This window comes from Eubalaena glacialis, chromosome 6 (genome assembly GCF_028564815.1).
Source record: "Eubalaena glacialis isolate mEubGla1 chromosome 6, mEubGla1.1.hap2.+ XY, whole genome shotgun sequence".
Taxonomy (NCBI): domain Eukaryota; kingdom Metazoa; phylum Chordata; class Mammalia; order Artiodactyla; family Balaenidae; genus Eubalaena; species Eubalaena glacialis.
In genome coordinates, this window is record NC_083721.1 from 112,488,726 (window position 1) to 112,777,083 (window position 288,358).

The 288,358-nt window shown below is 36.9% G+C and overlaps 1 protein-coding gene and 1 pseudogene across 1 annotated transcript; one reads left to right on the forward strand and one right to left on the reverse strand.

Moving 5' to 3' along the window:
* The first annotated feature begins 16,544 nt into the window (after positions 1-16,544).
* On the forward strand, positions 16,545-16,889 carry LOC133093591 (large ribosomal subunit protein uL29-like; annotated as a pseudogene).
* Positions 16,890-18,378: 1,489 nt separating this feature from the next.
* LEKR1 (leucine, glutamate and lysine rich 1) lies at positions 18,379-236,776 on the reverse strand. The gene is made up of 11 exons (XM_061192760.1): positions 236,562-236,776; positions 160,526-160,645; positions 151,997-152,172; positions 137,851-138,036; positions 100,515-100,596; positions 85,532-85,609; positions 84,991-85,194; positions 57,386-57,479; positions 38,321-38,482; positions 34,474-34,773; positions 18,379-18,890 (listed from the first exon to the last, which is right to left on the reverse strand). Exons 1-11 carry the CDS (start codon positions 236,774-236,776, stop codon positions 18,477-18,479), a joined length of 2,031 nt encoding a protein of 676 aa, XP_061048743.1. The 3' UTR covers positions 18,379-18,476.
* Positions 236,777-288,358: the final 51,582 nt, after the last annotated feature.

Below are 288,358 nucleotides of genomic sequence, written 5' to 3' on the forward strand. Positions count from 1 at the left end.
CTTTTAAATAATGAATGTGCATTCATGTAAAATCAGAAAAAAAACATTTTAGGCAATAAAGCTTCAGTGCATGAGGTTTATTGAAATCCTATTCATGCTTTAGGGTCCATATGGCAGTTTTAATATTTGATTGCTCCTTCTTAAGAGAGGCGGGGTCTGTGTCCCCTCCCTTTAAGTGGGACTGCTTCAACCAATGGGCATAGTGGCAATGATGCTCTGTGACTTCTGAGGCTGTCATAAAAAGCCATGCAGTTTCTGCCACATTCGCTGAGGGTACTTGATACTGCTGCCCTGAAGTGCAGTGTAAGAGCTCAACCACCCCAAGGCTGCCATTTTGGAGAGGCCATCTAGGGTGCTCTGGTCAGCCTTCCAGCTGAACCTGTCCTTCATTCCAGGTGCCAGGCACATGAGTGAAGAGCCACCTTGGAAGTGGATGCTTCCAGCCCCCTGTTTTTTGAGTCACTGCTAGCCAACTGGGGTCCAGACACTATGGAGCACAGATAGGCTGTCCAAATTGTGTCTCGTCCAAACTCCTGACCCACAGATTTCCTGAGCATGATAAAATGGTGATTGTTTTATGCCACTAAGTTTGAAGTGGTTAGAGAGCAGTAGATACAAAAACAGTTCTCCTTAAACTCCCTCTTTGTGAAGCCTTTCCTGATCCTTCCCATACTTCCATGTCCTAAATTGAAATTAGTCATTCTTGTTTTCTAGAGCCCTTCTCTATACCTATATCAAAGTACTGACTCATCTTGCCTTTGGCTTTCTCCAGATGATGAGTTCCTTAAGGGAAGCAACTGTGTGAGTCACTTTTGCATCCTCAGGGCAGTGTCCAGCACATGGAATCTAATTGATGGTCCTTCTATTCCTTTTTCTATTAGTATAATGCACAAGAGAGACAGGAATTGACAGAGAAGCCAAATTTGGTGTGTGCATCAGGCTTTCATGGAGTTCTGGCTATCTCCATGCTTCTGGGCTGCAACTCAGTGCAGCAATGGGATGCACTGGGATGGCACTATGCCTGTCAACCATCCCAATTCTTAGTTTACTCGGGCTGCCATAACAACGGGGTGGCTTAAACCACAGAAACTTATTTTCTCACAGTTCTGGAGGCTAAAAGTCCAAGAACAAGGCGTTGGCAGGTTTGGTTTCTTCTGAGGCCCCTCTCCTTGGCTTGCACATGGCAAGTCTTCTCACTGTGTCCTCACATGGTCTTTCCTCCATGCATGCACATCCCTGGTGTCTCCTCCTCTTCTTATAAGGATACAGTCCTATTGAATTAGGGTCCCACCCTTATGTCCCCATTTATCTTTACCTCTTTAGAGGCCCTGTCTCCAAATCCTGTTATAATTGAAATTGGGGCTTCAACATATGAATTTAGGGGTGGGGAGAACACAATTCAGTCCATAACACAGTGGATTCTTAGTTATTGTTTACACTCCCTGTAGTTGTAGATGTCAGTGAAAAGAATGAATGAGCTCAGTGATCTACATTCTACCCACAGATACTTTCCTGGCTGTAAGTTCAGGCTCACGCTGTTCTTGCTCCCATATCCCTTTACATGATGGCCTGCCTAGGGGATAGACGTCTGTGATAACTTGCCCTTCTCCACAGCCAATGGCAAGATCTGATCTCAGGTAGCTTTTGTTTGTTTGCTTATTTTCTGTTTAGTGCCCAAGGAAACCTCAGACAAATCTTCAGTATAAGACAGTGCTGACTGCAAAGTGACGCACGACATGTCACTGTGTACAAGTGGGTGCTCTTCTGTTGCAACCTGGTCAGTTTACAATAGCTGAATAAACAACATCTAAAAAGGGGCAGGGGCTTGGGAGGGAAGCTGCCATCAGCAGTCGGAGGATGATTGAAGGACATGCAGGAATGCCAGGAGCTAGGGTGACTGGCAGCTAGTCTTTAGAACTTTTCTTCGCAAATTAATTCCTAGCAATGTCTTTTTTTGTCAATCTCTGTTTTATTGTTTTATATCACATTCCAAAAATGAGAGAGAGAGAGAGAGAGAGAGAACACAATCTTCTACTGAGTTGAATTGGACTTGGAACTATTTTACATCCATATCTGTGAGCTACAGGTGCTGAATAAGGCATGGAGCAAATATTCAAGGTCATACACTTGCCCTTTGCAATTCAGATTAAAGCGCACCTACCTTGCAATTTTTTCCCTTGTTTTCAGCTGGTCTTTGTTATACTACCTCACTGTCAAACCAACCCTCTCCCCACCCCTCCTCCCACCTTACTTTCACCTCTTAAGGAATGAGAAAACGTTTCTTGTTCTGATTCACGCTATCACTAACGCATGCTCCACAAGAATCAATCAGCTTTCATTTTCACATAATGTAGCATGTTTACACAATTACCAACCACCCTGGCTGCATGGAGTGTTCTTTTTTTTTTTTTTTTATTAATTTATTTATGGCTGTGTTGGGTCTTCGCTTCTGTGCGAGGGCTCTCCCCAGTTGCGGTGAGCGGGGGCCACTCTTCATCGCGGTGCGCGGGCCTCTCACTATTGCGGCCTCTCTTGTTGCAGAGCACAGGCTCCAGACGCACAGGCTCAGCAATTGTGGGTCACGGGCCCAGTTGCTCCGCGGCACGTGGGATCCTCCCAGACCAGGGCCCGAACCCGCGTCCCCTGCATTGGCAGGCAGACTCCCAACCACTGCACCACCAGGGAAGCCCCTGGAGTGTTCTAATATTATAAAGTTCTTTATGTGAAAATCAGTTCTGAAATACATTTTTATCTGCCAGTTGAAATTGGTAAGAATTTTGTTCCAGTCTGTAAGAAGGCTTTATCCCTGCTCAGTACTATAAAGCCCTCAAGATTTTATCTTTCTTGAATTATCTAAAGGTAGGAAGAGATTCAATTTGCTAAGAGTCCTTGTTTTTGACACAAAGACAAATATCTGCTCCTGAGCTATACTTCACAAAGCAATGATTCATTTTAAAAACCTCTCAGGATCATGAATTCTCCAGATAGAAAAAATGAACCTAAGTCTTGCTTTCTTCATTAATTTTAGTATGTTCTCTCTCTGCTGCTTCACTTTAGAAAAGAGGTATAATTACTATCTCTATGAGTCAGACTCGTAGCCCAGCACCTGTTAGAAAATTAAAAAATGTTTTCCCCACATCACACTACAAAGTGAGGCCATTGTTCTCATGCAGTTGCTGATGTTCATTCATTTGCCAAAATGACTATATTGGAGGCTTTAAAAGCCATAGTGATAATGAAAAACAATGACTAGAGACTATTCCAAATGCCAATACATAAAGATAGTAACATGAACTTGATAAACTCTGATTTTCATTCTTTTTATATTATTCGTAGATCAATAAGGGAGAGTCTGTTTCTCCCAGGCATGACGTAGCAGCAGATGCAGGCAGTTCAGAGTTGTCTTCTTAAACCATACCCCAGATAGTTACTTAGGCGTTAGGTATGGAATTCAGTCAATGCTAATTACAGAAGGAGACTCAATGTGTGTGAATATGTTATTGACGTAAGAGATTAAGGGATAATTGTAAGTAAGGAAAACTGATGTCATGACATAAAAACTATCCAGCTCAGGAAGGAGCAGAGTATAATAAAAAATCTTTACACAGTCCATTTCTTGCCTAAATGCTGTATAAAGAGATAAAGGTCAAAATACTCTTGTTCTTCGGATAACAAATGTAGTGTTTGATCCCAATGCCAAACAAAGACCACTTAGATCATCACTTCTTTCAACTCTGCCATGCTTTTCATGACTTCAAAGGGTGTTTCTGTACAGACTAACTTGGAATTTACTTTGAATGAGAAATGCATGCTGCACAGTCACAGATTGTTTGGGGTAAGCAGGAGAGCTCTGCTAACACTGTCACCCAGCCCAGCGTACAGGTAGCATGTCCAGGCCTTTGCCATGTGCACTGTGGGGGAAAAGCAAATGAGACGGTGCATGCCCTTGGCCAATGGTGATAGTAAGTGAAACAGAGTTTGGAAATGCCTCCAAAGTGAGGGATGCTGTTACTAATTTTTGTCTTAATCTAGGCTTTTTTGATTAAAAGTATTTTTTTATATTCTTCTTTTCCTAAAGCCATGAATCTATACTGAATGAATTAGTGGAGAATTCATTCAACAGGAAATATGTAACTTATGTTCTTCACCTCTTAAAGAAATCTCTTTTTTGATCCATTTCTTTGTAAATAATTATGAGTTCAACAGTTTATTAATGACACAGTCATTGGAGCTCCTGGGGTTCATTCAAAATGTGTTGGAGAATTGTTTAGAAGCGATTTGAAATCAGGTAACCAATGGTTTGTGGTCAAACACTGACTTGTTATCTGCAGAAAAGCAGGATTTCATCTTCCTCTCTAAAATTTTTTACAGTATTTAATGCAAGAAATTAACTATCTGGTACAGATGTTTCTTAATTTATCACCTCAGCATAATGATTGGCACAAAGAACTTAATAAATGTTTGTTGAATGAATGAATGAAGTACGGATAATTAAAAAGTATGGATAATTTTACTTAAAAATCAGCATTTCTTTTCAGGATTAATTTTAGAGAGCAATGTTCTAATTTGCTATGGACTAAAAATAACCAAAAAATCAAAATAAATAAAATATATCCTGGGTATTTTCCAAACAGAAAAATACATTCTACATTAAACACTGTGTGGATTTGCTTCTCCCAGAAGCAGATGACTGAGGAAATTTCTAGCTTTGACGGCTTATGTTACAAAAAAAGAGAAAGGTGGTCATTGGAATAATGGTAAATGAGGCCACTTTTGTTTCCGTCCTTTGGTCTCCAGACCTCTGTATTCTTCTGACACAGTGCTTTATAGAGGTCTTCAATTCAGCACATATACTGCGGCGGGGGGATGTCCCCCCATCTCCACAGAATATTTACTGCCTTTAGTTTGCTGAACTAGATATGCTAAAAGATTTACCCAGTGAAAACAACCAGAATGCTAGACAAAATAACAAAGAAAACACTTTTTAAAGGCATCAACAGATGGCACAGAAGTAAGGAATCTGCAGAAATCAAAAACAAGACAGAAGTAGCGACTTTGGGAGAGGAGGACCAAAGCCAGCTCTCTCAGTATTTCTGCCAAAACCTGGAAACCTTGAACTTTTTGGAAAATGTTTGATAGTGGAGGGGAGGAGATGAAGCCTTGGGCCCATGCAAAATTGGAAGTTTTATAGGAGACTCTCAGATAAAGCTGGAATCTCAAAGGGCTTTACCTTCAGTTCAAAGGATGAGTAAAAAATAACCTGCTATGCAGGAGACAGCCATGCATCTGATTTGATCTTTATGCTGGAGGAGAGTGGGATGAATTCTCACCTGAGAATCTGTACCTGCAGGCTGGCCCTCACGTGACTTTTTGTATGAATTTATTTCATCTGCATCTGAAAAACTGAAAGAAGAGAATTTTAATATAAGTGCTCCAAGAATGTTTGTACAATCAAGAGCAAATGCAAATCTTTTATGGAAGAATGCAATCTCTACCCAGGTCTCAAAGAATTCCTATAGATAAAGTTCCAAGGAACTTAAGCTCACATAAAAACACACATAGGCATATTCTGCCCTTCCCCCCACAACCCCACACAAGAAAATAAAGCACCATGAGTGAGAACCAGCAGAAACAGGCAGAAAAATCAGATCTGTAAAGATGATCAGACACAATATAAAATAAGCATGTTTGGTATGTTTAAAGAAATGAAAAGTTTGTGAACAAGGAATAAGAGAATTTTAAAAAACAAATCTAGCAGATTGGAGAAAAATTGAATAAAGCTTTTAGAAATGGAAAACTGCTTTATGCAGAAAGATTATGAGGCCAAATGGAGGAAAGTCTGAGATGCAAGAAGAAATGGTGAGCAAAGAAATTGACGAACATTGACTACATATAACAATAATAGTCATGTCTAATTCGTGAGGTTAAACAAACAAGATAGAATTCAGATATGGTCAAAATATAATATAAATTGGAACACTGTGAAAGTTGTAGTTACAATATTCTAAGGTACTTGTATTGTTTGGGTGAAGCATCAAGAGATTAAGTAAGCATGTTAAAATGTCTGGGTAACTCCTGGGACTTCCCTGGTGGTCCAGTGGTAAAGAATCTGCCTTCCAATGCAGGGGACGCATGTTTGATCCCTGGTCGAGGAACTAAGATCCCACATGCCACGGGGGAACTAAGCCTGTGCACCACAACTACTGAGCTCGCACGCCTCAGCAAGACAGCCCGCGTACTGCAAACTGCAGAACCTGAGAGCTCTGGAGCCCGCGCACCACAACTAGAGGGAGAAAACCCGCACGCCACAAGTAGAGAGAAGCCTGCATGACACAATGAAGACCCGACGCAGCCAAAAAGTAAAAAATAAAATAAATAAAATAAAATAAAATATTAAAAAAAAATGTCTGGGTAACTCCTAAAAATAGTTGTAGAGAGAATTACTTCCAAAGGAATAGAAGTAGGGTGTGATGGTGGGAATAAGAAAAAGAAACAAAAAAGAAAGTCTATTCAGAAGATGGCAAGTAGGAAAAAAAGAGAGAGAGAATGGAAAGCACTTAATAAGATGGTAGAAATACATCAAAGGAAGAAGAGCAAAGACAGAGTCTTAAGATACTTTGCTCCAAAACAAAACAATGGGAGTCCATACACACTCTAAAATGTTCATTCACTCTATAATTTCATACTGTTAACAATGAAAAAAGAGCATAAGTGACTTTCGAGAACAAAAGGTTTTAATTTCAAGTATCTCAAGTACAGTAGTAGTTCAGCTTATCAGAGACCAATGTTTCCCATAACAGGGCTTTTAATGGGATATTGGAAGGGGCTGCATCAAGGCCTTCTGTTTTATATTAACTTTATTTAAAGTTAAAAGAAACTTTAACTTTTGAAGATCTGTGTCTCAAAAATGGACTTTTATAGACAATTTTTAGGAGCACTTTTATGATTACTAAATTTAGAACATGTTTTTATTCTTATAAATTTTGACCTTTGTCTTTATCTGGCGAGTTTTATCTTGTGAACAGCTGTATAATTTGTTATTTCTCTCTCCTTCTGTACCAGTATTAATACTCTTTTTCTCCTTTGTCTGTATTTAGAAGAAACTGCTTTTTTAAGGCTATAGCTAGGACACCATATTCTAGAAATAAATCAGGAAGCACAGGACCTAAAGACTTAATATAGAAAATGACATATTTTAAAAAAAGGAATGTGAAGCCTATAATATTTTGCTTCTACAGGATGCTAAATCACTTCCTAGAGGGGCCTCATAAGATTGTGCAGTAGATCTTTTCTTAGGTCTGTTTTGCTATTTCCTATATGCTACTTTCTTCCCTTTGTTCTGTAATGGTTTTTTCATAGCTTCTAAGCTGTTCCTTCCTTCCTTCCTTCTTTCCTTCCTTCCTTCTTTTCTGCCTTCCTTCTTGATTGCCCACTCTCAAATGAAGCTAGATCTTTATTTCAACAGATAGGTTACAGAGACATCTCTCAAGTTTGCTCTGGTATGAGGGTAACATTCCTTCTCAGAGACAAAACTTGGGAGCGGGGGGGAAGGTGATGTACCTGGTCCCTGGTCCAGTTTTCAGCTTACAGTACCTATTTGCCAGTCCAGGCTTTGTCACTTCCTAGCTGTGTGACTTGGGTGAGTTGCTTAACCTCTCTATGCCTCAGTATTATCATCTGTAAAAGGAAGCTAATAAATATGTCAACCTCATAGGGTTTCTGGGAGCATTAAATGAAATACTTTTAAAGCCCTTAGTATTGTACATTGCCCATGATAAACAATAAATATCTGCTATTATCATTTTCTTTATTATTGCTACTGCTACTGCTACTACTACTACTACTAGTACTAAACTGTTGTTGTTACTGCTGCTACTACGACTCCTACAAGTACCATCAGGTGTATTTCTCTACCCGGGCTGCTCAGCCTCTCTTATGCTGCTCCACTGCTATTTGAGAGAATCCCACTTCCTAGGGTATAGTGCATCACTGCCCATCTCTCCCTCCTCACCACCACTCACACAAGATTCCTCTTTTCTTTTAGGAATGGCCATCTCAGAATGTTCCCAGCAAAGTAGCTTGGGTGCCTTGAGGGGCAGCACCCATGTGGCACAGCAACGGGGGGCCAGGCTCTTGCTGTGACTTGGTTGTCTGTGTGCTGTGCGTATGTGACCTTTCCTTTTTCATCACAGGGCTTTTAATGGGATATTGGAAGGGGTTGCGTCAAGGCCTGTTAGATGCCATGCCATTTTACACTGGAAATCTACTTTCTGCTTTTAAACCAGGGACACAAAGTGTGGGCATAAGCCTGATGCCTGTGAAGACCTCCCCTTTCACAAGGCAAGGAGGACTCCATGCTTTTTTATTCATGCCCTTTTGGTAATGAACGAAAACCCCTCAATCTAACCTGCAACGAGACCCTGATCCTAACCTGCGTTAACTAAAGGAGTATAATAACCTCATTTTTACACACATTTAGATAAGTTAGAAGATCTGAGGTAAATTATTCCCTCAGGAGTACTAGGACTAAATCCAAAGGCAGCTAAGGAAAACTGCTGAGACAACATTCTTATCATATTTTCAGGAACGTTCAGAACCTTTACAAGAAGAGCTGTCCTGAAACTCATGATATTACATTTAGAGCAAGGTTTGTATTAAACTTTTAATGACTGAGTTTCAATACTGTATGAATATACAATTTCTTCATTAAAAGTTTAGCTGCTTTTACACTAAGGAAGGTCAGAAGAGGCATAAACAAAAAAAAAATAAATAAATGGACAGTTCATAAAGATGTTGTGGTTGAAATACAGTCAGGATCATATACTCAGTCAGGTCACATGCCCTCAGACCCAGACAGATGCTTACCATTTCTGGTGTCTTTCCAACAGCTGTCCCAATCCTGGAGGGGTTGGGATGGTTGCAGAGACTCTGGGTATCTGGGGGCCATTGATAATTAAAGAGTGCACCTATTAAGTTAGTATTAGAAACATTTGGGAACATCAGTAACTAAAGTAGGAATAGCAATATAGATTCTATATACATATGCTACTGAAATGCATTATTACCAGTTTAAAACATCAAATTACAGATGTTTTGACAAACATTCTCAAGGGCCTTTAATACATAAGCAAAATAAACTCTCATATTGGTTGTATGACTATATTTGATCATAAATAATAAAATCAAAACATGGAAAAATATCTCTTTCCATTAAATAGGGCCATCTTTCCCTACCAATATACTGTATCCAGGGCACAAATGGTAAAAACAAGTATAATCTCTTTTCCCCAAGTTAATGTAATGTAGATATCAAGAATTTGATAACATTAACAATTATTGGCTCAGAGTTACAACCATTCTTTGTAACTACAAAGAATTTAAGCCCTCCCTGACCCCAAACTTGATCTTTGTGTCTCACATTTCTCTTCACTGCTTCTCCTACTGCTGCCAGCTGGTTATTGAAGGAGAACTTTTTCTTCTTGGTGATTGCAGGTCTGCCTTACACTGCATAAAGTGGATGGGCTTGGTCGGTTCTGGGGTCTCTCTGGTTAACAGTATATTAAGAGTTCCACGGGGACATGGTCACAGAGAACCACAAGGACCCCACTGATGCTGCACTCAGAAATTTCCTCTTCTGTGATTTGGGCTCATGACCAGAAGAGGCAGGAGGTGGCTCTCAGGTCCTCTCCTTGACATTGGGAACTTTTGGGTGGAGGCAGGCCCAGGGAGGGGAGCCCAGCCCCTGTCTTGGATTTGAGGTCTGGGAGTCCAACCCTCTGACCTGAGGTACCCTACTAAGTTATGCCCAGAAGGTCTAATGCTTCAATGCAAACAAGATTCTGGTTGACTTGACTTGCTAAGTTAGAACAGTGGCCTTTAACATGGAGTATGTGTACCCCAGGGGTACTTGAAGGGGTTGATGATCTTAAGTTCATAGAGCTTCCTGGATTTCCCTAACTTATAAATATTCCTGTTGAAATAAAGTGTCATGCTAGAAACGATATTTTAGTCCATGCTAGGATTTTCTGAGTTCACATACAAGTAGATTGTAGCCATGGGAATTAGACAATTTTGGACTGATGGGTCTCTTTTTTTTATGCCTTGGCTTTGTCAAAGTGCATTTGGAGGACAGTCTCATGAAAGCAAGGCGAAAATAACACTAGTAAGAAAGGCTGACTGTTAAAAATTCCCCTTCCTGCAATGCATTTAAATATAAGCAGCTCTTTTCAGGTCTTCTTTTTTAAAAAATAAATAAATAAATAAATAATTTATTTATTTTTGGCTGTGTTGGGTCTTCGTTGCTATGCGCGGGCTTTCTCTAGTTGAGGCAACTGGGGGCTACTCTTCGTTGCAGTGCGTGTGCTTCTCATTGTGGTGGCTTCTCTTGCTGCGGAGCACGGTCTTTAGGCATGTGGGCTCAGTAGTTGTGGCTCGAGGGCTCTAGAGCACAGGCTCAGTAGTTGTCTCACACGGGCTTAGTTGCTCCGCGGCATGTGGGATCTTCCCGGGCCAGGGATTGAACCCGTGTTCCCTACATTGGCAGGCAGATTCTTAACCACTGCACCACCAGGGAAGCCTCTCAGGTCTTCTTGATATTTGTCCCCAGGACACTTCCTTATCTGGAAAGAAAAGAAACTTTAAATAGCAAAGCAGTATAGGTTAGTGTCACTAATTATTTTAAATGTAATTAGAACGTTTTCTTAGACTATCAAAATTTTGTAGATATACTAGATAAACTTTCTATGACATCTTTCCACTTGGCACTTATTCTATGAAGTAGTTAAAACAATTTTTTACCAGATACTGTTTCAAATGTTTATTATAATACAGTAAAATCCTCATCTTATCTCATCATAAAATGTTTAATATTTTCTACATCCTACTAATAAAAAGTAAATAAGATCCTATGTACAGATCAATTATTTTTGACTGCATCTAACTTCTTTTTCATTAAATGTAAAGAGAAACATTAGATATTGATTCATGGTATCAAGAAATGCATTGTCAGCAAAACAACTTTTATACTTAATTATTTGTCAAAATTTATAATATATTTATGATATTTTTAATAGTAGTATATTAATAACTGTAGTAACAGATCAATCCAGAAGAACTTTGTAAAGTTATGTACATGCTTTGGTAGTAATTTAATATGATAGGAGAGCAATAAAAGGTTTACAATTATAAAAATATATTAAAGTAACAGTTTTAGTTTTAAATGTCCATATTTATAATATACTGGTTATCATTACAATATCCTTTGCAACTATTTAAATTTATGATGAAATGTTTTAGATGTCAACCTAAAAATGTGCAAGAGGTACATATTTAAAAAAATTTTTTTTTCAGGGTACATTGGCAAAAATATTGACAAACAATTCTGGAGGGAACATGTGTATTAAGTCCTTACCTAATCACTGCTATTAAATAAGGTAGTGGATTCTTTTCTCCCCAACTTCACCTCTTCTCACTAACCTCAGTTCTATACTGAGTACCATGTGCCCCTTGGAAGAATAAAAAGATTCTAACTTTGAGATCCCATGAGATCCCAGCTTAAACCTCAACCATTTAAAAAGTCTAGTAATAGAAAATGGAAACCTGGCTGCCCTGGGTTTTAATAAATTCTGCTTTAAATGAAAGAAGTAGTCACTTGAATCTTGACAGTAACTTTTATTCCCTAGAAATTTAAGGTTCCAGATAGGAAATTACAACTGTAGAACTCATTCACTTTAAGAAGGCAGAAGGCAGAAGGTGTCTCTTTAGATTAATGTGTTAGACCACATCAAGCTCACTTGGGAGAAAGGTGGATGTATCTTTCCATGGTGCCCAATGCAAAGCCAGATGTTCGTATTTTTCAGAAAACAAATATATTTCCAATGTTAAGTCATATGAAAGCCTCTACTTAAAAGTGCTTCAATATTCTAAATTATATGTCTGTCTAATTCTTGGGTTTGAATTATTATTATTTATGAGAATTAATAGTAATAACAAATAACCATACAAGTTAAATAACAGCAGTATGTTAATAAAAAGTATTCAAAACTTTTTAATGGCAAATGAATTCAATCCCTTTCACTATTTTCTGAATTCAAAAAGATTAGAGAATATGGCCACCCTGTGGTATAATGAGATGAGCTGACTTGATGCTCACAGACAAGTGAGCATAGTGCCTTACTGTGTTAAATACAGATTTTGAAATTGAGAATCTGAATCAAATTCTCATTCAGTTCTACCTTTAAAATAAACTGATCTAGGTGTAATACTGCAAGTTACTGTTTTATGTTTAAGTGATTGGGAACTACTTTCAGGGAGAATAATGATACTCTAATATTTCCTTCATAATTCCAACAACTTATCTAAGTATTCTACATTTCACAGGCCTCAAAAGACAACCAGCATTGTCAAATTTTCTTTTGGGAATCAGATATCCAAATATATATCATTATGAGATTAAAATGTAAGGTTATTCAATGACTTGCCAATGGTCAAAATGAAAGTATTTCTATTGGATTTTTTTTTTAAAATAACAAATCTCTAGTTCTTTTCAGGCTCAGAAATTTGGGTGATGATATAAGCTATTTATGAATATTGGCTGAATATTGATTTCTTTTAATTCACTAGTTTTCCTGGAGAGTTACAGATTCACAGTCAATAGGCAAAGACGTAGAATTGAGTGCACTGGAAGCTGAGATGTTGGATGGGTCCACACGATGTGGGTGGCGGTGGTCTCAGATTAGGCATAGGGAACCGAGTATGGCGAGGCAATTTCCATCTAACACTAACGCATAGCTCTTAGAGGTGGAATATGCCAGGGGCAATGGCACCGTGAGCAGTGATTCTCATACTTTAACATGTATACGAACCACCTGAGGGTCTCATTAAAATCTGATTTCATGCAGCAGGTTTGGGTGTGAGGCCTGATATTCTGCATTTCTAACAAGCTCCCAGGAGACACTGATCCTGCTGAAGCACTTTGAGTAGCAAAAATTTAGAGCACTGATACTGTTCTTCCAGTGTAGAAATGAGATGTGTGGCCAAGAGTTGGAGGCCCAGGCTCTCTTGTCAAGTCAGCTGTTAAGCAACTATAAGAATGGAAAATTATTCAACATTTAAGGGACTTATTATCTCCTTCTGTAAAATTACAGGTCTGGACCAGATGATGTGTCAGGTCCCTTCAGAACTATAAAATTTAAGGACTTTAAGATAATCCTTACTTTTATTTTGGCTGCTATCTTCTGTATTTTCCCTCATAAATGGTTAGCAAAAATCGGAAAGAAGTTTATTGCATTGTAACACTCCCAAAGCTCACCACTGAGTTGTGCTTTGCATTCTTTGAGCCAAGATGATAGCTATTTTTAATGTCAATTTCCACATTCTTCTCTCATAATTCTTAGAACACTATTCAGATTTGTAGTTTGCTTTAAGGAGAATTCTTATGAATATTGAATCTGTGGGTTAGTTATCTGTTGCCCAAATGAAAAAGTAGTTCCTATTATTTCACATTTTCAGAGAAGCTGTAATATTCTTAAATAAAGGATGATCCTTTAATTGGAACCAATTTCATACACTGCACCCCTGCTAAGTGGCAATGGCTGGTAATGGTTTCAAAGTGCATTTAACAGGGAACAAATTCTTTCCCTTCTCTGAATAGAATTTGAGTCAGCTGCTTCCTGTTTATTCCCATTATCAGCATTTTTATTCAGAACCTCATTAACTCTTGTTTGGACTACTTTACAAATCTACTGATTGGTGTTCCACCTCCAGCCTTTTCACTCTATAATTATTCCAATACCCCTGCCAGAGCTATGTTCCCAAATTTCAACAAAGTGCATGCCACTTCTAAGTCAAAGTCCTGCTACGGGCTCTTATTCAACACCTCCAAGCTCTGGGGTCAACCTACCTTTTTCAGGTTCCCACTACTTCCCTTCACCAAGTATTTTCTACATATCTATGACTCTGTTTATACATGTCCTCTACCTGGTATACCTTCTTCTATAAAACCCTCCTCCATTCTTCAAGACCTATTGTAAATTCCAATTCTTGCTTAAAGTGGTCCCTGATTCTTCCATCAAAAAGTTGAACTCATATAACACCTTGTTTTTGATTCTCTTCCCAACACCTGCTGCCCTATATTATAATCTCTGCATACACTTCCTCACTGCCCTCTATTATACAATTCTTGGGCATCTGTAGTACATCTTAATTATCGTTGTAACTTTTACAGTGCTTTTTCAATTCTCCATATCTGTTGAAGAAATGAGTGAATATATAATATAGCCTAAATATTAATCTATGGGTCAAGATGCTCAGAAGTTTAAAATTATTCATTAGTCTTATCTAGTGTTTATTTTGGGCAAATTACTTAACCTCTGTGACCTAGTATTCATATATATATATATATATATGAGGGTAAGGGATTTTTAGTACATTTTTTACTCACTTAATGGATATAAAGCATTATACTATATAAATGCTAGAGCAGAGAGAAAACTTTCAATTTTCTGGATCATGGTAAATATTGCCATAGGATAAGTGTGTTTCAGATTCAACTATTGTTAAAATTTTTTATCTGTTAATTCAGAATATACAAAGATGATATAATTTATATTTCACATTCTAAAGATACAACACAATTACACTGGCTTTACAATTTATTATTACACAGGGCTAATATTTTCAAAAGAAAAAGTAGAATTTCTTCCTTAAGATACCACAGACACTGCCTTAGGAATGCTTCCATTATTGTCTATCATGGTTTGGAATCATTAAAGGTGCCCTGCGCAAGTTACAGTATACATTAATTATATTCTTAAAACATGAAAGTAAAAAAATCCATAATTATTATGGGATTTGTGAACTTTGGACACACACCAAATTGATTTCCTGTGCTCAGTAAGAGTCAACATGATGGTTCGGAATTTTCAGCTACAGAGAATTAACCCTTTTAGGATACTAGGTTGATCTATAAGTGCAATATTATAATAATCATAAGAACTTTAAAAGATAAAGCTTGAGAAAACTTGTTGCATAATCAAAAAGAAATTAGCTATAACTAATCTGTAATATTACAAAAACTTTTAGACTAATAGAACATTAAAAGATCTTAGCTAACATAATTTTCAATATTAATTTCTCTTCTAGTCAATTCTATTGCCAGAAAATATAACTTTTAAGTAGTTCTGACTAACTATAGTCATTTAATTCAATAAACTTTTAAAAAATACTGCTTGAGAAATCTATGTTAACTATAGAAAAATTCCCCCATCTTTGTCTACCAATCTAAGTTTAAGAAAAGAAACAAATAGTATTATAATTTCCTAAGGAATATTTTCTATGATATTCTTTTCTTTTGACACCTATAAATTCTTCCATTGAAGTCATGGAAAATGTATGTCTATAGGGAAATTAAAACTATTAGACTTAATATCCATTATATGCATTTGAGAGCCCTATTTTGCCATAATATTCACAGGTTTCTTAACATTCCTGATACTCTTTCATGACAGGAGTTAATCAGTGCAAAAATCAAGGAAAGTTTGAATGTGTTCTTAACCCTCAGGTTACATACTCTAATGCTATTCTCTTTTCTAAGTGTCTTTCTTCAAAAGATATAAGCACACAACCTAGACTGCTTCAGATGGTCTAGGTTGAAATAAATGTAAATATTGTCTCTATGTTTATCCATGGAATTACCTCTCTGACATACGTGTGGAATATAATACAGCCTGACTGCAGATCATGATTCTATTCTCAGAGTGACTATTTACCGAATTACTCATTGTAAAGTAAGAGTGTAACAACAAACTGAGAAACCAGGTTTTGCATGGATGGTCTCTATATCACTTTAGAAAAGCTTATGGGTGACGTTCTTTACAAATTTAAATATGTTCATAATTTAGAAAAAATGTATCCCCATGGTTCCTGGAGAACTGAAATTGCAAGATTGTGGAAAAGCATGTATAATATGATAACAAAGACTGTTGCCCAAAATATTCTCCTGTGCTTTTACTAGAGTTTCCACTAGCTTTTGCCATCCACCTTATGTCATGAGTATTTGTAATCTGAACATGCAAACACCAGATCAAAAACACTGAGGTCTGGTGGAGTAGTCTCCAGAGTGTGGCACGAGTATTGTTGGCATTATACAAGATAATTTTAGGGGGTATATTAACAACATTTTGTATTTTAATAGATACATATTTATCTTAAAGTATATTAAACTCATTACTTTATAGTTATTCCTCCTTGGGTCAAGCTTCCTTTTTATATAAATTTAAGTTTAAAAATGGAGTGCATTTAAAGAAAATATTAGGTAACCACAGTGTAGGTGCTTCTGACAAAAGTCATGATGGAGGTTTGGGACTCCCTGGTAAGCGGAAAAGTGAGGTGGAAAGGTTGGGTTCAGGTAATAGTGGTTCTAGCTCAGTCACTAACTAGCTGTCCCACCTTAGCCAAGTTAGACTTCTTTGAGCATCTGTTCTTTATTTGTAAAGAGACTGTTGCTCTTTCCCTCTAAGAAGCCGGCTGAGGCCGCTGGTACAGCCATGGCCAAGATTAAGCCCCGAGACCTTGGAGGCAAGGAGGAGCTGCTGAAACAACTGGAGGACCTGAAGGTGGCGCTGTCTCAGCAGCGCGTCGCTAAAGTGACAAGAGGCGCGGCTTCTAAACTCTCCAAGGTCCGAGGTGTTAGCAAATCCATCCCCGTGTTCTCACCGTCATCAACCAGACTCGGAAGGAGAACCTCAGGAAACTATATAAGGGCAAGAAGTATAAACCCCTGGATCTGTGCCATGTGAAGCCGGCTGAACAAGCCCGAAGGGAACCTGAAGGCCAAGAGGCAGCTGCGGAAGGAGCCACACCCACAGTGGAAGTGCGGGATCAAGGCCTGAGCATCCAGGCGTCAATAACACACGACTAACTGGCAAAAAAAAAAGAGAGAGATTGTTGGGGATGGCCTCTAAGATCCACTCCAGCACCACCATTAGATGACGTTATGTTCTCTTGTCAAATGCATTATAAGTATGCCAATCTCTGTAAAACAAAAGCAAGCATTGTTAAGACTTTATACACGATGTGCTCACTTAAACTAGTCAGGGAAGTTCGTGGAGCTAATGTGGAATTTTTTGAGGTTAAAACACCCTAGATTAGATCAATTCTTTGAAAGATTGGATATAAACTTGATTTTGCTTAGTAACTTTCCTTTTTTTTCTAATGGGAGGGATTCCAAGTACCTTTGGATTCTCTCATCTATATGGTGGCCAAATAGCAGAGAGTTTTATGTGCCATATTTCACATGTGTTAGTATCATTCTAATCTGGGAGTAAGAAGCCTGGATATCTATGATGCAGTCAGATGAAGGATTTGAGTAAAATCAGTCATGGAAGAAAAATACACTATTATTAGATGGATAAAATGATAAATAAATACTAGAGTAAGGTAAAGAGTTGTGTTTTAAGACACGGGAGGAGCCTGAAGCTTTAAGATTACGTAAAATAGCTGGTCTGGTTTCTGGTTTTAATTTTTCACTCTGAAAATAGAAAACATGTTAACAAGATGCCCATTCTCAGGGGTAATACAATTTGAATCCCAAATTAGCACTACGTGCATCTACTAAACTGTCTTGAATTAGTTCTCTACACAATGGCTCCAGAATACTAGTTAAAACCAAAATCTGACCTGGAATACCAAAAAGCATTCAATGCAGAAAATCTCTACCAAGTAATATTTTCATGGCCAGGCTCCTTGTTATCAAAAATAATCTCTATAGTTTGAGAAATAAACCACCTTTTTCTTGAATTGGAGTTTCTGTCCCTTTTTCTAGAGGGTCCCCAGACTGTCTTCCTGACGATTACCTATCATTACTTCTGACCACACTTAAAAAGAAATTAGATTAACCAATTAGATTGTGAGGTGAAAAAGAGGAACTTTTGATTATGATGAACTTTGTGAATATTTGAATAAGCATTTTGAAAATTATCAAATTATGGATTAAGTCCTTTCATTTTCTATTTGGAATACTAATTACATCTATTTAACCTATTCAGTTCAACAAACAAATGAACAAACACCAACAAAACCAATAAAATCTATTATTATTATTATTATTATTATTTTGTGGAAGTAGATATGCTTGTAATGGTGCAAAAAAAGTAGAAAAGATGCTATGGGTGAAAAATTTTACCTATGATCTCTAAAAGGGCATATTCATAGAGCACATCGAAACACACAATACATAAATATAGAAATTGGCCCTCTGGAATACCAACAACTTCATTATCTGTTGCAGTTTCAAAGGCCTCTAGGAAAATGTGGTCTCACAATTGGTTAGCTTTTCCAACTGTCTTGTTAAAAATATCTGTAAGTATGCATTCTTAATCTGTGGTAATAATTTGATCATTTTCATCCTCGTACAGTGAGTTTCTGGACTCAGGGAAAGACAGGCATGCTGTGTGGAGCTGCTCCTGACTTTGGCTCCATCACTGCTGACTCAGTCTCCTCTGCAGAATGACAGCCAGTCTCTGCCGGGTCTCACTGACTGAAGACGGTCGACCCCGGGGAGGGTGTGGCTGGGGGAATGTGGGCAAACCTGAGCTGCTGACCCTGCTGGGCTGAGTTGAGGCTGGGGAAGCGGTGGGTTTCGACACTCCGTGCAGGCCGGGGAGTTTGATTCTCTTTTCGGAGTTCAGTCTTGCGAGCCTCCTCTCTCCCTGACTGCTGCTAGCTGCAACAGAGGAGGTTAGGCTGCCCTGGCTGAGGGAGCATGGTGACAGGGGTAACCGTCCACCGCGCTTCCTGAGCTCCAGGAGCTGTTCTCTGGCTTGACTCAAAGCCTCCGTCAGTTCAAAGCGTTCTTCACACTCTCTACGCACTGTTTCCTGAAGAAAAGTGTTCTGCAATGAGAAAAAGGAAAGAAAAAGCAGCCCTAGCTTTAAACAGTGTACATATGGATAGCTACTGGCAATGTAAATTGAGAACTGAACTGGAAATCAGAGGTCTATGTTCTTTGACAGGGACAAATAAGTCAAAAATGCAAATGACCTGTGAAGCTGGAAAGAACTTTAAGAGAACATTTGGTTCAACCCTCACAGTTTACAGAAAAGGAACCAAGAGTCAGGGTCACTCAGATGATAGTGGTGGAGTTGGTACTAGAACCCAGAACGTCCAATGCCTACTTCAGTGGGGTTTCAACTCCTCTGTCCCTGAGACAGTCTGTCCTGCACATGTGACGTCTGTAGTTAATATCTATAGTGCAATTAAGTATGTTATTTTATTTATTTATTTATTTTAAATACATTTATTTATTTATTAATTTATTAATTTTTTGGCTGCGTTGGGTCTTCGTTGCTGTGCGCGGGCTTTCTCTAGTTGTGGCAAGCGGGGGCTTGTGGAGCACGGGCTCTAGGCGCACGGGCTTCAGTAGTTGCAGCACACGGGCTCAGTAGTTGTGGTTCGCGGGCTCTAGAGCACAGGCTCAGTAGTTGTGGCACACGGCCTTAGTTGCTCTGCGGCATGTAGGATCTTCCCAGGCCAGGGCTCAAACCCGTGTCTCCTGCATTGGTAGGCGGATTCTTAACCACTGCGCCACCAGGGAAGTCCCAAGTATGTTATTTTATAATGAAGGGAAACTGCAGTACATGACAGATAAAAATTGCTCGAATTATAAAATTGAAAGAATAAAATATATCAGCTCTAGCATTTAGATAATAAAATCAGTAATTTTATGTGATGCTTTCTCAGTAGAACTTAAATATACTGATGATCTGCTCTTTTGTAAGATATATATTGAAATAAAGAACAAAATCTGCTTTGAACTCCACTCAGCAATCATGTATCAAGTTACTAGAAGCTGTAGTGGATACAGTTCCTGCCCTCAAGAAGTTTGCAGCATCATAAGTTTGGGCAGAGCTGCTTTTTATGTCCCCAACATTGGTTGGAGCCAAGGGTGGAAGCTATGAGGGTTAAGAGAAGGAAGTATTTTTTAATAGCCAGAGCTGTCCAAGGATACTCTGAAGGGTTGAATCTCACTTGACTGGGAGGTTTTGGAGCAAACTTAAGCTTCAAGCGTGTGACTAGACTAGAGATCATTACAACTTCTTCAAATGATGAGACTCTACATTTCTAGTTGAAGAATGATAGCCATCTTTCATCTATGGAATTCATCAAAATTACTTCAAGCCCCGTGGTAAGAATTAGGTCTTGGATCTCCCTAATGTCCTGACATTCATGTCTGCAGGATGTCAAAAAAGAGATTGAAAAGTAAACACTTCAAAATGGTATCCAAATAAGTAAACACAATTCAAGTGATCGTGCTGTAGGATTCTTCAGCTGAAAATGACTTTCCATCAGGTTAGCTTGTTTGTAAAAACAGCCAAGGCATTCCCAAGTCTGAGGCTCAGTGGAAAGCATCCTCCTAAGGGCTTACTGACTAATCTGCTGTCAGTGGAACTAAATAACAAAACATCAGGGAAAGTAGCATCTTCCTGTATTTGAGTTTCTTGTGATTACGGTCAGAGCTCCATCCAATTCCAAATTTGGTAATTAAAATTGCAGAGTATGGAGCAATTTCAGATTAACAGTTGTACACTAATATTCTATAAAATCAGTGGCATGTCTGGGTCAAAGCCTCATCATTTACATATATTAGTAATAGACATATATGAGCCACATATTCACATTTTTTTTCAAATCATGGGGATTAATTCCTTACTTCCAGTTATTATTATTATTATTATTATTTTGGAGGAACAGGAGACCAAGGATGGTGTTTGTGGCTTTATCATCTGGTTCTCATTAACTCTTCCTGAAATACTTGTTAAAAAGGCAGGAGAGGGAGGGCTAGAGAAGAGGTTAATAAAGTGCCTTGTTAGGTGTCATCTCATTTCTTGCTCCCAACAATTATATTTGACAAAGAAAGACACTGAAGATCACACTGGTATGTAACTTGCTGAGAGTAACCCAGCTTTGAAATGGTGGGGCCCCTGCCTGCCTCCAGAGCCTGGCTCCAAGCTGCCTAGGCCTAAATTAATTGTCTAATTAATTATATCAAGCATGCAGGGGCCATTTTGTTCCAGAACATTGAAGCAATAAAAAACAGTAAGACATCACATCTGGTTTTGCCCAACTTCTCTAAACTTAAACTAAACTTTCTTTTAAAAGGAAAAAGCATCAATGCATTTTGTTCCCTGTCTACTAGTAGAGTAAGCAGGCAAAATGTATTGAAGTGATTAGATTTACAGGGCTTTAAATAAGTTAGTATAAAAACTCTCTTGATTAAGAAAACCATGGGAAAGAGTTAACGTTATGTGAATATATAAAAGAAAAAAATTATAGAAGTTAACAATGCGGTCAATAAATGGGTGACATGAATAAAAGGTACACAAATATGGAAGGATAAAATGATGGGTGATGTGATGACAACGGCTCTCATTAAAAGAAAAATAAAATTCAATCCATTTACTAAAATTAAATTCAGGGACTTCCCTGGTGGCTCAGTGGTTAAGACTCCGCCTGCCAATGCAGGGGACACGGGTTCGAGCCCTAGTCCAGGAAGATCCCACATGTCACGGAGCAACTAAGCCCGTGTGCCACAACTACTGAGCCTGCGTGCCTAGACCCCGTGCTCCGCGACAAGAGAAGCCACCGCAAGGAGAAGCACGCGCACCGCAACAAAGCGTAGCCCCTGCTCACCGCAACTAGAGAAAGCCCGCGTGCAGCAACGAGGACGCAACGCAGCCAAAAATAAATAAATAAATAAATAAATAATTAACTAATTAAATTCAAGTCTCAAAGGAAAGGAGTAGTGCTCTATGGAAAACATCCATAAAGCAAGTCATTTAAAAGCTATTTCGGGCAAGTGACACTACACTGAAGGAGGAAATGAAAAGGTGGCGCGAACCCAAAGATGTCCCCATAACAAGTACAGTGGGAGCACCCACTCTACCCGTCAACTCCAGATTGAATTTTGGAAGGGCTGCTGACCATCTTGGTCTGGGGCCCACTGCTCTGGAACTCATCCTTCTTCAAGGCTATTAGTTTCCAGAACAAAGGACAAATTCTCTTTCTTCTATTATTCCCCAAACCAGGAGAACCTCTAAACTGAGAACAGGATCCAAAGATAGGACTTCTATTTTTATCTTTGTCATAAACACTATGAAATCTCAGATGAGTCTCACAATATCTGTATATCCTCTGCCACCATTAATTCCTCCTTTAAAATTTGGATTATAACTCAGTTTTGTACAACATGTAGTTCAGATGTTAGAATTTATTCAATCATGGAATAAACAAATGGAAACGGAACACATCCAGTTTAGGGGACTGCTATTTCAGAGGTGGAGTGTGTGTGACAAGGCATGACAAGAGCACACGTGGATGTGGCCAGAGTCAGGGAGACACATTAGTGGAAAATTCCATCATATGTGGAAAAGAATCATTCACTCATGGTTAGATTGCTTTCAGCAATTTAGGCAAAATGTTTGTCTTTTGGGGTTGTTGATCTTTTTGTAAGGTTGTGTTGCTGCAGAATTTTAATATGTGTTTTCACTGAACAACATAGGAAAATGTCTAAGATGGAATATGTTCAGTAAGACTGAAAATCATGGGCAAACATGAGTATAATCAGTGAAGCTATAGCATCTAAATGTTTTAGGTAAAAGTATCTTGGCCATATTTTAGCATGGTAAAATAGTGTTATCACTGGATTGCAACTAGACTGTAAGTCAAAATGGAAAGGGAGGCATGAGTCAGGTGAAGAGGGGCAGTGAGTACAAATTCCTGGCAGTGAGAGAGGGAGAGTCACGTCTCAGAACGACACATGGCTTAGTGTGACTCAAGGGCAGAGTGCAGAATGGGAGGAGAGACCAGGAGAGACCAGGCAGGGAGGAGTAAGCAGGATGAGATCAAGGACGACTTTGACAACCTGCAAACATTAGAGTTTTAACTTAATTCTGAGGGCCATATGGAGTCATTGAAAGGTTTATTTCAAGCAGGGGGCTGGTATTGTCAAATCTGCAATAAAGGAAGATCGCTTTGTCAGCTCAGTAGAAAGTAGCCCTGAGTGGGGCAGGATGGGAGGCAGGGAGGATAGGAGCCCAGTTTTCATGGAGGAGGTCCCTATCCCGAGTGGCCCTTGGTTAGGGCAGTCTAGGAGAGGGGGAGCTAGCATTCCTAGGTCCTTAACCTCTGCCAGTTGGTTGAGAGCATTATCTATAGATATGTCTACAACATTTTCAGATGAAGGCCACTTTGAATGGACTTAAAATATGGCTTAATTGCACTCCCACTGGGAAAGTAAATTTTGAAATGAAAATATAAATTAGCTCACCATCTGTTTGAAATTTCTAATATTAAAAAATGGCCAATTTCCCCCACTCTTTGCAATGTAAGAGTGGTTTATTTTTATGTTTGTTTTCATTTTTATCCTTAGAGACAGCTGGATTGCTTTCAATTCCAAAAACAGTGGAAGAAGCAAGAGAAGGCTTTGCTGGGTAACTTGATCATTCTGAAGGTGAGAATTCCATTTGTGATGGCAATCAGCTGTATTTGGCATAATTTGGGGGGAACATGCCAGGAAAGCAAGTCCTCAGTGAAAAAGAAGCACAGATGGGTGTCTTTGTTCATCCTTTATTATACCCAGTTAGGTCTGAACCAGTCAGGCGTTGATCAGATTACAGTTTCCACCAACCCAAACTAGATCTATCCTAGGCTGGCCAACTGGGTGGGGAGCTGAGGTGAAAGGAGACTGTGGAAAAGGTGTGGAAACCAGAAAGATGAGTAGGAGTTAGCAAAGGACGTGCCCAAACTTCCATTTAAGGCTTCTGTTCAACTAATCTGATCGGCCCCAAACACTGCTGAAAAACAGTGGAAATGGCCCTTTGGAAAGGCATGAAGGAGAATCTGAATAAATTTCCAGGAAAGAAGCAAAACGGATGTCAGGCAGGTTGTTCTTAAAATTGTATTTCTATGCTTGCAAACATAATGGACACTGTGAAATAACTATGGCAGACTTCAAACCAGAAGTAGAAACAGAGGGCAATACTCCCTTGGACTGATAGGCTTCAAGAGCGGATTTTCAGGATGGAGAGGAAGAGCCCATGAAGACACAGTGTTCAGAATTTACTTTCTAAGTCAGGAAGCCAACTTTAATTGAGACTTAATTAGTATTAATTAACTACAACAAAAAACAATTTCTCCGTATTTTTTTCTCATTCTGTCAAATTTCTGTCATCCATACTCTGCATCAGGGCTGACTCTCCAATATGTGAAAGACAGTCTTGCCTGGATCTGCCTCTCCACGACTGGAGATCCTCAATCTGAGCCCCCTACCCCTGCCAACCAACCCTAGGAATAGCCCCTCCGTACCTACACCCCGTCCTCTCCTGTTCCCTGTGGAGCCAGAAGTTAGAGAACCTCCCATTTACCCCTTTACTCTTTGGAAAAGACTCAGATGTTCTCTTTATTCAGGCCCAAATTGAGAGCTACTCATTTTTTAATTTACTAACTTTGGTTTCTCATAAATGGAGTTACCAGAGAAATGTGTAGCATTTTCTCTATATCAAATAAATACAGAAATACAGTAAATGCATATCTTAACACTAGGCAAATCCCTCTTGCAGAAAAGCTATTTATGTTTTCAAATGTATGTATTCCTAAATTTTAATTAGACCCATCCTTACTAGATGTATTAGTAAACTTTCCTAAATAAATAGGTTTTCTGTTTTTAAAATAGGCTTTACATTTGTAAGATATTCAGAACACCAAAAAATTTAAAAGTCATCCATAATCCCCCCAATTTTAAAAAGCTATAAGAAGTGAAACCTCTGCCCATCTCTTCTTATCCCCCCGGTGGTAACCACTGTAAATAGTTTGGGGAAAATTCTTCCTTCACTTTTTCCTGTCATTTCTCCATGTACGTGATCCTATAGAGAAACATATATACTCTCCTTTTTTGTTTTTTAAACACAAACAGATCCAAGATGCCAAGAGATGGTCAGGTGAACCAACAGAAACAACAAAAACAGCTGTTGTAAAGAAAGAAAGCAAATACACATCTACAATGCATTAGCCACAATTCTGACATCCAAAAAGCTCAGTAAAGAAAAATGTGTCTAACTTGTAACATTTGGTAATAAAATCTGACTGGACTGATAATCCTGTTATTTCACTCAGTGGGGTCATTCCTGTGTTTCACTGCAGAAATATTAATGTCACTGCATGGAAGAGGCTATCCTAGATCTCCAGGGGCATATGCATTTTGCTAACTTTCTAAAATTCAAAATTGAATTCCAAAACCTATCTGAAATCAAAGTTCTTGTACAGGAGATTGTGAGCCTAAGTTGCATGCTCCTTTCCTTAGACACTTTCTTTCCTTAGAGTCCTTGCTAGTCTCCTCCAGTTTTCCTCCTACCTCACTAGCCATTCCCTCTCTGTCACCATTGCCGAGTCTCCTCCTCCTCCCAGCCTCTCAGAGTTGGAGCGTTCTCAACCCTCTTCTCTGTTACCTCATGCCCTGGGTGATCTCATTCAGCCCCAAGGCTTAAGTATCAGCTACACATGGACGTCTCCGAAATCAGCATTTCTAGTCAGCCTTCCCCTGAACATACTGCCCATTCAACACCTCCATTTGGATATCTAACAGACATATTAAGGTTAACATGTCCCAAATCAAATTCTTGATATTCCTCCCCAGTTGTATTCCTTGACTAGTGTTTCCCATCTCAGTAAACGGCACTTTCACTCTCAGTTGTTGAGATTCCAAACTCTGGAGTTATCCTTGACCCTTCCTACTCTTTCACATCATCCAACCCATCACCAACTTCTGTTGCCTCCATCTAGGAAATATATACCAAATCTGGCCACTTGTCACCTCCTTTACCACGATGACCATCAATGCTTTTCTAGACCTTTTCAAGGACCTTGTAATAGGTCTTTCTGCTTTCATTTTTGGCCCCCCCCCACCTTGCAACCTATTTTCCACAAAGCAGTCAGAGTTATTCTCTAAAAATAAGTCAGATCATGTCACTCCCTTGTTCAAAATTCCCCGGTAGCTTTTCATCACACTTAGAAAAAAATCCAAAGTCTTTACTGCCTTCAAAGACTCCACATGAATTGGCCCCTCCAACCTTGCTTTCTACCACAACCTCCTTGCTTACTAAGCTCCAGCAATGCTTGCTGACTTCCTTGTGGTTTCTTGAAGGTTCCCAGGATGTTCCTAGCCACAGGGCCTTTACACTTCCTGTTTGCTCTGCCTGGAATGTTCTTTTCCTCACTTCAGGTCTGCTTGAATATTATCTCCTCAGAGAGTCCTCTGACTACCCCATCTAATACAGCACCTCTCCCTCAGAAAGTATGCCTTTACCCAAATTAATATTTCTTCTTAGCATCTATTAAAAAACAACTATTTACATGTTAAATGAGTGCATAAACAACTGCATTAGACCTATAATGAAAAAGGATAAATATGTATATTATGTGTATATACATATATATATATATATATATATATATATATATATATAACTGAATCACTTTGCTGTACACCAGAAACTAACACATTGTAAATCAACTCTACTTCAATAAAAAAATAAGATTAAAAAAAACAAAAACAGCCGCATTAGGCACACAGATGTACACCCAAGCTTGCCTCTGGGATTCTGTGGGTTCATGGAGGAGCTCTCCTTTTGTTCAGACTTGAAGAATAAACAGAAGTGTGTCAGGCACCTGTTACTGAAATTTAAGCTAGAATCTGCTTTGTCTTAATTTTTAAATTTCTCATAATCTTAAAAAATATCTCATTAAGCTTCACATTCTGTTGTTTATTTGCTTTACTTATAACTTTCCTGGTTTTTCTTCTATAACCTTGTCCTTTATCCTTTCCTCTGCTGCCCTGTCTATCAGCTCCTCTTTATAATTTACTCCTTTCCATTATTTTAAATTATTTTTTAAAATTAAGGTAATATATTACGCATAGTTAAGAATTAAAATACTACAAAATTATAATGAAATAAAGTACTCCTTCACACTTACAAGTTCTGCCTCCCAGGAACAACCATTTTCAGGTTTTTAAGCTGTTTCTTATGATATTTATCTCCATAGTCCTAAATAATATCATTATACAGCTATCTCATGGTTTTCAGTTTTGAAGTCGTTATGTACTGATTTCATAGAATGAAAGATGAGGATTTAACTTCCTATTTCAACTCGTAACAGTTGTTTCTCTTCCCCCCATTAGGAGATGTTTCTGCTCCTTTGGGAGAAGCTTCTATCACAATTTTATTGGAAAATCTTCCCAATTTCTATAGTAATTTTCAGTCAAATCTATATTCCACCTTATACGATTATAGTATATAAATATTATGTACATCTTAGCCATGCAGTGTACTATGATTACATTTTCTTTCTTGCAAAGTTTCCTTCTAGAGTTTATTATTATCCCGTTACTTATCTGCTTAATTTTCTAGGTGTTGATAACTAATTTTTCACCAAACCTACTTACAGAAGTGTAAATATCCTCTCAACATGTTTAAGCACTCCATGTAATCTATCAGTTCTCTTTTTTCTCAGAGACATACTTCTAAAAACCCTCCATTCTTCTGCTGAACTCAACCTGGTTATTCTCTAAATCTGTTGCACTGCCGTCATCCTTGGATTTCTTCCCACCATCATCCTGGGGAATCCCTCTACCTCTCTCCTGTGCTGGAACGCTCATTTCCTGATTTCTGTGTCTTCTCCCTTCTTAGTTTACTCCCTCTTTGTGGTGTTGTATATCTTCTAACAGCTTCCTGAGAAAGGCTGCAAGGGAAGTACCATTTTTGAGAACTTTAATGTCTGAAAATATCCTTGACACTTGCATTTAATTGATCATTTAGCAGGATATAGAATCCTAGGTTGGAAAAAATTTTCCTTCAGAATTTGGAAGCCATTGGTTTCTAGTTTCTACTGCTGTTGTAAAGATGCCATTTTGATTTCTAATCCTTTTTAAGTGACCCCTCTTTTTTTCCTGAATGCTTTTAAGTACTTATGTTTGTCCTTAAGGTAATGACATTTCATGATGAAGTGCTTTGGTGTGTTTGCTTTGCCATCCATCATGCTGAGTGGACCCTTTCAATATAGAAATGCCCTTCAGTACTTCGAAAAATTATTGGATTCGTTCCTGGATAGTTTTCTCCCTTCCATTTTCTCTGTTCTCTCTTTCTGGAACTCCTATTAATGAGGTATTAGATATCCTGGCTTGATCTTCTAATTTTCTTTTCTTCTCTCCATCTCTTTGCCTTTTCCTTCTACTTTCTGGGTGATTTCTTCATCTTTATCATCTAAGCCAAATATTAAATTTTTTATTTCAGTTCTTGTACTTTAATACTCATTCCTGTTCTTTTTTTTTTTTTAATAGCCTTCTGTTCATGTTTCATGGATACAATATCTTCTCTTTTCTCTCTAATGATATTAACTGTGCTCTTTTTTGAAGCTCACTTTTGCTTCCCACATTGTTTTGTATCTGTCTCCTATGAGTTCTTTTTTTGCTTATTTGTTTGATCCTGACTTCTGCCTTTCATGTTAGAGGTGCTCCTCAAATGACTGGGGATTCTTGGCTTTTTGGGTTTAAAAATGAGTCTTCAAAATGTTACTGGAAGCTCTGTGTGCCTGCATAAGGGCTTATTTACCAGTATATGTCTCAGTGGGTAGATTGGACATGGATATAACTTTTACTTAAGAATATACAAACAGCTCACGCAGCTCAATATCAGAAAAACAAACAACCCAATCAAAAAATGGGTGGAAGACCTAAATAGACATTTCTCCAAAGAAGACATACAGATGGCCAAGAGGCACATGAAAAGATGCTCAACATCACTAATTATTAGAGAAATGCAAATTAAAACTACAATGAGGTATCACCTCACACTGGTCAGAATGGGCATCATCAAAAAATCTACAAACAATAAATGCTGGAGAGGGTGTGGAGAAAAGGGACCCCTCTTGCACTGTTGGTGGGAATGTAAATTGATACAACCACTATGGAGAACAGTAAGGAGGTTCCTTTAAAAACTAAAAATAGAACTACCATATGACCCAGCAATCCCACTTCTGGGCATATACCCAGAGAAAACCATAATTCAAAAAGACACATGCACCCCAATGTTCATTGCAGCACTATTTACAATAGCCAGGACATAGAAGCAACCTAAATGTCCATCAACAGAGGAATGGATAAGGAAGATGTGGTGTATGTATACAATGGAATATTACTCAGCCATTAAAAGGAATGAAATTGGGTCATTTGTAGAGACGTGGATGGACCTAGAGACTGTCATACAGAGTGAAGTACATCAGAAAGAGAAAAACAAATATTGTATATTAATGCATATTATGTGGGATCTAGAAAAATGGTATAGATGACCTTATTTGCAAAACAGAAATAGAGACACAGACGTAGAGAACAAACGTATGGATGCCAAGGGGGTGGGGTGAACTGGGGATTGACATATATACACTATTGATACTATGTATAAAATAGATAACTAATGAGAACTTACTGTATAGCACAGGGAACTCTACTCAGTGCTCTGTGGTGACCTACTAAATGGGAAGGAAATCCAAAAAAGAGGGAATATATGTATACGTATAGCTGATTCACTTTGCTGTACAGTAGAAACTAACATAACATTGAAAAGCAACTATACTCCAATAAAAAAAAAAAAACCTTTTAATTAAAAGACCCCAGTTGTCAGTATCCAGAGGTCTTTTCTTTTAAGCTAGCTCATTTCGCCACAGAGGGCTCCTCCAATTTCCTGGATGTTGATAGATAAGCCTGGTTGTCTGTTTTGGGAAGTGAGTGGGTTACAGGGACTGGGAGGTCTCACCCTATAATACACAGACCTTCAATCCAGCTCTTGCCTTATCCCATATTCTGCTGCTGTGTATCCTCAAGACCGAAGCCTCTTGCATTCAGTTTTTCTAGAGTGTAAACCTTTGGTATCCTGCCAGGATGGTAGGTGGGGGCCGCTTGGGGGTTAGAGAGGGCATCTAAGCATCTATTTGCTCCTTTTACAATAATTCAAACAGCCCTGTTTTCAGATCCACTCTTCTCTCCCTCTTTCAGAGATATCTGGTGTCCTCAATTTCTGAGCCTTTCCAGTGTCATGTCACGTGATTGGGTTTGCTCCTTTTAGAATTCCGCATACTCCCACACTCTCCACAGGCCTTAGGTTTCAATAGCTAAAGCCTGCTGATTACCTCTCATCCATACCTTACTTTCCATTTTCCAAAATTTAGTCAACGTCTTTTTCATCTAGTGTCACCTCCTTTCTTGTTCTTTTTTCCTTATGGATTTATTCACTTTTTATTAATTTACTGTCATTTTAGTGGTGTTTGGGGATGGAAGCAGAGATAAAACATATGCATTCAATTCTCCATGTTTAACCAAGAGCACTCCCTCCTATTTTTGAATCTTTCATTTTCATCAAATAGCTGCAGGAAGTAGTAGAATTTAAAACTTCTGCCCCTTATGTTTTCCTTATCTATAATTTTAAGACAACAAAAATATTGAACTCTCTGTACTGGCTTTCCTTTGATAGTTGTACATGAACTGTTTTTTCAGATTTACCACATTCTTCCTCTGGATCACAAGGCCCCTAACATCAGGGTCACACTGTCTTGATAGGACTCATACAGAGCTAGTAGGAAGGAAAACTGGCAGCAAGAAGCATGTGATCTATTTTAACCTGACTTTAAATGATAATGTCCTGTTCTCTAACATATTATGTTTCTTTTCTGACTTCCTACTTTTTTTTTTTTTTTAATGTTCCAATTTTTATGTCTGTGTCTTCGCCCTATATAGAATTTCAGGAGCCCCTTTTTCACATTTACATTTCCCATACAGTTTTACTTCCCATTTTCTTTCTTCTTATTGACCTGCACCTTTTGTTGCCTCACCTTCTTGACCCTTGTCTCTGTGGCAGCTCTCCACTAATCCCTGCTCCATGCAGGAATGTCCATTTTGCCCTTTAGAGGCTATGGCTTTCCTCCTATCCTTGAGAACTTTCTTTATACAATTAAAAACAAAGTTCTATCTATTCTCTGGCCTCTTGAATGAGAGCAGGGCTTTCCTCCCCTTAATTAGCTTCCTTATTAGACCATTAATTTATCTTCTTTCTAATGGGAATTTGTTCTCCACTTAAATGAAGCTTTTTTTTTCTCCAGAACCTGAGAAATTTCAAGTGTCTGGAATGCATGGTCACAAAAAAGTAGTGCTTTTCACTTTACCTGTTAACAACCTTGATTCTTTCTGGCTCATAACTCCTATCACTTTTATTAGCTCATTTCCTATTTTTATAAGAATATTCTGGACTTTAGCATTCTTAACCAGAGAAGCAGCCTTAATTATTTACTCTTACAGCTCAGTTGTAATTATTTAACTTCTAATGGAAAGTCTGCCCTCAGGCATGTCCTTAGGTAACTACTTTTGCACTGATCTCTTTCTATTCCCCAATAATGATCCACGATCATTTATATACCAACTCAGTGTCTTGTATCTTTCAAAAGTCTGCATTTAAAAAAATAAAACTTTATCTCTAAGTGGCTTCCTTTTACAACTAACAAGCAGGAAGAACTCCAAATGTAGCTCCTTTTGTGTGAAAAAGATATTTGCTCTCCACTTTTAGCCTAGCTTTTCTTGCCAAAATTACCTCCAGAGGCCCTGAGATTGGCAGCCTCTAAAATGGCTCCCAGTTATCCCTGCCCTCCTGCTATTCACAGCCTTGTGAAATCCCTATGTGTTGAGTGTGGGCTGGACTTGTTGTTTCATCTCTAATGAATAGAATGCAGCAAAAGCAGTGGGATGCCACTTCTGAGATTAGGTTACAAAAAGACTGTGGCTTCTATCTTGGGCACCTTCTCTTGCACGCTGTCATTCTCACTTGCTTGTTTTGAGGGAAGCTAGCTGCCACGTTGTAGGCTCTTCTTTGGAGAGGTTCATGTTGGAAGGAACTGAGTGGGGACCTCTGACCAACAGCCAGCATTGAACTGAGGCTCTCAGCCCAACAGCCATGAGGAAATAAATCCTGCTGACAACTACATAAGTGAGCTTGGAAGCCAACGCTCCCTCAGTTGAGCCTTTAGATGAGACTGCAGCCCCTGACACCCTAACACCAACCTCATGAGAGGCCTTGAGCCAGAGGCATCCAGCTAAGCCCCACATTCAGATCCCTGACACTCAGAAACTATGAGATAATAAATGTTGTTTGAAGTACTGATTTTGATGACAATTTGTTATGCAACAATAGAAAACTAATGCAATTCCTTATGGCCAATTTTTTAGCTTTTAGTCTGTGCTTTTTATATGATAAGTTTCTTTTTAGGCCATTCTTTCCTCTGGATGTCAATTTAACTGCTCACATAATATTTTCTGTAAATTCCTCTTTGAAAGCAGGGAATGGCAGTTGCCAGTCCTGTTCATAATTGCATATTGATGACTAGCACAGTGCCTGGCACTTGAATAGTTGCCTATTATATATTTACTGGATTTGACCCTTCAGTCTTTTTCTACATGTCCTAGTTTATAAGTTACTCATCACTTTCCATATTGCCATTTCTTTTGGGGATTTAAGAGTTAGAAAACCTGCTGGTCTAGTAACTTTGAGTTTTTTTCTCCTTTAATCTGCTGTCCCTCCTCCTCTTGAACTTCAACACTGCTGTCTCATTTGAAGCATCACCTCTCTCCTTCTCCAGCAGAGCTGAATCCATGTGTGCTTGCTCTTGCCACTCCTGCCTGGACTGGTGGAGCAGCTCCGTTTTTCAAGGGAGGCTGTGCTGCTGTGTTCCAACAGGAGACACTCAATCACATAACACCCTAACCATCTGGTGGAGTAAGCACTAGTGTGTTTGTTGTTATTCTAAAAGTGAGAGAGAGAGAGAGAGTGTGTGTGTGTGTGTGTGTGTGTGTGTGTGTCCTCGAGATGCTGAGTGCCAAGCCTGAGGTCACTTTGAAATTTGGAAGCAGAATAACTAGAATTCTGGTATCCTAAAAGAGGAAGCATAGAGATTCATGGAGATGAAGTTTGGAGAGTCAAATCTTGGAGATTCAAATTTGAATCTTCGCTCCACCATGTTGTGTGACCTTACAAATTATTCAAATATCTTGAGTCAGTTCCTCATCTATAACATGGAAATAATTCCTACTCTATAGGGTTTTAGGCATTATTCTTGATCCAGTATTCTGTTAATTCTACATTTTAACTTAAAATTTCTTTGCAATAGGTTCACTTCATAATTATAATGATAGCATAAACTTTTAATTTGGGTTGATAATTTAAATACAGGAAGAAAACATGGTATATTTGTTAACAATCAATACTACTACTAGCACTTTCCTTTTATTCTTTTATTAAGATGCCAATAAAACCAAAAAAATTACTTATCACTAACATTCAGAATCTTCCTCCATTTGCCTTTATTTGCTATACTGTCATAAATGGGATCAAATATTCTAATGTGACAATATTCTAATTCTTGGCTATTGGAAAATTGCCCCACTGTCTTAATAAGTTTGGGCTGCTATAACAAAATGCCAGAGGCTGTGTGGTTCAAACAACAAACATTATTTCTCACAGTTTGGGAGGCTGGGAAGTTCAAGAACAAGGTGCCAGCAGATTTGGTGTCTGGTGAGGGCTTGCTTCCTGATTCAAGATGACCATCCTCTTGCTGTGTCTTCACATGGTGGAAGGGGCGAGGAAGTTTTATTTCATAAGGGCACTAACCCCATTCAGGAAATTAGTTCATCTCTCAAGACATAATCACCTCCCACAGACCCACCTCCACATATTATCACGCTGGGGATTAGGTTTCAACATATGAATTTGGGGGGACACACAAACATTCATTCCATAGCATCCACCATTTCTAAACTGCTCAGCAATTCAGAAATAAGATTTTCTTAGGAAAAAATTTCAAATCAAAATAAGTCTACTCTGGTTTAAATAAAAACACTGCTGAAATAATCATGCATACATAGGAAAGAAGACCAATACATGTAAATTATCTTATAACTTTAGATTGACAGAAAAATAAAACCCTAAAGAACAATTGTTTTTAAAATATATTGTCCAAAATATTAACTTAAGCAGCAAGTACTCTAAAAGTTTCTTTGGCAAAGATTTAATGTCACAACAAATAAGACATAAATATATAAAGATTTCTAATCTTAGAGGTTTTAAATGGTCATTTGCAACACAGTAGAACTGGCTGAGGAAAACTTAGAGATTATGTAGTTAAATGTGTTATTCATTTTACAGAAAAGGAAGCCAGGTCCAGAGAGGTTAAGTGCCTGCCTGGTTAAGGACAGAGCCAGGATATGACCCCAGATCTCTGATTAATAGTCCAGGACTCTTTGCATGACACCAAGCTACCTTTCCTGTTTTGTTTGTTGAAAGAACATGCACTCTTTCACTAATTGCAATGGTACCATCACCTGCTTCTTACCTCTTCCTGGGACTGGTTGAATTGCTGTATCAGTTGTGCTTGTGCCAGCATTACTCTTTCCAGTTCATCTGACTTCTGTTTCATTTCCTTCCTCAAGTCCTCTGAAACTGAATCATTACTGTCAATTTCCTTCTTCAAGCGTGATTCAAATTCTGCAACCAAATTTTTAAGGTTTTCGATTTCTTTCTCCTTTAACTCAGATTCTTCAGTATATTGAATATGGGATTCATGGAGTTTTTCTTCAAGAGCAGCCACTTTCAGCCTTAGATCTTTAGTAGCGCCTTCAATTAAGTCAGATATCTGTAAGATAAATCTTGCATTAGTTTGTGGGTGATAGTCTCTAGGTATCCACAGAATTCTCTTGGTTTTAAGAGGCTTATTCTAAATAACTGGTGTTCTGATCTGATGAAAACAAATCCTGTGACATATATAGGCCTTCAAGATTTTAAAAGTTAGGACTAAAATTTTATTTTTATCAACTAAAATGGAATTGCATTAATCACTTGGGCATACTTGGAAATACATAAATCTCTGTGGCTGAACTGAGCTACCAAGGACAGCTCAAGTCTTGATCAGGTGCCTGTCTGGACTCACTTTAGGGTGGCTTTGGGATCTAGAAATGCCTGATGTTTGGGGATGCATGTAGGAGAGCACCACAGCTATAGTCTACTCAAACCATACCAGTTAAGTTTTCCTTCGATATATTTTTTTTCTTTCTTGAATATGATGACTGGAGGTACCCTAGATACTACACCTTCTATAGCAGCCCTGCCCAACAGAACTTTCTGTGATGATAGAAATATTCTGCGCTGTCCTATATGGTAGCCACTAGCCACATGTGACTATTGATAGGAGTGTGCTGGTAAATGCTTAACAATGGACTCACACATACACACACAAAAGCCAGATTTATATCTAATTTCCATGGTGTGAATACTCTCACCATGGCCAATTCCAAGCTATGAAGGTGATACCACTGATAGCTGAGCTGGGAAGAAATGCACAAATAGGCTCTCGCTTGTTAGTATGGGCTCTTGTGCATTTGAAACGTGGCGAACATGAGTGAGGAACTCAATTTTCAATTTTATTTAATTTTAATTTATTGAAACTTAAGTAGACACATAAGTTACCACATCAGACAGTGCAGTTCTAGAGGATACCAGAACACTTAGAAAATATACTGCTTCTGAAGGTGGTACCTCTAGACAAAGAGAGGAAAGAATAACTTGAGAAACTTCTCCTCAAAGTCATGAAATTCTTTAGAAGGGAAAAGACTACTTATTTTTTTCTCCTTAAAAAGCAAAACAAATAACAGAAAACAGACCAGGAAGAGCAAAGCTCCTTCTGATGAAACATATCCTTATTATTTATGCTATGGATATTGTCACATAAATATTAGTACAAGAAATCAGCCCATGAAGAATCTGGAAAACATTCATAGACAAAAGTTCCAAGGATTTTGTGAACCATTACTTAAGAGTTATGCATCCAAAATTTGTTTCAAATGTTAAATTTACATTAAGAATAACTTTTACAAGAAATCTATTTACCACACTTAGTAATTTTATAAATTAAATTAATATTCCATTTTCTTCAATTAATCCAGGAAGGAAGAGGGCCACTGCTAGGTCTGAACAGTAGTTTCCTTCATCCAGAGGAGAGCTGACACTGAAACAGAGCAGGTTATCCTGAGGAGAGGAGGCTTACATAGCCACAAACATGTTTTGATTTTTTTAAAAGGGAGTCAACATTTAAAAAATCAAGGGACCTCCCTGGGGGCACAGTGGTCAAGAATCCACCTGCCAATGCAGGGGACACCGGTTCGAGCCCTGGTCCAGGAAGATCCCACATGCCACGGAGCAACTAAGCCCATGCGCCGCAACTACTGAGCCTGCGCTCTAGAGCCCATAAGCCACAGCTACTGAGCCTGTGTGCCACAACTACTGAAACCTGCGCACCTAGAGCCCGTGCTCTGCAACAAGAGAAGCCACGGCAATGAGAAGCCTGCACACCGCAATGAAGAGTGGCCCCTGCTCACCGCAACTAGAGAAAGCCCACGCACAGCAATGAAGACCCAATGCAGCCAAAAATAAATAAGTAAATAAAGCTGAATAATATTCCTTTAAAAAAAATAAAAAAATAAAAAATCAAGAGAATTCACTCACAAAATCTGGACTTATGATTTCTCTTGAAAGACTGTAGCCCTGGTAAGTTGGGGCCTGCCTTTCAGCATTCCCCTGCTGATGGTTCTGAGCCACCTGGGGACTGCAACAGCAGTCACAAGGTTAGGGGGAAAGGGGGGTAGGGGGAAGGAGCCAGGAAGCAAGAGGTCTGTCTAGGATAGAATCTGTCCAGAAGGGGAGGGGTCTACGGTGAGCCAGGCTACAAGTTCCCAGCGCATGCTCCATTGTCCCAATAGGACTTCACTTACAAAACACAAATTCAGAGATAAAATTACTTTTTTTAAAATTAAAAAAAAATTTTTTTTTGATGTGGACCACTTTTAAAGTTTTTATTGACTTTGTTACAATATTGCTTCTGTTTTATGTTTTGATTTTTTGGCCCCAAGGCATGTGGGATCTTAGCTCCCTGACCAGGGATCCAACTTACATTGGAAGTTAAACCCCCTGCATTGGAAGGGGGAGTCTTAACCACTGGACCACCAGGGAAGTCCCCCCAGAGGTAAAATTATTAAGAATTTCAAGACAGCATTTGCGGAGTGTTAAACCTGAAAGGGCTTTTTGAGTGTGGGGGCCTGTGGTGCTACACTCATGTGGCTGGCCCTGCCTGTCGTTCCCAGTGAGCTACTGAAAAGGCTGTACCATACCCTCTATACACCAAAGTAGAGGCCAGTAAGTCTCATTTAAGGCTAATTTACATAGACTCTTAATGAGTTTATTCAAAAATATGACTTCACCACTGGGTCTTGGTTAATACACACACACACACACACACACACACACACATTCTACTCTCAGGTCTTATGAAAACAAGGGAACCTTAACGAAACCTTGTATTATGTTTAGGACACATTGTTTAAGAAATTATGGAGACTTCCCTGGTGGTGCAGTGGTTAAGAATTCGCCTGCCAATGCAGGGGACACGGGTTTGATCCCTGGTCTGGGAAGATCCCACATGCCACGGAGCAACTAAGCCCGTGCGCCACAACTACTAAGCCTGCACTCTAGAGCCCGCGAGCCACAACAACCAAAGCCCGTGTGCCTAGAGCCCGTGCTCTGCAACAAGAAAAGCCACGGCAATGAGAAGCCCACGCACCGCAACGAAGAGTAGCTCCTGCTCGCCACAACTAGAGAAAGCCTGCGTGCAGCAACGAAGACCCAACGCAGCCAAAAATAAATAAATAAAAAAAATAAAGTTAAAATGATACTTTAAAAAAAAGAAATTATGGAGGTGTGATTACATTTAAAAAATATTTCCCTTCATTCAAAAATATTTAGAGTTGAAAATATTTGCAATTAAAGGGGATAGGCTTTAATTGTTGGTAAAATTTTAATTATGTGAAACACCTCATTATCTTTTGTTGGATACTTGAGGTATTGGAACATCTAACCATGCTAATTATTAGTTATATAATTTATGCTGTTTTAAAAATAAGTTTATTTTAGTAGGAAAAAATATCTTACATAGCTGGATTGTATGCTTATATTATTTATCTCAGTCATTCATTCTGGAGAATAGCCAAACCATTCTATCTACCTAAAACTAAGGCACAATGACCATGAGAAAATCTACAGGAGTTATAAATATAGTGGTGTCCTTAGGAGGAAATAACCAACATCTACAGTTTCAAACCCATTAAGTAATGATGAACGTCATAATGACAGACCTTCATTTGTAGTTCTTCTTGTTCTTTCTTATACTTTTGGATTATTTCTTGGTGTTTTTCCTTTTCAATATCGAGTTCCAGTTTAACTTCTTTAAAGAGAAGAGCTTGCTCCTGAAATTCAACTAAATGTTGGGCTCTTTCCTTGGTGAGTTCAGCTTCAATCTAGAAAATAGCATTTAACACACAAATAGAGCCATTTTATCTTAAGATAAGTAAATTAAGCCTATTTTCAGACTCATATTTTTTCTCCCAGTTTTATTCAGATATAGTTGACATACAGTGCTGTATAAGTTTAAGGTGTACAGCATAAAGATTTGACTTCCATATATCCTGAAGTTATTATCACAATAAGTTTACTGAACATCCAGCATCTCATATAGATACAAAATTAAAGAAATAGTTTTTTTTCTTATGATGAGAACTCAGGATCTAATCATTTTAAAAATTCTAATCCTAATATTAATTTTTAAATTCTAATGTTTAAAAAATATCTGACTCAGAACTCGGGCCAGAAAAGTTGACCTTAGGTCAAATAGTGTTACATCTTCTAAGACCATCAAAACCTGTAAAATGAGTAGAGAAGTTAGTACAATATATTATAACAGTTTTCAGAAATACTAAAAGCTTAATCTTCTGTACATTTATGGTGTAAACTCAGTCCTTGCCAGCAACCCCGTAAGGGAAAAAAAAAAGATTTTGAGGCTCTTACACTAAGTTCTGCTGAAACCTAAGAGTGGATACAAGGTATAAATGTCGATTTTTTAAAATGGTCCTTTCTTGATAGAGATCAGACAGTTTTGGGGTCAAAGATTATCATTTTAATGCGACTGAGGCCAGAAGGCTGATTGAAGGAAAACATAGTCAGTGATGCCCGTATCCAGATTTTGACTCACATAGAATCACAGTGCTGGAAGGGAACTTAGAAATCCCCTAGTTCATTTTCTCAAGCTTCCATGAATTGTGGAAGAATAAACAAAGGCTTTGGATTGAGTTTAAATCCTGGCTCTAAATCCTGGCTCTGCCACTCCAGTTGTGTGATCTTAAATTGTGACTGTAACCTCTCCTGATGTGGTTATAACTAATTCCCTTGGGGGTCGTTATGAGGATTAAATGAGATGAAACATCTGTGTAAGGCTCTTGCACAAGCAGGAATTCAATAGTCAGTGGAGATTACTTCTACACCCTGACTTCAGTCTCTACCATGGAATTTGCACCAAATCATTGTCTGCTCTGTGCCTCAACATCACCAGAAACCATAATTCACTCCTTCCCCAGCAGGCGTTTCCATTTTCAGACAGCGCTCAGCATTAGGAAGTTTTTCCTTTAGTTGAGCCAACATCTCTCTCCCCGTGGTTTTTAACCATTGGTTTTGGCTCTGTCTACTGGAGCGAGAGAACAAATCTATGAGTCCTGGAGTCATTTAGGCCTGGGAGACTATATAGTGGAGTAGAGAAGGGATCCCAGTGACAGACCGGCTCGAGATTTACATTGTGCCATGATTATAAATTCTAAGAGGGAGTAAATGCCAGATAACTTGGGAGAAAAACCGTCAAACATGACTTTCTGTGACTGTGATTCTCAGGCCACTAAGAGGAGAAGGAGAGAGGTCAACCTGAATTTCTCAAGGGGATACTGAAACTAGGGTACTAGGAAACAGAAAGTTTGCTAAGAAAGTTTGCAGGAAGCCATTTAAATTACATAAAATCCACATAGAAGACTAGCCCCAGTGTGGGGTCTGTGGGATTTATTGCACCGGGTATAGGACTGGTCATTTGCCTCAAGGCAAAACAATTATGTTTATACTCAATGCACGGAGTTATTTTGGCTCTCTCAAAAATAAATTTCTGGATTGTTTGGGGGAAAGGATACCGATAATCATTTAGGAACATGACAGAACTGTTCAGATGTGTTGCTAGCAGATTACAAAAGACAAGGAGAGCCTGAGGGCCCTCAGAAGAAAGAACAGATGTTCTTCTGAATTCCAGGTACTTGTGTTCACTTGCCTCCTGGTAGCCATTTAGATACATCACAGGTGTCTCAAAAAAACTGTCTGAACCAGAGATCTTGATACAATCCCCTCCCCACCTGTTCCTTCCTCAATGCTCCCCATCTCAGGACACAGTACCATCACCCATCGAGTTATTCAGGTCAGTAACTGGGGTAATCACCTTTCACATTTCTGTCTCCCTTACCCTCCACACCTAATCCAGCACCAAGTCCTGTTCATTTTGCCTCCAAAAGATGCATCGAATCCATCCATTTCTCTACACCTCTACTTCCACCACCCTAGTTGTGGTCACCACCACCTCCTGAGTGGCCTCCTTACTTCTATTCCTGCTTCTCTCCAACACCTGATACACAGCAGAGTGTTCTTCACAAACTATAAATTGGATTATTTTATTCCTTCTTAGTGGTTTTTCAATGCATTAGTATAAAATCCAAACTTCCAAACATGATCTTCTACAGGACCACCATCAGCCCATATGACACCTTTGTGTAAATCAACAAAGCATGTCTTCCTTAGATGAACACAGCCTTGGGCAGGGCGCAAGACTTGGTGAGCAGAGCCCAGGCCGGATTCCAGCTCCCTTCTCTCCCTTGGCCTGTGCTATTAGTCACGATGCAACCTGAACACCATTTATGGCAGCCCTGGACTTCTCCAACCTGACTTTTACTGCTTTTCCCATTTGATTACTGTGCTCCAGCCACACTGGAATAGATAAGTCAAGAACACATGAAAGGAGGAAATCAAATGCAAAACATTCGGAAAACTTCAAGAGTTAATAGCCCACAAGATACCATGACACTATTTAAAAAAAAGAGTAAACAAACATTTTTTGAAAAACTCAAGAAAAATTCGTGCTGAGGTACTAAAATATCAAGTGTTCAAGTGTTGTGTGGTTAATTGGTAGAGCCAAAGAGTTATTTTAGGATAAAAAGACAAATTTCAAAATATGGATTCAAATTAAGAGAACAAGGATGTACATAAACTATGTGGGACAGGACAAACTAAATTAGATGACAGAAGGACTTGAGAAGAACTTTTAAAAACAGAAGTTCTTTAAATTTATTATGGGGAAGAGGCCATTTAGCAAATCAGCAGAGTCCCTTGATGAAGAGGAAACAAAGGAAGCATTCAGGGAAGGAAAGGGGGTGGCTGACTGGTTGAATGAGAAGAATGTTCGGTTCTACCTGAGTCAGGAAGAAAGGAGATCTTCTTGCCCCTGAACTGTTCCTTGGAGTGAACTAGTGTAGGTAAGGGGAAGGGGAAAAAGGAAGGAATAGATGGAGGGTGGGAAAGAAAAAGCACTGTAGATAAAAAGGAGAAGAGTGATTTACTATTACTGATTTGATTTTTAATTTGCACAACCTGAGAAAGAGAAGCAAAGTGATGAGCTTCAGGTGGGATTTCTAAACATTTAAGGAAGTTGCAGTGGGAAGCCAAAAGCCACCTGAATGTGTTGACTCTGTAGCACAGAGAGATGACACTACTGGTTCCTTCATGATCTGAAGAGTCTGAACAAAGTGATGAGCCCACAAACAATGATTTGCTTAAGCTGGTATACTGTCATTGAAAAGATGGATTCATACCAAATTGTCATGTTTACGTTTTTGACATGTTGATAAGAGCTGTTTGTTTAAAATATCTTAGATGGCAGGACTTATGTTTATGCAAAATAAATGAATTAGGTGATGGTGCATACATATATTATGAACTGCTTTATACAATAACTAATAGTACTTTTGAAAATCATGAAAAAATTCTAATCTCTAAAAAACAGCATGAATAATATATGAGTTCAAGAGTTACACAAAGTAAAATCAATAATTGTCTGTGTACACATTCCAGATTTTAATTCATCCATATCTTCCTCTAGCTCAAACTCTTGTCTCCTCCCTGAAGGCCTTCTGATGACTCCAGAGCATTCTGAGTATGTTGTTTTTTCATTCCTTTTGTATTTGTTGTTGAAATGCATAATTAGAGTTTTATAATATTTGTGTCTAATACTAGTGTGCAAAATGCTATCTTTTCACTAATTATTTTCCAAGTGAGATCTTCGTGGTTGATTTTGATATCATTTTCTAACTGTTCATGGAGCCAAACACCAAATATAATCACGTATTACTTTGATGATCCCTTTAAAACCAAGGGAGTTTCCGATGTCAAAGTAGAAATCAGACCACTTGTTTATATTTGATGTACATATATCATTAAACAAAATATATCTCCTAAAAATAAATTATTATACTATTTTCTAAAAGTTTAAAAACAAATACTGGTTGAAAACTAATACTTCAGATTATTTCTAAATTAACCACTGAATAAATATATTATAAAAGTAGATGACTATTCAAATAGTAGGCTTTGTATTGTAGTAAAAAAATACGAATGCTAAGGAGTCAGACTATGCACTGAAGTCCTGCCAAGAACTGAGTAAACTGAGGGCGGAAGGAGAGAATGTTCACCAAGTAACTTAAACAGGCTAGGTGGTATGGTACAGGGCCCTTTTCATCTACTAACTCATTTAATTCTTACAACAACCCTGGAAAGAACATACAATAATTATTATTCCCACAGTCTACAGTAAGAAATAGTCTCAGAGAAATTAAGTGCCTTCACCAAGATCTTAGAGCTACCATGAGGTGGAGAGGGCTGCACACTCAGGTGTCTCTGGTGGACTCCATAGCTCAGCATGGTGAGTTTTTCCACACAGCTGTCTCCCTACACATCTACATGGCATAGTGGTTAAGGGCATGGACTTGGTATTTATTTAGTTTCAAAATATTGGGGGATTTTTTTCCAGATAACTTTCTGTTAATGAATTCTAATTTGATTCCATTGTGGTTAGAGAAAATACTTTGTATGACTTGAATCCTTTTAAATTTATTGAGACATATTTACTCCCAGTATATGATCTACTTTAATAAATGTCCCATGCGCACTTGAGAAGAATGTGTACTCTGCTGTTAAATGGAGAATTCTATACATATCAATTAGGTCATATTTGGTAATAGTGTTTACTGTATCTCTTCAAAATAAATTATTATATTATTTTCCATAGTTTATATCCTTAATGAGTTTTCTGGATATTTTTCTATCAATTATTGAGAGAGAGCTATTGACATCTCTGACTCTAATTATAGGTTTGTCTATTTCTCCTTGAAGTTCTATCATTTTTTGCTTAATTTTTAAGTTCTGTTACTAGGTGAAAAACCATTTAGGATTATTATGTCTTCTTGGTGAACCAATCCCTTTATCATTATGAAATGACCTTCTTTATCTTTGGTAATATTCTAAATATTCTGATTTCTTTCTCTGAAATCTATTTTGATTGTAATGTAACTACTTTAGCTTCTTTTGATTTGTTCTAGCATATCTTTTTTACATCCATTACTTTTAACCTATTTTTTAAAATATTTCTTTATATAAAGGTACATTTCTTATAGGCAACATATAGTAGAGTCCTGCATTTTTATCCAACATGACAATCTCTGTCTTTTAATGGGGGTATTTAGACTAGGGCTTGGCAAACCATGGTCCACAGACTAAATTCAGCCATGCCCATTTATTTGCAAATCATCTATGGCTGCTTTTAAGCTACAATGGTGGAGTGGAGTGGTTGCAACAGAGGCTGTACGTTCCACAAACCAAAAATATTTTATTTACTAACTGGACCTTTATAGAAAAAGTTTGCTGACCCTGGTTTAGACCATTTATATTTCATTTGATTATTGATATGATTAGCTTTAAATCTATCTTGCTGTGCATTTTCTATTTGGCCCATCTCATTTTTTTCCCCTCTTTTTCTGTCTTCTTTTGGATTATTTTTTAAATTCAATTTTATCTCCTTTGCTGGTTTATTAGCTGTAACTCTTTGTTTTTCTATTTTTGTGGTTGGTTTAGAGTTTATAGAATATATTTTTAACTTATTGCAATCTATCTTCTTGTGATATATCACTTCATATATTGTATAAGAATCTAAATATTCTCACCACCACTACCAAAACAACAAAGGTAATTATGTGACGTGAAGGATATGTTAACTAACCCTATTGTAGTAATTATTTTGCAACATATATATGTGTGTGTCAGATCATCATGTTGTACATACTAAACTTACAGTGTCACATGTCAATTATATCTCTATAAGGCTGGAGGAAAAAGGGGGCTGTGATGGTTGGTTGATGGATAAAACTAAAATGAAAGGACCCCTTCTTCCTTTCCTTAGATCTCCTGCCATTGTTCCGTACTCACCAACCCCAACCAAAAGTCAGAGGGTCCAGGAACTATTACTTTCATCCATTCAATTCAGGCTTTGGGGATAGAAAGCAGGGTTTCAAGGGTGTAGAGTGGCCAGAGTGGGGCAAATGAAAGGAATCTGGCTCAACCCATGAGGCAGATGGAGAAATTCTCAGAGAAGGGTAATCTGCCAGGAAGGTACCCCCAGAAGGGTCCACTGTATTTCCCAGCTCATTGTCAGTTTGCCTACCCATTGCCCTATCTCTTGGCCCATCTTTTAACTGGAAACTTCAGGGGATATTTGTTATTTTCTTTCTTTTTTTTTTTTTTAGGGATTCATTCTTCCCCTATTGTCAGTCAATATGGTTGAGTGGGAATCTGTCCTGCAAGGGTGAGCATGTGACCCAGGTCCGAATGAATCAACATGCCCAGTCTTGCCAGCTGTGGTGATTGGTCCAAGACTAAGCACATGATTCAGTTAGAATCTGACAGCCACAGTGAGTTTTTTGCTAAGAATGCAGAAAAGAGATGGGAGGAGCTACTGTTCCCTTTTTGCCATCAGGAGGGACAACTCTGAGTCTGAAAATGAAACCAATCTGGCAGAAAACCAGCTTGACAGCCCTGAATCCAGCTGTGCCTAAAGGTAGCCCACCACTGAACTTTGCAGTTACGAGAGCCAATAAATTGTATTTTCACTTAAAAGAAGAAAAAAAAGAATTTCACAATAGTATACTTCCATCTCTCCCTTCCCAGCTATTGTGATATTGTTGTCATATATTTTGCTTCTACATGTTATAAATCTCATATTAGATTATTGATATTTTTGTTTAAATAGTCCATTATAATTTAAAGAAATTTAAATGATAAAAATATCATATTTATCCATATTGTTACCAATTCTGGTGTTCTACATTCCTTTGTATAGATCCATATTTCCATCTGGTATAATTTTCCTTCTGAATAAAGGACTTCTTTTAACATTTCTTGTAGTGTGGGTGTGCTAGTGATACATTTTTTTCTGGTTTTTTCATTCTGAAAAGATCTTTATTTCACCCTCATGTTTGAAAAATATTTTCACTTTGTATAGAATTCTAAGTTGACAGCTCCCACCACCACCCCCTCACCCCTGCCCCACCCTCCTTTCAATACTTTCGGTCCCACTGTCTTCTTGCTTATATTGTTTATGATAAAAAAAAAAAATCTGCTCTCATCCTTATCTTTGTTCCTCATATATGTCTTTTATTCTCTGATTGCTTTTAAGATTTTCTTTTTATTAATATTTTTGAGCAATTGGATTATAATGCTTGAGGTGTGCTGAGCTTCTTGAATATGCTTGAGGTTTGCTGAGCTTCTTGAATCTGTGGGTTTATAGTTTTCATCAAATTTTGGGTTTTTTAGTTGTTATTTCTTCAAATATTTTTTCTGTCCTCTCTTTCCTGTCCTTTGAGGAGTCCAGTTATACATATATTCGGCCACTTGAATTTGTCTCACAGCTCACTGATGCCCTTTTTTTGTTCTGAGTCTCTTTTCTATTTTATTTCATTGCATAGTTTCTATTGCTGTGTCTTCAATTTAACTAATCTCTTCTTCTGGAATGTTTAATCTGCCATTAGTCCCATCCAGTATACTTTTCATCTCAGACAACTGTAGTTTTCATCTCTATAAATTCAGTTTAGGTCTTTTTTATATCTTCCACATCTCTGCTTAACATGGTCAATTTTTCCTCTAGTTTTTGGACATATGGAATACAGTTATCATAACTGTTTTAATGTCCTTGCCTGCTAATTCTAACATCTGTGCCTTTCTGAGTCAATTTTTATTTGTTGATTTTTCTTCTCATTATGAGTCCTATTTTCCTGTTTCCATGCAGGGCAATTTTTGATTGGATGCTAGACATTGTGAATTTTATCTTGTTAAATGCTGGATATTTTTGTATTCTTATAAATATTCTTGAACTCTCTTCTGGGATGTAGTTAAGTTTCTTGGAATCAGCTTGATTTTTTAAAATGCCTTCCTTTTAAAATTTGTTGAGCAGGACCAGCTCAGCATTTAGTCTAGGGCTAATTATTCCCTACTACTGATGCAAGACCCTTCTGAGAGCTCTACCTAGTACCCTATGAATTATAGGTTTTCCAGTCTGGCTGGTGAGAACAGGCATTATTATTGGCCTTGTGTAAGCATTTGGTACTCTTATCTCTGATCCTTTCAGATGGTCTCCCTTGCTCTGGGTAGTTTCCCCATTTACATGCACTGAGCATACATATAATTAATGGGGATTCTTTGTAGACATCTAATATTCTTTCTCTGTGCAGCTGTCTCCTGAGAACACTATCCTGTGAATTCTAGCCACTTAGATTCCCTGGACTCTTCATAAGGTCTCCTCAACTCAGAGAATCTGCCAAACTCCACCTGGATTCCCACTCCCTGTACCATGGCCTTAAATTTATTTCAAGGCGCTAAGTTAGGGCAATCACAGGGGTTATCTTGTTTGTCTCTTATCTCCAAGAATCACTGTCTTTCATTGCCTGATGTCCAGTGTCTTGAAACCATTGTTTCTATCTTTTCTCCAGTGTTTTAGTTGTTTCAGGAAGGAGGGTAAATCTGGTTCCTGTTAGTCCACCTAAGCCAAATACAGACATTTTGGACTTTGTATTAGCTCTCATTTTTGAAGGGGGTGAGGGTGTTGTATCAGTTCTCATTTCCTGGCTATATAACCTTGGCAAATTACCTAACTTCTCTGAGCTTTATTTTTTTCCATGTGCAAATGGGAATAATAATGTTAGAATGATTAAAATTATATTGATGAAAAGCATTTAGCACAAGGCTTGGCATATAGTAAACACTCTAATAATAGAGACTATTTTTATTATGTAGATTAAGGGTTTAAATCAGATGATCTTTGCAGGCTATTCCAGACCTAAAATTTTATGATTTTATTAATTCAATTTTGAAAATTACATGGCATAATTTAAAAAATTAAAGCGTACCCTCAATATTCATTTTAACCATACATTAATTACACATAAATGAAAACTGATATTTTTTAAATGACGACTTTATCTCTGTCAAATTGTATTTTACAAGTTGTCTTTTTTAATTCCATTAACAGTACACTGAGGTACATTAGGAATTATTAGGCCATTTGGCTCTTCCATTTTAAAGAAGAATTTGAGATTTTTTTTTGCCTCACCCTTCAATGCTGGAATTATTTCTTGAAGTAAACTTTTTCTCCCTGAGTTTTCACTATCAATCCATTTGCTTAGTCAGGAAGTAAGGTTTTGTTTGTTTTAACTACTGGTTTCTCAAAACGCTATGTACTGTTTAAAATGAGGTCAATAGTATAATTCTAAGATGTTCCATAATGTGATATCTTAGTAATAATCTAAGAAAATATTTGGTTGGAATTTGTTTATGACACTATAAAGTGATAGTCAATAGGTGACTATCACTTATTGTAAGCAGTCTGGCTGTGGGAAATTTTTTAATTACAACATTTTAACTGAAAAGTAACAATACTGCATTTGGAACCAATTTAAAACGTTCAGCATGCACATTAATTTGCTTTCTTCACATCAAAGCAATACTTGAAATAAACAAAAATCCATGATAATTAGTAAATACTCAGTTATTTTAAAATGTGCCATCCTTGTTGCATAGCAACTATTGATTCTATTATGTGCTTTTTACATACTCTAAAATAATTAAGCAAGGGCATAAATTGTTACCTACTTTTTTTGACTGTTAAAAGCATTTAATTATGAAGTTTATCCTAATATGTGTATTATACATTTGTAAAGGGAACATTTCATTCCTATGCAAAGACACAATGACCCAAGAAAGAGATGACAATGTCATATTAGCGATTCTCCTTTCTCATGAGAGGACTTTCAGGGAACTTTTAATTCATAGTCTCAATAACTAACACAGCCAAGCGTAATTATCATTCGTTGGCTTTACTGGTCTGGATCTTGATTTACTGCTAAGCTAAATTATAAGATTTATTAACAAAAAGTCATGTCCTCTCAAAAGAATGAAATGTCCATTTATATTAAAGAAAATTACACAGGCCAAAATACATCTATGATATAATTAATTTATTAGAAAGATATCATGGTTTTAATAAGAACTTAGAGAATCTCACATATGTTTATTTTCATCAACAAATTAACTTAGCATAAAGCAAGAACATATAGTTTTATATGGTCGGATGCTAACACTAACTTGGTCTGCATGCTGTGTTAGCACCTCAGGGATAGGGCACAGTAAGCAGCAGTACTAGAGTGGATCATGAATGCAGAGACTTCTTTTCCAGTGGATTATATCTGAAGGTCATTGGTGGGGTGTGACCAAAGAGATGAGGAACTTCTACATAAGCAAAGGCAGGAAAGTTCATTTTGTCAATCTAAGAGGAGCTCAGGAGTTTGAGGGAAAGGAAGGATCTGTGAATCTCCATCTGCATTTCACTAATTCCATCAGTGAAATTTCTTTTATTTTTTCAAAGATTTATTATTTATTTATTTATTTATTTAATTTCTTTTTGGCTGCGTCGGGTCTTAGTTGCGGCACGCAGGATCTTTTTTGAGGCATGCGGGATATTCATTGTGGTGTGCGGGCTTCTCTCTAGTTGTGGCATGCAGGTTTTCTCTTCTCTAGTTGTGATGCGCAGGCTCCAGGGGGCATGGGCTCTGTAGTTGTGGTGCACGGGCTCCAGAGCGTGTGGGCTCTGCAGTTTGCGGCAAGCGGGCTCTACTTGAGGCATGTGAGCTCAGTAGTTGTGGCATGTGGGCTTAGTTGCCCCGGAGCACGTGGGATCTTAGTTCCCTGACCAGGGATCGAACCCGCATCCCCCTGCATTGTAAGGTGGATTCTTGACCACCAGAGAAGTATCCATCAGTGAAATTTCTGACTCAAAAGATGGGATGTTTATAATATCTCTTTATACGTATTGCCAAGCTGCCCTCCAAAAGGGTGTGTAATTTCCAGTCCCTTAAAGAGTAAGAATGAAAGACTATCTCACTAGACCTTCACCACAAGACAAAGTTGAAGCAGTAAAAAATAATCTCTCCTTGCTTTAATTTGAATTTTTTGGATTGCTAGATAGGTGGATCATCTTTTCATATTTTTAAACATGGATTGGTAAGGGTAGGGGAAGTGAATAAGGATAGACTAACCAACTGAGTACACCAAGGCTAAAAAAAATAGAAGGAATTAAAGAAGTGTGGGCTTTAGAGAAGAAGGAGAAGAAAAAGCCTATGCTGGAGGTTCAGAGTCAAGATGACGGTGTGGGAAGATGCAGAGTTCACATCTCCCCTCAACTAGGGTGCCTGCCAGATGCTGGTGGGGGACCCTGACGCCCAGGGAGATGGGAAGAACGCCCAAGCACACCGGTAGGATGTGGGGAGACTGAGGGGGGAGGAGAAGTGGAGTCTGGACAGGACCGGCGCCCCTGAGGGGTGACTGAGAGGCAGGAGGGGGAGGGGTTCCCACGCCTGGAGGGACCCTCAGGGGCTCAGATCAGAGGGGGAGCGGGCCCAGCATTTCCCCTGCCCAATCAGCCAGGGAAGTCTGCCCGGCTCTCGGGCTGGGTCCTACACCCTCAGTGGTCCCCTCTGGGCCAGGTTGGTCCTGGGGGCATAGGAGGGAGGCCAGGAGAGAACAGGAGAGGCAGTCGAGAGGGGCCCTCCAGGACCAGAGGATCAGGAAATGAGCAGAGGACATTTGTCCCGCCCACTCGAGCACTGGGAGCCTGCTGAGCTCCCAGACTGGTCCCACGCCCTCCAAAGCCCCCTCCAGGATGCATGGGTCCTGGGGGCATAGGAAGGAGGGCGGGGAGATCAGGAGAGGCAGGTGGGAGGGGACCTCCAGACTGGAGGAACAGTAGAGGAACAGAGGGCATTTGCACCACCCACTGGAGCCCAGGAAGCCTGCTGGGCTCCCAGATGGGGCCCCCCCACCCTCTGAGACCAGAGGCAGGAAGCATGCCTGGGCCCCTTCTGTTCTGTTGAGACTAAGCCCCCCTTCCCACAACCCCCCCACCCACCCGCCGCCTTTTCCAGCCCTTTGGGTCCTAAGCATAGGGCCCACCCACTGCCCAAACTTCACCCCTGCTTAGGCCCCGTCCTCCACAGCCAAGGCTTTTCCACTTTTTTTTTCCCTCCTCCTCTTTTTTTACTATTGTGGTTCTGTTTTACCTTCCAGTTGTTGTTTCATGTATATTTTTATTTTTATATTTTTTTCTAACATAGCTGTTAGTTTCCTATTCTAATTTCAGTTTTTACTTTGTTATTGTTCTCCTTTTTTTTTTTTTTGCTGCCCTGCATGGCTTGCGGGATCATGGTTCACGAGCCAGGAGTCAGGCCTGAGCTCCCGTGGTGGGAGCCCTGAGTCCGAACCACTGGACTAAAAGAGAACCTCAGACCCCAGGGAATATTCATCGGAGTAAGGTCTCCCAGAGGTCCTCATCGCAGCACCAAGACCCAGCTCTACCCAACAGCCTAGAAACTGCAGTGTTGGAAGCCACAGGCCAAACAATCAGTAAGACAGGAACACAATCCCATTCATTAAAAAAAAGAAAAAAAAGTGAGACAGCAAAAAAATATGTCATAGAAGAAGGAGCAAGGTAAAAACCTACAAGACCGAATAAATGAAGAGGAAATAGGCAATCTACCTGAAAAAGAATTCAGAGTAATGATAGTAAAGACGATCCAGAATCTCAGAAATAGAATGGAGGCACAGATTGAGAAAATACAAGAAATGTTTAACAAAGATCTAGAAGAACTAAAGAACAAACAAACAAAGATGAACAACAAAATAACTGAAATGAAAAATACGCCAGAAGGAATCAATAACAGAATAACTGAGGCAGAAGAACGAATACTTGTGCTGGAAGACAAAATGGTGGAAATAACTGCCGAGGAGCAGAATAAAGAAAAAAAAAGATAAAGAATTGAAGACAATCGCAGAGACTTCTGGGACAACACTACGTGTACCAACATTCAAATTATAGGGGTCCCAGAAGAAGAGAAAAAGAAACGGTCTGAGAAAATATAAGAAGAGATTATAGAGCAAAACTTCCCTAACATGGGAAAGGAAAGAGTCACCCAAGTCAGGAGGCACAGAGAGTCCCATACAGGATAAACCCTAGGAGAAACACACCAAGACACATATTAATCAAACTAACAAAAATGAAATTCAAAGAAAAAAAAATAAAAGCAGCAAGGGAAAAGCAAAAAATAACATACAAAGGAATCTCCATAAGGTTATCAGCTGATGTTTCAGGAGAAACTCTGCAGGCCACAAGGGAGTGGCAGGATACACTTAAAGTGATGAAAGAGAAAAACCTACAACCATACCCAGCAAGGATCTCATTCAGATTCAACAGAGAAATCAAAAGCTTTACAGACAGGCAAAAGCTAAGAGAATTCAGGACCACCAAACCAGCTTTACATCAAAGGCTAAAGAAACTTCTCTAGGCTGGAAACATAAGAGAAGAAAAAGACCCACAAAAACAAACCCCAAACAATTAAGAAAATAGTAATAGGAACATACATATCGACAATAACCTTGAATGCAAATGGATTAAATGCCCCAACCAAAAGACACAGACTGGCTGAATGGATACAGAAACAAGACCCATATATATGCTGTCTACAAGAAACCCACTTCAGACCTAGGGACACATACAGACTGAAAGTGAAGGGATGGAAAAAGATATTCCATGCAAATGGAAATCAAAAGAAAGCTGGAGTAGCAATACTCGTATCAGATAAAATAGACTTTAAAATAAAGACTGTTACAAGAGATAAGGAAGGACACTACATAATGATCAAGGGATCAATCCAAGATGAAGATATAACAATTATAAATGTTTATGCACTCAACATAGGAGCACCTCAATACATAAGGCAAATGCTAACAACCATAAAAGGAGAAATCGACGGTAACACAATAATAGTAGGGGACTTTAACACCCCACTTACACCAATGGACAGATCATCCAAACAGAAAATAAATAAGGAAACGCAAGCTTTAAATGACACAATAGACCAGATAGATTTAATTGACATTTATAGAACATTCCACCCGAAAGTGGAAGAATACACTTTCTTCTCAAGCGTACACAGAACATTCTCCAGGATAGATCACATCCTGGGTCACAAATCAAGCTTCGGAAAATTTAACAAAATTGAAATTGTACCAAGCATCTTTTCTGACCACAACATTATGGGATTGGAAATCAATTACAGGAAAAAACCTGTAAAAACCACAAATACATGGAGGCTAAACAGTGAGCTACTAAATAACTAAGAGATCACTGGAGAAATCAAAGAAGAAATAAAAAAATACATAGAAAGAAATGACAACAAAAACACAACAACCCAAAACCTATGGACACAGCAAAAGCAGTTCTAAGAGGGAAGTTTATAGCAATTCAATCTCACCTCAAGGCACAAGAAAAATCTCAAATAAACAATCTAACCCTACACCAAAAGCAAATAGAGAAAGAAGAACAAAGAAAACCCAAAGTCAGTAGAAGGAAAGAAATCATAAAGATCAGAGCAGAAATAAATGAAATAGAAACAAAGAAAACAATAGCAAAGATCAATAAAACTAAAAGCTGGCTCCTTGAGAAGATAAACAAAACTGATAAAGCCTTAGCCAGACTCATCAAGAAAAAAAGGGAGAGGACGCAAATCAATAAAATTAGAAATGAAAAAGGAGAAATGACAACTGACATCATAGAAATACAAAGGATTATAAGAGACTACCACAAACAACTATATGCCAATAAAATGGACAACCTTGAAAAAATGGACAAATTCTTGGAAAGGTACAATTTTCCAAGACTGAACCAGGAAGAATTAGAAAATATAAAGAGACCTATCTCAAGTAATGAAATTGAAACTGTAATTAAAAATCTTCCAACAAACAAAAGTCCAGGACCAGATGGCTTCACAGGTGAATTCTATCAAACATTTAGAGAAGAGCTAACACCCATCCTTCTCAAACTCTTCCAAAAAATTGCAGAGGAAGGAACACTCCCAAACTCATTCTATGAGGCCACTATCACCCTGATACTAAAACCAGACAAAGATATCACATAAAAAAGAAAATTATAGACCAATATCACTGATGAACATAGATGCAAAAATCCTGAACAAAACACTAGCAAACAGAATCCAACAACATATTAAAAGGATCATACACCATGATCAAGTAGGATTTATCCCAGGGATGCAAGGATTCTTCAATATACGCAAATCAATCAATGTGATACACCATATTAACAAATTTAGGAATAAAAAAACATATGATCATCTCAATAGATGCAGAAAAATCTTTTGACAAAATTCAACACCGATTCATGATAAAAACTCTCCAGAAAATGGGCATAGAGGGAAGCTACCTCAACATAATAGAGGCCATGTTATGACAAACCCACAGCAAACCTCATTCTCAATGGTGAAAAACTGAAAGCATTTCCACTAAGATCAGGAACAAGACAAGGATGTGCACTCTTGCCACTCTTATTCAACATAGTTCTGGAAGTCCTAGCTATGGCAATCAGAGAAGAAAAAGAAATAAAAGGAATCCAAATTGGAAAAGAAGAAGTAAAACTGTCACTATTTGCAGATGACATGATACTACTATACATAGAAAATCCTAAAGATGTCACCGGAAAACTACTAGAACTAATCAATGAATTTGGTAAGGTTGCAGGATACAAAATTAATGCACAGAAATCTGTGGCGCTCCTATACACTAACAAGGAAAAATCAGAAAGAGAAATTAAGGAAACAATCCCATTTACCATTGCAACAAAAAGATCAAAATACCTAGGAATAAACCTACCTAAGGAGGCAAAAGACTTGTACTCAGAAAACTATAAAACACTGATGAAAGAAATCAAAGATGACATAAACAGATGGAGAGACATACCATGTTCTTGGATTGGAAGAATCAATATTGTGAAATGACTATACTACCCAAAGCAATCTACAGATTCAATGCAATCCCTATCAAACTACCAATGGCATTCTTCACAGAATTAGAACAAAAAGTTTACAATTCGTGTGGAAACACAAAAGACTCCGAATAGCCAAAGCAATCTTGAGAAAGAAAAACGGAGCTGGAGGAATCAGGCTTCCTGACTTCAAGCTATACTACAAAGCTACAGTAATCAAGACAGTATGGTACTGGCACAAAAACTGAAATATAGATCAATGGTACAAGACAGAATGCCCTGAGATAAACACACACACATATGGTCACCTAATTTATGACAAAGGAGGCAAGAACATACAATGGAGAAAAGACAGCCTCTTCAATAAGTGGTGCTGGGAAAGCTGGACAGCTACATGCAAAAGAATGAAATTAGAACGCCACCTAACACCATATACAAAAGTAAACCCCAAATGGATTAAAGACCTAAATGTAAGACCATACACTATAAAACTCTTAGAGGAAAACATAGGAAAAACACTCTTTGACATAAACCACAGCAAGATCTTTTTTGACCCACCTCCTAGAGTAATGGGAATAAAAACAAACATAAACAAATGGGAACTAATTAAACTTAAAAGCTTTTGCACAGCAAAGGAAACCATAAACAAGATGAAAAGAGAACCCTCAGAATGGGAGAAAATATTTGCAAATGAAACAACAGACAAAGGATTAATCTCCAAAATATACGAACAGCTCATGGAGCTCAATATCAAAAAAACAAACAACCCAATCCAAAAACGGGCAGAAGACCTAAATAGACATTTCACCAAAGAAGACATACAGATGGCCAAGAGGCACATGAAAAGATGCTCAACATCACTAATTATTAGTGAAATGCAAATCAAAACTGCAATGAGGTATCACCTCACACCAGTCAGAACGGCCATTATCAAAAAATCTAGAAAAAAGGGTGTGGTGAAAAAGGAACCCTCCTGCACTGTTGGTGGGAATGTAAATTGATACAACCACTATGGAGAACAGTATGGAGGTTCCTTAAAAAACTAAAAATAGAATTACCATATGACCCAGCAATCCCACTGCTGGGCATATACCCTGAGAAAACCATAATTCAAAAAGAGACATGTACCACAATGTTCATTGCAGTACTATTTACAATAGCCAGGACATGGAACCAAGTCAGAAAGAGAAAAACAAACACCGTATGCTAACGCATATATATGGAATCTAAAAAAAAAAGAAAAAAGATACTTATGAACCTAGTGGCAGGGCAGGAATAAAGACGTAGACATAGAGAGTGGACTTGAGGATATGGGGGGGAGGGAGGGGGAAGCTGGGGTGTAGTGAGAGTAGCATCGACATATATACACTACCGAATGTAAAATAATTAGCTAGTGGGAAGCAGCAGCATAGCACAGGGAGATCAGCTCGGTGCTTTGTGATGACCTAGAGAGGTGGGATGGGGGGGGAAGGAGGCTTAGGGGGGAGGGGGTGTGGGGATGTATGTGTGCATGTGGCTGATTCACTTTGTTGTACGACAGAGACTAACACAGTATTGTGAAGCAATTATACTGCAATAAAGATCTATAATAAAAAGAAGCCTATGCTATAAAATAAAACAAAAGAATGAGACACTTAGAGCAACTTTAGTCCATATTCTCAAATTTTAATTGTTGCCCATATGGAACTGTTGCTATAGAGATCATTTTTGTTATAGCCTGAATGTGCTGTCCCCAAAGGATAAGGGAAGGGGGATTGATTTATAGAGGGCCAGACTGGTTGAGTGTGGCCAACTGTGTTGAAGACTGGAAATGAAAGTGACAAATTTAATTAACCTGAGCCAGCAGCAATACCTGAAGGATTTCATCTGTGGATGGCAGAGTGGGGAATTCCAGGTGGAGACATTAGTTTGAAGGTGGCCACCAACTGTTGCTTGAGTTTACAAGTTATAAGGTCTAGTCACCAAGGAGAAGCATCTGATGATAACCAAATAGGTTGTTGGGACTTCAGTCAAACAATCTGAATTTCAGTAGCCAGCTCTAGTTCTAGATGCACATGTAAGACATAATCAGAAAACCAAGACAGAAGGCTAGAGCTAGGATTAGGTACTGGTGGGGGAAAAGAAACAGCTTGGAAGGTTTCAGCACAGTATGCATGATAAAGCCAAGGGATCAATCAAAAAGTATGAGAAGTTTATGACAGGGAGATGATGTCTGTAGCCTCAATTACTAGAGCTGTGCAAGGCCTGAGAAGGCAGGGGCTAACAATTTTAAAAGTATGATTTGTATTCTCTAAAATTATGAAAGCAATACACACTCATTGTTGAAAGTTTGAAAAATATAGGAAAGTCCAAAGACAAAAGTCAATGCAATTTTTTCATACTCTAAAAGCAAACATCTTCTTTGTAAATAGTGAGCTAAATACTTATTCATTTTATTTGCCAAAAGTTTGTAACTGAATAATTTTGTCATTGTTCATTCTCTTGTATTATCTTCTTAAAAGCAGAGAAATCGTAAGAATGAATTAATATTCCCTGCTTTTAAGGATGTAGTCAAATGCAGATTCTGTCATTTTATGGGAAAAAGGGTAAATATCTAAAAGTAAAAATTATGCTTTTACGTAAGAACTAACAGCTATCTTAATCTTATAAGATTTCAAATTCTGTTCTTATGTTTTAACTTCCTACTTGTCTAATATTTTGTAAAAAACATATATTGTAAGCACGTTTGGTCTAGGAAATTCCAGAAAGAATCAAAGGTGTGCATAGAAGCAAAGAAACCTATCTGAAGTAGTCTGGCAAATGGACAGAATTTTTAAAAAACAAATAAGACACATGCTGCTGAAAGCCACATTATTGTTACCTTCTCCCTCCAGTTATCACCGTTCAGCAGCTTCTGTCTAAGGGTTTCCTGCAACTGCTCGATGCTTTTCTGATGTGAAATCAGCATCGATTCCCTGAAAACCATAAACACAACAAATGAGTCAAGACACACCCTTAACACCCTTCTTAAATTACAGTTCGTGGCTCAGGGATTATTTCACAATTCAGTCTGTTTATTCTTCTCTTTAGAAATATATAGATACATATGTGTGTGTGTGTACTGCTACTACATACTATTTTAACTGTTGTTAACAGCAATTTAAAAACACTGGCAACAAGGTAAGTATTTTCTCAGGCTTAATTTTTGCTTAATAAGTGATATTATTATTTTTGCATGAAATAGTAACAACATATGTGTAGTCACAAATATAATAAAATACTATACATTGTGGTTCTAAAGTTTATGACTAAATTCTAACACTAGGTAATATTTTGTTTCTTTAGAAAAGGAAAATGTGCTGGGATATGACACAAAATCAGCACGTTTGTGGTTCCTGCTAGACTTATTTTTCTTTTATTTATCTCAAGTGCTAATAGGAACAGACTGAATTAAGTAGAGGGTAATATCTGAGATGTGGTATAGTACAAAACATACTAGAAAATAGGAGAGAAAACACAAAGAACATTTTAATATTTTAATCCACGTAATTGGATCTTTTTTTAATAAATTTATTTATTTATTTATTTATCTTTGGCTGTGTTGGGTCTTTGCTGCTGCACGTGAGCTTTCTCTAGTTGTGGCTAGTGGGGGTTACTCTTCGTTGTGGTGCACGGGCTTCTCATTGCGGTTGCGGAGCACCCGCTCTAGGTGCGCGGGCTTCAGTAGTTGTGGCACACGAGATTAGTTGCTCCACAGCATGTGGGATCTTCCCATGTCCCCTGCATTGGCAGGTGGATTCTTAACCACTGCGCCACCAGAGAAGTCCCCACGTAATTGGGTCTTAAAGCTAAGTTTGTGACCCTCTGGGTGGAAGTAAGTGTGGGAGATTCATGAGAACATTTCTCCAGGGGCCCTGAAGTTAAGACTTTAAATATCACAAGTGGTGGCAAAACTATGCCTGTTGATCAGGGAGTCCCTCCACCCCCTTCTATAATCATCATAACCCTTCTTATTTTCTGGGTAGGTGATTCTTTTCCATTGCTTATTCCTCTTTCTAATCCCTTTGTTTTCCATCATCACCCTCTTCCCTTTAGTTCTGACCCCTTTTCTCAAACTTGTGACTTTCATTTATAACTGCCTGTTAGACATCTCCACCCTGATGAGCCATCAACACCAAAGATTCCACACATCAAAAAACAAATTCATCATCATCTCCAACAGTCTTGCCTTTCCTTTTGACTTCTGAAACCTTCAACAGTCACAATCTTTAGCTTGAAATCCCTGAGTCATCTCTGACTTTTCCTTCTTCTTGTTCTACCACATCCATTCAGTAACAAGTTCTATGTATTCTGCTCCTTGGTGCACCTCGAACTATTTCCTCCCTTCCTTTCCGACTACTAACAGTTAAGGTTCTTGACTTTATTTCCCACCAAGAGTATTGTAATAAACTGTCAATCTATCTTGATCTCTATTCTCATCTCACTCTTACAGTATTATTAAACATTTTTTAATAAAAATAGTGCCTACATTTCTAGGCTAGAAAATTTTAAGGTCACGAACATAAAGACACATCAACTTGGTAGCCAGGATTATGAATATTATTTGAGGGAAGATGATTGAAAAGAACAAAACTCCCCAGACTATTTTTTCAGAACTGTGTCAGACTAGGTACTTTGACAACTTTCCTACTGAAAATAAGTAAAGATTTTTTTTCACTTATAAAAAAAAATCTTAAAATTCATCAGTGATCTGGACAAAAAGCTAGGAAGATGCAGGAAACATCTGATGATGTTTCAAGAGAAAGGACAGAAAAAGGTTATCAGTGGAAAACTAGTGAAATTTGAATAAAGTCTATAGGTTAGTTAATTGTATTATACCCATATTAATTTCTTAGTTTTTACATATGTGCCATGGTTATGAAAAATGGACCAGAGGGAAACAAATTCTCTGTACTGTCTCTGTAACTTTTCTTTAAATACAAAATTATTCCAAACTAATGGTTTAAAAAAATGAAGTAAAAGGAAGAACCCCAACAATAAATAGAGCATTGAAGCCAACTCTCACCTTGAAGGTACTTTCCAAATCTGATGTACTTGAGCATTAAATTTCACAGCCATGAAGGGCACTGGAGTCAGGAGAGAAAGGAAGAGCTTGAGCGGAAACTCACCTGCATAAAACTGCATCTCAAAGAGTGACACATGCAGTATGCATTTTTGTCATACTGTATGTAAGAATATGAAATTCTCACCCAGTATGTGTAAAATACAAATAACATCCCCTCTCAAGGAACAAAAAAGAAATTTCCGGCTTTGAAGTTTGGTGCTAGGTAGAGGGGAAAATACAAATCTCCCACAAGAATTTGTAAACACAAGCCAATCCCAGTGCAGGTTTGTATCCTGAATTCACACTACCTGAGTGGTCCAAAAAGCTTCATATTGAGGAGATATCTTACAACGGTGTTAGGATAACCTTGCCTCCAGATGCCTGGTAGGAAGAACACCAATATGTTTGGGAGAAACCTATCTTCAACTTGAAACTCAGAGAATTCCTACAGATAAAAATTCAAGACCTATGAGACCATAATTTTAAGAATCCCAAAATTATTTTTTTTTAAAGCTAGTAAGAGGAAGAATGAGCAGACACAAATGATAGCATAATCAAAGCCACAAATTCTAAAGTATTTTCAGATATTGACTATAAATAAGGATGTACAATATATTGGAAGAAATAAAAGATTAATTTAAATGACTAATGAAATCTGAAACAAACCAATCAAACTTGTAGAAATGAAGCATAGAATAACTGAGATGAAAAACTCAGTAGATGGTCCGATAGCAGATTATTCACAGCTAAAAATGAAAAAGGGAGATTCAAAGAAATTATACAGGGTGCAGTACATGATGTCAAAAATATGTAAAATATAAAAGAGGTTGGGGGCTTCCCTGGTGGCGCAGTGGTTGAGAATCTGCCTGCCAATGCAGGGGACACGGGTTCGAGCCCTGGTCTGGGAAGATCCCACATGCCGCGGAGCAACTAGGCCCGTGAGCCACAATTACTGAGCCTGTGCGTCTGGAGCCTGTGCTCCGCAACAAGAGAGGCCGCGATAGTGAGAGGCCCGTGCACCGCGATGAAGAGTGGCCCCCACCTGCCACAACTAGAGAAAGCCCTCGCACAGAAACGAAGACCCAACACAGCCATAAATAAATAAATAAATAAATAAATAAATAAATAAACCCAAAGTTTAAAAAAAAAAGATATTTATAAGGCTGTGATTTAAAAAAAAAAAAAAAAGAGGTTGATATATGGAGGACAGAGTGAAAAGATCTAATATTTCTCTATTTACCATTTCAGAAGCAAATGAGAGAGAAAGGGAGAGGAAGGACATTACAGATTGATGAAAAATACCAACCCATAAATCTAGGAAGCCCAAAGGATTCCAAGCAAGATAAATAAAAATAAACCTCATATCTGGCACCTGGTAGTGAAAATGAAGAATATTGGAGTTAAAAGAGATTTTAAAAGACGCTGAAGAGGAAATAAAACATACTGTCTTCAAAGGAACTCAAACATATTGAAAGCTTATTCTCCAATAGAAACAAGGAAGGCCAAAGACAGCAAAATAACATATTAAAAATCCCATGAGAAAATAACCATCAATCTGAAGTTGGGTACCCAGCAAAACTATCTTTCAGAAAGAGGCCGAAATAAAATATGCTCAGAAAAATAAAATCTGAGTGTTTACTGCCAGCTAAACGACTTCTAAAAAATATGCTTTGCAGGAAGGATTATGATCTCAGAAGGAAGGTCAGACGATCAAGAAAAAATGGTGAGCAAAGGAACTGGCAAACACACAGGCAGGGAGGGCTTCTTGGGCGTGTGATCAAGACAGCTGTACAGGGCCCATGTTCTGAAGGGGGCCCTGGGTTTCAGATTTAATGCTCTGTGGTCACCACTGAGAAATTCTTAATAACTTTATCTTTGAGTCTGTGTTTTGTAAGTGAGGTCTAATGGGACAGTCACGCACATGCTGGGGCCTTGGAGCCTCGGCTCACACAGAGTCCTACCTTTCGCCACCTCCCTGTCTCCCCAGGATGGTTCTCAACCTTTTGCTCCCTGACCCTTGCCCAGCATCTGCTGTCATCCTCTGCTTCAGTGGGCACAGGCACGGGGAATGTTGGGTCTGCCATGTGTGTCCTTTTGGCTGAGTCTGGGGCAGGGCCTTGGGTGCCCGTGAGAGCCTGCATCCATGCTACGATTTCTCAATGCCCAAGGGAGCACAAGATTCAATAGCAAACAAACAAAAAAAGACCCTGACAAGTTGAGAGGAAGATGGTGAAGGAAAGGAAAAAGCTTCTTTCTTTTTTTGAAGGGGCTCCACGTTTTCATTTTACACTGGGCCTGAAAATTATGTAGCCAGCCCTGTATGTAAGTACTTGTAAATAAATATCATCTGTATAAAATATTAGTTTTGACTGTGTGTAATCAGTGGGGCTAACAAAAGGATAGAACTAGAACACTAGGCAAAAATGTAGAATATAGGATGGCAACTATCAGGGCTCCAGTGTTATTCAAGAGAAGTTTGAGATATTCAAGAGAAGTTTGCATTATTCAAGAGAAGTTTGAGATATTAATTTTAGACTTCATTAAGCATGCATGGTAAAATCTCAGAAGTAACCACTAAAAGAATAGAATATGCCATTAGAAGAAGATGCACTAAGAAAATAAAAGAAACTCCAACAATATTGCCCCCGCCCAAGGCCCAAAAGGAGAAAAGAGTGTAGAAAAAGAGAGAGAAATATTGATAGAAAACTTAAAATAACAATCATAATAATGGCAAATAAACTAAACTCATGAGTTAAGAGAAACAGGCTTGATAAAAACAAGCCCTAACCCTAACCCTAACCCTACATATTGGGTTAAGTAAAATATATTAATTAAGATAACTTTTACCTGTTTATTTTTACTCTTCTAATATGGCAATTAAAATTTTTAAAGTGACATATGTGGCTCACATTATACTTCTACTGTACAGCACTGTTATAATCCATATTCTCCGAAAACAAAGAAACGTCAGTAACAAAAGATAAATATCTCCATGTATTTGGAACTTTTCAAAAATGTGTTTCTTAATAACTCTTGGGTCAAATAAAAAATCATAACTGATACTTCAAAATACTTAGACTTGAACAATAATGAAATTTCTACACATCAAAATTTATGAAATATAGCTAAGCAGAAAAGATAAATAAATTGTGGTATACTTCAGAATATAATACAGATGAAGAAATGAATGATTTTCAGCTACATGTAACATCATGGACAAAAATCCCAGGGACATAATCTTGAGCACAAAGAATAAATCACTGAGTAATATATATAGTATAATTTTATTTCTATGTAGAAAAAATATATGCAAGATCTAATTTATTTTTAGGAATACAAACATACGTGGTAAAATTATAGAGTGAAGCAAAGGAATAACAGGTGTTTTCTGTAGGTCTTTGTGGATGCGCTTTATCAGTGTGAGGAAGTTCCCATCTCTTCCTAGTTTGCTGAGAACCACAAAATGCAGGTTGGGTGGTTACCTCTGAGCAAGGATGCCATGTGGTGGAATAAGGAGAAGCACCAAGGGACTTCAACGCTAACGGTAAGTCTCTTTTTCCTAAACTGAGCGTTCATTGTATTGTAGTTCTTCATACTTTATACCTATCTAAACCTTTTATGTAACTACTCAGTATTTATAAAAACAATTAATGTTAAAGCCTGAGCATAGAGTAGAATGGGCATCTGGAGAAAAGAGAATTAAAGGCAAAGACCAAGGAGAGGGAAATGGCAAGTGAGCAGCAGGGTGGGGTTTACTGCCCACTATGCACACTATGGACAAGGCAGTACCTGGAGAGACAGAGGTGAATGAGGGAACGGTCCCTGTCCAAATGGTGCTCAAAAGCCAGCAATGTTGTAAAAGGAAGATTTATCTTTTAAAATGTGAGGCGGACCTAGCAGGTTCTGATGCTTGCTCAGCAGTCTCTAGGCTGGAGAAAGGAAGTGAAGCAGAAGGAACAAAGAATGAGGACAGTAAAAGTGGGATTACATTAAAACCTCAATTCTGGGCTTTCCTGGTGGCACAGTGGTTGGGAGTCAGCCTGCCAATGCAGGGGATACAGGTTCGATCCCTGGCCCGGGAAGATCCCACATGCCGCGGAGCAACTAAGCCCGTGAGCCACAACTGCTGAGCCCGCGTGCCACAACTACTGAAGCCCACGCGCCTAGAGCCCGTGCTCAGCAGCATGAGAGGTCACCGCAATGAGAGGCCCGCGCACTGCAGCGAAGAGTAGCCCCCACTCGCCGCAACTAGAGAAAGGCCGCGCGGAGCAACGAAGACCCAAAGCAGCCAAAAATAAATCCATAAATCCATTAAACAAACAAACAAACAAAAAACCTCAATTCTGGCTTTCTTCCAAATATTTGGCCATTCCCGTCTCCTTTGCAGAATCATCTTTCTCTGCCGTCAATTACATGTTTGGTGTTCCTTAGCACTTTGTTGTGAGGCCTCTTTTTTCTCTCTCTCTACTCTTTCTCTAAGTGATCACATCCATGCCTATGGTTAAAATGCAATAGTTGCTGACAACTCCCAGATTTTATCTCCAGCTCACATCTGTTCTCTGAGTATCTGACTCATGTTTCCAACTCTCACCTGACTGCTCTACTTTTATATTTCAGAGTCATCCAAAACTCAACATGTCTGTAATCCCAGAGGCTAAAAAGGTCAGTTTATTTTTTGCTCATGATATATGTCATCTGCTGCTTTGCTCTGCATGTTTTGTTCCAGGATGTAGCCCAAGGAGCAATTCTTACCTGGGAATGCTGCTTCTGTGATAGAAAAGAAAAATTGCGAAAACATAGGATCTGTTAAAGTTTCTGCTCAGAATCAATGCATGTCACTCCTCTCCCATTTCAATGGCAAGAACAAATCAAATGGCCAAGTCTGATGTGAATCAGGTGTGGATGGTATAGTCCTCTCACCGGGAGGTGCACAGTAAGTCACCTGGCATCAGGTGGAGTCCATCCCAACTCTGAAATCCTACCGGAAGCGACTATGAGGATTTCTACCCTGGAGGCAGAGAACATTCCTTGCTTAGATTGTGGTTCTTTCACTTGGGAGTGATTTCTCAATCCATTTTTCTCCATAGCTCCTGGCTTTCCTCTCTGAGATGTAATTTTTTTTTTTTCATCATACAGCCTTGCCACATCAGAAGAGGGTGTTAGAAATTCTGCCCTGTTGAGAGACAGCTTTCTCAACTTCTTTCCTATCCATAGAAGATTTGGAGGAGAAATCGTTCCAAGAGAATTAAAAAAAAAAAAAAAAAACAGATTTATTGAGATATAATTGAAAACAGTAAACTACATGTTTAAAGTATACACTTGGATGAGTTTTGACATATGTATAAACATATGTGTGTGAAACCATCACTGCAATCAAAATAATGATATATCCATCATCTCCCAAGGTTTCCCTATGCCCTTTTTAAATCCCTCACTCCTGCCCTCTTGCCCCCAGCAATCAAGAGTTTGCTTTCTGTCATTATACATTAGTTAGCACTTTCAGAATTCTATAAAAATTCTCTATATATCATACAGTATATTCTTTTTTGTGTGTTTGGCATTTTTCATTTAGCATATTCCTTTTAGATTTGTCCATGTTGTACCATGAATCAATAGTTCATTATTATTATTTTTTGCTGAGTAGTATTTCATCACATGGATATACCACAATTTGTTTATCCATTCACCTGCTGATGGACATTTAGGTTGTTTCACAGGTTTTGCCTATTACAAATATAGCTATTAATATCTGTGTACAAGTATTTGTATGGATATGTCCCTTCATTTCTCTTGGGTAAATACCTAGGAGTGAAATGGCTAAGTAGCAAGGTAAGTGTATGTTAAACTTTTTAAGAAACGTCCATACTGTTTTCCAAAGAGTTGTACTGTTTTACATTCCAACCAGCAGAGTATGAGAGTTCCAGTTTCTCCACATCTTGCCAACAATTAGTATGTTCAGGCTTTCTAATTTTAGCCATTCTAAAAGTGTGTGCTTGTGGGACTTCCCAGGCGGTGCAGTGGTTAAGATTACGTGCTTCCACAGCAGGGGGCATGGGTTCCATCCCTCGTCGGGGAACTAAGATCCCACATGCTGTGAGGTGTGGCCAAAAAAAAAAAATCAATAAAAAAAATAGAAGTGTGTGGTCGTATTTCATTATGGTTTTAATTTGTATTTCCCTAATGACTAATGATGTTGAACATCTTTTTTATATGCTTATTGGCCATCTGTATATCTTTGGTGAAGAGTCTGTTCAAATCTTTTGCTCATTTTTTATTGGGTTGTTTATGGTCATCTGAGTTTCTAAAGTTCTTTATATATTCTGAAGACAAGTATTTTATGACATATATATTGTGCAAATCTATGACGATGGCTTGTCTTCATTCGCTAAACAGTGCCTTTTAAAGAAGTTTTAACTTTGATGAAGTCCAATTTATCAGGGTTTTTTTCTTTTATGGATTGGGCTTTTGGTGTTGAATCTAAGAAATCTTTGCCTAATCCAAGGTCACAAAGATATGTCTCCTGTTTTCTCCTATAAGTTTTATAATTTTAGGTTTTATATTTAGATCTAGGATCTATTTTGAATTAATCTCTATATATACATTTCACAGTATGAATCGAAGTTCATTTTTTGCACATGGATATACAATTGTTCCAGCACCAATGGTGAAAAAAACTATGTGTTCTCCAATGAACTGCTTTGGCACCCACGTAGAAAATCAATTAACCATACATGTGTGCCTATTTCTGGATTCTCTATTCTGTTCCATTGATCTATTTGTCTATCTTGAGATTAATACCACACTGTCTTGATTATTTGTAGCTTCACAATAAATCTTGAAGTTAGGTAGTGACTTTGATCTTTTGGCTCCTCAAAGTTTTTTCAAAGTTGTTTTGATTATTCTAGGTCCTTTGCATTTCCATATGAATTTTAAAATTAGCTTGTTAATTTGTACAAAAATGTTTGCTGGAGGTTTGATTGTGATTGCATTGAATCTATAAATCAATTTGGGGATAAATGTTAACAATATTGAGGCTTCTGTTCCATGAACATTGTATATCTCTCCATTTATGTAGATCCTCTTAATTTATCTCAGCAATGTTACATAGTTTTCAACGTACAGGTCTGGCACATTATTTGTCAGATTCATCCCTAAGTATTTCATGTGTTTTGAAATATTTTGATAAATACTGCTTTTTAATTTTGATTGTTCTGTGCAAATATATAGAAATTAATTTGGGTTTTGGATGTTGACTTTTTTTCCTGCAACCTTTTGCCAAACCCACTTATTAGTTCTAGTAACTCCTTTTGTAGATTCCATGGGGCTTTCTATGTTAGTGAGCATATCATCTGTGAATAAAAAATTTTATTTTTTCCTTTCCAGTCTGATGCCTTTTATTTCTTTTTCTTGCCTGACTGTACTGACTAAAACTTTCAGCACAATGTTGAACAGAACTGATGACAGCAGGTGTTTATTTCTTGATCTTGATCTTAGGAGGAGAGTATGTAGTCTCTCACTATTAAGTATGATGTTATCTGTCAGTTTTCTTAGATGCCCAGTATCAATTTGAAAAAGTTTTCCTCTATTTCTACTTTGCTGAGATTTTTTTTAAAATTAGGAATGAACGTTCTGTTTTGCCAACTGCCTGTTTTGTTTCTATTGACATAATCATTGAGTTTTTCTTTTTTACTTTTTGAATAACAATAATTGATTTTTGAATGTTAAACTGATCTTACATTCTTGGGATAAACTCCACACATTCGTGATTTCTTTCCTTTTTTATGTTGCTGGATTCAATTTGCTAAAATTTTGTTTACAAGTTTTGCATCTGTGCTCCTGAGGGATGTTGGTCTGTTAATTTGCTTGTAATGCTTTTGTCAGATTTTGATATCAGGGTAATACAAGCCTCATGAAGTAAGTTAAGAACTATTTCTTCCTCTTTCATTTTCTGGAAGAGTTTAAGAAGAATTAATACTATTTCTTCCTTAAATGCTTGATAAAATTCACCAGTGAAACCTTCTGGGCCTGAAGTTTTCTTTGTGGGAAAAATTTAAAATATAAATTCAGGTCATCTATTCATTTTAGTGAACCTGGGTAGTTTATATTCCAAAAAAATGTATCCATTTTTCAGAGTTGTCAAAATTAATGGCATAGTCAAGCAAATGGCTTTGTGGCACCATTTTTCCAACAGCATTTGCTCACTTTGTGTCTCTGTGACATTTTGGTAAGTCTCGCAATATTTCAAAATTTTCATGATTATTATTTTGTAATGATGATCTGTGATCAGTGATCTTTGATGTTACTTACTGAAGACTCAGATGGTGGGTAGCATTTTTTAGCAATAAAGTATTTTTGAATTAAAAAAATTAATGGCATAAAGTTGTTTATAATATTCCTCTATTAATGTATTAGTATCTGAAGAATGTAATGTCACCACTCTCATTTCTGATGTTGGTAAATTTTTGTCTTCTCTATCTTTTCCTGATGAGTCTGACTTGAGGTTTATTAATGTTATTTTTTTTTATTAATTAATTAATTTATTTTTTTTGGCTGTGTTGGGTCTTCATTTCTGTGGGAGGGCTTTCTCTAGTTGTGGCAAGTGGGGCGCCACTCTTCATCACGGTGCGCGGGCCTCTCACTGTCGCGGCCTCTCTTGTTGCGGAGCACAGGCTCCAGACGCGCAGGCTCAGTAGTTGTGGCTCACGGGCCCAGTTGCTCCGCGGCATGTGGGATCTTCCCAGACCAGGGCTCGAACCCGTATCCCCTGCATTGGCAGGCAGATTCTCAACCACTGTGCCACCAGGGAAGCCCTATTAATGTTATTGATCTCCTCAAAGAAACTGATTGTTTAATTGATATTCTATATTGTTTTTACTGTTTTCTATGTCATTGATTTCTGCTCTGATCTTTATTATTTACTTTCTTATGCTTATCTTGGGTTCTGTTTGCTCTTCTTTTTCTAACTTCTTAAGGTGGAAGCTGACCTTTTTTCTTTTTTCACATAGACATTTATTGCCATAAATTTGCTCCCTGAAGTTTTGCTTTAGAGATGTTCCACACATTTTGATGTCTTCATTCCCATTTAGTTAAAAAATCTCTGTAATTTCCCCTTTGACATTTTCTTTGACCCATATCTCATTTAGAATTGTGTTATAGTTCACAAATATTTGGGGGATTTTCCAGATACTTTTCTGTTATTTATTTCTAAGTTAATTACATTGTGACCAGAGAATACACATTGTATGATTTGAGTCCTTTTAAATTTTCTTTGGTTTTGTTTTATAGCCAAATTATATGGTCTATCTTGGTGAATATTTTGAATGCTCTTGGAGAAAAAAAAATGTGTATTCTGCTGCTGTTGGGTGGAATGTTGTATAAATGTCAATTAGGTTAAGTTGATTGATTGTAAAGTTCAAGTCTTCTATAGCCTTACTAATTTTTCTGTGTACTTGTTTTATCTATTGTTAAGAGAGAGCTATTGACATCTCTAACAATAATTGTGAATTTGTCTACTTCTCCTTGTAGTTCTATCCGTTTTTGCTTCACGTATTTTTAAGCTCTGTATTAGAGGCACAAACATTTAGGATTGTCATGTCCTTCTGACGAACTGGTCTATTTATCATTATGAAATGAATTTATTTATTCCTGGTAATAGTCTTTGTTCTAAAATCTACCTCGCTTGATATTAATAAACACATTCTAGCTTCTTTTGATTAGTGTCAGCATGGTATATCTTTTTCCATTCTTTTACTTTTAGCCTTTTGTATCTTTACTTTTCAAATACATTTCCTGTAGGCAGTATATGGCCGAATCTTACTTTTTTATACAATCTGAAAATCTCTGTCTTTTAATTAGAATGTTTAGACAATTTACATTTAATTGAATTGTGATACAGTTAGACTTAAATCCATCATCTTGCCTATTTGCCCCATCTGTTGTTTCCTTGGCCTTCTTTCTCTGACTTCTTTTGGATTTTGCATATGGCTTATGATTTACTTTCATCTGCTTTGTTGGCATATTAGCTATAACTCTTTGTTTAGTTTATTTAATGGTTGCTCTAGGGTTGATAATAGCTATTTTTAACTTGTCACAGTTGTGGTAGGCTAAATAATTGCCTTCAAAGATATCCATGTCCTAATCCCCAAAGTCTGTAAATATGGCAAAAGGGACTTTGCAGATGTGATTACATTAAGGATCTTGAGATAGGGAGATTATCCTGGTTCATCTGGATGTGCCTTAAGTATAATTATCAAGGTCTTTATGAGAGAGAGGCAAGAAGGTTAATGTGGCGGGGGGTGGGAAGGTGGTGATGTGACAATGGAAGCATAGATTAGATTTATGAGGCCAGGATCCAAGGAATGCCAGCAGCTTCTAAAAGCTGGAAGAAGCAAGGAATGGGTTCTCCCCTGGAGGCTCCAGAAAGAGCCAGCCCTATTGACTTCTTGATATTAGCCCCTTAACACTCATTTGGACTTCTGACCCCTGGAACTGTATAAATTTGTGTTGTTTTAAGCCACTAAGTTTGTGGTAATTGTTATAGCAGAGATAGAAAACGATGCTGGTTTACCTTCAAATGTTATTACACAACTTTCAGATATAAGAGTAGAATCTTATAATAGTAAACTTGATAAAATAAGGAGCAACAGTCAAGGCAAATAAAGTAGCACTTCACTTGGTTTTCAAAATACCAGTACCATAGAATGGATGTGGCTCGCTATGTGCTTGTTAGAAGTGGCTAGGCAGCAGAGTCCTGGCAATTTGATCCACTTTATTTCTTAAGCCAGGTTTCCTATTTGAAAAGAGGTCTTACTGATTAGAAAATTCCAATGAGCATTTTCAGATGGGTGCCTGTGAGTACATTAGAAGTTACCTTTACTATAAAATGGATGGTACTGAATATTTGAGCTGCTCAAATTTTAGTCTCCCTGGAGACAGTTATAATTTTGATATCAACAAAAGTAGAATCCATTCCATATACATTGCTCTGATGGACCCAGTACAAAACACTGCTGTTATATGTATCCCTTTAGAATAAAAACTGTGAAAGGCTAGCAGATTATAGAAGCCAAAATATAGTAAGCCAAGGTTCAAACAATGTTAATGAAGTGATAATTATTCACTGAATTGACAAAGAGTCATAAAGTTCCTTATGACATTTCCACAGAATATAAGGTGTTTTGAGTGAACTGTTATAAAATTTATGAACTTGTGTTTGTGATGATAATTTTGCTTGACATTAAAGCTACAGAAATTAGGACTTTCATATCTCATTGATTCCTGCTGAGCCTCTGTTCTCAACTCTTCAGTGCAATTCTTTAATGAGACAAGGCAGAAAGAATGATTATACATGATGTTACAAACACACTGTCCTTGATTACCATGGAATGGGCACTGGGTAATGCATACAGAGATGATTATATGTGTGAAAAAGATAATCTTGATTCCAAAAATAAAAATCACACTTATATAGTAAACTCAAGAAAGAGCTTGCACATTATTCAGGAATGTAAAACCATCTTAAGACATTGATAAAGAAAAAGCAGTCTTGCCTTGAAAGAAACTATAAAGGATCAACTTTGACTCTAGTGAGCCTTTCTGAGAGAAACTTAGAGGATTTCTAGAAATAAAGTATTGTTAGAGGCATATTCATATTTTAAAAAGCTGAAAATGTGCATCTGTTTTTGAATATCATACAGATATCCAATTTCCTCTTTACAGCCAGTTCTAGAGGTATTCATGCTTTAGAATAATAGGAAACAACACAGATTCAGCTCCTATATTTGGATTTTAGTAAGAATCTGATAGAGAAGATCATCACTAGAATCCAGGAGTTTGAATTGATTTTTGGCAAGTCAGAAGCTGATTTGCTACCAGACAATGAGAGCTTCTGAGTTTTAAATCCTGTGATCAGTGGTTTAACTGGGATTAAATTCATTCTTACTCATCCATCCATCCATCCAGCAAATATTTATTGAGTACCCAACTATGTGTCAGGCACTAGGGATAGTCTCTAGGGATATGGTCATTCTTTCTTGCCACTCATTGGAAATATATTAATGCAATTTCCTAATTTTTAGAAGATCCTGAGTGGTAAATGACTATCTAAAGTGACATAATTCACAAGAGGTAAAGCTGGTTCAAGCTTGTACCAGCCTAGGGCTCTCTACCCTGTAATTTCATCAGGTTTTTTAAAAAAATAACATTTTTGGAGTTGGCACAATAGGCAAATTAGGATCTACTCACAATTAAGAGTATTTATTTAAAAAAAAAATTAACTTTTAAATTCTTAGACCAAAAAGAAAATGAGAATCTAATTTCTTACATACATGCAAAAATCTAATTCCCTTAATTGTAGTTAAAAACATAACTGCAAACAAATGTCAAACCATAATGCCAAATGACAGCTTTAAATTCTGTTTCACAAGTTGTTCTTTTAGAGATGTCTTCACATTGTCAATCAAAGAGATAATTTTGATTTTGCCACAACTCCTGCCACGGTTAAAAGCAGTGTCTGTGATATAAGAAGTTTGGCAAGTTTCTTGTTCTGAGAGTTGTCCATAGACAGGAAATCAGAGAAAGAGGTATGTCTTGGAAAAAATACCTGATAAGGTTTGTTATTTTAGAATGATATTACTTAGAACACTTCATTTCATAACACTCTAAACTAACAGGATTGCATCCAAAATAAATCACTCCATGGACTAATCTTTACAACTCTAAGAGTAAAGCAGGTAACACTGAATTCAACAGATATTTACTGAATATCTACATCACCAATGCAGGGTATAAAAGATATGTTGCTTTAAGAGGTTAGCAACCTAAATGAAGATGAAAGAAAGGAAATTAATACTTTTTGGGCACCTACAACCTACCAGGCATGATACTAGATGCTTTCATCTTCACAAGAAGGTAGCTATTATTAATATGCCCATTTTACAGATAAGGAAAATGACCCTTAAAGTGGTTAAGCCAGTTGTCCAAACTTGACACTGGATTTAAACCTATGTTTGCCTAACTAAGTCCATTCTTTTTATGCTAAGCCACACTACCACGAGGTAACAGAACCCTTGAAACCTTGCTTCCACATTCCTTTTTATACTCTACACTTCTTATTGCTTCTAGCCTTCATGAAAGTATGACAAGCCTCATCGAAGTAACTAAACACTAAGTTTCTCTTCTTGTAGAATGTGTTGTGAAATGTTTTTATTCTACTTTTGTTCTGAAGATATAGCTCCACTTCTGACTTTGCTAAGGCACTAGAGAAAGGAAGACAAAAGTCACCATCTTATATTTATTAAATGAATGGAAGAATCCTGAAAGAGTGGAGAGGTGGGGTAAGAAGGCAAGAGGAGGGGAAGAGGGGGTACTCTGGGATTTTCTGCTTTCTGTAGGGCTGGGAGTCCCCTGAAGACTCAGTGTTACAACATGATTGAGAAAGAGAAGCTGACAGAACTGATCCCTTCAAGACAAATGCTAAGGGAACTGTGTAAACTGTAGTGGAGGGAACACAGTTTATAAAGCTAGATACAACGGAGCTTGATTTCTGTCTTTGCCAGTTATGTAGCTCTGGGCAAGACATTTAGCCTCGCTTAACCTCAGTTTCTTCAAGTGTAAAATGTGGAAAATGATACCTGCTTCACAAGAGCGGCTCACAGCTCTGCTAGCCAGGGCCTTTGTGCAAATTTGAAAATGGCTTGCCCTCTGGGTTGGTGAATTAGAAAAAGTGCTCCCTCTGGGTGGGGGCCGACCCAGGTACATAGAGCTTGGTGAGGAAGGAATGGCATGCTTATGCAAGAGAAATAAGCCCCTTCCTCTGTGGCAAGTGGTGAGGAGAGCAGAGTTCAGGCTGGTTTTCAGGCCCCTGACCCTTTCTGATGAGCACCACACAACGATGCACCTCACTCAGGGCAGTGTGAAGACAAGATCATGTCCACAGAAGCACCAAGAGGGCTCCCCTCGGCTGTGAAACCTGGGGATGGTGTGTGAGAGAGCTTGAGAGGGAGAAAGCGGGGAGGAGAGAAGAAAGGAAGCAGGGAGGAGGGGAAGAGAGAGCCTGAAGAAACAGGTATGTTTGACCATGTGGTTGTGTCATATACAGAACGGGAAATTCCATGAACCTCCTGAAATAATTTGCTAGATTTTATGTACATTTCTCTGAGGTGAGGGTTTAGAGCTGTCAATTAAAGAAGAAAAAACAAAGAGAAAGAGAAGAGGATGAGGAAATTGAAAAAGAAGTTAATGTTGTGGGTGTAGGAGAGAGAATAAAATCCTTCCCTATAGCCTCAAAGGTATGCTTCAGGGGGACAGGGAGCAATTAAGTAAATCTCACTTAAGAGAGGTAAAGAGCTAGCTGATAGAGACACAGACAGATAACTGCTTGTTTCACAGAACAATTTACACATAAGCCACTTGCCCCCAACTTCGGTCACAGTGAAGCTTTTCCTCCAACGACATTCTTCACTAATCCTGTCATGTTACTGGCAAGTAAATCATAATAAGTATTTTTCTATATTTTTTCTTGGAATTCACCAAGATAGGGCCAACACAGCTCTTGGGGAGGAACGCATAGGGTGCGGACTATTACAAACAGCTGTGTGTCTCAGCAGTACGGTTTTAGGCCACACGTTACTGCATAAATGAATTTCTCTGAGCGTTATACGTGGGCAGTCTCCAAGCTTAAACACATATGCCCTTCTAAAATGTATTTGTAAGTTGGTTATAGGAAATTCCCAACACATTTTACTACAGAAATAATTTTCCATAAAAAAGGAATTAGGCCTGCAGGCCAGCCCACAAAACCCTATTTAATCCACAATACTTCTGAAGTGGTATCACAAATTCATAGCTCTGGGTAGAGTTCTGGCGCTGGCCGAAGAGACCCTGTAGCCCAGAAGCATGAGAGCTGAGGGCTCTCTTTACACAGAATTTAAAAAATAGCCACCCTTTTCTCTGGCACTGTCCCTGTGCCCTGCCCCGCTTCTCCCCATCCAGCAAGGAGACCCCTCTCTCCAGGCCCGGTGTGCCTGTGACCAAGCTGGCCAGGCCTTCTCTACTCCCAGGATCCAGGATCCTGAAGGACCTACTTCTCTTCCTTCCAGTGGAGCCTCTTCTCCTAAGAGAGCTTCTTCAGCTGAGTGTGGGGGAGAAAGCAATGCATGACTAATTAGATTTGTACTAATGTATGAGTTATTTCCTAGTCACTAACTCCTTTCCTGCTCCAAATTCAGAAGTTCTGCCAGTTTTTTTTCCTAGGGTCAGTTCTGGCTTTTCATATCTTTTTTTCCTCCTCTTCTGAAACTACATACCTTCTAAGCCTCGCATTTTCCACAGTGGTCCCAATGGAAGCACGGGCAAGTGGCTCTGCCGTGGGGAGGGGTGGGGGAGGAGGGGCAGTGTGTGGAGGCTGCCTGAATTTGCAAAGCCCACGCTGGCACCTTGAGTGAGTTGGGCTTTGGCCTTTGGAGAGCACATCTGGCAGCCTGGTTGGTTGCTGTCCTTCCACAGCGGTGGTTTGGGACCTTGCTGTGCGGCAGATTCCCAGGCACCGCCCGGTCCTACTGAACTAGAATCTCTGCTGGTCTCATCATGCATCTCTACTTTAAGTTTTTTCCTGAGCCCAGCTTCTTTTTTTTGGGAAGGACTTTCACATCTCCAACTGCTTAAGGACACCTCTATTTAGAGATCCCATTGGTGCTTCAAATCAAAGCTCCAAGAGCAAATTTGCTCAGCTGAGAGACAGTTTACTGAAGGAAAGAAAGTAGAGGGAGGAAAGCCAAGTTCATGCATGAACCTTAAGGAATGTCTGCTGTCAGGTGATGGCAGGAGGGAAGAGCAAAGAACCAAAACAGAGAGAGGAAAGGGGCAGGATAACAGGTTGCCCCTGAAGCCAAAGGAAGACAAAGTTTTAAGGCAGGTTTAGACAATAACGTCAAAGCCTCCGAAAGGTCACTTGTTCTTCAGGATGTCTTTTTAACCTGGCTCTCATATCTCCCTCTGGCTCAACATGGAGTAAGCCCTGGCTGTTTGCTCTCATTCACTTGGTACAGACATTCAAATAACCCAACAGAAACTGGCAGAGGGTGAGAGCTAAAGATTTTCATTTTTCTCATGTCTCTTAGGCTTAGCTATGCACAAAACCCTTTGATGAATATCAAAACAGTAAATGACCTGACTTGCCCCCACTGCCCGTTGCCAATATTCCTTCTCCACCCAGCAGCTAGAACCATCTTTCCACAGTGTCGGTACTTGCTTAAATCCCTCCAATGGTTTCTTTTCATTGCACTGAAACTAATACCCAAACTCCTACGGGCCTGTGAGGCCCCGAATGACTTGACCTTCACCTTTGCCCCTCACATTTGCTAGGCCTCGCGTCATACTGCCACTTCCGAGAACTTACCAAGCTCATTTTTTACTTGTAAAACTCTTCCCTGGCCCTTGGCGTAGGAACCTCTTACTTGTCTTCCTTTATGTACCATTTTGGAAGTTACTTTTACAACCACCCTTTCCAAAGCAGGTACCCCTTCTATGAGTCTCTACTACAATACCCCTTCACTTAATTTATATCCGTTATCACAATCTAGAATTATTCTGGTTAGTTCTCTACTTTTTTTTTTGTTTGTTTAACTGTTTGTCTCTCCTATTAGAATGTAAACTTCATGAGGACAGGGATGTTTCAGATTCACCATTGTATCCCCAGGGTACGTAGTACCTGGCACATAGTAAATGCTCAACAAATAACTGTTAACTGACTGAATTACCCAAAGTAAGTCATTCATTGACTCAACAAATATTTATTGAGTGAATACATGTGCCAGATTCTGAGGACACAATAGAAGACAAGGCAGGCAAAACCTGAAAGCGGCCTTGGACAAAGAAAAAAAACAAACAAACAATGCTTATATCTAGGAGTAATCTTATGATAATATGATAACTTATTGGGCTGCAAGCACATTTTAATTTTTATTATGTGACAGACATCATGTCAGTAAACTTGGTGCCACCAAATGACTAAGTAATACCATGCCTGCTTTTGGATAGACTAAAGTATAGAGAGAAAAGAAAGAAAAAGGGCAAGGATGTAAGGGAAAAAAAGAGGGGGGTAGAGGGGAGAAGAGAGGAGGAAGTAGTCCAGTGATGTCTCTGTTCTCTGAAAACTTAAAGAAATTATCTTTACCACTTATAATAAAAGGTAAGATTAGAATCATACTAAATTTTTTAAAAATATGGCAAATATAGTGTGCTATTTCAAAGCAATCAATCCCCTAAGAAAGCTCTATATTTATTCGAATGATGTTATTAATCCTCAAAACATTCATGAAACTGCTGTCTTCAAATTGCTGCCAGAGATAATTTATTAAGCATAGAAAAAAGGAAAACATTTTACTTATTTTTAATCCCCAATGATATTTCCCAGATTGATTTCCCATCATTCTCCTTGAACTTGCTTTCACTGGACCTACTGAGATTGTTTTAAAAATCAAATTCATTCCTAAAGGTCAAAGATTCATCATACTAAGGATATTCTAAAACATGCACACTTAAGTCAATCCTCAAAAAAGAGTTCCAGAAATGTTTGAACAAAGATAGGATCTTCTCAATGACCAGTATGAAGGAGACAGAATTCACCTGGATAAACAGCTAGATCTAATTAATCTGACATCACTGGAAATGCGGTATTCTGTACCTTTTATATACATAGAGTATACAGCTGATTTTAATCATTCTGACTCAGTCATCATTATGGCCATCAATTATTAACCCATATTATAAATATAAGGGCACTCAAGATTACTGATGTGTGTAAGGCTGTTTGTCTCTATTGTATATTGGGCCAAACTGCAATTCTTTTAAAGTTTTTTGTTGGCACTTATAGTTTTTCTTTCTTCTTATGCATGGTCAATCTTTCAGCTGCCATTCCTTCTTGTTATTAGTAAGACTGGCTCTTGCCAATTTCCTGCTTATAAAATTACTGCTTCTAATATGCTATGGGCTTATCAGTGACACAACTGTGAAATGGCAGACGTGGGGGTGGGATGAAGAGTCACGGAACTACAAGACACAACATCTTAGCGAGAGGCAGGTTATTGGTGTGGCAGGGTGAGGAAGAAATGGTGGATGGCAATAAGCTCTGCAATTTTTCATCTTACTAAACCAAAGAGAAGTAAATGTATATCATCCCACGGGGGACCAGAGACAAGCCTTGTTTCTCTGTGAACTAGACAGACCTCTGACTAGCCTGGAGTAGAGACAGATGTGATCTAGGGCATAGTGTTGGTGGTTAGAACCTAATTCTAAGCTGCCTGCTACCCACTTCTGTGGCCCCACTCCCAGACTCCTCTGGGAGCAAATAGTTGCCCTTAAAAAGAATGAAAACAAGATTATAAATCTTCTAAATTAGAAAGCAGTCAAATACTCATAAAATAAAATGAATAAAATAAAAAATAAACTAAAAAACGAGCCACAACTAGGGCACCTGCTGGACGCTGGGGGGGGACCTTGACGCCCAAGGAGATGGAAGGAACCCCCGAGCAGCCGGGTAGGATGTAGGGGGCAGTGAGGGGGGAGGAGAAGTGGAGATTGGACAGGACCAGCACTCCTGAGGGGTGGCTGGGAGAGGGGAGGGGTTCCCATGCCTGGAGGGACCCTAGGGGGCTTGGAGGATCAGGGGAGGTGCAGTGGGTGTTTCCCCCACCAACTTGGGACCCAGGAAGCCTGCTGGGGTCCCAGGCCAGGTCCTCCACACTCCAAGGCCAGAGGCACTCCTGGGTCCCTCCTGCCACACTGAGCAAAAGCCCCACTCCCCCCAGGGCCTTTTCCGGCCCTGTGGGTCCTAAACATAGGCCCCACCCACTGCCTAAACCCCGCCCTTGCATAAGCCCCATCCTCCACAGCCAAGGACTTTTCAGGCTTTTTTTTTTTTTTTTTAATCCTCCTCTTTTTTGCCACTGTAGTTCTGTTTTACCTCCAGGTTGTTGTTTCATCTATATTTTAATTAAAAATTTTTTTTCTAACATATCTGTTACTTTTCTAATATTATTTTATCTTTTACTCTTTGTTATTGTTCTGTTCCTTTCCTTCTTTTCTTTTTTTTTTTTTGGCTGCCCATGTGGCTTGCAGGATCTTGGTTCACAAGCCGGGGGTCAGGCCTGAGCTCCTGTGGTGGGAGCTCCAAGTCTAAACCACGGGAATAAAAGAGAACCTCAGACCCCAGGGAATATTCATCAGAGTGAGGTCTCCTGGAGGTTCTCATCTCGGCACCAACACCCAGCTCTACCCAACAGCCTACAAACTCCAGTGCTGGAAGCCTCAGGACAAGCAACCAGTAAGACAGGAACACAATCCCACCCATTAAAAAAAGAAAAATGAGAGGACAAAAAAATATGTCACAGAAAAAGGAGCAAGGTAAAAACCTACAAGACCAAATAAATGAAGAGGAAATAGGCAATCTACCTGAAAAATAATTCAGAGTAATGATAGTAAACATGATGCAGAATCTAGGAGATAGAATGGAGGCACGGATTGAGAAGATACAAGAAATATTTAACAAAGATCTAGAAGAATTAAAGAACAAACAAACAGAGATGAACAACACAATAACCAAAATGAAAAATACACTACAAGGAATCAATAACAGAATAACTGAGGCAGAAGAACAAATAAGTGAGCTGTAAGACAGAATGGTGGAAATAACTGCCAAGGAGCAGAATAAAGAAAAAAGAATGAAAAGAATTGAAGACAATCTCAGAGACCTCTGTGACAACACTAAATGCACCAATATTCAAATTATAGAGGTCCCAAAAGAAGAAGAGAAAAAGAAAGGTCTGAGAAAATATTTGAAGAGGTTACAGTGGAAAACTTCCCTAACATGGGAAAGGAAATAGTCATCCAAGTCCAGGAATCACAGAGAGTCCCATACAGGATAAACCCTAGGAGAAACACACCAAGACACATATTAATCAAACTAACAAAAATGAAATTCAAAGAAAAAATATTAAAAGCAGCAAGGGAAAAGCAAAAAATAACATACAAAGGAATCCCTATAAGGTTATCAGCTGATTTTTCAGCAGAAACTCTGCAGGCCACAAGGGAGTGGCAGGATATACTTAAAGTGATGAAAGAGAAAAACCTACAACCAAGATTACTCTACCCAGCAAGGATCTCATTCAGATTCAATGGAGAAATCAACAGCTTTACAGACAGGCAAAAGCTAAGAGAATTCAGGACCACCAAACCAGCTTTACAACAAAAGCTAAAGAAACTTCTCTAGGCGGGAAACACAAGAGAAGAAAAAGACCCACATAAACAAACCCCAAACAATTAAGAAAACGGAAATAGGAACATACATATCGACAATAACCTTGAATGTAAATAGATTAAATACTCCAATCAAAAGACACAGACTGGCTGAATGGATACAGAAAGAAGACCCATATATATGTTGTCTACAAGAGATCCACTTCAGACCTAGGGACACATACAAACTGAAAGTGAAGGGATGCAAAAAGATATTCCATGCAAATGGAAATCAAAAGAAAGCTGGAGTAGCAATACTCATATCAGATAAAATAGACTTTAAAATAAAGACTATTACAAGAGATAAGGAAGGACACTACATAATGATCAAGGGATCAATCCAAGAAGAAGATATAACAATTATAAATATTTATGCACTCAACATAGGAGCACCTCAATACATAAGGCAAATGCTAACAACCATAAAAGGGGAAATCGACAGTAACACAATAATAGTAGGGGACTTTAACACCCCACTTATACCAATGGACAGATCATCTAAACAGAAAATAAATGAGGAAACACAAACTTTAAATGACACAGTAGACCAGATAGATTTAATTGATATTTATAGAACATTCCACCCAAAAATGGCAGAATACACTTTCTTCTCAAGTGTACACAGAACATTCTCCAGGAGAGGTCACATCTTGGGTCACAAATCAAGCCTCGGAAAATTTAAGAAAACTGAAATCGTATCAAGCATCTTTTCTGACCACAATGCTATGAGATTAGAAATCAATTACAGGAAAAAAACCTGTAAAAAACACAAATACATGGAGGCTAAGCAGTGTGCTACTAAATAACCAAGAGACCACTGAAGAAATCAAAGAAAAAATAAAAAAATACAAAGAAACAAATGACAATGAAAACACAACAACCCAAAACCTATGGGATGCAGCAAAAGCAGTTCTAAGAGGGAATTTTATAGAAATTCAATTTCACCTCAAGAAACAAGAAAAATCTCAAATAAACAACATAACCTTACACCTAAAGCAACTAGAGAAAGAAGAACAAAGAAAACCCAAAGTCAGTAGAAGGAAAGAAATCATAAAAATCAGAGCAGAAATAAATGAAATAGAAATGAAGAAAACAACAGCAAAGATCAATAAAAGTAAAAGCTGGCTCTTTGAGAAGATAAACAAAATTGATAAACCTTTAGCCAGACTCATCAAGAAAAAAAGGGAGAAGACTCAAATCAATAGAATTAGAAATGAAAAAGGAGAAGTAACAACTGACACTGCAGAAATACAAAGGATTATAAGAGACTACTACAAAAAACTATATGCCAATAAAATGGACAACCTTGAAGAAGTGGACAAATTCTTGGAAATGTACAATTTTCCAAGACTGAACCAGGAAGAATTAGAAAATATGAAGAGACCTATCTCAAATAATGAAATTGAAACTGTAATTAAAAATCTTCCAACAAACAAAAGTCCAGGACCAGATGGTTTCACAGGCGAATTCTATCAAACATTTAGAGAAGAGCTAACACCCATCCTTCTCAAACTCTTCCAAAAAATTGCAGAGGCAGGAACACTCCCAAATTCGTTCTACGAGGCCACCATCACCCTGATACCAAAACCAGACAAAGATATCACATAAAAAAGAAAATTACAGACCAATATCACTGATTAACATAAATGCATAAATCCTCAACAAAATACTAGCAAAAAGAATCCAACAACACCTTAAAAGGATTGTACACTATGATCAGGTGGGATTTATCCCAGGGATGGAAGGATTCTTCAATATATGCAAATCAGTGTGATATACCATATTAACAAATTAAGGAATAAAAACCATATGATCATTTTAATAGACGCAGAAAAAGCTTTTGACAAAATTCAACACTGATTCATGATAAAAACTCCAGAAAATGGGCATAGAGGGAACCTACCTCAACATAATAGAGGCCATCCACATATGACAAACCCACAGCAAACATCATTCTCAATGGTGAAAAACTGAGAGCATTTCCACTAAGATCAGGAACAAGACAAGGATGTACAGTCTCGCAAGACAAGGATGTCCACACTCGCCACTCTTATTCAAGATAGTTTTGGAAGTTTTAGCCATGGCAATCAGAGAAGAAAAAGAAATAAAAGGAATCCAAATTGGAAAAGAAAAAGTAAAATTATCACTGTTTGCAGATGACATGATACTATACACAGAAAATCCTAAAGATGCCACTAGAAAGCTACTAGAACTAATCAATGAATTTGGTAAGGTTGCAGGATACAAAATTAATGCACAGAAATCTGTGGCACTCCTATACACTAACAAGGAAAAATCAGAAAGAGAAATTAAGGTAACAACCCCATTTACCATCGCAACAAAAAGAATAAAATACCTAGGAATAAACCTACCTAAGGAGGCAAAAGACTTGTACTCAGAAAACTATAAGACACTGATGAAAGAAATCAAAGATGACATAAACAGATGGAGAAATATACCATGTTCCTGGATTGGAAGAATCAATATTGTGAAAATGACTATACTACCCAAAGCAATCTACAGATTCAATGCAATCCCTATCAAATTACCAATGGCTTTCCTCACAGAATTACAACAAAAAAGTTCATAATTTGTATGGAAACACAAAAGACCCTGAATAGCCAAAGCAATCTTGAGAAAGAAAAACGGAGCTGGAGGAATCAGGCTCCCTGACTTCAAACTATACTACAAACCTACAGTAATCAAGACAGTATGGTACTGGCAAAACAGAAAACAGAAATATAGAGCAATGGTACAGGATAGAAAGCCCAGAGATAAACCCATGCACATATGGTCACCTAATTTATGATGAAGGATGCAAGAACATACAGTGGAGAAAAGACAGCCTCCTTAATAAGTAGTGCTGGGAAAACTGGACAGCTACATGTAAAAGAATGAAATTAGAGCACAACCTAACACCATACCGAAAAGTAAACTCAGAATGGATTAAATACCTAAATGTAAGACCGAACACTATAAAACTCTTAGAGGAAAACATAGGAAAAACACTCTTTGACATAAACCACAGCAAGATCTTTTTTGACCCACCTCCTAGAGTAATGAAAATAAAAACAAAAATAAGCAAACGGGACCTAATTAAACTTAAAAGCTTTTGCACAGCAAAGGAAACCATAAACAAGACGAAAAGAAAACCCTCAGAATGGGAGAAAATATTTGCAAACGAAGCAATGGACAAAGGATTAATCTCCAAAATATACAAACAGCTCATGGAGCTCAATATCAAGAAAACAAACAACCCAATCAAAAAAATGGGTGGAAGACCTAAATAGACATTTCACCAAAGAAGACATACAGATGGCCAAGAGGCACATGAAAAGATGCTCAAAATCACTAATTACTAGAGAAATGCAAATCAAAACTGCAATGAGGTATCACCTAACAGAAGTCAGAATGGCCATCATCAAAAAATCTACAAACAATAAATGCTGGAGAGGGTGCGGGGAAAAGGGAACCCTTTTGCACTGTTGGTGGGAATGTAAATTGATACAGGCACTGTGAAGAACAGTATGGAGGTTCCTTATAAAACTAAAAATAGAACTACCGTATGATCCAGCAATCCCGCTACTGGGCATGTACCCTGAGAAAACCACAATTCAAAAAGACACAGGTACCCCAATGTTCATTGCAGCATTATTTACAATAGCCAGGACATGGAAACAACCTAAATGTCCATCAACAGATGGATAAAGGAGATGTGGTACATATACATAATGGAATATTACTCAGCCATAAAAAGAAATGAAATTGGGTCATTTGTAGAGATGTGGATGGTCTAGAGTTTGTCATACAGAGTGAAGTAAGTCAGAAAGAGAAAAACAAATATCATATATTGATGCATATATGTGGAATCTACAAAAATGGTACAGATTAACCTATTTGCAGGGCAGGAATAGAGACGTAGATGTAGAGAACGGACATGTGGACACAGAGGGGGAAGAGGAGGGTGGGATGAACTGGGAGATTAGGATTGACATATATACACTATCATGCATAAAAAATAGCTAGCTAGTGGGAACATGCTATAAAGCACAGGAAGCGCAGCTCTGTGCTCTGTGACGGGTGCTCCGTGATGGGTGTGATGGGGGAGTGAGTGGGAGGGCGGTCCAAGAGGGAGGGGATATAGGTATACATATAGCTGATTCACTTCATTGTACAGCAGAAACTAAGACAACATTGTAAAACAATTCTACTCCAATGAAAAGAATATGATAGAAGAATGAAAAACAAATAGCCAATTGTGCCTTCTATACACAGAGAATAATACAAGACAAAAATTCTTGCCCTTATGGAACTTCTGTTCTTATGGAATATAATAGTTATATCAATAAATGTAAATGGCATAATATGTCTCCTTAAAGACTCCTAGATTTAATAAAAACCAACAAACCCCCCAAATTTGTGCTATATATCAATATGAACTCAAAACAAAAGGACTCAGAAAGAATAAAAGACATATCAGGCAAATGAAAACAAAAAGAAAGAAAGCAGGGTTGAGATACTAAGTACAGATAATTTTAATTTAAAGACAAATCAACTGAGCAAAAATATCTAGATTGTGTGGAGGAATATGCTTCTTAGTATCCTTGATACTGACGCAACACCAGAGGTATCTTTGCTTGTGGAGAGTCCCCAATAACAGGTATTGACAAATAACAAAGACAGAAGAAAAGTAGGAGCTAATAAAAGGAAAAAGTGACATAAAAAGATGTTTTTCTATTGGAAAATGATAGAATCCACCAATTATTGGCTGAGGTAAAGCTCAGTAGTATAAGTACCACACATGATCTTTTTGATTCTTTTCAACAAAAATCTAACACCAAATGCCATGTGGGTTCCATCTCTACTTGCACTAACTGTGTGATGTTAAGCAAGTCATTTAACCAATTTGGGATTCAGTTTAATCACTTGTAAAATGAGGTGGTGGGATGCGATGACCTTTCAGGTGAAATATATCTTTAATCCTGTGATTTCACTGTTATCAAAATATATAGGACCTTGATGTTTCAAATATATATGGAATACTGACTTAAACATAAAATATATTTGGAAGAAATTATTCTTGACTGTACCTTTCACTTTTCAGTGTTACAACCTCTTGCTTTGTCTGATTCAGAAGCGTTTTGGTTATTTCTAGTTCATTTTCTGCAAGATTAATTCTTCTTTTTAAGTTAGCTTCTTGCCTTTCTTTTGCAGTCAGTTCTTCCTGTAAAGTTTTATATACTTGTTGACAAGTCAATAAAGAGTCTTCCTTTTCTTTAAGCAATCTGGTGTGCCTAAAATGGAATAAGAAAAAAAACCAACCAATATGCATTAAATACTATATTTTTATGTTTATCAAAGATATATAAATATCTCATTTAAAACTAAAGAGTATAACTTTAATTTTTAAAATAAGAACGTTATATAAATGAATAGTTCTGCGATTTAAAATTTTTCCCATCCAGGCAAAGGCAAAATCAATGAATAGCTTCAATATATTATAAACTTGAATTAGGTATTGTTTATGTAAACAATACAATAAGAAAAGCTAAGTACATTTTAAATGTTATTTAAAATATGGTTTCAAATTCAATTACTAAAACTATTAAATAAAAAATTTGCAGTGTATACCGTGACTCAGAAACAATGGATTCGAACTTCAGTTTTCTAAGTTCTCTTTGACACTCATCAGCTTCATTAGATTTATTCCTAAAATAATACAAAAGAGGTTCAAATATTTTATTTCAAAATAGTTGAAGTGTAATTTTTTTCCCTTTTTTAAAAACAGGTTTTTCCTTTATTACTTTTCCTATCTTTATATTCTATTTGTAGTTACATATGCAGATTTCCTTGAAATTAGAAATATATAGTCAAAGGGTTTTTGTTTGCCAAAAAATAACCTAATCTGTTAGTCCAATTATATGTGCTTTTCCATATCATTATTTTACTCATCCATAAAAAAATTTCTTAGCATCTTCATATTATTATTTCTTTAAAGAAATAAATATTCAGTCCACTTCTATAATGGCCAAGTAATCTCCTATCAGACTGATCTGCATTTAAATAAAATGTCTAAGCTTTAGACAACATTTAAAAAGCAAACAAAAGAAAATACCCCTATGTGAAAGTGACCAAAAGCAGGAAGATTCTGGAGGAACGTTGACACTGAGAATGAGGTGACAGCCATGGGGTCAGGGTTTTTTGTTGTTTTTTTTTTTTTTAATGATTTTAACCCTGAGGGCAGGCCCCAGTCTGCACCATACAGGAGAACCAAAATTCTGATAGAAAACTGGTAGAAAACTCACAGTCATTCTGGCTTGAAGAACTACAAGACAGTGTTTGGGGACAACCACAGCTGCAGGAAAGTGAAAAGTGAACCCCAAATGGGAGTGAGCCAGTGGGAGGGAATCTCAAACACTGCATATGAACTCTGCCCATATGTCTGGCTGAGCCCTGAACTACAGGTGCCCTGAGCAGACTCCAAGCAGCCTAGTTAAAGATGAAAGAACTGAACTGAGATTTGAGCTGTTGCCATAGAGACAGAGTTTGCATTTTGAGGCCAACCAAATTAATTGCCTGCTTAAAGCAACACCACTCCTACCACCACCACCACCACCAACAGTATTTAGAGAAATATAACAGAATCTAGAATTTCTATAACATAACATTCACAATGTCCAGAAAATAAAAAAATTACTCAACATAGGAAGACACAGAAAAGCATGACATATTCTAAAGAGAAAAGACAGTTAATAGGGACTGACTCTGAGATGACCCGGATACTGAAATTAGCAGACAAGGATTTCTGAAGGCACAGTTATAACTCGCTCAAAGACACAAAGGAAAATCTACTTTAATTCGTGAAAAGATAAAAAACCTCAGCAGAGAAATAGAAACCATTAAAAAGAACGAAATGGAAATTCTAAAACTGAAATAGACATTTGTCTTGATCTTATATGATTGGGTTTTGTAACAATACTCAAAAAGTTAACATATTAAGAAAGATTAATATTCCAGTTTGTTTGTATAGACTTCTCATTAATAATTCATTATATGAATGTACCTTAAAATAGCTTTGAAAGCTATTTTAATAAGTTTATAAATGTACAAAAATGTTAGATTCTTAATGGGTTTGCCCTACTTGCAGAATAACTTTAATTCCTAATAAACAATAATTTATTTATATCATGAATATGAACAGCATTTATTTTTATTAATTTATTTTCTTTTCTAGCTTACAATGATAAAATTGTAAGCTACAGAAAACTACATAAACAATTATATAATGAATTATTACAAGGAAGAAACTCTTGCAACTACCATCCAGGTAAAAAAATAAAACCTAATCAGCTAGCCTAGAAGCTTCATGTCCTGGGCCCAATAATAGCCAACTCCTTCCTCCCTAAATTGATCATTCTCATGAATTTTATGGTAATCACTGATTTTCTTTGGAGTTGTATTGCCCAAGTTTTATCCCTACACACTATACTTTAGTTCTACTTTTTCTTTTATGAAAAAATGTTTTTTAAAAACATGTTGTTTCCTTTATTATCCACTTTTTGTAAAATAGCTTGAAGTATTATACTAACATACAATAAACTGCCCACAATTTGACAGATTTGACATACAAGCCCATGAAACCATCACCGTAATCAAGCAGCACATGAGCATACTTAGAGCCTAGATACTGCTCTCTAATACCATTCCCATTCAAAGGAACAAGGACTCCTCAGAGAAATGGGTGATTCCAAGGCTGGGGCAGAGTAGCTATACCTGAAACAGTTTGTTATACCGAAAGTAAGGAAGTGCTTATAAAAGAGGACGGGATCATGTTCCAAAGTCATTAAGAACCAGCCGGAAGTGGCCCCCAGTGGCTAAGCTTAGAACAATTTGTGTGCCAAAATAATTAAGTACAATAATGAATTATACGCCATTGAACAAAACAGGAGTTCATGAATCCATACCAATAAGTAAATAAATAATGGGAAGAAGGAGGCTCCTATTTAAAGTAGAATGCTGAGGGCTTACTAATAAATGGTCAGGGAGACTTGGAGTTGGAAAAATCATCATCTAGCAATGACTGTCATAAAGATAAGGTGAGGCAAAAATCATTAATGGATGCTGTATCTAGGGATAAGTGTTGATGAAAAGCAGAGCATGTGTATATACCTAAAGTGTCTCTTATAGACTGCTTAATGGTTGAAAGGGAACAAAACCCCTCAGTAATAATACAGTGGAAAAACTGAGCAATACCTTGACCAGGTGATCAGAATTAACATCACCAATGAGAGGCAGATGATCATGTGCCTCCAGATGTGGTGCTCTGAGAAGTGCTCGTTCTCACCTATGTGGTTTTCTGGCTGAGAGTACATATCCTTAATCCAATCAAGAGGAAACCAGAAAAACACAAAATGAAAAAATTTTTATTTAAAAAAGTATGAGGGGTTCTGCATTCTTCAACAATGTCCATGTCATAAAAAGACAAAGACAGACTGGAAATATTCCAGATTTAAGGAGGCTAAAGAGACATACCAAGTAGGCTGACCCTACCTGGACTATGTGCTAGAGAAGAAAATGCTATAAAGGCCCACTCAGAAAATTAGAATATGGATGCTAGATTAGAATATTATTAATGTAATTATTGTATGTAAAATTATAACATTGATTACCCTCCTGGTCATATGAAGTATCACTGTCCTGAGGAAAGGCAGGCTAAACTATTTAGAAGTAAAGGGTCGTGTTGTATGTAACTTATCCTCAAATGGTGCAGGAAAATTTGTGTGTGGGTTTCATGGGGAGAGAGAGAGAGAGAGAAAAGGTTGAGGGGACAGGGGTAGGGGTGAGGGAAAAAAACAAATGGGTTAAAACATTAATATTAGGGGCTTCCCTGGTGGCGCAGTGGTTGAGAATCTGCCTGCCAATGCAGGGGACACGGGTTCGAGCCCTGGTCTGGGAAGATCCCACATGCCGCGGAGCAACTAGGCCCGTGAGCCACAACTACTGAGCCTGCGCGTCTGGAGCCTGTGCTCCGCAACAAAAGAGGCCACGATAGTGAGAGGCCCGGGCACCGTGATGAAGAGTGGCCCCCGCTCGCCGCAACTAGAAAAAGCCCTCGCACAGAAACGAAGACCCAACACAGCCAAAAATAAATAAATAATTTAAAAAAAAACATTAATAATAGATGAATCTGGGTAAAGCCTGTTTGTGTGCTCTTTGTACTATCATCATGTTTACAACTTTTTGTACGTTTGTAAGTTTTGTAATTATTTCCAAGTAAAACATTAGAAAATAAAGAATAAGGAAAAGAGTAACATGCCATTAAAAAGTGAGCAAAGGTTGTACTCAGGTGAGTCACAAAGGAAAGAATACAAAGAGCCAAAGATGCAGGGGTACAATTTTTCATCAAACTAGGATTTTTTTTTTTCTTAGTTATACTACCCAGTATTAGCTAGGAAGTGGAGAAATAGGTATTTACAAACACTACTGAGATTATAAGTCAATAAAATCTTATTGCAAGGTAGAGTCATTATGAATTAAAAGTCTTAAAAATATGCAAGTTTGAGTCTAGCAAAAATTATCCTAAGGAAACAACTGCATGTGAATAGAAAGATTTATCTCTATGAATTTCAAAATACCTTGCTTATAAAAGTGAAAAATTTGGAAATTTTAAAATACAAGGGATTAGAAAGTAAGTTATGATTCATCCACAGATTAGAATACTACATAGCTATTTGATAACTATAAATATATCATGTAATGACATGGGAAAATATCCAGGATATATTACTAAGTGAAAATATGTTTAAAATATGCATTACTTAGAAAAATGGACTAAAAGGATATCAAAATATAAAGACGATGTTCTTTTTTGTGGATTCCTGTATTTGCCAAGTTTTATACATTTACTTTTAAATCAAACAACAACGTTCCTTTTAGAAATGCTTTGAGATTCAGCAGCCCCAGCCACAACTTTCACTCTATGTTCAGACTCCTATACACACTTTTCCAAATCTAGAGTCAGGGACAGCAGAACACCTTTAAGTGGTTATTTTACTATGTGGACAATAAATTTTGGCTGCAATTTAAAAAAAAAAAGCTCCCTGGGCAGTCTACCATCCCAAGAACTCCCCTCACTATGGTCATCTCCCACCCCCTTGCCGGTTAAGCCACTCTTTTTATGGTCTGCCCTTCACTGCCCAACTGTTATCTTCCCCTTCATTAGGATGGGAGGAATTGGAAGGAATAGAAAGAATGCCTACATCTCTTTAAACACTGCATTCCTTCTTTTACCCTCAGCAAATAGTGTTAATCCTTTCTCTTCAACTGCTTTGAATAAGCCTTCAGAAAGGCGCCTGCTGCTCCTGCCAATCAAAGCAAAGGAAATAAGATAGAGTAGTTGGATATTTTCCTCTAATTTGAAAGGCAAGGGTCATACCATTCCACTTCTTTATGTGAAATAGCCATTCTTAAACTGCCTCCTTGATATTTCTACTTTGCTCTCCAAAAGGCATCTCAAATCTAACAGATCAAAAGAAATTGTTTTGTATTTCTCTCACCCCATATCTATTTCTTTTACAGATTTTCCCACTTCATTAAATGGCACCAACACATAATGATACTAATAGGTAACACCTTATATATCTCACATGAACCTCAAACCAGCCCTTACTCAGCCCTTGTTACAGTTGAGGAAACTGAAAACAGAGAGGTAAGTAACATGCCCAAGGTGACATACTGCTAAGTAGTACTGCCCCAGCAGTCTGGATTTGGCTTCCAGGCTGTTAGTCACTATACTCTACTGCCTCTCAACTGTCTACCTGATGCTGAAAAGCCCCAAACCCCATCCTTTATTATTTCCTTTCTTTTCCAGTCCTCTTCCTCCCCGGCCACATCTACTCCATCAGTAAATCCTGTGAGAGTGACCCCTGGCATATATTTCTCTCCATCTCCACACTATAGCCTTACACTAAACCAGCCACTTCTCACTTGCATGAACGCTGGGCCTCCCACCTAGTCTCCCTGATCGCTCTTGTACTCCCACTTCAGTCCATTCTCCATGCAGCAGCCATGCCAACCTTTTAAAACAAATCAAATCAGTTCACTCTATTGCCAAACCCTCCAATAGTTTCCCTCTGCCCTCTGCATAAATCCAGAATCCTCACTGGGCTTTGGACACACTGGTATATTCATTTCTTATTGCTGCTGTAACAAATTACCACAAATGTAGGGGTTTAAAACAACACAAATTTATTATCTTACATTTCTAAGGTAAGAAGTCCTAAAATCAAGATGTCTTGAGGGCTGTGTTCCCCCTGGAAGCTCTAGAGGAAAATCTGTTTTCCTGCCTTTTCTAGCTTCTAGAGACCACATGCATTCCTTGGCTTGTGGCCCCTTCTTCCATCTTCAAATCACATCACTCCAACCTCTGCTTCCATCCTCACATCCACTTTTGTGACTTTGACCCTCTTGCTTTCATCTTATAAGGACCTTTGCAGTTATAACATTGAGCCTGCCTGAATAATCCAACATAATCTCCCCAGCTCTATATCCCTAATTTAAACACGTGCAAAATCCCTTTTGCCACATAGGATAATGTACTCACAGATTTCAGGGATTAGGACATGAAAATCTTTGGAAGCCATTATTCCGTCTACCACAACTGGCCTTCATGTTTCTTTAACTTGTAAAACTCACTCCCAAGAATTTTTTGTCCTTGATCTCTCTGCTTCCAGATGTTAGCTTATTAGCACTGTTAGGTCCTTTCTGTTACTCAGATCTTAACTCAAAGGTCATCTGCCCAGGGATGCCACTCTATCAAAAGGATACCACTCTTCCCCAACACTCACATTCTTTTATGCCTGTTTTATATTTTTGCAGCACTTAACGTTACCTGAAATTACCTATTGTGGCTTGTCGATCTTGTTACTTCAGTATCTAGTGCTTGTACACAAAAGAGTCATGGCACATAACTGCCTCTCCATGAGCATTTTGTATTGAATGAGTCAATGAAGGAAACCTAGCCTGTTAAATCTAGGATCATGTGAAAGTGTATCTGTACTCTGACACTGGATTGCCACCAGGCCACCTGCTTTCTAGGCAAAAAATTCTCATGAATGATGACAGAAGAGGAAAATCAGGAGAACATTATATCTTAGAAGGCAATAATAATATTCCAAGAACATCTCAACTGTGCAAAATGTTGCTGTTATTTGGTCAAGAGCTTTATAAATAAGAAATTTATGCTGGTTATGGCTGATTATTGCTTACAATTATTAGTTAAATGAGGAGGAGGTGGCTGCTAATAAAATTAAAGTGTAAGTAGGTTACAAAGGTCCCCAAATTAGAAAGTATATTTCATATCACCACTTTAGACATATTCACTAGTAATTGATAAATTATAAATCATTTAAAGTGAATTTTGTTCTTTTCATTACATATGTGAAAATGAATACATTCACACTGTAAGCTATTTAAGCAATATATAAGTATATAGAGTAAAATAAGAGTCTCTATACACCCCTGACTCTCACTTCCAGAAGGAACTGTTGTAATCCTGCCAATCATTTATTCAATGAATTTGAATCCATATATATTTGTATGTACATTCATATACATTTTTAACATGAATGGAATCATTTTTCTGGAGTCATATTTTTAATCTCTAAAATTCCTAATAGCTTTTTTTTGGTAACAGCCTGTTCTTCTTTAATGGTTACAATCCTGGACATACTTTGAAGTATATTCTAACTTTAAAATTTTATCTTAACATCTTCTGTTTGCTATTTAACAATTTCTCTAGGTGTTAAAGCTTTTCTGTGTGAATTCAGAGCCCTGTGAACAAGGTTGGGGGAAGGTTTTTCTCACACACCTGGTAATCTTTGGTTGGGTGTTCATCCTAAGCCTAAGATTCTGGTTTGTTGTCTGCTTTGCTGTTTATTGTTGCCCTAGATTGTTTCTGAAGGTTGTGATGAAGGGGCAGAGTACGGTGGGGGCACTGGAGGTTTGTCTTGGGATGTGGGGACCGTGGCGTCTGGGGTTCAGTAGCTGGCAGGCTCCCCAGCTCCAGTCCCCACACTCGTTGCTTTATTCTGGGTGCAGATGCCTTGCAAATGCTGCTTCACACAGGACCTGTTGATTGGGGGTGGGGTGGGGTGGGGCTGGTGAGGGGCCAGTGGCTTAAATGTTCCAAATATGATTCCTCAGAGTGGGCTTCATTGGATCACCTGGATCAGAATCATGTGTGTGTGTGTGGGGGGGAGTGCATTACAAATGCAGATTGCTCAGGGACACCCCAAACCCAAATTTAAAGCCAGAATGTCTGTGGGAATGGAGCCCAGAAACTGATCCTGGGATTGGGTCTGTGAGGGAGGTCATACTGTAATACACAGTTTCAGTAAACTACCCAGGATTCTTCTGCAGATTGGAGTTTGAGAACCACTGTTCTGATGATTTGCCTTATCCCACTCCTTTCTCTTTGTGTTAACTGATTCCAAGTAAAGTCCTGCCCGTCACATGCCCACCACACAATTGGTTTTCCTCTAGTTTATTCCTCTGCAGTGTTGACCCTTTTTATTATCCTTCCTATGTATTCTCTTTCAGGAATTCCTAAAAATTTCTCACCCTCTATAGCAGCCTTTCTTATTAGTCTTATTTACTTATCTTATCCTATATACATATATATAAAATAAAAGTGTTATTTCCTAGTGCTTTCTCCCTTTCTCTCTCTCTCTCTCTACATAAATATTTAAAAGTAATAAAGTTGCATTTCACAGCATCCATATTTTTCATTACTTCAGGAGAGTCTTCCCTAAATTAATCTAGATATTATGACACAAATAAATTTGTAGAAAATGTCATCAATTTTCAGAGCATCACTAACACTCTACCTCTAGTAAACATTACTAGTTACCTTCTGGACATGTACTATAGCTGTCTTCCTGGCCATCAGAGCCCCATTATCATCTGTTCTCAGGGTAAATCCTGCCTGACCTGAGCTAACTGTGGTAGTCCTGTTCCCCTTGCCAGTGATTCATTTAGGAGAGGGTATGTAAAGGGTTCTAGCCAAGAGATGTAAGGAGAGGGCTGTTTGGTGGCTTCTGAGAAATTTTTATCTCACTTCTAAGGAGACACTAGAAAAACAGGCCCTTCCTGCCTCTGGGGTGGTTACATTTGGATGTGGTACCTGGAATTGCAGCCATGTCATAATCATAGGGGACTTAGCCTTGGGGTGAAGCCAGTGCTGAGGGCAGCAGAATAGAGACAGAAAGAACATCAAGATCCTTGGTGATATTGTTGAGTCACTGGATTGACTAAACCTGAAACCACTCTACCTCTGTTACTTATAGCTCAAAGAATCCTAAGTGATAAAATCTCTATTTTCAAATACACAACAAGTTCTTATAAACCTTGGAAAATATTTTCTTATACATCTTAGGAAAAAAAGAACCCGAAGTTCATCCATTTAAAAACTGCCTTTTCCCCTTAAGTAAAAACCCACAAAACTTATATCCAAACATTTAAAAATCTTTAAACAAAACAATTATCCTAAGCTGGATGGGTGAAACTCATTCCTCACCCCAGCCCCCACAAAGAGTGAGGATTAAAATTTTTAAAAAATATGATTTCACACCATCTTCCAATTTCTGGAAGTTCAAACAGGTTTGGGTATATAGAGCAAACCTCCAATTTATTAAGAAATTGCATGTCAAAAATTTTGAGTGAATTATTTTGACTTCAAACTGAATTTATCATAAAACAATAGCCAAGTTGTAAATTTGGTTTTAACCTATAAATAAAATAGTACTTACATACTACTGGGGACTTCCTGAGCTCTGAGTACCCTGAGCAGTCCCAGGCTCTGATCCTACACGCCTGCCCTACTCAACTTCATCCTAGTAGCAAAGGAGGGTAGACGGAGTAGAGATGGAAGAGCTAGGTACAGGCAGCACAGAGAAAGGTCTCCAGCAGGTGAGACCATTTAACTCGCTCTATCTTTCATCAAGTTTTCTAAAAGTGGATGCTCTACCCATTTTCTAATTTTAAGAAGTTCTCACACAGGTACGAAGCACCAGTTTTATTATAAACTGAAACAACAGCATCAGTATTTCTACAATTCTACAGTGATTTCCTCCAGGTAATTCATTTGATGGACTTTACTGAGTGGTATTTTCTCCCTCCAACTCCAATCTACTCTGACTCTTATTTCTCAGCACTCATATTATAAATTATATTAAAAATTAACAAAAATATCACAAAGCATGTATTAATATTAAATGGGCTGTGGCCTGATGAGGCAGGCCCTCCGCATGAGACATTCATGAGGCCAAAGCCCTCCCTGATGTAACTAGAGGGTGGGGATTAACGATTTTCTGGCAATTCCCATCTTGCTTCTTTTTTTCATGTATCTTCTCATCAAAAAGTTCTTGCTGGGTGCAGTGAGTCATGCTAGGACCTCTTGCCCACTTACTCCTTCAACCCCAACTATCATACACAGACAGTTGAACTATTATTTACTGAACTGTTGACCACAGTGTTATAAAGCATGAATATTTGGTTTTTCTTGGCTTTTGAAAATAAATTATTTTGCTACAAATAATCAAAGTATACATTAATTTGATAGAGTATTTCTGGAATTTGTTCTTCCTTGTGTTGTTAAGAATTTTGTTGAACACATTGTTCTTAGGAATAGTCCATGGTCAACACAACATTTGGTTGCTAAGAATTTTGAGTATTTATATTTCTTATGAGGTTCATCCTTCTAAAATATAGGAACTGAAAACCAAAGCTACCAGATTACACACCACAAAGTAAAAGAATTTATTTACTTTTCAAAGATTATATAAATTCTATTTTAGTGTTATAATTATAGATGTACTATATTTAACTATCATTTTTGAAATTTCTGAAATAAAATCATTTTTAAAAGAAATAGAGAGGGCAGACAGCAGAAGCAAGAAGAACTACAATCCTGCAGCCTATGGAACAAAAACCACATTCACAGAAAGACAGACAAGATGAAAAGGCAGAGGGCTATGTACCAGATGAAGGAACAAGATAAAACCCCAGAAAGACAACTAAATGAAGGGAGATAGGCAACCTTCCAGAAAAAGAATTCAGAATAATGATAGTGAAGATGATGCAGGACCTCAGAAAAAGAATGGAGGCAAAGATCGAGAAGATGCAAGAAATGTTTAACAAAGACCTAGAAGAATTAAAGGACAAACAAACAGAGATGAACAATACAATAACTGAAATGAAAACTACACTAGAAGGAATCAATAGCAGAATAACTGAGGCAGAAGAACGGATAAGTGACCTGGAAGACACGATGGTGGAATTCACTGCTGCGGAACAGAATAAAGAAAAAAGAATGAAAAGAAATGAAGACAGCCTAAGAGACCTCTGGGACAACATTAAACGCAACAACATTCGCATTATAGGGGTCCCAGAAGGAGAAGAGAGAGAGAAAGGAGAAGAGAAAATATTTGAAGAGATTATAGTCGAAAACTTCCCTAACATGGGAAAGGAAATAGCCACCCAACTCTAGGAAGCGCAGCGAGTCCCATACAGGATAAACCCAAGGAGAAACACGCCGAGACACATAGTAATCAAATTGGCAAAAATTAAGGACAAAGAAAAATTATTGAAAGCAGCAAGGGAGAAATGAGAAATAACATACAAGGGAACTCCCATAAGGTTAACAGCTGACTTCTCAGCAGAAACGCTACAAACCAGAAGGGAGTGGCATGATATACTTAAAGTGATGAAAGGGAAGAACCTACAACCAAGATTACTCTACCCGGCAAGGATCTCATTCTATTCGATGGAGAAATCAAAAACTTTACAGACAAGCAAAAGCTAAGAGAATTCAGCACCACCAAACCAGCTCTACAACAAATGCTAAATGAATTTCTCTAAGTGGGAAACACAAGAGAAGAAAAGGACCTACAAAAACAAACCCAAAACAATTAAGAAAATGGTCATAGGAACATACATATTGATAATTACCTTAAATGTGAATAGATTAAATGCTCCAACCAAAAGACACAGGCTTGCTGAATGGATACAAAAACAAGTTCCATATATATGCTGTCTACAAGAGACCCACTTCAGACCTAGGGACACATAGACTGAAAGTGAGGGGATGGAAAAAGATATTCCATGCAAATGGAAATCAAAAGAAAGCTGGAGTAGCAATACTCATATCAGATAAAACAGACTTTAAAATAAAGAATGTTACAAGAGACAAGGAAGGACACTACATAATGATCAAGGGATCAATCCAAGAAGAAGATATAACAGTTATAAATATATATGCACCCAACATAGGAGCACCTCAATACATAAGGCAACTGCTAACAGCTATAAAAGAGGAAATCGACAGTAACACAATAATAGTGGGGGACTTGAACACCTCACTTACACCAATGGACAGATCATCCAAAATGAAAATAAATAAGGAAACAGAAGCTTTAAATGACACAATAGACCAGATAGCTTTAAGTGATATTTATAGGACATTCCATCCAAAAACAGCAGATTACACTTTCTTCTCAAGTGCGCACAGAACATTCTCCAGGATAGATCACATCTTGGGTCACAAATCAAGCCTCAGTAAATTTAAGAAAATTGAAATCATATCAAGCATCTTTTCTGACCACAACGCTATGAGATTAGAAATGAATTATAGGGAAGAAAACATAAAAAACACAAACACATGGAGGCTAAAAAATACGTTACTAAATAACCAAGAGATCACTGAAGAAATCAAAGGGGAAATCAAAAGATACCTAGAGACAAATGGCAACGAAAACACGATCCAAAACCTATGGCATGCAGCAAAAGCAGTTCTAAGAGGGAAGTTTACAGCTATACAAGCCTAACTCAAGAAACAAGAAAAATCTCAAATAAACAATCTAACCTTACACCTAAAGTATCTAGAGAAAGAAGAATAAACAAAACCCAAAGTTAGCACAAGGAAAGAAATCATAAAGATCAGAGCAGAAATAAATGAAATAGAAACAAAGAAAACAATAGCAAAGATCAATAAAACTAAAAGCTGGTTCTTTGAGAAGATAAACAAAATTGATAAACCATTGGCCAGACTCATCAAGAGGGAGAGGACTCAAATCAATAAAATTAGAAATGAAAAAGGAGAAGTTACAACAGACACTGCAGAAATACAAACCATCCTAAGAGACTACTACAAAAAACTCTATGCCAATAAAATGGACAACCTGGAAGAAATGGACAAATTCTTAGAAAGGTATAACCTTCCAAGACTGAATCAGGAAGATATAGAAAATATGAACAGACCAATCACAAGTAATGAAATTGAAACTGTGATTAAAAATCTTCCAACAAACAAAAGTCCAGGACCAGATGGCTCCACAGGTGAATTCTATCAAACATTTAGAGAAGAGCTAACACCCATCCTTCTCAAACTCTTCCAAAAAATTGTGGAGGAAGGAACACTCCCAAACTCATTCTATGAGGCCACCATCACCCTGATACCAAAACCAGAAAAAGATACTACAAAAAAAGAAAATTACAGACCAATATCACTGATGAATATACATGCAAAAATCCTCAACAAAATACTAGCAAACCGAATCCAACAACACATTAAAAGGATTATACACCATGATCAAGTGGGATTTATCCCAGGGATGCAAGGACTCTTCAATATACGCAAATCAATCAATGTGATACACCATATTAACAAATCGAAGAATAAAAACCATATGATCATCTCAATAGATGCAGAAAAAGCTTTTGACAAAGCTCAACACCCATTTATGATAAAAACTCTCCAGAAAGTGGGCATAGAGGGAACCTACCTCAACATAATAAAGGCCATATATGACAAACCCACAGCAAACATCATTCTCAATGGTGAACAACTGGAAGCATTTCCTCTAAGATCAGGAACAAGACAAGGAGGTCCACTCTCACCACTATTATTCAACATAGTTTTGGAAGTCCTAGCCTCAGCAATCAGAGAAGAAAAAGAAATAAAAGGAATCCAAATTGGAAAAGAAAGTAAAACTGTCACTGTTTTCAGATGACATGATACTATACATAGAGAATCCTAAAGATGCCACCAGAAAACTACTAGAGCTAATCAATGAATTTGGTAACGTTGCAGGATTCAAAATTAATGCTCAGAAATCTCTGGCATTCCTATACACTAATGATGAAAAATCTGAAAGGGAAATTAAGGAAATACTCCCATTTACCACTGCAACAAGAAGAAGAAAATACCTAGGAATAAACCTACCTAGGGAGACCAAAGACCTGTATGCAGAAAACTATAAGACACTGATGAAAGAAATTAAAGATGATACCAACAGATGGAGAGATATACCATGTTCTTGGATTGGAAGAATCAATGTTGTGAAAATGACTATACTACCCAAAGCAATCTACAGATTCAATGCAATCCCTATCAAATTACCAATGGCATTTTTTACGGAACTAGAACAAAAAAATCTTAAAATTTGTATGGAGACACAAAAGACCCCGAATAGCCAAAGCAGTCTTGAGGGAATAAAACAGAGCTGGAGGAATCAGACGCCCTGACTTCAGACTATACTACAAAGCTACAGTAATCAAGACAATATGGTACTGGCACAAAAACAGAAACATAGATCAATGGAACAAGATAGAAAGCCCAGAGATAAACCCACGCACCTGTGGTCAACTAATCTATGACAAAGGAGGCAAGAACATACAATGGAGAAAAGACAGCCTCTTCAATAAGTGGTGCTGGGGAAACGGGACAGCTACATGTGAAAGAATGAAAGTAGAACACTCCCTAACACCATACACAAAAATAAACTCAAAATGGATTAGAGACCTAAATGTAAGACTGGACACCATAAAACTCTTAGAGGAAAACATAGGAAGAACACTCTTTGACATAAATCACAGCAAGATCTTTTTTGATTCACCTCCTAGAGTAATGGAAATAAAAACAAAAATAAACAAATGGGACCTAATGAAACTTAAAAGCTTTTGCACAGCAAAGGAAACCATAAACAAGACAATAAATAAATAAATAAATAAATAAAAGAAATAGTACTCTGGATATTTTACAAGGGCATTTTCTTATCATTTGTTTTCCAATATTTTCTTTCTTACTTATATAAGGCATAAGCACTCCAGAACTTCAAAGATACTCAACTGTCTTTTTGAACCTAAAATTGATTATTTATTTATTTATTTATTATACAGCAGGTTCTTATTAGTTATCTATTTTATACATATTAGTGTATATATGTCAATCCCAATAATCTTATGAAACATCTTCAATGCTGTTTCTTCCAGACAGATAATAAAGAGATAATAAGACAAAAAGTTCAGAGAATATTAAGTTACTACATTTGAATAATCAGGGAAAGCTTTAATACCTGGATAGGTAAGTTTCTTACTGAGAGAAAGAAACATTTCATATATTTAAAAATATTTACAGGTCCTTCAATATAGGCCAGAAAAGTAGCTGAGAAAAATTGCAGTAGACCATACCAACCATCCAAATTACTGCCCAGAGTCACAGAGAACACATGGGGGTCTTTCTAAATTCTTACAGGTTGTTTAATGTTTACCATCTTACATGAGCTTTTCTTTGTAGTTGTCCATCTCAGTCACTGCCTTCTGAAGTTTTAGCCCAAGTGCTTCAACTTGACACTGTAAATCTGGAATGACATAATGTGTTCTTCTGATTAGTACATTTTAAGTGTCCAGATATTTTCATAGAGTAAACCACATTCTTTTAGCATTGCCACTCACCTCCTGAAGAATAGTGCAGCTGTTTATTCCACTTTGCTTGGATGACCATATGTAGCTCATCCCTACTCTGAAATCCCACAGAATTAATAGGTTTTGACAGACTCAATTTATTGGCCTCTTTCTGCCCCCAACATCATGCTAATTTTCAAACAGCTAATAGTCTAAATTTTACTGATGTTTTCAAAGGAAATTTATGTCGCTGGCACACATATGAATTTTTGATCATATGGCTCACTTCTGAAACACTTGACTGCCTGAGCTAGCTCTTGTGGCCTGGAACTTAGAAGTATTGCTAAGGCCTCCCAGTAGAACTGAAATAGATAAACCATGTGCAAGGCTTCCAGTAAAGAATCTGTTAACTCTGGGTAGTGTCTAATAGGCATTTTAATGACTTTCAAGCCAGGAAAATACAAGCAGGCAATTGGCTTCCACAGAGTCTTGAACTGAGGAATTCAAGTAGTGTTTGAGAAAGATTATTCGGGCAGCCACGTCTCACATGTGTGGATGCAGAACTGAAAGTAAAGCAGAAAGAACATATGGCTTGAATGATCTGAGACCCACCATTAGCCTGTGTGTGTGGACTAAGATCTGAACCCCAGCCCCAATAACAGCCCTTGTTGGTACTCTTTTTGGGAAAAGGTGGAAAACAAATTTACACAGGTGGATTAACTGACTTCTATGAAGAAAATAATTTTAAACATTGGAATTTATAAAATTTCCATGTTACATCTGTTCAGGTTTTTTTTTTGTTTGTTTGTTAAAAATTTATTTATTTAATTTATTTATTTATTTTGGCTGCGTTGGGTCTTCGTTGCTGCGTGCAGGCTTTCTCTCGTTGCGGTGAGCAGGGGCTACTCTTCCTTGCGGTGCGCAGACTTCTCATTGCGGTGGCTTCTCTTGTTGTGGAGCACGGGCTCTAGGCGCGCGGGCTTCAGTAGTTGTGGCTCATGGGCTCTAAAGCGCAGGCTCAGTAGTTGTGGCGCACGGGCTGTTGCTCTGCAGCATGTGGAATCCTCCTGGACCAGGGCCCGAACCCGTGTCCCCCGCATTGGCAGGCGGACTCCCAACAACTGCACCACCAGGGAAGCCTGTTCAGGTGTTTTAATAACATATTTTTAATAGTAAACTTTAAAATCTTTTTAAAAACAATTTTGATAGATCTTTATTGGAGTATAATTGCTTCACAGTACTGTGTTAGTTGATGTTGCACAACAAAGTGAATCAGCCATATGCATATACATGTCCCCATATCCCCTCCTTCTTGAGCCTCCCTCCCATCCTCCCTATCCCACCCCTCTAGGTCATCGCAAAGCACTGAGCCGATCTCCTTGTGATATGCTGCTGCTTCCCACCAGCCAACTTTTACATTTGGTAGTGTATATACGTCGATGCTACTCTCACTTCGCCCCAGCTTTGCCCTCCCACCCCATGTCCTCAAGTCCATTTTCTATGTCTACCTCTTTATTCCTGCCCTGCAACTAGGTTCATCAATACCACTCTTTTTTTTTTTTTAGATTCCATATATATGCGTTAGCATATGGTATTTGTTTTTCTCTTTCTGACTTACTTCACTCTGTATGACAGACTCTAGGTCCACCCACCTCACTACAAATAACTCAATTTCGTTTCTTTTTATGGCTGAGTAATATTCCATTGTATATACGTGCCACATCTTCTTTATCCATTCATCTGTCAATGGACATTTAGGTTGGTTCCATGTCCTGGCTATTGTAAATAGTGCTGCAATGAACATTGTGGTACATGTCTCTTTTTGAATTATGGTTTTCTCAGGGTATATGCCCAGTAGTGGGATTGCTGGGTCATATGGCAGTTCTATATTTAGTTTTTTAAGGAACCTCCATACTGTTCTCCATAGTGGTTGTATCAATTTACATTCCCACCAACAGTGCAGGAGGGTTCCCTTTTCACCATACCCTTTCCAGCATTTATTGTTTCTAGATTTTTTGATAATGGCCATTCTGACTGGTATGAGGTGATACCTCATTGTAGTTTTGATTTGCATTTCTCTAATAATTAGTGATGTTGAGCATCTTTTCATGTGCCTCTTGGCCATCTGTATGTCTTCATTGGTGAAATGTCTATTTAAGTCTTCCACCCATTTTTTAACTGGATTGTTTGTTTTTTTGATATTGAGCTCCATGAGTTATTTGTATATTTTGGAGATTAATCCTTTGTCTGTTGTTTCATCTGCAAATATTTTCTCCCATTCTGAGGGTTGTCTTTTTGTCTTGTTTATGGTTTCCTTTGCTGTGCAAAAGCTTTTAAGTTTAATTAGGTCCCATTTTTTTATTTTTGTTTTTATTTTTATTACTCTAGGAGGTGGGTCAAAAAAGATCTTGCTGTGGTTTATGTCAAAGAGTGTTTTTCCTATGTTTTCCTCTAAGAGTTTTATAGTGTATTGTCTTACATTTAAGTCTTTAATCCATTTTGAGTTTATTTTTGGGTATGGTGTTAGGTAGTGTTCTAATTTCATTCTTTTACATGTAGCTGTCCAGTTTTCCCAGCACCACTTATTGAAGAGGCTGTCTTTTCTCCATTGTATGTTCTTGCCTCCTTTGTCATAAATTAGGTGACCATATGTGCGTGTGTTTATCTCTGGGCACTCTATCTTGTACCATTGATTTATATTTTTGTTTTTGTGCCAGTACCATACTCTCTTGATTACTGTAGCTTTGTGGTACAGTTTGAAGTCAGGGAGCCTGATTCCTCCAACTCCGTTTTTCTTTCTCAAGATTGCTTTGGCTATTCCGGGTCTTTTGTGTTTCCATATGAATTGTAAGATTTTTTGTTCTAATTCTGTGAAGAATGCCATTGGTAGTTTGACAGGGATTGCACTGAATCTGTAGCTTGCTTTGGGTACTATAGTCATTTTCACAATATTGATTCTTCCAATCCAAGAACATGGTATATTTCTCCATCTGTTTATGTCATCTTTGATTTCTTTCATCAGTGTCTTATAGTTTTCTGAGTACAGGTCTTTTGCCTCCTTAGGTAGGTTTATTCCTAGGTATTTTCTTCTTTTTGTTGCAGTGGTAAATGGGAGTGTTTCCTTAATTTCTCTTTCTGATTTTTTGTTGTTGGTGTATAGGAATGCCAGAGATTTCTGTGCATTAATTTTGTACCCTGAAACCTTACCAAATATCAGTGATATTGGTCTATAATTTTCTTTCTTTGTGATATCTTTTTCTGGTTTTGTTATCAGGGTGATGGTGGCTTCATAGAATGAATTTGGGAGTTAAACTTTAAAAACTTTATGCATCCATACAAATATATAAAATTTCTATACATATCTTCAGTCTACCTTCTTAACTTTGTTTTGTGAAAATGAGCCAGTTCCTTAAATCAGAAAATAAATTCACTCTAAACAAATGTTTTAATTAGAATTTACTAGATATTGGTATAAATCTTTATGTTTATTCAGCATGTTCACATATATTAATGTTATCCCTCAAATTGCTACATAAGTGCAAACAGCCCCATTTTTCAGATGATGAGAAATGAGATTTTCTTTGATTCTCTTGCCTAGTATCTTACAGTGAATAAATGCATTAGCCAGCAGTCAAACTGACAAGATTTTAAACTGGGGTAAGGGGATCTATTTGAGAGAATGCCTCCTTGAATAAATAAATAATTCAATATGGACTTACTTGATAGATAATATTTGTATGGTACATCTTTTTCACTTATCAAGTGATATCATTATATGAGAGAACAGATAAAATAACGTACACATAGAGAATTTAGTTTTGAGGGTAACCGTTTGAAACAAGGCAATCTCTAATGAATGTTGCATAATGTGTTGCTTTGTTATTAAGTACATGTGGGCTTGCAGAGGGTTCTATTCATACAGGCACAGCTAAAACATTTCTGCCCATCCTCTGAAAAATAAGGAGGGAAGGAAGTTGATGTTTGTTGATGGTATACTATTCCAGGCACTGTGCAGGGTGCTTTCTCCTATTTCATTTAATTCATAGTCACAACTATCATGAAAAACAGATACACATTTTATTTTTACTAGAAGGCTCTAAGAATCTGAGTAATTAACTAACTTATCAAAGGTCACAGAGCTAGTTAGAAGTGATCCCGTGATTCAAATTGAGGTTGGCTTCATCCCCAAAACTTTATCTTTCTCTCTTACACTGACTGTCAAAAATATAAAAGCTACAAGGAGATATGATATTTGTCCATGAAAGTGTGGTTAGTGTGGCCATATATTTGTTTAGTATATCCTAGAATATTTAAAGAGGTATAGTTAAGACAAATGAAAAGTATTATTTATTACTGCATAAAATATGTAGTGAATTAGTCTAATGTCTAATTCCAAGAGGTGGTTTAGATTTTAGAAAGTTTAAAAATTAATATAATTAATGAAAGATATTAAGACAAATATGGTATCCTTGTGACTGACTTAATAACACTGACATCAGAGAGAACAATTATGCCTTTCTGTTAAATGTCCCTTGGTGCTTTTGTCAGGATATAATCCTAAACTAGATGAAGCATGGATCTGAGCCCACATGATAAATTCTATGTTATTACTTCTAAATGCAGCTATTGTTAAGAGGAAGAACTGATTATCTTAAAAATAAACTCCAAAGAATTGGTACCTGATATGTGAATTTTATGATATTAATTCTCAATTACCTAATAATTGGTAGAATAGTAGACAGTAAAAACGGTAGCTAATTCAAAACCCATTTTTACAGCATTGTGAAGTATTCTTAGGATCACATTTGAATATACTTGTGCATCAAAGTTCCAGAATTTACTAGATTTAAAGGAAAATAAACTACACAATCATGACCCAATTCAAGAAAGGAAAAGCTATTATACTTTCCAGTATTATTCTCTCTACATACCCACCTAAATCTCCCTTTCTCCCTATTTCAAGATAAACATAGATCCTTAGTCTTTAAATCACAGTACCCAATGAGTAGGGAAGCCAGTTCCTTCAGATTATTCACTATGTATTTATAGCATCTCTAAGTAAAAACAGGGAAAGCAAATAAATGTTTTACTTTAAAACACAGAAACCCCTGGAGGTTGTTGTGTGGAAATATAAGTAATGTCAACAAATAAATCATTTTACTTAAGGAGAGAAGATACCACGTAGAATCGAGAAAAATAGATTCATTATGAATAATCCATAATGTAAACAGCCCACCAGTGTATAGTTAGAAGCTGGTTAATAAATTTTCATAGCTTTTTTTTTTTTACCTTTGAATATATTTTCTGTAATAAAGAAGTGCTAAGAATTATTTTTAAAATACATAGGACATATCTTTACTGTTCTGAATGAGGTATAAGCATGTTATTGGTTTATTATTGGTTCTGATAGACCAGTGGGGTCCTTTTGTTTCTGGAAGCAGAGTGCCCAGTTCCTGTCCTTAATAAATAAAGGCACATAGTTACGCTAAGCAGCAGAGAGATTAAGCCACCTGCATAAGACAGCTCCTTCAGTTCCTGATGCAAGGAGTTCTTAAATAAGTGTATTGTTCTGTGTAGTCCTTCTCTATAGTTAAATAAATTCAACTTCAATTTTCTGTCATTCAGCATGACATTGGATTATGAGGCAAAAGGCCCTGAATGCCTACAAAAAGAAAGGAAGCATTGGCTTTAAACACCGTGCAGATGTAAGGCGGAACCCATGGAAACAATCCAAAATTTACAACAGCAAATTCTACTATAATGTGACTGCGTTCTTTGCCGATATTAAATAAGAAGCAAATGATTTGAAATGAAGACAAAAAGGAGCTCTTAGCCTCTCTTCATATGAAGCCAGCTGCTTGCTGGATAGCATTACATAGGCATCAGATTTGGGGTAATTAGTCATTTAAGAGAATCCTGTTATTCCAAAAGGATTCTAGGATCTACAAATACAAAAGGTATTCATAGTTAGCTATTTTATAGCAGGATATAAAACTTTACAGTCACTTGAAGGGTATATTAAGTTAGTATACTGTTTGAGAAAACAATAAACAAAATCTTTATAGTGGAAAGATATTTCAAGCTTAAAACTTTCTAGATAAAGAAAACACCAAAAAATTAAAAAAAAAAAAATCTGATTCAAAGTGCAATATGAAAGAAAGTGATTCCAGGTTCAAGCAGCAGAATGGAGGAACAAGCAGGCAGGAGAACTGGCACCCAGAAATCCAGATCCAGGAGAATTTTTTTAATGAAAAGGTGAAGGCTATATATATATTTAAAATGGTACAGATAATTGATGAAAAGGAAAAACAAAAGCTCACTGCTCTTTTAATACACTCCTAAGACAGGGTAACATAGAGGTGGAGTGCAAGAACTCTAAAGCTAGACTGCCTAACTTCAAATCCTGGCTCTGCTTCCTCCTAACTAACTGACTTTAGGTATTTTAGTTTCCTAATCTATAAAATGGTTATTACAGCATAGGATTGTTCTGGGAATTAAGTTACTTAATATATGTAAAGAGGAGAACAGTGCCAGGCACACATAACTACTGGTTATCATCACTGGGGGTGGTAATAAGGCCACCCCCCCTCCCCCCACTTCTGTTCTGAATCTCATCACTTCTTGCCTGAGGACCTCATTCTTGCGGTTGGGCCTGGTGTCATCAGTGGTTATCTTTGTATGGGGAAGAGTAAAAATGAAGGTTTTAACTACATATTTAAAAAAAAATCTACAGAGTAACTATGACAAAATGTTAAAACTTGTAAAATACAGGTGATGGATCCACACACATTTGTTATATTATTCTCCGTATTTTTCAGTGTTTGACTATTTTATAGATGTATTGTTTAGGGAGGGGTCTTACTTGTACAGATCAAGTATAGTATGTTCTGTACTAAGGAGTCTAATCAACTCAGTTCTGTGTGTCCAGGGTACAAAAGAACACAAGGGGTATAGAACTTGGTGGGGGTGGGGGATGAGGTTGAAACTGTAAAAACAAGCTATCTGATTTTGTGAATAGGGAGCAGAGAAATTCAGTCGCAGTTGAAGGGGGATATGGTAATGAGGAAGGTTCTTTATTTTGTTTTTGGTTTTGTTTTAAGATATCAGGACATATTTATTTGCATTTAATTAGAGAGTGCCCACACTTGTGAATTTAATGTATGCCTTCTAACCTGTACCTATGTGTGAAAAAATAGTACTTTTTGCAGGTGTTTTAAAAAACTACACAAATGATGTGAAGCTATAAATCTCATTTTAATTCTTACTTTTTTCACTACATTGTTTTTGAGATCTATCCATATAGCTATATGTAGATATGATTTATTCCTTTCTGACTGATATGTAATATTTAATTGTGTGCACATACCACATTTTACTGATCTAGTCCAATAGTGATGAAAACTAGGTTGCTTACAACTTAGTATCACAACAAATAATCCTGCAATAAAAGCTTTTTACCAGAGGTGGGATCAAGATGGCAGAGTAGAAGGACCCTGAGCACTCGGGCAGGAGCAGAACAAGTTCCACAGTGGAGACTACCATCGCCAGCATGGCCGTGAGAACACACACTTGGGGAGGAGTGGAACCAGCTCAGCAGTGTGACTCAACCCCTCCAGCCCTGACCCAGCTTCTAACCAAGGCGTGCATACCAGGGAAAAAGTGGAACCAGTTCAGAAGTGCAGCCCAAATCCTTCAGGCCGCAGCCATGCCCCCAACTAAGTTGGAGACTGCCATCACATGAGGGAGAAGCTGAACTCCCTCGGGGCTCTTGCTCCAGCCCATTGGGCCCTGGCCCAACCCCTGATAGGGCGCTGACTTCCATGGAGCCTAGGAAGAGCCCTGGCTCGCACCTGGTTCTAGTTCCAGCCCCTCCAAATCCAGCCCTACCTTGCGCCACAGTGGCAGCTGCCAATGCACCCTGGGGGAAGATCTGGCCTGTGCTCACTTCAGACCCAGCTCTCCTAGCAGAGCCACTGGGCACATGCATACTACATAGGGATACTTCCACATAGCAACATGCCTTCAAGACCAGGATAGGTAAATGGTTCACCTAATCTCATAGAAAAAAAAACAGAGAAAATTAAACAGAATGAGAAGACAGAGGAATATGTTTCAAATGAAAGAACAAGATAAAACCCCTGAAAACCCTAAAGAAACAGAGATAAATAATTACCTGGTAAAGAGTTCAAAGCAATAGTAATAAGAATGCTAACTGAACTTCAGAAAAAAAATAGACGAACACAATGAGAACTTCAACAAAGAAGTAGAAAATATTAAAAAAAACCAGTCAGAGCTGAAGAATACAATAACTAAAGTGAAAAATATACTAGAAGGAATTAACAGCAAGATTATGTGATACAGAATGCATAAGTGGTCTGAAAGACAGAACAGTGGAAATCGCCCAATCAGAACAGCAGAAAGAAAAACAAAATTTTTAAAATGAGAATAGTTTAAGGGACCTCTAGGACAACATCAAGTGTACTAACATTTGCATTATAGGGGTCACAGAAGGAGAAGAGAGAGAGAGAAAGGGGTAGAAAATGTATTTGATGAAATTATGGTGGAAAACTTCTCTAACCTGAAGAAGGAAACAGATATCCAAGTATAAAAAGCACAGAGAACCCCCATACAATATGAACCCAAAGAGACCCACAATAAGATATATCATAATTAAAATGGCAAAAGTTAAAGAGAGAATTTTAAAGGCAGCAAGAGAAAAACAGAGTCACATATAAGGGAACACCCATAAGTTTACCAGCTGATTTTTCAGCAGAAACTTTGCAGTCCAGAAAGGAGTGGCATGATATATTTAAAGTGCTGAAAATAAAAAACCTAAAACCTAGGATACACTACACAGAAAGTTTATCATTCAGAATTAGAGAGATAAAGAGCTTCCCAGACAAGCAAAAACTAAGAGTTCATCAATACTAAACAAACCTTACAAGAAATGTTAAAGGGTCTTCTTTAGGTAAAAAAGAAAAGGCTACAACCAGAAATAAGAAAACCTAGGAAGGGAAAAATCCCACTGGTAAAGGCAAATAGATAGTAAAGGCAGTGGACCAACTACTTAAATAAGCTAGTATGAATGATAAAAGATAAAAATTGTAAAATCAACTAAAACTGCAATAAATAGCTCAGGGATAGGCATGAAAATGTAAAATATGACATCAAAAACACAAACTGGGGAGGGGGAGGGAGTAAAAATTGTAGATCTTTTAGAATGTGTTTGAACTTAAATGACTATCAGCTTAAAACAAGTAGATATAGGTCAATATATATAAACTCCACGGTAACCACAAATCAAAAAACCTACAATAGATACACAAAAATTAGAGAGAAAGAAACACAAACATAACACTAAAGAAAATCATCAAACCACAAAGGGAAGAGACTAAAAGAAGAACAGAGAAGAACTACAAAAACGTCTGGAAAAGAAGTAACAAAATGGCAATAAGTACATACCTATCAATAATCACTTTAAATGTCAATGGACTACATGCCCCAATCAAAACACATAGGGTGGCTAACTGGATTAAACACAAGACCCATATATGCTGCCTACAAGAGACCCACTTCAGAGATAAAAACACACACAGACTGAAAGGGAGGGGATGAAAAAAGATATTTCATACAAATGGAAACCATAAGAATGTGGGGGTAGGAATACTCATAACAGACAAAGTAGACTTTAAAACAAAGTCTACAGGGACTTCTCTGGTGGTCCAGTGGTTAAGACTCCATGCTTCCACTGCAGGGGGTGTGGATTCAATCCCTGGTTGGGGAACTAAGATCTCACATGCCACACAGTGTGGCCAAAAAACAAAACAAAACACAAAAACAAACCCAAACCCAAAGTCTACAATAAAAGACAAAAAGGGGCATTATATAATGATATAGATCAGCACAAGAAGAGAATATAACATTTGTAAACATATATGCACCTAATATAGAAGCACCTAAATATATAAGCAAATATTAACAGGTATAAAGGGAAAAATTGACTGTAAAACAATAATACTAGGGGACTTTAACACCCCACTTATATCAATGGACAGATCATCCAGACAGAAAATCAATAAGGAAACACTGGCCTTAAGTGACACAGAAGACCAGCTGGACTTAACAGATATCTATAGGACATTCCATCCCAAAACAGCAGAATACATATTCTTTTCAAGTGCACATGGAATGTTCTCCAGGATAGATCTCATACTATGACACAAAACAAGTCTCAATAAATTAAGGAAGATAGAAATTATATCAAGCATCTTTTCTGACCACAACAGTATGAAATTAGAAATAAGTAACAGGAAGAAAAATGGAAAAAACACAAACATTGGAGACTAAACAACACGCTACTAAAAAACCAGGATTCAACAAAGGAATCAAAGAGGAAATCAGAAAATACCTAAGACAAATGAAAATTAAAAACACAACTTTCCAAAATCTAGGGGATGCAGCAAAAGCAGTTCCAAGAGGAAACTTTAGAGTGATACAGGCCCACCTCAAGAAATAAGACAAATCTCAAATAAACAACACAACCTACCATTTAAAGGAATTAGAAAAAGAACAAACAAAACCCAAAGTCAGCAGAAAAAAAGGAAATAAATAAAGCTCAGAGTGGAAATAAATAAAATAGAAAAAAAAATAGAAAAGATTGATGAACACAAGAGCTATTTTTTGAAAGACAAACAAAATTGACAAGCCTTTAGCCAGGCTCATTAAAAAAAAAAAAAGAGGACTCAAAATTAGAAATGAAAGAGAAGTTACAACTGATATCACAGAAATACAAACAAGAGAAAGAGAATGCTATGAACAGTTATATGCCAACAAATTGGGACAACCTAGAAGAAATGAATAAATTCCCAGAAGCATACAAGACTGAATCAGGAAGAAATAGATAACCTGAACAGACCTATTACTAGTATTGAAATTGAATAAGTAATCAAAAAACTTCCAGCAAACAAAAGTCCATAATCAGCAGGTTCACAAGGCAATTCTACCAAACATATAAAGAAGAGTTAATAGCTGTCCTTCTCAAACTATTCCAAAAGATTGAGGAGGAGGGAAAACTCCCAAACTAATTTTATAAGGCCACTATTACGCTGATACCAAAACCAAACAAAGATACTACAAAAAAAGAAAATTACACACCAATATCTCTGATGAATATAGATGCAAATGTCCTCAACAAAGTATTAGCAAAGTGAATTCAACAATACATAAAAAGGATCACACATCATGATCATGGGATTTAACCCAGGGATGCAAGGATGGTCCAATATCTGTAAATTAATCTATGTGAAATTGTGATATACATCAACAACATAAAGGACGAAAATGACACGATCATCTCAACAAATTCAGAAAGAGCATTTGACAAAATTCAACATTAATTCATAATAAAAATTCTCATCAAAGTTGTTATAGAGAGAACATACCTTAACATAGTAAGGGCCATTTATGACAAACCCAAGCTAACATTATAGTTAATGGTGAAAAGCTGAAAACTTTTCTTCTAAGATCAGGAACAAGACTAGGATGCTCATTCTTGCCATTTCTATTTAACATGTTATGGGAAGTCCTAGCCACAGCAATCAGATGATAAAAAATAAATAAATAAATGGAATCCAAATTGGAAAGGAAAAAGTAAAATTGTCACTATTTGCAGATGACATGATATTATATACAGAAAATCCTAAAGTATCCATCAAAAAAGCTATTAGAACTAATAAATGATTCAGTAAAATTGCAGGATATAAGATTAATATACAGTAATCTGTTGCTTTTCTATACACTAATAATGAACTATCAGGAAGAAAAATTAAGAAAACAATCCATTTGCAATTGCATCAAAAAGAATAAAATACCTAGGAATAAATTTAACCAAGGAGGTAAAAGACCAATACTCTGCAAACTATAAGACATTGTTGAAGGACACTGAAGATGATACAAATAATGGAAAGATATCCTGTGTTCATGGATTGGAAGAATTAATATTGTTAAAATGTCCATACTACTCAAAGAAATCTACAGATTTAATGTAATCCCTGTCAAAATACTCATGACATTTTCCACAGAACTGGAACAAATAATCCTAAAATTTGTATGGAATCACAAAAGACCCCAAATAGCCAAAGCAATGTTCAGAAAAAAGAACAAAGGTGGAGGTACCATGATCCTTGACTTTGGAGTATGCTGCAAAGCTACAGTAATCAAAACAGTATGGTACTGGCACAAAAACAGACACATAGATCAATGGAACCAAATAGAGAGCTCAGAAATAAACCCATGCACATATGGTCAATGAATCTATGACCAAGGAGAAAAGAATATACAATGGGGGAAAGATAGTCTCTTCAACAAGTAGTATTGGGAAAACTAGAAAGCTACAGGTAAAAGAATGAAATTAGAACATTTTCTCATACCACATACAAAAATAAACTCAAAATGAATTAAAGATATAAATGTAAGATCAGAAACCATAAAACTCCTAGAAGAAAACAGGCAGTACACTCTTTGACATAGGTCTTAGAGTTTTGTTTTGTTTTTTTTTTTTTTGGATCCGTCTCCTTGGGCAAGGGAAACAAAAGCAAAAATAAACAAATGGGACATAATAAAACTTAAAACATTTTGCACAGCAAAGGAAACCATCAACCAAATGAAAAGGCAACCTACCTACTGAATGGGGGAAGATATTTGCAAATGATATGTCTGATAAGGTGTTAGTATCCAAAACATACAAAGAACTAATATAACTCAATATTAAAACAAACAAATACCATGATTAAAAAATGGGCAGAAAACCTGAAAAGGCATTTTTCTAAAGAAGACATACAGTTGGCCCACAGACACATGAAAAGATGCTCAACATCACTAATTATCAGGGAAATGCAAATCAAACAAATGAGATATCACCTCACAACTGTCAGTATGTCTATTGTCAAAATGACAAAAAATGTTAAGTGTTGATGAGGATGTGTTGAAAAGAGAACCCTCGTGCACTGTTGGTGTGACTGTAAACTGGTACAGCCACTATGGAAAACAGTATGGAAGTTCCTTAAAAACAGAAAAATAGAACTGCCATATGATCCAGCAATTCCACTCCTGGGTATATATCCAAAGAAAACAAAATACTAATTTGAAAAAAATATATGCACCCTAATGTTCATAGCAGCATTATTTACAATAGCCAAGATATGGAAGCAACCTAAGTGCCCATCAATAGATGAATGTATAAAGAAGAAGTGGTATATATATACAATGAAATATTAGCCATAGAAAAGAATGAAATTTTGCCATTTGCAACAGCATGGATTGAGCTGGAGGGTATTACGCTTAGTGAAATAAGTCAGACAGAGAAAGACAAATACTGTATGTTATCACTTATATGTGGAATCTAAAAAATAAAACAAATGAACAAATAATAAAACAGAAACAGACTCACAGATACAAAGAACAAACTATTGGTTACCAGTTGGAAGAGGTGTGAAGGGAGGGGCAAAATGGGGGAAGGAGATCAAACTACTAGGTACAAAATAAATTAGATATAAGAATGGGAATAAGACACAGCACAGGGAATATAGTCAATATTTTATAACCTTAAATGGAGTATATTCTATAAAAATACAGAATCATTCTGTTGTACACTTGAAACTAATATAATATTGTAAGTCAACTGTACTTCAATTAAAAATAAATAAATAAATAATTTTAAAAAAGCTTTTAACCCATCTTCTTGTGTACTTATAGGGGAGTTTTTCTGTAGTATAATCCCTGGAGTGAACTCATGAGGTCATAGGGATACACACACTTAAATAATGCCAAATGGTTCCCAGGATGGAGGCACCAGCTTACACCGTCAGCTCACTGAATGAAGGTTCTTGCTTTCCTGATACTTACTAGAAGAGGTATTAAAAAAAATCTTTTTTTTAGGGTGCAAAGGTAGTGTCTCATTGTTGGTTTAGTTTGCAGTTCTCTGCTTACTACTGAAGCTGATCATCTCATTTTATACTTCTTAGTCATTCGTATTTCTCTTTTCATGATTTGCCTTTTCCCCAGTCTCTTTTCTATCCATTTCAATAGTTTTCTTCTTCATCCTCTGCAGAAATAGCACTTTTCAAGGTTATGAATGACTCTATGTTGGCAATTCCAAAATTTAGTTCTCTGTTATTATCTAATTCAAACTTTCAGCAGCGTTTGACACCACTGTTTACTTTTTTTTTGCTTTATTTATTTATTTTTAACATCTTTATTGGAGTATAATTGCTTTACAATGGTGTGTTAGTTTCTGCTGTATAACAAAGTGAATCAGCCATACATATACATACATCCCCATATCTCCTCCCTCTTGCGTCTCCTTCCCACCCCTCTAGGTAGACAAAAAGCACCGAGCTGATCTCCCTGTGCTATGCGGCTGCTTCCCACTAGCTACCTATTTTACATTTGGTAGTGTATATATAAGTCCATGCCACTCTCTCACTTCGTCCCAGCTTACCCTTTCCCCTCCCCATGTCCTCAAGTCCATTCTCTATGTTTTCGTCTTTATTCCCGTCCTGGCCCTAGGTTCTTCAGAACCTTTTTTTTTTTTTTTTAGATTCCATATATATGTGTTAGCATACTGTATTTGTTTTTCTCTTTCTGACTTACTTCACTCTGTATGACAGACTCTAACTCCATCCACCTCACTACAAATAACTCAATTTCGTTTCTTTTTATGGCTGAATAATATTCCATTGTATATATATGCCACATCTTCTTTATGCATTCATTTGTCGATGGACCCTTAGGTTGCTTCAATGTCCTGGCTATTGTAAACAGAGCTGCAATGAACATTGTGGTACATGTCTCTTTTTGAATTATGGTTTTCTCAGGGTATATGCCCAGGAGTGGGATTGCTGGGTCATATGGTAGTTCTATTTTTAGTTTTTTAAGGAACCTCCATACTGTTCTCTATAGTGGCTGTATCAATCTACATTCCCACCAACAGTTCAAGAGGGTTCCCTTTTCTCCACACCCTCTCCAGCATTTATTGTTTGTAGATTTTTTGATGATGGCCATTCTGACTTGTGTGAGGTGATACCTCACTGTAGTTTTGATTTGCATTTCTCTAATGATTAGTGATGTTGAGCATTCTTTCATGTGTTTGTTGGCAATCTGTATATCTTCTTTGGAGAAATGTCTATTTAGCTCTTCTGCCCGTTTTTGGATTGGGTTGTTTGTTTTTTTGATATTGAGCTGAATGAGCTGCTTGTAAATTTTGGAAATTAATCCTTTGTCAGTTGCTTCGTTTGCAAATATTTTCTCCCATTCTGAGGGTGGTCTTTTCATCTTGTTTATGGTTTCCTTTGCTGTGCAAAAGCTTTTAAGTTTCATTAGGTCCCATTTGTTTATTTTTGTTTTTATTTCCATTTCTCTAGGAAGTGGGTCAAAAAGGATCTTGCTGTGATTTATGTCATGGAGTGTTTACTTTTTTGAAACATTCCTCTGGTTTCCTTTACACTATACTCTTTTGTTTCCTCCACGCTTGTTCACTTTTGCATTGGCTACTTCTTCTCAGTCTCTATTGATGATTCTCATTCTTAGGTACACTCTAAATATTAGAAATCACCAGAGGTTCAGTCCTTAGCCCTTTTCTCTACCTGCATTTCCTCCCTAGTTGATCTCATCTAGTCTCATAGCTTTGAATAGCATTCATATTCACGTCTTCCATCATCATCATCATCAGCATCATCATCATCATCACCATCACAGATAGTAAGTGTTGAGTATTTACTATGTGCCAGACACTACATTCTAAGTGCATTACATTCATTTAATCTTCCCAATGTAAACTAACTAGAATGTAAGTTCCATGAGAGTGGGAACCTTATCTTTTATACTCATAGTGTCTGAGACAAGGAAGGTGCTCAACAAATTACTGTTGAAAGAATGAATGCAATTTTGGAAATACTAGAAATAAGAATTCCAGCAAATAAACTTTAAAAATTATGTACCTAAGATTAAAGTGGATGGAACTGAAAGAGTTGTGCAGTTTTCATTGGTAACACCTAATATGTATCTTGGCATTAAAAGGCAAGTTTCTTATAAATATGTTATTTTATTTCAATAGACTCTTACTGACTACCTACTCTGTTTAGGTAGGATCCATGCTAGCTAGATTCAGCATACAAATATCAATAAGATATATTTCCTTGTACTTAGAGAAATTATAATCAAGTGCCTCATTTTCCTTCATGAATGATAGATTATGTTTTAAATTACAAATCAATAACGCCTTTAAACTTAAACCTGTTTTACTTTTCTACAATTTTAAATGATTTTATTTAGTTATGTTGTTAGTTAATTACGTGGCTGAAGTTGTGGGATTTCTGATCAGACATAACTGATGTGAATGAACACAATCAGTATTTTGCATTTAGATGTCATCTATATGTATAAATTATTGTACCACAGTTTGATGAGCTTAGCGCTTCACAAAAGTAATATATCACTTAATTTTTTAAATGAGCATTAACAGAGAAAACCTTTACAGATGTAAGAATGTATACCAATAATAGAAGAAAGTTCTTTAATGAGTATTCAACTATATCAATTGCAAATTAACATATTTTAACTTAAGCAAACATTTCATAAAGCTCAGATGGTGAATACAGCCACTTGGAAAGTTCATTTCATTTTAGGGTTTATATTTCAGAGGTTTAATTCACATCTATTCTGAAACAAGTATACTTGAAGTACATTAACATTTTCTGCATAATGCCAGAAGGGACTGAAATAACATTTGGAGATTTTTATAAATCAGATGATAGGACAGGTGTGGCTATACAGCTAATAAGTTATAATTTGGTCCAGATGTAGTTATATTAAAATCAGAAAATTATTTATCTGGGTCTGTGTGGGGAGGGGAGAGTGGATTAAATTAAGCTAAGGAGATAATCAGATATTTAAAATTTGGAAATAAATTTTCTTCTAATACTAAGGATCAAGAATTTGCTTCAGAATGCAAAAAAGATGCTTCTAAACCTCCACTGTATTTTTTTATTCTGAAGATTAAAACCAGCCAAATATAATATAAAGATAATTGTCACTAATGGGGGCTTATAAAATATTACAAATCATGGATGGATAAGATAGAAGGAGTCTTAAATTCTAAAAATCATTTAACCACTCTTTCTCAACTGGCAATCCTCATGATTTAGAAACTTCTGAATACAATAGAACATTACTTTGTTTTCTGATAAATTTGTACAAATAAGTAAATTCACAAAATTATATATATCTCATTTTATGTATGTATGAATTTTATATATGTATTTATATATTATTTTATATATAAAATAATGAGATTTTTCAAGACTGAAATATATTAGTAATAGATATGGATAGCCTAGAGTGAAGTAAGTAGGAAGGGACAGGGACTTATATTGAACAGAATATTAGCTGAAAACATGTATGGGATTAAAAAAGAAAAAGACAGGGTTAATAATAAAGTAAATGAATAAATGGAATATAGAGAAGTTTAGATCTAAAAATATTTAAGAGATTTTCAAATAGAGTCACATAATCATATAAGCATCAACTTTCTTTAATCAATTAGTGTGTTTTACAATCAGAACGCTTACAGAGATTCCTGTGTGCAGCACTGATTCTATGCAAACTGGGAAGGAGATGGAGTGCATCTTCAGCCACACAGAGTACTGATTCTTTTTGCTGCTCCCTTTCTCCTTGTTGTGCTGGGATGGCAGCAAAATAGGCAAAGGGCAAGAATTTCTTCCAAAGAATGCTTTCATGCTACAAAACTACTTTGTGCTAATTGCATTTAAAAATTCTACCATGGGGACTTCCCTCGCAGTCCGGTGGTTAAGACTCTGTGCTCCCAATGAAGGGGGCACAGGTTCGATCCCCAGTTAGGGAACTAAGATCCCGCATGCCACACAGTACATACCACATGGGCACGGCCAAAAATAAAATAAAAATAAAATAAAATGCCATTCTATTGTCTCTGGGTAGTTATTAAAAAAAATAAAATAAAAAAATAAAAAGTCTACCACACAATTACATAACTTAAAGGTAGCAAGCATAAAACCAAAAACATTTTATAACTTTAAGAATGATCTGAAGGCAACACTAACACATATGTGAAAAGATTTAGCTATGGGGATGTTTACTGCAATATTTTAACAGAAAAGAGTATAAACAATTGTCCAAAAATAAGATATGATTAAAAATTATGATTCATCCAAATTCAGAATATTATGAATATTTTTGACATGGAAAGATTTCATAATGGAAGAAATGGAGGAGGTGGATATTATAAAACTCTATATTCCACTCATAAAAATATATATTTTCAAAACAGAAAGTCTAGGAGGATACACATCAAATGTTTATAAAACTATGCGAATGTTGGAATTTCCTAATCAATAGTGAAAATGGCTTATTTTGGTAATAGAGAACAAAAGAATCATATTAAAGTGGCCTAACACTGAACAACATAATATACATATACCCATCTTACAACCTATTTCATAACCCATTGAGCATTTGTGTAACCCACCGCCAGGTGTCTACTATTCTCTGGACCTCTTCTGCCTTCCCCTTATAGAAACTTGTTTTTACTACCAGTACTGGAAGTACCTGGTATAGTAGCTTTCTCTGAAGTATAAGTTAATATAACAATGTGTATGCTTTGATGCTCACAAGCAGTGGAGTTCAAGCAGTTAAGAGCCCAAGTTTTGGCAGCATAGTTCTGGACTCAGGTTCCAATTCTGCTGATTAGTGGCTGTTGCCTTGGGCAAATGACTTAACTCCTTTAAGCCCCAGTAATCTCATTTGTAAATTGGAGATAATAAAAGGGCTTAGCCCAGGAGGATTATAATAAGGGGGTACACAGTGGCTTCACTGTGTTTGACATGTGGTTAATGCCTTGTGAATGTTAGCTATTATTTAGACTGTAGTAGGAAAGCTACTTTACTTCATAGGAATGACTTTTTTTTTATTTAAATGATGTAAGGACAGCATTAGTGATTAGCTAGTAGGAAAGAGATGCTGGTAAGAAGTGAGACATTGAACATGGGGCAGGGAAGGGGGATGGATCATTTATTTCTCATTCAGATAGTGTTGCTATTACTCATGGCCCATAAATGTGGATGATTTGTAAATGTCTATGAACAGCAGGTGTGCTGTGTGCCTGGGTGAGTCCATGTGTGAAAGAGTGGCTGTGAGTGTTGTCAGGAGTGTGTTCATATGGGTGTTAGGGATAGGGCAGAGGATTGCTCCCTCCTCTCACTGCTCGGCTGAAGCTTTCCTGAGAATGCAGCATGCTTAGTGTAGAAGCTATGTATAATACAGAAGATCTGCTCCTAATCAAGCCTGGATTTCATGATATAGGTGTCTAATTAATAATGCTGAATGACCAAATCAATTGACTGGTAACTGATTGGGCAGAAGATGACTTAGAAAGAGGACTGCATCACATTACACTACAAGTACAGAATTGAAGAAAGAATAAATGGGGCAAGGAGTGGCCAAGATGGTACAGTAGGAAGACCCTGAGGTCACCTCCTACCCATGGGCACACCAAAATTACAACTGTTTACAAATTATCTATAAGAATGACCTGAAGACTAACAGAAAAGATTTCCCACAACTAAAGATATAAAGAAGGAACTACAATGAGACAAATAGGAGGGGCAGAGAAACAATATAGTCAAGACCCACACTCTCTGGTAGGTGATCCATAAATGGGGGGATAATAATAATTGTGGAGTTTCTCCCCAAGGAACAGGGGGTCCAAGACCCAAACCAGGCTCCCTAGCCTGGGAGGGCTACACCAGGAAGACAAGCCCCAGAACATCTGGCTTTGGAGGCCAGCAGGGCTTGTGTATGGAAGAGCTGGATGGCTCAAGGAAATGGAGACTTCCCTCTTAAAGGGTGCATGCAAAATCACACATGTCCTGAGTCCCAGCATAGAGCCAGTAGCTTGAAAGAAGCCTGGGGCAGACCTACTTGCTCATCTTAGAGAGCCTCCCAGAGATACAGGAGACAACTGGGGCTTCCCCTGGGGATGGAGATGCTGGAAACAGCCATTTTTGGGAGCTTGTTCTACCAGCAGGACTCTGGCAAGCACCATTTGGAGTCCTCCCTCTAGACTATTAGTACTGGGGGCTTACCCACACACCAGCAAGCTGACACCAGCCCTGGGATCCTCATGCCTGGCAGCCAGCTGCCCTGGGACCCAGCTTTGTCCACCACTGTGTCAGTGGCCAGCTCCACCTACCAGTGCACCCACAGTAGTCATCCCCGCCACAACAGAAGGCCCACACAGCCCACATAAGAGCATGTATACAGAATATAGCTCTCATGACCAGATGGGAGTGTGCCTGCTGGGCCCCATAGGACATCTCCTACATTAGGCCACTTCTAGATCGGAAGATGTAATCAACCTACCTAATACATAGAAATAAACATAGATAATTAGGCAAAATTAGTAGACGGAGGAATATGTTTCAAACAGAGGAACAAGAAAAAACTGAGAAAAAAAGAACTAAATGAAGTAGAGATAAGAAATCTACCCATAAAACAGTTCAAGGTAACAATCACAAAGAAGCTCAAGGAACTTGGGAGAATGGATGAACTCATGACAAGTTCACCAAAGAGTTAGAAAATATAAAGAAGAACCAAACAGAGCTGAAGAATAATATAATTGAAATAAAAAAATATATTAGAAGGAATCAACGATAGATTAGATGATACAGAAGAACAGATCACTGATCTGGAAGTCAGAGAAGTGGAAATCACCCAAGCTAAACAGAAACAATAAAAACCACTTTTTTAATGAGGATAGTTTAAGAGACCTCTGGGACAACAGCGAGTATACTAACATTTGCATTATAGGCATCCCAGAAGGAGAAGACAGAGAGAGAAAGGAGCAGAAAACTTATTTGAAGAAATAATAGCTAAAAATTTTCATAACCTGGGAAAGGAAAAAGACATCTAGGTCCAGGAAGCACAGAAAGGGCCAAACAATATCAATCCAAAGAAGTCCACACCAAGGCACATTATAATTAAAATGACAAAAATTAAAGATAAGAGAGAATCATAAAAGCAAAAAGAGAAAAGCAACTAGTTACATACACGGGAACTCCCATAAGACCATTGGCTAACTTTTTAGCAGAAACTTTGTAGGCCAGAAGGGAGTGGCACAATATATTCAAAGTGCTGAAAGAAAAAACTCACTATTCCAGGAGGAGGAGGAGGAGGAAGAGGAGGAGGAGGGGGAGGGGAGGGGGTGGGGAGAGGAGGGGGAGGGGGGAGGAGGGGGAGGGGGGAGGAGGAGGAGGAGAAGAAGAAGAAGAAAATTACAGGCTAATATTACAAATGAATATAGAAGCAAAAATCCTCAACAAAACATTCACACACTGAATTCAACAATATATTAAGAGGACCATACACTATAAGCAAGTCGGATTTATCCCAGGGATGCACAAACGGTTCAATATCTGCAAATCAATCAGTATTATAAACCACATTAACATTGATAGATACATGGATAAAGAAGGTGTGGTATATATATACAATAGAATATTCCTCAGCCCTAAAATATATGAAATCTTGCCATTTGCAACAACAAGGATGGTCTTAGGAGGTATTACGCTAAGTAAAATAAGTCAGACAAAGACAAATATGCATGATTTCACTGATATGTGGAATGTAAAAAACAAAACAAACAAAATGAAAACAGACTCATAGAGAACAAATGGGTAATTGCCAGAGGGAAGGGGTAGGGGGCGGTGAAATAGGTGAAGGGGATTAAGAGGTATAGATCTCCAGTTATATAATAAATAAGTCACATGGATATAATATACAGCATTAGGAAGATGGTCCAAAATATTGTAATAACTTTATATGGGGACAGATGGTTACTAGACATTGTGGTGATCCTTTCATAATGTCTGCAATTGTCAAATCATTATGTCATTCACCTGAAACTACCACAGTATCGTAAGTCAGCTATATTTCAATAATGAAGAAAGAATGAATGGTCCGAATCTTTCTGAGAGAGGGAGACTTAGGAATTGAGGCAAAGGACAGAGTCCACAGGATTTAAAAAAAGAAGATGTATAAAATTTAACCCAAGGACCTGAGGGGGATGGTGCAGTTAAGAAGAAGTCAGAGAAAGTGGTAAGGCTAAGACTTAGCCTTAAAAGAGAAAAACCATGCCGGAGGGGAAGAATGAGGAGAGGAAGAAGGTTGCAATGGCACAGGTGAAACATGACTAGGTAATAAACCAGAATTACCGCTATCTCAAAGGCGAGAAAGAAGTCTCAGAGAAGAGATAACCACCCTAAGGAGTGGATGCTTAAGATCACTGTAGAACATTCTAAGATTCAAACATTTGTAAAATGGAGAAAATATGTAAAACAGAGATAATCTTTATAGGAAGGCTCAAAGTTGGAAGCAAATGAAAAATAAAGGAAACAGAGATAATCTTATAAGACTCCAGTGATCAAAGACGAAGTGGCTTCTACAGGAGACCCTTGTTACTCTCCATATTCCAGTCGTGACCTGGTTTTACATAAGGACTCTCTGAGTTCTAGTTAAGACCATTTGGTTTGCAACTGGTCTAGAGTCCCTAGGATAACCAAGCAGCCCACAGTATCCCAATATCAAGCTAGCCTCTTTTAAGAGCTGTTGGAATATCTTATGATAAACCATAATGGAAAAGAATTTGTAAAAGAGTATAAATATAACCTCCTTCCCTACCTCTACTCCTACTTCTTTCTCTTTGAGAAAACCTGTTTTTGAAATAAAGAATTTTTTTTCTTTAAAAAAAAAAAAAAGAGCTGTTGGCTTTAGTAAAACTAAGGATCACTGCAAACCTCCTTGGTTTTCTGTTTGTAAAACCAGCACTTCTTTTTTTGGAAGCCAAGGTTACATTATTCCTTCTGGAGGAGTTCAAGGCTTCAAAAGGAATCATAGGGCTGGTCAATTCACCACAGTGAACTCCCTTTGAAAATCATGCCTGTCAGGTAACTCTGTTCAGAGACTCTTCCATCTGCCATGCAATAGATGACTCCTGAATTAATCACAGCCACTCCCTTCTTCAGCATCCTGTTCTGAGAGCAGGCAAACTGTTGTTACAACTAACCAATGCTGACTGTAAAATAAATTAGTGGAGGCAAAGGGACCTTTGGGTAAACAAATTAAAATTCATAGTTTTCCTTGGTCATTAAAGGAGCATTTAAGGAAATTCTACTACTTTTATCCTAAATATAATCATTTGGTTTGCTATTATACCAGAAAAACCACTTTAGAATGGTGGTTTAATATTGTCTTTATGTGTAGTTCTTTTGTGCTCCTACATTTTATCTGTTGATTCTCCTAACACTCCAAGGTAGTTAAGGAAAGCTATTATATTCCCATTTTATAGATGAAGTAACTGAGTCAAAGAAATTGATAATGTATCCAGAAGTCCTGTAAAAGGCATAAACTTGCCAGAAAGTGGAAGTGTTTGACTCCTGGATCAGTATTTTTTTTTAAATTAACCATATCACTCACTTTGATTTCTTTCACTTTGAGGAGCTACTAATTAAGGAATGCAGTACTTACACATTCCACAACATGGATAAAACTCAAAAACATTATGGTAAGTCAAAGAAGCCAGACAAGAAAGATCACGTTATATGATTCTATTTACATGAAATGTCCAGAACAGGCAAATCTATAGAGAAAGAAAGTAAATTAATTATTGGTGGGGAGGGGCAGGAGGGCAAAGGAAATGACTATTAATGACTAGGATGTTTCTTTTGGGGATGACAGAAATGCTCTAAAATTAGATCATGGTGATGGTCATACAATTCTGTAAATATCTAAAACCCACTGGGTTGTACTCTTAAAATGCATAAATTTTATGATATTTAAAATATTTCTCAATAAGGCTATTTTTAAAAAGTTCAAATAGGATGGTAAAACATTACATGCAAAATAATTAATATTTATGTATTATTTATTATACCAAAGAGCTTCCTGAAAGAAAAAAAATCCATCCAAAGTGTTTTCACTAGGAATAAATATGAAACTTGGTCAAATAAATTTTAGGAAGAACATTAATGCTAAAGTGATTTTTCTGAACTGTGTCTTCCAATATTTGTGACTGCTGACAAAAAGTAAAGGACACTCTTTTCTATCAGGTGGAAGGAAAATCATTTAAGTGGACGGGTTTGTGGGTCACAATGACCTCTAAGAGGAGTACTATCAATTGAGATAAATTATGCATTTTGGAAGTTATATTAGTGTGAGCTAAACATAAAATTACAAAAGTTATGTAAATAAATCTTTAAAAGGGAACCAAGAATTTAGCCTCTAAAATTTAATTTTATAAGTTACTTTCCTATGAAAAAGATGAAAGTTTGGCATTAATAGTTAGGCTGCTAATTAGTGTCTATGATACACTCTTAAACCACTATTAAATATATGGACTAGAATTATCATATTACTTAAATTTTCAAGCATCTATGTCTCAAAAGACAAAAGGGAAATGTGGGCAAAACGAAGTTAAAATTTTTATGTAGAAAAGTAACGATCATAAAGACTATATCCTTGAATCAAAGTTGAAATTGTTCAGTGGTGATTTAAAAGAAAAAAGTATCAATGTAGAAATACAAATATTTATGTAATATTGGAAACAAGCAAAAGGCATCAGAGTTAGGATAAGAATTACAGCCTATGAGAGCCCGAAAGGGCCTCCGAGGTCTTAGTCGAACCCATTAGTTACTTAGATGTGGACACACACTCATCAGGGCTAAATGGCATGTCAGAGCCACCTGGCTAATGTATAGAGGGTCATCATCTTCTGATTTTTGGCCTAGCATGATTTCAATTAAGACCACATTGGTGGGGAACGTGGGTGGGGGGTAGAGGCTGGAAGACACAACAGAGAGATAGTTTAAAATGGAGAAAGATAAATTTATTCTAAAAGTAGGAGGTATGAGATTATGAAATAATAGAACTTTAAATTTTGTTTATAAGTAAACACAATAATGATATAGTATTCAGCACAGGTTTAAAAATTCAGAACATAAAAAATGTTTCATGTTAGTTAAAAGTATGACATGTTAACTCATTTATTAAGAGAGAGAACGTAAGAGAGAATAAGGAACAACTAACAGCATAAATAATAACAAGTCACAGTACAGAAGTTCAAGTGAGATGAATTAAGAGATTGCAGGATACAGGGGAAATAGATAGTAAAGCATTTGAATACTCTGAAAGAAAAAACAGGGGACAGAAGGTGGGACAGAGAATTAGGCTAGGAAAACAGAAGGGGAGATGTTCAACTAGGACTAGAAAAGAAGCCTTATTGTGATGCTTATCACTTAAAGCTGGTTCTGCAACTGTGGAGAAGCCAGTAACATGACTTGTAAGAAAGAATATAAACAATGCAAATGCTTAGAATTGGACTTAAGATTATTAATTATAAAAAGCCATTTACAAAGCTCATATTGAAAAGTCAATTTAAATACTTTCTATTGTATGCTTTGAACAAATATGTTTCTTCAAACAAGACACAGGGAGAGTCAAGAGATGAGTATTATCTGTCTGCCCTTATTTTCATTTGCCAAAAGAAAATCTAAAACGCTATGCCCATTATGTTAATCCAGTGATTTATCTGGGGAGAAGATATTCATTGTGATGCATGGTTTTTCCTCTTCTCAAATAATTGACATGATTTTGAAAAGATATTAATAAGCTGGAAAAGCTATCGATGATAATTATTGAGATAACAGAAAATCTTAAGCACATTAATTGGCTAGTAATAGATAAATTAGGCATGCATTTAAAAGAAAGCCGACTAAGAAGCAAGATTGTTGAAGTTCATGAAAATTATAAAAGTAAATGTCATAAGATGGTAAAGAAAGTAAAAGTAAAGTAATTTGAATGGCAACAAAATTTGAGCTAGAGAAATTTATAGCATATTCTTAATATAGAGTACAAAAAAAAAAAGGCTGTTAAGAATGGCTAAAATTAAGAGTGTTGGCACATGTAACCAGTATGGAGCCAGGAGGTCAGACATCCAATGAAGACCTGTGAACAGGTGGAGAGCACCTGCACACCAGATGTCAAAGTGAAGTCGAGGCCAGCTGGCTGGCATGTGGTTAATGCTGAATAAATATTTGCTGAAAAATGGAGTTATTCTCAGGATATGGTCAGCCCAGCATCAACATATGGGAACAGATGAGTTGTGGTAAGAGGCTGGTTCAATGGATAGTGGGTAGAGATAAAGGCAGATTATAACAAATAGAAAATAGGTACTGAGAGGAGGGGAGCAGAGGGGCTGGCCTGGACCACTGGAGGTGGGAACACCTGTGAAAGTCCCCAATAGATCCTAGAGGGGAGAAGAAAGTGTACCAAGTATGGGAATACAACACTGCCAAGACCTGAAATGGAAACTTTGCTGTTTTTCCTGCACTTGTAGTTCTATAGCTTTCCTAAACCACTGTAACCACTTGTGTAAAATGAATTGGAGAGAAACAATACATTGGTGCAATCAGTTCTCCAGAGGGTACTTGTGGATAAAGTGAGAGGCACATTAATAAACATTTTTCTAAATGGTCTGACATTTCTACTGAGAACTTGACATGGGAATAAGATTGTTGTGGGATAAAACAACAAAAACAACAACAACAAAACCTGGTGCCCTTCATGGATAGGTTCACAGGAAGTGGTACTTGTCATCTTGAATTAAGAGAAACTTTAATGATCCTGTCCACTCTGACCTACCAATTTTCAATGGTTTCAACCAAGAGAGAGGTGACAGATAGCCTTTTAAGATAGTTTCTTTCTCTGTTAACACAGTTTGGATATTGTTACCCATGGAGTGAATCTATTCAACACCAGCAGCAGAAACCCTAATTTAGTTTTGAAATTATGTGCCATTTTGCTCTGCAATTACACTGTCCTTTAGATGAATCTGTATTACATCTATAACTACCCAATCTCTACATGTAGAACTGAATAGATCAGCTGCACTTTATGCAGCTGATCTATTTGTAACACCCATTTATGATAAAAACTCTACAGAAAGTGGGCATAGAGGGAACCCATTTCAACATAATAAAAGCCATATATGACAAACCCACAGCAAACATCATTCTCGATAGTGAAAAACTGAAAGCATTTCCTCTGAGATCAGAACAAGACAAGGATGTGCACTTTTGCCACTATTATTCAACACAGGTTTGGAAGTCCTAGCCACGGCAATCAGAAAAAAAAAAAGAAATAAAAGGAATCCAAACTGGAAAGGGAGAAGTAAAATTATCACTGTCTGCAGATGACATGATACTATACATAGAAAACCCTAAAGATGCTACCAGAAAATGACTAGAGTTCATCAATGAATTTGCTAAAGTTGCAGCATATAAAATTAATTCACAGAAATCTCTTGCACTCCTATACACTAACAATGAAAGATCAGAAAGAGAAATCAAGGAAACAATCTCATTTACCATCTCATCAAAAAAAATAAAATACTGAGGAATAAACCTACCTAAGGAGGCAAAAGACCTATACTCAGAAAAATATAAGATACTGATGAAAGAAATAAAAGATGACACAAACAGATGCAGAGATATACCATGTTCTTGGATTGGAAGAATCAACATTGTGAAAATGACTATACTACTCAAAGCAATCTACAGATTCAATACAATCCCTATCAAATTACCAATGGCATTTTTCACAGAATTAGAACAAAAAATTTTACAATTTGTATGGAAACACAAAAGACCATGCATAGCCAAAGCAATCTTAAGAAAGAAAAATGGAGCTGGAGGAATCAGGCTCCCTGACTTTAGACTATACTACAAAGCTACAATAATCAAGATAGTATAGTACTGGCACAAAAACAGAAATATAGATCAATGGAACAGGATAGAAAGCCCAGAGATAAACCCACGCACCTATGGACACCTAATCTATGACAAAAGAGGCAAGAATATACAATGGAGAAAAACAGTCTCTTCAATAAGTGGTTCTGGGAAAACTGGACAGCTACATGTAAAAGAATGAAATTAGAACACACCCTAGGATTTAGGATTAAAGACCTAAATGTAAGGCTGGATACTATAAAACTCTTAGAGGAAAACATAGAAGACTCTCTGACATAATTTGCAGCAAGATCTTTCTCAATCTACCTCCTAGAGTAATGAAAATAAAAACAAAAATAAACAAATGGGACTTAATTAAACTTAAAAGCTTTTGCACAGCAATGGAAACCATAAACAAGACAAAAAGACAACCCTCAGAATGGGAGAAAATATTTGCAGATGAAACAACAAAGGATTAATCTTCAAAATATACAAACAGCTCATGGTGCTCAATATCAAAAAAACAAACAATCCAGTTAAAAAATGGGCAGAAGACCTAAACAGACATTTCACCAAGGAAGACATACAGATGGCCAAGAGGCACATGAAAAGATGCTCAACATCACTAATTATTAGAGAAATGAAAATCAAAACTACAATGAGGTATCAACTCACGCCAGTCATAATGGCCATCATCAAAAAATCTACAAACAATAAATGCTGGAGAGGGTGTGGAGAAAAGGGAACCCTCCTACACTGTTGGTGGGAATGTAAACTGGTACAGCCACTATGGAGAATGTTATGGAGGTTCCTTAAAAAACTAAAAATAGAGCTACCATATGATCCAGCAATCCTACTATTGGGCATATACCCAGAGAAGAACATAATTCAAATAAACACATGCACCCCAATGTTCATTGCAGCACTATTTACAATAGCCAGGACATGGAAGCAACCTAAGTGTCCATTGACAGAGGAATGGGTAAAGAAGATGTGGTACATATATACAATGGAATATTACTCAGCCATAAAAAAGAACAAAATAATGCCATTTGCAGCAATATGGATGGACCTAGAGACTGTCATACTGAGCTAAGTCAGTCAGACACAGAAAGACAAATATCATATGATATCACTTATATGTGGAATCTAAAAAAAGGGTACAAATAAACTTATTTACAAAACAGAAATAGAGTTACAGATGTAGAAAACAAACTTATGGTTACTGGGGGGTAAGGAGGAGGAGGGATAAATTGGAAGATTGGGATTGACACATACACACTACTGTATATAAAATAGATAACTAATAAGGGCCTAATGTATAGCACAGGGAACTCTACTCAATGATCTGTAATGGCCTATATGTGAAAAGAATCTAAAAATGAGGGGATATATGTGTATGTATAACAGATTCACTTTGCTGTACACCTGAAATTAACACAACATTGTAAATCAACTATCCCCCAAAAATATTTTTTAAAAACTCTAAATAATGTTCCAAGTGATGGTATATGATAATTTATTACCCATTTCATTAGAGTTGGGAATAAATTATTCCTAATCACTCACTATTAAAAATATGATCGTTGCATGTAAATAATGTTCTTCTGCAGTTTTCTAAACATAAATTCACAAAGAGATTACTTGATCACAAATATTTTTATGGGTTAGAGAAATATAATAACAATTTTTTATCACCAAAGGAAGGGAAGCTTTATCACTAAAGTCTTTGTACTAATTTAAAAGGAGGTAAATGTTTTATTTTTGTTTAGTTATTAGTAATTCAATGTTTCTTGCTTGTTTACCAAATTTCCTGTGTTAATTATCTGTTTCTGTTTTTCAACCATTTGCCTGCTTGGGGTCTTGGAGTTTTCTCACACAGTTGAACAAATTCTTTATATGGTATGGATAGTAACCCTTTGCATACCATATATGATACAAATTTTTTTTGTCCATCTTCTATTTTTAGGTTTGGCAGTTTTTGAATTCAGAGATTATATTTTTTTATAGGCAAAATCTGTTAATATTACTCTTTGCAATTTCTGAAGTGCTGCTTTATACCTCTGCGACTAGGGTAAGTTCTGTATTTTTTTTGGTGCTAGTTTTTCCTGTTATTTTTTCCTATTTAATTCGAGGTTTATTTGGGTGTATTTTGGATTATTTTGTTTTAGTTACCCCTACACCACTTATTACATAATTTTGCTTTTCCCATTTGTTAATGATCCTTATATTAAAATAGATTCTACTTCTGTATTTGCTATTCTGTTCTAAAAATAACATTGCCATTTTTACAGCTTCTACACACTCCTATAATAACATATTCAAAATACGCTAGAGCTAGGCAGCCAAATGTGGTTCTTACTTTCCAGACTATTTAAAAAATATGTTTTTTCCAAGATCTGACATGACAGCAATTGACACCAAGCAGCAGAAGCAGTAGAGAATTCATTCCAAGATCAATCTGTGTTCAGGACCATAGGAGGAGGTAGGGGATCATGCAGGGTGTCCAGTGCTTTAAGGACACAGCAGCTGTACCCTCCCAGATGGTTCTTGTGGCATGATTTTGGCTGTGTTTCTGGCAGTTCTAGCTTCACGGTTTTCTAACCATCTTCTAGGCCTGATTCTTCCACCTTCTCAAAGATTCTGAATATCTAAATAATATCCCTTCAGTAAATTTCTTTGATGATTAGAGCTAGTTTCTGATACTTGCAACTAAGAAACCTCACTAATGCTTAATCTATTCTATTCTGTTCTATTCTATTCTATTCTATTTATTATATATATTTTTTACAAAGAGACGTTTTATTAGCATTGTTACAGCAACGCGTCCCAGGAGCGGACGGATCCTCAGCACACAGCCCACTGAGCTACGAGCGATGAGTCAGAGGGAAACAATTACTGTACACAGTGCAGACAAAGGATCATCCCAAGCCTCAAACAGAAGACGTAAAATCACTTTACAAAAAAGTAAATAAAAATAACACCCATTTTTCTATTTTAAAAAGTGCCATCTCTCGAGTGGCAGAGGATGGAAAGCCCCAGGACCCGGAGACCCAGTAGGCCTGATGCTCGAGGAGCCGGGCCCGCCCTGTTTTCTAAAGCTTAATATAAGCATCCCAGATCTTCATCTTTCATACTCCTTCTCTACAATTTTCGTTCCTACTAATTTCTCCAGTGCATCAGCCTCACAGCTACCAGCCTTCATCAAAACGTTAAGACCAGAGACTCCCTTTGTAAGGCTTAAATCTGAGTAAAGAGTGAAGAGACAAAACACCAAATCTTAAAAAGCCAAAGGATAGTGGAGCCAGTGCCAATGCACTTCTTCTAAATTAAGCCATTTCTTTCTTTCTTTCTTTCTTTTTTACTCTGCTACAATGTGAACATGCTTTTTCCTATTTTCCTTATTCTTATTGTTAAGCTAGTACCAAATTTTCCTCATCATAGGAACCACCTTGAGCACTTATTAAAAGTAGAGAGTCTTAGAATCTCGGAGATACTCAGTATGTTCCGACTGATATGCAAGAATGTACATTTTCAATAGGTTCCTTTATTATCCCCACACATGCATTTCCACAGTCCCAGATGTTCTTGTGGTCAGGCAATTTGGAAAACACTGTCCTAGCTTTAATTCCTAGAAAACTTGCTAGGCCAATGGTCCATTTTTGTGAGAGGGGTAAAATCCACCACCTCTTTTTTTTTTTAAAGGAAAAGGAGTTCAGTGTTTTCATATGCTTTTTTGGAATTGACAGAAATGATTAATGAGTTAACAGGCTTTGTCCCAACAGAGACCTGGGTTTGAATCTCAGCAGTGTGACCATGGCCTACATCTCTATGTCTGATAGGAAGAATAAAAGCTTTCACATTAGAATACTGTGAGGATTAGATAAGGGAAAATTAGTCAAATGCTTAGTGCTAGTCAAATGACTGACACAGAGAGAGTTCCTAGTTAGTGAAAATGTTTTCCCTTTCTTCTCATTGTCTTTATTCCCATAAATCACTTTTTTTTTCAAACATAGAAAGGTAGTTACTTGACTTAACCCTTAACTACCTGTTACATGCAATATAAGATATGTTCCCTAATGTCTCACTGTTCTTTTAAGAAACTAAAACATTCAAGGAAATGGCTTATCTTAGAAACCAGATGAAAATGATGAAATAAAAGAGAAATAAGAATAATAATCTTTGGGGCAAATTGCATTTTGGGGAAAGTTATGTATAACTGTGAAATGTATTTTTTAGCAAATCTGTCCTAAATTTGTTCTTCTCTCTGAAGTCTAAAATAACAGCATGGCATAGTAAGAGTTTTATTTTACTTATAACTTCATTAATTTTTTAAATGAGTAATACATTCAAGTGGTTCAAAATATTTTTTAAAGTATCAAATATACAGTTGAAATTGTTACACTGATATTCATAATATAAATAGGTCTATAATATTCTTTTCTTTTAATATCTTTGTCTTGATTTGGGTAACAGGGTTACCCTCGCCTTGTAGGGTGAGTTGGGAAATATTTCCAATTTTTGGTTGTTTAGAAAATATTGTGTAAAATTAGGATCCTCTGTTCCTTGAAAGTTGGTAGAACTTGCTTGTTAAATAATCTAGCCCTTTCCTGGTGAGAAGATATTGCTGCAATTTCTTGAATAGTTATAGGAACATTTAATTTTTCTGAGTAAGTCTTGGTAAGATATATTTTTCTAATAATATGTCCATTTCATCTAAGATTTCAAAATTGTTGGCAAAAGTTGTTGGCAGTATTCACTTTTCTTTTTACTTTTTATCTATAGTCACTGTTTCTGTTTCATGCCTTATATTTTTCATTTGTATCTTCTCTCTTCCTATGATCAAACTTGCTAGAGGTTTGTCTACTTTATTTTATTTTTTTATCATTGTTTTGTTTTATTGATCTTCTTTATCATATTTTTGTTTTCTATTTCACTGACTGCTGCTTTTATTTTTATTGTATTTTTTCTTCTATGTTCTTTGAGTTTATTCCCTCCTTCTGATGTAAGTATTTAAAGCTATAGATCTCCCTCAAAGCACCACTTTGGCTACATCCCACAAGTTTTTGATGCATAGTGTTTTTTAATACCATTCAATTCCAGATATTTTATATTCATTATAATTTCTGCTTAAACCCCAAAGTTATTTAGCAGTGTGTTTTTGTAAAATTGTGAATGGTACAAGGATGCCCACTATACCTATTCTAGTCAAAACTGTATATGAAGTCCTAGCCAGTATACATGTCATGAACCAACTGAGTGATCCAACTGAATAATCCTGAGGTTCAATGAAAAAAGAAAAAAAAAAAGAAAAAAGAAAAAACGAGAGATAGGGAAATTTAACAAGCTTCCAGGTAAATGAATGAGTTATCTTTAAAGGAAAAAGAATAAGAGCTGTAGGTAGACTTCTCATTTGCAACACTGAAAGCTAGAAGTCAAAGCATTAGCATAAACAGTCTACTGAGAGAAAAGAACTCAAGTATTCTACACCTAGCTAAGTTAGCAATACATCCATCAAATTGAGAATTATATTTTATTTTGAATTTCTAAGGAACATTTACAAAACTTGATCATGTACTCAACATAAAGAAAAGTTTAACAAATTCAAAGAGGTATTATGTCACATTATTTAATCAGAATATCCCTAAGTTAAATAAATAATAAAAAAGTAACTCCCTTGCAAAACAAATTAGAAACTAAGAAATATATTCCTAGATAACCCTTTAACCTAAGAAAAAATAAGAAATACAGAGTATTTAGATAGCATTGAAAAAGAAAATAATATTAAAAGCTATGAGATACAAAGTTTACTCAAACAAAAATTTATACTTTGAAATGCCTCTATTATTAAACAAAAAAGATGAGAAATAAAAGAACTTAGTAGTCCTTTCAGAAGTCTAAAAAATGAAAACAAAAAACAAAAAGAAACCAGGAAGAAAAAATTAATAAACATAGAAGTCAAAACTAATGTCACAGAAAATAAAAGTAGTAGAAAGCATTAAAAAAAATAAAAACAAAAACCCAAAAGCTAGTTCTTTGAAAGCCTGATAAATAATAAGAGATAAATAAAAGTAGATACCATTAAAAATCAGAAATCAGGTATCACCACAGATAGAGGAGATATTTTAAAAATAAGAGTATTACATGCCATATTATGGATACAAATCTGAAATCTTAGAGAAAAATGAATGATTTCCTGTCAAAATATAAATAATAAAAACTGAGCTCAGAAGAACTGAAGATTTAAATAGTCAAATTACTACAGAAAACTCTGGAAACATTAAATAATTACCATTTAAAGAGGCACCAGAATCAGATGAGTTCATAATTGAATTTTACTTAATGATACTGGGTTCACATTCAAGTTTTATCTAACCTTTAAAAAACAGACAATCAAATGTTGTTAAACCTATTTATTAACATCACTTAATTTTAACACAAAACTCTAATTAGTGCCCCTTAATAAAGAAAAATTATAGACCAATCTCATTTATAAATGTAGGTACTGAACTTATAAATAAAATATAACCCTGTAGAAAATGATATGTAAAAAAGTAGTATCAGGAAATTTAGTAATACAAATCCATTTTACCAGTTGGTTAAAGGAGAAAAAACATGCTTAATATCAATAGATGCTGAAAAGGCATATAACAAAATCCAAAAGCATTTCTAATAAAACATTTAAGTAAAGTTGGAATAGAAGGAAAATATTTGATTAAAAATAAACAATATTTACCAAAAACCAAACATCAAATATAATTCCAAGTGGAAAAACACCGAATGATTTCAATTAAAATCAGGAAGTAGACAAGGATGATCACTGTCACCATTATTATTTAACACAGTTTCAGAGGTTCAAATGGATTTAATAAGATATGAACAAGACAAGAAATAAGATAAAATATATAAACATTGGAAAAGAATAGATGGACTCTTTTTGGGGGGCATTGGGGCTGGTCATATAAATGCACAGCTAGAAAATCCAAGAGACACTAAATAAAAACTACTAGAATTAATATGAGAATTTTGTAAATTTAATGGATATGAGACAAATATATAAAAATCAATAGCCTTTTTTCATCTATCAATACCAGTACATTGAGATAGAGCAAATAGTTCATTCACAGTAGATGCAAATATGATAGTCATAAATTTTAAAAGAATGGCAAAGAAACATTCAAATAAAACTATAAAATTATATTAAAGAACATAAAACAACATAAGGACATACCATATCCTTGAATGAATAAACTTTTATAATATTAAAAAGATTTAGTATCACTAAAAATGTCAATTCTCTAAAAATTAGTGTAAACATAATGTAATCCCAATTAGAATCCCTGTTAATATCAGAATTTAATGATATTATCTTAAAGTTTATGTGGAAGAATACCTGCTGTGAATATGTAATAAAAGTATACAGACTGGAAGAGAAAAACTTTACTAGATATCTATCAGAGTCTTTGGATTAGAGGTAAATAAATGATCTTAAAGTTCAAATCAAAGAATAACTGCCTTCAAATATATATTTAAAAAGTAAGAACAAAGGAGAGAGAATAAACTTTACCAGCTATGAGAATATACTGTTAAGTCAAATGAATATGATATTAATGGTACATCTAATAAATTAGTGGAACAGAAAAGAGAATACAATAATAGATACTAGCATTTGTGAAATTTTGACATATGACAGGTAGTAGGTTTATTTAGTGGGAGAAGGATGGATTATTTAATACATAATACTGATACAACTGGCTATGTATTTGGAAAGAATAAAACTGGAACCCCAAATCTCACATCATATAAAAAATAAATTCCATATGTGCTACTGACTTAAATGAAAGAAAAACCAAGACACCATATGTATAATCTAGGAATGGAATGGACTGTTTTAACCAAGACTAACCAGAAACAATAAAAGACATTAATTTGATGATACCCAGAAGAAAAACTTTGATATGGTGCAATTTACTGTGAAAAGTCAATAGACAAATAATACATTAGAAAAAAATTGAATAGAGAAGATAATTACTTTACTATACAAAGTGCTCTTAAAAATTGTTAAGGAAAATTCTAGTAATACAATAGAACATTGGCAAAATCTATGAATAGGTAATTCACAAGAGAATAATTAAAATATCTGATTTTAAAGTTTGTATCTAGTTTCATATTGCGTCTAAATTCATGTGACAACTTCTCTTCTCTTTCAGAATCAGTTCCTCTCCAGATTTCTCTAGTCTGTGGTGTGCTCCCATCATTAAAGACTTCCAAGCAAAGAAGTTCAGAGCCCTCTGTGACTTCTTTCTCGCCCTTGTCTACTCAGCCAGGTGTTTACCTCTCTATTTCTGGGTAGTTCTCTCAACCCTGATTCTATTTGAGCCTTCCCAGTGTGGCCATGGAGAGGGCCAAGGAGACATAGTGGGATAAGCATGAGTCTTGGAGTCCAACTAGGTTTGCTTTCACTCCCTGCCATTTACCAGCTATGTGGGAACAAGTATGTTACCTCTCTGGACCTTCATTCTCTCCTCTGTAAGATGGGATAATTATACCTGCTATTCATGATCATTGTGAGAAGTGACAGAAGTAATTTATGTACAGTGCTAACATGGTTTCTAGCACACATTAGGACCTAAAAAATGTTAGTTCTCTACCCTACGTCAGTTTCTTATGGTTAGTCTAGGGACTGGGTTACCAGCAAAGATATTTTCTAAATGGCTACCTGACTCCAATTTCTTGATATTTGGAACACCTCCATACGTTGATAGTAGCTTAATTTTGCTAAAACACTGCTTGTGTTATATCATTCTCCTGATTACCAATTTTCAAAGATTCCTTATTGCCTTCAGGAAAAAGTACAAACCCCATAGCCTTACTGCTAACATATTCATTGTTCTAAGGTAAAAATTTTAAAACCTTGCCCAAGGTTCCCAAAACATAATTTTTAACCTTTTCATTTGGGAAAATGAAGGAATGCCTAAAAATTTGGAATCACCTTATATAACAGCATATGCTATATTTTCCTTCAGTATTCTAAACCACCATCCACTGGGAATAATGATATACAAAAGAAAATTCTACTTTGTTTTCCTGAAATCTCACTTTGTACTTGAAATGTCTTTAATATATTCACTTAATACTTGCCACTCTAAATGGCAGAATAGGAATGGATGATAGCAAACATTTATCACAGAAACAGTTATTGGCATTGTTATTAATAATTAGGCATATTTACAACACAAACTAGTTAAAACAAGATTTTGTTGTGATCATGAGAGAAATAAAAATTTAGACATTACTTTATTATGTCTAGTTGCTAACAACAGCAAAAAAAAATTCTTTTACCTAGTACTTCCTTTTGCAAGTCATGGCATCTGGTTTGCAAGTTTACTTCCTGTTGTTTGGATGCCTCAATTTGCTGAGATCTCAATATGGCTGCATCTGACAACCATTTCAGATTTTTCATTTCCTCTTCAAGGCATACATTATTTCTCTGGGACACTGTCAAACTTTTATTTAGCATCTTTATTTCTGTAAAGAAAATTCAAAGTTTACAAATAGATAACACTGGATCATAAAACATTTCTTTAAAAATGATTATTTTCTTTTAGAAAATGAATAGTTGAAAGCCAACATGACTTCTCTGAGAGTATAGTGACACCTAACCAAAAAGTTAAGTTTTTATTTAGTAGTTATTCTGAAAAAGAAATGAAAAAGGATTGTATTGCTAAATGATGCATGAAACCTTTTAGTAGTTTTTTTAAGCCTTTAAATTGTATTAAATGGCAATCCTGCCTGCTTTTTAAATACTCACGTGAATGAATAAAATAATATCCATGTAATGTTCTGGGTTTTATTGAAATTAAATTGTTTTCTTGGCAAGATGATTCAGAAAAGTAAATTTAAATGTGCTAGCATGAGCTGGTTAGGAAGTATTTCTAGGAGATAACTAGGACATATTCTACACAAATTATGAAGAAAGGTGGTAGGGGTGGAGAGAAATAAAAGGACATAGTATCTAAAACTAATAAATTTATGGGCAGAAAGTATTAGCTAATATATCTTAATGGTTCTAATAACACTCTGTCCCCTCAAAATAAGAGCAGAATTTCATCATAGCAATCAATTCTCATTATTCTATCTACTTAGATTAAGTTTAATAAAAATATGCCTTCACAGCATTATGTAGATTTAAATGTGCTAATTTTATATAATTTTGTGAGAAATGCATGGAACATTTTATCCTTCAGAATGATAATAATCAAGGTCTCCCTTGCTTAGTGTTTTCAGCACTGCTGCCTTAAGCCACCATTAAAATATACAAACACACATGCAATAATAATAAAAATACTATAAAATTTGTACAACCACAATTAACTGAACTGATGAAGATGTGATCTACATGAAAATCTGGACAGTCTGCTTTTTCAGAGAGCTCACTTGGCATTTCTTCCTTGCTTAGCTCATCCTGGACTATGTGATGGGTTTAGTGTGTTATTGGGTGTCAAAGGAGGTTGGCTTGGTTTACTGGTCTTGGAGCCATCACAGCAGAAATAGTAGCCACATGGGCCAGCGAAGACCAGAAGTAGACATCCATGGGACAGACATGGCTGCAGAGGCAATATGGCCAGTAAATGGTTACAGGAGAAGTAAAGCAGGACGCTGAACAGAGCACAGAGAAGAGAACATGCCCCAAGGGATGGTGATGAGTAGGATCAGGAATGTGGTCTAAGTAGAGAAAAGCAAAATGCCTTTCTGTGGGAAGAAAGTACATCTGGAAGAAAAAGTGGCATTTAAGGTAGACCTAGGGCATGAACACAAGGGGTCTTGGCACCATCTTCACCTTTAATTCCTACTCAAAATGGAAAACCTAGAGAAATAAATTGGCAGGGATCAAATAAGTGGGGGTCTACTATATTCCAATGGTTCCTTTATATGGGAATTTTTTCCCCTTGGAATAGCTATATGCTTCTAAAAATTTATGGATATGTTCCCATTTGTGTGAGGAAAACTACTAACACAGTAGTACATAGAATTTTTTTTTAATGTAGTTAAAGAAAATAAGGAGGTTGCAATTTTTCTTCAGGCCTAAAAAGTCTTCCCGGGTAATTTTTCTAGCCATAATGGTAGCTTCTTATGGCTGAATAAACTGTACCATGCTGTAACCATATCTGTCTATGATTAAGTCAGAATGACATTGCAGAGGAGTGCACACATGCTGTGACCTATTTATCGTTTGCCAGAATGGTACTGCTTAGGTTCACAGGCTGACTCTCTTAGTGTACACTACTATCTGTCTCTAAAATAACTCCTTGTGTCAATGTGACTTTCTATCTGACATTAAAAGAATAAGAATTTGCAATACAAATTCATTTGTGAAACATATTCTAACACATGGAAAAGTACAGTAAGATTTTTAACAGGTTTCTAACATGGAAATAGGAGAGTAAACTCAATGGGGGTCAATTAACTCACCCTTGGCAAATTATACATCCCCTGTACCTATGGCAATCCTGGTGTCAAATACTTAATCCTACTTCCATCATTAATACAACTTCGTAATTGTCACTTATGTGTTCCAATTTGGGTTCATAAATTATGATCAACCTATTCTGGTCATTGTACCCACCATATACTTTCCCTGTCTTTGCACCGCCCCATGAAGAAGGTCCTCCTAGCCTCATACGTTGGACCTACCACAGCTCTTAGGCTACCTCTGCCTGGAAATCTTTCCTGCCAGATCTGTAACTTGCACCAATTGCACCATTTCTATGGCACTGATCATATGCATACATGTGACCTACTATTAGACTGTAAGTTATTTTAGGCCAGAGGTAATATCTCATTCATTTTTTATTCCTCCCGTAATTTCTGCCACAACATTCTAGAATTAACAGAAGCTCAATAAATAGCTACTAAATGAGTAAAGGCATTATTGCACAAAGCTTCTAATATACCACTAGTTGAAAATCCTAAATATGTGTTTATCTTAACTCTCCCTTCACTTCAGAGGCAAGCATTTTGAGCCCCAAATTATTTAATGTAAGACTTGATAAGGCAGTAAACACACACATCTAAAAGAAGGAAACATTTTTAATAGGATAAGCAAATAGGCCTATTCTATCCCCAATTTCATCAATTTTATGAAAAATGTGGACTACATTTCTAAGCCTAATTCAGAACTTGAATTTTAAAAGTTCAAGAGCTATTCGGTCAATAGTTATTTTGAGAGTGGAAGCAAATTGATTCTATGCTTGCTAAAATATTCTGCCTTGGTAAAAACATTATTTTTTTCTGAAATTTCTTCTACTAAAATAGGTATGCTCTGATTTGAGAAAACCTAATCTATGAAAAGTTAGACTTAAAAATATTGATTACATAAAGTGATAACCACTAATTAGAAGAATAGGAAATACTTCATTTGTATCTTCTGCTTAATATTCAGCATACTTTGTCAGCAAGAAAATATTAAACAATGCCTTTTTCTAGAAACTTCCTATTTTGGACTTTGATTTTAAATGTAAATTAATTTTAATGTGAAAATCTTTTAAAGTATCTGAATAATGTGTGCAGTGTATACGGGGTTTACTACATTTATTAGTTTGCTAGGGCTGCCATAACAGAGTATCACAGACTGGGTGGCTTAATCAATAGAAATTCATTTCTCACAGTTCTGTTGGCTAGAAGTCTGAGATCAAGGTGTCAGGGTTGGTTTCTTCTGAGGGTCATAAAGGACAGATCTGTTCCAGGCCTCTCTACTTGGTTTGTAGATGGCCGCCTTCTCCCTGTGTCTTCACATTGTCTTCTCTCTGTGTGTGTCTGTTTCTAAATTTCCTCTTCTTGTAAGGATACCAATCATTTTGGATTAGAGCCCACCCGTTTAAATTTAATTGTTTCTTTAAGAACCCTAACTCCAAATATAGTTATATTCCAAGGTACCAGGGAGTTAGGACTTCAACATATGAATTTGAGAGAGACACATTTCAGCCCATAATGCTATATTTTAGAATAATTATTGGCATTTATGTTGTGATTATAAATATGCAAAAATAGGTGAGCATGTGGAGTATAGAAGATAAAATGGAAAACTGAAAACAACTGAGTTAGTATAGATGAATTAGGAGTTTATTTTACTTCTTATAAAAATGTTTCAAGTTTTATTTTACGTCAACTTTTCAAATGAAGAACTATGCCGTGCAGAATCAACTCACACCATAAGGATATATCCATGTGATCACAAATAAAAGCTAGTGTAGAAAAAAAGTATGTTATTTAAAATGTTTGTAATATTGTCAAAGTTTATAGCCAATAGATGTTTTTAGCTTTTAAAGTAAGTGTGACAGAATTTGCTAGCTGATGCAAGTATAATTATTAGTATTAATCTCATACAATCAATTTATTTGTCTTGATAAAATTTTTCTGTTGTTCTTAGTCCTGTTAGCTTAGTCAATGAACTTAAAATTATGTTACATCATTAAGTTTTTAGGAAGCCTCTATAACCTTATTACCAAGGCATACTGATATAAAATAATATTAAAAAACTCTGAAACACTAGATTTATTATTTAATGAAGGGATCATAAAACACTATATAGGTTTTTTTTTAAAAAAACTATTTTGAAATACTTAGAGATTTACAGGAAGTTGTAAAGAAATGTATAGGAAGGTCCTGTGCTTCTTTTATTCCTCCTCTCTGCATGTTGACATTTTGTATAACTACAGTACTCTATCAAAATTAAGAAACTGCTCTTGGTATAATCCACAGAGCTAATTCAGATTTCACCAGTTATACACACCTTTCTGTGTGTGTGTGTGTGTGTGTGTGTGTGTGTGCATAGCTCTATGCAATTTTATCACATATGTAGCTTTGTATAACTACCAACATGACCAAAACATAGGATTATTCTATCACCACAAAGCTACCTCCTGCTACCCCTTTATAGCCACACCTACTCCTATCCCCATCACCATCCCTAATCCCTGGCAACCACTAATCTTTTCTCCTTCTCTATAATTTTGTTATTTCAAGAATGCTACATAAATAGACTTATATAATATGTAACCTTTTTGAGGCTGGATTTTTTTCACGCAGCATAGTCCCTTGAGCATGTATTAATAATCTGTACCTTTTTTATTGCTGAGTAGTATCCCAGTTTGTTCTTCATTCACTGAAGGACATTTGGGTTGTTTCCAATTTTGGTTATTATGAATAAAGCTGCTATGAACGTGTATGTACAGGTATCTGCATGAACTTAGGTTTTCATTTCTTTGGGACAAATGCCTAAAAGTGCAACAGCTGGGTCATGTGGTAAGTGCCTTTTTAGTTTTAGAGGAAATTGAAAAATTATTTTCTAGAATGGCTGTACCATGTTACATTCCCACCAGCAATATTGATTTGGTTTCTCTGATCCTTGCCAACACTTGCTTTGCTCAATTAAAATTTTAGACATTGTAGTAGATATGTAGTAGTATCTCATTATGGTTTTAATTTGCATTTCCCTAATGACTAATGATATTGAACATTTTTTTCTTGTGCTTATTTGCCACCTGTATATCCTCTTTGATGAAATTTCTGCTCATTTATTTTGCCCATTTTCTAATTGCACTATTTTTTTGATGTAGAGCTTTGAGAGTTTACAAAAAATAGATTCTAGATACAAGCCCTTTGTCAGATATGTGCTTTGCAAATATTTTCTCACAGTCTGTAACTTGCCTTTCCATCCTTTTAACAAGGTCTTTCGCAGAGGAAAAGTTTTTAATTTTGCTGTGGTCCAATTTATCAATTTTTCCTTTTATGTATCATACTTTTAAGTTCAAGTCTAAGAATCCTAGGTTACAAAGATTTTCTTTTTTTCCTAAAAGTTTAATAATTTTATATTTTACATTTAAGTCTATGATCCATTTTGAGTTAAATTTTTTATAAGGTGTGAGGTTTGGATCAAAGTTTTTGATATCCAGCACCACTTGTTGAAAAGGCTAGGCTATCCTCTACTGAATTGCTGTGCACCCGTGTCAAAAACGAGTTGGGCTGTATAAAACATATAAGCTACAAGGATATGTTGTAAAATACAGGGAATATAGTGAACATTTTATAATAACTATAAATGGAATATAACCTTTAAATATTGTGAATCACTATGTTGTACACCTGAAACTTATAAAATATTGTACATCAACTATACCTCAATAAAAAAAAAAACCCAGTTGGGCATATTCGTGTGGGTCTAAATAAATATATATACACATATATTTAATTTTAACATTTAATTGTGAAATAATTGACATTCATCACTGTATAAGTTTAAGGGGTACACCATGATGGTCTAATTTACATAGAGTGTGAAATGATTACCACAATAGGTTTAGTAACACCCATAATTTCATATAGATACAATAAAATGAAAAAAAATTCTCCTTGTGATGAGAACTCTCAGGATTTACTCTCTTAACAACTTTCCTATATATCATAGAGCAGTGTTAACTATACTCATCATGTTGTACATTATGTCCCTAGTAATTATTTATCTTATAACTGGAAGTTTGTACATTTTGACAACCTTACGCCAACTCCCCCTCTCCCTCCCCACCTCCACCTCTGATAGCCACAAATCTGATCTCTTTTTCTATGAGTCTGGTGTATAGTTTTTCTTGTTTGTTTATTTATTTATTTATTTAGATTCTACATACGAGGAGATCATACAGTATTTGTCTTTCTCTGACTTATTGGGGTGGCCAAAAAGTTCATTCGGGGTTTTCCATAAGCTGTAACGGAAAAACCCAAATGAAATTTTTGGCCATCCCAATGTTTCACTTAGCATAACATCTTCAAGGTCAATTCATGTTGTCCCAAATGGTAGGATTTCCGTTTTTATGGCTGAATAATATTCCATTGTGTATATATATATACACACACACACACACACACACACACACACACACACATTCACCCATTAATGGATACAGGTTGTTTCCATGTCTTGGCTATTGTAAATAATGCCACTATGAACATGGGGGTACAGATATATTTTGGAGTTAGTGTTAATAAACTTAGGTAAAAGCTTAATTGAATAGTCAAGACAACAAACTAGAAATAAGAAACAGTAACAAAATAAAAGGGTGTCATTATAACTGACATTAAGCCCTTATAATTTTTGTAAATAGGAAATAAACCAAAATAAAATTATAACATTTTAACAGTTTTAAAGTATAAAAAGTTCATTTCACTATTTATACCAGCATTGTCCAATAGAAATACAATGCAAGCCACATATATACATTAAAAATTTCTAGTAGCCACATTAAAAATGTAAAAAGAAACATGTAAAATTAATTTTAACAGTGTAATTTAATTCCACATATCCAAAATACTACCATTTCAAAGAGAGGCTAGAGCCACATTCAAAGTGCTCAATAGCTCTGTGTGGCTGGCGGCTACCATATTGGACAATGTAGGTCTATATACTTCCTAGGCTTTTGGTCATCTTTTTGTGTAGGTGTGATAGTTACTCAAGCTTTACAAGAATTAACCTTCAAAAGCATTACACTCTATTTTCTCTGAATCTAAATTTAAGATAAAGATTATTTACTTAAAATTTTATATTGTGAAATTGGCATGTTTATATATTTACTAGAACTGCTGCTAAATTTAAAGTGTGCTCAAATTGATCAGAGATTATAAAAAGGCAAGCATCAGCATATTTGTAGTTTTGCATATACTGATACATGTTTGTATATATGTGCCCTGAGGCTTCGATTGTGCTGATAACATTGAGTAAGAAGAAATTTTTTTTAAAAGAGGGGGAAAAACCCTTACAATAATGTAGCTTCACTTTCACACACCCCAACTGTTATGGTCACTAAGCTCTTGCTTGGAAATTAAATATACTGTCCTTGTGTATGTATTTCCATCTCTGAGCTTCTGCAATCACCACTGTGTAATTTCCAAACAAAGCCCTCACACTTCTGATATAAAAGCGATATGATTTATTATAATGGTAAATGTTAAAGTTAAGGTTTGAAAACTACCTACTGTCTTCCCATGTTAGATAAAATGTAATACTACTTGATTCTTCAATACCACTTTTAGGAATTAACTATGTTAAAGAAAAAAATGGGACAAGATCATAGAGATGCATGAGTAAAGATGTTCACTGAAACCTTATTTATAAAAGCAAAAACTATGATCAACCTAAATGTCCACAAATAGAAAGCCAGTTAAATAAGTTAAGATACATTCCTACAATGAGATGTTATGTCAACATAGTTTACACAGTTAGTTGGCATGACTGTATATTTCCATGATATATTATTAAGTATATATATCTATGCGGTGAAAATAAAGATTAGAAAGTTCTATATCAAAATGTTAACAGCAGATATCTTTGTGTAATGAGATTGTAGATGATGTTCACTTCCTTCCTTGTTCTTTTTCTGTATTTTCTATGTGTTAACATTGAGGCTATTTTATGTTTATAGTCAGAAAAATCCTTAAAGGCATTTGAATTTGAGGGAAAAAAAAGAATCATCAAGCTTTCCATTTCCCTCCTTAAAGTTCAAAAAATAAGTTTCAAACAAGCTTTAAAAATCAGATTGAGAATTTTACTACTGATAGTAACCCATAGCTTCAGGCAGACATAACTCATAAACAAAGCCTCTCCTTTCTCCTTACTCTCTCTCCCTAGATATAGAAGTAATAAGTGAGCATTATCAAAAACATTTAGAAAATACTCAGAGGTTTTAAAAGGAACATAAAAATTATCAGATTTAATCTGGGTTAAAATTTGGGTGTCCTTTATTTCCATTTAAATTCTACAATGTTCACTGAGCACCTACACTGTGACAGGCAAAATTCTCTTAAAACACTAGGAAGACAGCATTCAGCAAAGCCATCAAAATTCCTGTCCTCCTAGAGATTATAGCCTAGTGTGAGGAGTCTGGCAGTAAACACATAAATCAGTAAATGGATAAGAATATTTCTGACAGTGATAAATGTTATTAAAAATGAAACAGAAAAATAGGATAGAGAAGTGTAAGGGAAGACTACTTTAACTAGGATGCCCAGCAAAGATCTCTCTGAAGAGGTGACATCTGAAACAAGACGTAAGTCATAAGAAAGGGCAGCTACTTGTTCTGGGAGACCCTTAGCTAATCTCCCCTTCATGTACCTGCAGTACTTCCCTTTGTCCTTATATTATATGGGTCACATTCAGTGAGAATAAAGTGAGTGAGCTTTTAAACTGAGGAAGGAGTAATATTCCTCCATGCAGAGGGGTTGTCAGTACCTCCTTGCTTTTCTATCTCTTTCTGTGATTGTGACATATTGCAGTCTATGTGCTCCTCTGTGGTTTACCTAAACTAAGTCCTAAAGTGGACAATTAGCTTAAAAGATTCCCCCAAAGAAATCATGCATTAGGGAAGATACTAATAATGCAACACAAATGAAAACAAAAACGGGTAGAGCTGATGCTTCTCCTATTCTGGTATGACTGAGTACATCATTACTGACATTATGAGGTAAATATTCTATAATAAGATGTGACAAGACACTCAAAAATGAGAAAATTATCGAGAAGTGATTTGAATGTGGATTAATATCCTCTATATTTGTCCCATTAAAATGGCTAAAATTTAAAAGATTGACAACACTAGGTGTTGACAAGGATATGGAGCAACTAGAACTCTCATACTTTGCTGGTAGGGATTTAAAAGGATCAACCACTTTGGAAAACTAATGGGTAGTTTCTTAAAAAGTTAAATATAACCTACCATAAGACCCAGCCATTCTACTCCTAGGTATTTACCAGAAAGAAACAAAGGCATACATTCATCAAAAGATATATGTGAATGTTCAAATAATGGAAATGATGCATAAAATACAGTATATCTATATTATTAACTGTAGTGGACACTGTCAGTGCCCTGCCCATATCCCTTGAACCTTTCAATGTTCTTCTACCGACTTCCAGTTCCCACTATTTGCATCTCTGTGCTGGAGGAATCTTTTCCCTGGAACTGCAGAAAGTAGCACTTCCCACCAAATGGCAGACTACAGGTGCCAAGGAGTTTACACTGTCTGGGAGCAGCCCTTAACCAATGACTCTTGGGAGTTGATGTCCAGCTCCCTTACTCCTTGAGTGAGGAATTCTGAGGCATGTGTTTCAAACCATTTCTCAGTTTCTTCATGGGATTAAGCTCCAGTTGCCCACTGTAATAGTGTAACCTTTATTGGCTGCCTTTCTGTCCCTATACCTGCGTGAACTTCACTTCCCAAATAAACTACGTGCACTTATACCTTTGATTCAATGTCTGCTGAACTAAAACACTAACATACATGTGATATTTTATCTATATTAATATTGATCTCAAAAACATAACTGAATGAAAAAAGCAAGTTCAAAGTATAAGATACCATCTATATAAAATTTAAAATCTAATGTAAAAATAATAAATACAATTAGTACATGCATACATATTAAAGTATAACAATACTTTAACAGTACTTTATATTTGAAATATATTTTCTTTATTTAAAAGGTAAAGTATTAAAAATTAACAATTTTTGCAGTTGAAAACATGGTTGTTATAATATTCATCTGTATTTGTCCAAATTTAATTCTCAAAATTAGTTAAAAATTTTGAGTATTGTCATATACAACTCATTTCTAAAGGCACATATTATATAATAAAATTAGGAAACTGAAGTTATATGGTTAGAATGCTTTCTTTTTCTAACATTTAACTATAAAAAATTTAAAATATACAGAAAGGTTGGAAGAACTGTACTGTGAACTCAAATATACACATCACCTAGATTCTCCAATTAACATTTTACTATATTTGCTTTATAACATAGCTATTCCTCTATCCATCTTACATATTTATGCATTTCAAGATAAGTCAATATATTTGACTCCCTAAATACTTCATCATGCACATTGTTAATTAGCGTTCAATATAGATTTCTAATTTTTGAGTGAAATATACCCACAAAGAAATGCATAAATCTCAAATGTACCAATAGATGAGTTTTGAAAAATCCATCACTGTGTAACCCAAACCTCTATCAAAATAGAGAGCATTACTATCACCAAAGAAAGTGCCCTCATGCCCCCTTTCCAGTCAATCCTCCCCTCTGAGGTAACTTCTGTTTTTGTTTTTTTTTTCCCACTATAGAGTAGTTTTGCCTATTCTAGAACATCATATAAATGGAATCTTACAATGTGCATTATTTGTGTAAGGTTACTTTCAGGCAGCGTAATATTTTTGATGTTTATCCAAGTTACTGCATTACTGTAGTTCATTCTATATTCCATTGTTTATTCAGCCGTTTTTTTGATAATCCATTCTACTGATGTACTTCTGGGCTTTTACCAACTTAAGGCTATTTTGAATAAAGCTTGAATAAAGTTGCTGAATATTTTTATGGGCATATGTTTTCATTTGGGGGAGATGGTAAATTCCAAAGAGAAGAATTTCAGAGACATCAGACAGATGTGTCTTTAATTTTATTTAAAAAACTGTCAGATCCTTTTTCAAAGTGGCTGTAACATTTTATACTCTCACCAATTTGTTTGAGAGTTCCAGTTGCCCTCCTTCCTCACCAAAATTTGCTGTTGTCATTTTTTTTCATTTTAGCCAACCTAGTGTATATGTACTGGTATCTCACTGTGGTTTCAATCTGCATTTCCCTATGACTCATAATGCTGAGCACCTTTTCATGTCCTTATTGGTCATTTGTGTATCTTTCCTTGTAAAGTGTCTATTCAAATCTTTTGGCCATTTTTGGTTGGATCACTTGTCCTTTTACTATTGACTTGTAGGTATTCTTTATGTAACCTGGACAGCAGTCCTTTGTCACAGATTTTTTGAATATTTTCTCTGTCTGTGTCTTACCTATTCATTTTCTTAACGGCATCTTTTGATGAGCGTAAGTTTTTAACTTGATTAAGTCTAATTCATCAATTTTTGTTCTTTTGTTATTCTTACTTCTGTGTACTATCCAAGAAACCTTCATTTACTATCAATTCATGAAGATATTTTCCTGTTTCTTCTTTTATTGTTTTAGCTTTTATATTTAGCTCTGATTAATCCTGAATTAATTTTTATGGAGTTAAGGAGTCAAGGTATATTTTCCTATATGGCTATTCAGTTGTTCCAGCACAGTTGGTTGAAAGACTTTCTTTTTCCCATTGAATTGTTTTGGTGCCTTGTCAAAAGTGAAATGATCATTATCAACAGGGGTCATTTACAAGGCTATTTTGTTCCATTGATCTATTGTTGATCCATATGCCAGTATTACACTGACTTGATTACTGTGATTTTATAATAAATCTTAGAGTCAGATGATGTTAATTCTCCATTATTATTAGCTTTTTATATAGCTTTTTGTATTTTTTTTAGTGGTTGCTCTAGGGATTATACATCCTTAATTTCTTAGTCTACATAGAATGAATGTTGCACCATGTCACATAAAATACAAAAAGCATGCAACCATATGGATCTATTAACCATATGGATCTATTACCCCATCCCCCTGTCCTTTATGCTCTAGCTGTCATATGTTAAATCAACATACTTTATAACCTCCACCATATCATATTATAATTCTTACTTTAAATGAGCATAGACAGTTTTTCAATTCAAAGGAAAAAAGAGTTTCATATTTACTGATATTTATTACTTATGGTACATTTTAACCCTTCCCTGGGGCTCTGTTCACTTTTTTCAGTGTTTATCTCTCTTCTTCAAATTGAATAATTTCTATTGATCTATCTTAAAGTTCATTGATTCTTTCTTTGGTAATCACAATATGCTATAAAAGTCTATCCAGTAAATTTTTATTTTAGATATTGTATTTTTTAATTCTTGACTTTCCAATTTTTAATAGTTTCTTGCTGAGATTTTCTCTCTTTTCATTCATTATTAGCTTATTTTCCTCTATGTCACTGAACATAGTTAACAGCTGATTTGAAATCCTAGTCAGCTAATGATATCATCTGGCCCACCTCAGGGTTGGTCTCTATTGACCGTCTACTCTTTTGAGTAGAAGCCATTTTCCTGTTTCTTCCCAGTTCAAGTAGTTTTGGATTGTATCCTAAACATTGTGGATGTTATGTTATGGAGACTCTGGATTCTGTTATGTTCCTCTAGAGTATTGTTTTTTTTTTTTTTTTTTTTTTGGTATTGCTTTGTTTTAACAGGTAGTTAACTTGGCTGAACTCAAATACTAAAGACTGTTTCCCCTAGGGTAGGTAGCAGGTAATGTCAATTGCTTTAGCTTTAGATGAGCTACTTAAGAGTCTTCCCTGTACACACATATTCTAGGGATAAGCCAGAGATTTGGGAAGAGTTTATATGCAAAATTTGAGCTCTCACTTTCTATCTCTTTTCAAGGATATCCTCTCACTTCTCAAAGCTGGGGCTGCCTTGATCTCTGTCCTCCAGTCTTAAAGCCAAAAAGACTATAGATTTCTATCAAAGTTCTAGCTTCCCTGCTTGGAATAGATTGTACCCTGCCCTCAATCTAATAGCCATAAAAAAAACACCAAGACAAACAACAACAACAAACAGGGAATTCACCCAGTGCCATCCCCTTCTTTCAATTAAAAAAATAATAGATTTTTTTAGTTCAGCTTTAGGTTCATAGTAAAATTAAGCAGAAAGTACAGAGAATTCCCAGATACTCCCTGCCCCCCACACATGCATAGCTTCCCCTACCATCAACATCCTGCATCACAGTGGTACATTTTTTACAATTAATGAACCTACATTGGCACATCATTACCATCCCAAATCTATAACTTACATTAAGGGTACACTCTTGGCGTTGTATATTCTATGGGTTTTGGCAAAATGTATAAGGACACCTATCCACCATTATACTATACAAAATAGTTTCACTGCCCTAAAATACTCCATGCTCTACCTATTCATCTTTCCTTCCTACCCTGGCAACCACTGACCTCTTTACTATTTCCATAGTTTTGCCTTTTCCAGAATGTCATATATTACAGTTGGAATAATCCAGTACATAGCCGTTTTAGATTGGCTTTTTTCAAATAGTAATAGGCCTTCTTTCAATTTTTCTTATGCTCCCTCCATGTGCTTGGTCTTGGTGACTCTCCAGTGTTTTTAGGTAGTTACTTTGTCCAGAATTTATAGTTGTTATCTGTGGGAAATCTGATCTAATTAGAGCTACTCAGCCATTAACAGAAAAGAAGTTTTAAAATACAAATTTGTACATTTAATAGGAATAACCAGACTTCTGGTCACAGTTCAAGATTGATGTATCAGAGCTTATCTTAGATCAGGCCTATAATTATTAAATTTCAGGGATGGAATAGATCTTAATGGTCATCTAGTATACTAACAAATAACAGGTTTAAAATTAATCATAATTCCCATCACATAAAATGAAGTATCATTATTTCATTACTTATGATATACCATTTACCAAAAAAAGGACGATTATGTTCTAAATATATATAACAAACCTGTCAAGGCTGTTTCACTTATGGATTTAATTTGTAGAAAAACTTCTCCTTTCAGTGAAGTCCAGTTTTGAAAATTATCATATACTTCATTTTTAATACTGGTTAGCTCCCTTTTACTAAAAGTAAGTAATGAAAGAGTCTTATTCCAGAGATACTTGTATTCTGTCAATCTCTGACTGTAAAGAAGTAAGGAAAAATTAGGATTTTTAAAAATGGCAAGCATAATAAAAAATATGTATTTGAAAAAAGGTTTTCTTTGAAAAATGGTTTTAGAGTGACCATACAATCTACTGTTTAAATGGAGACAGTTATGAAAGTAAAAGTAGGTGCTACCTGCATTTCGCTGAGATAACATATAAACTGGGGTTATCCCAGGAAGACTGAGGTATATGGTCACCCCAACTCATTTCCATTGTGCTATAATATTTTAACTATAAATAAAGATAGCTAACTACTTTCATACACATTTTTCTATTAATCTTTTAAAATTAATTTAACAGCAAACATTTAGTGAAGGAAATTCAGTCAAAAGTGACTTAGTCAGGACTTCCCTGGTGGCGCAGTGGTTAAGAATCCACCTGCCAATGCAGGGGACACGGGTTTGATCCCTGGTCCAGGAAGATCCCACATGCCGCGGAGCAACTAAGCCTGTGTGCCACAACTACAGGGCCTGTGCTCTAGAGCCCACAAGCCACAACTACTGAGCCCACGTGCCACAACTACTGAAGCCCGCGCGCCTAGAGCCCGTGCTCCGCAACAAGAGAAACCACCGTAATGAGAAGCCCGAACACCGCAATGAAGAGTAGCCCCCGCTCGCCGCAACTAGAGAAAGCCCGCCTGCAGCAATGAAGACCTAATGCAGCCAAAAAAAATAAATAAAATAAATTTTAAAAATTAAGAAGTGACTTAGTCACTGAGCCTAAAAGAGAATCTCAGATTTGTAGACAGCATTCTTCCTGTGCTATAGTCCTACAGGCAGTGTAAAACCTGGGGTAATAATAAATGAAACCTTTTTAAGTGACTGATCCAGTGCTTTTCCTACATCAAATGCCACAGCTCAAAGTAACCACATGTTTTTTACCATCTCAATGATTTTTATTACTTCAGATGTCCTGGGTATCATTTACCTAATAATCAAGCAAGATGCAGACAAGGATATGAGTGTTATCAGCAAAAAGATGATGACTGAAGCCATGGGAGTTAATTATTTGGTTAATATTTATCTACCTAAGTAGACTAAGATCTATTATGCAGAGACTGTATCTGTCTTGTTCATCAGAGTCTCCCTTGCACCTAGCACAGTACCTACCACATAGTATGTACTCAACACATATTGATGAATGAATGAATGAATGAGTGAAAAAAATAGATCACTCTGTTGGAGGAATAAAGAAGTAAGAAATACTGAGGATAAAATACTGTACAACACTAATATTTATGGGAATAAATCAGAAAAGAAACCCTCAAAGGAGACGAGAGAGGAGCAACCAGTGAGTTAGAAGAAAAGCCAAAAAGATAACATCGGAAAAGCCAGGGGATAAGAGAATTTAAAGTAGAGAGTAGTGGTCAGTGTCTAAGGCCTCAGACAGAGGCTGAACAGAGTCCATTATATCCGGTATTAAGGAGGTCTTTGGTGACCTCAGAGAGAGGCTTCAGGTAGGAAAAGACTGAGCAGTAAAGCAGAAGTGAGAAAATAGTTATGTGGTACCAGCAATCAAGAACCTTGATTGAGGCAGCAAGGAGAGAAAAAGGAAGATACACAGTAGAATGGTTTGTTAGGATGGGAGACACCTGAGTGTTTACAGAGCTGAGCAGACAGTATGAGTGCAGTCACAGAGGCCAAAAAACACAGGCAAGAGATGTGATCATTTCTTGTGCAAAGAGCTAGAAAGAAAGGACAGATGTAAAACAAAGGCTGAAAGATTAGCCTTTGCCGGGAAGAAGAAGGGTGGTGTCATTCTGTGTGGTTAATTAATAAGGTCCACCTGAGTGACCAAAAGCCACAGGGAATCCTCAATCAGCATGCAGACCAGGGAGCTAAGAGAGATGTTGATTTCAAAAAAAAAAAAAAAAAAAATCAAAGAAAGGGGTGGGGGTGAGGGAGGGATGGATTGGGAGGTTGAGGTTAGCAGATGCAAACTATTACATATAGAATGGATAAACAACAAGGTCCTACTATATAGCACAGGAACTATATTCAATATCCTGAGATAAACCATAATGGAAAAGAATATAAAAATGAATGTATATAACATGTATAACTGAATCACTTTGCTGTACAGCAGAAATTAACACAACATTGTAAATCAACTATACTTCAATTAAAAAACAGCCAAAAAAAAAAAAACAAATAAAGAGTCCAACAGATCACTAAAGCAAAGGGGAGCAATGGTGAGGATGGGAAGTTTGAATGCGAAGCCAGGAAGTGGTAAGACAGAGACAAGAACTATGAACTAAGTCAAGGTTAAAGGCCTAATGGGCCCAATGTAAGGCAGCTGCTGGGAGCAAGTCATGTACATGGGGGTCAAGGCCTAAAGGGATATTTAACAGAAGACCAGATACGGATGCATGTGCTTCTGTAGGGAAAAAAGGCAGGAAACAGAAAAATCAAGCCTCTTAGCAAAGAGCAGATCCATCACATTTTGTGCGGCCTAGATCTTACATGATTGGTGTGGATAGAGGGATGGCTTTCTTGTAAAAGATGACTACAAAATTAGGTTTAAAAGTGTGCACTTATAGATTGAGAAAAATCATTACAAATAAAATTGTAAAAGTTAATAAATCTCATCAATATCACAAAATACAGAAAAACAATATAACTTTTTAATAAGTAACAGCTCTACAATACTTTTTTTGTCTACAGTTTTTGGCCACATGCTTTACAAGCACCTTTTCATATGAGAACCATTTTATAATAATACTTTGTGTGGAGAGAATATAAAAATTATACAGCCTTTCATCTAGCAAGGCCATTAGTTTTATTATCCGTGGTAGTTTAGAAAGATTCTTTTAGCTTCCCAGCCCATTATTGGTAATATCATGTAAATATTAAGCATTGTCAAATTTGGGAAAATCCTTATAAAAATTTTTCATATATGATAAAATTTTTGGCATTTCAAGTTTTCTTGGAAAATGACATCTTAAATTGTCTTTGAAATGACGAAACTCATGAACCAGCTTATCTCAGATGTCCTTGAAGTGGTATACTATGATATTTATGTTATATTCAGTGATGTCAGCAGCTTTGGTCAAATCAGCAAGAAACTTAAATCTTTCTCCAATGTATTCAAATAATTAACTCCTCTTCATTGAATGGATTACAAAATAATCCAAGAGATTTTATTGAAAATGTATCTCTTATGATGTAATCTGAAAAAATGTTATAATTTGTTTTTTATGACAATAATTTCTATTGTTTAAATTGTTCATCTTTATTGCTTTTACTCCATTAATTCAAAAAAATTCATACACATCCCTATTTTTAGTCTGCAATGTCTTGCTTGTGTAATTGAAGCAGTCTAAAATGTCTTTCCAAATGGCAGTTATAATGTATATTCCCAAAACAACTTTCTCTCTCAGATTCCCCAAATGCCAGTGACTACTCCAAAGGCATACTGACATCAGAAGTAGGAGAAGGGAAATCAGAGTGCAAAGAGACAGAATTTTTACAATTATAATTTAAAACCATCTTACTTTTGCCAGGGGCCCTCCCAGAAGCTTGGAAGGGGGTCCTGAGTGAGGGTTCTGAAACTTAAGTATCATTTGACTCACAGGAAATACGCCTGTGTTGATAACTTTAACTCTCTTTGGGAAATACAAGGCAAGACACACAGCTGGTGAGAGATGAGTAGCACAAAGAATTTTAAGCAGAATATTGAGGATTTAGAATAGTATTGAAGAAATTGAGGGCCTGGTGTTTAACAACCTGTAAGTGGGTATAAAGACTGAGGGTTTTAAGGGTAAATAAGCAGAGGTAAAAGTAGCTGGAGTATTGGTAAATTCCTCTATGCAGAAACATACTCTATGAAGAAAATCCTAAAGAATACACACACACACACACATACACACACACACACACACACACACAAATACTAGAATAAATGGGTTCATCAAGATCACAGGATACATAAACCATGTGCAAAAACCAATCTGTTTACTAGCAATGATGAATCCCAAAAATAAAGTTAAGAAAAAAATACCACTGGTCATAACATCAAAAAGAATAAAATATTTAGAAATAAACTTAATAAAAGGAGTGCAAGACTTGTATACTAAAAACAAAACATTTCTGAGAGAACTAAAGATCTCAGTGGAAAGATATATGGATTCTTGGATTGAAAAATTCAACATTTTAAAAATGGCAATTCTCCCCAAATTGATCTATAGATTTAATGCCATACCTATCAAAATCCCAGTAGGCTATTTTTCAGAAATTGACAAGACGATCCTAAAATTTATATGGAAATACAAGGTTCCCAGAAGAGCCAAAACAATCTTGAAAACAAAGAAATGTTAAGGGCTTACATTTCTTGATCTCAAAATTCACTAAAAATTGTAATATTCAAGAGAGTGTGGTACTGACATTAAGAATAGATATACATCAATAGATGAATAAAATAGAATAGAGAGCCCAGAAATAATTCCTTCCATTCATGGTGAATTGATTTTAGGTAAAGGGACCAAGGCAACTCAATAGGGAAAGAATAGTCTTTTTAACAAACGGTGCTAGAATAACTGAATATTCACATTAAAAAAAAGATGAATTTAGATCCTTACTTTACATCATTCACAAGAGTTAAAATGGATCACAGACCTAAATGTAAGAGCTAAAACTGTAAAACCTTTAGAAGAAACTACTGGAAAATATCTTTGTGACCTTTGGTTAGGCAGAGTTCTTAGATACATTACCAGAAGCACAATCCCTAAAAGAAAACATTGATTAAACTGTATTTCACTAAAAATAATAACTTTTGTTCTTCGAAAAGACACAATTAAAAAAACGAAAAGACTTGCCACAGACTGGGAGAAAATATTTGCAAATCATATTTCAAATAAAAGACTCGTACCCAGAACATACAAAGAACTCTTATAATCTGATAACAAGAAAACAAACCAATGAAAAATAGAAAAAATATTTTAATAGATATTTCACCAAATAACCATAAAAATGGTTCATAAGCACATGAAAAGATGTTCAACAACAAGAAAAACCAATGAAAAATAGAAAAAATATTTTAATAGATATTTCACCAAATAACCATAAAAATGGTTCATAAGCACATGAAAAGATGTTCAACAACAAGAAAAACCAATGAAAAATAGAAAAAATATTTTAATAGATATTTCACCAAATAACCATAAAAATGGTTCATAAGCACATGAAAAGATGTTCAACACCATTAGTCATTTGGGAAACACAAATCAAAGCACAATGAGGTACCATTTCACAGCCTCTAGAATGGCTACTATAAAAAAAAGACAGATAATAAGAAATGTTGTCAAGAACACAGTGAAAGTAGAATCCTCATTCCTGGTAGGAATGTAAAATAGTGCAGCTACTTTGCAAAATAGTTTTGCAGTTTCTTAAAGGTTAAATATCAATTTACCATATGATTCAGTAATTCTACACTTAGGTATCTACTCAAAAGAAATGAAACATACATCCACACAAAGACTTACATGTGAATGTTTATAGCAGCATTATTCATAAGTGCCAACAAGCAGAAACAATCCAAATGTCCTTCAACTAATAAATGCATAAATAAAATGTATGTTCAGACAATGGAACACTATTTAGCAATAAAAAGGAACAAAGTACTGATGCATGATACAACATGGATAAACATCAAAAACATTATTGAAAGATGTCAGATATAAAAGACCACATATTGTAGGATTCCATATATTTGAATTGTCCAGAGAAATACAAATCTATAGAAACAGAAAGAAGATAAGCAATTGCCTAGGATTGGTGGTGAAGATAGAGATTGCAAATGGCATGAGGATCTTCTCAGGATGACTCAAATGTTCTAATATTGGATGTGGTAATGGTTGCACAACTCAGTAAGTTTACTAAAAATCATTACATTGTCTACTTAAAAGGGGTGGATTTTGTAGTATGTAACTTATCTCTCACTAAAGCTGTTTAAAAAAGACATGAGCTGATTATGGGATCAAGGCTAGAAAACAAAGGCCAGGAAATGGTTGGGAAAATCAGAAAACAAAAAACAAAAAACAAAACTAGAAGCCATAATGTGGCTGAAGAGTTGGTGTGAAAGTGAGAGATTTGGGGAGCTGGCTTGAAAATTTCAGAGATGACAGAGTCTGGATTTACAAACAAGAAAAATTAAAGGATAAGTATATTTCAAACAATTTATGAAAGATTCACAATAGGAATCCTATAAAAGTAAGCACTACCAAAATATTTCAAATATGGATTGATTTGGAATATTGGAGTTATACACAACTTTACATAAAGTGAAGTATACCTATATTCCATATTGTTTTTTAGTATCTATTTTATAGGTTTTCAAAAGTTAATTTCCATTCTCAAAAGACACTTTATTCTGAATAGCAGTTGTGCTGAGCCAACTGAGGCATACCACAGCTACTCCTCATCACCTCCTTGAGAGAGACAGGTTGGAAATGAGGTCAGGGAAGATACAAAGCATGAAGAACACTTTGCTGGAGGCTAGGTGATTAAGCCCTATTGCAATTAAACAAATGAGAGAATAATTTTAAAAGAGCAAAGTGACTCAAAGACATAGTGCATTGACCTCTTGAAAGTTCCTTTTGGACTCCATAAATAAAGATGATTACATCTGAGTAGCTAAAGCTCAAGCTTCTTTTCTTTACCACTTTAAGAGAGAAGATTATAAGCTCCTTTTCTTTATCCACAGCAAACTCGAACTTTTACGTTCTGGTAGATATTTTTTTTAAATAATCAGTAAACTAGTTTAAAATGAGCTTTTAGTAATGCAACAAAATCACTGAACTCTACAACTTTTGGTTTGATTTTATTTTCACCAGATTGCCTTTTCCCATGCAATGTACCTACTAGTGAGAGTATTAATAAAACCTGTAATTATTTTTATTCATCTGTCACAAACTTTTATTTATACTGTCTAGTTAAATGGTTACTTCTAAAATTTCTAGTAAGTGTTACTTTTTTATATAAATCAGATCCCAAACTCCCAATTTGTGGTCTTTTATCTAAAAGTAAACAAAAACCACAGATCTTCTGAAAACATTTGAAAAAATAAGCAGTAAAAGTATAATGCAAAATGATGACAAAATTACAGCACAGAATAAAAATAACATTTAAATATGTATAAGTTTCCTTAAGAATTTAAAATACTACAAATTACATGTAAAATGTGAATAATAAAGACTGACTTTATCAGTCCATAATATCCTGAAGCAGCATTAATTGTCTAATCTAGTCCTAGTCTAACCTTTAAAATTTAGTCAATCCTGCCATCCATAATGGCATATCTGGATAAAACAAATGGGACTTCCCGAGTGCACCTGAGCCAAAGCTATTGTTGGGGCCAAGATTGAATACTGATGGTCCTGACTAAAATGGAGAGTTGGGGTCACCTGGGTGATATTCTGCTGGTTCAATACTAGATTTCTAGGAAAGGACAGAGAAGATTTCTGATGACAAAAATTGTCATCTGTTTTGTGAGTAGACTCATTCATTCATTCAAAAATTATTTATTTAGCATCAGTTATGTGCAAGGCATTAATGAAAGGTTAGATGGCTAACAGGTTATCACCAGATATTGCATAAAAAAATTATTAGCCCAGATAATTTTTTTAACAGAACAATATTCCCAATAATAATAAGTAGATTGGAAAACATAAGAACATTAAAAGTATTTACCCGGCATATTTTTTTTAGTCATCCTGAACCTGTGTCTATTTATAATGTTCATTTAACTTATTTCCCTTTTCTAAGAGCTAAAAGTTACTCAATTTAAAAATTAATCATTCTTTCTGATATTCTCAATATATTCAATTCCATTTTTAAAAAGTACTTCCTATTTTCTTTAGAACATTGGGCTTTACCTTTAGTTATTATAAAGCCTTCAAAGATTATATAAAAGCAGATTTAACACCATTTATATTGGAAATTTCTAAATTTAGGAGGTCTATTACTATCCAATTAGAAAGTTTCCCCATTCTATTCTTTTCATGTCACTGGACTGTCGGTCAGGAGATCAAGTATACCAAGAAATACTGGCCAAGAGGAAAACGAATTAGTTATTGTGCTTTCATTCTAAATGTCACTGCAAAATCGGAACAAGGTGTTTGCCTAATTTAAATGTTATTGGCAAAACTATTTAGTTGAGATAATAGTTTTAAAAAAAGTGAAGTGTTTCCATTTTTTTCAACAACACTATAATATTAAACTATATAAATATAGAAACTATATTACTAAAAGGTGTTTGAATGTTTATAAAGTTAGTATTAAATGAGTGTATATTTTCAATACTATAATTTTCAATTCTTTAAAGATAATCTTACCTGAAGATTTGTGATTGTCTTTGTTTAATTTTTAACTCATGTTGCAACTGACTCAATTCTTTCTGTACTCTCTGAAAATCATTTTGGTGACTTTTAAACTGCATGCTTGCATCTCGAATTCTAAAAATATAAACAAATAACAACCATTATAAGCCTAAACATTTCCTCATGAGTACTTTATCAAAATTTAAATCCACTTTTTTCATTGCAGCACTATTTACAATAGCCAGGACATGGAAGCAAACTAAATGTCCATCAACAGAGGTATGGCTAAAGAAGATGTGGTACATATATACAATGGAATATTACTCAGCCATAAAAAGAACAAAATAATGCCATTTGCAGCAACATGGATGGACCTAGAGATTGTCATACTGAGTGAAGTAAGTCAGACACAGAAAAGACAAATATCATATGATACTGCTTATATGTGGAATCTAAAAAAAGGGTACAAATGAACGTAGTTACAAAACAGAAGTAGAGTCACAGATGTATCAATAGAAAACAAACTTACGGTTACCAGCAGATAAGGAAGGGGAGGGATAAACTGGGAGATTGGGATTGACATATACACACTACTACATATAAAATAGATAATTAATAAGAACCTACTGTACAGCACAGGGAGCTCTACTCAGTACTCTGTAATGGGCTATGGGAAAAAAATCTAAAAAAAGAGTGGATATATGTATATGTATAACTGATTCACTTTGCTGTACACCTGAAACTAACACAACATAGTAAATCAACTATATTCTAATACAATTTTTTTTAAATTTTAAATCCATTTTTAATAAAAATAAAAGAAAACTATGGGGGGGGACCTTCAAGATGGCAGAGAACTTAAGACGTGGAGATCACCTTCCTCCCCACAATTACATCAAAAATACATCTACATGAATTGGGCGATTGGGATTGACATGTATGCACTGATGTGTATAAAACTGATGACTAATAAGAACCTGCAGTATAAAAAAACAAACAAAACAACTAATACTAAAGTTTCATTGGGTTATTTGTATGGAAATATGTTAATATAAATGTTTCAGACATTACATGAAATTTCTAAAAATCTTATATGTTCTGGTATAATGTTATAAGTCATAATTCTAGTTATTACTTTAAAATGTATATCTCAGAAATAACTAAATTTCCTTGTCAATTGCATTATTATGAACTTCCATCAAATCTTTAACCGTGGTCACTTTTAAGTCTTTTGTCATTTACAGACAGTTCTGGGTGTACTCTGATGCTTTTGCAAATATGTTCCTATAAAAGGGTTTCATCTTCAAGGAATTCATGGAAAAGACTCTGACAAGTACAGGTTTCTGGTACCTGACTGTACTGCTGAACTGAATGAATAAGCATTTTCAGAACTCTAATGAAAAACTGATGAACTCATAAAAGTGCTAACAAAAGATCAAGATAAAAAAAAAATTAATTACATGGGACTGAGTGAACTGATGAGAATGATTATAATTTTTGTGACTTTCTGTTTGAATTAAAAAAAAAAAAATCCCACAAGGACTCAGAAGCAAAGAATATACAAATCAATTTTCACTGCAAAGTCAAGGAGCTGTTACAGTGGAGGATTACTGGACTGAATATCAATATTATGACATAGTATGAGTGTGTTTCATGTTTGGTAACTGCAATCATTGTTGCTTTTGTTGTGGTCATCCATATACAATGCTTGGTGTCAGTCTATTTATCTCTTGTAAAAATAAAATACAGTGTACGTGTGTGAAAAAAAAATACATCTACATGTGGAACAACTCTTACAGAACACCTACTGAATGCTGGCAGAAGACCTCAGACTTCCCAAAAGGCAAGAAAATCCCCACGTACCTGGGTAGGGCAAAAGAAAACAGAAAAAACAGAGACAAAAGAATAGGGACAGGACCTGCACCTCTGGGAGGGAGCTGTAAAAGAGGAAAAGTTTCCACACACTAGGAAGCCCTTTCACTGGTAGAGATGGGAGGTGGGCAGGGGGGAAGCTCTGGAGCCATGGAGGAGAGTGCAACAACAGGGGTGCAGAGGGCAAAGTGGAGAGATTCCTGCACAGAGGATCAGTGCCGACCAGCATTCACCAGCCTGAGACAATTTTCTGCTCACCCGCCGGGGCAGGTGGTGGCTGGGAGCTGAGGCTCGGGCTTCAGAGGTCAGATCCCAGGGAGAGGACTGGGGTTGGCTGCGTGAAGACAGACTGAAGGGGGCTAGTGTGCTAAAACTAGCTGGGAGGGAGTCAGGGAAAAAGTCTGGACCTGCCGAAGAGGAAAGAGACTATTGTTTCGGAGTGTGTGAGGAGAGGGAATTCCTTCCATGTGTGCCCACAGGAGACAGAGCACCACCTAAGCAAGCTCCAGAGATGGGCATGAGCTGTGGCTAGCAGCTCAGACCACAGAGACAGGCATGAAATGCTAACGCTGCTGCCGCTGCCACCAAGAATCCTATGTGCAAACACAGGTCACTACCCATAACCCCCCCCAACCCCACAGGAGCCTGTGCAGCACACCACTGCCACTGTCCCCAGATCCAGGAACAACTTCCCCAGGAGAACACACAGAGCACCTCAGGCTGTTGTACTGTCATGCTGGCCTCTGCCACTGCAGGCTCCTGCCGCTGCAGGCTCCCATCGCATTCCAATTATGACTACCATACCCCCCCACCCCCGGCCTGAGACAGCAAAAGAGCCCTAATCAGCTGCTGCTTTAACCCCCTCCTGTCTGGGTGGGGAACAGGTGCCTGAGGGAGACCTACACACAGAGGTGGGGCCAAAACCAAAGCTGAACCCCAGGAGCTGTGCGAACAAAGAAGAGAAAGGGAAATCTCTCCCAGCAGCCTCAGGAGCAGCAGATTACATTCCCACAATCAACTAGATGAACCCTGCATCTGTGGAATACCTGAATAGACAATGAATATTCCCAAAATTGAGGCAGTGGACTTTGGGAGCAACTGTAGACTAGAGGTTTGCTGTCTGCGACTGATTTGTTTCTGATTTTTATGTTTATCTTAGTTTAGTTTTTAGTGCTTGCTATCATTGGTGGATTTGTTTATTGGTTTGGTTGCTCTCTTTTTTTTATTTTGTTATTTCTTTATTTTATAATTTTTAAAATTTTATTTTATTTTTTCTTCCCTTTTTTTTGTTCCTTTTCTTCTGAGCCGTGTGGCTGACAGGGTCTTGGTGCTCAGGCTGGGTGTGAAGCCTGAGCCTCCGAGGTGGGAGAGCCAAGTCCAGGACATTGGACCACCAGAGAGACGCCCCAGCTCCACATAATACCAATCGGCGAGAGCTCTCTCAGAGATCTCCATCTCAACGCTAAGACCCAGCTCCACCCAACGGCCAGCAAGCTCCAGTGCTGGATGCCCCATGCCAAACAACTAGCAAGACAGGAACACAACCCCACCCATCAGCAGAGAGGCTGCCTAAAATCACACTAAGTCCACAGACACCCCAAAACACAAAACCGGACACAGCCTGCCCAACAGAAAGACAAGATCCAGCCCCACCCACCAGAACACAGGCACCAGGCCCCACCACCAGAAAGCATACACAAGCCACTGAACCAACATCATCCACTGGGGGCAGACACCAAAAACAACGGGAGCTATGAACTTGCAGACTGCAAAAAGGAGATCCCAAACACAGTAAGTTAAACAAAATGAGAAGACAGAGAAATATGCAGCAGATGAAGGAGCAAGGTAAAAACCCACCAGACCAAACAAATGAAGAGGAAATAGGCAGTCTACCTCAAAAAGATTTCAGAGTAATGATAGTAAAGATGAACCAAAATCTTGGAAATAGAATGGAAAAAATGCAAGAAACGTTTAACAAGGACTTAGAAGAACTAAAGAGCAAACAACAATGATGAACACCACAATAAATGAAATTAAAAATTCTTTACAGGGAATCAATAGCAGAAAAACTGAGGCAGCAGAATGGATAAGTGACCTGGAAGATAAAATAGTGGAAATAACCACCGAAGAGCAGGATAAAGAAAAAAGAATGAAAAGAATTGAGGGCAGTCTCAGAGACCTCTGGGACAACATTAAACATGCCAACATTCAAATTATAGGGGTCCCAGAAGAAGACCTGGGTCTGATAAAATATTTGAAGAGATTATAGTTGAAAATTTCCCTAATATGGGAAAGGAAATAGTCAATCAAGTCCAGGAAGCGAAGAGAGTCCCACACAGGATAAATTCAACGAGAAACACGCCAAGACACATATTAATCAAACTATCAAAAATTAAATACAAAGGAAAGACATTAAAAGCAGAAAGGGAAAAGCAACAAGTAACATACAAGGGAATCCCCATAAGGTTAACAGCTGATCTTTCAGCAGAAACCCTGCAAGCCAGAAGGGAGTGGTAGGACATATTTAAAGTGAGGAAAGGGAAAAACCTACAACCAAGATTACTCTAGCCAGCAAGGATCTCATTCAGATTCGACAGAGAAATTAAAACCTATACTGACAAGGAGAAGTTAAGAGAATTCAGCATCACCAAACCAGCTTTACAACAAATGCTAAATGAACTTTGCTAGGCAGGAAACACAAGAGAAGGAAAAGGCCTACAAAAACAAACCCAAAACAATTATGAAAATGGTAATAGGAACATACATATTGATAATTACCTTAAATGCAAATGGATTAAATGCTCCAATGAAAAGACACAAACTGGCTGAATGGATACAAAAACAAGACCCATATATATGCTGTCTACAAGAGACCCACTTCAGACCTAGGGACACATACAGACTGAAAGTGAGGGGATGGAAAAAGATATTCCATGCAAATGGAAATCAAAAGAAAGCTGGAGTAGCAATTCTCATATCAGACAAAATAGACTTTAAAATAAAATTACAAGAAACAAAGAAGGACACTACATAATGCTCAAGGGATCAATCCAAGAAGAAGATATAACAATTGTAAATATTTATGCACCCAACATAGGAGCACCTCAATACATATGGCAAATGCTCACAACCATAAAAGGGGAAATCAACAGTAACACAGTAATAGTAGGGGACTTTAACACCCCACTTTTGCCAATGGACAAAAAATCCAAAATGAAAATAAATAAGGAAACACAAGCTTTAAATAACACATTAGACAAGATGGACTTAATTGATATTTATAGGACATTCCATCCAAAAACAACAAAATACACTTTCTTCTCAAATGCTCATGGAACATTCTCCAGGATAGATCATATCACGGGTCACAAATCAAGCCTCGGTAAATTTAAGAAACTTCAAATTGTATCAAGTACCTTTTCCAACCAAACCCAAAACTAGTAGAAGGAAAGAAATCATAAAAATCAGAGGAGAAATAAATGAAATAGAAATGGAGAAAACAATAGCAAAGATCAATAAAACTAAAAGTTGGATCTTTGAAAAGATAAACAAAATTGATAAACCTTTAGCCAGACTCATCAAGAAAAAAAGGGAGAGGACTCAAATAAATAAAATAGAAATCAAAAAGAAGTTACAACTGACACTGCAGAAATACAAAGGATTGTAAGAGACTACTACAAGCACCTATATGCCAATAAAATGGAAAACCTGGAAGAAATGGACAAATTCTTAGAAAAGTACAACCTGCCAAGACTGAACCAGGAAGAAATAGAAAATATGAACAGACCAATCACAAGTAATGAAATTGAACCTATGATTAAAAATCTTCCAACAAACAAAAGCCCAGGACAAGATGGCTTCACAGGTGAATTCTATCAAACATTTAGAGAAGCACTAACACCTATCCTTCTCATACTCTTCCAAAAAATTGCAGCGGGGGACTTCCCTGGTGGTGCAGTGGTTAAGAATCCGCCTGCCGATGGAGGGGACATGGGTTCGATCCCACATGCCGCAGAGCAACTAAGCCCGTGTGCCACAACTACTGAGCCTGTGCTCTAGAGCCCACAAGCCACAACTACTGAGCCCACGTGCCACAACTACTGAAGCCCGTGCACCTAGAACCTCTGCTCCACAACAAGAGAAGCCACAGCAATGAGAAGCCTGCGCACTACAATGAAGAGTAGCCCCACTCGCTGCAACTAGAGAAAACCTGTGTGCAGCAATGAAGACCCAACGCAGCCAAAAATAAATAAATTTATTTAAAAAAAAAAAGAACTATACTTTAAAAAAAAAAAAATTGCAGCGGGAGGAACACTCTCAAACTCATTCTACAAGGCCACCATCACCCTGATACCAAAACCAGACAAACATACCACAAGAAAAGAAACTTACAGGCCAATATCACTGATGAACATAGATGCAAAAATCCTCAACAAAATACTAGCAAACCAAATCCAACAACACATTAAAAGGATCATACACCATGATCAAGTGGGATTTATCCCAGAGATGCAAGGTTTCTTCAATATATGCAAATCAATCAAAGTGATACACCATATTAACAAACTGAAGAATAAAAACCATATGATCATCTCAATAGATACAGAAAAAGCTTTTAACAAAATTCAACACCAATTTATAATAACAACTCTCCAGAAAGTGGGCATAGAGGGAACCTACCTCAACATAATAAAGCCTATATATGACAAACCCACAGCAAACATTATTCTCAATGGTGAAAAACTGAAAGCATTTCCTCTAAGATCAGGAACAAGACAAGGGTGTCCACTCTCACCACTATTATTCAACATGGTTTTGGAAGTCCTAGTCACGGCAGTCAGAGAAGAAAAAGAAATAAAAGGAATCCAAATCAGAAAAGAAGAAGTAAAACTGTCACTGTTTGCAGATGACATACTATACATAGAAAATCCTAAAGATGCCACCAGAAAACTACTAGAGCTAATCAATGAATTTAGTAAAGCCACAGGATACAAAATTAATGCACAGAAATCTCTTGCATTCCTATACACTAACAACAAAAGATCAGAAAAAGAAATCAAGGAAACAATCCCATTTACCATTGCAACAAAAAGAATAAAATACCTAGGAATAAACATACCTAAGGAGACGAAAGAACTGTACACAGAAAACTATAAGACAATGATGAAAGGAATAAAAGATGACACAAACAGATGGAGAGATATACCATGTTCTTGGATTGGAAGAATCAGTCTTGCGAAAATGACTATACTACTCAAAGCAATCTACAGATTCAATGCAATCCTTATCAAATTACCAATGGCATTTTTCACAGCATTAGAACAAAAAATTTTACAACTTCTATGGAAACACAAAAGACCATGAATAGCCAAAGCAATCTTGAGAAAGAAAAACGGAGCTGGAGGAATCAGGCTCCCCAACTTCAGACTATACTACAAAGCTACAGTAATCAAGACAGTATGGTACTAGCACAAAAACAGAAATATAGATCAATGGAACAGGATAGAAAGTCCAGATATAAACCCATGCACCTATGGACCCTTAATCTATGACAAAGGAGGCAAGAATATACAATGGAGAAAAGACAGTCTCTTCAATAAGTGGTGCTGGGAAAACTGGACAGCTACATGTAAAAGAATGAACTTAGAACACTCCTTAACACCATACACAAAAATAAACTCAAAATGGATTAGACACCTAAATGTAAGACCAGACACTATAAAACTCTTAGAGGAAAACACAGGCAGAACACTCTTATGACATAAATCACAGCAAGATCTTTTTGGACCCATCTCCTAGAGTAATGAGAATAAAAACAAAAATAAACAAAGGGAACCTAACTAAACGTAAAAGCTTTTACACAGCAAAGGAAATCATAAACAAGATGAAAAGACAACCCTCAGAATGGGAGAAAGTATTTGCAAATGAAGCAACTGACAAAGGATTAATCTCCAAAATATACAAACAGCTCATGCAGCTCAATATCAAAAAAGCAAACAACGCAATCAAAAAATGGGTGGAAGACCTAAATAGACATTTCTCCAAAGAAGATATACAGATTGCCAACAAACACATGCAAGGACGCTCAACATCACTAATCATTAGAGAAATGCAAATCAAAACTACAATGAGGAGACTTCCCTGCTGGTCCAGTGGTGAAGAATCCACCACCTTCCAATGCAGGGGACACCGGTTTGATCCCTGGTCGGGGAACTAAGATCCTGCATGCCGCGGGGCAACTAAGCCCGTGCGCCACAACTGCTGAGCTCGCACACCTCAACAAGAGAGCCTGGTGCTGCAACTACAGAGCCCATGCACTCTGAAGCTGGCATGCTCTGGAGCCCATGCACCACAACTAGAGAGAGAAAAACCCACACGCCACAACTAGAGAGAAGCCCATGCACCGCAACAAAAGATCCTGCATGTCTCAATGAACAGAACCCGTGTGCCGCAACTAAGACCCAACACAGCCAAAGAAAAAAAAAAAATAATAATAATAAAGAAAAAAAAACCTACAATGAGGTATCACCTCACACCGGTCAGAATGGCCATCATCAAAAAGTCTACAAACAATAAATGCTGGAGAGGGTGTGGAGAAAAGGGAACCCTCATGCACTCTTGGTGGGAATGTAAATTGATACAGCCACTATGGAGAACAGTATGGAGGTTCCTTAGAAAACTAAAATTGAACTACCATGTGACCCAGCAATCCCATTACTGGGCACATACCCAGAGAAAACCATAATTCAAAAAGACACATGCACCCCAATGTTCACTGAAGCACTATTTACAATAGCCAAGACATGGAAGCAACCTAAATGTCCATTGACAGAGGAATGGATAAAGATGATGTGGTGCATATATACAATGGAATATTACATAGCCATAAAAAGGAACAAAATTGGGTCATTTGTAGAGACATGGATGCACCTAGAGACTGTCATACAGAGTGAAGTAAGTCCGAAAGAGAAAAACAAATATTGTATATTAATGCGTATGTATGGAATCTAGAAAAATGGTATAGATGATCTTATTTGCAAAGCAGAAGTAGAGACACAGACATAGAGAACAAATGTATGGATACCAAGGGGAAAAGGGGGTGGGTGGAAGGAATTGAGGGATTTGGATTGACATATATACACTATTGATACTCTGTATAAAATAGATAACTAATGAGAACATACTGTATAGCACAGGGAACTCTACTTGATGCTCTGTGGTGACCTAAATGGGAAGGACATCCAAAAAAGAGGGGAAATATGTATACGTATAGCAGATTCACTTTGCTGTGCAGTAGAAACTAACACAACATTGTAAAGCAACTATACTCCAATAAAAATTTTTTTTAAAGTCAAATCACTATGTAGTACACCTAAAGCTAGCATAATATGATACATTAACCATACTTCAATAAAAATTAAAAATAAATAAATTAAATTTTTTAATTTTTTATTGGAGTATACTTGATTTATAATATTGTGTTAGTTTTAGGTGTACAGCATATTGATTCAGTATTTTTGCAATTTATATTCCATTATAGGTTATTACGAGATAATGGGTATAATTACCTATGCTATATAGTATATCCTTTAAATTAAAATTTTAAAAAATAAAACTGACTGGCGCTATCGTCAGTGCTACCACTTAAAAAAAAAACTGTTAATGGAGTGTAACCTTTAAAAATTGTATAAAAATAAAATTCTTTTAAAAAGCCCACTCCAACTATTAAGATTTACCCAGAAAATAATTCTAAGCCTGTTTTTTAACAAAACATTTTTCTTTTTATAATTAAAAAAAAAAAACACACATTAAAACACTTTCCAAGGTCACTTATTTTGATATATTCCCCAAATGAATGTTACATATAAATAGCCTCTCAAGCCCTCTGACAACACTCCCTGAGAAGTTAGGTCACATTAGTTCACTCTGTTCTGGCTTTGCTAACTCCACTTCTTTCAAATCAAACTGATACGGTTAAAAATGACATGCCTGAAAGGTCCTTATGTTCACTTTTACTGTATATATTATATCAACTTTATGAAATAAATAATTCACAAAATATTGCAATCCAATATGCACTGTGCAAGCACACGGTTTTCTCTAAGAGTCATAATTCTGCACAGAATTTGAACACCATGTTGACTGATGTGAGGACATGCTGTTGTCTAGTCAGAGGGTGTTCCAAAAACAGTGGGACTAACAGCATGTTCTAGCGGACAGAGTCCTGTACTGGAATTAGATGACTTGTATTATAACCCTCTTGCCAACGCAACCATGAGAACAACACATTTATTACTGTTATCTATTTCCCAGTTTTTCCCTTAGCCAACTTGATCAAAATGGATTGTGGTAAGAATCACGAGTTGTAAAACAAATTTGGGAAAGGTATTATTGTTTCTTCTTAATTATTTTCATTTGGATCATCTATTGACATTATTCGTAATGAAAATATTCTAAAGGAAAACACTTTAAAATGTCCTTTTAACTTCCCTCCACTCTGTAGTCAAACACTTTAGAAAAGACAACCAGAAAGCTGATCGTGTCATTGGGTATTTTACCACCTGAAACCTAAACTCTTTTTTGTTAAGCTCCTGGTTCTAAGGATTCATTTATTTTTAGTCTTTCCATCAAACTGGTTTTGCAGCAATCTGAGATGACAGGTAGAAGTTCAGGGTCTGAAAAAAATAAAGTGGGGGATTTTCAGGATTGTATCCTACCAAGATCTGACAGGCAAAGGCATCTAACTATCAAGGGGAAAATTAGAACTGCAACAAAGAAATCAATCAAAACAAGATAGTACTTCAAGGGTTCTTGGGAAATGGATTTTAGACATTGACATACGACTGCCAAGCAGTGGCTTCTGTAACCACTTTTTTGGAATCAATCACTACCTAAATGCATCCAGAAAATTAAATTACCTTTCTAGAAAATAAAGAATGGGGGTGGGAAGTCCACGTATACAGGTAGATAAATCACTCAGGATTCAATAAAACTAGAAAGAATTCTTATTTCGCAGAGAAAAGTCATAAGTACTTTGTGAAACTCCAGAGGCAGAACCCAAACTTCTTTACCTATTATCAGGACCTATGGCAACTTCAAAAATGTCAACAGGAGATTGCACAGGACCAGAAATGTCACTAACATACAAGTGTATAGAACAGTAGCAATATTCAAGACAAAATTATTTGTGAATACAAACACTTAATTTCCTCTTGAGTGGCATTCTATTGGTTTTACTTTAAAAATTAGCGTGATACTTATTTCTATCTTCCTACAAAAGTTCTAACTTAGTTACTAAAATATATTATTTTGCTAAAGTAGTTTTAAATTTATCCTGAAGAGTCATTACCGTGTACAATGTACTCCTTTAGTTTGACTCCTTCTAAAACGTGCTTGCCCTATTGAGTTAAGGATCAGGAATATTTAGCTTTGCTAACAGATAAGGGTTTCAAAAGTCTAACATTAATAAGCCATCGCTTGACTTTGATACACATTCATATTCATTCCCTCCTCTCTCCCCTCCCCTCTGTCTCTGTCTCTCCCCACCCTCTCCCAATAAGGCGAGAGAATGGTACCTTGCATTGGACTGAATCTACATTGCTTGTTAAATTAACCTCATTTAATTAACTTCATTTGAGGTTTATTCAGTCTTTGATTATTCACTTATTCCCCCCCCCCCGGTCTCTTTAATATGTAGAGAGTCTATTAAAATAATAGATCTTCCCTTGATTAAATACGATAATGTTAAGCTTTACTAGTGCAGAAGCAGAAGTTAAAACCCTTAACCCTGACTTAATAAAAAACCAAGCACACAATTCTGTATTTTAGGGTTGATATATATAGTTCATAAAATGGAGGCAAAACATTTTACTGTATTTTTCTTGAAAGTAAAGAAATAAAAGACAATTTAGAGAAAAACTGAAATCTCCATTGTTTTAAAGTGCTCTTAATAAAATCACATTGTTTATATAAAATACTGTCTTAAATGTTGCTACCATCACTTTAAAGTACTCTGAATAAAAATTACCTTACTTATTCTTTAATGCAAGAACTTATGTTTCTTACTTCCCTAATTGTTCTCTCCTGAGAGTTCTAGTAGCATAATAGGCATTGATAAATATTCTTCTATTGATTAACTCTAAAGGATGAAAAAGCATATAAAATCCTTGGATATCCTCTCTTTTTCATGTAGTAGTTACCTACTATTTTGTCCACCTAACATATTCCTGTTCTTTTGGGAATCATCAATGCTTCCTTCTACCCCACTCTTACAGATCCAACCATTCATATGACTGCCACAGACATAAGTTTCCATGTTCTATGACCCAACCCCAGTGGCTTAGTGGACGAAACACCTGCCCCAAACTGGGTCAGAGCTCTTATCCCGGATTATTTTCTTGGGACTACAGAAAACAGCACACAGTCCCTCTCAGGTGGCAGTAGATGTAAGAAGTAAAACTTAGGCATTGTGGGCAACAATTTTTCCTTTAGGTAAAGAAAGCCAATCAGCAGTTTAAGAGAATAAAAGCAAAATGCAAAGAAAAGCAGAAATGAAAGACAAAAAAAGGAAAATCTTAGGGCTGGTCATGTCCTTTGTTCAGGTTATTCCTGAAGCCTAGCTTCATAGACCCTTCCACTGTTCAAATTTTTCCTTGAAATCTGTGTTCTATTAAACACTTTCTGCCTACGCCAGTTCAAGCTAGATTTTAGTCCTTAAAACCAAGAGTCCTAACTAATAGTGTTTGAAGACTGAATGCTTTCTACCAGTCCTTAAGAATGAAAAACATATAGTTAAAGAAGCAAATGACAATAAATGGGCAATTCAGAGAAAAGAAATATTCTGAGTAAAAAAACCCCCAAAAATGTATATCACTAAAATTCAGAGAAATGGAAACTGAAACAATAATATTTTAATCTAATAAATTAACAAAGCTTTAACAAAAATGAGCATATCCAATATTGGCAAGTTACAATGAAACAGCATTCTCTTACATCATTTGTGGAAGAATAAATTTTTATAAACTGTTTTTATAATATATTTTGAAACTATGCATTAAGAAGCTTAAAGGTATTCATATTCTTTGACCCAGGAATTCCACTGCTCGGATCTAGCCCTAATACAGAAAACTTTTCTCTTTGCTTTGGCTTTGAAGAAAGCCAGCCACCAAGTAATCTGCAGTAGCAAAATTCTGAGAGTAATACAAATGCTTGGTAAGAAAGTGATTTATTAATTTACTCAATGCAGTATTAGTCATTAGAAATAATTTTATAGTCGGTGTGTGTAATAACACAGAAAAATGCTTATATTATGGCACTGGATTTTTAAAAATCAGAATATCAGATTGCAAAATTAAATGTTTTTAAAACTACATATAGGGCTTCCCTGGTGGCGCAGTGGTTGAGAATCTGCCTGCCATTGCAGGGGACACGGGTTCGAGCCCTGGTCTGGGAAGATCCCACATGCCACAGAGCAACTGGGCCCGTGAGCCACAACTACTGAGCCTGCGCGTCTGGAGCCTGTTTTCCGCAACAAAAGAGGCCACGATAGTGAGAGGCCCGGGCACCGTGATGAAGAGTGGCCCCCGCTCGCCGCAACTAGAGAAAGCCCTCGCACAGAAACGAAGACCCAACACAGCCAAAAATAAATAAATAAATGTATTAAAAAAAAAAAAACTATATATATAAACAAAATAATTCAGGCATGTCTTTGACTATGAAAGTTTTTATAATATAAGCTAGATATTATTTAATAGGTTAACAGGGAACATAATTTGCATTCTGAAGACTGATTTTACTGAAAAGTTGATGTCTCCAGGTATTAGCACCTTGTGTGAAGGGATAAAAGCTGTCGTTCTCCAGATGCAGGAACGCATGGCTACTCTGTGTAAGGGGCTGGCTGTTGAGTCGGCTGCCTCCTTTCTTTACTGTTGGTGGTTCTGACGCACAATTCCTAGAAACCCAATTTCAGTACAGTTTTACAGGCTGTTCAGGATGTTCTCAGTGATATTTAAGTATATGTTTGTCCCTTAGCTAAACTATATTTATTATTTTTATCCTGCAATAGTAAAATATCTATAAAAGATTTTTTTTTTAAATGATATTCTTGTCTGCTTACATTCTTTTTATATATGTATGTATGGCTGTGTTGGGTCTTCGTTTCTGTGCAAGGGCTTTCTCTAGTTGTGGCAAGCGGTGGCCACTCTTCATCGCGGTGCACAGGCCTCTCACTATCGCGGCCTCTCGTTGCCGAGCACAGGCTCCAGACGCGCAGGCTCAGTAATTGTGGCTCACGGGCCAAGTTGCTCCGCGGCATGTGGGATCTTCCCAGAACAGGGCTCAAACCCGCGTCCCCTGCATTGGCAGGCAGATTCTCAACCACTGCGCCACCAGGGAAGCCCTCTATAAAAGATTTTTAAACTTTTATTAAAATTCTTATAGAAAAACAGTGTTTTGATTGTGAAATTCTCAGCTTCTAAATCTCTTTTTCTCATTGAAATATATTTTTTTAAATGTGATTTTTAAAGTTTTGGGGGGGTAATACAATGAACACATTTTAAAAGAAGAAACTGACTCTAAAAGTTAATATCAGCTATTATAGGAAGTAAAATTAAGGTAATCTTTTTCATCTACTTTCTACTTTCTTTTTTTGGTGGGGAGGGTTGGCACGCTGCATGCCTCGCGGGATCTTAGTTCCCTGACCAGGGATGGAACCCGTGACCCCTGCAGTGGAAGCGCAGAGTCCTAACCACTGGACCGCCAGGGAAGTCCCTACTTTCTACTTTCCAAATATTCCATAATGTGTACAGCAAAAATAAGACAGTTAATTTTTGCTAAAGAATAGATACTAGATCAGCAAATCATCTACAAATTAACATTTGAAATGATGAAAAAAATGAGTACATCTGAAACACAGTATGATAACCCATTTATTAATGTGCCCCAAAATATCATTAGATTACATCAGTTGTTTTAAACACTAGTCTAACATCTATTTTTCTTTGAAGAGGTTCAAGAGAGCTGTACATAAGCTTCTAGAAATAACATATACAACTATAAAATGTTCAAAGAATCATTAAAATTTAAGGTTTCCTTTTCTTCCCACTTTTAGGTTTGAAGTAGTAACCTTGGTTCAATAAAAGGAAAAGAGAGGATGTGACAGCTTCAGGTCACTATTTGTATCTTCTGATAAAACTGTGATTACACTAGGGAGAAAAAAGAAAGATGAAAGTCATTCACTTTAAACTATGTATTACATGCCCACGATGTGCATGATACCACACCAGACACCATTTATTTATTTGGATATAAAGGAATGGTACCTGTCCTCGAGGGACTCATGGTTAGATGTGGCAGAGAGCAAAAAAGAAGGTAGTTACATTCCAGTGCTATAAAAATGGTAAAGGAAAAAGGCAGATGAGAGGAGGCAGAGAAAAGCAAGTAACCAGCTGCTCTTTCTGTGTCCTGGAAAGCATGAAGAACTTTCTGATTAGAGAAGTCTCTCTGATTTCATCATAAATGCTGTTGTAAACAGGCAAGGAGGGAGGGGAGAGGAAAAGAGGGAGGAGGTCCGCCAAGCGTAATGGAGGGAAGAAATGAAGATTTGTTAGAAAGACTTAATTTCCTTCTCAAAATATTTAATGATCATCAAAAAAAATGAGTTATTGTGGTTACTCCCAAATCAAAGGTCATTCAAAGAAGTTCATTAATACTGCAGTGACATTTTAAATGCGTGCAAAATCTTTTTAACAAGATATTACATGCTCTTCATTTCACCATTCAAAGAGAATAAGAAAAATAGGGAAAAAAATTTAAGTAGTATTTATTTAAAATTCAACTTATTGCCTGCCATATTCTGAGGAAATAAAGTTATGAAATATTCTCCAACTGAAAATTATTAAATCACATAAAAATATAATAGCCAAAGTATTCTTGCAGTTAAGAAAACTATTTTACTTTTGGCCAGTTTTTCTGCTATCACTGTTTTACTAAATATTTTCTAACTCAAATCCTACAACCTTAAATTGAAAGTTTCCTAATGGCAATGCCAGTAGGAAATATAATGTGACTTTTTTCGATCATCATATAATGGTACTGTGGCCTCAAATTCATTTTAAGCAGATGCTTATAAGGTTCACAAAAGACACCTCAGCGACAGGGTTGGCTAGGAACATTGTTACACTAGTTTCTTTGTAAAGGGTTCAGCTATAGACAGAACAGAGAACTAAGCTGGTGTGAGGACTTGCCCGGGTTCTGCTGTGAACAATCTTACATTTGCCTAATTTAGAAGCTGCAAACCAGTTCCTGAACATGTTTTATTTGACTTGCAGAGTGGGTTTTTTTTTTTTTAATGAGCACCAGTTGAAAATTTGAGGGATTTTACATAAAGATCCAGATTCTCTGCTTTTTCTGTAAAAATCAAGTAATTCAGAAACAGTGGCCCACATTTCTATCTCCTGGAGCAGCTGCCTCATTTAATGAGCCTGCACTTTTCCAATCACTGTAGTTCACATCCAGCCTGTTCTGTTCACTTACTCTGGATACCTGTTTTGCTCCATAGGAATTTGATTTGCCATTCTGCCTACTTCTAAAATGAGCCCAACTGAATGAGCATTTGGCTAATTCAAATATTTTTTTCTCTGAAAATTACGAAAGGTGGTTGCCTGCCATTCACCTGAGGAATTCCGTAGAATAAATGAACTCTATTTTTATTTTTAAAAACAAAAAAGTATATATCTATCTCTATCTATCTAGAGAGAAAGAGAGGAAGAGAAAAAGAGAGAGAGAGAATGGTAAAACCATAGAGAAAAATCTAAATTTATACTGACAGTTACCAAGATATTAAAACTTGAAGGCAAGGAGAAACCATGACTGCTCCAAAACTGCAGTGGTTCCTTAATTGAAAGATTAGCTGATATCTACCATACTGACAGCAATTTGGTTCAACCACAGCTGGCAAGAATAGGCCTTTTTCATCTCCTTTCCCTTTAAACAATAAAAACAATAACAACTGCAGCAAGAAGTGACCCAGCACCGACTATACAAAAGGCCCATGCAACATGCTTTACAGATGTTCTGATTGCAATCTTCTGGGGTTTAGCTCCAGCTTCTCAATTTCCTTTCAGTTCCAATCAAGGGATTTTCACCAGATATTTAGCAGTTTCTTCACCAGATCAAATGTTTCATTAACCCTTATTTTAATGTTGTCAAGGTGTGTTCTACAGTAAGCCCCCACCACAATTATAATGGTTTCATAGTAAACTAAGATTAGAAAAAACAGATTTCTTTACTGTAAGACTTCTCACAGCTTTTACTATGCTAATGTGTAAAGAGAATCACCAAGAAAAGATAAATGTAGAGAATGGTCTAAACTTAAAATTTGACCATAGAATACTTTTTCAGTAACATTTCTCAGGAATCCCTTGGAACACACTTTGAGTGTGTTCTATTTTCAGTATTAATTTAATAATCATTCTAAGTGGTTACTTTTATTTAAAGTGATGTTCATTTCAATAGGGTATCAGAACATATCAGCAAAAGGCAGAAAGTCGAGCAGATAGCAGCTACTCCCAACAAGAATAGAGATTCTTCTTTTCCTATTGAGTCCTGAAGAGGACTCACATCTGGCCACATAAGCTGTCCCCTTCAGAGGGACTCCTGCCCAGGATGTATTCTGCCCCATTAAAGGCTTCCTTTCCCTACGTACTATTTCAGGGGTGGTCTGAGGCTCTGCCCTCCAAGCTTTCTTGATAATCAAACTGGTTTCCAGTTCTGGATCCTTTGTTTCACCTCTAAGTTCACCCTTGGCCCACCGTTTTCAACTTGGAAGACTCCTTGAGCAGGCCAATGTGCCCAATCCTGTCCTCCACCTGCAGGGGGCAATTGGGGCATGTTCCCTACCCCAAAACCAAATTTCTTCCTCAGACCTAGACACTTTCTTTGATTTTGAGAGAAGAGCTATAGGACCGTATCTAAATATGCCGTTCCTGAGATTGGTTCAAGATGGCAGAGTAGAAGGACATGCTCTCACTCCCTCTTTCGAGAACACCGGAATCACAACTAACTGCTGAACAATCATTGACAGAAAGACACTGGAACTCACCAAAAAAGATAACCCACATGCAAAGACAAAGGAGAAGCTGCAATGAGACGGTAGGAGGGGTGCTATGACAATAAAATCAAATCCCATAACTGCTGGATGGGTGACTCACAAACTGGAGAACACTTATACCACAGAAGTCCACCCACTGGAGTGAAGGTTCTGAGCCCCACGTCAGGCTTCCCAAACTGGGGGTCTGACAATGGGAGGAGGAATTCCTAGAGAATCAGACTTTGAAGGTTAACGGGATTTGATTGCAGGACTTCGGCAGGACTGGGGGAAACAGCGACTCCACTCTTAAAGGACACACACAAAGTAGTGTGCACATCGGGACCCAGGGGAAGGAGCAGTGACCCCACAGGAGACTGAACCAGACCTACCTGCTAGTGTTGGAGGGTCTCCTGCAGAGGCAGAGGGCAACTGTGGCTCACCAAGTGACAAGGACACTGGCAGCAGAAGTTCTGGGAAGTACTCCTTGGAGTGAGCCCTCCCAGAGACCACCATTAGCCCCACCAAAGAGCCCGGGTAGGCTCCAGTGTTGGGTCGCCTCAGGCTAAACAACCAACAGGGAGGGAACCCAGCCAAACCCATCAGCAGACAAGCAGATTAAAGTTTTACTGCGCTCTACCCACCACCAGTCCCTCCTATCAGGAAACTTCCACAAGCCTCTTAGATAGCCTCATCCACCAGAGGGCAGACAGCAGAAGCAAGAAGAACCATAATCCTGCAGCCTGTGGAACAAGAACCACATTCACAGAAAGATAGATAAGATGAAAAGACAGAGGGCTATGTATCAGATGAAAGAACAAGATAAAACCCCAGAAAAACAACTAAATGAAATGGAGATAGGCAATCTTCCAGAAAAAGAATTCAGAATAATGATAGTGAAGATGATCCAGGACCTCGGGGGGGGGGGGGGGGGGGAATGGAGGCAAAGATGGAGAAGATGCAAGAAAATGTTTAACAAAGATCTAGAAGAATTAAAGAACAAACAAACAGAGATAAACAATGCAATAACTGAAAGGAAAAATACACTAGAAGGAATCAATAGCAGAATAACTGAGGCAGAAGAACGGATAAGTGACCTGGAAGACAGAATGGTGGAATTCACTGCTGCAGAACAGAATAAAGAAAAAAGAATGAAAGGAAATGAAGACAGCCTAAGAGACCTCTGGGACAACATGAAATGCAACAATATTTGCATTATAGGGGTCCCAGAAGGAGAAGAGAGAGAGAAAGGACCCAAGAAAATATTTGAAGAGATTATAGTCAAAAACTTCCCTAACATGGGAAAGGAAACAGCCACCCAAGTCCAGGAAGCACAGAGAGTCCCATACAGGATAAGCCCAAGGAGAAACACGCCGAGACACATAGTAATCAAATCAGCAAAAATTAAAGACAAAGAAAAATTATTGAAAGCAGCAAGAGAAAAACAAATAACATACAAGGGAACTCCCATAAGGTTAACAGCTGATTTCTCAGCAGAAACTCTACAAGCCAGAAGGGAGTGGCATGATATACTTAAAGTGATGAAAGGGAAGAACCTACAACCAAGATTACTCTACCCAGCAAGGATCTCACTCAGATTCGATGGAGAAATCAAAAGCTTTACAGACAAGCAAAAGCTAAGAGAATCCAGCACCACCAAACCAGCCCTACAACAAATGATAAATGAACTTCTCTAAGTGGGAAACACAAGACAAGAAAAGGACCTACAAAAACAAACCCAAACCAATTAAGAAAATGGTAATAGGAATATACATATCAACAATTACCTTAAACGTGAATGGATTAAATGCTCCAATCAAAAGACACAGGCTTGCTGAATGGATACAAAAATAAGACCCATATATATGCTGTCTATAAGAGACCCACTTCAGACCTAGGGACACATACAGACTGAAAGTGAGGGGATGGAAAAAGATATTCCATGCAAATGGAAATCAAAAGAAAGCTGGAGTAGCAATACTCATATCAGATAAAATACACTTTAAAATAAAGAATGCTACAAGAGACAAGGAAGGACACTACATAATGATCAAAGGATCAATCCAAGAAGAAGATATAACAATTATAAATACATATGCACTCAACATAGGAGCACCTCAATACATAAGGCAACTGCTAACAGCTAAAAAAGAGGAAATCAACAGTACCACAGTAATAGTGGGGGACTGTAACACCTCACTTACACCAATGGAGAGATCATCCAAACAGAAAATTAAGAAGGAAAGATAAGCTTTAAATATACAATAGACCAGATAGATTTAATTGATATTTATAGGACATTCCATCCAAAAACAGCAGATTACACTTTCTTCTTAAGTGCACACGGAACATTCTCCAGGACAGATCACATCTTGGTCACAAATCAAGCCTCAGTAAATTTAAGAAAATTGAAATCATATCAAGCATCTTTTCTGACCACAACGCTATGAGATTAGAAATCAATTACAGGGAAAAAAAACATAAAAAACACAAACACATGGAGGCTAAACAATACGTTACTAGATAACCAAGAGATCACTGAAGAAATCAAAGAGGAAATCAAAAAATAGCTAGAGACAAATGACAATGTAAACACGACGACCCAAAACCTATGGGATGCAGCAAAAGCAGTTCTAAGAGGGAAGTTTATAGCTATACAAGCCTACCTCAAGAAACAAGAAAAATCTCAAATAAACAGTCTAACGTTACACCTGAAGAAACTAGAGAAAAACAACAAACAAAACGCAAACTTAGCAGAAGGAAAGAAATCATAAAGATCAGAGTAGAAATAAATGAAAAAGAAACAAAGAAAACAATAGCAAAGATCAATAAAACTAAAAGCTGGTTCTTTGAGAAGATACACAAAATTGATAAACCATTAGCCAGACTCATCAAGAAAAATAGGGAGAGGACTCAAATCAATAAAATTAGAAATGAAAAAGGAGAAGTTACAACTGACACTGCAGAAATACAAAGCATCCTAAGAGACTACTACAAGCAACTCTATGCCAATAAAATGGACAACCTGGAAGAAATGGACAAATTCTTAGAAAGGTATAACCTTCCAAGACTGAACCAGGAAGAAACAGAAAATGTGAACAGACCAATCACAAGTAATGAAATTGAAACTGTGACTAAAAATCTTCCAACAAACAAAAGTCCAGGACCAGATGGATTCACAGGTGAATTCTAACAAACATTTAGAGAAGAGCTAAGACCCATCCTTCTCAAACTCGTCCAAAAAATTGCAGAGGAAGGAACACTCCCAAACTCATTCTATGAAGCCACCATCACCCTGATACCAAAACCAGACAAAGATACTACAAAAAAAGAAAATTACAGACCAATATCACTGATGAATATAGATGCAAAAATCCTCAACAAAATACTAGCAAACAGAATCCAACAACACAGTAAAAGGATCATACACCATGATCAAGTGGGATTTACTGCAAGGATTCTTCAATATACACAAATCAATCAATGTGACACACCATATTAACAAATTGAAGAAGAAAAACCATATGATCATCTCAATAGATGCAGAAAAAGCTTTTGACAAAATTCAACACCCATTTATGATAAAAACACTCCAGAAAGTGGGCATAGAGGGAACCTACTTCAACATAATAAAGGCCATATATGACAAACCCACAGCAAACATCATTCTCAATGGTGAAAAACTGAAAGCATTTCCTCTAAGATCAGGAAGAAGACAAGGATGTCCACTCTCACCACTATTATTCAACATAGTTTTGGAAGTCCTAGCCACGGCAATCAGAGAAGAAAAAGAAATAAATGGAATACAAATTGGAAAATTTGTCACTGTTTGTCACAAGAAGTAAAATTGTCACTGTTTGCAGATGACATGATACTATACATAGAGAATCCTGAAGATGCCACCAGAAAACTACTAGAGCTAATCAATGAATTTGGTAAATTGCAGGATACAAAATTAATGCACAGAAATCTCTTGCATTCCTATACACTAATGATGAAAATTCTGAAAAAGAAATTAAGGAAACACTCCCATTTACCACTGCAACAAAAAGAATAAAATACCGAGGAATAAACCTACCTAGGGAGACAAAAGACCCATATGCAGAAAACTATAAGACACTGATGAAAGAAATTAAAGATGATACCAACAGATGGAGAGATATACCATGTTCTTGGTTTGGAAGAATCAATATTGTGAAAATGACTATACTACCCAAAGCAATCTACAGATTCAATGCAATCCCTATCAAAGTACCAATGGCATTTTTTACAGAACTAGAACAAAAAATCTTAAAATTCGTATAATTCAAAAAGACACACGTACCCCAATGTTCACTGCAGCACTATTTATAGTAGCCAGGTCATGGAAGCAACCTAAATGCCCATCGACAGACGAATGGATAAAGAAAATATGGTACGTATATACAATGGAATATTACTCAGCCATAAAAAGGAACGAAACTGGGTCATTTGTAGAGACGTGGATGCATCTAGAGACTGTCATACAGAGTGAAGTAAGTCAGAAAGAGAAAAACAAATATCGTATATTAACGCATATAGATGGAACCTAGAAAATGGTACCGATGAACCGGTTTGCAGGGCAGAAATTGAGACACAGAAGTAGAGAAAAAACATATGGACACCAAGTGGGGAAAGCAGCGGGGGTTGGGAGTTGTGGTGTGATGAATTGGGAGATTGGGATTGACATGTATACGGTGATGTGTATAAAATGGATGACTCATAAGGAAAGAAAAAAAAGTAAAAATACACTCCCCTCCAAAAAAAAAGAACCACATAGCTGATCCAGTCAATTCCCAGAACAGTGAGAGATAATAATAAATGATTGTCATTAGGTACAGTTAGTGTGAATTAGTTCCTGTAAAAAAATGATCAATTCTTGGACTCTGGCAAAAAAATAAAATAAAGATGTTGTTCCTATAAGTTTGGTGAAGTTGAATGTTAATATTTTTCTTGTTAAAGATCAGTAAGGCCAATCCAAAAGATACGTGAAGTGAGCTAATGCAGAGTATATTCTCATACCCACAACTTGTCACGTTGTCAAATCCACAAAATCTGATCTATCTGATCTTCAGATATTTCCCAAGCAGCCCACACCAAGAACTTCAAGATCCATGGATAAAAATTATAGCCAAGGAAGGTTTTTCCAATGCCATTCCTTCACCAGGATCTTGAAAACAGAAACTACATTATTTCTTTTAGACTTCTCCACTCTCCAAAATATAGAATCTGAAACCTCCCCTGATAGCAAAGGCATAGTTAGAATTCCTGAGCCCCTCAATAACAGAGATTCTCCTATGTATCTTGACCTAACAAGGCTCCAATGTCCCACAAAGGGCTCTATTGAGAAACAGAAGCCAGCTAAGGGAGACCTCTTGAAAGTTTTTGGATAGTTCCTTCACTGCAAACAGGAAGCTATCATTAGTAGGCCTGAGGTGCTTCAAACAAGCTGACCATCAAACCAGGCTAAATCTTAGCAATAATTCTCTCCACTCAGTCTCACCTATTCGTTTATTCATTCATCAAAGAACTTCAGTTAATTTAGAAGACTGGTTGGTTGGCCAACCTGCACTAAAGGTAAGTACTATAACAGCAGGCATGCACAGAATTTTTTGTGAGCACAGAGAAGGATTCAGTCAAGGAAGTTAGAATGGTAAAGGATGAGTTAGGGTCAGTATGGAGCAGAGGAGGGCATAATAGGCAAGTAATTTCAGAAGGGCATTAGCCAAAGCAGAGAAGCTTGAGAAAAACTGGCATATTCTGGTTAATTCTTAGTGGTTCCCATGGAGTGAAAACAATTAAGGGCAAACTGAAGATCATGTGAGCCATGTTATGGAATGTACACTTTTCCCTCAGTGCTATGGGGCCCCTGGGGGATTTGAGGCAGGAATCAGATTTGACTTTTAGAAAGACTGCTCTGCCAGAAGTCACCTAAAAAACTTCCAAAGAGACTTAGGCTCAGGAATATTTGAGGGGGAGAACCCCCTCCTCTTATCAGTATATCCTCCAATTGAGTCCTCTCCTTTAGAATCTTGTTTCTCCTATACAGCTCAACTTATAGATGGTCTCATTGATTGATAGCATCAATCAGTGCTTATTCTACTTCACAACTACTGCCACATGATTTCCTCACTTAGAGACTCGAACTCCTGCCCTCATGCCTTTCTCCTCTCTCCTCCTCTCTTTCCTGCTTGTTAGGACACCAGTTCTGACTCCAGGCCTGAGTTCAACAGCCCTGCACCAATTCATTCTTGTTGCTGAATTTTTTAATGCTCCATTAATACAGAAGCTTCTATCTTGGTTTCTTGTAATCTTTTCTTCTATTGGTAATCCCATCTAAGACTAGATCCTTAATATTCTCTTTCCAGGCCAGGATCACAGGCTTACAATTCAGTTTCTCTAATTGTCCCTGACTGAGTGATTAAATCAACTTTTGGATTCCCCAACACGAGCCCTGCTATCTGTCGAGGAAACTTATTAGTTATTAGTACTTTGCCTTGAACTTCTCATGTTAATTTTTATCCAACACATCAACTTAGAAATTCAAGGGATGTGTGTGGAAGGAGAGGAAGTAGTAAAAGTCTACACCTATACAGTACATAAGGCTGAGGCTGTTTTCCTTAGCACCTGTTCTAGCCAATGGATGAGCGTAATTCCAGGTCCCAGCCCCTTCTAGTAAGCTATATGCTTGTCATAAGAAATCAAGCCAACCTTCACTTGAGCTCAGGAAGGTGATAACTGCCATTTATTCTAACTGTTCTCTCAGATGATAACCTGGCTCCTCAGACTGATCCTCACTGACACCTAAGTCTTACGTTGCATGCCATAAAATAATCATGTTATACTTCTCCTTTGCTACCCTTTAAGTGTTTCCTTCCCTTATCCAGATTTAAAAGATTCATAAATGCTTCAATTCTTCCACTCTTAGAAACTAGGTAGAACTTCCCTGGTGGTGCAGTGGTTAAGAATCTGCCTACCAATGCAGGGGACATGGGTTCAAGCCCTGGTCCAGGAAGATCCCACATGCTGTGGAACAACTAAGCCCGTGCACCACAACTACTGAGCCTGCGCTCTAGAGCCCACGAGCCACAACTACTGAAGCCTGTGCACTACAGCCCGTGCTTTGCAACAAGAGAAGCCACCACAATGAGAAGCCTGCGCACCGCAACAAAGAGTAGCCCCTGCTCACCTCAACTAGAGAAAGCCTGCGCTCAGCACTGCAATGCAGCCATAAATAAATTAATTAATAAAAAAAAAAAGAAACTAGATAGTATTGGGCCTATGCTATAGGATTTCTAATTTATTGAATACGGAATCATGTAATCCAGAAGGCAAAAGCGAATACTTTTTCTTACCCTTTAGTAATTTTGAATTTATTTCTCAAAATTAAAGTTCTCCTGAACAAAGCTGGTGGTATAGTGCTCCTTGATTTCAGACTATATTACAAAGCTATAGTCGAAACAGTATGGTACTGGCACAGAAACAGACACATAGATCAATGGAACAGAATTGAGAGCTCAGAAATAAACCCACACATATAGGGACAATTAATTTACAACAAGGGAGCAAAGAACATACAATGGAGAAAGGATAGTCTCTTCAATAAATGGTGTTGGGAAAACTGGACAGACACATGCAAAAGAATTAAATTAGACTACTATCTTACACCATACACAAAAAATAACTCAAAATGGATAAAAGACTTGAACGTAAAACGTGAAACCGTAAAACTCCTAGAAGAAAACATAGTGGTAACCTCATTGCATTGGTCTTAGCCATGTTTTTGTGGATCTGTCTCCAAAGACAAGGGAAACAAAAGCAAAAATAAACAGATGGGATTACATTAAACTAAAAAGCTTCTGCACAGTGAAACCATTATCAAAATGAAAAAACAACCTATGGACTGAGAGAAAATATTTGCAAACCATATATCCAATAAGGAATTAATATCCAAACTATATAAGAAACTTATACAACTCAATATCAAAAAAACAAATAACCTGATTTATAAATGGACAAAGGACTTGAACAGACACTTTTCCAAAGAAGACATACAAATAGCCAATAATATATGAAAAGGTGCTCAATATCACTAATCATCAGGGAAATGCAAATCAAGATATCACCTCTGTTGACTGAAAAAAAATGCACAACGTGAGAGCTGTGAGTTTAGTTTTATTTGGGGCAAAATGAGGACTATAGCCCGGGAGACAGCATTTCAGATAGCTCTGAGAAACTGCTCCAAAGAGGTAGGGGGAAGGTCATTGTGTATGTGATGTTGGTGAAGGGGGAGTACATGCAATCAAGCACATATTTTTTGCAGAAGGTTTTTGCTAGTCTCATGAAGGTTACTGCTAGTCACAAGGAGCAGACGTCACCATGAAGGATTTTAGTGCTTTTCTAGATATGAGGAGATGCAAGAATAGGGCTCATAAAATCATCTCCTGAAAATATCTAACTATCTGAAGACCTATTCTGCCAGTTTTTCCCAGAGCACAGAGTGCCTCATTCCTGATCTCCACCCTGAACTCCTTTCAGGGGGTGTTGAAGGTCAGCAGCTGCAGCGGCTCATAATTTGATTCTTGTAGAGGTAGATGGCAAGTGCCAATTTGTAGGTGACAGGGCCCCCTCATGGTCATAAATTCAACCATGGTTTGGGAGGCATTACATGACCATTTCAAGTGCCAATTTGTAGGTGACACTTCACACCTGTTACAATGGCTATTATCAAAAAGACAAGGAATAACAAATGTTGGAGACGATGTGGAGAAAGTGGAACCTTCCTATTCTTTTGGTGGGACTGTAAATTTGTGCAGCCACTATGGAAAACAGAATGGACATTCCTCAAAAAATTAAGAAAACAACTACCATGTGACCCAGCTATTCCACTTCTGGGTATTTATCCGAAGGACACAAAAACACTAATTCAAAAAGATATATGAACCCCTATGTTCACTGTAGTATTACTTACAGTAGCCAAGATATGGAAACAACCTAAGTGTCCACTAATGGATAAAGGAGCTGTGGTATGTAGACACAATGGAATACTACTCAGCCACTAAAAGAATGAAATCCTGCCATTTGTGACAACATGGATGGACCCTGAGGGTATTATGCTAAGTGAAATAAGTCGGCCAAAGACAAATACTTACGATTTCACTCATATGTGGATTATAAAACAAAATAAACAAACAAAACAAAAACAAACTCATAGATACAGAGAACAGATTAGTGCTTACCAGAGGGGAAAGAGGTTGAGGGGTGGGCAAAATGAGTGAAGGGGGTCAGTTGTATGGTGATGGCTGGTAACTAGATTTGTGGTGATGATCACTTTGTAGTGTATACAGATGTCGAATTATAATGCTGTATACCTGAAACTTGTAAAATAAAAAAAATTCTCCTAGAGTGTCATAGTGTAAACAAGCATAAAGATGCTATCTAGCTTCCCATAAACACTGCTGTCATCTTTGATTAAAAAAAAAACAACACAACTTTTAGAAAATAACTGCCCATATCCAAGGTTGCTGCCTCTTTTCTTATCCACCCTCTGTCAAAGTAATGCTCTGTCAGGGGTAGGCTGATAGTGCTGATCTCAATCAACAGCATAGAGACACCGCAGAGTTGCCTGGTAAATATAATGCAATATTGCAATTTAATTGACTCCAAATATACTAACAGGGAATTTCTGATAGTTGGAACAAAAGACTGGGCTGAAGTTTGTCTGCATTATTTATGATGGAAATATTAATTTAACAACCACTTACAAACTTCAGAAAAATACTTAAGTATGAACTGTTTACATTTAGAAATAAAAAGTTTAACATTAGGTTTAAGGGTTATTAAATCAAATCGGTGAAGTATTAAATCACATAGTGCTTTGTCATCCTAGTTTTATTACTTATATATACTTCAATTAATTAAAACTATATATTAAAAATTCTCTCATTTAGTGGGGGCTTCCCTGGTGGCGCAGTGGCTGAGAATCTGCCTGCCAATTCAGGGGACACGGGTTCGAGCCCTGGTCTGGGAAGATCCCACATGCCGCGGAGCAACTAGGGCCGTGAGCCACAATTACTGAGCCTGCGCGTCTGGAGCCTGTGCTCCGCAACAAGAGAGGCCGCGATAGTGAGAGGACCGCGCACCGCGATGAAGAGTAGCCCCCACTTGTCGCAACTAGAGAAAGCCCTCGCACAGAAACGAAGACCCAACACAGCAATAAATAAATTTAAAAAAAAAATTCTCTCATTTAGATATTTAGTAATTTAGATTGCTCTTGAACAATGCTGAATTTTGAGGTCAATTACCACTTGTGAGATTTTACTTCTCTTAATTTTGGCATTTAAATAAATGAGTTAGTTCAGTATGCTACTTTATATGTTGCTATTTTATTGATAGTAAAACGTTTATTTTTCAAAATCATATTTTCCTACAGTTCAGAAAACTTTTATAACAATGACAATAATAACAAAAATAATAATTAACTCTACTGAGTGCCAGACACTGTGCTTAATAATTTACATGAAACATCACAATATTCCTATGAGATTAATTCATAACCAGCCCCATTTGACAGGTAAAGGAATGAAGAGGCAGAGAGGTAAGCAAGCTGAACGAGGCCACACAACCAGCAAGGATGGAGCCAGGATTTGAACCCAGGCAGCCTAACTCTCATCCTGCTACTAACGTGGAATTGACCATACTTTGCTCTGATCTTGTACATTTGATTATTTATTTGCATATCACTTTAGAAGATGGATTTTTATATGCATATTGTACTTTGACTTCTGTCTTGATTGAATTGATACTTAATGGGGACTGACAGGAATCGAGGAGTAGGAAATGGCCTTATTAAGAAAGGGAAGTGAGCAGCAGCTAAAAATGTTATGCGCATGAAGTTAAGCAGAAGATTAACTTTACACATATTCCCAAATATACATTTTTTTTTAATCCCCTCACAAAACCCAGGAGTTCACAGAGGGAAAGAGTTCACTGGTAATTCTCACGAACCTTTGTTTCATGGGCATAAAATGTTTTCAGAATCAACCCCAGTTAGTCTCTGTCTTTCAGCACGGTAAGAATTTGGCATGCTGCTCCTTTCCTCCTTAGAGAGAAATCCAAATGCTTGCCAAAGCGCTTAATATTCTAGCTTCCACAGCAAATCTCTTTCATCTCCTTCTAACTCCCTCCAAATTGGCTTCAGATTTGGGCAAAAGAAAGAAAGGCACTGGAGGAAAGAGGCATAAGGGGGGTTGTTGGTGTTGCTATTTTTTTCTACTGCAACAAACAAAACATGCTTATAATTATGTGAAACATATTTTTTTAGTATAATTCTTGCTATCAACCCTAGAAAGCTCTTGAGCTGCAGCTTCCCTCTCACAACAGCGTAAAGCCCCAGGCCAATATTATAGTGTAAATGAGGTACTAAATGATTGGCTTCTAACTCATTGACAATTTTGAGTTTTACTTTCTACAGCTAACTTCTTTTTTCCTCTAAAAGTGATAGGAAATAGAGAAAATTATACCTATTCTTCTAGATATAAAGATATGAGTGAATAAAATATCTAGCCAAAGAAAACAAGATTAATAAAGAAATCTAGGATTTAACATTTACAAGAAGATAAGCTTTCCATTTCAGAAAATAAGAGCTCTAAAACAGGTTATACTAAGGTTTCTTTTTTCAGAGGCATAAACATAATATGCTTTTCTGCTCATATTCTAATTAGCTTTTCATTAAGTTAAAAAAAAAAAAAAGGAAAAAAAGACAGGCTTGTGTTTGGAATGTGACGCTGGTGAGAAAGACCTGCAAACACTGGATAAACTCTGACACAGAACAATGGTGACAAATATTCCAAGAAAATTCTGCCTTTAACAGACACAACTTAAAAAGAAATAAAAGACGGCAAAAGGCTAAAAGCAAAAGACTAAAGAAAGAGAAAACAAATAAATCTAAGCAAAAGGAAAGGAGCAATAGGACACAGCACATTTAATCAGCTATCCCTTTCCTCAGATTAGCAGCCCCCCAGCTCTGCTGGATATTCTAACTAGGCATTTTCAATCTTTTTATTTTTGTTTCTCTCTCTGTGCCTCTCCAAAATCTTCTGACTTAATATCAAAAGAAAGCTATTAACCTCATTTCACAAAATTACTTATTTTACAAAACCAAGGTTATTAACAAAAGGATAAGGACAACATAAATCACAGATCTATGCACGGCTCAGTGACAGTGTTGTGAATTTGACACTAGTTTTTTTCTTGGCCATACTGTATTTCCAGTCTAAGCCTGAGTCTGGGATATATTCTGCTGTTAAGATTGGCCATACATACTACCTTGCCTCCCTATTCCCTGATTGTATCATTATGTTCACTGTTATCACAACTCTATTTGCATGTTAATGACAGAACATGGACTGAACAACTCTGTTGAGTTTGTCAAAATAATAACAGAATGATGCAAAATATATACAAATGAATATTCATATGTCTTTCTTAAGATATACCACCAGGAAAAAATTAGAAAGCGATGAGTCATTCATGAATAAATAAGTGAACAAGTTAACCTAAATCTTTATCTACAGATATTTTTCAAATGGCAAGGGGAAGGTCAGAAGAATTACCCTGATTCCAGCACCTTACCACAATAATTATGTTCCATTTAAAATTTTTAAAAAATTTGCAGTAGATAAAAATGATTCTAAGTTAGATCAACATTAGGATTATAACTCATATAAATTATACGAGTTGCTATTTGAGTGCTCTCCCCTGAGCAATAACCAGGGGACTTTCATTAATATACCAATAAAGCAAAATATAGAAAGTATCATTCAAATATTTTTCAATAGAGAAATTGGAATTCAAAGCTACCATTCTGATGGCCACACAAAACATCTAAAAAATAATCCTAATATTTATGAATACATGTTTTTAATTATGAAGTCTTATCCCCTGAAAAAAAAATCTATATCATTTTACTAACATATAATTTGAAAAAGAATGTTCTCCATGAAAATAAATGTGATTTTCTTTTACCTTTATCTTGTGTACAACATGAGTGTTTGAACACAAAGGGTCCTGACGAAAAAAAATCTTTAAAAAAATGTTTAGTTCATCTACATAATTACTGACACATGAAAAATGTATAATTATTACAAAGTAAAATTTTTTTTCTTGTTCTCTGAGCCTTGATTAAAAGCTAATATCACATTTAAATATGCATTTTCCTTCTTCCAAGCTTCCTTGCAACTCTCCATCCCCAATTTGGATAAGGAAAATGTCATAAATCATTTTCCATTTTTCCTTTCTCTCTGTTTCTCTGCTCCCCTTTCTGAACTCAGGCACAGGTATTCCACAAGATGCTGGCTGGTAGCAGGTAAAATACATGCCTCCTCTTCTGAGAGCAGATGATGACAAAACCCAGGAGTAATCATATACAGGCGACAAAGCTCAGTATAAAAACTCATGTCCTTAACAGAAAAATGGAATATAAATTCTAGGAAATTGTTATGATTCAATATTTTAAATTATATTGAATGATGTGCTTTCCAATGTGTCATTGACATGCATCTGAAACCATGAAGAAGCAAAGCGAGAACATCTTTCATAGCAATCTAAGCATTTATCTGGGTACAAATACCAGAGGATTCAACATGAGTGAGGTTGCCTGCTGAGAACAGAAACTGAAATGCCAGGAGGCGTATTAAAAGCCAGTGTAAATGATGCAATTCATAGCAGACAGCCATCTAGAGGCCTACATGCATTTACTGTTAACAGAAAACAAAGGTGGCAGCAAGAGATATGTTCCATTTCTCCATCCTTGACATGAATATCATTTATAATACAGAACAACGCATAAGCTTGAGTACTTTCCAGGAGGTGTGTAAACATTTCTTTGTTATGGACAGTGGTAAAATCAAAATGAAATGTAATATGAAAACCTTGGCTTCATGATTAATATCATGCATTTCAATCACTCAGCAAACTAGCAAACACCTCCTATGCACCCACCACTAGGTGCTAGGTCCTATGGGTAATATAGGGGAAGATAAAGACAGTTATTGCCCTCAAGGATTTTGACATATTAAAAAGGCAAGACTTAAGAACAAACACCAACAAAAATGCAAAATAAGACAGTACCTACTCAACTGCTAAATGGTTTGCTTGAAAATGTAAGTGCTATATTATATCAAAAAGATTATTATGGGCTGGAGTAAACAGAGGTAACATCATAAAAAAGAAAGCTCTTGAAGAATCAAAATAATCTAAGCAAAAAGAAAGAAATGAAATGGGTAGTTTAATTTGGCTTGGGAAAAAATATGTGCAAACACACAAATGAGAATGGCCTCAGAAAGTTTTATACTAATTCATATCTGTATCAAAATTACAGACTTTTTACATATGCAAATGAGTTATTTTCCCAAGATTAATCATAAGTCCTAGGATAGTTCCAGTTTAAGCTTATTATTCAAGAATAATTACTGAGGGGAGGAAAACCTAAATTGCAAATGACAAACTGCTGAAGGCTCACTGTGGACAACTCTGAAAGTGATCTAGTCATGGCACTGCCTCCATAATATTGTGCAATTTACCTCTAGGAACTTGACTGGGTTCCCATAGTAGATATTGAAGAAAAACCCCCTTCTCCTTCTGATTCTAGCAGACGGAATGGAAAATGAATATGCCAGAGCACTTTGTTCTTAACAAGACCTGCACTCAGGGGAAACCAGTCAACCAGAACCTAACCTGCTGAGGTATTATCAGAGGCCTTGCTAAGGGAGATACCCAACTCCAGCCCACTCCAGCCATCCTGTCCCAAATAAGAGCTGGGGATGGAAGGTGGGCAGGGGTGGAGGTGGGAAACCTTATGAAGTTCACAGGACAAAAGGCTCACTACAAGACTGAGACTTAATCACAGGACTACAGATCACTTCCTTTCCCTCAACACCTCACCACTACATTACTAAAGGCCTATTGAGAGCAGTTCCTTTTACCTTGTACATTATGTCCAGCCATCAAGAAAAAATTGTAAGGCATACCAAAAGGCAAAAAAACACAATTTGAGGATACAGAGCAAGCATCAGAACCAGGCATGGCAGGGGTATTGGAATTATCAGACTGTGAATTTAAAACAACTATGATTAATATACTAAGGTTAATATGCTTGAATGTACAAAGTAGATAGAATGCAAGAGCAGATGGGCAATGAAAGAGAGATGGAAATCCTAAGAAAAACCTAAAAAGAAATGTTAGTGACAAAAAAAACTATAACAGAAATGAAGAACACTTTTGATGGGCTTATTAGTAGACAGTACAGTTGAGGAAAGGATCTCTAAGTTATCAGTATATCAGTATATACTTGATATATCAATAGAATACTTGAACCTAAAAAAGCAAAGAGAACTAAGATGGAAAAAAACAGAACAGAATATCCAAGTATTGTGGGACAACCATAAAAGGTATAACACATGCATACTGGGAATAAGAGAAGAAGAAAAAGAGAAGGAACAAAAGAAATATTTGAAAAATAATGGCTGAGAATTTCCCCAGATTCATGTCAGATACCAAAGCACAGATCCAGGAACCTCAGAGAACACCATACAGGGTAAGTGAAAACAAACAAACAAACAAATAAAAAATAAACAAACAAAAAAACCCCCACAATGCATACTCAGGCACATCATCTCCAAACTAAAGAAAATCAAAGATAAATTTAAAAATCCTGAAAGAGGCCAGAGGGCAGAAACACTTATCTGTATAGGAACAAAGATAAGATTTACATGTGACTTCTGCTCAGAAACCTTTGTGAACAAGAAGAGAGTAGATAAATATTCAAAGTGTTAAGAGAAAAAAACCCACCAACCTAGAATTCTGTATGCTGTGAAACTATCCTTCAAAGGTGAAGGAGAAATGAAGGCTTTCCAAACAAACGTTGAGGAAATTTGTGGCCAGTAGACTTGCCTTGCAAGAAATATTTTAAAAGTTTTTTAGAGAGAAGGAAAATAATATAGGTGAGAAACTAGGATCTAGATAAAGACAGGAAGAGCATCAAAGAAGGAATAAGTTAAGGTTAAAAAAAAAACATGTTTTTCTTATTCTTAATTCATCTAACAGGTCACAGTTTGCTCAAAATGATAATAGCAACAATGTATTTGATTATGAATGCTTATGTATATAACTTATCAGTATATATATGCTTATGTACATATAAGTGAAATGAATAACAGCAATGATACAAGGGATCGGAGGAAGAAATCAGGATTATTTTGTTATTATAAGGTACACATAATACTACTGATGAAGTGGTATAGTGTTATTTGAAAGTGAACTTGGATTAGCTGTAAATATATATTGCAAACCCTAAGGCAACCACTGAAAACGTAAAAAAAAGAAGTAGAATTGATATGTCAAAAAGAGGAAAGAAAAGAGCATAATATAAAATGTTCAGTTAAAAACATAAAAGATAGGAAAAGAGGAAAAGATAAAAAAAAAAGAGCAAAGAGCAAGGGCAATAAGTAGAAAGCAGTACAAATATGGCAGAAATTAATTCAACTATATCAATAATCACTTTGAATGGGAAAGGTCTAAGTACACCAATTAAAAGACAGATAATCAGAGTGGATCCAAAAAACAAAAAAATAAAAATGAATCAACTATATGTTGTCTATAAGAAACCTACTTTAAATATAAAGACACATGCAGATTAAAGGATTAAAAATAAACAAATGAGACAACATGAAACTAAAAAGCTTTTACACAGTGAAGGAAACTATCAACAAAACAAAAAGGCCACCTACTGAATAGGAGAAGACATTTGCAAACAATATATCTGATAAAGGGTTAATATCCAAAATATACCAAGAACAAACAACCCAATTAAAAAATGGGCAGAGTACCCAAAAAGACATTTTTCCAAAGAAGATCTACAGATAGCCAACAGACACAATAAAAGGCACTTGACATCACTAATCATCAGGGAAATGCAAATCAAAACCACAATGAGATATCACTTCACACCTGTCAGAATGACTATTATTCAAAAAGACAACAAATAACAAATGTTGGCAAGGTTTTGCAGAAAAAGGAACCCTTGTACACTGTTGGTAGGAATGTAAATTGGTGCAGCCACTATGGAAAACAGTATGGAAGTTCCTCAAGAAATTAAAAATAGGAGTACCATATGATCCAGCAATTCCACTCCTGGGCATATATCTGAAGAAAACAAAAACACTAATTCAAAAAGATACATGAACCCTAATGTTCATAGCAACATTATTTACAATAGCTAAGATGTGGGAGCAATATAAGTGCCCATTAATAGACAAATGGATAAAGAAGATGTGAGATACACACAAATGCACAATGAAATATTTCTTAATTTCTCTTTTTGATAGTTTGTCGTTAGTGTATGGAAATGCAACAAATTTCTGCATGTTAATTTTGTAACCTACAAATTTACTGAATTCATTTATTATTTCTAACAGTTTTTCTGATGGCTTCTTTAGAATTTTTTACATATAGTATGTCATCTGCAAACAATGACAGTTTTATTTCTTCCTTTCCAATTAGGATTCTTTTCATTTCTTTTTCTTGTCTGACTATGTTGGCTAGGATTTCCAATACTATGTTGAATAAAAGTGGTGAGAGTGGGCATTCTTGTTTTGTTCCTGATCTTAGAGGAAATGCTTTCAGCTTTTCACTGTTGAGTATGATGTGAACCGTGGGTTTGTCACATATAGCCTTTATTATGTTGAGGTATGTTACCTCTATACCCACTTTGGTGAGAGTTTTTATCATAAATGATTGTTAAGTTTTGTCAAAAGTTTTTCCTTTATCTATGGAGATGATCATATGATTTTTATTCTTTGGTTTGTTAATATGGTGTATCATATTGATTTGTGAATATTGAACAATCCTTGCATCCCTGGGATAAATCCCACTTGACTGTGGTGTGTGATCCTTTTAACGTATTGTTGAATTTGGTTTGCTAATATTTTGTTGAGGATTTTTGCATCTATGTCCATGAGTGATATTGGTCTTTAATGCTCTCTTTTTTTTTTTTTTTTTTTTTTTTGGTGGTATTTTTGTCTGGTTTTGGTATCAGAGTGATGATGCTAGCCTCATAATATGAGTTCAGAAGCATTTCTTCCTCTTCAGTTTTTGGAAATAGTTTGAGAAAAATAGGTGTTAACTCTTCTTTAAATGTCTATTAGAATTCACCTGTGAAGATACCTGGTCCTGGACTTTTGTTTGTTGGGAGTTTTTTCGTTTTGTTTTGTTTTTTTACTGATTCAATTTCATTACTGGAAATCAGTATGTCCATATTTTCTATTTCTTCCTGATGTAGCCTGGGGACGTTGTACATTTCCAGGAATTTATCCATTTCTTCTAGGTTGTCCAATTTATTGGTATATAATTGTTCATAGTAATCTCTTTTTATTTTATTTTTTTATTTTTTTATTTTTTTATTATTTATTTATTGGTTGAGTTGGGTCTTCGTTGCTGCACACGGGCTTTATCTAGTTGCGGTGAGCGGGGGCTACTCTTCATTGTGGTGCACGGGCTTCTCATTGCGGTGGCTTCTCTTTTTGTGGAGCACGGGCTCTAGGTGCACGGGCTTCAGTAGTTGTGGCACGTAGGCTTCAGTAGTTGTGGCTCGCGGGCTCTAGAGCGCAGGCTCAGTAGTTGTGGCGCACAGGCTTAGTTGCTCTGCAGCATGTGGGATCTTCCCGGGCCAGGGCTTGAACCCATGTCCTCTGCATTGGCAGGTGGATTCTTAACCACTGAGCCACCAGGGAAGCCCCATAGTAATCTCTTATGATCTTTTCTTATTCTATGTTGCTTGTAACTTCTCTTTCATTTCTGATTTTATTGATTGGGTCCTCTCTCTTTTTTTTCTTGATGAGTCTGGCTAAAGTCTTGTCAACTTTGCTTATCTTTTCAAAGAACCAGCTCTTAGTGTCATTAATCTTTTCTATTGCTATTTTCAGTCTCTATTTCATTTATTTCCACTCTGACCTTTATTACTTCTTTCCTTCTACTAACTTTGTGTTTTTTCTTCTTTTTCTAGTTCCTTTAGGTGCAAGATTAGATTGGTTAACACTGTAATTGTTTCCTGAGGTAGCCCTGTAATGCTATAAACTTCCTTCTAAGAACTGCTTTTACTGCGTCCCATAAATTTTGGATTGTTTTGTTTCCATTTTCATTTTTGTCCAGGCATTTTCTGATTGCCTTTTGGATTTTTTCAATGGCCCATTGTTTATTTAGTAGCATATTTTTTAGCCTCCGTGTATTTGTGTTTTTTGCAGTTTTTTTTCTTGTATTTAATTTCTAGTCTCACACCTTTGTAGTCAGAAAAGATGCCGGATATTTCAACCTTCTTAAATGTATTGAGACTTGTTTTGTAGCCTAGCATGTGATCCATCCTGGAGAGTATTCCATGTGCAGTTGTTTTTGGATAGAATGTTCTGTATATGCCTATTAACAAGATTTGAAATAATGTGTCATTTAAGGCCAGTGTTTCCTTATTAATTTTCTGTCTGGATGATCTGTCCATTATATAAGTGGGGTGTTAAAGTCCCCTACGATTATTGTATTACTGTCTATTTCTCCCTTTATGTTTGTTAATATTTGGCTTTATGTATTTAGGTGCTCCCATGTTGGGTGCATATATATTTACAATTGTTATTTCTTCTTCTTGGATTGATCCCTTGATCATTAGGTAATGTCCTTCTTTGTCTCTTATTATAGTCTTTGTTTTGAAGTCTCTTTTGTCCAATATAAGCATTGCTACCCCACCATTCTTTTCATTTCCATTTCCATGGAATATCTTTTTCCATCCTCTCACTTTCAGTTTGTTTCTTTGGGTTTGAAGTGAGTCTCTTGTAGGCAACATATGTATGAGTCTTTTTTTTTTTTTTTTTAATCTATTCAGCCACCCTATGTCTTTTGATTATTTAGTCCATTTACATTTAAAGTAATTATTGATAGGTATGTACCTCTCATCATTTTGTTGTTTTCTGGTTGTTCTTGTAGTTCTTTTTGTTCCTTTCTTCTTCTTATGCTGTCTTCCCTTTTGATATGATGACTACCTTTAGTGTTAGGTTTGCATTCATTTCTTTTGTGTGTGTGCTTCCATTATAAGTTTTTGTTTTATGGTTACTCTGAGGTTATACAAATATAACAACCTATATTTACAGGTGACTATTTTAACTTGAAACTCTCTTAAGTTTCAACACATTCTAACAAACCTCCCTCCCCCCATATTTAATGTTTTTGATGTCACGTTTTACATCTTTTTATTTTGTGTATCCCTTAAATACTTATTGTAGATACAGATGGTTTTACTTGTTTTATCTTTTAGCCTTCCTATAGCTTTATAATTGATTGATTCATTACATTTACTGTATGTTTGCCTTTACCAATGAGAGTTTTCCTTTCATAATTTTCTTATTCCTAGTTGTAGCCTTTTCTTTTCCACTTAAAGAAGTCCTCTTAACATTTCTTGTAAGGCCAGTTTAGTGGTGCTGAACTCTTTTAGCTTTTGCTTGTCTGTAAAACTCTTTATCTCTCCTTCAATTCTGAATGATAAACTTGCTGGATAGAGTATTCTTTGTTGTAGGTTTTTTTTCCTTTTAGCACTTTGAATATATCATGTCACTCCCTTCTGGCCTGCAAATTTTCTGCTGAGAAGTTAGCTGGTGGTCTTACAGGAGTTCCCTTGTAGGTAATAGCTTTTCTCTTGCTACTTTTAAGATCCTTTCTGTAATTTTTGCTATTTTAATTAAAGTGTCTTGGTGCAGACCTCTTTGGGTTCATCTTGTTTGGGACTCTCTGTCCTTCCTGGAATTTAATGTCTGTTTCCTCCCCCAGGTTAGGGAAGTTTTCAGCTATTATTTCTTCAAATAAATTCTCTGCCCTTTTCTCTCTCTTCTTCTGGGACTCCTATAATTTGTAAGTTATTAAGATTAATGTTGTCTCTGAGGTTTCTTAAACTATCCTTATTTTTTAAAACTCTTTTCTCTTTTTCCTGTTCAGCTTGGGTGATTTCCACTTTTCTATCTTCCATATCATGGGCCAGTTCCTCTGCATCTTCTAATCTACTGTTGATTCCTTCTAGTATATATATTTTTTATTTCAGTTATTGTATTCTACAGTTCTGTTTGGTTCTTTTTTATAGTTTCTAACTCTTTATAAATTCTCTCTTTATAAATTCTTTTTTATAGTTTCTAACTCTTTATAAATTCTCTCTTTATAAATTCTTTTTTATAGTTTCTAACTCTTTATAAATTCTCACTGTGTCTATCCATTCTTCTCCTGAGTTCGATAAGCATCTTTATGATCATTACCTTGAACTCTTTATTGGGTAGACTGCTTATCTCCATTTCATTGGTGCATTTTCTGAGGTTTTGTCTTGTTCCTTCATTTGGAACATATTCCTCTGTCTCTTCATTTTGCCCAACTCTCTGTTTATTTCTATGCATTAGGTAGGTCAGTTATATGTCCCGGTCTTGGAGAAGTGGCCTTATGTAGGAGACTTCCTATGGGGCCCAGCAGCACACCCCCTCTAATCACCAGAGGTATATGTTATAGGGATATTACCTATGGGAACTACATGCACCCTTGTGTTGTGGTGGGGCCAACTACTGTGGGCACATTGGTAGGTGGGGCTTGCCCCCAGCCCAGCTAGCTGCAAGGCCCTGCTTTGTGTGGTGGCTGTGGTCCACTGGTGGGTGGGGAAGGCTCCCCACACAGCTGGCTTTGTGGCCCAACAGCACGTGGTTGCTGGGGGCTAACTGGTTCATGAAGCCAGCTCCTTCCATGGCTATTTGTGCATCTTGGTGGCACATGGCAGCTGCCGACCCACTGGTAGGCAGGGCTGGCTCCCTGTGCATCTGGCTGGCCCAGGGGCATGCAGCTGCTGCAGGCCTGCTGATGGGTAGGGCAAGCCCCCAGCACTAATCGGCTAGAGAGAGAACTCCAAAATGGTGCTTCCCAGCACCAGTGTCATCACAGTAGAATGAGCTGCCCAAAATGGCTGCTGCCAGTGTCTCCAACACCAGGGGGAGTCCTGCCTCTCTATGAAGGTCTCCAAAATCAGCAAGTGGGTCTGATCCAGGCTCCTTTCAAGCTATTGCCTCTGCACTGGTACTTGGAGCACGTGAGATTTTGCACCTGCACTTTAAAGGGTGGAGTCTCCATTTGCTATATCCCTCTGGCTCTCCCGAATTTAAGCCCTGCTTGTTTTCAAAGCCAGACATTCTGGGGGCTCATCTTCCCAGTGCAGGACCCCCAGGCTGGGGAGCCCAACATGAGGCTCAGGACCCCTTGCTCCTCAGGCAGGACCTCTGCAGTTGTGATATCTCTCTCATTTTTGGGTTGCTGACCCAGGGGTGTGGTTCTTCACTATAACTGCATCTCTACCCCTCCTACTCATCCTGTTGTAGTTCATTCTTTATCTCTTTAGTTGTCGACATCTTTTCTGCTACTCTTCGGGTCATCTCATAAATAGTTGTTCTGTAAACAGTTGTAATTTTGGTGTGTCTGTGAGAGCAGGTGAGTTCAGAGTCTTCCTACTCCACCATTTTGGGGAAGCTCCCAAGACATAACAATTCTTAACATGTAGGTGCTAACAACAGAGCACCAAAGTACCTGAGACAAAAAGTTATAGAACTGTAATGGGAAATAGATGCATCCACTATTATAGTTGCGGATTTCAACACCCCTCCATCAGAAATGAATAGATCCAGTAGACAGAAAATCAGTAAGGAAATAGTTGAACTCAGTAACACCATCACAACTATATAATTGATATCTGTAGACAACTTCATCCAACAGGAGCAGAATACACATTCTTCTCAAGATCAATGGAACATTCATCAAGATACACTACATTCTGGACCATAAAACACATCTTAACAAATGTAAAAGAATATAAATCATACACAGGTGTAGAGTCTGCTCTAAGGCTACAAGAAATTAAACTAGAAATAACAGAAAAATGTCTGGAAAATCCCCAAAAATGTGAAGATTAAATTATACACTTCTAAATAACATGAGTCCAAAAAGAAATCTCAAAAGAAATGTAAGGATATTTCAAACTAAATGAAATGAAAACATACCTTATCAAAATTTGTGGGATGAAGCAAAAGCAGTGTTTAGAAGCAAATTTATAGTATTGAATGCATATATTAGAAAATAAGAAAGGTCTACTAACCAATAATCTAATCTTCTAACTTAGAAAACTAGAAAAAGAAGAGAAAATTAAATCCTAAGTAAACAGAAAAAAAGAATTAATAATTAGAGCAGAAATGAAATTAAAAACAGAAGATCACTTGAGAAAATCAATGAAACCTGTTTCTTTGATAACAATCAATAAAATCAATAAGTCTCTAACTAGGCTAACTATGAAAAAAAAGAGAGAGGACAAATTACTAATAGCAGAAATGAAAGAGACTTCACTACAGATAACATAAACAAAGTAAAAGGATAATAAAGGAATACTATGAATAACTCTATGCCCACAAATTTGATAACCTAGGTGAAACAGACTAATTCCTTGAAAGAACTGTCAAAACTCACACAAGAATAAATAGACAATCTGGATAGGACTATATACCTAGATAAGAAATTGTATCAATAATTAACAGCCTTCCAAAAGAGAAACAACAAGGCCCAGATGGGTTCTTTGGCGAATTCTAACAAATATTTAAGAAATAAATTATACCAATTCTTCATGATCTCTTTCAGAGGATAGAAGCAGAGGGAATACTTCCTAGTTCATTTGACAAGGCCAGCATTACCCTAATACCAAAATCAGACAAAACATTACAAGAAAAGAAAACTACAGAGTAACATTTCTCATAAACACAGATGCAAAATTTTTCAAAAAATTATTAGCATATTGAATCCAAAAAAGTTTTAAAATATATAGACCACAGCCAAGTAGGATTTATCCCAGGTATGCAAGGTTCATTCAATATTTGAAAATCAGTTAATGTAATCCATCACATCAACAGCCTCAAAAAGAAAAATCACATAATCATATCAATAGATGCAGAAAAAAACATTTCACAAATCCAACAACCATTCATGGTAAAAATTCATAGTAAACTAGGAATAGAGGGGAACCTTCTCAACTTAATAAAGACGATCCACACAAAAAAACTATAACTAAATCATACTTAATGGTGAGAAACTGAAGATTTCCTTCTAATATCAGGTACAAGGCAAGGATATCACCTCTCATCACTCCTTTTCAACATCATATTGAAGTCCTTGTTAATGCAATAAGGCAAAAGAAGGAACTAAAAGGTATACAGATTGGAAAGGGAGACATGAAACTGTCTTTGTTCTCAGATGACATGATCGCCTATGTAGAAAATCTGGAACTAATAAGCGATTATAGCAAGGTTACAGGATGCAAAGTTAATATAAAAAAGTAAATCACTTTCCTGTATACCATGAACACATGCAATTTAAAATTAAAAAACACATTACCATTTACCTTAGCACCCCTCAAAATGAAATACTTCGGTATAAATCTAACAAAATACGTACAAGATCTATATGAGGAAAACTACAAAACTCTGATGAAAGAAGTCAAAGAAGAATTAAATAAATTAAGAGATATTCCACGTTTATGAATAGGAAGACAATATTGTCAAGGTGTCAGTTTTCCCCAACTTGATGTATATAGATTCAATTCAATGTCAGAGTACCACAAGTTACTTTATAGATATCAATAAACTGATTCTGAGATTTATATGGAGAAACAAAAGACCCACAATAGCCAACACAGTACTGAAGGCAGAATAAAGTTGAAAGAGATACTACCTGACTTCCCGGACTTACTATAAAACTACAGTAATCAAGATAGTGTGGTACTGGTGAAAGAATAGATAAATAGATTAATGGAACAAAATAGAGAGTCCAGAAGTAGAACTACATAAATATGGATAACTGATCTTTCTTTTTTTTTGGTGGGGGGGGGAGGCCATGCCACACGGCCTGTGGGATCCTAATTCCCAGACCAGGGATCAAATCCCAGCCTCTGGCAGTGAAAGCACCGAGTCCCAACCACTGGACTGCCAGGGAATTCCCTATGGTCAACGGATCTTTGACAAAGGAGCAAAGGCAATACAATGGAGCAAAGACAGTCTCTTCAAGACATGGTGCTGGAACAAGATGTTCACTTGCAAAAAAATGAATGGAGACACAGACCTTAACACTCTTTACAAAAATTAACTCAAATGAATCATAGACCTGACATAAAATACAAAACTATAAAAATCCTAGAAGATAACATAGGAGAAAACCTAGATGACCTTGGGTACAGCAGTGACTTTTTAGATACAACACTAAAGGCAAGATTCATAAAAGAAACAACTGATAAGTTAGACTTCATTAAATTTAAAAACTTCTGCAAAAGGCAATAGCTAGATAATTAGAAGAAAAACCATAGAATGGGAGAAAATATTTGCAAAAGACACATCTGATAAAGGTCTGTTATCCAAAATATACAAAGAACTCTTTAAACTCAACAATGAGAAAACAAACAACCCAATTAAAAAATGGACCACAGACCTTAATAGACACCCCACCAAAGAAGTTATGGCAAATGAGCATATGAAAAGATGCTCCACATCATATGTCATCAGTGCAAATTAAACAAAAATGAGATGGCCTATTAGAACGCCAAAATACAGAACACTGACAACACCAAGAGCCGGTGATGATGTAGAGCAACAGGAGCTGTCATACATTGCTGATGGGAATGCAGGCACTTTGGAAGACAGTTTGGCAGTTTCTTACAAAACTAAATATACTCTTATCATATGATCCAGCAATCATGCTCCTTGATACCTACATATGAATATTTATAGCAGCCTTATTCATAATTGCCAAAACTTGGAAGCAACTAAGACTTCCTTCAGTAGGTAAACGGATAAATAAACTGTGGTACATCCAGACAATGGAATATTATTCAGCGCTAAAAGAAACCATGAAAAGACATGGAGGAACCTTAAATGCATATTACTAAGTGCAAGAAGCCAATCTGAAAAGGCTACATACTGTATGATTCCAACTATATGACATTCTGGAAAAGGTAAAACTATGGACTCAAGAGAAAGATCAGTGGTGGCTGGGGGGAGGGGTAGATGAACAGGTAGAAGACAGAAAATTTTTTGGGCAGTGTAACTATTCTGTATGATACAACAGATGGATATACATCATTATACATTTGCCAAACCTACAGAATACAACACCAAAAGGGAACCCTAAGAAAAACTACGGACTTTGGGCAATTATGGTATGTAAATATAGGTTGATCCTTGGAAAAAATAAACGTACACTTCTGGTGAGTGATATTGATAATGGGGCAGGCTATGCATGTGTGGAAGAAGAGAGGATATGGGAAGTCTTGGTACCTCCCTATTAATTTTGTTGTGAACTTAAAACTGCTTTAAAAAATAAAGTCTCAAAGAATAATTCTTAATAACATCCATTTGACTCTCATAAAGTTCCCAATTTGGATATGAATTTTATGGTCCTCTTACTTATAATGTGCTGTCTCAGCAGAGAATTATACTACTTGACATCCTTTCATTTAATAAAGGTTGTTTTGTTTTAAACACCATTGAGAAGAACCTTTGCCAAGACATATCCTTGATTCTGACTTTTATAAAAATATGTAAATTTCTAAATTATCTGGGATGTACCACCACAAGATTGATCCAAATGTCTATGAGCATCTTTAGATTGTGAAAGTATAGAAGCTACCATTTTAGGGGATTTCATTGTTAGAAACCAAATTAAACCCGATTCATAGCCTTCCCTAATGAAATAACATCTTCAATGCACAATCAACATCATCATCGATGAACATTTGTTGGGCATCTACTATATGCAGGGCAGTATTCAGGGTGGATAGGGTTGGGTGGGGAAAGGGTGACACACAAAAAATAAGACATGGTCTTGATTCTCCTGCAGTATTATCTATTGGTTGCTGTTTATCCACCCATCTGTCCTTCCATCTCATCCATCCCAACCACCCATCCATCCATGCATTCATCCATCCATTCATCCACTATCATAAAAGAGTACATGCTAGGTACCAAATAAGTGAGGTAGGTAGCAAGTTTATTTATCAGGGATTGCATCTGGTTACATACAACAGAAAACAGACTACAGTATACTAACCATATAGTGGTTAATTGTTCTCATATAACAAGAAGTCTGAGGAGAGGCATTTCAGGGACAGTAGAAGGGTACTAAGATGTCATCAATGACCCAGACTCCTTCTGTCTTTCTTAGAATGTCATGCTCACCCTCCTCACAGTAACCTCACCATTATAGAAGGCTGATCTGCCTCCAGCCTGTTCCTCTGAATTTCAGGTAGGAAGAATAAAAAGGAAACCACAAAGGGGAGGAGGAGTGCAAAATTTCCCACAAACACCCAGCAGATTTTCACTTACATCTAATTGATAGTATGTTCATAGGAAGTCCCCCTTAATTGCAAGTGAGGCTGGGAAAGCGAGTGTCTAGCCTTTTCAGCATCTACAGAGAAAGGTCAGCTCTACTGCTTACAAGAATCAAAGAGTGGAGAAATTTTCCAACACAGGAAGTCACTATACACTTTTCATATCTGCTTATAAATTAATCAAATCAAAAAAATATTTGGGAGTGCTACTATATGCCAGACACTCTGTTAGGTGCTGGGGATAGATAAAGCAAAGAATAAGACTGGTTTTCACAGAACTCACATTAAAGCCAGGAATGCAAACGTTAAACAAATAACTGTAAGTATGAAGAGCACTATAAAAATGAAAAAAATGGAAAACAAAGAATATCATGGAACTCCATCAGGGGTCAGGGAATTCCTGAGGGCCTGGCATTTTAGCTGAGACCTGCAAAAGGAAATAGAAGAATGTGGAAGGGGGAAGAGTCCCCAGGAGAAAGTACAGTACATTCAAAGGGTATGGTTGAGAGTATGGTACATCTTAGGAACTGAAAAAAAAAAAAGTCTAGGATGACTGGAACAAAGCAGGTGAGGCTGGGGTATAACCAAGGGCCACAGATCATATAGAGTCTCAAACCATAAAGAGGATTTTGGACTTTATTCTAAGGAAAATGCAAACCTGTGGCAGGTACAGTGGTAGAGTGCAATGGTCAGATATGTATTTTGACAAAACCATCTTGGGTACAGACTAAAGAACAGATTCATTCAGGTCATGTAGGGAGACTACTGTAGATGTCCAAACAGAGAATGGACCAGGATGGTGGCTGTATGGATTGAGAAACATATAGACAGATTGAAGAGATATTCATGAAGAAGGTGATAAAATAGGAAAAATCAAGGAATGCCCAGGAATGATAATAATCATAATTTGTTATATAAGTAATTTATGTATTTTATTAAATGTACATATATATAACAACCCTATTTAACACTCAGAATAACCTTGTGATACAGGTAGCAGCATTACTCCCATTTTACAGACTAGGAAACTGAAGGAAATCCATAACACGAATAACCTGTGGAGCCAAGATTCAAACCCAGTCTATCTGATTACAGAACCCAGATTCTCAACACTACCTTAAATGCTGCATAGTAATAATGGGGGAAACATTTCCTGGCATTAAGAAGACAAGAGTAGCAGATGTGGACAGAAGATGACCAGTTCATCTTGGGGCACTTTTGAAGCCTGTGATGCAGCCAGGTGGAAATGTTGATTAGAGAGTTGAATAGATTAGCCTGGAGCTCAGAGGATAAGTTAGAAGTAAAAGGGGAGATTCACAAGCCCACAACACAAAGAGAGTAACTGAGGCCTTGGGATTGGATAAGAGCAGCTGGAAACTGAAGAGAAAATGTAGAATCAAAATAGAAAACAGCAGGTCTCCAATGACAGTGTCTTCATGCCATCGCTTGCCATAGTCATATTTGTCTGGTTTCTTCAACTAACCCAAATAGTGATGTTACAGAAAAGAGAACGAACTTAATCAACAGTGTGAGCACTGTTATTTAATCTTTTTATTTGCTTATCCATCTATAAAATGGATATAACAGGAGTTTCTAATCATACCTCACTCAATGAGTTAATTCAGTTTTCTCCAATTTGAAAGTGTTCCCATTTAGAAATATGTAAATAGTGAAGAATCTAAGAAGAAACAAAAATGCACACTTTTTGAAGATGCATTAATTCGAACCCACAACAAATAAATATTCTATTCCTAAGCTAAAATAACATGTCCTGACTTGTTTGTTCAGGCCTGGTGGTGAGGCAGTAAGGAGCTGGGTGGCAAGGTGAGGATAGAAAGGAAACTAACGGAAAGGTAAGCAGGGCTGGGTGGTTTGGAATGGTCTTGCTGCCTCCAGCGTTAGCGGGCAGCTACCTAGCGCCTGATAGGATTGGCTTCAATAGGGCACATAGTGCAGGTTCACTAGGGCCTCACTGCCCTCCTGAATTACTTCCGTAGAGCTCTCATAGATTTCTTCTAGTGCTAAGTCAGCCTTGCTTAAATAAATAAACGTAAAAAAGAAATAAATAAAATCCACCTCCCCAAACCCTTCTTCCAATCCTACTCCTACAAAAAGCCTTTCAGAAATCCCTAAAAGCTCAGGTAGAAGGATTTGCAGGAAAGCTACACTTAACTGTTGACCCTCAGGATTTACATATTCCGTTTCTTGGTTTTTATCCAACAGCTCCCTCCGTTTTTCCCCTATGTTGTTAATTTTATTATGTCCTTTTAAAACACCTCACACTCTTTTTGGAAAGAAGGGGGCATGATAAATAAAAGTAACAATTAAGTTCTAAAGTTATGCTTTCTACAAAATCTCTACTCCACCGAGCAGAAAACACAGGGTATGAACCTAATCAAAGTTGGGCTAGGCATTTTAAACCCCCCAATTAAACTGAAATTAATTGTCAGGATAGAGCTGAGATCAGGATATTTCCTAGATACAAGAACTTCCCTTGTGATATTGGGCAATGTTTAGATATCCAACGTAGTTGGGAATGTGATGCTATCTATGGTGGGGGGAAGGGGGGCGGGGGCGGGGGCGGGGGACTGTATGCTATTAACCTTAGTTAAAAAACACAGAAAGGAAAAAAAAAGGAAGGGGAGGGAAGTGAAAAGAACTGAATTCCTGCCAGGCACAGAGTAATGTATATACCATCCCAGTGAACTAGCTATGTCTCTGACCATTTTATAGATGAAAAATCAAAAGTACAAAAAGAGGGAATCCCCTGGCGCTCCAACGGTTAGGACTCAGTGCTTTCACTACCAAGGGCCCAGGTTCAGTCCTTGGTCGGGGAACTAAGATCCCACAAGTCCCACATTGCGGCCAGAAAAAAAAAAAAAGCTATATGTTAAAAGTACAAAAAGATTACGAGGCAAGGTCATGGGGCTAAGCAATAGCAGAGCCTCTACTGTTTATACTATATCATACACTGCTCCCCTTCATTTATTCTTATAATCCCACTAGGATTTAGTCCAATACAAACTGTATTTTATATTATAATGATAACTAATTTTAAGTAAGGGAAATTCAAGGAGGAAAGATAAATAGAAGGAATACTGAATGTCTGGGACAGAAACTCTAAAGCAGGGGTCACCAACCCTGGGGACTGGTACCGGTCCGTGGTCTGTTAGGAACCGGGCCACACAGCAGGAGGTGAGTGGCAGGAGAGCGAGTGAAGCTTCATCTGCCGCTCCCCATCGCTCCCCATCACTTGCATTACCACCTAAACCATCCCCCCATCTTCCCCCCCCCCACCCCGTCCGTGGAAAAATTGTCTTCCACCAAACTGGTCCCGGGTGCCAAAAATGTTGGGGACCGCTGCTCTGCGGTGTTGATTAAAAAGCTTGAGGGATAAAAAGACCTCCTTTAAAAACACAAAGCAGAAAAAATGTACTTTATTTTGGTAACCATGTTGCTATAGCAACAACATAATGATACACAGAAGAGCTTTCAAAGTTATACTGGTAATAAAAGATATACATGAATACATAGGTCTATCAATGTTGTTGAGTAAATATCAATCTCCATAACCTTGCCAGATCTAGTAATGAGAAACCTATGTAAATATTATTTATATCAATAGTAAAAACCAGCTGTCAACTTCTAGTATTTACTGTTTGTATGTGTCCACAAGGAAAAGGAATAATGGAAAACAGTATGCTCTATACTTAAGTACTTTGGTCTGGAACACAATTAGTGCTGGTACAGGAGAAAAATGAAAAGATAATAAAAGGATTAGCTGGTCTTAGAGCTACATGGTATGAATAAAACCTGTTTAGGCTTCTCAAAGTTTAAGTAATGCATAGTACAAATATCAATATAATAAATTCATATCCATACATCTAGAATAAGAGAAACATGATATAAACATCTAGGTTTAAATTATTTGCTACTAACACCCTGTGTCTATTGGAGTCATTTTTCAGTGCCCTGTAAAAGAACCAATGCTCTTCCAAACGGTACTCAACCTTTCTTTTCCCGCCTTCCCCATGTTCATATGCCCAATCACACTCTCATCAGTAACAGCTTTTATTTCACTGCGGAGATTCCCACTTGGCCCCAAAAGGCAAATCAGAATCTTAGGAGAGAGGTGAAGGTTTGAGAAAGCCCCTAGATATTTGAAATGAATGCCTAGGAAGTATGCCCAAACCATGAGAGCTATAGTTCTGCATCAGTTCTTTGTTCTATAAAATCTTGATTATTCAAAATTCAGTTGTCCCAAACATTTTTAACATGTATGCCTCTTATACTACTTCCATAGACAACAGAGAGTACTGTACAAGTAAAAAAGCTGAGCCTCAATAAGACGTGTGCAAAAGACAAGACCTTTAAAAAAGGGAGCCCTTGATAGGTTTCTTTTCTTGAGATAACTATTTTTTTCCCCCTCTTAAGGAACTAAAGTAAGCAGCCATGTGTTATTTTCTGGAGGGAAATGTAATGTCCAGAGAGGCAGGCCCTGCTAGTGTCTTCTTCCTTACAACAGACCCTGTTATTTCAGGAAGCAATGAGCCAACTCCCTGAAGTCAGTTCCCCAGACTCCCCTGCAGTTGTGGGAAAGCTTTTGACCTCCTGTCACTGGCATTTCCCCTGACTGCTTCCCCCTTCATATTTCTGCCTAGAAATGTACTTTTGACAGTGCAGAAGCCATCTTGAGATCATGAGGAGATCAGCATGAGACTGAAGGCCTACTCACTGAGAAAGACAGAATGAGAGATGGAAAGGGGCTGGATCCCTGGTGACATTCTGAGCTGCCTACACCCCTTATTTTTGATTCAAGAAACAAATAAAACCTTGTTCATTTAAGCCACTTGCTCCAGAATGCATTCCTAACTGACATAACTGGTCTATGAGGGAGGTAGTTTTGGCAGAGGAAGATAATGACTTACAAAATCTGCCTTGTTTGCCCCATTATCCTCTACTCCAGCCAGGTACATCTATTTCCTCCAATTGTCTTCATTTATAAACTTGTAGATGCTCTGTTAATTTGATCCCAAACTGTGGACTCAATCTGGCTCTCTGAACCCTTGGTATGTAGCTATGCCCCTTCCTTGGGCTGACTGGTCCAGATTTGACTTCTACAGCTCACCTGATTTGTGAGAATGGCCAATTATGATCAACAGAACTCTTAAGTCTAGCTCCTCATGGACAGGCCTATCCTTCCACTGCTTAAATTTGCATGCACCAACTCAATTTGGCATAAGCAAAAGAGAAATCAAAAAGGAAATATTTAGCAGGCATGTAGAGATGCATATACCTAACTACTAACTTTTGTGAGCTACCTATTAACATTGTGAGAATTTAAACCATTACTTTAAAAAAATGTTCTTAGTTACTCAAAGCAATATTTAAGTTGACTAAAAAATCAGCACAAGGTCACAACCAAGATGCAGTAGCACTGCTTCAGGACTTGAGAAATGCCAAGGCAATGAGATCCCTGAGTTTGCTTATTGTCTCCCATACATCTCACAGAGTGCTACAGAAGTTTCCAACCCAGAACCACCAACAGCCACAGACCAAAAAAAAAAAAAAAACTAAGAGAAGTCTGATTTACTCAGCTGATCAGGGAAAGCCTGACTAAACAATAGAAAACAATCTTGGTAATAGCTGCCTTCTCTCGCCAAATATCAACTGTAAAACTGTACCCCCCCACCACCACCTCACGGTTTAAGGGCAGACACAACTGAGCAGAGAGTTGATCTTCCACGCCACCAGAGCCCTGCCCCATAGATGCAGGTGGTGCACTCCAGGTCACCTGGCCGGTATAGTATCAGTGGGGTAAGCTGAGAGCCGATCTTCCGTTCCCCTCTGTAGAAGCAAGATATGCTCCCATTCCTCCATACGGTAGTGTCAGTGGGGCCAACGGGGAGCTGAGCCTCCACCCCAACCCTGCACCAATGAATCTGAACAAAGCGGTACAAGTTGTTAGTAGTAAGCACTCACTTTCCTTACACTCCTTGTGTCAGTGAGGCCCAGTGGGGAACTAAACCCAACTGGCAGCAAAGAGACCAAAGGAAGCAGTGAAAGACAGGACTGGTGGCACTCTTATTCTGACTCCCTACCCATATCCTGTGTCAGAGGGTCTCAGTCAGAAGCCTCCAACCGCACCCAGTATCAGTGAGGTAGAAAAAGGTAGTGAGACAGAGTAGTCAACACCCTGCTTCCCTTCCTCTGATGCCAGTGGGACATGCAGGGAGCTGAGCCTCTACTCCTAGCTGGCATCAACGAGGCAGAATCAGGGCTGGTTGGCACCCTACTTCTCCCATCCTTTGGTGTCAGTGGGGCACAGAGAGAAGCCAAGCTTCTGCCCCCACCCCGCTGCAAAAAAGCAGTGTGAGACAGCTCTCTGGTTCCCCCCTCCCTGGTGACAGTGAGTTCAGAGGGAAACTGATCTTATACCCCCATGCAGAGACACAAGGCTGTGCAAGTTGGTGACCTACTTTTGCCAGAAAGGTGTGAATGGGGCCAAGGGCAATATGTTAACTTCAACTTCACCAGTCTGATACAAGGCAGTGTGAGTCAAAACCCAACTTTTGCTAAAGTAGTGTCACTGGACCTAGCAGGAAGCTGAACAAACATACCCATTTGGCTTTCATGCTTTATCTCAACAAGGGGAATGTGTGCTAAAAAATTTAAAAAAAGATTGAATAGGATCCAGAGTCTCACAGTATAACCTCCAGAATAATCAAGGCTCAATGGAAAATCACTCATCATGGAACCAGGAAAATCATAATGTTCATGAGAAAAGATAATCAACAGACCCAACACTGAGATGAATCAGATGTTGGAATTATCTGACAAGGATTATAAAGCAGCCATCATAAAAATTCTTTTAAAAGCAATTAAAAATTCTCTTGAAACAAAAGAAAAAAAAGAAAATCTCAACAAAGAAATAGAAGTTACAAAAAACCAAACAGAAATGATAGAACTGAAAGATATAATAACTGAAAGAAAAAAACCTCACCGGATGGGCTCAACAGCAGAGTTTAAGGACAGAAGATAGAATCAGTGAATATTAGGATAGATCAACAGAATTCACTAATCTGAACAAGAATGAAAACAGACAGAAAAAATAATTAACAGAGTCTCAGAGACCTGTGTGACAATAACAAAAAAGCTAGCATTCATATGATCAGAGTTTGAGAAGGAGAGGAGAGAGAGGAAGTAGGATTAAATAATATTCAAAGAAATAATGGTTGAAAACTTGTAATCATGGCAAGAGATATAAACCTACAGATTCAACAAGCTGTAGGGAAGATCCCATTCTATCCTAATAGAATAAACCCAAAGAAATCCACGTTAAGACAGATCATAATTGAATTATGATAAATTATGCATCTATATTGCAATAACTAGAGCAACCACTTAGAAACCTATACAAAGCAATATACTTAAAACACTATAAGTCAAGATATAATCCTAAAAATACTCAACAAACCAATCTGAAGGTAAGAAAGAGAAACAGAAGAGAACCAGAAGAAACAAACTGAACACAAATAAAATGGCATATGTAAACCCTAACATATCAACAATTACCTAAATATATATGTAAATCTAAATACACCAATTAAGAGACAGGCAGAGTGGATTAAAAAAAAAAACATACTTTAACAATATGCTGTCTATAAGACCCACTTCAAATTCAATGACATCGGTAGGTTGAGAGTAAAATGGAAAAAATATACCATGTAAACAGTTTTTTTTTAAAAAAGCAGGAGTCGCTATATTAACATCAGACAAAGTAGACTTCAGAGCAAAAAATTTTACTAGAGACAAAGAAGAATATTACATAATGATAAAAGGATCAATCCACCAGGAAGACATAACAATCCTAAATATGTTCACACCAAACAAAACAGCTACAAAATATGTGAAGCAAAAATTATATTACTCAAAGAGAAACAGACAATCCACAATTAGAGTTGGAGACTTCCAATACTCCACTCTTAGCAACTGACAGAATCATTAGACAGAAGATCAGCAAGGAAATGAAAGAACTCAAAACCATCAACCACCAGGTTTTAATTGCCATATTTAGAAAACTTCACCCAACAACAGCAGTATACACATTTTTTTTTCAAGTACCCATGGAACAGTCACCAAAGCAAGTGCCTATCTTTGGCCATAAAACAAGTTTCAACAAAAATTTAAAAGTTGAAATCATACAGAGTATGTTCCCTGACCATAATGGAATCAAACTAGAAATCATTAACAGAAAGATGACAGGAAAGTCTACAAACACTTGGAAACTAAACAGCACACTTCTAAATAATCTGTATGTCAAAGGAAAACTCTCAAAGGAAATGTTAAGAATTATACACAAACACACAGAACTGAATGAAAATGAAAATATAACATATCAGAATATGTGCAGCACAACTAAAGCAGTGAAGAGAGTAAATTTATGAGTGAAATTTTCTAATATCCAAAGAAAAATCTACTTGGGCTTCTGTCAGGGGAAGGGGAAAAGCAAATATTTTAAATATGCCAGAGCTTTCTATTATGCTTAACAAGACCTGCCCTCAGGAGAAACTATTTTACCTGAACTTAACCTGCTGGGATATTATCAGAGCCTAACTAACCTGGCAAAGGGAAAAACCCAGCCCTAGCTCAGCTCTAGAAATCCTGTCCCACCTAAGGTCAGGGGGGTGGGGATGGAAGATATGGCAACTGAGAAATATCTGTGTTCACAGTCCACAGGCAAAGGCTCACTACAAGACTGAGACATAATCATAGGACTGTAGAACACTTCTCCTCCCTCGACACTACCACCACATTACTAAAGGCCTATATACTGCAATTCCTTTTACCAGTATTTCATGTTCACCTATCAACAAAAACTTAGTGTATACTAAAAGGCAAAAAAACAGTTTGAAGAGACTAAACAAGCATCAAAACCAGAGTGAGATATGGCAGGAATCTTGGAATTATCAGACCAGAATTTTTTTAAAATTATGATTAATATGAAAAGGGATTTAATAGAAAAAGCAGACAACATGCAAGAACAGATGGATAATGTAAGCAGAGACATGGAACTTCAAAGAAAGAATCAAAAAATGCTAGAGATAAAAAAACACTGTAACATAAATGAATAATGCCTTTGATTGGCTGATTAATAGACTAGACATCACTGAGGAAAGAATCTCTGTGCTGGAGGATATGACAATAGAACTGAAAAGATGCTGAAACTGAAAAGCAAAGAAAAAATTAAAAAAACATAGTAGAATATCCAAGAACTTTGGGACAACTATAAAAAGTATAACATATACATAATAGGAATACCAGAAGGAGAAGAAATAAAGAAAGGAAAAGAAGAAATATTTGAAACAATGATTGACAGTTTCCTCCAAATTAATGTCAGACACCAAACAACAGATCCAGGAACTTCAGAGAACACCAAGCAGGATAAATGCCAGCTAAGACTTAACATCTCCAAACTACAGAAAATCAAGGATAAACTCCAGAAAGAAATGAAAGGATAAAAACACTTTACCTATGGAGGAACAAAGATAAAACATATCCAACTTCTCCAAAGAAATCATGAAAGCAAAAAATAGTGGAGTGAAATATTTAAAGTTTGGGAGAGAAAACAACCATCAACCTAGAATTCTGTACCCTGAGAAATTATCCTTCTAAGGTAAAGGAGAAATAAGACTTTCTCAGGCAAACAAAAATTGAAGAAATTTGCTGCCTGTAGATCTGCTTTGCAAGAAATTTTAAAAGAAGTTCTTCAGAAAGAAGGAAGACAATATAGGACAGAAATTCAGATCAACATAAAGAAAAAGAGCATAAGAGAAGGAATAAGTGAAGGCAAAATAAAAACTTTTCCTTATTCTTAATTGGTCTAATAGGTAACAGTTTATTCAAACTAATAGGAGCAACAATGTATTTGATTACCTATGAGATATCTATATCTATATCTATATCTATATAGATATTTATGTGTGCTTACTTATAAGTAAAATGCATGGCAGCAGTGATACAAAGGATGGGAGGGAAGAATTAGGAATATTTTGTTATTATAAGGCACTTGCACTACCCATGAAGCAGTGAAGTGCTATTTAAAAGTAGACTTGGATTAGTTTTAAAAATATATTGCAAACTCTAAGGCAACACCTTAAAAAAGTGAGAAAAAGAAGTATAACTGATATTCTAAGAAAGAGAAATGGAATTGTATTAAGTGCTGTCAAATCCACAAAAGGCAGAAAAAAAGTGTGCAAGACAAAAATAAGAACAGAGAAAAAGGGCAGCAAATAGAAAACAATAACCAAAAAATGGTAGATGTTGATCCAATAATATCAGTCATTACGTTGAATATCAATGGTCTAAATACACCAATTAAAAAACGGAGACTGTCAGAATAGATCAAAAAGCAAGACCCAACTATAATGCTATCTTCAAGAAACACACTTTAAATATAAAGACACATACAGACTAAAAATAAAGGGGTGGAGAAAGATATATCATGTTAACACTAATCAAAAGAAAATGAGAGTATATTAGTTTCAGACAGAGAAGACTTCAAAGCAAGGAAAGTTATCAGAAATAAAGAGGGGGGGGCTTCCCTGGTGGCACAGTGGTTGAGAATTTGCCTGCCAATGCAGAGGACACGGGTTCAAGCCCTGGTCTGGGAAGATCCCACATGCCGCGGAGCAACGAGGCCCGTGAGCAACAACTACTGAGCCTGCGCGTCTGGAGCTTGTGCTCTGCAACAAGAGAGGCCGCGACAGTGAGAGGCCCACACACCGCGATGAAGAGTGGCCCCCGCTCACCGCAACTAGAGAAAGCCCTCGCACAGAAATGAAGACCCAACACAGCCAAAAATAAATAAATAAATAAATAAATTTATTAAAAAAAAAAAAAAGAATGCATTGCTTTAAAAAAAAAAAAGAAAGAAAGAGGGGTATTATATAATGATAAAGGGGTCAATGCTCTAAGAAGAGATAATAATCCTTAACAAGACAGCCTAACAATAGAGCATCAAAATATGTAAGGCAAAAGCTGATAGAGCTGCAAGAAGAAACAGATTAATTCACTATTACAGTTGGAGACTTTAACACCCTTTTATCAAAAATGGACAGATCCAGGAGGCAGAAAATCAGTGAGGACATAGTTGAACTCAACAGCATCATCAGTCAACTGATATAACTGACATCTATGGATGACTTCACCCAACAACAGCAGTGTAATACATTCTTCTCAAGTTCACATGAAACATTCACCAAGATAGACCACATTCTGGATCATAAAACACATCCTAACATATTTAAAGGAATAAAAATCATACAATGTCTGCATTTAGACAGCAATGAAATTAAACTAGAAATTAAACAGGAAGAGCTGGGAAATCCCAAAATACTTGGAGATTAAACAACACACTTCTGATTAACAGGTGTATCAAAGAAGAAATCACAGAGAAATTTTAAAATACTTTGAAATAAATGAAAGTGAAAATACAACGTATTAAAATTTGTGGGATGCAGCAAAGCAGTGCTTACAGGGAAATTTATGGCATTGAAAACATTTATTTGAAAAGAGGAAAGATCTAAAATCAATAATTTAAGCTTCCACCTTAGGAAACTAGAAAAAGAAGAGCAAATTAAATACAAAGTAAGCAGAAGAAAAGAAATAATAATAATTAGAGCAGAAATCAATGAAACTGAAATAGGAAATCAATAGAGAAAAATCAATAAAACCAAAAGCTGGTTCTTTAAAAAGATCAATAAAATTGATAATCTTCAGGTAAGGCGAACAAAGAAGAAGAGAGAAGATACAAATTGCTAGTATCAGAAATTAAGAGGAGTCATCACTAGAGATCCCTCAAAAAACTAAAACCAAAATTATCATATGATCCAGCAATTCCACTCCTGGGTATATATCCAAAGAAAATGAAAACATTAACTCAAAAAGATATATACACCCCAATGTTCATAGCAGCATTATTTACAATAGCCAAAATATGAAAGCAACCTAAGTGTCCATCAAGAGATGAATGGATAAAGAAGATGTGGTGTATATATATACAATGGAATACTACTCAGCCATAAAAAAAAGAATGAAATCTTTCCATTTGTAACAACATGGATGGACTTGGAAGGCATTATGCTAAATGACATAAGTTAGACAGAAAGATGAACACTGTATGATATCACTTATATGTGGAAAAATAAAACAAACTAATACAACAAAATGAAAACAGACTCATAGAGAATAAACTAGTGGTTACCAGTGGGGAGAGAAAAGGGGGAAGGGGCAACATAAGAGTAGGGGACTCAGAGGTACAAACTATTATGTATAAAATAAACTACAAGGATATACTGTACAACACAGGGAATACAGCCAATATTTTATAATAACTATAAATGGAGTGTAACTTTAAAATTTAGAACCACTATGTTGTACACCTGTAACATATAATATTATACATCAACTATACTTCAACAGAAAAAAAGTATAAAAAAATTTTTTAAAGAAATACTATGAATAACTCTAGGCCCACAAATTTGATCACCAAGATAAAATGAATCAACTCCTTAAAAGAAATGCCAAAACTCACACAAGAATAAATAGACAATCTGAACATAACTGTATCTATAAAAGAAATATCATCAACAATTAATAAACTTCCAAAACAGAAAGCACCAGGCCCAGATGGATTCACTGATAAATTCCACCAAATTTTTTAATGAAAAAATTATACCAATTCTCTCTTCCAAAAGATTGAAGCGAAGAGAATATTTCCCAACTCATTCAATGAGGCCAGTATTACCCTAATACCAAACCAGATAAAAATTCAAGAAAAGAAAACTATAGATAAATATCTCTCATGAACATAGACGTAAAACTTCTCAATAAAATATTAGCAAATCAAATTTTAAAATGTATTTAAAAAATTATGCACCACAACCAAATGGGATTTATTCCAGGTATCAAACCTGGTTCAACATTCAAAAATCGATTAATGTAATCCATCACATCAACAGGCTAAAGAAGAAAAGTCACATGATCATATCAATAGATGAAGAAAAAAAATTTGACAAAATCCAACATTCATTCATGTTAAAAACTGTCAGCAGGGACTTCCCTGGCAGTCCAGTGGTTAAGAATCCACCTTCCAATGCAGGGGACGTGGGTTCGATCCCTGGTGGGGGAACTAAGATCCCACATGCTGTGGGGCAACTAAGCCTGCGTGCTCTAGAGCCTGCACACCACAACTAGAGAGAAGCCCACGCACTGCAATGAAAGAACCCACATGCTACAACTAAGACCCTATGCAGCCAAATAAATAAAATAAATAAATAAATACTAAAAAAAAAAACTGTCAGCAAACTAGGAATAGAGAGAAATTTCCTTAGTTTTATAAAGAACATTTAGGGAATTCCCTGGAGGTCCAGTGGTTAGGACTCTGCACTTCCACTGCAGGGGGCATGGGTTCAATCCCTGGTCAAGGAACTAACACCCCACATGCCACACAGAGCAGCAAAAAAATAAATAAAAGAAATTTACAAAAAATCTACAGTTCATATCATATTTAACGGTGAAAAACTTGAAGGTTTCCTGCTAAGATCAAGAACAAAACAAGGATGTCCCCTCTCACCACTGCTATTTAACACTGTATCTGAAGTCCTAACTAATGCAATAAGACAAGAAAAAAAAACAAAGGTATACAGATTGGGAAAGAAGAAATAAAACTGTCTTTGTTCACTGATGACATGATCACCTATACAGAAAACCTGAAAGAATGAACAAAGAAACAAAGAATCAACAAAGAAACTTGGAACTAACAAGTGCTTATAGCAAGGTTGCAAGATAGAAGGTTAATTACACAAAAGTCAGTAACTTTCCTATATACCATGAACATATGGAATTCGAAATTAAAACTCATTACCATTTACATTAGTGCCTCCCAAAAATGTAGGTATAAACATACTAACTCTAATGAAATATGTATAAGAACTATATGAGGAAAACTATAAAACTCACATGGACAAAAACAAAGAAGAACTAAATAAATGAAGAGATATTCCATGTTTGTGGATAGTTAAGATTCAATATTGTCAAGACATCAATTCTTCCCAACTTGATCTACAGATTTAATTCAATCCCAAACAAAAATCTCAATAAGTTATTTTGTGGATATGGACAAACAAATTCTGAAGTTTATATGGAGAGGCAAAAGACCCAGAATAGACAACTCAATATTGAAGGAAAAGAACAAAGTTGAAGGACTGATACTGCCTGGCTTCAAGACTTACTATAAGGCTACAATATTCAATATACTGTGATTTTGTTGGAAGACATATAGATCAATGGAACAGAATAGAGTCCAGAAATAGAACCAAATAAATATAGTCAACTGATCTTTGACAAAGGAGCAAAGGCAACGCAATGGAGCAAAGACATGTGGAGATGGAAACAACTAGACAACATCTACATGCAAAGAAAAAAAAAAAGGAATCTAGACACAGGTCATACACACTTCACAAAAATTAACTCAGATGAATCATAGACCTAATGTAAAATACAAAACTGTAAAACTCTTTAAGACAACATAGGAGAAAACCTACATGACCCTGGGTACAGCAGTGACTTTTTAGATACAACACCAAAGGCAAGATTCATGAAAGAAACAATAAGCAGGACTTCATTAAATTTTAAAACTTCTGCTCTACAAAAGAGAATGTCAAGAGAAATGGAAGACAAGCCACATACTGGGAGAAAATGTTTGCAAAAGACATCTGATAAAGGACTATTATTCAAAATATACAAAGAACTTCTAAAACTCAACAATAAGAAAACAAACTATCTGATTTAAAATGGACAAAAGACCTGAACGAACACCTCAGCGAGGAAGATATACAGATAACTAGCATATTAAAAGATGTTCAACCTCATATGTCATCAAGGAGATGTAAATTAAAACAACAATGAGATACTACTACACACCTATTAGAATGACCAAAATCCAAAACACCAACAACACCAAAGCGTGGTGAGAATTTGGTAACAGGAACTCTCAATCATTGCTGCAGGGAACACAAAATGATAGAGCCACTTTGGAAGACAATTTGGTAGATTCTCACAAATTATACATACTTTTACTATATGATTCAGCAATCACACTCTTTGGTATTTACCCAAAGGAGCTGAAAATGTGTTCACACAAAAACCTGCACATGGATATTTACAGCAGCTTTATTCATAACTTCCAAAACTTGGAAGCAACCCAGGTGTCCTTCAGTTGGTGAGTAGATAAATAAACTGAGGTTCATCCAGATAATGGGATATTATTCAGTGCTAAAAAGAAACGAGCTATCAAGCCATGAAAAGACGTGGAGTAAATTTAAATGCATATTACTAACTGAAAGAAGCTAATCTGAAAAAGCTACACACTATATGATTCCAACCATATGACATTCTGGAAAAGGCAAAACTATGGAGACAACAAATAGAACATTGATTGTCCGTCCTTAGAGGGGAGGGAGGGACAAACAGGTAGAACAGAACACAGAGGATTTCAAGGGCAGCGTATCTATTCTGTATAATACTACAATGGTAGATACATGGCATTACACATTTGTCAAAACCCATAGAATTTACAGCACCAAGAGTGAACCCAAATGTAAGCTATGGATTTGGGGTGATAATGATGTGCCAAGGTAGGTTCATTGACTATAACAAATGTTTCACTGTGATGTGGGATGTATACAGTGGGGGAAGTTGTAGGTGTGTAGGGGCAGCAGGTATATGGGAACTCTCTGTACATTCCACTAGATTTTGCTGTGATCCTAAAACTGCTCTAAAAATTAAAGATTATTGATTTTTTTAAGTCAGTTACCAAAGGGAAGGGGGAGGGGGAGGAGCAAATTACAGTTATGGGATTAAGAGATACAAACTACTATGTATAAAATAGATAAGCAACAAAGAATACAGCACAGGGAATTATAGCCATTATCTTGTAATAACTTTGAATGGAGTATAACCTGTAAAAATACTGAACCACTACGCTGTACATCTGAAATTAATATAATATTATAAATCAACTATACTTCAATAAAAAAGCCAGTATAAAACATTTGTGAAGTGTAAGGTTACAAAATATAATTTTAAAAATCAAGTGTTACAGTAAGATAAGCAAAATGAGACGACAGAAAAACACACAGCAGATGAAGGAGCAGGGTCAAAACACACCAGACCTAACAAATGAAGAGGAAATAGGTAGTCTACCTGAAAAAGAATTCAGAATAATGATAGTAAGGATGATCCAAAATCTTGGAAATAGAATAGACAAAATGCAAGAAACATTTAACAAGGACCTAGAAGAACTAAAGAGGAACCAAGCAATGATGAAAAACACAATAAATGAAATTAAAAATACTCTAGATGGGATCAATAGCAGAATAACTGAGGCAGAAGAACGGATAAGTGACCTGGAAGATAAAATGGTGGAAATAACTACTGCAGAGCAGGATAAAGAAAAAAAAATGAAAAGAACTGAGGACAGTCTCAGAGACCTCTGGGACAACATTAAACGCACCAACATTCGAATCATAGGGGTCCCAGAAGAAGAAGAGAAAAAGAAAGGGACTGAGAAAATATTTGAAGAGATTATAGTTGAAAACTTCCCTAATATGGGAAAGGAAATAGTTAATCAAGTTCTGGAAGCACAGAGAGTCCCATACAGGATAAATCCAAGGAGAAACACGCCAAGACACATATTAATCAAACTCTCAAAAATTAAATATAAATAAAACATATTAAAAGCAGCAAAGGAAAAACAACAAATAACACACAAGGGAATCCCCATCAGGTTAACAGCTGATCTTTCAGCAGACACTCTGCAAGCCAGAAGGGAGTGGCAGGATATACTTAAAGTGATGAAGGAGAAAAACCTACAACCAAGATTACTCTACCCAGCAAGGATCTCATTCAGATTTGATGGAGAAATTAAAACCTTTATAGACAAGCAAAAGCTGAGAGAGTTCAGCACCACCAAACCAGCTTTACAACAAATGCTAAAGGAACTCCTCTAGGCAAGAAACACAAGAGAAGGAAAACACCTACAAGAACAAATCCAAAACATTTAAGAAAATGGGAATAGGAACATACATACATATAATTACCTTAAATGTAAATGGATTAAATGCTCCCACCAAAAGACACAGACTGGCTGAATGGATACAAAAACAAGACCCATATATATGCTGTCTACAAGAGACCCACTTCAGACCTAGGGACACATACAGACTGAAAGTGAGGGGATGGAAAAAGATATTCCATGCAAATGGAAATCAAAAGAAAGCTGGAGTAGCAATTCTCATATCAGACAAAATAGACTTTAAAATAAAGACTATTACAAGAGACAAAGAAGGACACTATATAATGATCAAGGGATCGATCCAAGAGGAAGGTATAACAATTGTAAATATTTATGCACCCAACATAGGAGCACCTCAATACATAAGGCAAATACTAACAGCCATAAAAGGGGAAATCGACAGTAACACAATCATAGTAGGGGACTTTAACACCCCACTTTCACCAATGGACAGATCATCCAAAATGAAAATAAATAAGGAAACACAAGCTTTAAATGATACATTAAACAAGATGGACTTAAGTGATATTTATAGGACATTCCACCCCAAAACAACAGAATACACATTCTTCTCAAGTGCTCATGGAACATTCTCCAGGATAGATCATATCTTGGGCCACAAATCAAGCCTTGGTAAATTCAGGAAAATTGAAATCGTATCAAGTATCTTTTCCAACCACAACGCTATGAGACTAGATATCAATTACAGGAAAAGAGCTGTAAAAAATACAAACACATGGAGGCTACACAATACACTACTTAATAACGAAGTGATCACTGAAGAAATCAAAGGGGAAATCAAAAAATACCTAGAAACAAATGACAATGGAGACACGACGACCCAAAACCTATGGGACGCAGCAAAAGCAGTGCTAAGAGGGAAGTTTATAGCAATACAAGCCTACCTCAAGAAACAGGAAACATCTCGAATAAACAACCTAACCTTGCACCTGAAGCAATTAGAGAAAGAAGAACAAAAAAACCCCAAAGTTAGCAGAAGGAAAGAAACATAAAGATCAGGTCAGAAATAAATGAAAAAGAAATGAAGGAAACAATAGCAAAAATCAATGCAACTAAAAGCTGGTTCTTTGAGAAGATAAACAAAATTGATAAACCATTAGCCAGACTCATCAAGAGAAAAAGGGAGAAGACTCAAATCAATAGAATTAGAAATGAAAAAGGAGAAGTAACCACTGACACTGCAGAAATACAAACGATCATGAGAGATTACTACAAGCAACTCTATGCCAATAAAATGGACAACCTGGAAGAAATGGACAGATTCTTAGAAATGCACAACCTGCCGAGACTGAACCAGGAAGAAATAGAAAATATGAACAGACCAATCACAAGCACTGAAATTGAAATTGTGATTAAAAATCTTCCAACAAACAAAAGCCCAGGACCAGATGGCTTCACAGGCGAATTCTATCAAACATTTAGAGAAGAGCTAACACCTATCCTTCTCAAACTCTTCCAAAATATTGCAGAGGGAGGAACACTCCCAAACTCATTCTACGAGGCCACCATCACCCTGATACCAAAACCAGACAAAGATGTCACAAAGAAAGAAAACTACAGGCCAATATCACTGATGAACATAAATGCAAAAATCCTCAACAAAATACTAGCAAACAGAATCCAACAGCACATTAAAAGGATCATACACCATGATCAAGTGGGGTTTATCCCAGGAATGCAAGGATTCTTCAATATACGCCAATCAATCAACGTGATACACCATATTAACAAATTGAAAGAGAAAAACCATATGATCATCTCAATAGATGCAGAGAAAGCTTTTGACAAAATTCAACACCCATTTATGATAAAAGCCCTGCAGAAAGTAGGCATAGAGGGAACTTTCCTCAACATAATAAAGGCCATATATGACAAACCCACAGCCAATATTGTCCTCAATGGTGAAAAACTGAAACCATTTCCACTAAGATCAGGAACAAGACAAGGTTGCCCACTCTCACCACTATTATTCAACATAGTTTTGGAAGTGTTAGCCACAGCAATCAGAGAAGAAAAAGAAATAAAAGGAATCCAAATCGGAAAAGAAGAAGTAAAGCTGTCACTGTTTGCAGATGACATGATACTATACATAGAGAATCCTAAAGATGCTACCAGAAAACTACTAGAGCTAATCAATGAATTTGGTAAAGTAGCAGGATACAAAATTAATGCACAGAAATCTCTTGCATTTCTATACACTAATGATGAAAAATCTGAAAGTGAAATTAAGAAAACCCTCCCGTTTACCATTGCAACAAAAAGAATAAAATATCTAGGAATAAACCTACCTAAGGAGACAAAAGACCTGTATGCAGAAAATAATAAGACACTGATGAAAGAAATTAAAGATGATACAAATAGATGGAGAGATATACCATGTTCTTGGATTGGAAGAATCAACATTGTGAAAATGACTCTGCTACCCAAAGCAATCTACAGATTCAATGCAATCCCTATCAAACTACCACTGGCATTTTTCACAGAACTAGAACAAAAAATTTCACAATTTGTATGGAAACACAAAAGACCCCGAATAGCCAAAGCAATCTTGAGAACGAAAAATGGAGCTGGAGGAATCAGGCTCCCTGACTTCAGACTATATTACAAAGCTACAGTAATCAAGACAGCTTGGTACTGGCACAAAAACAGAAATATAGATCAATGGAACAGGATAGAAAGCCCAGAGATAAACCCACGCACATATGGTCACCTTATCTTTGATAAAGGAGGCAAGCATATACAGTGGAGAAAAGACAGCCTCTTCAATAAGTGGTGCTGGGAAAATTGGACAGCTACATGTAAAAGTATGAAATTAGAACACTCCCTGACACCATACACAAAAATAAACTCAAAATGGATTAAAGACCTAAGTGTAAGGCCAGACACTATCAAACTCTTAGAGGAAAACATAGGCAGAACACTCTATGACATAAATCACAGCAAGATTCTTTTTGACCCAGCTCCTAGAGAAATGGAAATAAAAACACAAATAAACAAATGGGACCTAATGAAACTTAAAAGCTTTTGCACAGCAAAGGAAACCATAAACAAGACCAAAAGACAACCCTCAGAATGGGAGAAAATATTTGCAAATGAAGCAACTGACAAAGGATTAATCTCCAAGATTTACAAGCAGCTCATGCAGCTCAATAACAAAAAAACAAACAACCCAATCCAAAAATGGGCAGAAGACCTAAATAGACATTTCTCCAAAGAAGATATACAGATGGCCAACAGACACATGAAAGAATGCTCAACATCATTAATCATTAGAGAAATGCAAATCAAAACTACAATGAGATATCATCTCACACTGGTCAGATTGGCCATCATCAAAAAATCTAGAAACAATAAATGCTGGAGAGGGTGTGGAGAAAAGGGAACACTCTTGCACTGTTGGTGGGAATGTAAATTGATACAGCCACTATGGAGAACAGTATGGAGGTTCCTTAAAAAACTACAAATAGAACTACCATACGACCCAGCAATCCCACTACTGGGCATATACCCTGAGAAAACCATAGTTCAAAAAGAGTCATGTACCAAAATGTTCATTGCAGCTCTATTTACAATAGCCAGGACATGGAAGCAACCTAAGTGTCCATCATCAGATGAATGGATAAAGAAGATGTGGCACATATATACAATGGAATATTACTCAGCCATAAAAAGAAATGAAATGGAGGTATTTGTAATGAGGTGGATGGAGTTAGAGTCTGTCATACAGAGTGAAGTAAGTCAGAAAGAGAAAAACAAATACAGTATGCTAACACATATATATGGAATCTAAGGGAAAAAAAAAAAAAAAGAGGCCATGAAGAACCTAGTGGCAAGACGGGAATAACGACACAGACCTACTAGAGAATGGACTTGAGGATATGGGGAGGGGGAAGGGTGAGATGTGACAGGGTGAGAGAGTGTCATGGACATATATACACTACCAGATGTACAATAGATAGCTAGTGGGAAGCAGCCGCATAGCACAGGGAGATCAGCTCGGTGCTTTGTGACCACCTAGAGGGGTGGGATGGGGAGGGTGGGAGGGAGGGAGATGCAAGAGGGAAGAGATATGGGAACATATGTATATGTATAACTGATTCACTTTGTTATAAAGCAGAAACTAACACACCATTGTAAAGCAATTATACTTCAATAAAGATGTTTTTAAAAAAAATAAAAATAAAAAATAAAAATCAAGTGTTAGAAATGGGCATCATCAGAAAATCTACGAACAGCAAATGCTAGAGAGGGTGTGGAGAAAAGGGAACCCTCTTGCACTGTTGGTGGGAATGTAAACTGATACAGCCACTATGGAGAACAGTATGGAGATTCCTTAAAAAACTAAAAATAGAACTACCATATGACCCAGCAATCCCACTCCTGAGCATATACCCAGAGAAAAACATAATTCAAAAAGACACATGCACCCCAGTGTTCACTGCAGCACTATTTACAATAGCCAGGTCATGGAAGCAACCTAAATGCCCATCGACAGACGAATGGATAAAGAAGATGTGGTACATATATACAGCGGAATATTACTCAGCCATAAAAAGGAACGAAATTGGGTCACTTGTAGAGACGTGGATGGACCTAGAGACTGTCATACAGAGTGAAGTTAAGTCAGAAAGAGGAAAACAAATATCGTATATTAATGCATATATGTGGAATCTAGAAAAATGGTAGAGATGAACCAGTTTGCAAGGTAGAAATAGAGACACAGATGTAGAGAACAAACGTATGGACACCAAGGTGGGGAAAGCAGGGCGGGAGTGTGGGTGGGATGAATTGGGAGATTGGGATTGACATATATACACTAATATGTATAAAATAGATAACTAATAAGAACCTGCTGTATAAAAATAAATAAATTTTTTTAAAAAATCAAGTGTTAGAAAAGTTAAAGTAGGTCAAGAAAAATATTCTATACTAAAACATATGTAATCCAAAAAAAGAGGTCTTAAAAATCCCATCAACCTAACTTTGAAATAGATAGAAATGGACAAACCCACACTGATTTTGGAAGATTTTAATATTCCCCTATGATTTGCCAAGTGAAATAGGCAAGAATAAGCAAAGACATACAGATTTTGAATAGCACAATTAACCGGTGCACTTTAATGGATCTATTAAAAAGTTATATCCCTAATACAAAGAACATGCCTCATTTTCTTTTTTTTCTTTTTTTTTTTACCTTATCAAAATAGGTAAGAAGTGGATTTATTTAGAGAGATAGACACTCCACAGACAGTGTGGGCCATCTCAGAAGGCGAGAGGCCCTGAAACATGTGGTGGTTAGTTTTTAGGGACTGGGTAATTTCATAGGCTAATGAGTGTTAAGGATTATTCCAACTATTTTGGGGAAGGGGAGGGAATTTCCAGGAATTGGGCCACTGCCCACTTTTTGGCCTTTTATGGTTAGCCTTAGAACTGTCATGGCACTGGTGGGTATGTTATTTAGCATGCTAATGTATTACAAAGAGCATATAATGAGGCTCAAGGTTCACTGGAAGTCGAGTCTTCTGGCATCTTGGACCTAGTTGAGAACATGCCTCATTTTCAAGTAGTTATGGAGTAGTTCCAAAAACTCACTGTTTTTTAAACTCTCAGTAAGTTCTTCTAAATAAGTCACATTCTCTGTCCACGGTGGAATAAAAAATAGACATAAATAAAAAGATAGCAAAAAAAAAAGGTATCCACTTAGAAAACTTAAAAAATGTTCTTCCAAGAGTCTTAGATTAAAAAGGAAATAAAAACTGAACTCCCATCGTATTTAAAAGTAAATAAAAATAAAACACTATTATCAAAATTTTGTTGTGAAAACTTACTACCACAAGGAAACTTAATAACTTTAAATGTAACTACTAGGAAAAGAGACTGAAAAATTAGCTAAGGCTTTGGTGAGGTAACTAGTAAGAAAACTAGAAAAATTTTAAAGGATAATAAATAAATAAAAATAAGAGTGTAAATTAATGAAATAGTAAAGAAACAGATTTGATCAATTAAGCTAAAATCTGGTTCTTTGAAAAGGTCAATAAAATAGACAAATCTGTTTCTTTTCTTAGGGAAAAAAAGTTTCCTCTCCCCTCTCTTTATCCTCTCTCTCTTAATCAAACACAAATAATCATGCCAAGAAAAGATAAAGGGGGTCGTAACAGATACAGAGGAAAATTTTTAAATAAAAGGATACCACATATTACTAACTAACAAGAAACTTGAAATGTAAGTTAAATACTTGTTTTTCTAGGAAAATATCAATTTCTAAAATTGACTCAGGAAGAGGTAAAATCCACAAATAAACCAATAAGTACAGAGGACACATAATGAGTCATCAAAATTCTACTTCCCAAAAAAGATACAAGCACACTCTTTATGAAGGATATCTGCCAAAGCTGCAAGGAACAGGCAACTCGTGTTATTCAACATGTCTGGTGTACACAAAAGGTGAAAGGCTTCTTAACGTTTTTCAAGAGGCTAGTTTAAGCCAGTATTTATACTATAAAAGAAGACCTCACCTGTGAATACGGATGCAAAAATCTATGTAAAACATTAGCAAATTAATCCAGCACCATATTAAATATAAATAATTTTCATAAAATTTCTGACACATAACTAGTAATATGGATAATTATTTTAGTGGTACAAAGACATTTTATTTTAATAATTATATCTTTATTTTTAACCTTCTATTTATGGCAAGTGATAATGTTTTCCCACTTACTTTTCTTACAGAAAATTTCCTTTAAACATATATATTAAATGGAGCATTTATGGAAAAATAGTACAGAGTGCTCATAGCTGTAAGCAAATGCATAAAATTTAGGGAACTCTGAAATACACATCATAATCCAAATGGCTTTATACCAAAAATGTAAGTATAGCTTAATATTAGAAAATATATTAGGAGAAAGTGATGTCAACAACATGGTAGAGTGAATATATAGGTAAGTGAAGATAAGATGTTACCTAAAAGAGGACTATTTTATTTATGAGACACTTTATACAAACTTCATGGTAACCACAAAACATAAATCTAGAGCAGAGACATGAAATATAAAAAAAGAGGTAACTGAGAAAAACATCATAGAAAACCACTAAACCAAAATGGCAGGCAGAATCACAAGGAAAAAGAAATAATGGAGAAATAGAGCAACCAGAAAACAAGATAAAATGGCAGTACTAAGTCTTCGTCTATCAATAATCACCCTAAATGTAAATGGATTGAATTCACTAATCAAAAGACACAGAGTGGCTGGACTGATTAAAAAGCAAGACCCAGCTGTATGCTGCCTCCAAGAAACTCACCTCAGCTCTAAAGACAAACATGGGCTCAGAGTGAAAGAATGGAAGATGATACTCCAAGCAAATGGCAGCCAAAAGAAAGTGGGTATAGACATACTCACATCAGACAAAACAGACTTCAAGCCAAAAAAGTTAACATGAGACAATAATGGACAGTATATAATGATAAAGGGATAATTCATCAAGGAGACATAACAGTTATTAGTATATATGCACCTAATCTAAGAGCACCAAAATATATAAAACACTTATTAGCAGACCTAGAGGGAGAAACTGATAGCAACCCAGTAATAGTAGGGATCTTTAACACTCCACTTACATCAATAAATAGATCATCTAGACAGAAAGTCAACAAGGAAACACTGGCCTTATGTGAAACATTAGACCAGATGGATGTGATAGATTTGTACAGAAAATTTCATTCCAATGCAGCAGAATACACATTTTCTTTCAAGTGTGCATGAAACTTTCTGAAGAATAGACTATATGTTGGGACATAAAACAAGTCTCAATAAATTTAAAGACTGAAATCATATGAATCATCCTTCCCAATCACAATGGTATGAAAACAGAAATCAACTACAAGAAGAAAGCTGGAAAAGTCACAAATATGTGAGGCTGAACAACATGGTACTTAACAACTATTGGTTCAATGAAGAAATGAAAGAAGAAATAAAAAATTACCTGAAGACAAATGAAAATAAGAATACAAAATACCAAAATCTATGGAATGCAACAAAAGCAGTTCTAAGAGGGAAGTTTATAGCAATACAGGCTTACCTCAAGAAACAAGAAAAGTCTCAATGAAACAAGAACAATATTAAACAATCTAACCATACATGTAAAGGAACTAGAAAAAGAAGAACAAATAAAGTCCGAAGTCAGTAGCAGGAAGGAAATAATAAAGATCAGAGAGGAAATAAATGAAATAGAGACTAAAAACACAATAGAAAAGATCAATGAAACTAAGATCTGGTTCTTTGCAAAGATAAACAAAATTGACAAAACTTTAGCTAGACTAACTAAGAAAAAAGAGAGAGAGGAGGCTCTGTTAATAAAATCAATAAAATCAGAAACAAAAGAGAAGAAGTAACAATGGATACCACAAAAATACAAAGGATTATAATAAAATATAATGAACAGCTATATGCCAAAAATTGGACAACCTAGAAATGGACAAATTCTTAGAATCATACAACTTTCCAAGACTGAGTCATGAAGAAATAGAAAATCTGAATAGACCAATCACTAGTACAGAGATGGAAACGGTAATCCAAAAGTTCCCATGAAACAAAAGTCCACCAGAAGACCAGAGGGCCTCACAGGTAAATTATACTAAATATTCAAAGAAGATTTAATATCTATCCCTCTCAAACTACTCCAAAAAACTTGAAGGGGAAGGAAGACTTCCTAACTCATTTTTATGAGGTCAACATCACTGTGATACAAAAACCAGACAATGACCACACACACACACACACACACACACACACACAAAATTACAGGTCAATATCTCTGATGAACATAGATGCAAAAATTCTCAACAAAATATTAGATTAATAAAACAATAGATTAAAAGTAATAATAACCTTGATCAAGTGGGATTTATTCCAGGGATGCTTCAACTTCCTCAAATCAATCAACGTGATACATCACTATAACAAAGTGAAGGATAAAAACCATGATCTCATCTCATAGATGCAGAAAAAGCATTAGACAAGATTCAACACCCATTTATGATAGAAACTCTCAATAAAGTTAGTATAGAAGGAATGTACCTCAACATAATAAAGGCCATATATGACAAACCCACAGCTAACATCATACCCAATGGTGAAAAACTGAAAGCTATCCCTCTAAAATCACTAACAAGACAAGGATATGCACTCTCACCACTCTTATTCAACATAGTACTGGAAGTTTTAACCAGAGCAATCATGCAAGAAAAATAAGTAAAAAGCATCCAAATTGAAAAGGAAGAAGTAAAATTGTCACTATTTGCAGATGATATGATTTTAGATACAGAAAACCCTAAAGACTCCACAAAAAAAACTATTAGAAATAATAAATGAGTAAAGTTCCAGGGTACAAAATCAACATACAAAAATCGGTTGGGTTTCTATACACTAATAATGAGTTAGCAGAAAGAGAAATTAAGAAAATTCTATTTACAACTGCATCAAAAAGAATAAAACACCCAGAAATAAATTTAACCAAGGAGGTGAAAGACCTGAAAACTCTAAGACATTGTTGTAAGAAACTGAAGAAGACACAAATAAATAGAAAGATATTCCATGCTCATGGACTGAAAGAATTAACATTGTTAAAATGTCCATATTACCTAAAGCAATCTACAGATTCAACACAATCCCCATCAAAGTCCCAAAGACATTGTTCACAAAAGTAAAACAAAAAATTCTAAAATGTATATGGAACCACAAAAGGATTGCCAAAGCAATCCTGAGGAAAAAAGAATAAAGCTGGAGGTATCACACTCCCTGATTTCAAACAATATTTCAAAGCCATAGTAATCAAAATAGCATGGTATTGACAGAAAAAGATACATAGATCAATGGAACAGAATTGAGAGCCCAGAAATAAACCCATGCATATAGGGACAATTAATTTACAACAAAGAAGATAGAAAAGCATTTGTTAAAATTCAATTCCTGATTAAAATATTAACCTTAAGGATCTAGAAAAAAAGGGAAATTCCTTTGATAAAAGTCATCTTTAAGAAACCTATAGCCAACACCCAATTTAACATAGAAACACATTAGATGGGTTCACATTAAATCAGAAATAAGACAAAGATGCACTCTACAAGTTTACTGTTCAATACTGTTCTAAAGGTCTAATCCAAGTTAACGAGACAAAAAGGACGGGGAGTGGGGAACTATTAGAAATTTAAAGGTAAGACAGTTACTATTTGCATATAATCTGATTGTCTTATGTATGTGTACTTGTGTATATATAAAATGAATATATGTAATATATTCAAGAAAATCAACTGAAAAACAAATACAAGTAATAAAAGAATTCAGTAAGTGAGCTAGTTACAAAGTCAATATATGAAAATCAATAGCATTCAGAAAAATTTAAAAATCTAACGAACAAAAAGATCCCATCCCCAATAGCAACAAAAGTTACATGTCCAGCAATTAAACTAATATGGAATGTGCAAGAAAATTCTAAAATTTTATTGAGGGATTTAAACAAAGCCTGAATAAATGGGGGGAAAATACCATGTTCCAGGATAAAAAGACTGAAGATTATAAAGATGTAAATTCTTAAGATGTCAAATTGCTCTAGAAAGCAAATGCAACTCCAATCTAAATCATAATATAGAATGTTTTATGGAATCTGATAAGCTGATTCTAATTCATCTAGAAAATATGTTAGAAAAGCCAGGATAACATGAAAAGCAAAACAAACAGTTGCCCTACAAAATATCAAAACATATAAAGCAAAAGTAGTTAAAAGTATGTTGCTGACCCACTCCTATACACTGGGTATTTGTGTCCCCCCAAAACTCTTAAGTTGAAATCTATTGCCCAATGTGATGATATTTGGAGGTGGGGCCTTTGGGAGGTGATTAGGTCCTAAGGATGAAGCTCTCATGAATGGGATTAGTATCCTTATAAAAGAGACTCCAGAAAGCTCCCTTGCCTTCTCTGCCATATGAGGACACAGCAAGAAGACAGCTGTCTATGAACCAGGAAGGGGCTCTCGCCAGGTAACAAATATGCTAGCACTTTGATCCTAGGCTTCCCAGCCTCCAGAACTGTGAGAAATAAATAATATTGTTATAAGTCACCCAGTCTACTACTTTGTTATAGCAGCCCAAATGGACTAAGACACCCAGTGATAGATAATAGATCAATAGCATAAAACAGAGTCCAGAATAAGACTATAATAGGTGGCATTTCAAATTAAGTGAGAAAGGATGAAGAATTTAAAGAATGATATTGGGACAACAATAAATAAATAAATAAATAAATATTTATAAAACAACAACAAAAAAACCCATGAAATTATAAATCTAACTCATAAACAGATTAAAAGCCTTACCAAAACAACAACACTATAAAAGTTTTAAACTTATGTTGTTTTTCAACTTGCTTGAATCTAGGTTAGCACAAGCCAGAGTAAGTTTCTGTTGTTTGCAACCAAAAGGACTTGACACAGAACCCTTACCAGAATTTGGCATATTTTTAAAAAATTGATACAGGAAAAAAATACAATAAACAATAAGATAAGCAACCATGAGAAAATATTAGCAATATGTAAGCAAAATATGAGTCCATATTATATTAAAAACTCCTATATATAAACAAAAAATACAAATAATACTGTAGAAAATTGGACAATATATATGAACAAGTAATTCATTGATGAAATGTAAATATCTAATAAACATATGAAAAAAGTTCAACCTCACTAGCAATAAAGAAACACAAATTAAATAACAATGAAGTAACATTTTTTCTGAAGAAAAAAGTGAAAATTTGAGAAAAATTAAGAAGACTCCAGTATTAACAAGATGTAAGGAAATGACCACTTTATAAACTATTGGCCAAATATAAATTAACCCTATCTTCTCAAAGGACAATCTGGTATAATGTCCATCAAAATTTTAAATTGGTATTTACTTTCTTTTCAGCAATTCCACTTCTAGGAATTTATCCTATGGAAAACATATGTACACAAGAATATAAATAAAACTACTATGTGTGATCATAAATACTGGAATAATCTAAATGTTAAAAGAGAAATGGTTAAGTAAATTATAGCATATTCTTAGTAAGGAAGACTTTGCAGCAGTTAAGAACAAGATAGATCTATATGCATTAACATGGAACAATTTCCAGTATATAAAATTAAGTGGCAAAAGTCACAGACCAATATATTTATTATATTACTTATATTAAAAATGAGTCTATTAAAAAATAGTTTTAAAACTACATGGTATATATAAACATTACATATATTTAAAAGATATATCTGTAATAAAGCTTAAGGCAAAATGAAGGATCTAGAAAGATATATACCAAACCATTAAAAGTGTTTTTTTATTTTTTTATCTCCAGTAAGAAAAAAGCAATCAGAAGGATAAAAAAGGACTTTCTTGCCTTTTCTTCTATATATCAATACTTCTTTTATTTCATATGTTTATGTATTATTTATATAATACAATATATTATTCAAGAAAGTGGGAGTAACACCAAACAAAAGAATCTGACAGGCAAAAACCCTCCAAATTTAAAATTTTAAACTAAATATTTTAATTTTTCCACTCAAACATTATTAAATACTTTACTATTCAGACTTGAAATTCAAGAAAATATAACAAAATTTTCTTAGCAAAGGACTAAGAATTGACATTTAATGTAATTATTTAAATTTGTAATAAAATTTAATAGAAGTACTTAATCCTAAGAGATTTAAGAAAGTTTCTACTTTATAAGGACAAGATTTCATTATATTCATTAGTTCATAGTTTACTAACATCAATTGTTGATATTTTAAATGGAGACATATTCATTCAAAGGAAAAGCCATGAAACAACAGCAAAAACTCTTTTGTAGAAGTGTTTGTATAAGCTCAGTGAGGTGTCTTTAGGCAGACTAACTTGCTGATTAGACTCAACAGCATTAGGAAACCAATCTTTAATTTTATTCCAGTTTCAGTGATTTAGAATCATGTGTCAATTTTAATGTTTTGGCCTCCTTTTCATAACATGAAAGCCTTATTCTATAAATCTAAATATTCAAGCACATTTAAAAACAAATGTTAGATATCAAAACTACCAAAATTCACCTGATTTTTGATAGACAAATCTTCCTAATGATAAAATTAAGATACATATCTGGGGAAAAGTTAAATCAACCCATCTCAACTTATAGTTACTGAATCAATTGGTTTCTAATTATTGATAGAAATATACACCTATGTATATAGGAATGCTCAAATTATATTTAAGAAGTATATTTAGTAATCAGTAATAATTAATAAACAAACTCAAATGTATTAAGGTGTAAATTATACTTGATGCAGAGAAATTCTAGAAAAACAAAGTCAAGTCTATATTCTGTACTTTTCTTCCAAACTAAATAAATGACAGAAAAGAATAACATATTCTAACCTTTCCATTTTGGATTCATTGTCAATTCTGTACTGTTCAAAATCTTGGCTAAGAGACTGTAGCATTTCTTGAAGGCTCTTTTCACGTTCTACACTTCCTTGATAAAATTTCATCTCTTTTTCCATCGCTTTCACTTTTTCTTCCATAGCCTTAAACTCATGAAGAATTAGATAGCTGACTCCACAGTACTTACACAATTTTTCTTCAGGAGACATCTAGAAAATAGAACAGACATTTACTGAAATGATATTTTTTTAATTCTAAAACATAACGTTCAACTGAAAATGTTATTGTAACCATGTTCGTTAAATGAAGTAAATGTATACTGTGCTATGCCATGGAGTAATAATTGCAACATTGCATACATCTGGATAAAATTTAAAAAACTGGCATGATATCGACTGACACAAAATCTTGGAATTAGAATAGGGTTGTTCAGAGTAATAATTTCTCCACGATATCTCTAAGAAAGATTTACTCTTGAAATATTTTCCATAAAAAAAAACTAAAAACGATGAAAACATCTTTACAATTCTTATTTTAAGATGAGTTTTCCACGATGGGGGAATAAATCACTGGCCTTTCACTGCCAACTGCACTGTGATCCTGGAGATGCTTCTTAGCTTCTTCAGATCTCATTTCCCTCATTTATAAAATTATGGCATTGGGCCAAATGAACTCTAAGTTCCTGTTCAGTTTTTTAACATTTTAAGATTTTTATAGAATTTAACATTCTGTCATAAAACCAGAAATAGGAGAAAAACTTTGAACCTCATCTCTTCTGCCTAAATCAGATAGTACTTTCCCCCTCAGGTAGGTATGATTATACCTATTTTACACTTAAGGAAATGGGGACTACTGAAGTTAGATAACCAGCTGCTAAGTAGAGAAGTCGGCATTAAACCCAAGTCTATATTAAAATCAGCACTTATGCCTGTAACCATTTGTATCATATTTATCTACCATGTGAATGTCAGCTAAATCCTCTTACTTCCTTCAGATAAAATGCTTATATATCTTTGGCCAGATAGGGACAGTGAAAAACGGAATATTAGCAAAGTCAAGAGAGAGGTAATTCTTTTTTCTGTCTCAAGTATATAAATATTCTTCAAGTAGCCTCTACTTGTCTCGCTATTCACAAAGATAAGACACAGCTTTGTTAAATATTTGCTCCAGGGCACTAAAACTAAAGCAAAACTTAGATTATACAAGGAATGCTTACTCTTAATGCAACCTCCCTTAGGACTGTAGAAACTGCTCCTATAACTGAGTGATGCCACCATATCTGCCTATCAATGCCATCCACCATCTGTGCCTATCCATGCCATTATACAAGAGATGGTTGAAACAAACTAATAATAATTTTTGAGAGGGCAGACAGCAGAAGCAAGAAGAAGTACAATCCTGCAGCCTGTGGAACAAAAACCACATTCACAGAAAGATAGACAAGATGGAAAGGCAGAGGGATATGTACCACATGAAGGAACAAAATAAAACCCCAGAAAACAACTAAATGAAGTGGAGATAGGTAACCTTCCAGAAAAAGATTTCAGAATAATGATAGTGAAGATGATACAGAACCTCGGAAAAAGAGTGGAGGCAAAGATCGAGAAGATGCAAGAAATGCTTAAGAAAGAGCTAGAAGAATTAAAGAACAAACACCTAGAAGAATTAAAGAACAAACAAACAGAGATAAACAATACAATAACTGAAAGGAAAAATACACTAGAAGGAATCAATAGCAGAATAACTGAGGCATAAGCACAGATAAGTGACCTGGAAGACAGAATGGTGGAATTCACTGCCACGGAACAGAATAAAGAAAAAAGAATGAAAAGAAATGAAGACAGCCTAAGAGACCTCTGGGACAACATTAAACGTAATAACATTCACATTATAGGGGTCCCAGAAGGAGAAGAGAGGGAGAAAGGACCCGAGAAAATATTTTATGAGATTATAGTCTAAAACTTCCCTAACATGGGAAAGGAAATAGCCACCCAAGTCCAGGAAGTGCAGAGAGTCCCAGGAAGGATAAACCCAAGGAGAAACACGCTGAGACACATAGTAATCAAACTGACAAAAATTAAACACAAAGAAAAATTATTGAAAGCAACAAGGGAAAAACGACAAATAACATACAAGGGAACTCCCATAAGGTTAACAGCTGATTTCTCAGCAGAAACTCTAGAAGCCAGAAGGGATTGGCATGATACATTTAAAGTGATGAAGGGGAAGAACCTATAACCAAGATTACCCAGCAAGGATCTCATTCAGATTCTACAGAGAAATCAAAAGCTTTACAGACAAGTAAAAGCTAAGAGAATTCAGCACCACCAAACCAGCTCTACAACAAATGCTAAAGGAACTTCTCTAACTGGGAAACACAAGAGAAGAAAAGGACCTACAAAAACAAACCCAAACCAATTAAGAAAATGGTAATAGGAACATACATATCGATAAATACCTTAAACGTGAATGGATTAAATGCTCCAATCAAAAGACACAGGCTTGCTGAATGGATACAAAAACAAGACCCATATATATGCTGTCTACAAGAGACCCACTTCAGACCTAGGGACACATACAGACTGAAAGTGAGGGGATGGAAAAAGACATTCCATGCAAATGGAAATCAAAAGAAAGCTGGAGTAGCTATACTCATCAGGTAAAATAGATTTTAAAATAAAGAATGTTATAAGAGACAAGGAAGGACACTACATAATGATCAAGGGATCAATCCAAGAAGAAGCTGTAACAATTATAAATATATATGCACCCAACATAGGAGCACCTCAATACATAAGGCAACTGCTAACAGCTAAAAAAGAGGAAATCAACACTACCACAATAATAGTGGAGGACTTTACCACCTCACTTACACCAATGGACAGATCATCCAAACAGAAACGTAATAAGGAAACACAAGATTTAAATGACACAATAGACCAGGTAGATTTTATTGATATTTATAGGACATTCCATCCAAAAACAGCAGATTACACTTTCTTCTTCTTTTTTTTTTTTTAAACATCTTTATTGAAGTATAATTGCTTTACAATGGTGTGTTAGCTTCTGCTTTATAACAAAGTGAATCAGTTATACATATACATATGTTCCCATATCTCTTCCCTCTTGCATCTCCCTCCCTCCCACCCTCCCTATCCCACCCCTGTAGGTGGTCACAAAGCACCGAGCTGATCTCCCTGTGCTATGCGGCTGCTTCCCACTAGCTATCTATTTTACATTTGGTATACACTTTCTTCTGAAGTGCACACAGAACACTCTCCAGGATAGATCACATCTTGGTCAGAAATCAAGCCTCAGTAAATTTAAGAAAATTGAAATCATATCAAGCATCTTTTCTGACCACAACGCTATGAGGTTAGAAATCAATTACAGGGAAAAAAACATAAAAAACACAAACACATGAAGGCTAAACAATACGTTACTAAATAACCAAGAGATCACTGAAGAAATCAAAGAGGAAATCAAAAAATACCTAGAGACAAATGACAAAGAAAACACGATGATCCAAAACCTATGGGATGCAGCAAAAGCAGTTCTAAGAGGGAAGTTGATAGCAATACAAGCCTACCTCAAGGAACAAGAAAAATCTCAAATAAACAATCTAACCTTACACCTAAAGGAACTAGAGAAAGAAGAACAAACAAAACCTAAAGTTAGTAGAAGGAAAGAAATCATAAAGATCAGAGCGGAAATAAATGAAATAGAAACAAAGAAAACAATAGCAAAGATCAATAAAACTAAAAGCTGGTTCTTTGAGAAGATAAATAAAATTGATAAACCTTTAGCCAGACTCATCAGGAAAAAGAGGGAGAAGACTCAAATCAATAAAACTAGAAAAGAAAAAGGAGAAGTTACAACGGACACAACAGAAATACAAAGCATCATAAGAGACTACTACAAGCAACTCTATGCCAATAAAATGTATAACCTGGAAGAAATGGACAAATTCTTAGGAAGGTATAACCTTCCAAGAGAGAATCAGGAAGAAATATAAAATATGAACACATCAATCACAAGTAATGAAATTGAAACTGTGATTAAAAATCTTCCAACAAACAAAAGTCCAGGACCTGATGGCTTCACAGGTGAATTCTATCAAACATTTAGAGAAGAGCTAACACCCATCCTTCTCAAAATCTTCCTAAAAATTGCAGAGGAAGGAACACTCCCAAACTCATTCTATGAGGCCACCATCACCCTGATACCAAAACCAGAAAAAGATACTACAAAAAAAGAAAATTACAGACCAATACCACTGATGAATATAGATGCAAAAATCCTCAACAGAACACTAGCAAGCAGAGTCCAACAACACATTAAAAGGATTATACACCATGATCAAGTGGGATTTATCCCAGGGATGCAAGGATTCTTCAATATACGCAAATCAATCAATGTGATACACCAAATTAACAAATTGAAGAAGAAAAACCACATGATCATCTCAATAGATGCAGAAAAAGCTTTTGACAAAATTCAACACTCACTTATGATAAAAACTCTCCAGAAAGTGGGCATAGAGGGAACCTACCTCAACATAATAAAGGCCATATATGACAAACCCACAGCAAACATCATTCTTAATGGTGGAAAAACTGAAAGCATTTCCTCTAAGATCAGGAAGAAGACAAGGATGTCCACTCTTGCCACTATTATTCAACATAGTTTTGGAAGTCCTAGCCACAGCAATCAGAGAAGAAAAAGAAATAAAAGGAATACAAATTTGAAAAGAAGAAGTAAAACTGTCACTGTTTGCAGATGACATGATACTATACATAGAGAATCCTAAAGATGCCACCAGAAAACTACTAGAGCTAATCAATGAATTTGGTAAATTGCAGGATACAAAATTAATGCACAGAAATCTCTTGCATTCCAATACACTAATGATGAAAAATCTGAAAGAGAAATTAAGGAAACACTCCCATTCACCACTGCAACAAAAAGAATAAAATACCGAGGAATAAACCTACCTAGGGAGACAAAAGACCTGTATGCAGAAAACTATAAGACACTGATGAAAGAAATTAAAGATGATACAAACAGATGGAGAGATATACCATGTTCTTGGATTGGAAGAATCAATATTGTCAAAATGATTATACTACCCAAAGCAATCTACAGATTCAATGCAATCCCTATCAAATTACCAATGGCATTTTTTACAGAACTAGAACAAAAAAATCTTAAAATTTGTATGGAGACACAGAAGACCCCGAATAGCCAAAGCAGCCTTGACGGAAAAAAACAGAGCTGGAGGAATCAGGCTCCCGGACTTCAGACTATACTACAAAGCTACAGTAATCAAGACAATATGGTACTGGCAAAAAAACGGAAATATAGATGAATGAAACAGGATAGAAAGCCCACGCACCTATGCTCACCTTATCTATGACAAAGGAGGCAAAGATATACAATGGAGAAAAGTCACTTCAGTAAGTGGTGCTGGGAAAACTGGACAGCTACATGTAAAGGAATGAAATTAGAACACTCTCTAACACCATACACAAAAAGAAACTCAAAATGGATTAGAGACCTAAATGTAAGACTGGACACTATAAAACTCTTAGAGGAAAACATAGGAAGAACACTCTTTGACATAAATCACAGCAAGATCTTTTTTGATCCACCTCATAGAGTAATGGAAATAAAAACAAAAATAAACAAATGGGACCTAATGAAACTTAAAAGCTTTTGCAAAGGAAACTACAAACAAGACGAAAAGATAACCCTCAGAATGGGAGAAAATATTTGCAAATGAATCAACGGACAAAGGATTAATCTCCAAAATATATAAACAGCTCATGCAGATCAATATTAAAAAAACAAACAACCTAATCCAAAAATGGACAGAAAACCTAAATAGACATTTCTCCAAAGAAGACATACAGATGGCCAAGAAGCACATGAAAAGCTGCTCAACATCATTATTTATTAGAGAAATGCAAATCAAAACTACAATGAGGTATCACCTGACACCAGTTAGAATGGGCATGATCAGAAAATCTACAGACAACAAATGCTGGAGAGGGTGTGGAGAAAAGGGAACCCTCTTGCACTGTTGGTGGGAATATAAATTGATACAGCCACTATGGGGAACAGTATGGAGGTTCCTTAAAAAACTAAAAATAGAATTATCATATGACCCAGCAATTCCACTACTGGGCATATACCCAGAGAAAACCATAATTCAAAAAGACACATGCACCCCAGTGTTCATTGCAGCACTATTTACAATAGCCAGGTCATGGAGGCAACCTAAATGCCCATCGGCAAACAAATGGATAAAGAAGATGTGGTACATATATACAATGGAATATTACTCAGCCATAAAAAGGAACGAAATTGGGTCATTTTTAGAGACATGGATGGATCTGGAGACTGTCATACAGAGTAAGTCAGCAAGAGAAAAACAAATATCGTATATTAACGCATATATGTGGAACCTAGAAAAATGGTACAGATGAACCGGTTTGCAGGGCAGAAATAGAGACACTGATGTAGAGAACAAACGTATGGACACCAAGGGGGGAAAGTGGTGGGGGGGGGTGATGAGTTGGGAGATTGGGATTAACATATGTATAAAATGGATAACTAATAAGAATCTGCTGCATAAAAAAATAAAATAAAATTCAAAAAAAAAGTTTTATACAGTAACGTTTTTCTCATTTAAACTTAAATAATAAAAAATTCAAATTAAGAACCATGATATAATACTACGGGATACAGATGAATGACTACATCAATCACCTAACTGTCACTGACACCAAATTTACAGATTTATAAAACAAGTTTGAAAGAAATCATAAAGATAACCTGGTTCAAGCTCTGGATGGGTTCATTGAGACTATTCCAAGCTAGATAAGTTATTATCCAGACTCTATTTCAGCATCCCAAGTGATGGGAAACTACTTTGTAAAGCAGCCTGTTCCATCCTCTGATGGTTTTGTCAATGAGGAAATTCTTTCTTTTGCTGACCCCAAATCTTCCTCCCTGCAGCATCCACAGGTCCTAGACCACCTGGCAACCATGAGGAATAACCCAGGCCTTATTCTAATATTTAAAGACAGCTATTAGGAACACTCTGTATCTGCTAATTCTCCAGGTCAACACTTCCAATTCCTTCAGCTGTTTCCCATATGACATGGTTTTGAATTTCTTCCTCATTCTAGATAATTTTCTCTGAACTCGTTCCAGTGTTTCAAGGTATGGTGCCCAGAATTGAATACTTCAGTGATCTCACTAAAGCAGAGTAAGAGAGGACTCAAACTTCCCTCATTATAATATCTCAATAATACCATTAGTAACATCATCTTACGCAACCCTAGATCACAATGGTCTTTTGTATTTTTGGCAATTATATGTTGCTATTATATACTATAACTGGCTTTTATGTTAAATAAAGCCCCTATTTAAAAACACACTGCACTGTAAAACCATGTCTCATTATACTGAATATACCAATCCATTCCTTCCCACTTATTTCCCATTTTGTAGAGAATCCACCTTCCACAGTCCTGGCTGCTCTGTGTGGTTATATGACTAAAACCCCCTCCACCCATCCACCCTACCATGGCTGAGTGGTGGATGAGGGCTGGACATAAGACGTAGAAGAACCAAGCCCTGAGCTGGGATGAGCCAGCTAGGCCTGTAAGTGTTGAAGACCAGGCAATTTGGACACCTTTAGGGTGGCCATAATAAGGAAGGGTCACGTGCAATGTACAGAGTAAGCCACATTACTGGGATGAGAGAGAAGAATGAGCAGACACATAGAGAGAAGATGAGAAAAAGACATTGTGGATCCAGAGTAAGAGAGGAAAAAATGGAACCAGTCAGTGTCTCATATCCAGTGAACTTCCAGTTCCTTACTTCAGTCCCTGATGAGACCTAGTTGCCCTACTTGCCCTTCGGGATCCATGCCCAATCTTCCTCCACTATTCTCTCTTTTTCCCCTAAAGCTACCTATTCCTTACAAGCAATAACCCTCATTCTATTATGTGAGCATTTGGCTTTTCAGATGCAAGTGCAGAACAAGAAATATAACTGCAAATATAAATAAATAAAATATATTTTTTATGTATATATACACATACATATGTATGTTTTAAACTCAGACTTTAGAGACTTCAGTACCCAGAAAATTCTAAGCTTTGTATCTTCTGCAAAACTGATCCTTGCAAGTTGTTTTATCCATCTAATTTGTTGATAAAAAATGTTGAATATGACAAAGTTGAGGCTATGGCATGTCATATCTGCTTGGTTGATACTAATCCACTACTCTGCACATTACAGATACAGTGCTTCAGCTGGTTATTAAACTACACAATTATTTGTGTAACCAGTTTGTATTTATTCATATTGTCTTTAGGAATAGCAAGACAAACTTTGTCAAATGCCTTCATAAAGTCCATATATTCTATGTCAACTACAGTTCCTGGATCTAGTGACTTTACACAAAATGGAATGGCAAGGCCTACGTGCTGGTTCTCTTCAAGAACATAAAATTGGCTCAAGGGTTATTATTTTCTCTAATATCTCCTCACAAATCACCTTTGTTCTTTTTATAAATATATTTATTTTATTTATTTATTTTTGGCTGTGTTGGGTCTTCATTGCTGTGCAGGGGCTTTCTCTAATTGTGGTGAGTGGGGGCTACTCTTCGTTGCGGTGTGCAGGCTTCTCATTGCGGTGGCTTCTCTTGTTGCGGAGCACGGGCTCTAGGCACACAGGCTTCAGTAGTTGCAGCACACGGGCTCAGTAGTTGTGGCTCGCAGGCTCCAGAGCACAGGCTCAGTAGTTGTGGCACACGGGCTTACTCCATGGCATGTGGGATCTTCCCGGACCAGGGCTCGAAACTGTGTCCCCTGCATTGGCAGGTGGATTCTCAACCACTGCACCACCAGGGAAGCCCACAAATCACCCTTTAATATTATATTCTAGAATCCTGTCTGGGAGTTCACTGGTTGTAATTTATGGTCATTCTATACATGGAATGGTATTTGTACATTATCCTCTTACTCTCTACGCATTCTCAAAGATCATCAAGAGTGGCTTTGCAATCCCACTGAAAGGTACTATCAGTCCCCAGGAATATAATTCATCCAGGTCAAGAGACCTGAACTAATGCAGAGCATATGGGTATTTTCTTACAATCCCTTTGCCCATCATGAGTTTTGGTTCCTTCTCATCAATTTGAAAATTATGTTCTTACTCTAAGGAAATTTCATCCTTAACCTATTAATCACAGTTCTTTCCCTGCTCCTGGGAAAGTGCCATATCCTTATTCTAAATAAAACTCTTGCTGGATGGAGCTTATGTGCAGCCTGATGTACAAAATACAAACAGTGTAAACTTCACAATTGTGAAAGCTATCAAAATGTTATTACACCATAGCAATCATGGTGGGGAAAGCTGAAAATAAGTGAAATATACATTTTGTAGAACGGGTCTTCTAGAAGTTCAGCAAAGGAAGCCAAAACATGATACTCATTATGATCTAGGAAACAAGACAAATTATAAAGTAATAGGTCCATAAGAGTAGACTCTATACTTCACTTAGCACAACCTGAATCACTGTGTAAAACAAATATATTGAACAAAAGTTTTCAATGCTATTAAATTATAAATAGTTTTCTGTAAGTAAAACTGCAACAGGAAAATATAATAACGCTTTCAAATTCTTTGTATCTACATAGGCTAATTACTTAGGATGTTTCTGTGAAACTTGAGAAGATATGAAATACTAAAATTATGTTCCCAGATGAGGTAAGTAAAACTTAGATGTTTTTTGTGAAATATAATGTGTGCTTCATTCTTATAACTTGGTGTTATATCACCTCGTTGTGTAAGTAAAATAAGAACATGCTGTCATTCTTGAGAAAAGAGCTATCATTAGCAGGATGCTTTTGTTTTTTACAAGATGCACTTTGGAGGAGGCATCAACAAATGCAGTATATTAAACAAATGCAGAGCCATTTAAAAATAAATTGTAAAATAAACTTCTCAAATGTAGTATCTGTACTTTTAAAATTATAGTTATTTAATATAAAAATGATGCAAATTTTTTAAAAGGTTAAATTAGGCTTCAGATCCTTTTCAAAACTCCTGCCTGTGCTTCAAGTGGAAAAAGCACTCAGTACCCTCCTGCTGCGCAAGCGAAGCATTCTCTGATCCAAAAATTGTTCTTCCTTCCTTTCCCCACCCATCCCATGCTTTTTGTGCTTGCGTAAGGAGGAAAGAAACAGAGAAACTATTCCACTGCTGTAAAAATGACAGCAGTATAAAATGTTAACCTTTCTAAGAAGTTTTACATTAAAAAAAATATGCCTTTACTCAAAACAATGAGTGTCTAGCTAGTGAATTTCATTCAGATTGGGAGAAACCTTTTGAGACAGGACAGTGGACCTTCTGTGTCATTAGCAACACAGACCACCTGACCATTTCATAAGGCCATCAAGACCCTTCCTTTCAATAAGTCAACTGGCTGCACCACCAATTTAAAAATCAATTTGGTAAAGACCATCTACCCAAAACCCCTAAACCTACATTTCCAGCAATACGGGTTTTTTTAGATACAGACAGTATTCTTCTCAAATTTATATGAAAAGGCAAAGGAACTAGAAAAGCTAAAACTGTCTTGAAAAAGAAGGATAAAGTGGGATAAGCATTTTACCTGATTTCAAGCCATACTATTATACACTAATCAACACTATGTGGTATTTGTCAAAGGATAGATGCATAGATCAATGGAATAGAATAGAGAACCCAGAAATAGATCTATATAAATATGCCAAACTGATTTTTGGCAGAGGTGTAAAAGCAATTCAGTAAAGGAAAAATAGCCTTCTCAGCAAATGGTCCTGGAACAATTAGATATCCATAGGTTTAAAAAAAAAAAAAAAGGACCTCAATCTAAACCTCACACCCCATACAAAAATTAACTTACAGTGGGTCAAGGACTAAAATGTAAAACATAAAAATTTGATTTCAGAAGAAAAAAGCTTAGGAGGAAATCCTCAGGATCTAAACTAGGCAAACAGTTTTTACACTTGATACCAAAAACATGAACCATAAAAGGAAAAACTGATAACCTGAATTGCACCAAAATTTAAAATTTTGCCCTGTAAAGAGGATGAAATGGCAAGCTACAGACTGGGAAAAAATATTTGCAAGCCACATATCTGACAAAGGACTAGTATCTAGATTATATAAAGAATTCTCAAAACTCAACAGTTTAAAAAAAATCCAATCAGAAAATGGTCAAAAGATATGAAGAGACATCTCACCTAAAAGTATACACAGATGACGGGACTTCCCTGGTGACACAGTGGTTAAGAATCCACCTGCCAATGCAGGGGACATGGGTTCAAGCCCTGGTTCGGGAAGATCCCACATGCCACGGAGCAACTAAGCCCATGCACCACAACTACTGAGCCTGTGCTCTAGAGCCCGCGAGCCACAAATACTGAGCTCATGTGCCACAACTACTGAAGCCCATGTGCCTAGAGCCCAGGCTCCACAACAAAAGAAGCCACTGCAGTGAGAAGCCCATGCATGGCAACTAGAGAAAAGCCCGCGCGCAGCAACGAAACCCCAATGCAACCAAAAATAAAAAAAATTTTTTAATTAAAAATTAAAAAAAAAAAAGATACACAGATGCCAAATAAGCACGTGAAGAGATATTCAATATCATTAGCCATTAGGAAAATGCAAATTAAAACTTTAATGAGCTATCACTTCACACCTATCAGAAAGGTTGTAATAAAAACTAATGACAGTGGTACAATATATTTAAAGTTATAAAAGGGAAAAACCTACAACGAAGAATACTCTACCCAGCAAGACTCTCATTCAGATTTGATGGAGAGATCAATAGCTTTACAGACAAGCAAAAGCTAAAAGAGTTCAGCACTACCAAACCAGCTTTACAAGAAATGTTAACAGGATTTCCATAAGCAAAAAAAAAAAAGGCCACAACTAGAAACATGAAAATTACAACAGGAAAAAGCTCAGGCAAACACATAGTAAATATAGGAAATCAACCAGGCACAAAGCTAGTAGGAAGGTTAAAAGACAAAAGTAATAAAAATCATCTATACCCACAATAAGCAGTTAAGGGATACACAAAACAATCAGATGCAAAATACTATGTCAAAAAGAATAATCGTGAGGGGAGCAGAGTACAAATGCAAGGTTGTTAAAATACATTTGAAATTAAGAGATCAACAACTTAAAACAATCAAATATATATATATAGCTATATATAAATCTCATGGTAACCACACACCAAAAATCTATAATAGATGCACACACAAAAAAGAAAAAGGAATCCAAACATAGCACTAAAGACAGTCATCAAATCACAAGAGGAAAGAACAAAAGAAGAAGAAAGGAACAAAAAAGACCTTAAAAAAATTAACAAAATGGCAATAAGAAAATACATATCAATAATTACTTTAAATGTAAATAGACTAAATGCTCCAATCAAAAGACACAGAGTGGCTGAATGGAAACAAAAACAAGACCTGTATATATGCTGCCTACAAGAGACTCACTTCAGATCTAAAGACATACACAGACAGAAAATGAAGGGATGGAAAAAAGTATTCATTGCAAACGGAAATCAAAAGAAAGCCAGGGTAGAAATACTTGCATCAGACAAATAGACTTTAAAACAAAGAATGTTACAAGAGGCAAAGAAGGACATTACATAATGATCAAGGGCTTAATCCAAGAAGATGTAACAATCGCAAATATACAAGCACTTAACATAGGAGCATCTAAATACATAAAGCAAATACTAACAGATATAAAGGGAGAAGTTGACAGTAATACAATAATAGTAGGGGACTTTAACACCCCATTTACATCAATGGACAGATCATCCAAACAGAAAATTAATAAGGAAGCACTGGCCTTAATGACACACTAGACCAGATGAACTTAATAGATATACATAGAACATTCCATCAAAAAGCAGCAGAATACACATTCTTTTCAAATGCACGTGGAATATTCTCCAGGATAGTTCATGTACAAGGCCACAAAACAAGCCTTGGTAAATTTAAGAAAACTGAAATCCTATCAAGCATCTTTTCCAACCACAATGCTATGAGACTAGAAATCAACTACAAGAAAAAAAAACCGTAAAAAACACAAACATGTGGAGGCTAAACAATATGCCACTAAACAAGCAATGGCACACTGAAGAAATCAAAGAAGAAATTAAAAAATACATGGAGACAAAAGAAAATGAAAACACAACAATCCAAAATCTACAGGATGCAGTAAAAAAGCAGTTCTAAGAGGGAAGTTTATAGCAATACAAGTTTACCTCAGGAAACAAGAAAAATCTCAAATAAACAATCTAACATTACACCTAAGGGAACTAGAAAAATAAAAACAAACAAAACCCAAAGTTAGTGGAAGGAAAGAAATCATAAAGATCAGAGCAGAAACAAATTAAATAGAGACTTTAAAAAGCAATAGAAAAGATCAATAAAACTAAGAGCTGGTTCTTTGACAAGATAAACAAAATTGATAAACCTTCAGCCAGACTCACCAAGAAAAAAAGAGAAAGGACCCAAATCAATAAAATCAGAAATGAAAAAGGAGAAGTTACAACAGACACCATAGAAATACAAAGGACCATCAGAGACTACTAAGAACAACTGTATGCCAATACAATGGACAACCTAGAAGAAATGGACAAATTCCTAGAAATGTACAATCTCCAAAGAATGAACCAGGAAAAAATAAAAAATATGAACAGACCAACTACCAGTAATGAGACTGAATCAGTTCTTTAAAACTCTCAAAAAACGAAAGTCCAGGACCAGACAGCTTCACAGGTGAATTCTACCAAACATTTAGAGAAGAGTTAACACCTATCCTTCTCAAATTATTCCAAAAAATTGCAGAGGAACGAATGCTTCCAAATTCATTCTATGAGCCCAGCATAACCCTGATACTAAACCAAGACAAATATCACAAACAAAAAAAGAACACAGATGCAAAAATGCTCAACCAAATATTAGCAAACTGAATCAAACAATACATTAAAAGGATCATATACCATGATCAAGTGGGATTTATCCCAGGGTTGCAAGGATTTTTCAATATCTGCAAATCAATCAATGTAATACACCACATTAACAAATTGAATAATAAGAACCATATGATCATCTCAATAGATGCAGAAAAAGCTTTTGACAAAATCCAACACCCATTTATGTTAAAAACTCTCCAGAAAGCGGGCATAGAGGGAACATACCTCAACATAATAAAGGCCATATATGACAAACCTACAGCTAACATCATACTCAATGGTGAAAAGCGGAAAGCATTTCCTCTAAGATCAGGAACAAGACAAAGATGTTCTCTCTCACCATTTTTGTTCAACATAGTACTGGAAGTCTTAGCCACGGCTATTAGATAAGAAAAAGAAATAAAAGGAATTCTAATTGGAATGGAAGAAGTAAAACTGTCATGGCTTGCAGATGACACGATACTATACATAGAAAATCCTAAGGATGCCACCAAAAAATTACTAGAGCTCATCAATGAATCTGGTAAAGTTGCAGGATACAAAATGAATGCGCAGAAATCTGTTGCATTTCTATACACTAACAATAAACTATCAGAAAGAGAAATTAAGAAGACAGTCACATGAAAAATAATAAAATACCTAGGAATAAACCTACCCAAAGAGGTAAGGAAAACTATAAAACACTGATAAAAGAAACTGACAATGACACAAACAGATGGAAAGATATACTGTGTTCATGGACTGGAAGAACTAATATTGTTAAAATGACCATACTACCAAAGGCAATCTGCAGATTCAATGTAATCCCTATTAAAATACCAATGGCATTTTTCACAGAACTAGAACAAATAATTTTAAAATTTGTATGGAAATACAAAAGACCCCCAATAGTCAGAACAATGTTGAGAAAGAACAGAGCTGGAAGTATCATGCTCCCTGACTTCAGACTATAATACAAAGCTACAGTAATCAAAACAGTATGACGCTGGCACAAAAACAGAAAAAACAGACACACAGATCATTGGAGCAGAACAGAGAGCCAGAAATAAACTAACACACCTATGGTCAATTAATCTACGACAAAGGAGACAACAATGTATAATGGAGAAAAGATAGTCTCTTCAATAAGTGGTGCTGGGAAAACTGGACAGCTACATGTAAAAGAATGAAACTAGAACATTTTCTAACATCATATACAAAAATAAACTCAAAATGGATTAAAGACCTAAATGTAAGACCAGAAATCATAAAACTCCTAGAAGAAAACAGGTGGAACTCTCTTTGACATAAATTACAATATTTTTTTGACCTTTCTCCTGTAGCAAAGGAAATAAAAGCAAAAATAAGCAAATGGGACATAATCAAACCTTTTGCACAGCAAAGGAAACCTTTGACAAAACAAAAAGACAATCTACTGAATGGGAAAAATATTTGCAAATGATAATATTGATAAGGGGTTAATAATCAAAATATAAACAGCTCACACAACTCAATATCAAAAAAACCCCAAATAACTCAATTTAAAAATGGACATAAGACTTGAATAAACCTTTTCCCATGGACAACAGGCACATGAAAAGATGCTCAACATTGTTAACCATTAGAGAAATGCAAATGAAAAACCACAAGGAGATATCATCTCACACCTGTCAGAATGGCTATCATCAAAAAGAACTCAACAAATGTGGGTGAGAATGCAGAGAAGAAAAAACCCTCATACACTGTTGGTGGGAATGTAAATTGGTGCAGCCACTGTGGCAAACGGTATGGAAGTTTCTCAAAAAAAACTAAAAATAGAACTACCATATGATCTAGCAATTCCACTCCTGGGTGCATATCCAAAAAAAATGAAAACACTAATTCAAAAAGATACATGCACCCCAATGTTCATAGCAGCATTACTTACAATAGCCACAAGATATGGAAACAACTTAAGTGTCCATCAACAGATGAATGGATAAAGAAGATGTGAATGGAATACTACTCAGCCTTTAAAAAGAATGAAATTTCGCCATCTGTGACGACATGGATGGACTTGGCAGGTATTATGCTAAGTGAAATAAGTCAGACAAAGACAAATATTGTATGATATCACTTATATGAGGAATCTAAAAAATACAACAAACTAGTGAATATACCAAAAAGGAAAAATAATCACAGATAAAGAGAACAATCCAGTGGTTACCAGTGGGTAGAGGGAAAGGAAGACAGGCAAGATAGGGGTAGGGGATTAAGAGGTACAAACTACTATGTATAAAATAAAGAAGCCACAAGGATATATTATACAGCACAGGGAATATAGCCAATATTTTACTGTAAATGGAGTATAACCTCTAAAAATTGTGAATCTGTTGTACACCTGAAATTATATAATTTTGTCCATTGACTATACCTCAATAAAAAATTTTTTTTTAACTAATGACAACATCAACACTAAAGATGCAGAGAAACTGGATCACTCATACACTGCTGGTGAGGAGGTAAAATGTTATAGCCCTCTGGAAAAGTTTGGCAGTGTTTTAGAAAACTAAACATGGAACTACCAAACAACCTAGCAATTGTACTTGGGCATTTATCACAGGAAAATAAAAACATATGTTCACATTAAAACCTATACATGAATATTTATAGCAGCTTTATGTATAATAGCCAAAAACTGGAAAAAACTCAGATGTTCTTCAACAGGTTAAACAAATTGTACAACATTCATACCATGGAATGCTACTCAGCAATAAAAAGGAATAAACTACAGATAAACACAACAACAATGTGTATAAAACTCCAGAGAATTACAGCTGAGAGAAAAAAAGTAATCTCAAAGACTACATATTGCATGATTCCATTTTTATAACATTCTTGAAATGACAAAATTATTGGAGACCAGATCAATGGTTCCCAGGGGTCATAAATTGGAAGAGGGAAAGTGGAGGTAAAAGGGGAGGCTGAGGTGAATGCAGCTATAAAAGGGTAACATGAGGAATCTTTGTTGTGACAGAATCCTTAACTGTGTAAATGTCAATATCCTGGTTGTGATATTGTAGTATAGTTTTGCCAGGTGTTACCACTGGAGGAAGCTGGGGAAAGGGTACATGAGATCTCTTGGTATCATTTCTCACAACTGCTTGTGAGTCTACAATGATCTCAAAATAAAACGTTTGATTTAAAAATAATAAAATATTGTAGGGGACTTTAACACCCCACTTTTCATCAAAGGACAGATCATCCAGAGAATCAACAAGGAAACACAGGCCTTAAATGATACATTAGACCAGATGGCCTTAATTGACATTTATAGAGCATTCCATCCAAAAGCAGCAGAATACACATTCTTCTCAAGTGCACATGGAACATTCTCCAAGACTGACCACATGCTGGGCCACAAAGCAGGCCTTGGTAAATTTAAGAAAATTGAAATCATATCAAGCACCTTTTCCAACCACAACACTATGAGATTAGGAATAAACTACAAGAAAAAAACACTGTAAAAAACACAAACATGTGGAGGCTAAACAATATGCTACTAAACAACCAATGGATCACTGAAGAAATCAAAGAGGAAATAAAAAAATACCTAGAACAAATGAAAATGAAAGCACAACGATCCAAAACCTATGGGATACAGCAAAAGCAGTTCTAAGAGGGAAGTTGATAGCAATAAAATCTTACCTCAGGAAACAAGAAAAATCTCAAATAAACGACCTAACCTTACACCTGAAGCAATGAGAGAAAGAAGAAGAAACAAAACCTAAAGTTAGTAGAAGGAAAGAAATCATAAAGATCAGAGCAGAAATAAATGAAACAGAGACAAAGAAAACAACAACAAAGATCAATGAAACTAAAAGCTGGTTCTTTGAAAAGATAAACAAAATGATAAACCTTTAGCAAGACTCATCAAGAAAAAAAAGGGAGAGGACACAAATCAGTAAAATTAGAAATGAAAAAGGAGAAGTCACAACTGACACCACAGAAATAAAAAGTGTAATAAGAAACTACAAGCAACTGCATGCAAATAAAATGGACAACCTGGAAGAAATGGACAAATTCTTAGAAAGGTGCAAGCTCCCAAGACTGAACCAGGAAGAAATAAAAAATATGAAGAGACCAATCACAAGTAATGAAATTGAAACTGTGATTAAAAAAATCCCAACAAACAAAAGTCCAGGACCTGATGGCTTCACAGGTGAATTCTATCAAATATTTAGAGAAAAACTAACAACTAGCCTTCTGAAACCGTTCCAAAAAATTGTAGAGGAAGGAATACTCCCATACTCATTCTATGAGGCCACCATCACCCTGATTACAAAACCAGACAAAGATACCACAAAAAAAGAAATTACAGGCCAATATCACTGGTGAACATAGATGCAAAAATCCTCAACAAAATACTAGCAATCTGAATCCAACAATACATTAAAAAGATCATACACCATGATCAAGTGGGATTTATCCCAGGGACGGAAGGATTTTTCAATATCTGCAAATCAATCAGTGTGATACACCGCATTAACAAATTGAAGAATAAAAACCATATGATCATCTCAATTGATGCAGAAAAGGCTTCTGACAAAATTCAACACCCATTTATGATAAAAACTCTCCAGAAAGTGGGCATAAAGGTAACATACCTTAACATAATAAAGGCCATATACGACAAACCTACAGCTAACATCATAGTCAACGGTGAAAAGCTGAAAACATTTCCTCTAAGATCAGGAACAAGACAAGGATGTCCACTCTTGTCACTATTATTCAACAGTTTTGGAAGTCCTAGCCATGGCAAACAGAGAAGAAAAAGAAATAAAAGGAATCCAAATTGGAAAAGAAGTTAAACTGTCACTATTTGCAGATGACATGATACTATACATAGAAAATTCTAAAGATGCTACCAGAAAACTACTAGAGCTCATCAATGAATCTGGTAAAGTTGCAGGTTACAAAATTAATACACAGAAATGTTGCATTCCTATACACTAACAACAAAAGATCAGAAAGAGAAACTCAAGAAACAATCCCATTTACCATCGTATCAAAAAGAATAAAATACCAAGGAATAAAGCTACCTAAGGGAGACAAAAGACTTGTATTCAGAAAACTATAACAATATAAGATGCTGATGAAAGAAATCGAAGATGACACAAACAGATGGAAAGATATACCATGTTCTTGGATTGGAAGAATCAATATTGTCAAAATGACTATACTATCCAAGGCAATCTACAGATTCAATGCAATCCCTATCAAATTACCAATGGCATTTTTCACAGAACTAGAACAAAAAATCTTAAAATTTGTATGGAGAAATGAAAGACCCCAAATAGCCAAAGCAATCTTGAGAGAGAAAAATGGAGCTGGAGGAATCAGGCTCCCTAACTTCAGACTATACTACAAAGCTATAGTCATCGAAACAGTATGGTACTGGCACAAAAATAGAAATATAGATCAGTGGAACAGGACAGAACACCAAGAAACAAACCCCTACACCTATGGTCAGTTAATCTACAACAAAGGAGGCAAGACTATACAATGGAGGAAACACAGTCTCTTCAATAAATGGTGCTGGGAAAACTGGACAGCCACATGTAAAAAAATGAAATTAGAACATTCTTTAACACCATACACATAAATAAACTCTAAATGGCTTAAAGACCTAAATGTGAGACTGGAGATTATAAAACTCTTAGAGGAGAACATAGGCAGAACACTCTCTGACATAAATCGCAGCAATATCTTTTTCGATCCATCTCCCAGAATAATGGAAATAAAAATAAAAATAAACAAATGGGACCTAATTAAACTCAAAAGCTTTTGTACAGCAAAGGAAATCATAAACAAAACAAAAAGAAAACCCACAGAATGGGAGAAAATATTTGCAAATGATGTGACTGACAAGGGATTAGTCTTCAAAATTTACAAACAGCTCATGCAGCTTAATATCATCAAAGCAAACAACCCAATCAAAAAATGGGCAGAAGACCTAAATAGACATTTCTATGAAGAAGACATACAGATGGCCAAGAAGCACATGAAAAGATGTTCAACATCACTAATTATTAGAGAAATGCAAATCAAAACTACGAGATATCCCCTCACATCAGTCAAAATGGCTATCATCAAAAAATTCACACACAACAAATGCTGGAGAGGGTGTGGAGAAAAGGGAACCCTCCTACACTGTTGGTGGGAATGTAAATTGGTACAACCACTATGGAGAACAGTATGGAGGTTCCTTAAAAAACTAAAAATAGATCTACCATATGATCCTGCAATCCCACTCCTGGGCAAATATCTGGAGAAAAACATGGTTCTAAAGGATACACGCACCCCATTGTTCATTGAAGCACTGTTTACAATAGCCAAGACATGGAAGCAACCTAAATGTCCATTGACAGAGGAATGGATAAAGAAGATGTGGTACATATATACAATGGAATATTATTCAGCCATTAAAAAGAATGAAATAATTCCCTTTGCAGCAACATGGATGGACCTAGAGACTGTCATACTGAGTAAAGTAAGTCAGGCAGAGAAAGCGAGATATCTTATATTGGTTATATGCAGAATCTAAAAAGAAATGATACAAATGAAATTATTTACAAAACAGACACAGACTCACAGACTTAGAGAAGAACTTTTGGTTACCAGTGGGGAAGGTTAGGGGGAAGGGATAGTTAGGGAGTGTGGGATTGACATGTACACACTGCTATATTTAAAATGGATAACAACAAGGACTTACTGTATAACACAGGGAACTCTGCTCAGTATTATGTAACAACATAAATGGGAAAAGAATTTGAAAAAGAATAGATACATGTATCACTGAAAAAAAAAATGTTGCCAATAAAGATAATGGTTTAAAGCTATATATATATATATGTAAATCTGGGACTAAAATACCAGAGATTAATCCATAAAGAAATTTTATTGAGCAATTTTAAGAAATGTTGTTCTCATACACAAATTATACATGACACACCTATGTTTCTTTTGTCATTAGTTTCAAAAGCACAATTGCTTAAAAAGACAACACATATACCCGCACACACATCACTACTTTTCCAGGATGCTAGCGCTAATGTTTCTAAGACAATGTTCTCTTTTTTCTCTACTTTAACTGAACACAAAATCTGACCCTAGCCACAGTGGCCCAAAATGACCTGGAAAATTAAGTTTATTTTTTCTGGCAATGACAATCTGTGCTTGGAAATATAAAACTGTTATTCTGAATAAATTTCAAAGTTCCAAAGTACTAAAATTACTTTACTAAAACAGGACAAAATGAGCTGTTACTGGTAGGGAAAGGGATTGTTATCCCAGAAAGCACAGTGTGCTCTCCAGCCCTTGCACTGCCACTTCTGTTTTGTAAAATAAATAACTCCGGTCTCTTTATTTTACTTTGTGTCCTGTGGTAATAAATATCTCCTGAAGCTGAAATCCTATTACAAGTGCTCATTTTGTCACCATTTAAAAAAACAAGAGATCAGTTCTACTTTTGCAAAATAACTGATTTTTCCACTGATTTGTTGAGGTTGTTCTGACTTCTGTGTATGTCTTCTACCAAAAACAGCAAAAAGGAAAGTTATTCATTGCTTTTTTTCTAAAAAGAGGAGTCCATATGCCTCTGAGATAGGTGGACGTTCAAGAGTGGAAGAGATATAGAATTATTACTTTGCTGATCTATAAATGCTGTTTTAGTTTTAAACTGTGGCAATAAAACCCCAAACACAGAACCATACTATCATTACAGGTACATTCTGCTTTCAGAATGCTAGATGAAAATTCTAGCAAAGCTACTGCTTATCGGAGGTCAGAGACAGGTAGGAGTCAGCTCAGTCTAGAGAGTAGATTTACAGATATGATCTAAGTACATATAGAAGTAAGCTGTGGAGTCTAGCAGCAAAGGGGATAAGTATGGTCTTGCCGTCCAGCCCATGGGCCTGTTTTACATTTTCTGCCAGTTGGGGAAATGGGAACCTGAAACATGTTTTATGCTCAATCAGAAATTGTGATAAAAAGCAAAAAGATTAGGGAATGATAGTCAAAAGATTATCTTATTCTTTCTTCCCTAAGATTCCCTAAGATGAGACCGGGCAGGGAGGGGGCGGCATGTTTTAACAATCTTCGCTTTCTAATCAGGCAATGGACTCTCTAACTAGAGCTTATTATCATCAGCACTCTTCTCCACACTTTTCCTTTGGTGGCCATCTCCCCCCACCCCACACACACACATTTACTTTTTCTTGCAACTCTTTCTACTGCTACCTATTTTACTATTAGTAGTACAGTGTAGTACAGCCATTTTCATTTCCTTTATCACATATCTTTCATGTATTTCATCAACCATCCCATTTCCATATCATACAGCAAAAGTACAGAAAGAAATAAAGAGGAAAGACTCCCCTTACCTTCCCTTCCTTGATTTCTACACTAACCTTCCTTGACTACACACAGAAAAAAAGGAAACACAGCAGGGCCTTCTCTAGAAAGAATAGCCAGCATAAAAACTAACATAAAAAGTTAACAAAACAAGAAAAAAAAAAAAGCCTTTGAAAGACCTCTCTGTCACTGTACACTGATCCACCCACTCATGTCTTTTTCTATCCAATAAAGAACTGTAGCACAATTTCCAAGCCATTATGAAACACAAAGATTTGTTTTATCTTAATAATGAAATAGGGACTTCCCTGGTGGCGCAGTGGTTAAGAATCCACCTGCCAATGCAGGGGACACGGGTTCGAGCCCTGGTCCAGGAAGATCCCACATGCCATGGAGCAACTAAGCACATGCGCCACAACTACTGAGCCTACGCTCTAGAGCCTGCAAGCCACAACTACTGAGCCACAAGCCACAACTACTGAGCCACAAGCCACAACTACTGAAGCCCGCGCGCCTAGAGCCCGTGCTCCACAGCAAGAGAAGCCACTGCAATGAGAAGCCCGCGCACCGCAATGAAGAGTAGCCCCCGCTCACCACAACTAGAGAAAGCTCGTGCGCGGCAATGAAGACCCAACGCAGCCAAAAATAAATAAATTTTAAAAATAATAATAATAATAATAATGAAATGGTTGTAATCTGAAGTATTCCTATTACTATTATAAGCTATATATCTATCTAACATGATTGTGTATAGAATGATGTACGCAAGCTGACTAAATAGATATACTGGCTGATCACTAGACAATTTAACCAGTTACATTACGGACAATCTAGAAGAATCAAATATAGGTAAGAAGTTATGGAAAACAAGTAACTGACATGCTCAGACCAAGCTTTAATAGGCTGTGGGATGCATGTACATATTTTTGGTTGCTTTATCATCAAGTACCCAAAACAGTGTCTGGCACATTATAGGCACTTGATAAATATTTGTTGTACAAATGTATCTAACTTAGGTCTGAAAAAGTGCAAAGCGGCACTTTATACTCTAAACATTTGGCAGGCCAAGGGCTACTATCAGCTCACTTGTCCAGGACCTTAGGCAACTGAGCTGCTCCTGGCCTCCTCACCTCTCTGCACTATATGGACAGCTGCCTGCCATTCGAGCTTTAAGAATATAACCATATTTATAAAATGCTTGGTTTTAGCATTTCTAAACAATTTACTTAAACATTAAAAAAAACACATTCTTCAAGTCATAAAAACTCTGTTAAAATAAATATATACTCTTTCACGCATTTGAAACACTTATGTTGTTAAACATTCTCTAACCTGGCCAGTTTCTTCTCACCAGTAAGCTTTTGTTCTCTAGGCCCAGAATGCCCTATTCCCTGTCTGTCTCTAGAAATATTTAGCTTTCAAGGACCAATTCCAGTTCTATCTCCTGCATAAAGATCCTCCCTTGACCATCCTAATACTCAGGGATTCCTCTCCCCACCTTCTCCATTTTCAGAGAAGATACTATCTTATGTGACATTTAAATCAAACAGTATCTTTTAGAGGGTTTTTTTTTTTTTCATGTCATTATATATCTGCTTCCTGACAGATGACTGGTATCTGAGTATGGGTATTGTTTCTTGCAGATTGTTTTGTTTTGTTTCTTTTAATCTCTACCACACCAGGCTAGTACACGGAAGTAACTCAGTTGAGGGAGAGATAAGACACTCCATGCCTTCAAACACATCTAGGCACCATTTCTCAGGTAAGCATAGCAGAGCTGAGTTCCCTCTGTGCTTACTCTCTCATACTTAAAAGGTGAAGCAAATTAAATGCAATGGTTTAAAAGGTCTTTTCTGGTAACTGGACTTCCCTTCCAGTTCCTGCTAGATTGCCATTTACATAAATCTAAAGGACATGCAGTAGAAGTAAGCATCAAGTTAAATCAATGGCATGATTAATGTTAACAGGCAGCCCAAAACAACATGCACAAAGGATAAAAGCATATCTGAGAGCTGACTGCAATTTTTAATTAAAAACTAACGACTGGTGATTAATTAAGAGCTGACTATAGATTTACTTTAAAAACTGAATGATTAATGACAGTTAAGGTTTGAGGTTTTAATTCATAATTTGTCAATCAGTTTCAAAGAGATATATTTTTAATTATGCTGTTAGCAATGTATGCATTGCCAAACTAAACATGGGAGAAATGCTTTTGCCTGAGGACAGCTATAAATTAACAGGGAGGAAAGTAGCATAGCAACGGTGAAAAAGAATTGATTGTTAACCAGATTAAATGAGTTGATACCTATGTAAGGCCTTAAAACATGGTAAAATAAGAATTAAGGTGAAACTGAAATAGACCCTTATAGAGAGACACACTTAAAATTTTTGCATCATAAAAAGTTACAAACTAATTATAATTTCTGTAGTGGTTTACTACTAATTATTTGTTTTGCAAATATAGAATAAATATCACTTAAAATTTTAAACAGACCCATTTATGTCAGTTGTTTTTTTTTTTAATTAGTTTTTTTTGTTTGTTTGTTTTCTGAAAAGCTGCTAGAAAAATATCTAAATATAGTATTTGGCCATTGCTGGAGCCCTCTTTTCACAAGAGCTCCACAAACACCTGGTCAAATACCATGCCAAAATTATATATCTGTCTTCTTTCACAGGTCGAACATTCTTTGCACTGAATTCTACAGTTTTGACCATTACAATTATTCCTTTCCCTACCCCACCAATTCACTGCAGATCCTCTGACTAAAATAAATATAAAACCTCTGAATTCATTCTCCCATGTTTTAGAATTATCTGTTAAAATGCTCCTAATGTTGTGCTGTAATAACATAATACCATACCTTTTGGATTTCTTCAGGTAATGCATGCATGGGAATGTGACGATCCATAATTTCTCAAGATATACTGAGGGAGCTCTGAAGTAAAATAATCTAAAAACATTGATGGTGATAGTCAGAATTAAAACAATGTGAAGAAAATTCAAATTAAAAGAAATAAATTCCTAGGAGTATTTGGTGATCAAGGGTGATAACTGTTTCAACAGATGTCTGCTTCATCAACTCAATGTTCAAAGGTACAAATGGGTTTTTTTCAGTTAGTTATGAGGCCAATAGAACAGGAAAGACCTCGAGAGAGACTACTGAATTAGAAATAATACTTTCTCTCTTTGGAACTTTACAGTCTAATTGTAACTTCTGTGGTGGTTTACTACTAGTTATTTGCTTTGCAAATACAGAATAAGGATAACAAAATTTTAAACAGATCAATTTATTTCATTTAAAAGAAAGTTTTTTTTTCTGAAAAGCTGCTAGAAAAAATATCTAAATAGAGTATTTTAGTTCAGCAGATAAGAAAAGCAATTGTGACATGAATGTTGGTTTAAATGATGAAGTACAAAAAAAGATATTTAGAGTTATCAGGTTAAGTATGATATGCAGGCACTGAACAGAAGAGTCATCAAAGCATGAGAAGCCAAGTGCCAATTTTACCACAGATGGACATTTATATAATTTTTATGCAGATGTTTTACTTTTAGTAGATTTTCATTTTCTAATAAAACAATTCAATACAAAACTCTATCACTACTTTCATAAAACCACACAAGATGAATGAAGGGGCACTTTGGGTTCTTTTTTTAAAATCTTTCCCAAATATGGAGAAAGAATAGACAGTCCAGTTTCAGGAGTGAGAGATATGTATATATAGAAAAAGAGAGAGAGAGAGACAGAGGAGTAGTGAAGGGGGACAGCAGAGTAAGATGATACAGGCACAATTCCATAGCAGGAAAGAAGGCCTGAGGGCCAGGAGTTGTAGACAAGGAACAATCTAGAAGTTCAGGGAAAAAAATGTCTTATCTTTCTCATGGGAGTAGGGAATTAGTGAAGGCTGCTTGAGGTGGTTTACTTTTGATCAGGACAAGATTTGGACAAAGAGAGACTGAAGAGGCATAGTACTCTATCAGAGATAGTAACCCCAGCAACATAGCAAGGTGCCAGGAAAATTGTAGTTGACAAAAATTCCTGTAGAGGCAGTATTTTTTTTAATTGTGCAAGTATTGGTGGAAGAGAGGATTTCCCATCCCCTGTGGTAGCACAGAGTTCCACGTTTTAATGAGCTGCTGTTTAAAACAAATAGCTAATGGGCTGTCTTCTGACATCAACATAATGTGTTTCTGCGTGCGGGTATGGGGGGTAAAGTTAACTGACGTAGTTAACATAGGCCCACATGGCCAAGTACATAATCATCTGATGTTTGGCAGACTGTCATGGTGATGTGGCAAGAGCTCATTCCTCACAGAAAGCTCATTATTCTCATTTCTGCCATTTTACAATGGGCTCACCATCGGTAAAATAAGATGGCATCATCTTAATTAAACTCTATTGGGAGCAGAATTTTTCCTAAAATTACCAACTAAATCTCCTTTTTAAATTTCATGCATAAATTCATTTGAGAGCATGGATCTAGAGACACTATAAACACGGTATAGTGGAACAGTATCGTTATTCTAAATCTATTCCAATTTTGTGGCCTTACTATACAGAGTGGGAAAAATTGGTAGGTCTGATTATTGAGGAAAAATTAAAAATAAAATATCCTGCCAATCCAGAAAATCTCTCCATGATGCAGAGAGAAAACATTTTATTACTGAATAAGCATTTAACTAGACTGTGATGCACAGCACAGCTAATCTGCTAATGAGATTACAAAGACAGAAGGAAATCCCACTCTTTTTATACAGCCAAACAGATACACTCCATTACATACAATGTTCTCAAGATAAATGATAACTTGTCCTCAACACAGCTTGCTATACTCTCTTTCATAGTTTGTTTTAAATTCAACTGGTAATTGAAGTAGCCACCTGTGCTAGCTAAGAGCGTTTGTTCTAAGGAATACATATCTCTATGACAAAGCAGGTGGTTACTACAAGTACGAAACTGTCAAGGTAATATGGAGATAGGGGCCTTATCTTCCTTGATGTTTACATTTTAAAGAAATGGCTCCCAGGTGCTCCAGAAGAACATTCTGGGTCTTTAAAATATGTGCATACATATTAAAGGAATAGAGGAAGCCCTCACAAATAAGAGGTTTCCCAAGAAAGGGAGAGGAGAGGTCTCTTTCCCTTTAGGCAAGAAGGAAATTTTTAATTTACTCTTGCATTGTTTTGCGTTTTTTATCAAAAGAGACTCTTTTATTCTCTCACATTACACACTTTGTAGACTGCCCTTAGACAGGAGGTAAGGTGATAACCGGCAGCAGCCGCGTTAGGTATTTGTGAACCTCCTCTCTGACAGGATCACGAGGCAGATGTCAAAAATACAGACACGTCCCCGATTGCCCACTTCCGATTCCCTTCCTGACACCAGTGTCACGTTGGGCCATTAACTCACGTTCAGCTCTCAGGCCCTTCCCTAAAGAACTATTCCCTTGGTGTGAATCACCCACAGATGAGTAGGTCAGGGTCAGGTGAAGCGGAAGTTCACGTCCTAAGACTTTTCTAAAGCGGCGGGATTTTCCAAACAGAAACCAACTGCAAGTCCAGCCAAAACGGCTGCAAGACTTTTGAAATTTGTCCCTTTCTAACCCCGTTCCATCGGGACCTGCGGTGGCAGGAAGAGAAGGAGAAGGAGGAGGAGGAGGGTGCGGGGTGAGGCCGAGCCGCGCACTCGCGGGGAGAAGAGGGCGTCGGGCCCGGCGGGCTTGCGGAGACACGACAGGGGCTGCAGCTAGGGTTAGAGGCTAGGCGCCGGGCCCATCCCCTGGGCGCGAGACCACGGCTCGGCTTTCCGGCCCTCTCCCCGGGTGCCAGCACGCCTCGGCTCCGGAACTGCTCCCGGGGACCGGGTCATCCCAGGGCTCAAGGAAGCCTTCCATTGTCTCTCACCTAGACTTCAATTCTGCCGGGTACGAAAGGGCTTTCCCGGTCTCCCAGGAGACCGTGCTGCACGTCGGCCTGACGTCAGGGCGCGATAACGTCACGCCCACGCCACTCCCCAACGCAGAAGCGGGGCTCCCGGGCGCCGCCCAGGGTACCAACTGCTGCGCGGAAGCGGGAAATCTCGTGGCGGGGCTCGGAGAAAGGGCTGGGCTTACGCTGGGGGCTGTGAGAGGGAGGCAATGGGTGAGAAGGGCGAGGCAGGGGAGGGCGGGCTGGAGTCGTGGGGGCGACTGCTGGGATGGAGGGAGACGTTCCCAGCCATGCGGCGGGTTGGAGAGACGCTGGTTGAGGTGGAGGCCAAAGTCCGTCTACCTCTCACGTCAGGCCCCCGAGTCCTTGTGGCGGACGCAGCAGTGGGCAATTATTGTTCTTGAGCGGAAAGAAGAAAGATGCCTGTAGAGGTCATGGGTGTAAAGGGAAGCTCTGGTCTCAGTCATTGCAGGGAGGGCAAGTTAATTGGGAAGGTGTTAGTAAAATTTTCATACTAGTCCAAAAGTAGTCAAGATGAAGGGCTTAGTTCAAAAGATATCTTGAGACCCGCTAGTCCACAATTTATAGAAGGCTGCCCACCCTTACACGTGACTTACTTTCCTTTCTTCGTCGAAAAGAAAGTGATTATGGATGACCTACTACGTAATAAGCAACTGCATACCAGGCTGGGGTGATGCTCAGTGACTGAATCCATGCAGGGAACTCGTTCATAGTCCAGATCTCTCCTTTGAGGATTTTATGAGGTCCGAAATGCAGCTCTTCCAAGAAACAGAACATTCGCAGCTTGCTAGCCGGTTAAGAGACTTACTACTATTGAATGAAATAAGGTTGAGTAAATACAAAAAAAATACAAAATACACTTAACCTGATTGATATTTTTGCCCCAACGCCTACCAGTGACTTTCTGTTTCCACTCCCTAAAAGAGAGCATCTTTCTTCATTTGAAAAAGATAAGCAATAATTAGAGGATGGAAGAGAGGATTAAGGGAAGCAGAGGACAGCCAATGAAGTGGTCAAGTACAGCATGTTTATGAGAAATGCAAAGAACTTTCAGAGCTTTTCATCCTCAGCATGTTTCTTTGAGGGACAATGAAGTAGGATTGTTCTCATTTTGTAACAATGGGGGTTTAGGTTAGGGGGGTTAGCATCCAGATCCATGGAGTGCTTTATCTGGAACAGGAATTGCATACCTAAAGCAAGATCACTCTTCTGAGCTAGTTTGGCTATTGTATGATTATTAGCATTAATAATATTTATTGAGTACTTTGTATATATGATAAGAAAACACTTTAAGGATGAGAAGATCCAGCTGCAAGGCTGTAATTCATTGTGTGGTCTCATTTCACCTGTGCTTATTCATCTCTACAGTGACATTGAGACCGATCTTCCTTCCACTGTAAATGTCCCTTAGACCTTCACACTGTCCAATAAGATAGGCACTTGTGACTACTTAATATGGTTAAAATGAAATAAAATTTCGAATTCCATTCCTTTATCGCACTAGCCACATTTCAAGTCCTCAGTAGTCACACGTTGCTACCACATGAGACAGCACATATATAGAACATTTTCATCATCAAAGAAAGTTCTGTTGAACACTGGTAGACGCAGTAAGAATTTACAGGATAAACAGAGTTGATAAATTGTGAAGAATAGACCTTGTTAGAAGAGTAGCAGCGAAAAGTTGTATTCCTGAACACCACAGACACACCCCTACCCTCACTCCATATAAGGAACCAGCTCGCCCCCCACACCCCCTCCACCCCACCCCCGCAGGGAACAAGCAAGAGAACCTGTTACTTGTTTTCGCTCCCTAGTGCTGCAGCAGGATTCCCAGTAAAGCCTTGCCTGGAAGGAATATATATATATATATATATATATATATATATATATATATAAAGATGAAGAGTTGTAACAGGGTTTTACAAAACAGGTTTTTAAAAAAGTTAAAAAAAAAAAAAAAAGTAATCCAAAAAGCCTCTTCCCATTGTTGGTGTGTGTTTTTTCTTGACTCTTGGTTGGTCTCAGTCTCTCCCTTCACCTCTCCAGGTTTTTTTTCTTTGTCCCTTTTGTTTTTCCAGTCCTTTTCCCCACCCCATTACTGGCCATACTGGAACTGAAGTAGAATTTAAAGCATTTCCATCATTGGACATACTGAATAAAGTTTTGTTTTATCCTCTTCTTAAATTTTAAATTAGGTAAGTTTCACTTTTTATTGTGACTTTTAAAAATTATCAGTGAGAACCAAATTGAGTTCCTTTTAACCTCTTCTGTGACCCTTTATTATTATTTTTCTCCTGTGGGTCAATGACCCCTGAGAGGAAAAAAAAAAATACTCCCTAGTTTTGGAAGTAGTCTCTGTAAAGTGATAAACTAGGGCTTTCCACGTGGTCCGCACACCTTTGTGTTTAGCATTAACATTTGTGAGAACACAGCGTCTATGCTTCTGTTATGAATCTGAATTTACCTAAGATATTTATCCAGCAAGGCATTGTCATTCATCCCATTCATTCTGGTAAGTAATATTATGCCCCCTCCTCTCCTCTCCCTGTCCCCACATGAAGAGCATTTGGGAGAATAGGTACTTTGTCTGCAAGTCTGATACAAAGACCAGGAAGTCTACCCAAGATTGCTTATTTTAAAGTGAGCTCAAAACTGTACAAAGGGAGCATGACAAAATTACAGTTAGCCCAACTTTATTTTTATCCTGTGAATCAGAACACAGTACAACACAACACTGAGATCCTCAAAAGTTTGAAAAAAATTGTTGCAGACGGGCTTCCCAGATTGGAAGCAACAATGGCTTTCACTGCTATTTCTGGGTTCCATCCGATGCAAGTGCAGAATTTTTTAAAAGCTAACATTTACTGGGCTCTTTCCTGGCATTTCATACACAATGTCTCATTTATGGAGAATCCTTCCAAACATAACTCAGTCAGATCCTATTTACTGTTTACTCTCACTCAAATGATGGAAGTGGCCAAGGGCATGACCCAACACTTGAGCACTAAAGTATACTTGGACCAAATATGAGTGTAAGCAGAAGCACCTGGGACTCCTGTATTGGGTTAGCTGACTCTGCCAGCCAGCCAGTACCCACGGGGCCTCAGCCTGCTATGGATGTCACATGTAAATACCCAAGAAGTATTTAATTCTGGAAATGTAACTTTGTGTTATACTTACTTTTTTCATAACTTTTCCCATACAGCTTCATTTAAAAAAAAAAAAGTCAGCTACAAGTGACCACCTGCTTTTTGTACTTACCACATTTTATTCCCACCAAAATGTGGATAGGATTTTCTTTTCTGTTTTTTTTTTAACTGCTAATCAATAGTTAAGACTCCTTTGTAAAACTGCTTTGTCTATTTTGAAACCCAAATAACTCTGGTCTAGAGGTGGCTTGAACACAAAATACTATTTGTGGGTTTAGACTCTATATTTTTGAATCCATCACATGTGCAGTGTAAACTAGAGTACCTAATAAAATGAAGGTCACAATGTTTAAATAGCGCTTCTCTCTAGGATTTCAAATGTTTTGTCATCTGTGCAGAAATAAATTGTGTACTGAACTCTTTTTAGCCCTGAGAATATGATTATTGAACAAAATTTCCAATGAGACAAGTTAGGCCTTAAAGCAATAAACATCTACTTTCAAATATTAAAAGTCAAGCTCAACAGTGAAACCTTTGATGATCATAAATGTATTCTTTTGTGGCCTGTTCACTATTGGTAAGAGCTTTACCCAAAAATGTACTGTGTGCCAAATATAGTTTAATATTTGTCAAATGAATATGTTTATTTTTAATTGAGATATAACGGACATATAACATTATATCAGTTCCAGGTATCCAGCAGAATGATTCAATGTTTGTTTATATTGTAAAATAATCACAAGTCTACTTAACATCCATCACCACACATACAAATTTTTTTTCTTGTGATGAGAGCTTTTAAGATCTACTCTCTTAGCATCTTTCAAATATACAATACAGTCACGATGCTGAACATTACATCCCTAGGACTTATTTATTTTCATGAATATATTTAAAAACACAAAAAGAATAAAGCTCTTACGGTAGTGACTTAAAACTCTTATAATGCATTTGATGCTCAAAAATATGGCACTGATAGTTCTTTAAACCTTAGCATCCAATATCTAGCCTATAACAAATGTTAATGAATTCAAAGACCGAACATAGACAACTGCCTTATGCATTTAAAAAACAACTTTTTAAAGAACTTGCTTGTTTAATGAAATTATTACTTGTTTCTGAGATTTCCATAAGATTCTAATGAAGCATCTAAGAGCCTAACATTTGTTTTGATAAGTGATTGGCAGAAGTGATTTCAGTCTACTTTTATAGAGATGAAATTCATGATTCTGTACCTATAATTTTAGGTAGCTATGGAATTTATAACAATCGAATTAGGGCAATTTTCCTGTCATTTTGTTATATCTCTATTAATAGAATATTTTAATACCATTAAATAAGGAGTTGTGAATCATCTTAAAGATATTTTCTTATGAACTAAAATCAAACATTATTATCAGATCTATCAAACAGCTGAATTTTTTTTTTTTTTTTTTTTTTTTTTTTGGCTGCACCACGCAGGATCTTAGTTCCTGGAACCTGTGCCCCATGCAGTGGATGCGCAGAGTCCTAACCACTGGACCGTCAGGGAATTCCCTATCAAACAGGTGAAAAAAGATTAAAGTAATGATAGTAGCCCTGGTTTGCAAGGGTGTAGAGCAACTAGCACTCTTATACACTGCTTTTAGGGTGAAAAAATTAACGTATTTTAATACATTATGTTTTAAACACCTTGAAATGTTCAAAGCTATTATAGTGGACACCTAATTCCCCCTTCTTCCTTTTGTTCAGGAATCCAGACCTCATCACCCTCCCCTCCCCTCCCTCCACCCCTAAGCACACGTGAATCAGCCCAACTCCAGGAATGAGCTCAGATTAGGTCAATTCTACTGGCCACTTCCCCTTTACCAGTTATTTAAATCAGGAATGGGCCTATGACCCAGTTCTCCAAGAGAAGGCTGCTGGAAGCTTCTGGGAGAGTTCTTTGTTATTAGCACATATATTTAGTGTTCATCACAGTCTTGTTTATAATGTTTAAAAATCTGAAATACCAAAATGAAATAAATTGACTTATCAAACAAGAAGATTGTGCAGCTGTTTAAAATGATGATGTAGTTTATTGGTGATGAATGTCCCAGTGAATTCTATTTTTTCTATGAAAAAAATGTTACAAATAGTGTTATAAACTTTTAAAACGTATTCTACATAGCATTCTAAATATACATTTTGTTAATTATTACTATCAATGTATATTCTGTTAGAATATCAAGGTACCTCACCGAATCAACAGAAGAGCTAAATAACCAAGCTTCAAGAAAGCAGGAAACAGGACTGCTTTGAGAACTCTGGAACTCTAAGAAGTCATGGAAAGTCTCAGCCCTTTGAATCTACCACTTACTGCAAGTTGGTTCCTTTCTCTTTTACAGTCTCTGCATGTGGCAGGGCAGTGGTGGCTGACAGTCCAGTTTTGACACCAAGAGGAAAAGGGGCTTCTATTCCCAACCTCCAGTTAGAAAAATGCCAGGAAATGACTGTTTAGCACACCTTGAGTTACACACCGATTCCTTGACCAAATCACTGAAGCCAGGAGGAGACAGGTACCTGCCTCCTGACCAATTGTGGTGACCAGGGAGGCAAGGCCACACATGATGACACCTCCCTTTCTAATTACATGTCTAGAAGAGTAAGGCAGAAGCAGAATCCAAGGAGAAGGGGCAGTTCTGTCCCAGAAGACAGGAAGAGTGCTAGGCAGATAAAATAAACGTTCGTACATACACAAGTGAGAATCTGAGTTAGCTGGGAGAACATTTTAAAATTAAATAGCGAATCTTGCTATCTTTCCACATGTGGTAAATTGAGAGGTGAACATGTGTCTGTTGAAAGAGCTTTCTGGGAGTTTATGATAGGTATCCTAACCCCGGAGAAGCCCCTCTTATATAATGGTGTGTTACTTGTGTAACAAGTGTGTGTGTAACTAGGCACCACAGGCCCAAGGGTAATAATAGGGAAATAAATAAAAGCATAGATCCACCAAATCAAACTTTAAATAAATAAAATAAGTTAATGGGGAATTTCGAGAGCTTAGACAACTGGAGTGTTTTTGTGTGTTAAACTGTCTTGGTGTTAATATTTTTGTTTTGCCCTCCAAACTTGATTTATCTACAAATCAACAAATATTTGAATTACATAAACAGATATCTGAGTGAAAAAAACATTTTTCCCGCACATGATCTTGAGAAGGAACTTGGATTATGGCGTCCTGTGAAGTCACTTTTTTTTTTTTAATGTCTTTGGGACTCTTGAGTCAACATGTAATAGAGGGCTCTCCAGTTACTACGCCATTAAAATCAGGCACCTCTTCTTTTAAAATAAAACACTGGCAAGAACGCTTCTAGGAGGAATGACAGTTTGCACAGCATCACGACTCTGTTACTAATTCTTGCGCAGAGTGCACAAAATTTGCGTCCCAAAGCCACCGTCCTTGCTCTGATTCCTTCCTGTGTTAGCATGTCACACGAACCGCACCTGTGTGCCCTGACTCTTAATGTAAAGCTTCCGTTGGAAAGTTTCCCCGGAACGACTGCTTATTGATAGAGCAGCTCTGGGTCCCAGTTCGTTTAATACATCCTGTCTGAGCGGGTTTTATTACCGAATGTTACCCAGGTTCCGATAACAAGGAGACGCCGTGTCCTCTCCGGTGAACTCACTCCCCGTCCCAGAAATATAGCGTGACTCCTCTCCCCGCTGCGGTTGTAAAAGTGGAAACCGGGCGCCGCCCTCCTGCACCTGTGCTCCTGCCCCGCGATGGCGGCGGCGGCTGCCGGCGAGGCTGGGAGGGCGGACCGGGGCACGAAGTGCGTGCGGCCGCCGGGCGGCGGGTCACGCAACCCCGCGGCCCCGCCCCCGCCGGTTGCGCTCGCCGCTTCCGCGCTCACCCGGGCTTCCTGGCCGGCCAAGTGCCCGGCTCGCGTGCCGACCTGGCTGCCTAAGCCCGCGAAGAATCCGGTTCCGCCCGGCCCCCGCCGCAGACTTGAGCCCGAGCGGCTGATGCGCTCATTTTAAGGCCGAAAAGTGCCCAGCTCCGCTGCTGTAAAGCAAACAGCACGGGCGGCGGGACGAGGGCGAAGGGGAACGCGGGCGAGGAATCGGTCTTGCCCCGCGGACACTTGTCGGCTTCCTGAGCTGCCCCGGCGCTTGTTCGCTGCCTGCCTTGCCCGGGAGCTCGGTCGCGAGCCACAGCAGCCTCGCGCCCTACCGGTGTTGCGCCCCGGGACAGGGACACCCGGGAAGGGGGTCGCGCGCCCCCCTCCCCCAGCGCCCCACCGCAGCCCCGCCTGCCGGGAACCCGGGGCGCACGTGAGGCTAGTGGCGTTGCCGGGCGACTGACCACGTTGACCCGGCGCTTTCCCACTCCGAGGGGGTTGGCAGCTGTGCGTCAGGGGGCGGTGAGGGACAGGGCCGAGGCTTAAACGAACGAAGGCCACTGCCTAGGAGGTCAGGTTATTTGTTGACGTCCGGAGTCCGTCTTTCTGCAGCCTGAGAACGGCGGCGTGGTGACAAGCAGGCTTTGTCTCCAAGGAGCGGCGAGGCGCGTCTGCACGAAGGCTCCGGGGTGGGCGCGCCGGCGGCCCCGGCGCCCCCGGCGCCTCTCACGCTACGCCGCGTGCCGCCGAGGCTGCGCGTGTCGTGACGAGCGGCGATGAGCTCAGTCAGTTACCACAGCGTCAGGGCTGGGAAGTGCAGCCTGTCACGCACTCCGGCCTCTGCGGCGCGCCGGCCCTGACCCGGCGGCTTGGCCGCGCCGGCTCTGGCAGAGGGAGCTGGGGGTGAATCAGCCCCTTCCAGGGGCTAGAAAATGCGACGTGCACAGTTAGGGGGTGGATTCCATGAGCAGACCCGTTTGCGAGGCGTACACTGATAATGACCTCTGTGAATCGGTGTCTTATACTTTGCCCAGTAGGTAACTGTCTAAAAACCACTCTAACACGGAACTCAAAGGTCGTTAAAATGTGCCTTTAATTTGCTTATATTACTTCGTTCGACAGGAGGTACACAGGGTTTGCATATGCGTGCATGAAATTCAATTTACACAGTCAAGTCTGGAGGCATGGTTTGGCAAGAGGGATAATTGTGAATTCAGTGCGAGAGTCAGGGTACAAACAGTATGATTACTTAAAAGGACAAATGAACTGAAAAAGAAAAATTGACCATGACACGAGGAAGCCATTACATTCATCTTTTCATGGTCTTGAACATCTTGTACCAACTCAGCTATAACACACAGCAGAAACTTATAATTAGACACAGAAAGCGCAAGTATTTAGCTGCACCAGGCAAACATAAAAAATAAAAATAAAAAAGCTTTATGTTATAGACACATGATTGACATCCATAACATAAGAGAGGTATATCTTTAAATTTTTTTGTATTTCAGTCATTTCCTTAGGATACATGTGACTCACTGGTAGGTATGCCACTATGAAACAAATAGGATTAATCACAAAATGCAGAAAAATCTCTGCTCTGAATTTTAAATATTTGTTATGAGAAAAAATTTTTTAACAGATTTCAGTGTTCGTATGATGCAAGTTCAGTAAGGAAATAGGGACTTGAACCTAAGTGCCTAGCAAACTGCATCAAATGAATGTTTTGAATGAAGTAAAGAATGAGTGAATGAATGAATATGTAGGCAGTCCTCTGATGGTTAGAGCTGTGAACTAAAATGTCTTGAGTAATGCAGCCCTGCCACTGACTCATGTGGGATCCTGGTATGATGGAAATCATGCTTACAGCATACCTACTTCACCAGAGGTGTGGAGAGGACTATTCCTTACTTCCCAAAGGTACTTTGAGATCTTTGGAGGAAGGTGATACATTCAAATATTATAAATAATACACTGCAGTTATGACAGCCCATATATAAAATTAGAAAAGTATAAAATAATGTTTAAGTACAACTGTGCCACCAATTTTTGTTTGTTTGTACTTTGTCTATCAAGTACTGAACTACAGTGTGGGAGGCTGCATCCTTACATAATCTATTTGGTTTATAGACGTTTTATTGTCAGTTGACAAATAGCTCATGATGTGCAATGGAAGTTTTATGTTTATTTATTTATTGTTGGCTGCACCGAGTAGCTTGTGGGATCCTAGTTCCCAGACCAGGGGTAGAACCCGGGCCCTCAGCAGTGAAACCACAGAGTCCTAACCACTGGACCACCAGCAATGGAAGTTTTAAATAATTGATATTTGAGTAGTATTTGTGGTGATGGTATTTTATAAGAGAGCTGAGACCTCTGGCCTATGAAGTGCCTAGAAGAAAACTTATTTTTGATGACTTTCTAATTTGATCTGTGGAATCTTGAAAGCAAGAGACCGTCTTGGTGTATTTTCCTGATGCTCAGTGACTGAAAGTCTAGGATTAGAGATTTACTTAATCAACATATTAAGGGACCTACTGTGTGTCAGGCATTGTTATAGATGTTGGGGATAGAGCAGTAAACAGACAAAACTGATTGATTACTTAATGTTTAAATGTTTTTGCCTCTATTTAAATGCAAACCGCCTTAGGAATAGTAATACAGTACGTACATCTTTGTGTAAGTGTAAAATTAGCTCCTCATCTCAGCTTTTAGAAGATATCTCCTGAGAAGGAAAGGAAGTCACTACAGAGTGGTAAGTGGTTTTAACTTGAATCAGAAGACAGATACCATACTTAATCAGCCTCTTCTATTTAGAAAATCGTAAGACGAAATCACTCAGTATTGCCTGTCTTCCATTATTCTTCATTTCAAAGTTGCCCACATTTTTCTTAATGCCCTCTGCTATCATTGTAAGGCTCTGCATACCCTTTCTGCCCAGCCGCCATACACTTGCGCGGTTTGTTAACTGCATAATGGTGCCTGGCAGAGGAGGTGGGGAGGCTTTGAACTCCAGCCCCTAGCTTCACCTCCTAAGATATATGCCATCCACCTGAGGAAGGGGTGCCTTCTTAAAAATTTGAACAAAGCACCATAGGGTGCAGGGGCTCTCTTTGTTCTTCAGAGTTCTCAGGCACCTAGCTCCCATCTGCCCCTTGACATGTATTTTCATACTGTATTTAATAGCACTTTTCTGTTATGAGTCGCAAGACAGGGAGCACTGGGGGATGGGGAGAAGCCAAGGCTGAAGGAGAAATGAACCAGCCCCTGTCAGCTTCCAGGATGTCCAATTAATATCTAGATCAATGAGGACTTCCCTGGTGGTGCAGTGGTTAAGAATCCGCCTGCCAATGCAGGGGACACAGGTTCGAACCCTGGTCCGGGAAGATCCCACATGCCGCGGAGCAACTAAGCCCAAGCGCCACAACTACTGAAGCCCGCGCGTCTAGAGTCTGTGCTCCCAACAAGAGAAGCCACCACAATGAGAAACCCGTGCACCGCAACGAAGAGTAGCCCCCGCTCACCGCAACTAGAGGAAGCCCACGCACAGCAACGAAGACCCAACGCAGCCAAAAATAAATAAATTTATTTAAAAAAAAAATCTAGATCAATGAAGACTAGCCAAGGCATGATGCTGTGTGAATGTCCTGCAGCAAAAGTGAAACAATGCTGGAGCAACAACCTGCCTTTTCCATTTTAGCAAACTGGAAGACCTGTCAACTCACAACAGGTTGCTCAGTACTGCATTGCAACCGGAGAACATGATACCATCAGACAACATGGCTCAACCTTTTGGTTGAGCTTATTTGTAGGATGTGATGTCAGATGATTTGATAGAGGATATATGTCCTGCTGAATCCTGAGGACAGCCTTGGTATTAAAGCCTTTTCCTTTTCCCGTTGCTAACTTCTCTGTGGTCTGTTGATGTTAATTCATGTTGCAAACAATGAGTGGTAGAGACTGCAGTCAAGATGTAGTGACCTGATTAGTCCAAACTCCTGCAGGGGAGACGTGCAAATAGATAAGCCCCAACAGGACCTGAGGAACCATGTGGTTTTGAAATCCTGGGTGGATGGGCCCCACCCTGTATACACCTTAAATCTCCTGGTGATCTGAAGGTATAATTATTGCTCAACAACTCAGGGGATGAGTTAATTAGATCTTTGTATGATTTGATTATAATAAACTTACTAAAACGTGCAAATGTGTGCATAAGATAGATATATATTTAAAACATGGAATTAATATCATATAAGAGCATAAAAATGATCCAACTGCATTAGCATCTTTTAAAATATAGTCTCTTTCTAATAATAGTTAAGCAGATAGTTTTGTAGTTTAACATATAGGACTAAGGCAAATGCAACATATGAAGGAATGTGTTTACTCAGCACTACACAATTTATCATTTCACTTATCAAGTAAAGATTCCTATGGTATTTCTTTAATTAATTAATGATTATTATCTACAAAATCCTTTAGAGAGTATTGCTTTCAGCTTTATGTAGTTTCAAAGTGGAGAAACAGATGAAAGATTCTATAAACCTTATACCTACCAAAGATAAGAATTAAAGCAATTGTGGAACTTTACAGATAGAAGACACCTGGTAAATATAGTTTATTATTATAAGCTGATTAATATAATTCCCTACTTGAGACAATAAATGTAGCACGCAATAGATTGTCTCCTGTTTGATGACAGAGACTGTTTGTTGTTGATATTTGCATCGCCCTAGTACCACCCAATAAATGGTGATGATTGAATGAATCAATTAATGAATGAGTATGAGAGAAAACCCGTAAGAACTATCCTCCATGCACTTCACTCTAATCCCTAGGCCCTCCCAGTTTCTCTCTTGCTGAGTGCCTTCCCAGATTATTGATGCCTTACGTGAGCAATCAGGAAAAAGGAAGCAATGCATATGGGAGGCTAGCTGTGGTCAGAGGCCTCTGAAATGAACAAAATATTTGCAGATGTTTCAACAAGTGGAGGGGTTGGGCTGAGTCTAGGCCACAGGAAACAACTTCCACACCTTGGGGCTAGTACAATAAAGGTATCATCACTCACCAGCACAGGATTCTGTTGGAAACTTGAAAAGGCACTCAAGGTTGGAATGCTGCATGAATCCAGACTTGCCTCAGGAATGCCACAAGTGATCAGAATTAAGTATAGAAATTAATGTGATTTGTAAAAATAGCAGTAAGGATCATGGTTATCTGGGAATCAAATCCTTTAATCACTTTGGACAGAACTAATGAAACTAGAAGAAACCATCACTGATTTTGAGAGTCTCCTTCTAAATTAGTTGGCCTTTGGCTTTTGGAGAGCAAAGTTCAAATTCCAGTTCCTGTCTGACAGGAAAATAAGTCAGACACAAAGTAGACAGATAGTCTTTTAGACTCCAAACTGAAACAGCAGGGCATAAAGGAGATCTGAGTCTTGAAGAACATTTGTGTTTGGAATTGCTGAATTCATTCACCTACTGTGGTATTTTTCACTGTGCCTTTTGAGGCTGTTTACTTTAGATTTATGATATTTGTCTTTGTTGGCAAATCTGTGCAAATGTAAATAAGGAGTTTTATATTTTCTAATGGAAAATTTTGAAATTCTACTATGTTCTGTGCATGTTCTCTTCCGGAGCATGTTAACTCTCTAGCTGTGTAGTGGACGATGGGGCACATGATTATAAGTATCAATTGCTTGATAAGATAGTAATAAGATACAAAGGCATCTTAAAAAGCTCAGAACTAGGTGCAGCTGTTTATTGGCTTTGTGCCCTGGTCATATTACTACCCGAGCCTATTTTCTCATCTCTAATATGGTAACAATTGGAGGATCGTTTTGGTTTTGGCTCAGAGGGCAAGGAAGAGACTATTTTCTAAAACAATTTTCTGAACGCTTGGCAACATTGGATTTGTTCCATAAAATCCTAAACTTTTAAAGTGAGAAGACCTTATAGTAGCATAGCTGTAGACACTTTACTAATAGAGTTAAGCTTTTTATCACCCCCAAATGAAAGTTTTTTGAAAAATTTTTGAAAAAGTTTTTTGAAAAATTGTAAAGAATAAAAGAAAATTGACTATTGACTGGGATATTTGGGGGGTAGAGCAAAATTAATTAACCCTAACGTTATTAGAGAATTATACATATGTTGCTATTCTAAGTGAATTGCCCTTTCAGAATATTGGAATTCAATATACAAAGACTAGGTGCCAATGCTAGCAGAAAATCCTTTCATCTTTTAAAAAAAAAAAAAAACTGTGTATGAGATTTGCTGCAACTTCCTATTATAGAAGTAGATCAATAGAGCAAAGAAGAAATCTAAATGGCATCAAGACACCAAATTCCTCATTTTATGGGTGAGGAAACAAATTCAGAGAGGATAATTTATTAAAAAATAATAATAATAATAATAATATTATTATTACAGGTGCTATGCAAGGCACCAGTCTTGCTTCTGGGCATTCAGCAGTGAACCAAACAGATGTGGTTTCTTGCCTTGAATCATACAGTTAATGGAGGAGCTGGAACCAGAAATAAGTCTGTGGATTTCTAATTAAAAGAGCTTGCATTGATCAAGTACTGACTCTGGACCAGGCCCTAAGTGTTTCACCTACATTAACTCTTGAAATCTTCACTAACTTATAGTAGGGTGGAATGTGTCTTCCCACTCCTGTCGTCTCCTCCTGTGTGGAGGGAGCTCCATAAATGTAATAATCCTGGCTCCTCTCTCGACATCTGAGTTTGGAAAGAGTAACAGCCCATGAGTAGCCCAGCATCTTCTCTTCTTTAGGACTGAGCTGTCCTGAAGGGAATGTTTGTTCTTCTTTGCTCTTCCAGGCCCAATGATGAACAGGGCAAAAGGAGGCCTTTTTAGGTGTTGTGAGTGGGGAGAGAAGTCTCATACTGGGGTTTTAAATGAGGAAGGTAACTGTCAGATATCAGATTTCTCATCAATAAAATGTATGTATGCAAGAGAGAAGCATTTCATAAAAATAAGAGCAAGTAAGCAAGTGTTTACTGTTGTATTTGAACCATCCCAAACCAGCCAAGTTCTCTCCATTGTGCATATCTGTGCCTCATGTTCTGACCTCACCTGCCACAGCATCCAGGAAATAGTGTCTTAAAATATCAATATAACCTTCTGGGATCGTGTGGCCCAAGCAGCAGAGCAGCTTGCACAGCAGCCTGGACCTGTTGCAGGTGATACATAAAATTAACCATCATACCTTCTAAACAGATTTGGTCCAATTTCCTCAATTTCTAAAACTGTGAGTTTGCAGTTGGGCTTTTTCTGGGAGACAGAGTGGCCAGATGATAGGAACTTGGGATTTATAGAATTAGAAGACTTAGATTTGAGTCTACCCTGGGTAAGTCTCTCTAACTTTGAACCTCTGTTTTTCCTCTAGATGACAACACAGATTGCCTTACTGAGCTCATATGGTTGTTTGAGGCCCAAAGAGGAAAATGAATGTGTAAGTGCTTTGTAAACTGTAAAGAACTATAAAAAATGTTAGTTGTTTTGCAGGCTTAAAGGGCAATCTTTTAAATTATAGTTCTTATTTTTGCTATGGATTTTTAAGCTTAATTTATACAAAGGTGGTTGTATGGTTTGGTGGTTCACAGTGGACTAGAGGATTATTATTTAAAGGCTGAGAACCACTCTCCAGCTAAGCTCTCCCCTCTTCCAACCAACATTGTGTACTTAATGTAATTAACAAATAAAAACCTCTCTTCCATTGCTGTCTAAATTTTTACCATTAGTCTTTTGCATTACATAATGCCTCTCTCGCTGACTCCCTTTGAATTTTGAGCAGGTTTGTAAAATACTTGCCCAGTAAGAAGCAGCAGCAGTACACAGAAGAACTGGAGTAGAGTTGGGAAGGATAAAAGAAAGGCTGTAAGCAGGTGAAAGGTGCAGAAGAGTCTGGGCTATAAATTTCAACCAAAAGTACTGATAAGGAAACAGGAGGGAGCAGAAGGTCACCAGGAGCAAGGGAACAAGGTTTCAAAGTGGCACCTTTAACACAAATTGTTTTAAGGCTGGCTCCCTCCGATCAATCTACCATATCTCAACCTGGAAGTCAGAAGAAATAGATTCCAATCCTGCCTCAGTGACCATCTAGCTGGGTAACGTTGGGTATGTAACTTTGCCTGCTGGGGTCTCATTGTCATTATCTGTAAAATGAAAGTTTTAGACAAATATTCTCTAAAGCCATTTCCACAACAAATATTCTATAATTCTAGCAAAGAGCCCATACGTTTCCTCCTCTTTCAACATTTAAATCTTATCTTCCTCCAGGGGAAAAATTATCTTAGAAACGTGATAAGAAGTAGGGATATGTGTGTGTTTGTGTAGACACCAATGGTAAAGTTACATCAGAACATCATAAGCCAGAGAGAAGCATTTCATAAAAAATAAAAACAAAGAGTAATTAAGCAATTGTACACTATCATACTTGAACCATTTCTCTTATAAGCAAAGGAACTTCCCAAGAAGTTGTTCCAATTATAGTTGTATTCAGACGTGATCACCGTCCAGTTAAAATACTGTTAAGCCTTACAAAAAATACTTGGAATATTAAAGAAAACACACCAGCATGTAAAGCAGGCCACCAGCGTAAAAGCATAGTCACTAAGAGAACAAATGAATAAAATATGTACAATAGTTGTTAAATCCTCAAAACGATACATTTTTCTCCTGAGTATAGAGGACAGACTCTCCATGTTTTTCGGCATGGTGATAATTCTGTTCACTGCATAGTAGGTTTAAGCAAAAGGAATTACAGAAAGAGGCCAGCTATATGACCTCAGGCATTAAAAACAAAATGGTTTAGGAAGGGGGATTCACTGATTCAGTATCAATCATTATGAGAATCTGGTGGAATCAAAGGCATTCCTGTGTCTTTCATGTACTTTAATAAACTATTAATAACTTAGGCTTCTATTAAATACAATTCTACTCTCAGAACCAACAAAAAGATAGCAATACTATTGTCATTTTTCTAGTTTATATAGATGACCTATCTCAAGCACTCTTTTCTGTTAAACCTGACTATGTCTTCCAGAACTAAGGACAGCGAGCATTACTAGAAGGCTAGAGACAGGAGACCAGAGAAAATTAAGGAGTCTGGGGAGGGAAGATAGTACACAAGAAAGACCTTGATCTTTGAACTGAGACTTGGGCTCAAACCCTGGTTCCACTAAGTCTAAGCACTTAACTTCTCCAGGTTTGATTTTTCTCATCTGTAAAATGGGGCTAATATCTGCCTTGCAGTTGTGAGAAATAATAATACCACATGCGAAGCACCTAACAGATACTCAGTACACCGGAGATGTTACCATTGTTCCTTTGTAAATTATGTCTCAGTAGAGCAAATAACTCTGTCCTCCCTGTTTTAAATTTGAAAGCATGTTCCTCCCAGGTCTTAACTCCTATGAAACTACGCTGTTTCAGAAAAGTTTTGTAGTTTCCTTGAAACTACCTGGGAAAATAATAATGGTCTTCAGAATAGAATCTACCTTCTGACATTAAAAAAAAGGAAAAAGAAGGGGAAAAAAGGAGGAGGAAGGAAAGGAGGAGAAGGATTTAAAAAAAAACTGTAAGAAATCAAAAGAAGAAAATCAGCAGAAGCAAAAAGGAAAAGGAAAGAGGAGACCCAGGTCTTGCACTGGCATTTAGCCATAGTCAAAGGTTACTTAAGTCCTCTGAATGGTTTTCATGAAAATCCCAAGGCTTCTCTTGCTTAACTCACCCAATCATAATAGTCCTTTGAGTTGAAATACTTTTTTCCTAGATTTTTTCCAGACTGTCTATTTCTATTCATCCTTTAAGGTTCTTACTGAATCTCACTGGGGGTCCAACATATGTAAAGTACACATCTTACTAGGTGCTTTATTTGAGTTACCTCATTTACAAGGGACAGTAGCCTTGAAAGGTGGGTAGTATCACTGCTTTATACAAGGCAGCAATGAGAAATTGTCACCTAGCCAGAAAAAGAGTCAAGCCAGAAATGGATCCCAGGACTATAAGATCCAAAAACCTTCATTTTGTTCCTTTCCATCACAATGTGCATACCCCTGATCCTCTTCATCAGAATTAACGGGGCCTTCCTCCCCTCTTTCAGCACTTGGCTTATCCTTTTATCATTGCAATTATTTCACTCCATTTTGTGTTTCAATTTATTATTTTAATTCTCTCTTCTGCCAGTTCTATTCCATTTATCAAACATTTGTTGAGCATCATCTATGGGTAAAATATTGGATTATATCCAGGCTCTAAGAAGACTAAATTTTTGTTTTGTTTTGGTTTCGTATTATTATTACCTTGTTTTTTGAATTGTGGTTAAAAACACATAACATAAAATTTACCATCTTAACCATTTTAAAATGTATAGTTCAGTAGTGTTTACTATACTTACTTTGTTGTGCACCTGTAAATTATCTTATTAATATCTGTAATCCCCATAGAGCCTAGCACGTATTTGCTGGATGTCAGGACTTTGTCACCCAATCCCCAAATCTCATTGTTCCTGAGTCCATTGTGCCCAAAGAAATCCTAGGTAACCCTGTTGGCAAGGATAGAGTTAATATTTCTAAGACAAATTCTTTTAAATACTTCCTACCTAAGAGCTGTCATACATCCGAGGTCTCTAATTTTATTTACTCATTTTCAAAATAGGTTATAAATTCACATGGTTCAAAATTCAACAAGTATAAAAGTGTACAGGAAGAATTCTCCAACTCACTCCCCAGCCATCCAATTTCCCTCCCTGGTGGCAACCTTTATTATCCTTATTATTTTTTGCATATATAAGCAAAAACACACACTCACACAAACATTTCCTCTGTCCTACCTTGTACACAAACTGTAGCATATTATTCACACTTGCTTTTTTCACTTAATATATCTTGAAAGTCATTCCATTTAGTACATTCAGTTTTTACATTTTATGGTCCTATATAATATATTAATAAATTCCCTATTGATCAACATTTAAGCGTTTTGGGGGGCCAGTCTTTTGCTAGTAAAACATGACTGCAGTGAACAGCATCTACCTATATCATTTTGCAAATGTGTGAGGATATCTGTCAGATAAATTTCTAGGCTTGGAATTACTTGGTCAAGATGTGTACATTTGTGGTTTTAGCAGACATTGCTGGAAATTTTTACATTGCCGCTTCCCCGCTCCACTCCCTAGCAGTTGAGAATTGTTGCAGTATAATGACAGATGTTACTTACTGACAATGGCAGTGCTTGTTCCCCATGTTAACAGTGTGGAGGCAGAAAAAATAGAATCATCATACCCCCCAGCTACTTTGGTCAGTGTTTCTGATTTATGAAAGAGAGAATCCGCTTGACCAGGCTTGTTGTGTCCAGCCTAGCCTCAAGGTCTCCCAGAGTCACTAGCCCAGGGTTATTTACCAGCCTTGGGTCGCATGCTCAACTAGAATTCAGTCTTGTGGCTCAGGGTCAGCCTGATGAGCCCGGGGCTGCTTCTCCAGCAGGGGTTATGGACAGAGCAGGATTCCTTCAGAAGGAGCCTCAGCAGGCAGATACTGGGATTAGGACATCTATAGGGTGACTGTAATCCCAGTTTTCCCAGGATGGTCCCAAGTTAGGTCTGTGGTCTGGCATCATTACCAGCAGTGCTCCCTCTCATGCTCAAAAATGTCCCAATTTGGACTATAACTTACCAATATTGCATAAGGTAGGGCAGTGCTATTCATATTGTGGTGTAAGGAGCCCTGGGGTTTGTAAAGGTGCCTGGGGAGAGACTTTCAGAGGGAAAGGGAGACACCAAGCAGGTGGGATTTGGGACCCCTTGCCACTGTCTAATGTGACTAAGAGTTTAAGCTTATAATAACTAAGCACATTCTACCTGAGTTAGATGGTTCTCAGAACTTTTAAATCATTCGTCCCCTTTCTACTGACACATGTGTACTATTGGGCATTTTCTCCACCAGAATAGATCATTGAAAACCTCTTGAGGCAGTAATCCCTTGACCTTCACAGATATAATATCTGCACTTACCTAGTCATTTGACAGTGCAGATGGGGCCCAGCCTTAAACTAATGGATCACTTGTGGCTTTTAACAGGAGCTTCCTCAGCAGTACTTGCACCCCATGCAGAGTCAGAGCGTGGGGTCTGGTCTAGGTGAGAGAACGGGCAAGAACGACATTTTGAGTTCAGTTCAAAGATGCTGCACTTTGATTTATTTCCAAAGCAGCATGTAAGCAGTGCAAAGGATAGACATGAGGTAAGGCAGATGCAGGCTGTCCATTGCCTCCTTTGTTTTTCACAGAGACATCATAAATTTGGTGGTCTCGGCAGCCTGAAGAGAGTGAGATGTCTGGGAGGTCAGGGGAGCCCAGAAGTGTGGACTCACTATCTTTCATACCTCCACACACATTAGCAACCAGAAAAAAATGTATGCTACCATATAAGGCAAAAATGTAGTTACTCAGTAAGCTGTTTCATTCAGGCTAATGTCCAGATTCCAGACCTTGAAATGCTTGCTGTGCCCAGCCTGGGGCAGTCGCTCCTTATCTACACCTGGGCGGCAGGGTGTAGGAGTTTTCCACTTATTTTGTAGGCAGGCCCGGCCTTGGTCTACCACAAACATATTTAGCCTTTAAGTTCTCAAACAAACTCTTGGCCTTCTCCTGAATTAACACAGGCTAAAGGACATCTGTGTTGATTCTGATCATCTATCTCCGTGGGCAAGGCTTTCCATTTTGTTAATCACTGTGCCTCATCTCTTGCTGATTACTCTTGATTGCAAAAGCCCAGCTCTTCAATTGCTGCCTGATTCTCTTTGTCCTTCAGAACTATTCCTTCTGGGAAGCAACTCAGCCCTTGTACACATGCAACTCTCATCATTTTCTCATTTAAAATGTTTATTCTCTCCACTTTGGTTTCCATCACAGCCATATGTGTCTTCTTACCAGCTCTTCCAACGGTCCCATGGCCTTTGTACTTTCTGGACAAAACAGAGTCAAGAGGGTTCATAAAGTACCCCCATATATAGGCACGATCACAGCAAACATGGCAGTGACTAAAAAATGGCCACTGACAACTGGTAATGTCATTAGTCTATACCACGCTGGACAGATGAAATTTTCCTGTGGAGCATAGTTTTGTTTAAATCTATGAAAGTACATTGGTTTAAGATTCTTAAAAAAAGCAGTTTCCTTTCCTCTTTCTCCGTGTTTCACTTCTTTTCTTCCCTTTCTCAACCTGTCAACCAAAGAAAGTTTAAGATCAATTTGTAGAGTCCAAAGAAGCTGATTATGGCTTGAATGACAGAAGGAGAATGGGTAGAATGGCCAGTGAAAACAGGGAGGCTGCAAAAGTAAAAAGGGAAGAAGGGTGGAGCAGATCACTGCTAACTTGAATCTCCTAGATGTCCATAAAGTTAGAATTTAATTTGTATCAGTTTGTAAAAACAAACACAAGTCCAGCTCCACCCTGCCAGCCCCTCCCAGCAGGGGAGGATTATATTATAGGAGGGATTATACTAAGAGAAGATTATATTTTCCACACACCAATATTAGGGTTGGCTTTCTGACTTGCTTTGACTAATGTGAGTAGAAGGGACATGTGGCACTTCTAGCAGAGCTTTAAAAGCTATTGCATGGTTCCGCCACTGCTTTTCTCTCTGCTGTAAAATGACCAGTGTGTCACAGGTAGGGATTACTCCTTCAGTCCAAGCCCCGAAATAAAGATGACGTGGAACAGAACATGAATGAGAAATTAAATCAGAAAACAACGTTCGTTGTTGTAAACCACTAAAATATCAAGATCATGTGTTATTGCACCATAATGTAGCTTGACCTGACTGATAAGACATTCATTCCAGAAGGCAGAGAGAGCAGTAGTAGGGATGTGTGGGAGGGGAAATACAAGTCAAGTAGATTGTGGCACAACGAGACAGGAAATTTAGGTGCCAGTCAGATACCAAGAAAACCTCCAAGGGAAACAATATAGGCTCTGACAGGAAGATCCAGGATGACAGGAACCAAATGGAGCAAACCTACGCGATGACTTTCCTTCAGGAGACAGGAGGGGAGAAAAAGGACACAAAATTCAGAATGCACAAAAGAGCAAAAGTACCTTAGTTGTCTGTAGAGTAGAAATGAAATAGTCTTTTGGGGATAGGACTAAGAGAAACTTCAAGCCCTTTCTTTCCTCTGGGCCAAGTTTGACTGCCTGTGGTATGACTGAAAGCCCCAGGTGGAATTCTTCATGTATCCCACACAATCTCCATGAGGCAGGGTACCATTTCAGAGAAGACATGGGAGCTGTAGTAGTTCAGGTCCAGCCTACTGCCTGGGCCCAATTCCTATGGTTAGATGCAAACTGTGGAGGCGGCAGGGGTCCCAGGCCCTGGGTTGGTATATAGCTTTTTAAGGCAGTTTTCTACTTTTCTATATTCTTCATTTCATATGGGTTTTGGATCCAATTGATCTTGAAAGCCAGGATTCTAATTTTCTCTCTGGAGCTGAGAGAAGTTGTGTTTAGAGATGAGTTTTTCCCCATATGTTGAGGATTGTTGTATGAGATCATCATTATTGTATGCATTGTTAACATTGTTGCCAAGATGGATAACTCCTGCCTGTACCAGTATGAGGTCACAGTCACACATACAGCCTAGGTCTCTGGGTTGCAGGAGGGCAATGGTTCCCTCGAAATGTGGTTCTCAGAGCATCAGCATTACCTGGAAACTTGTTGGAATGCAAATTCTTGGGCCTCATCCAACACCTACTGAATTTAAGACTCTGGGAGTGGGGCCCAGCAATTTGTGCTTTAACAAGCCCTCCAGGGGATTCTGATGCACACTTAAATTTGAGAACCACTGCATTAGGGGCATCAGTCTGAATAACAAACATGTGCCTCTTTCTCAAGGCAAGTCTTAGTAGCCCCAGGCTTAGAGTCAGGGATCAACTCCACACCCTCCTCTGAGCTTATTAAATGATCATCCACTCCAGGTTGCCAGCAGGGCTCACTATCTTCATAGTGCATCTCAAAGTGGAGGAGGTGATGGACAGGGTTCAGGCCTCCTTGTAGTGCTGTATTGAGCACCTTAGCTGGCCCCTCTTGGGCCGATCCAGCTTGAATCTAAGTCATCTTTGGGAGCCATAGACAAATACAACTTTCACTAATCTCTTGTCTCCCTTCGCATAATGTCCACGTAAGACTAAAGAGGCCGCTGATGAAATCCACCCTGTGAGGTCAATATTATCTCCATTTCCTCACAAGAAAACAGTGCTGTGGAAACTTAAATAACTTGCCACAATCATAAGGTTAGTAAGTGATAGAGTTGGGATTTAAATCCAGTCAAACATTAGAATAAACTGGGAAATCGTTTGGAACATTCCCAGATGAACACTTAGAATCCTGCTCTGAAAAATACTACCTACATTGATTTAACAGCAAATGTCAAAAGTGTCCTCCTCTTGTATTAACCTGCCATCACCAGTCATTTGCTTTCCAAAATGAAGCAGTTGGCTCAAACATTAATAAATGAAGATATAATTCTAACCTCAAGATGGATGTATTGTTATTTCTCTTAAACTATTTGCTCTGTAAAATTTCCTCCAAACTTAAGGGCAAGAGATGCCGACCTCCCCTGAACTCCAAGCTCTACACAGCTCCCCTGGGATGTCTAATAGGCACCTCACGCTGAACATGCACAAACAGAACTCTTCATTCCTCTTCCCCAAACTCTTCCTCCCCTGGTCCTCCCTGTCTCAGTAAACACACCATAGTGGTCAAGCCGAAATTTTAAGAGCCATTTTCCACTCCTCCCTTTCCCCTTTCTCCTGTATCTATCTACCTCATCAGCATGTCCTGGTAGTTCTACTTCCAAAATATATTTTAAATCTATACACTTTTCCATCACTACTGCTACCACCTAGTCCAAGCCATCATCATCTCTCACCTGGACTACTGATTCACCTCCCAATTAGACTTCCTGTATTTACCATCCCACCTCCTAAAATCTGTTTTCCACACATATTCTGAGTAAACTTTTAAAAGTATACTGGCTCTTGTCACCCTCAAGTGTAAGCCCTCCAGAGGTTTCCCATGGCATTTAAAATAAAATCCAAATTCCTTCCCATGGCCCACAAAGGCCCCACAGGATCCAGCCCCTGATGATTCCCTGACCTCACCTCCTCCACACTCACTCTTGCTCACCTCTCCTCTGCCCCTCTGGCTACCTTTCTTTTCTTCAGCAGGACAGCCTCTGGGGCTCGCTGCTGCCACAGGGTAGCAATGCTGTTCCCTCTACCTGCAGACTTCTTTCTTGGGACCTTGAATTGACTGTCCAGGATATCAGCTTTTAGCTCTCAGAGCAAATGTCATTTCCTAATAAAAA

Coding starts and splice junctions, on each gene's coding strand:
- LEKR1 (XM_061192760.1), bottom strand. CDS start 236,776: ATGTCTCCTGAAGAAAAATTGTGTAAGTACTGTGGAGTCAGCTATCTA. Junction 138,037..151,996: donor AAGTGAAACAGCCTTGACAG/GTTTGTTATATA, acceptor TTTTCTTTACAG/AAATAAAGATGCTAAATAAA. Junction 100,597..137,850: donor CTTGCAAAAGGAAGTACTAG/GTAAAAGAATTT, acceptor ATGTCATTCCAG/ATTTACAGTGTCAAGTTGAA.